At 32.8% G+C, this 226,462-nt stretch overlaps 8 protein-coding genes across 10 annotated transcripts; 6 read left to right on the forward strand and 2 right to left on the reverse strand.

The window, feature by feature from the left end:
- The first annotated feature begins 62,283 nt into the window (after nt 1-62,283).
- On the forward strand, nt 62,284-79,711 carry LOC143081083 (putative polyketide synthase 16). The gene is made up of 8 exons (XM_076257318.1): nt 62,284-62,344; nt 64,098-64,308; nt 66,067-66,227; nt 70,729-70,932; nt 72,022-72,203; nt 74,647-74,821; nt 77,665-79,088; nt 79,706-79,711. Exons 1-8 carry the CDS (start codon nt 62,284-62,286, stop codon nt 79,709-79,711), a joined length of 2,424 nt encoding a protein of 807 aa, XP_076113433.1.
- A 1,844-nt stretch (nt 79,712-81,555) lies between these two features.
- On the forward strand, nt 81,556-83,439 carry LOC143078449 (uncharacterized). The gene has a single exon (XM_076253314.1). The coding sequence runs from the start codon at nt 81,729-81,731 to the stop codon at nt 83,337-83,339; it is 1,611 nt and encodes a 536-aa protein (XP_076109429.1). The 5' UTR covers nt 81,556-81,728; the 3' UTR covers nt 83,340-83,439.
- A 6,707-nt stretch (nt 83,440-90,146) lies between these two features.
- On the forward strand, nt 90,147-106,093 carry LOC143081084 (uncharacterized). Its single transcript, XM_076257319.1, has 4 exons — nt 90,147-90,347; nt 102,340-102,646; nt 103,827-104,399; nt 105,000-106,093. Exons 2-4 carry the CDS (start codon nt 102,442-102,444, stop codon nt 106,091-106,093), a joined length of 1,872 nt encoding a protein of 623 aa, XP_076113434.1. The 5' UTR covers nt 90,147-90,347; nt 102,340-102,441.
- Nucleotides 106,094-106,358: 265 nt separating this feature from the next.
- LOC143081085 (uncharacterized) lies at nt 106,359-115,043 on the forward strand. The gene is made up of 7 exons (XM_076257320.1): nt 106,359-106,398; nt 109,488-109,655; nt 110,091-110,314; nt 111,573-111,883; nt 112,552-112,805; nt 113,259-113,486; nt 114,830-115,043. The coding sequence occupies exons 3-7, from the start codon at nt 110,146-110,148 to the stop codon at nt 115,041-115,043; spliced, it is 1,176 nt and encodes a 391-aa protein (XP_076113435.1). The 5' UTR covers nt 106,359-106,398; nt 109,488-109,655; nt 110,091-110,145.
- A 248-nt stretch (nt 115,044-115,291) lies between these two features.
- Nucleotides 115,292-210,412, forward strand: LOC143081086 (E3 ubiquitin-protein ligase rnf213-alpha-like). Its single transcript, XM_076257322.1, has 82 exons — nt 115,292-115,347; nt 117,706-118,006; nt 118,337-118,438; nt 118,908-119,000; nt 120,390-120,576; nt 120,971-121,258; nt 122,071-122,651; nt 122,950-123,103; nt 123,596-123,816; nt 124,105-124,257; nt 124,569-124,730; nt 124,982-125,621; nt 126,384-126,552; nt 126,957-127,093; nt 128,450-128,524; nt 135,360-135,466; nt 136,536-136,677; nt 137,045-137,240; nt 137,598-137,829; nt 137,991-138,146; nt 138,715-138,980; nt 139,685-139,853; nt 141,285-141,421; nt 142,720-142,917; nt 143,154-143,276; nt 144,703-144,823; nt 145,500-145,738; nt 146,776-146,858; nt 147,784-147,917; nt 148,161-148,247; nt 150,733-150,912; nt 151,689-151,849; nt 153,538-153,760; nt 154,079-154,249; nt 154,461-154,523; nt 154,947-155,056; nt 156,327-156,467; nt 156,731-156,893; nt 158,450-158,526; nt 164,361-164,493; nt 164,968-165,075; nt 166,090-166,175; nt 167,071-167,268; nt 167,671-167,797; nt 169,118-169,291; nt 169,584-169,720; nt 171,611-171,815; nt 176,554-176,926; nt 177,083-177,227; nt 177,864-178,204; nt 183,279-183,445; nt 185,179-185,400; nt 185,838-186,049; nt 186,644-186,746; nt 187,457-187,557; nt 187,905-188,084; nt 188,501-188,513; nt 188,652-188,851; nt 190,582-190,705; nt 191,083-191,351; nt 191,683-191,803; nt 192,352-192,468; nt 192,872-192,988; nt 193,529-193,588; nt 193,904-194,095; nt 194,697-194,799; nt 195,405-195,439; nt 196,158-196,255; nt 196,555-196,708; nt 197,208-197,391; nt 198,619-198,719; nt 200,054-200,111; nt 200,574-200,758; nt 201,355-201,505; nt 201,996-202,079; nt 202,675-202,867; nt 203,829-204,048; nt 204,802-204,876; nt 205,326-205,523; nt 206,091-206,180; nt 207,825-208,018; nt 208,565-210,412. The coding sequence occupies exons 1-82, from the start codon at nt 115,334-115,336 to the stop codon at nt 208,755-208,757; spliced, it is 13,497 nt and encodes a 4,498-aa protein (XP_076113437.1). The 5' UTR covers nt 115,292-115,333; the 3' UTR covers nt 208,758-210,412.
- On the reverse strand, nt 129,316-133,620 carry LOC143080872 (uncharacterized). Of its 2 annotated transcripts, none has more exons than XM_076256979.1 (2): nt 132,607-133,620; nt 129,316-130,912 (listed from the first exon to the last, which is right to left on the reverse strand). In XM_076256979.1, the coding sequence occupies exon 1, from the start codon at nt 133,569-133,571 to the stop codon at nt 132,621-132,623; it is 951 nt and encodes a 316-aa protein (XP_076113094.1). In that variant the 5' UTR covers nt 133,572-133,620; the 3' UTR covers nt 129,316-130,912; nt 132,607-132,620. The 2 variants fall into 2 exon arrangements, with proteins under 2 accessions (XP_076113094.1, XP_076113093.1); XM_076256978.1 differs by having other exon boundaries at nt 129,316-130,915.
- A 3,433-nt stretch (nt 210,413-213,845) lies between the features above and the next one.
- On the reverse strand, nt 213,846-216,139 carry LOC143080873 (uncharacterized). The gene has a single exon (XM_076256980.1). It carries the CDS (start codon nt 216,050-216,052, stop codon nt 213,872-213,874), a length of 2,181 nt encoding a protein of 726 aa, XP_076113095.1. The 5' UTR covers nt 216,053-216,139; the 3' UTR covers nt 213,846-213,871.
- Nucleotides 215,985-226,175, forward strand: LOC143080874 (sorting nexin-21-like). 2 transcript variants are annotated; one of them, XR_012979811.1, is made up of 4 exons: nt 215,985-216,478; nt 221,711-221,826; nt 224,192-225,714; nt 225,761-226,175. XR_012979811.1 is itself a non-coding variant. In XM_076256981.1 (3 exons), exons 1-3 carry the CDS (start codon nt 216,292-216,294, stop codon nt 224,858-224,860), a joined length of 972 nt encoding a protein of 323 aa, XP_076113096.1. In that variant the 5' UTR covers nt 215,985-216,291; the 3' UTR covers nt 224,861-226,175. The 2 variants fall into 2 exon arrangements, 1 of the variants encoding a protein (XP_076113096.1); XM_076256981.1 differs by having other exon boundaries at nt 224,192-226,175.
- Nucleotides 226,176-226,462: the final 287 nt, after the last annotated feature.

The following is a 226,462-nucleotide window of genomic DNA, read 5'->3' on the forward strand; positions in this document are numbered from 1 at the left end:
GAACAATTCTTTATTCATCTATAATTTGTTTCACGTTTGAAATCCTCGTTCTTTTTCAGTTAGATATCATTCATTTCAAACGAGAAATTAAAACCTCAATTAGTCTAGGGCTGTCATAGGAGTCCCTGCTTGTAAACACATATTGTATTTGACAGGGAAAATAACATATGTTTGAAAAGAACTTCCTGCAAATAATCAACTTTAAAGTAAAAACTTGCATACTACTATTGGTGACCTTCAGCTGCTGTCTACTCTATGGTCGGGTTGTTGTCGCTTTGACACATTCCCCATGCCCATTTTCAATTTTACCAATATTCCAATTAAAAATGTTTTATCAAAAATACCGACCGCAAGAGTAAATTAAAAAGGATCAACAAAAACTAACAAAATCAAATATTAAGACTAATTGAACAATGTACTTACATGAGCACAACGAAGGGTGTCACATTTGGAATAATGTATGCTTACTCTGTTGGAACAACTGAGATCACTCCCACTGTTTTCAGTTGTGTTGTTTTGCTCAATCTGTAGTTTGCTATGTTCTGTGTTTGTCATGTAAGTTCATTGTCTACGTATTCGTCTGAGACATTTCGGTTCGCATGCAAAATTTGAGTATAAAGGACAAGGTACGATAAGGCCCGTTTTTTTTCTCATTTTCTAAATTTTGCTTTAGAAAGCTACTTATCACGTATAAATATTCCCGTAGGTTTACAATTTGTTTGGATGATCTTCAAAACCGTTAATTTCAGAAAATGGTTGAGTTAGGGGGTAAAAGGGCATCACAAACGCCAAAAGAAGGGAAAATAACGTTGTTTTTACCATTGTTTCTTAATATTTAAATGCGTGTGCCTACGTGACCCGGAAAAATATATGGCGATTTAGACAGTAAAGACAGTTCTCATGACATTGGAATAAACAAATTCCTGGGTCACGTTGGTACAGGCACTGAAAGAATAACAATTTGTTGTAAAATCTCCTGCAAAATTAATAAAAATTACAATATTTGAATAATAACAGAAAATTAACCCCCTCACCTCATCCAGCTGCAAAAATTTGTGGTTTTGAAGTTCATCCAAACAAACTTCAAGCATCAGGGAATGTTTTAACATAATAAGTAGCTTTCCAAAACAGAATTTGAAAAATGAGAAAAAAGGGGAGCCGAAAACAGGCCTTATCGTACCTTGTCAGGCTTTATTGATCTTTATGTAATTTTAGCAAAAGTTTCCATGCCACTAATGGATGGTTGAGATTGTTTCTGTGTGCTATTGTCTTAGCAGTTTAGTAATTAGGGGCCAACATGTCAGTTTAATTGGTTCATGGAAAAAAGATTGGTTCGCAGACAACAATTTTAAAATAAGTATATAGATGTGTAAGAAATTTTAACTCGAATTCCATACCACAAATAGAGTGTTGGGATTGATTTCGGGGTTATTGTATAAGTGGCAAAAAGGGGGGAAAACCAAACATTTTTCACGTTCCAGGACAATAATTGGTGTATCAATGTATATGTTTGAAGTTTTACCGCAAGGTTTATATTTATAAAGGTAAGTTCCGATCTATTTTGCCCATACCCTTAAATAATTAGAGGTCTTAATCAACTATTTTTTCTGGTTTTCTGGCAATTACTTCAGTATGAATGTATGGTTCTCTTTTATATGTTAGCATAAGGTTACATACCACAATAGGAAGTTCGGGGTTAATTTTGGAGGTTATCATAGTAGCTGTTTATGAATTGGGGGAGAGAAAGGGCCTAACAAAACAATTAGTTCTTTGGGGTTCTGTCTCGTCTTAAACAATCCTCTAAATGTATTTCTCTATTGATGAAGTAGTGACGAAGTGACTTACTGTAAATGACCACCTTAAAATCGCTGTGAACAGTTATGTTGTTAACCATTGTTATGCATCTGTAAAGTCCTTCATCGCTTTCAGTGAAGTTCGCTACTTGCAGGTTAGAATCACCATTGGGAAAATTGCCAGTAATTTTTAGCCGTTGATAATTAGGGAGAGACATTTTCATATGCGTTCCATCTGAGAAAGCTGTCAAATGGGGAGGACCGCGCCACTGTACTGGTGTTGAATTGGACTGGTAAGGACACGATAATTCAACCGTCACATTCTTATCAACAATAAAGCTTTTGATAAGTGTTTCTTCTTCGAATAAACATCCTGTATTAAAAAACATAAATGTTGAATAAACTACGAACATAAAAATGAAAGACAAGAATACATTTTTTTTTCAAAACACAATAACACAATGACGGGGTGTATAATTACATAGTCATGTCAAATGTATCAAAGAAACACAAAAAGGCAGATAGACAGCGCACATGTATCTTATGTTTTTTATTTTCTGTCAATATTTTACTCATGTATAAAAAAAATATCTGAAGTTTAACTTTTTCTCAGTACATTTAGACACTCAACATTCCTAATAAATTCGAAACCAAATAATATTTATTATAAAGATTATACTAAAATGTTAACTGCGCAGCCCTATTTTGACATTTTTATATATTGCCTGTTTTGTTCACACATCGTTATCAATATCATTTAATTTGATGCTACTGTCATACACGTTACAGGTTTAGCTTGCAAGGTTTAATCCGCCATTTTCTGATAAGTCAGGAATGTAACAGCTGTTATCCATTCATTTGATATGTTTGAGTTTTTGATTTTGCTATTTGATTAGGGACTTTCTGTTATGAATTTTCCTCAAAGTTCAGTATTTTTGGGATTTTACGTTTAATTAAAAACAACTCGTTATAAAACTTTTGATTTTTTACATTAAAAAAGAATTGAGAATGGAAATGGCGAATGTGTCAAAGAGACAACAACCCGACCAATGAGCAGACAACAGCCGAAGGCCACCTGTGGGCCCAATTCAGCGAGAAAAACCCGCACCCGGAGGCGTGCTTCAGCTGGCTGTTCATGAACCCCCTATGAAATATACTAACCACCTACGGATTCGTTGGGGGGTCACCATGTGACGGCGCTTTACCAATCGCAACGTGATAATTTACCCGCGGTGCGATAAGAGTATATAGAACATTATCTTAAGCTTGAACCAATAGAATATTTTTTACTGATTTTGCATTGGACATGTAACTTTTTTCGTGTTGTTGTTTTTATGGAGACTACCATTCTAATGAAAAAAGGTTAAAACATAAATTAAACAAAGTCCAAATGTTTTATATTTACTTATAAGATATTTATAAGATACTATACGTAAAACAGATAAAAATGACGATATAACAAGTCACTTGGTGCATTCAAAATATCTGAATTAAGATCTCATATTATAGAATATTAAATATAAAATCCCAGTTAAGTCTGTCGGTTGAGTACTTTATGAATTTGTCCTTTTTGAAATTTACGAATCATAAAGAAACTAAGTGGTTTTTTGGTGGGGTTCGTGTTGGTTAGTTTTCAGTTTATTATTTGATGTGTTTATATAAACTGTTGTTTGTCTTTCGTTTTTTTCTATGTCATGGAGTTGTGAACTTATTTTCGACTGATGAGTTTGAGCGTCCCCTTGGTATATTTCGACTCTCTCATCTCTTAGCACCTGCACATATGATTAATATCTCCCAGTTGATTTTCCAGAGCTTGTGCTTTCCTATCATGAATGACTTGAGAGTGGGTTGCTGTTTACAAGAAAGCTGTTGCGCTATGTGTTTCATGTTGAGAAGTTGAAATGAGCCCCTTCAAAAATTGTATTGACTTCAAAGCGAGTTGGTTGACCGTTATAGAATTTGTTTTTAACAGAAGACGATGAACATGTTCCAATCGTTGTAAAACAAATACTGGCCTCCTTATCTCGAAGAAGTAACCCTCTACATAACACCAATCACCGGATTTGTACTTACATGGTCAGCATAAGGACGGAGTAGGATCTGGTTATCCTGCCGTTACACAAGCGATTAACCCCGGATGTTAAGTCATTGGTTTTCTATGTTACGTTGTGTGTTTTGTGACCTTTTGTTTGTCTTTTTGTCGTTGTTAGTTTTTTGCCATGGCGGTGACGGTTTGTGTCCGACTATTATGATTTTGATTGACCTTTTGGTATATTTTGTCTGTCTTTGTTGTATGATGCAAGAGAAGTGAAATAAAAGGTTTTCGTTTCTTTTTGAAATGACGGTTTTTCACTAAATTGGTGTAAATAAACTCATCATAGATACGAGGATTGAAATTCTATATTCGCGCAAGACTCGCGTTTCGTCTATATAAGACCCATCAGTGACGCTTAAATAAAAAAATGCTAAAAACAATTAAGTACAAAGTTGGAGAGCATTGAGGACCAAAAATTCATAAACATATTTGAATATCATACAAAAGTTGTCAACATTTTCTTTTACTGGCTTATATAGTGTTGTTTATTGCTAAGTCGCAGTTTTATTTTTCTGGATTATTTATTTTTGTATTTTTCGAAGGATACTGTCATATATTGTACGTACCATTAATAATGAAAATCGCCAATATACACAAATTTCCTATGGTTGACATGGTATTATTTCCTGATGTTCAAACAATTTAAAAAGCAATAAAACCAATCACCAACCAGTATTTGTATTTTATCGAAGAGAGAGAATAAACTTTAAAAATGCAGATAACAGAAATCTAAGGCTTATTGTTTTGAACGCAAAATAGTTTGTTTTATATACTTTATAATAAGAAGTGTAATGGTAATGAGACAACTATAACTAATACATCAGAGTTCAAATGATGGGGATAGCTAGATAACGGTAAATGTTTTTGAACTTTATCATTTTATTGTAATTTATTTATATTCCTCACTGTATTTGGTCATTATCGAGTGCAATTGGTGCTCGTAGTAATGCCTACAACCTGTCAGTGAACTTTATTGCCTAAACGAACAAAAATGTTATCAATATACTTGAAAGCGGCGTTCGAATAAAGATTAAGAAGTTGAAGATCATTGAAAAGAAAATCCTTTGACAAAATGGCATATGTGACCCGCCATTACATATCTTTGTTTGTCTTTTTGTCGTTGTTAGTTTTTTGCCATCGCGGTGACGGTTTGTGTCCGACTATGATGATTTTGATTGACCTTTTGGTATATTTTGTCTGTCTTTGTTGTATGATGCAAGAGAAGTGAAATAAAAGGTTTTCGTTTCTTTTTGAAATGACGGTTTTTCACTAAATTGGTGTAAATAAACTCATCATAGATACGAGGATTGAAATTCTATATTCGCGCAAGACTCGCGTTTCGTCTATATAAGACCCATCAGTGACGCTTAAATAAAAAATGCTAAAAACATTTAAGTACAAAGTTGAAGAGCATTGAGGACCAAAAATTCCTAAACATATTTGAATATCATACAAAAGTTGTCAACAGTTTCCTTTACTGTCTTATATAGTGTTGTTTATTGCTAAGTCGCAGTTTTATTTTTCTGGACTATTTATTTTTGTATTTTTCGAACGATACTGTCATATATTGTACTTACCATTAATAATGAAAATCGCCATTATACACAAATATTCTATGGTTGACATAGTATTTTCTGAAGTTCAAACAATTAAGTTTCTGTTCTAGCTTCTCTGTGTGAAAAATATCAAATTAAGGCAAATAATTACAATTAGTCAAATAATTTTAAGAATTGACAAAGAGACAACAATCTGACCAAAGAGCAGATAACAGCCGAAAGCCACCAGGTCTTCAATGCATCGCGAACCCGCACCCGGAGGCGTGCTCCAACTGGTCCCTCAACAAAATATACTATGTCAGTGATAATGGACGTCATACTTAACTTAAAGGGAACTGAAATTAAAAATCATACAAGACTAACAAAGGCCAGAGCTCCTGAGTTGGGATAGGCGAGGTTAAAAATGTTTTTAGACATCCCAACTAAATCACTTGTACGTTTATATTCAAAATCGAATGTGAAACCGTATCGTGTGACAGAATGCTGAACTAATTAGGTGGTGGTATCACATCGGATAGAAATTGAATGGGAAACCGTACAGTGTAAACGCACCTTAACCGAACAGCAAAATGGCAAAGAAAATGAATTGATATGACATCGGCATTGCACGAAAGAAGTAAAATAAAAAAAAAAAAACTGAACTCCGAGGAGCAGTGCAATTGATGCTAGAAGTAATACCTACAACCTGTCAGTGAACTTTATTGCCTAAACGAACAAAAACGTTATCAATATACTTGAAAGCGGCGTTCGAATAAAAATAAGAAGTTGAAGATCATTGAAAAGAAAATCCTTTGACAAAATGGCATATGTGACCCGCCATTACATATCTAGGCTTATGGAGGTGAAACGTCATTGCAAGACAAATTTAAGTCAAATGATGTATTGGGACATACGGTTGTATCGATTTACCGATTCAAGAGTCCGCATGCATTTAAAGATTAATTATGAAATACCGTATTTTGCTAAAACATTTAAATTCACCTTATATTCGGCTATAACAAGTGTAGAACTATTTGTAAACATTGACCCCATCACAAGTTTTAAAACGTAAAAAAATCAATAAAGCCTTTTTTCTTCCGTATTCTTCTCATAGGAACATTTAATTAATAGCAAGACATTATACCATGAGACTATATTTCCTAATGTTTGCATTCATCTTCTGTTATGTCTGTTACGAGTTACTATTGCACCAAATATTTGATATTCGTCAAAAACGTATACAGTGCGACACTTTCTTTAATAACATTAATGCCAAATATTAAAATTTTGTATACTTGTCTTTCGTCTTGCTTTGCAAATATATAATTTTTGTGTTTCTGTTTTACATATGACGTGGCTCTGTACTTATACATCCCGTGATTCTGTCATTTTTCTATGATCGTTTTTGTATTATTGTCTTTCATTTTTGCTAGTATGCTTTGTTTATATGCCTTTTTGTATTTCTTTGATACATACGAAGGGGAAATGTACTTATACATCCCGTCATTGTGTTATTGTGCCAATGTTTGTTTACATTCTGTTTGTTTTTATTGTGATTGAGATAATAACACAATATTGACTGCTGTACCCCTTTTTGACATTTTTACTTTTTTTGTATGTTTTTTTTTTGTTCATACACCGTTGTCAGTATAATATAATTTGATGCGATTGTAATACAAGTGAGAGGTTTAGCTTGCTATAAAACCAGGTTCAATCCACCATTTGTGAGGTAAGAAAATGCTTGTACCAAATCAGGAATATGACAGTTTTGTTATCCATTCCTCTAATTGCCTATGATTTCGCCATTTAATTAGGGACTTTCCAGTTTTTATTTTCCTCGGAGTTCAGTATTTTTGTGATTTTACTTTTTATTCTATGAACGTGATTTTCTTATTATTTTGTTAGTTATTAAACAAAATATGTTTTGCTCCTACATACTAATTATCCTACATCCTGTCGATATTATTGACATATATTTTGGCATTTCACAAGGTCATGCGTTTAAATTTCTCAAACTGTTTATGAAATATTTACACTAAATCTGTTGATAATGTAGTTTAGAAGAACATTTTATTTTCTGTAATTGGCTTTAGATTAACTTTCAGTTATTGCGAGTACTCTTATTTCAGTGCTTTCTGTCGTGCGTGTCATATTTGCTATTCATACTTTTTTGGTATTAATTAGGACGTTAGTTTTCTCGTTTGAATTGCTTCCCATTATTCATGCAAAGGCCTTTTATAACCGACTATACGGGATGGGGTTTTCTTCTTGTTGAAGACAACATGATTGCCTATAAAAACTTGCACCTACTTCATTTTTACTTAGTTAGATATAGTTGTCTAATTGTTTATCATACCAAATCTCCTTTTTTAGCTCACCTGGCCCATAGGGCCAAGTGAGCTTTTCTCATTACTTGGCGTCCGGCGTCCGTCGTCGTTAGCTTTTACAAAAATCTTCTCCTCTGAAACTACTAGGCCAAATTGAACCATACTAGGCCACAATCATCATTGGGGTATTTAGTTTTAAAAATGTGTGGCGTGACCCGGTCAACCAACCAAGATGGCCGACACGGCTAAAAATAGAACATAGGAGTAAAATGCAGTTTTTGGCTTATAACTCAAAAACCAAAGCATTTAGAGGAAATCTGACTGGATAAAAATGTTTATCAGGTCAAGATCTGCCCTGACATTTTTAGGTGAATCGGTCAACCCGTTGTTGGGTTGCTGCCCCTGAATTGGTAATTTTGAGGAAATTTTGCTGTTTTTGGTTATTATCTTGAATATTATTATAGATAGAGATAACTGTAAACAGCAATAATGTTCAGCAAAGTTAGATTTACAAATAAGTCAACATGACCGAAATGGTCAGTTGACCCCTTTAGGAGTTATTGCCCTTTATAGTCAATTTTTAACCATTTTTCATAAATCTAAGTAATCTTTTACAAAAATCTTCTCTGAAGAAACTACTGGACCAATTTGAACCAAACTTGGCCACAATCATCATTGGGGTATCTAGTTTTAAAAATGTGTGGCGTGATCCGGTCAACCAACCAAGATGGCCGCCACGGCTAAAAATAGAACATAGGGGTCAAATGCAGTTTTTGGCTTATAACTCAAAAACCAAAACATTTAGAGGAAATATGACATGACGTAAAATGTTTATCAGGTCAAGATCTATCTGCCCTGAAATTTTCAGATGAATCGGTTAATCCGTTGTTGGGTTGCTGCCCCTGAATTGGTAGTTTTGAGGAAATTTTACTGTTTTTGGTTATTATCTTGAATATTAATATAGATAGAGATAAACTGTAAACAGCAATAATGTTCATCAAAGTAAGATTTACAAATAAGTCAACATAACCGAAATGGTGAGTTGACCGCTTTAAGAGTTATTGCTCTTTATAGTCAATGTTTAACCATTTTTCGTAAATCTTAGTTATCTTTTACAAAAATCTTCTCCTCTGCAACTGCTCGGCCAAATTAATTCAAACTTGGCCACAATCATCTTTGGTGTATCTTGTTTGAAAAATGTGTCCGATGACATTGCCATCCAACCAAGATGGCCACCACGGCTAAAAATAGAACAGGGTTAAAATGTAGATTTTGGCTTATAACTCTGAAACAAAATCATTTAGAGCAAAACTGACAAGGAGTTAAATTGTTAATCAAGTCAATATATCTGCCCTGAAATATTCAAATGAATTGGACAACTGGTTGTTGGGTTGCTGCCCTCCAATTGGTAATTTAAAAAAAAATTTTGCCGTTTTTGGTTATTATCTTGAATACTATTATAGATAGCAATAACTGTAAACAGCGATAATGTTCAGCAAAGTAAGATCTACAAATAAGTCAACATGACCTAAATGGTCAATTGACCCCTTAAGGAGTTATTGCCCTTTATAGTCAATTTTTAACAATTTTCATTAATTTGGTAAATTTATGTAAATTTTTACCAAATATTTTTCTCTATTACTAATGGACAAGGTTCATTATAGATATAATGGTAAGAAGCAAGAACGTTCAGTAAAGTAAGAACTTCAAACACATCACCATCACCAAAATACAATTTTGTCATGAATCCATTTGTGTCCTTTGTTTAATATGCACATAGACCAAGGTGAGCGACACAGGCTCTTTAGAGCCTCTATTGCTATGTAGTCTTAGATCGGAGCTATGTGACTTTTGTGTCTTGTAATTAACACAAAAACAAGTCAGCTTCCACATGATTCCAAAAGTACCGACTGTCTGTTTAGATATCAATCCAGAAATATGTTGTCAATGAAAACATCCAGCTTTTTTTATGATATCATCATCGATGTATTTGTTTTGGATTTGCATTACGTTACTTTTTTAAACTTTAAGAAACGAACAAATATTCAAAAATTCATTTTTTTTAAAGCTCTGTTTTATTAGAGGATCATCGTAGGAAAGCCGTACAGTATACAAAATTGAAGAGCACAAATCTCTTTCAGTTTTTCACTAGCTTGTCACTAGCACAACACAACCAATGGTTACATTTAGAATGAGTTATAATAAAACCAAACTTTTTGTTCATTCACATGTATGTATATCACCTTATCAAAATTTGGAAATAATATTTAAAAGAAGACAAAATAAATGTTTTAATTATTACCTACCTATACGATCCATATATTTTCACAACAAACAAATTCCGGATACTCTGACCGGCGGATGATTTAAAATGGCACCACTGAAAGTAGATAGAATAAATGTCATTTCCTGGACAACTGGATTAGAACAATTGTCAATGTAATTATATATCATTATGATTAATTCACAATTTTTATTCGGAAATAGTTTTTAGGACAATACTATAATGGAAGTATTTGTCAACAAATTAATTAGCAGATTTTTTTTCCAGAAAAATTGGTTTATGGGCTGCATCACAAGGACAGTGAAAAAACCCCAGAACATGTGTGAAGTGACCACTTCATATGAAACTTTTAAAATGAGGATGCAACAACACCATCAAACAACCAATATGCATTTGAAGAATTAGTTGTTAAGTGTCAAAGTCTTCCCAAATTTCCGTTCAATCGGGGATTTTTTAAGCAATCAATTTTCTTCCACATCTTTCAAAACGGTTTCGATGTCAATACAACACATGTTTATTGTACTTCTAATGCCACCCTATGACTCCAATAAAAGTACAGAACCAATTATTTCATGATAGAATTTATCGATATCTTCAGTTAGATAATATTATTGGAATTGATGTATTTTTCTAAAACCAGTACTATGCATTGCAAAAATCCTACTTCAATGGCGAGGTCTTTTTGGGTACATCCAGACTCCCAGAGATGTGTTATACCATAAGAAAGTCCTTCAAATGTGTATTACTGTATCTGACTTATATACCGTCGAAAAAAGCATTATTTATAGTTGTAAATTGCAAGATTACAGTTGGACATTTCAAGATAAAGTTGGAAATTCCAAGATTAAAGTTTAAAGTTGGTATTTACAAAATTAATGTTGATATTCCAAGATTAAAAATGAAATTTCCAAGTTGATATTTGAAAATTTCAAGATTGAAGTCGACAATTTTAAAATGAAATTAAAAAAAGGTGGCCCTGATACGCTTCCGTTTTGAAAACTTGAGTAATAATTTTATCTGAATATTATACTAATACAATAAAGTAGCATTTAGTGTAAATAGCTGTACTAAAAAATGGCCGTGAACTAAAATGTAGCTATAATTCAAATTTTATATTTATTGATTTGAGGTCGGTCATAGTAACTAGAAATAGAAAAAAAGATGATAACTCACTTAAATATTACATGAATTACATGCATACTCACAATTAGGAAATATATTCATTTCCTACCATATATATTAATGCTGTTGTGTCATTTAATGTCTAAATAAAGGTGACAATAGTATACTACAAAACAAACGACAAAGCAATAAGGGCAACAGTAGTATACCGCTGTTCAAAACTCATAAATCCTGGGACAAAAAACAAAATCGGGGTAACAAACTAAAACCGAGGGAAACGCATTAAATATAAGAGAACAACGACATAACACCGAAACGCAACACACACAGAAACGGACCAAGCATCAGACAAAACACCACGAGAATAACAAATATAACAAGAAAAGCAAATACATGAATTTGGGATAGACAAGTACCGTGCCACGTCTGATCTCAATATCTCAAAAATAAGAGAAAACACAAACGACTCAACGTTAAAATGCAACACACACAGAAACGAACAATAATATAACAATGGCCATCTTCCTGACTTGGTACAGGACACTTTAAAGGGGAATAAAAGTGGTGGGTTGAACCTGGTTTTGTGGCATGCCAAACCTCGCACTTTAATGGCAAAGTTAAATATAACATTGAAGTGACAACATAATATTACAGGACTACAATACAAATAAATAGGAGAACATATAAGATAAAGAAAAACATGATTAATAGATAACAAAAAGCATCAGGTTTAAAATTCAATACGCCAAAAACGCGCCTTGTCCACACAGGACTTACAAGTGACGCCCAGGTATAAAAGATCGAAAGTGAAAAAAGTACAAAGTTGTACAGCACTGGAGATAAAAGTTGAAAAGGTTTCGCCAAATACGGCATTGTTTTTATGCCCGGGATAACAACATTCTTATTATATAGAACAATTCATGCTATTGCAAACAGTAAACACACACAGAAACGAACAATAAGATAACAATTTCCGTTTTCCTGACTTGGTAAAAGACATTTTAAGAAAAAAAAATGGTGGATTGAACCTGGTTTTGCGGCTAGCAAAACCTCGCACTTTTATGGCAATGTTAAATATAAAATAAAACGGTTACACTACATTTCAGGATTACAGTACAAATACATGCAAGAACATTACGGACAGAGAAATACACACACAAAAATTACAATAGGACATGTTAACATTAAAATGTACTAGGCTTATAATTTTTTAAACAATACATGCGTTTCGTCTACATATAACTCACAAGAGACGCTCAATTTAAAATAGCTAAGAAAGCTAAACAAGTACAAAGTTGAAGAGCACTTATGACCCAAAATTCCAAAAAAATGTGCCAAATACGGCTTAGGTTATCTATGCCTGGGATAAGAAAATCCTTATTATTTAAAATTACTTGTACTTTGCAAACAATTAATTTATTAAAACGACTATATAACTGATGTTCATGTTAACACCGAAGTGGTGACTAACCCAGAATAAAAACCAACACGCAAAACAACCTAGTACAGCACATAAAACAGCACACAAACAACATGCATTGCGACACGATGCTAACGCTACAAAAGTGACGTTACAGGTGAATGTGACGTCACAGGTAAATTTCTAAAATTAGTAAGACAGTTCAAAATCAGGTTTGTAATTATGGTATTTGATGTATCATATAACAATTACAATTTTATTAATATAGAATTGTGTTAGTTATTAGTTTTTTAATTGTATTATCTAGCTATGTCGGTATTTCTTCTAAATCAAACTGTAAAACAAATAAATCATATACGCATAGTTGCCCAAAACTAAGTATAAATTCCCTGAAATTCCAATCCAATATGATTTTTTAATTCAAATAGGATATTAGATTTTACTATCATTCATTTTGTGTTTTTGTGGAATATTTCTGCATTATATATTCAACCCGATTATGATTAATTCAAGCGGTGGTATGAGAGACAATACAATGGCTTATATAGTTATGGTTATGAAGTTTTCTTACTTTTTATTGGTCTTATAAATGCATTCTTTGTATTAGGTTCATTATTTCGTTTTATTGAAAGCATGACATTTCCTGTAAAAAGTAAAAACACAAAAATACTGAACTCCGAGGAAAATTCACAAAAAGGAAAGTAGGAATATGACAGTTGTTATCCATTCGTTTGATGTGTTTGAACTATTGATTTTGCTATTTGATTTGGGACTTTCCGTTTTGTGAATTTTCCTCGGAGTTCAGTATTTTTGTGTTTTTACTTTTTACAGGAAATGTCATGCTTTCAATAAAACGAAATAATGATACAGGCATTTTCTTATGTAGAAATGGAGGAAGGACGCAGTTCAAGTCATCTCTAAAGCATATTACGCTTGTTGCGACGTCAAATAATGTTAACGGACAACCTTTCAAGACATTTTCATTAATCCGTATTTTTTTTTATAGATAACCAGTAATCTTAATACAATTTGATTTACCAATTTCAGCTTTTGAAGTACTTTTAATTGGTATAGTTTTCAAAGCCAAAATATAGTCCACACGAAATTAACTCTCTGTATTTTTAACCGTAAATGTTTTATGAAAGTGTTACTCGGACATTTCCGCAAGACAACGAAACCTTTTGTTTTGAATTGAATATGTAGCTAAATGTATTTGACAATTTGAGTTTTACACTAAACTTACACTGAGTATAAAACGATCGTGCTTACAATTTTATAAATTATCTGTCAATTTTTTTTTTTTTTAACTGAGTTATTTCAAGTTTCCAAAATAAATTTCCCCTGGGATATTTCATTTCATCAAATTCTTTTCAAAATATCTATGCAAATTTTAAATCGAGACAGCCATGCAAACAATTACTGAAATAAATCACGTCATAGAGCGTTTATGCAAAATTCGAAGAGAAATTGTTGGAGTTTTATGTTTTGAGTTTGTTACATGGGACAACACTAAGTAAGCGTTTTGTCTGATAATCTGTGTCTTCCGAAGCCTATGAATATTATATTTTTATTCTTTCTCTATCATAGTGAGAACCAATCTTTATTTTCATATATTATTTGACATACTCATTTAAGCATTTCTAAGAAAATTTTCCTGTCAAATATTTACTAAGCGCTGTGGTTCATGGTTGTAGCAATATATTAAGGCAACAGTAGTATACCGATGTTCAAAACTCATAAATCGATAGAAAAAAAACCAAATCCGTTGCGTAAGTGTCATTTTCAATCGTTCCTACTCATAACTATGTAGGAGCAGTTTCTGCGTAAGGAGCACACTCCTGTATATGAAGTCCGTATAGTGTGAACATAAACGAGCATTAATTATCAACTGAGATATGTAAACAACATACGAAGGGCAGAGGGTATGTAACTGCTGAGAAATGGGAAATTGATAATTGGGAAGTTTAAATCGTCCCGTTTGTCAAATATTTTAGTGTGAAGTCGTCCATCTGTGTCAATATTGAGAATTTATTCAAGATATGAAGCAGTCCTGGGATATATGAGATGTAAGTATTGGCTGAAATATGGGTTATTTAGTAATAGGACATCATCAATAAGTGAAATTACAGAATTTCGCAAGGTGCTTTTTGTTTTTGTTTTAAGAAGGTTCTGAATGAATTCCGCTTCATACGAGTACACAAACTAATCGGCCAGTAGGGGTGCACAATTATTACCAATTGGAATACCGACTGTCTGTTGAAATATCAACCTCCAAACTCAACAAATATATTGTCGATCAAAAAGTCGGGCATTTTGATAATATCATCTTCAGTATATTTTCTTGTAGTTTCTTTATAAAATAAGAATAATTAAACTAGTAGCTCAAAACAAGAAATTTGTATCTACGATTCCCATTTTTATAAAAAAAAAAGCTCTGTTTAATGAGATGGCGAAGTCGATCTTTTAATTGAGCAGGGGAATAGTAGTGCTAAGCTTTGAAAAATCAAGAGTCTATGTTGCTACAAAATTGCAGAGATTGTGATTTAAGATTAAACAGAAGATCTTTAGAATTTTTAAGAATCCACATCTGGTCTTCACCACTGGTAGAATGTATGTCATTACAGTATTTTTGAATGCCATCTTTTACTGTAGAAAGAATAGTAGTCAGTACGTTAGAAAGTTGTTTAGTCGAACAATGTAATGATCCAGCTATGTATCGTTCTTTATATTGAGTTTAGTGAAGTTTTGGTATCCAGTATAATGCGGGTAAATATTCCTATTTTTTTTATGTTAATACCAAAATAATGTATATATGGCCCCGTTCTCAGAGCGAAATTAAAAGGAGTTTATATAAAGCACTTTCAATCAGCAGACGATGATTTTGTTTTTGATAATTGTCGCTAAAGTGGTTTAACGAAAACAATTTTTCTCGATCATTGTTGCATTCACTTACCTTAAATATGTGGATTTGTTGGACGTGGGCTGTTGGCGGAAAAGAAAGTAGCTTAAAAGTATACCAAAAAGAGGATCACAATTGAATTTAGTAGATTCCCTAGCGGGTATCAGTAAAAAGCAGCTTTCTTTCGAGAAAATTTTCACCATTGACTCCGTTTTCGGAACCGGAAGCTTCGCCACTCACGTTCAAGGCAGATAACTCTGTAAAAAACGAAAATAAAAAAAGATAATATTTTTTAGTGACATAAATACAATAATCCATCATTTTTAATCGATCAAAATATTTAAAAAAAGTGAATTTACAACACAAACTTGTAATTTTTCGTGTGCATGGTAAGTCATGCGTGAAATTATGCGCAGTCGAATAGTCCCGATCACTCTTGAGAAAGCCTTGTGACGTCACAATTTCTATTGAAAAAACATGCAATTATGACTTGGATGGAGAGTGGTATCATTGGTACTCATGCAACGTCTTCTTATATCTATAGTACAAATTCACATGACGAATGAAAACATATGATCTGACCGTATATGAAGATGATGTATTGAAACAGTTGCATGGAGTCAGGAAATATTAGTTTGAGAAACAAATAGATGGAAATCCAATATTTCTTTTCAAAATCTGTAAAAATAATCTAAAGTATGGAATGGTGTGGAATAATTCCTTTGAACAAATCACAGTTACAAATACAAAGACAGCGATTGGTATCGTAAAGGTTCATATTTTTGTCTAATGTTTACATTTGTAAGACATGAGCGAACACTTTGGAATTATCATGATGATATGGAAAGTTCCAACACATGATCGTTTGTTTACATATAGAAATGTCACGTGATTGTTCAATGATGTCAGACAAAATTCCTCATCATAGCCATTTATCGTGTATAAAAGTTATCAAAGGTACCCGGATTATAAACTTGAAAAGATATGTTCCAAGTGACACGTTAATTACACAGATGTTGCAAAATTATGTTGGATAGATTAAAGAGGAAAGAGGACGATAGACGATAATTCCAGGGATGTCAACTCGGTAAGGATTTACTAATCGATAACTCACTGAATTTACCGAACGTTACTGGAGTACTCGCTCGGTAAAAAATGTATTTATATTAATGCTGTTGTGTCATTTAATGTCTAAATAAAGATGACAATAGTATACTACAAAACAAACGACAATGCAATAAAGGCAACAGTAGTATACCGCTGTTCAAAACTCATAAATCCAGGGACAAAAAACAAAATCGGGGTAACAAACTAAAACCGAGGGAAACGCATTAAATATAAGAGAACAACGACATAACACCGAAACGCAACACACACAGAAACGGACCAAGCATCAGACAAAACACCACGAGAATAACAAATATAACAAGAAAAGCAAATACATGAATTTGGGATAGACAAGTACCGTGCCACGTCTGAAGTCCGTATAGTGTGAACATAAACGAGCATTAATTATCACAATTTGTGAATTTTCCTCGGAGTTCAGTATTTTTGTGTTTTTACTTTTTACAGGAAATGTCATGCTTTCAATAAAACGAAATAATGATACAGGCATTTTCTTATGTAGAAATGGAGGAAGGACGCAGTTCAAGTCATCTCTAAAGCATATTACGCTTGTTGCGACGTCAAATAATGTTAACGGACAACCTTTCAAGACATTTTCATTAATCCGTATTTTTTTTTATAGATAACCAGTAATCTTAATACAATTTGATTTACCAATTTCAGCTTTTGAAGTACTTTTAATTGGTATAGTTTTCAAAGCCAAAATATAGTCCACACGAAATTAACTCTCTGTATTTTTAACCGTAAATGTTTTATGAAAGTGTTACTCGGACATTTCCGCAAGACAACGAAACCTTTTGTTTTGAATTGAATATGTAGCTAAATGTATTTGACAATTTGAGTTTTACACTTAAACTTACACTGAGTATAAAACGATCGTGCTTACAATTTAATAAATTATCTGTCAAATTTTTTTTTTAACTGAGTTATTTCAAGTTTCCAAAATAAATTTCCCCTGGGATATTTCATTTCATCAAATTCTTTTCAAAATATCTATGCAAATTTTAAATCGAGACAGCCATGCAAACAATTACTGAAATAAATCACGTCATAGAGCGTTTATGCAAAATTTCGAAGAGAAATTGTTGGAGTTTTATGTTTTGAGTTTGTTACATGGGACAACACTAAGTAAGCGTTTTGTCTGATAATCTGTGTCTTCCGAAGCCTATGAATATTATATTTTTATTCTTTCTCTATCATAGTGAGAACCAATCTTTATTTTCATATATTATTTGACATACTCATTTAAGCATTTCTAAGAAAATTTTCCTGTCAAATATTTACTAAGCGCTGTGGTTCATGGTTGTAGCAATATATTAAGGCAACAGTAGTATACCGATGTTCAAAACTCATAAATCGATAGAAAAAAAACCAAATCCGTTGCGTAAGTGTCATTTTTAATCGTTCCTACTCATAACTATGTAGGAGCAGTTTCTGCGTAAGGAGCACACTCCTGTATATGAAGTCCGTATAGTGTGAACATAAACGAGCATTAATTATCAACTGAGATATGTAAACAACATACGAAGGGCAGAGGGTATGTAACTGCTGAGAAATGGGAAATTGATAATTGGAAGGTTTAAATCGTCCCGTTTGTCAAATATTTTAGTGTGAAGTCGTCCATCTGTGTCAATATTGAGAATTTATTCAAGATATGAAGCAGTCCTGGGATATATGAGATTTAAGTATTGGCTGAAATATGGGTTATTCAGTAATAGGACATCATCAATAAGTGAAATTACAGAATTTCGCAAGGTGCTTTTTGTTTTAGTTTTAAGAAGGTTCTGAATGAATTCCGCTTCATACGAGTACACAAACTAATCGGCCAGTAGGGGTGCACAATTATTACCAATTGGAATACCGACTGTCTGTTGAAATATCAACCTCCAAACTCAACAAATATATTGTCGATCAAAAAGTCGGGCATTTTGATAATATCATCTTCAGTATATTTTCTTGTAGTTTCTTTATAAAATAAGAATAATTAAACTAGTAGCTCAAAACAAGAAATTTGTATCTACGATTCCCATTTTTATAAAAAAAAAAAAAGCTCTGTTTAATGAGATGGCGAAGTCGATCTTTTAATTGAGCAGGGGAATAGTAGTGCTAAGCTTTGAAAAATCAAGAGTCTATGTTGCTACAAAATTGCAGAGATTGTGATTTAAGATTAAACAGAAGATCTTTAGAATTTTTAAGAATCCACATCTGGTCTTCACCACTGGTAGAATGTATGTCATTACAGTATTTTTGAATGCCATCTTTTACTGTAGAAAGAATAGTAGTCAGTACGTTAGAAAGTTGTTTAGTCGAACAATGTAATGATCCAGCTATGTATCGTTCTTTATATTGAGTTTAGTGAAGTTTTGGTATCCAGTATAATGCGGGTAAATATTCCTATTTTTTTTATGTTAATACCAAAATAATGTATATATGGCCCCGTTCTCAGAGCGAAATTAAAAGGAGTTTATATAAAGCACTTTCAATCAGCAGACGATGATTTTGTTTTTGATAATTGTCGCTAAAGTGGTTTAACGAAAACAATTTTTCTCGATCATTGTTGCATTCACTTACCTTAAATATGTGGATTTGTTGGACGTGGGCTGTTGGCGGAAAAGAAAGTAGCTTAAAAGTATACCAAAAAGAGGATCACAATTGAATTTAGTAGATTCCCTAGCGGGTATCAGTAAAAAGCAGCTTTCTTTCGAGAAAATTTTCACCATTGACTCCGTTTTCGGAACCGGAAGCTTCGCCACTCACGTTCAAGGCAGATAACTCTGTAAAAAACGAAAATAAAAAAAGATAATATTTTTTAGTGACATAAATACAATAATCCATCATTTTTAATCGATCAAAATATTTAAAAAAAGTGAATTTACAACACAAACTTGTAATTTTTCGTGTGCATGGTAAGTCATGCGTGAAATTATGCGCAGTCGAATAGTCCCGATCACTCTTGAGAAAGCCTTGTGACGTCACAATTTCTATTGAAAAAACATGCAATTATGACTTGGATGGAGAGTGGTATCATTGGTACTCATGCAACGTCTTCTTATATCTATAGTACAAATTCACATGACGAATGAAAACATATGATCTGACCGTATATGAAGATGATGTATTGAAACAGTTGCATGGAGTCAGGAAATATTAGTTTGAGAAACAAATAGATGGAAATCCAGTATTTCTTTTCAAAATCTGTAAAAATAATCTAAAATATGGAATGGTGTGGAATAATTCCTTTGAACAAATCACAGTTACAAATACAAAGACAGCGATTGGTATCGTAAAGGTTCATATTTTTGTCTAATGTTTACATTTGTAAGACATGAGCGAACACTTTGGAATTATCATGATGATATGGAAAGTTCCAACACATGATCGTTTGTTTACATATAGAAATGTCACGTGATTGTTCAATGATGTCAGACAAAATTCCTCATCATAGCCATTTATCGTGTATAAAAGTTATCAAAGGTACCCGGATTATAAACTTGAAAAGATATGTTCCAAGTGACACGTTAATTACACAGATGTTGCAAAATTATGTTGGATAGATTAAAGAGGAAAGAGGACGATAGACGATAATTCCAGGGATGTCAACTCGATAAGGATTTACTAATCGATAACTCACTGAATTTACCGAACGTTACTGGAGTACTCGCTCGGTAAAAAATGTATATATATTAATGCTGTTGTGTCATTTAATGTCTAAATAAAGATGACAATAGTATACTACAAAACAAACGACAATGCAATAAAGGCAACAGTAGTATACCGCTGTTCAAAACTCATAAATCCAGGGACAAAAAACAAAATCGGGGTAACAAACTAAAACCGAGGGAAACGCATTAAATATAAGAGAACAACGACATAACACCGAAACGCAACACACACAGAAACGGACCAAGCATCAGACAAAACACCACGAGAATAACAAATATAACAAGAAAAGCAAATACATGAATTTGGGATAGACAAGTACCGTGCCACGTCTGAAGTCCGTATAGTGTGAACATAAACGAGCATTAATTATCACAATTTGTGAATTTTCCTCGGAGTTCAGTATTTTTGTGTTTTTACTTTTTACAGGAAATGTCATGCTTTCAATAAAACGAAATAATGATACAGGCATTTTCTTATGTAGAAATGGAGGAAGGACGCAGTTCAAGTCATCTCTAAAGCATATTACGCTTGTTGCGACGTCAAATAATGTTAACGGACAACCTTTCAAGACATTTTCATTAATCCGTATTTTTTTTTTATAGATAACCAGTAATCTTAATACAATTTGATTTACAATTTCAGCTTTTGAAGTACTTTTAATTGGTATAGTTTTCAAAGCCAAAATATAGTCCACACGAAATTAACTCTCTGTATTTTTAACCGTAAATGTTTTATGAAAGTGTTACTCGGACATTTCCGCAAGACAACGAAACCTTTTGTTTTGAATTGAATATGTAGCTAAATGTATTTGACAATTTGAGTTTTACACTTAAACTTACACTGAGTATAAAACGATCGTGCTTACAATTTAATAAATTATCTGTCAAATTTTTTTTTTAACTGAGTTATTTCAAGTTTCCAAAATAAATTTCCCCTGGGATATTTCATTTCATCAAATTCTTTTCAAAATATCTATGCAAATTTTAAATCGAGACAGCCATGCAAACAATTACTGAAATAAATCACGTCATAGAGCGTTTATGCAAAATTTCGAAGAGAAATTGTTGGAGTTTTATGTTTTGAGTTTGTTACATGGGACAACACTAAGTAAGCGTTTTGTCTGATAATCTGTGTCTTCCGAAGCCTATGAATATTATATTTTTATTCTTTCTCTATCATAGTGAGAACCAATCTTTATTTTCATATATTATTTGACATACTCATTTAAGCATTTCTAAGAAAATTTTCCTGTCAAATATTTACTAAGCGCTGTGGTTCATGGTTGTAGCAATATATTAAGGCAACAGTAGTATACCGATGTTCAAAACTCATAAATCGATAGAAAAAAAACCAAATCCGTTGCGTAAGTGTCATTTTCAATCGTTCCTACTCATAACTATGTAGGAGCAGTTTCTGCGTAAGGAGCACACTCCTGTATATGAAGTCCGTATAGTGTGAACATAAACGAGCATTAATTATCAACTGAGATATGTAAACAACATACGAAGGGCAGAGGGTATGTAACTGCTGAGAAATGGGAAATTGATAATTGGGAAGTTTAAATCGTCCCGTTTGTCAAATATTTTAGTGTGAAGTCGTCCATCTGTGTCAATATTGAGAATTTAGTCAAGATATGAAGCAGTCCTGGGATATATGAGATGTAAGTATTGGCTGAAATATGGGTTATTCAGTAATAGGACATCATCAATAAGTGAAATTACAGAATTTCGCAAGGTGCTTTTTGTTTTTGTTTTAAGAAGGTTCTGAATGAATTCCGCTTCATACGAGTACACAAACTAATCGGCCAGTAGGGGTGCACAATTATTACCAATTGGAATACCGACTGTCTGTTGAAATATCAACCTCCAAACTCAACAAATATATTGTCGATCAAAAAGTCGGGCATTTTGATAATATCATCTTCAGTATATTTTCTTGTAGTTTCTTTATAAAATAAGAATAATTAAACTAGTAGCTCAAAACAAGAAATTTGTATCTACGATTCCCATTTTTATAAAAAAAAAAAGCTCTGTTTAATGAGATGGCGAAGTCGATCTTTTAATTGAGCAGGGGAATAGTAGTGCTAAGCTTTGAAAAATCAAGAGTCTATGTTGCTACAAAATTGCAGAGATTGTGATTTAAGATTAAACAGAAGATCTTTAGAATTTTTAAGAATCCACATCTGGTCTTCACCACTGGTAGAATGTATGTCATTACAGTATTTTTGAATGCCATCTTTTACTGTAGAAAGAATAGTAGTCAGTACGTTAGAAAGTTGTTTAGTCGAACAATGTAATGATCCAGCTATGTATCGTTCTTTATATTGAGTTTAGTGAAGTTTTGGTATCCAGTATAATGCGGGTAAATATTCCTATTTTTTTTATGTTAATACCAAAATAATGTATATATGGCCCCGTTCTCAGAGCGAAATTAAAAGGAGTTTATATAAAGCACTTTCAATCAGCAGACGATGATTTTGTTTTTGATAATTGTCGCTAAAGTGGTTTAACGAAAACAATTTTTCTCGATCATTGTTGCATTCACTTACCTTAAATATGTGGATCTGTTGGACGTGGGCTGTTGGCGGAAAAGAAAGTAGCTTAAAAGTATACCCAAAAGAGGATCACAATTGAATTTAGTAGATTCCCTAGCGGGTATCAGTAACTAGAGGCTCTCAAGAGCCTGTATCGCTCACCTGATTCTACTTGGGTTTTTGAAATCATATGAAAAAATATAAAATTTGGCTAAAAGTGACAACACAACCTCATTGATAAGGAAAGGAACATGTTTAATTTCATTCAAAAGTCCCCCACTGGCGGCCATCTTGGATGGCGGATCGGCTACAAAGTAACAACACTTGGTCAGCACCTCATAAGGAACATTCATGCCATGTTTGGTTTTATTCCATTCAGTGGTTCTCTAAAAGAAGTCATTTGTATGCATTTCCCATAGGGTCCTATGTTAAACTAAGTCCCCTGCTGGCGGCCATCTTGGATGGTGGATCTGCTACAAAGTAACAACACTTGGTCAGCACCTCATAAGGAACATTCATGCAATGTTTAGTTTTATTCCATTCAGTGGTTCTCTAAAAGAAGTCATTTGTATGCATTTCCAATAGGGTCCTATGTTAAACTAAGTCCCTGCTGGCGGCCATCTTGGATAATGGATCGGCTACAAAGTAACAACACTTGGTCAGCACCACATTAGGAACATTCATGCCATGTTTGATTTCATTCCATTCAGTGGTTCTCTAAAAGAAGTCATTTGTATGCATTTCCCATAGGGTCCTATGTTAAACTAAGTCCCATGCTGGCGGCCATCTTGGATGATGGATGGGCTACAAAGTAACAACACATTGTCAGCACGGCATAAGGAACATTCATGCAATGTTTGGTTTCATTCCATTCAGTTGTTCTCTAAAAGAAGTCATTTGTATGCATTTCCCATAGGGTCCTATGTTAAACTAAGTCCCCCGCTGGCGTCCATCTTGGATAATGGATCGGCTACAAAGTAACAACACTTGGTCAGCACCACATTAGGAACATTCATGCCATGTTTGATTTCATTCCATTCAGTGGTTCTCTAAAAGAAGTCATTTGTATGCATTTCCCATAGGGTCCTATGTTAAACTAAGTCCCCCGCTGGCGGCCATCTTGGATGATGGATTGGCTACAAAGTAACAACACTTGGTCAGCACTCCATAAGGAACATTCATGCTATGTTTGGTTTCATTCCATTTAGTGGTTCTCTAGAAGAAGTCATTTGTATGCATTTCCCATAGGGTCCTATGTTAAACTAAGTCCCCCGCTGGCGGCCATCTTGGATGATGGATCGGCTACAAAGTAACAACACTTGGTCAGCACTCCATAAGGAACATTCATGATATGTTTGGTTTCATTCCATTTAGTGGTTCTCTAGAAGAAGTCATTTGTATGCATTTCCCATAGGGTCCTATGTTAAACTAAGTCCCCCGCTGGCGGCCATCTTGGATGATGGATCGGCTACAAAGTAACAACACTTGGTCAGCACCACATAAGGAACATTCATGCTATGTTTGGTTTTATTCCATTCAGTGGTTCTCTAAAAGAAGTCATTTGTATGCATTTCCCATAGGGTCCTATGTTAAACTAAGTCCCCCGCTGGCGGCCATCTTGGATGATGGATCGGCAACAAAGTAACAACACTTGGTCAGCACCTCATAAGGAACATTCATGCCATGTTTGGTTTCATTCAATTCAGTGGTTCTCTAAAAGAAGTCATTTGTATGCATTTCCCATAGGGTCCTATGTTAAATTAAGTCCCCGGCTAGCAGCCATCTTGGATGATGGATCGGCAACAAAGTAACAACAGTTGGTCAGTCCCTCATAAGGAACATTCATGCCATGTTTGGTTTCATTCCATTCAGTGGTTCTCTAAAAGAAGTCATTTGTATGCATTTCCCATATGGTCCTATGTTAAACTAAGTCCCCCGCTGGCGGCCATCTTGGATGATGGATCGGCTACAAAGTAACAACACTTGGTCAGCACCTCATAAGGAACATGCATGCCATGTTTGGTTCCATTCCATTCAGTGGTTCTCTAGAAGAAGTTCAAAATGTAAATTGTTAACGACGACGACGACGACGGACGACGACGACGGACGACGGACGCCAAGTGGTGAGAAAAGCTCACTTGGCCCTTCGGGCCAGGTGAGCTAAAAAGCAGCTTTCTTTCGAGAAAATTTTCACCATTGACTCCGTTTTCGGAACCGGAAGCTTCGCCACTCACGTTCAAGGCAGATAACTCTGTAAAAAACGAAAATAAAAAAAGATAATATTTTTTAGTGACATAAATACAATAATCCATCATTTTTAATCGATCAAAATATTTAAAAAAAGTGAATTTACAACACAAACTTGTAATTTTTCGTGTGCATGGTAAGTCATGCGTGAAATTATGCGCAGTCGAATAGTCCCGATCACTCTTGAGAAAGCCTTGTGACGTCACAATTTCTATTGAAAAAACATGCAATTATGACTCTTGGATGGAGAGTGGTATCATTGGTACTCATGCAACGTCTTCTTATATCTATAGTACAAATTCACATGACGAATGAAAACATATGATCTGACCGTATATGAAGATGATGTATTGAAACAGTTGCATGGAGTCAGGAAATATTAGTTTGAGAAACAAATAGATGGAAATCCAGTATTTCTTTTCAAAATCTGTAAAAATAATCTAAAATATGGAATGGTGTGGAATAATTCCTTTGAACAAATCACAGTTACAAATACAAAGACAGCGATTGGTATCGTAAAGGTTCATATTTTTGTCTAATGTTTACATTTGTAAGACATGAGCGAACACTTTGGAATTATCATGATGATATGGAAAGTTCCAACACATGATCGTTTGTTTACATATAGAAATGTCACGTGATTGTTCAATGATGTCAGACAAAATTCCTCATCATAGCCATTTATCGTGTATAAAAGTTATCAAAGGTACCCGTAAAAGGTAAAAATGCTAAAAGTTGCCACCATAAACACTGCTCCCGTGGTATCCCATGACTTCTATAATTTGGAAAGTGACATTATCAAAAGAATGTTTCGTTAAACGAAGATGTCTTGTGAGAGGACAGTTTTTGATGGTTTTGTAAGATGAACGATGGTTATTGAGCCGAATATTAAATTGTCCATTGTTTCTCTCACAAGACATCTTCGTTCAACGAAACATCCTTTTGATAATGTCACTTTCTAAATTATAGAATCAACACCAAGTGGGACACCACGGCGAGAAGGAGAAGAGAAAATTTTTGGATCCACCAACTCCACACTTTATAACCTGATGGTCTTAACGAAAAAGACGAGAAAAGATATAGGAAAGATAAAGAATAATTTAAAACAAAGCATCGTCCTTTTTATCTCGTAATATTGGCCAATGGACGTTGCTAACTTCAACTACCAATTATGTATTTTCAAGTGCAACATATACATTGAGCTGCAAAATTTTCTTATTTTCAAGGCAGCTAACATTGAGCTGCAAACGTTTCTAATCATCTACATCCGATTTCACCTGGATAGATGCACGCTTGATAAAGCTAGTTGGTCTAGCGAAATATTGCGTTTATTTTCATCATTTTGTAAATATTTAAACATTCTTATATTTACATACTAAATAGTGTGTTAAAATTACATTGTTAGGCAATCTATAATTTTATTTGTGTAATTGAATTAATCTCTGTACTGATAAATCCACACTCCCATAGATTTGTTTGGGATGTGCTGCTATTTATACGCACACATATATATATATATATATATATATATATATATACAACTCGTCTAAACATCAACCCAACAATGTTAGATCTGTAAATTTGCTTTCGCAAATTTTTGGTTCTTCCCTCGCCGGAATTCGAACCCATGCTACTGTGATATCGTGACACCAAATCGCCTGCACTGCAGCCGTCCCGCTAGACCACACGATCACCTGGGCTCTCAAAAAAAGAGCTTTCGCTGGCCGTGTGTTACCTTTCCTCGTCAGTTTTAATCTAGCAGCGTACTACAGTACATGATATATAAGGCATGAAGATGTTATTGTTACAGATCAGCTAAATTATCTATAGTAAAGGATCCTACAAATTAATGTAATATACAGTCACAGAAAATAATTATATTTATAAGTACGTCTAAGTCAGTGACAACTCTACAACAGATGTATCCATCGGATCGCCATCAATGATGGTGATACATGGCTGTGTACATAATGTATATACAACTCGTCTAAACATCAACCCAACAATGTTAGATCTGTAAATTTGCTTTCGCAAATTTTTGGTTCTTCCCTCGCCGGGATTCGAACCCATGCTACTGTGATATATATATATACAACTCGTCTAAACATCAACCCAACAATGTTAGATCTGTAAATTTGCTTTCGCAAATTTTTGGTTCTTCCCTCGCCGGGATTCGAACCCATGCTACTGTGATATCGTGACACCAAATCGACTGTACTGCAGCCGTCCCGCTAGACCACACGACCACCTGGGCTCTACAATAATAGAGCTTTCGCTGGCCGTGTGTTACCTTCCCTCGTCAGTTTTAATCTAGCGTCGTACTACAGTACATATATTCTATACTAACATCCCCCATGACGATTGTATTGAAGCCTGTAGGGAAGTCTGGAATTCTCGTAACACCTTACATCCACCAACTGAATGTCTCTTCCAGCTTCTAACTTTGGTATTGAAATGCAATAAATTCACATTTAATGGCGAACACGTCGTTGTTGTCTCTTTGACACATTCATCCTTCCCATTCTCAATTTTATAAGAATTAAAATGTTGTACTCCAGACGCTCGAATAAAAAATGTAAACATTTATCACTTAATATCCTACGAAGTTGAGAAGGATTAAGGAGAATATTACTAGGAGAAAAAATTCCTTAGTACTTCGACAAATTCAAGGATTTGTTACAGTACATTTTTAATTATGAACATAACAATGATAACTCATGTTATCATTGATAGCAACACCTGCATACGGGGTATATATCTCCCAATTGATACGATATTCCCGTGCTTGCATTTCCCATCATGATTTTCTTAAAAGAGGGTTGCTGCTCACAAGGAAGCTATTAAAGCAAGAGTTCCAAATGGTGAAGTTGAAATCATCCCTTCGTAAATTTTACGGACGACTTCACGAGTTGGTTGACCGTTATAGAATAACCGTTTCACAAATGATATCGGATATGTTCCTTACGTCGTAACTATAATCCCCTTCCCTTTCATGAATGAGACCTACCGAATTAGACTATTTACCGGATTTGTTATCAAATAAGCAATTCGACGGATGCCACATGTGGAGAAGGATCTGCTAACCAAAATATTTGAAATCCAAAGCTTATATAAAAGATGAAGAGCTATAATCCAAAAGGTCCAAAAAGTATAGCCAAATCCGTGAAAGGAATCAACGCTTTGCATGAAAGAGATACATTCCTTAATTTATAATAATTTGTAACAGCAAATTGTCTTTGATTTGTATTGTTTATTCCTACACGTCTTATTTGTTTTGTTTCTCGATTCTGTTTCTATGGATCTACTCTGCGGTTTTTAACTCTTTCCTTTTTGGCTATGTTTTTATCTATATATATTTCTAAGTCCAAAAAAATAAATTAAAAAAAAACGTCTAAAAAGTGTACACAACAACACCAATATCTATGGTATGGTATTGGTAGCAAAAATTTGATATTATTTATTTCAATGCAATATTTTTGTGTAATTGAAAATTTTCTTCATTTAAATGCAATATTTTTGGTATTTTGTATTCAATTGTCAATTGGTATAATTTGTTATTGTAATGCAATATGTTTTATTCAACTTGAATAACAGATTTTTCAAATATATGCAATCATTGCATTATGGGAAATTCTTTGACATCACAAGGTCAAAGCAACAATTTTTGTGATTGGTCGGTTATTATTTGGATTTCTCCCCTTTCTTTTTATACATGAGTGAAAAAGAATTAAAAACGCATCGGAATATCGCCCCTCTAAATAAATCTGGCGTTCGTGCGAGTCCTGCACTGGCTGTTAAAGCAAATTATGGGCAGGTCGAGCACAATATGCGAGTGACAAGTAATAATAATTAATTTGACACACAACCTGTTCATTGATAGAAGCATATGCATGCATGGCGTGCATGACAACAACGCCTTCAATGACATACCTTTCTAACGAAACGCCTCTACAGTCTACACATTGAAATAAAAAAAAAACATAACTAGCATAACTTTAAATAATGATTTGAATATATCAAATTTTAAGATGTTGACAAAGACACAATGAATGTTATGCAATATCTAAGTGGTTAGACTTTAATAAAAAATATTGAATCTTTTGTGTAATTTAAATTTTTCGATATTCGTAGATTGATTTTGTGCACGATGATTGCCGATTAAACACTTAAAAATTTGAACTTGACATGTAGCAAATTAACATGTTGTGAACAATGAATTTTGTAAATTAGTTTTAAGTACCACTTATTTAAGACTGGTATCTATGCTGAGTTTAATTATGTCATCAATATATATAGAATTCTGAAGAACATACAACTTTAAGAAACTCACAACAACTAGAATAATAAATTTTACGGAAAGATCAACTTCCGAGAAATTGCCTATTTATCCGGTATTTCATACTAATACAGGGTATAAATTTAAACTGTGCGTAACTGGAGAATTCCTAAAGCTATGTGAAGAATAGAATTTTAAAGTTAAACATTAATGTATATTTTATTTCGAATCTTTAAATGATCATTTACTCTAAAATGAAAATTACGAGGAATAAAGGCAAACAAAATCGGAACAGTTTGTTTTAAAATTTAGATAAAAAAAAGGAAAAAAATCAAAACACACTTAAATGAGCACCGATATCACATATAATCAATATGGGACATTGTTACTCTGGAAGTGGTTACTGATTTAAGAGATTTTTCGTATAATCGAACTCATGAACGCATTTGGATGTTGTCTGGACATCTAATTTCTTCAGACGATGAAGACAATGACGAAAATGCTGACACATCATGACAGCATAGAACCGCGAAAACTTTGTGGTTATATACGCCCAATATAAATTGACAAATATCAAATGTTTTAAACCGACGGAAAAAGTAAAATCACAAAAATACTGAACTCAGAGGAAAATCTAATTGGAAAGTCCATAATCGCATGACAAAATCAAATGACAAAACACATCAAAAACGAATGGACAAGAACTGTCATATTCCTGACTTGGTACAGGCATTTTCAAATGTAAAAAATGGTGGATTGAACCTGGTTTTAAAACGGAACGAGTGGAAATGTTTGTCATATTCTTGACTTTCTGTAGAAAACAATGTGTTAAACATGGTTTTACTGCTAGATTGACAAAAAGAATTAAACAAAAAGGTCAAGCTGAAAAAAACACTTCATAAAAAAAGTGATAATTTTAGCTTCCAATCGTGACAATCTATTTCTATGAAGCATATTTCCAGCTGCGCTTACATATGGTGGATATTTTCCCAAATTTTACGGTATCCATTAGTTTGCGTTTACTCTAAATGTTTTCCTCAAAGAGAATTGCTGCTTAAAATTTATCAAATCGATTAAACGAGCGATTATAAGTGGCTTTGATCCAGTCATCCGGTTTAAGTTACGGACGCCATCAAGAATTTGAACGCGCTATCATTCTATTTCCCATGCAAAATTAAATTACATTTTATTATTTTGGCATTGTTTCTTGGGAAATGGGAGTCGAAGATACCAATTCTAATGCCTTAGGTAAAGTAAAATAACTTAAAAGAATTCAATATTTCTATCAACAGAACCACCAATGGTTTTGATTTTAAAACCAAATGCTGATAATTTTATTTGAAAACATATTTGTTGAATATGTCGATTTTATATTTAAGCTAACAGAAGGTATTTCAAGGGGTACTATTTGGGCATATCCTACTGGTCAACTGTATTCAAAATGCATCATATTTAACGACAAAATTAAAAAATCCCTCTAACGAAGTTCTTTGATTTCACAAAAAAAATTTATGAATAAAAGAGGGACGAAATATACCAAAGGGACAGTCAAACTCATAAATCGAAAATAAACTGACAACACCATGGCTGAAAATGACAAACATTGGCACAACAAAGGAAACTAAAGAATAAACAACACGAACCCCACCAAAATCTAGGGGTGATATCAGGAGCTCCGGAAGGGTAAGCAGATCCTGCTCCACATGTGGCACCCGTCGTGTTGCTTATGTGATAACAAATCCAGTAAATAATCTAAGTCGGTAGGTCACATTCAACAAGGGAAGGGGATTGTAGTTAGGACGTGAAGAACATATCCGATAACATTTGTGAAACAGTTATTCCATAAGGTCAACCAACTCGTGATGGCGTCCGTAAATTTTACGAAGTAATGATTTCAACTTCACCATTTGGAACTCTTGGTTTCATAGCTTCCTTGAGAGCAGGAACCCTCTATCATGAAAATCATGATAGGAAATGCAAGCACGGGAATATCTTATCAATTGGGAGATATATACCCCGTATGCAGGTGCTGCTGGAATGTTGCTACTTAGAAATGGAAAGTTCACAATTGGAAAGCTGAAATCATCTCTTTTGCCGACTTAACTGTACCTGTAGTATCCTTTATCTCTAGTTCGATGGGATAGATGCGTTCGACATAGTCATTAAATTTTGAATTATTTAGTGAAAGAACATCATCCATATAGCGGAAATAAGATACTACCAACACCACATGGTCTATTTATGTTGTAATGTACTATTATTTACTTATTTGTGTATTTCTTTACTTAAATATTTCTTCTGTATTCCTGTCACGTAATATTGTCATTTTAGTGGTATTTTGAACATTGTCAAATTAAAGGGAGGTTTAGCTAGCTTGCCATTAAACCAGGTCAAACCCCACAATTTTCTTAAAATGTCCTGCACAAAGTCAGAAATATGGCAGTTGTTCTGAAGTTTATCGTGTCTATGTATGCTGGTGTTTGGGGTTTTTTTTGCAGGTATAGGTTTCTGTTGTTCCATTGTTTCCTCTAGTAGTTAATGTTTCCTTTTGTTTTAGTTTTAACTAGGATTTGTTTTCGCTTCGACTGAACACTATTAAGCAGCGGTATACTACTGTTGCCTTTATTTATCGACAATTTAAAAGAAAAAATATTTCCTATTGGCTACTTCCCATTTCTCAGCAGCAGCATACCCTTAGTGTTGTTTTCATTTTCTGTGCAATCGTATGGCAATTACAATTATCACTAGAAATGTTACGATCGTGCGTGTTCATAGTATACGAACTTCACAGCAGTGTGATCCGTGCACAAAAACTAAACAAACCTGACTTTCAGGACTAGCGAATGAAATTGAAACTACATATAATTTACGATCGCCATCACTAATTACTTGACTGATACGATGTGTCTGCTTGCTAGCTCACTAGCAATTAGTTTTAAGGTCTCAGAATAGTCTTATCTGTAAGTTTATTAAATGAGTCCTGTTTCCGCTTGTCACATTTTAACTAAGGGTGTAATCGCACGAGAAATGTTGCATGCATAGCATATGACATCTGGTTCTGTTTTTACTTTTAGGGGTTTCAATTGGGTTTCTTAATTTCTTTTCAAACCTTGCTTTGTCTCTTGGTTTTATGATTTGAACATCGGAAAACTACTGCCACATATTAACAAACATGGAATCGATACCACTGTAGATTTTGTGCCGGTGGAATCACCAGCATAGTAGTCAGCACTCTTGTGATTGGCAAGAGTTATCATTGAAACTGTTATCACATGACAGCTTCATTGAAACTTTAAATTAAAGAACTTTAAAGATCAAGAGCAGTTTATGTCGAAAAAGGACGTCTGGTGTCCTATGTATAATTCTTGTATCTTTGATGAGATTCTTTTGGCAAAGGGCTGACATACATTGATGCAGACCCAAACTTTTTCAAGTTTAGGAATACAAAATTGTATCAACGGTTTGGAATTTTTGAAATACTATGGCTTTTCTACCTCGGGCATAGATCACCTTAGCTGTATTTGGCAAAACTGTTTGGAATTTTGGTTCTCAATGCTCTTCAACTTCGTACTTTATTTGGGCTTTTTTACCTTTTTGGGATTCGAGCGTCACTAATGAGTCTTCTGTAGACGAAACGCGCGTCTGGCGTATGCTAAATTTAGTCCTGTTATCTATGATGAGTTTATTGATGAGGAAACAAACTAAGAATTGACAATTCATTCCGCAAACAACATCGTATTCCGATGACATTTACTTAAGCAGGAATCATAGACAAATATGAATCTGCAATAAATGTAAGAAACTCGAGTTCCATGGCATTCAACACATTCAGTTTTGTAAAAGTCTTATTTATGTTTTACATATTTTGTCATAAAATGTAAATTATTATAACTGATGTTAAATTTCATAGAAATTTAAAATCCAATGTTGACTCTTCATGAATAACTGATCGTTATTTGTACACAAGTAAATGCTATTGATTGATTTGATAAAGATTTCTGACTATAAGATTCCGTATGCAGGTTCTTACATTTATTCATTAATTCGATAAACAACCCCAACAATAATTTTTCTCGCTTATTTATTGGTAGTAAAATTTGACAACACATCACAGAAAGTTGACTATCAAATACTAAAGGTATACAATTAAGTCAGTAACAAACATTAATTTTATGTCAACCATACCTTTGAATTTCTACAAATTACGATCGCTCAATTAAATTCCTTGCATAATTCTACAAGGTCGATTTTTATGATCCTCCAATAATGTTATGAAATCTCAAGAAAAAAAGAACTGTAACGTGCAAAATAAATTCAGAAACATCAGAAATACGTTAAAAGCGTAAAGGAGTGAGAGGGTTTTGCTTCCAAATTCTTAAATGATTAAGTTATGGTCGGGAATATGACACATTGTATCAGATTCTAAATTTTGTCAAAATGTAGTTTATATCATGCCTTTTTCCAAAATGTATCGATTATCGGGCTTTTTTTGCATGCTACGGGTTGTCCAAAATTGTCAGATTTTGTATAGATTATGCATGGAGATCCATTTTGTGTGCTTATAGAAAACTATACCATAGAATTGAGAGATAAATTATGAAAAGAGAGCTCTGTTTATATTCTTTCAGATAAGAAAAAGAAAAATTGGGGTCACTAGATTCCGTTTTGTGCTAAATAATTTTCATTTTTTTTTTTACAATACAGCCGTTAATGTGATAAAACACATAATTTTCTGAATTAACACGAGAACCCTACACATAAATTACAATCTAAACATTTCATTGAGGATCTAGACCGATCAACAATGAAAAGGATAAAAAGTAAAATAACAAAAATTCTGAAGTCCGAGGAAAATTCAAAACGGAAAGTCCTTAATCAAATGGCAAAATAAAATGATAAAACACATCAAACGAATGTAATTTCAAAAATTGTAGAAATGCTTTTTGTTATGTTTCAATTAAAATATCGTTTTCTAAAATCAAAATATTGACATCTTACACATAGCTGTGCGCACAGAAGTTATATCAGTAAGTCTCAAAATTGAATAATTAACATATGGGACTAAACAGAAATCATTTTTACCAAAATGAATCAGTATATGTTAATGGAAGAATTTATCGAAATCAGAACCAAAAATAAAAGGTCTCAGTGAATACCGGACATTTAAACAAAACCGCAGAGTCTAAAATGTTAGAATTCGTTTTCTTATGTAAAGCCAAGAAACATGGAGGAGATCTTAATGTTTCTTGATAGGTAACTTTTGCAAGATTTCAATGAGACTAAAATCCCGATACTAGTAAAATATACAAATATTCAACCAAATATAACGCCTTAAAGATACACATGCAGAGACGCCATATACATTCTCTAACTCTATTAAACAATATCCAAAGCGCCCGAAAATGGAGTACATATCTCTAAGATGATTCAATGTTTCAAAGAGAGTCCCTGCTTAAAAGGAAGCAATTGAACCAATGGTTTTAAGTGGTGTAGTTGAAGTCATCCATTTGCGAGTTGGTCGACCGTAATGGAATTTCGTTTCTACCAGGGTATTATCAGTTCATTTTCGACTTATGAGTTTGAATAGCCCTTTTGTATCTTTCGTCTATCTTTTAGAACGAATATTTGAAGGAGAGGTATGAGGTATTCTATATAGTGCTGCTCGAAAGATGGTACGTCTTACTTAAAGTATACTGTCTTATGAAAGACATGGAGGACAATTCAGGGTAACAGCACACAAGTGTACCGCGCAGAAAATCAGAGATTTTATTGCAAATATAATGGATAGAAATTAGAACTTTTTTTGACGAACTGAATTGAGTATAATTGCTATGTATGATGTATTTAATCATAATGCACACACTTTGCAGAAACAAAACAAGAATGTGTCCATAGTACACGGATGCCCCACTCGCACTATCATTTTCTATGTTCAGTGGACCGTGAAAATAGGGGTTAAACCTTTAATTTGGAATTAAAATTTGAAAAATCTTATCATAGGGAACATGTGTACTAAGTTTCAAGTTGATGTAACTTTAACTTCATCAAAAACTACCTTGACCAAAAACTTTAACCTGAAAATCGCACTATCATTTTCTATGTTCAGTGGACCATGACATTGGGGTCAAAACTATAATTTGGCATTAAAATTAGAAAGATCATATCATGGGGAACATATGTACTAAGTTTCAAGTTGATTGTACTTCAACTTCTTCAGAAACTACCTTGACCAAAAACTTTAACCTGAAGCGAACGGACGCACAGACGGACGCACAGACGGACGAACGAACGGAGGCACAGACCAGAAAACATAATGCCCCTCTACAATCGTAGATGGGGCATAACAATACAGACCAACGAATAAAATACACATACATATAGCAGTTTGCATAAATATACATGTACATGAACAGTAATGTACTCATACTTTGTCTATGTGAGCTATACATTTGCATTAATTAAGTTGGTTATATTTATTCGAACATAATCTCGCTGAAACATTCGGAACATTTGTTATTTGCATCATTTATATTCCAGCAAACACGACAGTCATGTTATTAATTACTTTTTATAAAAAAATGGAGAATTTATGATACTTTTTTCTTCCTTTTGTAATTTTAATAAAATGTCTAAAGGGTACACTTTATTTGTAATAAAACAAAGGTGGACAATATTTAAAGGTTATTAAGTTAAGCAGTATATTCTATTATATTTCTTATATATATCAGAAAATATTTTTTGAAAATTGTATTGTATTGTAAGGAAAATCTTAGTTTGAACAAAATAGGGTGTCATTTGTATTATTGTTTTATATTGACCATTCTATCAATACTATAATAAATCACTGTATATGTAATAATCCTAATACTCATTATTGTTGCTATATATATGTATAGATTATAACATGCCCTTTTTCATATTGGCCCTGGTATCATCCCGAGACTCCCATATCGGCCTCGAGGCTTTAGCCGAGGTCCGATATGGGTCGGGGGATGATACCCGGGCCAATATGGAAAAGACATGTTATAATCTTTTATCACATGTTTAAGTGCTGCAGAAAAGAGAAAAAAAGGTCAATTATAACAATTTAATGATACATAAAAGGTAAAATCTTAAGTAATTTATCACAAACGTGTCGTTAAGGATGCAATGACGTCGCGTCATTAGGAACAGGGCACAATATCAATATCTCTTTTTTTGCCCCGGGCAATTTTGAGGTTATTGCATATGCAAAACCTAAGGAATTATAACAAATATGTGCTAAATATTATATATTACCTGTACCAAGTCAGGAATATGACAGTTGTTATCCATTCGTTTGATGTTTTTGAACTTTTGAATTTGGCATTTGATTTGGGACTTTCCTCTTTGAATTTTCCTCGGAGTTCAGTATTTTTGTGTTTTTACTTTTTTCGTAAATGGTATTGAATGAGTATGAACAGATTATATTCTATAATTGTATTTTGATTAAGACAAAATATTTTGCCAAAATCGATAATGTTTCCAGTGGAATTTCACAATATTGATAAAACGTTCATTGGTTAAAGAAGTATTATAAAAAAAAGTAAGTAGATGTGGTAAAATTGCCAATAAGACAAGTCTCCACTAGACCAAATGACATAGAAGTTAGCAATTATTTGTTATCGGAAGACCTTCAACAATGAGAACAAAAAACCTTATTCATTGCAACCAGAAATAACGTATGTAAAACAACAGAAATTTTACGAGAAACCCAAGAGACTTATTTATGTACAAAATAAAAAATGAAAAACAAATATAATATAATATTCAGCAACAGTCGAAATCGGTGTTTGTCCTCCACATATAAATACATTGTACATCTAAAACGAATATGCATGTGATACAAATAAGGGAATGGTGCCAGCAAAAATACGGACAATTCCATACATGTCATAGATTTTTAGGTCACATATGGTATGCATACCGAATTTTATGCACAAATATTTTAAATACTCAGACTTTAAAAATAAATTAAATATGATTAATTATTGTCCTGTAAGTATACCCGATGTTATATGGAAATTAAAGTGCACCTAGTTTTTATCTTTTCAATCTGAATTCTCAACATTTTAAATTTTGAAAAAAGGATTAATTATGACAACGCTTACATTGTTCAAACTAATTAGAATATAGACCATACATCTCTATATCTCAATTAGATTGACATTGTTGTACATGTAGTAACACAGTAAAAATGTGATTATGTAAATAATAGCAAACGGTAAAAATATTTATACACATAAGAGCATATAATAGGACAAATTTTTTTTCAATCGTCCGTTGGTACCAAGTGTCAAGCTTTTAGTCTCTGACCCAATGTATAGATAAAAGGCCTTGTCTTATTGTGTTGCAATCAAAAGTAATTCATATAACTATTAAATTATTTATTAAACAGACAGATGGCTGGGAATTATTTGACGGGAACGGTTCCAGTTGTTATGTAAAACTCGAGATATAAAAGAGGGACGAAGGATACCAAAGGGACAGTCAAACTCATATATCTAAAATAAACTGACAACCCCATGGCTAAAAATGAAAAAGACAAACAGACAAACAATATTACACATGACACAACATAGAAAACTAAAGAATAAACAACAAGTCTATTTAAAATTGAGAATAGGAATATTTTTATTTTTTTTATTTGCATTTTTTGTTGTATAGTGCGGACAGAAGGTAGAAGAGTTTGTCCTATCTATAAAGCTTACTACTTAAGCCGTGAAAATATTTTGACACCCGGCAGTTTCTTCTGTTAGAAAATATTCGGATATTGACAATTTAATTAACTTAACTAAAATTATCAGTACAAAAGTACGTTTTCCGTGTTTATCATCAATATCTCGTCTTTTTAAGCTAGTTTGTACGTACATGTTCAGAATCTTTGTGTTATTATTCATAAAGTTATCATACTTTGAACCAATAACTTAATAATATCAGAAATAAAGAATCTTGAAATATTGAATTTGATTTAAAACAGGTAACCTTATTAGTTTTCACTAATCTTTACTTTGCAGGGAATAATGAGACAGGGGCGACCGCCAGCTCCTCTCTTTGTGGAAAAATTTGTTCATTTTTGAAAATCACTGAACCATGACTGAATCGGGTCTCCTCTTATGAAGTAAGTGGGCCAACTAATGAAAATTCATCGATCCGTCACTGCTTTATCCCTCATTAAGTAAGTACAAATCATTACAGTTCTTTACGGTCCTATGATTTACATAAAAAAAGGGACGAAAGATACCAAAGGGACAGTCAAAATCATAAATCTAAAACAAACTGACAACGCCATGGCTAAAAATGAAAAAGACAAACAGAAAAACAATAGTACACATGACACAACATAGAAAACTAAAGAATAAACAACACGAACCCCACCAAAAACTAGGGGTGATCTCAGGTGCTCCGGAAGGGTAAGCAGATCCTGCTCCACATGCGGGACCCGTCGTGTTGCTTATGTGATCACAAATCCGGTAAAAAGTCTAATTCGGTAGGTCACATTCAGGAAAGGGAAGGGGATTGTAGTTACGACGTAAGGAACATATCCGATATCATTTGTGATCGGTTATTCCATAACGGTCAACCAACTCGTGATGGCGTCCGTAAAATTTACGAAGGGATGATTTCAACTTCACCATTTGGAACTCTTGGTTTAATAGCTTCCTTGTGAGCAGCAACCCTCTATCAAGAAAATCATGATAGGAAATGCAAGCACGGGAAAATCGTATCAATTGGGAGATATATACCCCGTATGCAGGTGCTGCTGGAATGTTGCTACTTATGGAAAGTTCACAATTGGAAAGCTGAAATCATCTCTTTTGTCGTAAAGTTTTGTTTTCAACCGACCCTCATTGTCAATTTCTAGATGTAAGTCAAGGTATGAGGCCGACTTAACTGTATCTGTAGTATCCTACATAACGGTTTTTCAATATTCAAATGAGATAGGGGTTATAAAGAAAATTTTAGGAGCAATTTGACGTTACGAGATAGTTAGGACAAATTATTTTGGTTTACTATATCAATGGCAATACTGATACACTTTCCCATTTTTTAACTGTCATTTGTGTTATATTCGATTAGTCGAAATTGGTTAAATAAGGTGTGTGCCAAAATCGTAAATAAACATTTTCCAACTACACTTAGCTAATATTATTGACATTCGAACTACATTCCAAATGTTTTTTGTAAATTATTTTTAAGTACCACTTATTTTAAGACTGGTATCTATGCTAAGTTTAATTATGTCATCAATATATATAGAATTCTGAAGAACATACAACTTAAAGAAACGCACAAAAAACTAGAATAATAAATTTTACGGAAAGATAAACTTCCGAGAAATTGCCTATTTATCCGGTATTTCATACTAATACAGGGTTTAACTGTGCGTAACTGAAGAATTCCTGAAGCCAAGTGAAGAATAGAATTTAAAAGCTAAACATTAATATATTTTTTATTTCGAATCTTTAAATGATCATTTACTCTAAAATGAAAATTAAGAGGAATAAAGGCAAACGAAATCGAAACAGTTTGTTTTAAAATTTAGATAAAGAAAAAAAAACAACACTTAAATGAGCACCGATATCACATATAATCAATATGGGACATTGTTACTCTGGAAGTGGTTACTGATTTAAGAGATTTTTCGTATAATCGAACTCATGAACGCATTTGGATGTTGTCTGGACATCTAATGTCTTCAGACGATGAAGACAATGACGAAAATGCTGACACATCATGCCAGCATAGAACCGCGAAAACTTTGTGGTCATATACGCCCAATATAAATTGACAAATATCAAATGTTTTAAACCGACGGAAAAAGTAAAATCACAAAAATACTGAACTCAGAGGAAAATCTAATTGGAAAGTCCATAATCACATGACAAAATCAAATGACAAAACACATCAAAAACGAATGGACAAGAACTGTCATATTCCTGACTTGGTACAGGCATTTTCAAAGTAGAAAATGGTGGATTGAACCTGGTTTTATAACGGAACGAGTGGAAACTTTTGTCATGTTCTTGACTTTCTGTAGAAAACAATGTGTTAAACATGGTTTTATTGCTAGATTGACAAAAAGAAATAAACAAAAAGGTCAAGCTGAAAAAAACACTTCATAAAAAAAGTGATAATTTTAGCTTCCAATCGTGACAATCCATTTCTATGAAGCATATTTCCAGCTGCGCTTACATATGGTGGATATTTTCCCAAATTGTACGGTATCCATTAGTTTGCGATTACTCTAAATGTTTTCCTCAAAGAGAATTGCTGCTTAAAATTTATCAAATCGATTAAACGAGCGATTATAAGTGGCTTAGATCCAGTCATCCGATTAAAGTTACGGACGCCATCAAGAATTTGAACGCTCTATCATTCTATTTCCCATGCAAAATTAAATTACATTTTATTATTTTGGCATTGTTTCTTGGGAAATGGGAGTCGAAGATACCAATTCTAATGCCTTAGGTAAAGTAAAATAACTTAAAAGAATTCAATATTTCTATCAACAGAACCACCAATGGTTTTGATTTTAAAACCAAATGCTGATAATTTTATTTGAAAACATATTTGTTGAATATGTCGATTTTATATTTAAGCTAACAGAAGGTATTTCAAGGGTACTATTTGGGCATATCCTACTGGTCAACTGTATTCAAAATGCATCATATTTAACGACAAAATTAAAAAATCCCTCTAACGAAGTTCTTTGATTTCACAAAAGAAACTTAAGAATAAAATAGGAACGAAATGTACCAAAGGGACAGTCAAACTCATAAATCGAAAATAAACTGACAACACCATGGCTTAAAATGAAAAAGACAAACAATAGTACACATGGCACAATAAAGTAAACTATAGAATAAACAACACGAACCCTACCAAAAACTAGGGGTGATCTCAGGAGATCCGGAAGGGTAAGCAGATCCTGCTCCACATGTGGCACCCATCGTGTTGCTTATGTGATAACAAATCCGGTCTATGTATGTTGTAATGTACTATTATTTACTTATTTGTGTATTTCTTTATTTAAATATTTCTACTGTATTCCTGTCACGTAATATTGTCATTTTAGTGGTATTTTGAACATTGTCATATTAATGGGAGGTTTAGCTAGCCATAAAACTAAGTCAAACCCAACAATTTTCTTAAAATGTCCTGCACCAAGTCAGAAATATGGCAGTTGTTAAGAAATTTATCGATCGTGTCTATGTATGTTGGTGTTTGGTTTTTTTGCAGGTATATGTGTCTGTTGTTCCATTGTTTCCTCTTATAGTTCATGTAGTCTTTTTTTGCACCCCAAGGGTGACTGGGGTATAGAAATATGGTCACTTGGTCTTCTCCCGACCGGCAGTAAAACGCTTGCCGAAGTGGGGTGTCCGTTTGGCTGTGCGGGATGTATCAAGTTCGCAGTCACGTTAGTCAGAAGGGGACGTTAAATCCGATGCCTCGTGTAAAGAGAGCGCCACGCTCTTTGCACGTTAAGAACTCTTGCAACAACTCTTTGAGGGGTCCGTAGGTGACCTGTTGCAAGGCAAAATTTCTGTCCCTATCCAATATACCCTCATTTTCCAGTGGCAGTCCAAATTTCCCCGACCATCATCCTAGTTGGCCTCTATTACAACAACCTACCTATTGTATTTATTGTGAACTTGTTCTCGTCCTGAATATGCATGAAATATTTGCCACTGGACGTTAAGCAACCAACAATCAATCAATCAATTGTTTTAGTTTTAACTAGGATTTGTTGTCGCTTCGACTGAACACTATTAAGCAGCGGTATACTACTGTTGCCTTTATTTATGGACAATTTTTAAAAAATAATTTAATTTCCTATTGGCTTCTTCCCATTTCTCAGCAGCAGTATACCCTTAGTGTTGTTTTCATTTTCTGCGCAATCGTATTGCGATTACAATTATCACTTGAAACGTTACGATCGTGCTTGTTCATAGTATACGAACTTCATTAACAGCAGTGTGATCCGTGCACAAAAACTAAACAAACCTGACTTTCAGGACTAGCGAATGAAATTGGAACTACATATAATTTACGATCGCCATCACTAATTACTTGACTGATACGCTGTATCTGCTTGCTAACTCACTAGCAATTAGTTTTAAGGTATCAGCATAGTCTTATCTGTAAGTTTATTAAATGAGTCCTGTTTCCGCTTGTCACATTTTAACTAAGAGTGTAATCGCACGAGAAATGTTGCATGCATAGCATATGACGCTTGTCCATGCGACGCATCTGATTTTGTTTTTACTTTTAGGGGTATCAAGTGGGTTTCGTAATTTCTTTTCAAACCTTGCTTTGTCTGTTGGTTTTATGATTTGAACATCGGAAAACTACTGCCACATATTAACAAACATGGAATCGATACCACTGTAGATTTTGTGCCGGTGGAATCACCAGCATAGTATTCAGCACTCTTGTGATTGGCAAGAGTAATCATTGAAACTGTTATCACATGACAGCTTCATTGAAACTTTAAATTAAAGAACTTTAAAGATCAAGAGCAGTTTATGTCGAAAAAGGGCGTCTGGTGTCTTTTTATACTTCTTGTATCTTTGATGAGATTCTTTTGGCAAAGGGTTGAAATACATTGATACAGACCCAAACTTTTTTCAAGTTGAGGAATAAAACATTGTATCAACGGTTTGATAAGGAAACAAACTAAGAATTGACAATTCACTCCGCAAACAACATCGTATTCCGATGACATTTACTTAAGCTTCCGTATGCAGGTTCTTACAATTATTCATTAATTCGATAAACAACCCCAACTGAAATAATTTTTCTCGCTTGTTCAATGGTAGTTCTTATGCAACTAGTATAATTTGACAACACATCACTAAAAATTGACTTTCAAATACTAAAGGTATACAATTAAGTCAGTAACAAACATTAATTTTATGTCAACCATACCTTTGAATTTCTACAAATTACGATCGCTCAATTAAATTCCTTGCATAATTCTACAAGGTCGATTTTTATGATCCTCCAATAATGTTATGAAATCTCAAGAAAAAAAGAACTGTAACGTGCAAAATAAATTCAGAAACATCAGAAATACGTTAAAAGCGTAAAGGAGTGAAAGGGTTTTGCTTCCAAATTCTTAAATGATTAAGTTATGGTCGGGAATATGACACATTGTATCAGATTCTAAATTAAAATCCATAGATGTTTTAATCATCATGCCTTTTTCCAAATTGTATCCATTACCGGGCTTTTTTTTTTTTGCATGCTACGGGTTGTGCAAAATTGTCAGATTTTTATAGATTATGCATGGAGATCCATCTTGTGTGCTAATAGAAAACTATACCATAGAATTTAAAGATAAATTATGAAAAGAAAGCTCTGTTTATATTCTTTCAGATAAGAAAAAGAAAATAATTGGGGTCACTTGATTCCGTTTTGTGCTAAATAATTTTAATTTATTTTACAATACAGCCGTTAATGTGATAAAACACATAATTTTCTAAATTAACACGAAAAACCCTACACATGAATTACAATCTAGACATTTCATTGAGGATCTAGACCGATCAACAATGAAAAGGTTAAACATAAAAAGTAAAATAACAAAAATACTGAACTCCGAGGAAAATTCAAAACGGAAAGTCCCTAATCAAATGGCAAAATAAAATGATAAAACACATAAAAAATCCAGGGTTGTTTTCTGGTAAGCATCATTATATTGAAATAAAATTGGTTTTAATTAAATGGCTTTATTATAAAATTATTAGCAATGAAATAAACAAGTGTATATCAATGAGACTTTTTTTTTTGGCAATTTACTACTAATAAAAGCTCAAAATGCTGGTTTTCTACACTAAATAAAGTATTTAAAGTACTTAAACTTTATACAAACAAACAGTAGTGTTTTAAAAATAGTCTGATAAGATACTGTACAATTTGGAAATTAGTATGCGTTCATTATCACTGGACTAGTATATATTTGTTTAGGGGCCAGCTGAAGGACGCCTCCGGGTGCAAGAATTTCTCGCTACATTGAAGACCTGTTGGTGACCCTCTGCTGTTGTTTTTTAATTGGTCGGGTTGTTGTCTCTTTGACACATTCCCCATTTCCATTCTCAATTTAATAATAGTCAGCATACCTTCAACTACAAAATATCAAATCTGGAGCTGTGGACAGTAAAATGATGCTTTTCAGTAATATTTTTCTTCCAAATTTTGTTCCCTACTATCTTCAAACCAGTCTTACCAAAAATATAAAAAGTAAAACTACACAACTACGTTTCAGTGCTCCCTGTTTAAGAACGGGGTAGATACAATAAACCCAAAATTCCAAGAAAAAAACGTTTTTGCTAATTTGCACTGAAGTAGAGCCTGAAGAATATTTTTTGATATCTTGTGATAAATATTAAGATATAAGGCAAACCGCCGGCTTTTTTCTTATGGTTAAGTTTCAAAAGATTTGAGTAAAAATCCTTTATCAGTTTCTAAACTTTTAAATCCACAAAATATTACTGAATGTAATTATCTATACAAGTCAAATGTATAAAAGATGCGTAAGAAATAAGAAACAATCTTAAAAATGTGATTACAATTATATATATATATATGTTACAGTGAATTTGTATAATCAGTGATTATGTAGAATCCCTGAAATTTTCAGGGATTATGTAGAATCACTAGCCAGTCTAGGGATTATATATGTAGGACTCTAAAGTGCGATGGGGACGCTAAAGAACGATGGTCACGCTAAGGTGTGATGGTCTACGCTAAAGTGCGATGCTTCCATAGGCTAAAGTCCGATGGTCCGCGAAAATATAGACGTTAGAAACGTAGTTCGATAATGACGTTAACCGTCGTTTATACAAACTAAAAATGAACATGCCGGAAGGTAGATTAGGAATATTTGATTAACAATTTTTCACCAAATGTCCATGACTTACTAGAAATTGATTTAATTAACCGTTTTTTGTCGGCTGAATCGAGTGCTGGAAGAAGGACTTGTATCCTACAGTCGACCATTTTACTATATAAATACAAAACAGTATACGCATACTTATCCTGCTTCTTTTGAACCTAACGGATACATTTTAAGCATTGTTTACATGTATGTGGCAGTTTACTTTTTGATCCCTTAAAAGCAACGTTGGTTACATGGGATACATGTTTTCATGCGTGAACTATAAATTGTCTGCTAAAACATTAGTTCGTACTGTACATTGTAAGAAAATAAAACATGTATTTGTACTCGATACGAAAAAGGAGAAAGCTCGGCGAACAATGCATTTCTCTCGCATTTAGATTAAAGCTTATACAAACAAATGTTGCATATTCCGACATTGCACGAATTTTGTATTTTAAATTTCAATGACAAATGTAAGGGAAGTTGTAATATTAGTGTGATCGGCAATCTACACCAATTATCATAATATTCAATACGCTCCGAATTGTTATAAATTCATTTTACATGAAATCTGATATATGAAAAACATAAATTACCTTTATAGCAATTATTATTTGGTCGGACTTGTTAATTTAGAAACAATTACTTCAGTCTACCGGTAAATTGTGAAGCCTATCACATATGTTATACCTTAGCATAATAGCTTTTGCAAAAAGACTTTTTAAACGATGTTTTAATACGATGTTTTAATCTTACATTTGAACCATCGCACTTTTGCGTGATACACCATCGTACTTTAGCGAACAAACAACCATAGCACTTAAGTGTGAGACACCATCGTACTTTAGCGTAGACCATCGCACTTTAGCGGTACCATCGCACTTTAGAGTCCTACATATATAATCATCAAAATTTTCAGGGATTGTGTATAATCACTAGATAAAAAACGTCAGGGATTATACATAATAACTGAAATGAAGAAATAGTTTTATTTATAAAGAAAATGAATAAAAGTCAAATAATGTATGCTATAAAATCATATCAAAACAGCATTACACTATATAAACATAAATTGTTAAATGTTAAGCACCAAATATCAAAATTATAACCCTATATAGCTTTTTTTTTAAATGTTAGGCACAATAAATTAAAATGTTAAACACAATACATTAAAATAATATGCTTCACATCTGTTTTTACCAATATATCCACATTTTAGAAAACATTTTCCTTCACATATCGAATCCGATTTTAAAAAGGGAATTAGCAACCTCGAACTGGTTCGAGCAAGATACCATGTTTTTAGGCCAGGCGATATCCTTTTTCAGACTTTTGGTGAACATTACCATTATGTTTTTTAGGGATTCCCTTTCCTTTTCTACAGTGGAATTGCTTTGAGAATATTACACCAAATGCCAGCTTCCTTCAAAATTTTGTTCTAATTGTCAATCCTTAGTTGTTCTATACATATAGATGCGTAAGTTGCTATCGATTTTTTACATCACTGGGTCGATACCTCTGCTGGTGGACTATCAGTCCCCGAGGGTATCATCAGCTCAGTAGTCAGTACTTCGGTACTGACATGATTAACAAACTTATCTAAAATTGTCCGTTTATAAATTTTGAAATTATTAATAAACTAAGGATTCAACTCCCTCAGCCAAAGTTGCCTCTAGATGAATTTGGCTATTTATTTTTGGTATTTTTGTCATATAGCTCTTCAACAGTTTCGGTACTTATACATCTTCGGATTTCAAATGTTTGGCTTTGAGCGTTCCTGATGACGATAAATCCAGAAAAGCGCTTCCGACGTATAGAATTATTGAACGTGTTATTTTCATTTTTTTTTCTCTCTGTTTGAATTTCTTGTTCATTTGAACAAAGACAAAAAAAACAGATGTTCCAGAATCTTCTTCACCATTTTTTTTACCTGTACCACAAATAACATGCTCTGTTGATTTACAAATATAACATGAATATTCATTTGACGCTGATTTTTAATAAACAAACAATACATATAAAGGGAATCTTGATATTATTAATTTTTAAGAGTTACCTCGAAACCCTGTGTTGGTTATATCTTTAAAGATCATCCTTTGTGTTTAAAAGCAAAATTATTTCATCTAGCAAGGAATATGAAAGTAAAAAATTATAATTTGTCTATATTTTTTTATTAAACAAAGGATCCTTAAATTATTCATAATCCTTGAAATTGTATTTGGGTTTTGTAGAATAATTATCAAAATGTTCAGTATATGTAAAATCACTGGTCATTTTCAAATTATATATTAATTACTTACGATTTTAGCGATTCTACATATTCCCTGAAAAATCAGGGATTTTACATAATCCCTGTTTATACAAATTCACTGTAACATTATATATATAACATGTGAAACTTTGAAATGTTGTTTTGTATATTATATGATTTGTAATGGAGAAAACTAATGTAATATTAGCTATATATATATATTTATCATCTTACAATTGATTTTTTAGTATTATTTCCGGAAATTTTTCATATTTCCGCCGTAAATTAGGTGAATTGTTTTTCTAATATCAAATATCTTCCTGCTTTTGAAACAAAATTGTCTCACGGGTCATGACTTTAAAAAGTAAATCCTAATTTGTACTTTGTCTGAGATTTGGTGTAATAAGCATTGTGTATAAGTTTTATAACATATGGTTGAGGCAAACAAAAATTAGAGAACGGAAAAGAAAAATTAAACATTTTTTTACATTTGTAAAGGGACATAACTCTTGAACGGTAGGAGTGACACCCCCAAAATTAAAACTAGATCTGCTTTTTATATTTAGAAGCATTATTTTTAAGTTTCATAATATTAAGTTGAGACAAACTTAAGTTTGAAAACGGGAAAGGAAAAATTCAGCAATTTAAAATTGAAAGGGGGTATAACTCTAAGACGGTAAAAGTGACGTAAATATTATCCTAACTTTACCTCGGTTTTGTGAAGAAGACAGTATATACAAAAAAAATATTTATTAGATCATGTACCACTACACCAATTCATAACTAATCACTCTGTATATCACGCAGCTGTCACATGTGAACAGTAAGATCATAGAGTGAATGTATTATTAGGGCACTATACATATTTGTTTCATGAACTTCTGTTCAGTCATAGTTATTGTGATACACTTGTCTTTCTCAGAATTATTTAGCTCTTTTAAAAAACATTAAAAATCAATCTAATGGAATACAAATTAAATAACGTGTAACAATTGTTTTATTCCAAATTGATTTCACGTCGAAAAATAAGATCAGTGTCAAGTCGGATGAATAAGTTCTAAAAATAAGACTGACTTTTATAAAGTCTGAACCATCAAGAATTACTGGATTTTAAAATCAGAATGCGTCTAAGTATTTTGAGTGTGGGACATACTCTTAGTACTATAAAAAGAGGGCAGAGGAAACCGATTAGGGCATTCAAATTCCATACATTGAAGGCAATGCTGCTTAATTTTGGTGAGTTTTCTTAAACAGATCACCTTTTAGTTTTATTAACTCTATCACAATTGAGTTTTTATTCACTTGATATTTTCGTTTCATTATAGATCATTATAAGTTTCAATTAATATTCCGGATGATATTGGATTCTGTTTTAAGTTTAAAATCCACAATATCTAAGAGCATGTCATGTGATATTTTATTTGATTATTATTGGGAAAACGGTACTAATTATTCTGCCATAGGCGACAATACTAACATTTTCTAAACTTACCAGTTTTTATAATAAAAACCTGGATAAAACAGTTATGTGTGGTGTTAGTACTTTATTACTGTATTCTAAAAATTGAAGCCAAATAGTATCATGACCAATTTCCAACGGAGCTAGTTTATGTTATCCATGCCCACTGTCATTTTGCACCAAATTCATGAAATTTTGGAAGCCTTTTCGAATAATTCTCTAGAAAATATTTCAATAGGTTTTTAAATTTATATTGTAAATTTACACACTGCAGTTATTCATAGATAAATAAAATAATATATTGTACCCTTACATCCAATCAAAGCGATCCTAAGACTTCCTTTACTTGTCTTGGGTACAAAATTGCCAACCTAATGCTGGGAAAATGTAAACCACCGTTTTCCCTATTAGTAACTCCACAGGTGGCATTCGGTATATCGAGAGAAATGATCGTGAATACAATTGAGTGTTATTCTACTTCAAAAGCTTCAAAAAATGTTTTATTTTCAAAAGGTTGAACAAATTAAAAAAAAATGTCTGTCGAAACGATTCAGATTCCTTATTCTTTAATAATAATGTGCACTTAGATAAAGAAAATACTGCACTTTTTAAGAAATCAGAAAAGGCGACACAATCCTATAGTATTAGATACAAAACAAAGGTATAGTTTTTCTGCACCAGTAGTCAGATGAGGGTTTATTGCGATAGCCGAGGATCTCCACCGCACTACGAGTGCAGAAGAACTATCCGGCAGGTTGTACCTGATCTGCATTTTGTTACCTTTGTTTTGTATCTGAATGGTTTGACGTAACAAGAAAGAAGTTGTGCATTTTCCTTCAGAAGAAGTAGCAAAATTAAACAGATTAAGAACATTAATAGTCAGACACCAGTTAATGTAAGTTACAGTTTAAACCTTTTTTTCACTTCCTTTCAGTGAAGAGTTTTTGTTCTCAAGAAATTCAAGAATCTAATAACTTTGATAAAAAAAGTACCAAGTCAAGTAAAATGCAATTTAGTCAGTAACGTATGAAAAAGATTACAAAACTAAGCAAGCTAACATTGGATTTTTATTTTGGAAAAAAAAAAGAAATGCGAGGTGGTTAAAACAAATTGAAAAGAAACAGGCTCGATCATTATTTGTTGAAAATACAGGTTGAGCCATTCAATTCACCCTTTTCCCCTTAAAAACTAATAAACATTTTACGTTTACTCTTAAACATATGAAGTCAATATATATATGAATTCAGTAACAATATAAATCTACAAAAAGATAGAGCTAGTAAATGAAATGTTATGAAAATAGGGATTTTATCTTGTTATTAGATATATATATAATTCGTCTAAATGATATCCAAACATTGTTGGGCTGTCATTTCAAGTGAGACGAATTATATATACAGCATGCACTTTCTGCTGTATCACCATCACTGGTGATCCAATGGATTAAATCTGTCGTAATGTTGTCACTGGTTCAGACGTAATTATATAAATATATGCATATATTTTGTATATCTCTAACAGGCTTGATCAGGATTAAACACGTTTCATAATATGATCCAATCGCGGCTTCCTGTCCAAAACTGGTGACATAAGTGTAATGACTTTCTTCAAGGTTTGTTGCCTATTTGAACATGTATTTATACAAGAGTACTTTTTATTTAAAGGAGTAATCTGCATTGGAAAATTGAGAGGGATTTTATCTTTTGATTCGGTTTGATTTTTTTTATATATATTTCCTATCTTTTCTGTTGAAATATATAAACAATAATGGTACCAGAATTTAATTACTTACAGCCAGACGCATTGTCAAGAATACTAATCCTGTCCATATATTGAGAGAAAAAATAATACATTGACGGACCCACCGTCAATTAGCTTCAAAAGATGATATCTTTGTTGTTTTGTGTTAGAAAGTTTGTTAATTTTCCAACACTTCATTTTTCGAAATTACCACATTATAAACGGCATTCGGAAAATCAAGAATCAGAACATTATATTGTCATCTGCTTGACCACAATATATTAATACCGGATTTATTATAGTAGTCTGTTTTTTGCTACCAGAATAACGTTATTTATATATATTCCAGCGAACATTAATATCATGTCAAAATGCTATAGATATCACATGAAAAAGAACAGCTATGTTATAGTTATCTCATGAGGACGCGATTTGTTAGATCACCCCGATAGTCGGAGGCCAGAGGGTGATATGACATTGACACACTAACTCCGAATGGAATAACTGTTCTACATTTCAACTATTCTAGATGAGATAAAAAAAAAACAAAAAAAAAACATATACGCTTCATAAAATTTGGTTTAGAACGCCACACAATCATCATAATATACATTATATATTTATATTTAGTATGTATCCTTAATGAGTCCCTGACACAATGCTGAAATATGTTGAATTAACAGAGAGTTCATATCTAGTCGTCTTGGTGTAGGGGATATTAGTGATAGGTATCTATGCTAAAGATCTTGAGCTCACAACCCAGCATAGAGACTGTTTCTACTTAAATTTTGATAGTTAGTCTTTTCCGTATAAACAATTCTAAGTTTTTTGTGGATGAGACATTCCCGCCAAAATCTTACAGAACAAAGAAAGCATGCAAAACAAATAAATTCAAACTAGGATATGGATGGGGCGATCCGTCTCAGATCACCACTGGTAGAACAAAGAAGTTGTGATGTTGATGGTATATGTTTGTTTTTAACTTCTACTGAACTTACAATGAGATAAAGAGTAAAAACACAAAAATACTGAACTCCGAGGAAAATTTAAAAAGGAAAATCAAAAATCAAAAGTCAAAATCAAAAGTCCAAACACATCAAACGAATGGATAACAACTTTCATATTTCTGACTTGGTACAGGCATTCTCTAATGTAGAAAATGGTGGATTGAACCTGGTTTTATAGAGTTTAATGTATGTCTTTTAAATATTAGCCAGTTATCATTCCTCGATCAATATCAAAATCACTGATTTCGCTTTTTGAAGTAGTTGTGTATGGCGTAAATTTTGTGATATGTTAATTGTTGTGGCCTAATGTAAACATACTTTTGAAGTATTTATAGGTAGTGTTTTATTTTCTGTAACCGTCTATTGGTATGCAAATTGTACCGTGTCTGTGAACAAAACATTTCCGTTTTGATTTCACTAGGACATCATTATGCAACTTTTGATTTTGCCATTTATCAGGGACTTTCCCTTTTGACCCCCAAGGGCATCATTATGCATCTTTTGATTTTGCAATTTTAATTGGGACTTTCCGTTTTGAATTTTCCTCGGAGTATTTTTGTTATCTAACTTCTTAAGTCCACGATGGCAGGTTTACTAATCTTGATATATATATATATATATTATTGAACTATCTTCATACCATATTTAAGTATGTAAGCCTTCCATTGATAAAATAAAATGCTTATGTTCACATCAACGAGTATTTTTAGCAGGATCAAGGTATTTCCAAGTTTTAATTTCTGTTTGTATCGCTTATGAATCAAATCCTTATGAAATCCAATGTTTTTAAGTTGTGATGTAACTCTCTAAATTGTATAAATAAGCCAATATCTTATAAACTCACCATCAGTGAAAATGAGCATTGTAGATATAAACCAACTATCTAATAATTAAATGTTAGTATAAGTGTGAAAAGGGGTATCAGTGTGTAAACCAAACAAAACAATAACAAAAAAAGTAAGGCCCTTTAGAAACGCTCATAAGTAAGAATTTGTGAGTTCCCGTCGAGCAAGTCAATTTACAACCTGTTCATCGAGGAAGAACCTGCCTGCCACGAATGTGAAGCGAGCATTCTCCACTAAGGGGATGAGACTATATATATAGGCGTCACATCTGCAGCCGGATGTGCAAGGTTTGCATAGGGGATAGACAATGTGGTGCTTTTACAAGAAGTAAATTGCAATCTGGCACTAGATAAATTTAATAAAAGACACCGAAATGCTTGTTGATAAATGACATTTAAAATCCCATCTAGGAAAACAAGTTAAGATATATTTGTTACAAAAGCATTGAAATTTGCATATGTAATAACCGCAATAATTATCCAACTAACATTGCTGCACGGGGTAACAAAAGTGGTTAGTGGTTATTGTGCCTCGAATCCAAATGACGTCACTTCATTGTGATCTTAACGACAATGAGGAAAAATGCCGGTGTTTGTATTGTAAATAATGACAATCCTGCTGCAATAGTCACTAGTTACAATGGCCAATCAACTATTCTCGATTAAACCCAGCTATGCCAAATTATCGCTTTTGAGTTTAATAATATTCAACAAGAATGTGTCCCAAGTACACGGATGCCCCACTCGCACGATCCTTTTCTATGTTCAGTGGACAGTGAAATTGTGGTAAAAACTCTAATTTGGCATAGAAATTAGAAAGATCATAGCATAGGGAACATGTGTGCTAAGTTTCAGTTGATTGGACTTCAACTTCATCAAAAACTACCTTGACCAAAAACTTTAACCTGATGCGGGACTATCGTAGGTGGGGCATAAAAATAAGGAGAAATGTTACAATTTTGTATTCAGTTAATGAAAAACAAACAATGGAAATGTAGAAAATCGTTTAATTTTATCTGTTGTTGTTTATTAAAATATTATTATTTAACCTTTTGCTCTTTAATTTTCTACAGAACTGAAAGATGCGAGAAATAGATTATACATTTGTGTAACATGACCTTTCCATATTGGCCCTAGTATCACCCTTAGACTAAAGCCTTGGGCTGATATGAGAGTCTCGGGATAATATCATGGACAATATGGAAAAGGGCATTGTTATAATCTACAATTATTAAACAAAACATATCCATGAGAAATTCATAGTCTAGTTTCTGACTACCCGAAATTTCTTTATATTCCAGCGGACATTTATATTATGTCAAAATTGCTCTTGTTAACACATTGGAAAAAAAACAGATATATGATATATGTTTGATTGTAACTTCTATTGAACTTACAATGAGATAAAGAGATACAAGAGGATGTGGTATGAGTGCCAATGAAACAACTCTCCATCCAAGTTACAATATTTAATAGTAAACCATTATAGGTCAAAGTACGCTCTTTGTCTTTTGTCACTGAGTCTTGCTCACACTGAACAGCAAACTGTAAAGGGCACCACTAATGACTAGTTTAACAATTTAAGGGGAATCGCTGGTATAAATCTTTTTTTTTTAAATATAGGATTTCGCCATTTTTTTCTATAAATAATCTTTATCCTATACTTATTGGAAAAATTAGATAGAAAAAATGGATCACTGTTTATTTAAGCTCACAATCTACCTTCAAAGAAGCATGCATTTTTGTAAAGGTCCTTTTTTTCTGTTGAACTTATAGGAGAAAAACTTAATATCGAAGTAAAAAAAGAACTAAATTACAGAAATCGCTAGTTAAGTTAAAGTACGGGTTTTTTTTTAATTAATAAAAAATATAGGTCGCCGATGAGTTAAAAAGTTATTTCAATGGCATTTGTTCACCAAAGGGAGATAATTTGGAGCTTTTTCAGTGTTAAAAACATTTTAAAAAGTCATCTGGGGCCAAAACGAATTCAGTTTTTTTGGTTTATTTTCGAACCATATCACAAAGTAACAACTAATAGTGTAATTACTAAATGTGTAATGAAAACAAATATTTCAATTTTTGCTGAATATCTTTGTACCCTGAAGCCTCCTTAAGAATGTATTTATATATATATCTTTATTACCAAGGTAAGGTTTTTAGATTTGTATCAGATGTTCGGACTCCTTGGTGTTTTTCCATACGATACAAGGTAAAATATTTTGCCTCATAACACGCATTTATCTTTTCATGAAAGATTAAATAGATCATAAAAAGTCATTTAACAAAATACAAGCAAATTCTTGATTTTCTTTCTTTTGGCTTGACATCTAAATTATACCAATGCAAATATAAGGTAACTGTCCGAGTCAGACTTTTGCCGCCATATTTCAAAAATCTAATATCTCGAAAAGAAGATCCATTGCCTAACAATATTTTAGTCTATTTTGATCCTTAATTAATACTCTTCCGGCTTATAGTATCAATTTTAAATTCTTGATTTATTTAATTTCACCTGAGATCACCTATGTACATCCTTAAACGGTATAATCAACGGTCTAATCTATTTATTTAAAAAAACGAGAAACTATAAAAACCTATAAACCACATCAACAAACGACAACTTCTGAGCATCAGATTCCTGACTAAGAACAGGTTCAAACGAATGCTGCGGTTATAAACGTTTGACAAAGTACCAACCGATGTCCTTATCTAAAACAATAATGTTACATCACACTATAAAATTTCTGTTGAAATGACTTAACTCAATTAAAAGACATATTAACAAAAGTGAACATATACTGAATACATGTTTTTTATCATCCTTCGGGCAATATCAAAATCACTGATTTCGCTTTAGGCTCATTTTGAAGTCTCAAGATGGCAATAGTTTATAATTTATAATAATTTTGTAATGGGTTATAATTTAGTACCCCAGACGCGCGTTTTGTCTACATAAGACTCATAAAGGCAACAGTAGTATACCGCTGTTCAAAACTCATAAATCCATGGACAAAAAAGAAATTGGGGTAACAAACTAAAACCGAGGGAAACGCATTAAATATAAGAGGAGAACAACGACATAACACTAAAATGTAACACACATAGACAAAATCCCAAGAGAATAACAAATATAACATATATATAAATAACATCAAAACCAAATACATGAATTCGGGATAGACAAGTACCGTGACACGTCTTATCGCAATGTGAATTTACACTCAAAAATAAGAGAAAACAAACGACACAACGTTATAATGTAATACACACAGAAACGAACTATAATATAACAATGGCCATATTCCTGACTTGGTACAGGGCATCAGTGACGCTCATATCAAAATATTTATAAAACCAAACGCGCTAAAATGGATAAGACCATGTATTAATGATCAATATATTACCATATCAAACAATCGTTTAATTTACGGCTGACAATGTGTATAGTACTCACCGTGCTCATATGAAATAGAGCCGTACTCACTCTTATCTTGTTCGCTATACTGAATAGAACTTGTCATACAGCATCATTATAAATATAACAGAATTTTTCGACATTTTAAATTCCACTTCTTTTGAAATAAATGCGTTACAATTTGCTACAGAACTTATTCAACATACCATGTTTGCATGTTCATTGATTATTTGTAATAACAAACTATACAAACAATCTATTTTAGTAAAGGAGATAATGTTATCCTTTGAAATGCATATTAATCCATGCAGATAATTTTTTTAAAACTTTTTCACATTGTAATATGCTATCAGAATTATCTAAATTGACTTTATTGTACCAGTTGTACAAACTTGTCTTTGTAGTTTTGAATGGTGTAAATTTTGAGCTGTGGCCAAAAATTTAAAACGTACGTTTGAAGTTTTTATAGGTGGTGTCTTATTTTATGTAATAGTCTATCGTTATGCAACTTCAAGTAGACCTTTAATTGTATTGTTTCGGTAAACAAAACATTTTAGTCCCCAATGACAGGCTTACTAATCTTTAGATATATTTAATGAACCACACATAGACCAAATTTCAGTCTGTAAGCCTTCCATTGATAAAATGAAATGTTATGTTCAAATCAACGAGTATTTTCGCAGAATAAATGTATTTCCAAGTTTTAATTATTAAGGTTTGTATTGGTAATGAATCAAATCCAAATTTTTTAAAGTTATGATGTAACTCCCATGATAGCCAAATCAGATTCAATATAATAATCCAAAATTCCTAAATGGTGAGTTTTAAGTCAAAAGTAAATACTATAAACAAGTCAAAATTTTATAAACTCACTATCAGTGAAATTGAGCATTGTAGATATTAACCAACTCCCAATTAATTAAAAGTTAGCATATGTGTGAAAGGGGGTATCAATGTGCAAGCCAAGCAACATCAGTAACAGAAATATTTCTGCCCTTGATAAACACACAGCATAAGTAAAAATTTATGAGTTCCTTTGAGCAAGTCAATGTACAACCTGTACTATGAGGAAGAACCTGCCAACCAGGATTGTAAAGCGAGGTTTCTCCACCACGGTGATTAGACTTGACGTCTAACCTTCAGCTAATACAATTATACTAATCTTTGTTATTAGTTTTTATGAGATCTGAACTTATTTTGCTTTTTACTACAAACAGGGATAATTCGTTACATGAATCGTTGTTCTACTAAGAAGGGTTGGTAAGTTCTCCATGGTATGCTTTCATTTATATGCTATAATATCTACAACAAAAATCTATGGCTATAACACTATCTTTTTATCAGTTTTAGGTTTTGTCGATTGCTGACATAATGTGGCGTCAGTGATATCCTTTGTTTTTTTCTCTTTGGTAGCTTCTAGTAATGGCTTATATTCGTAAGGTAAGTGGCTGGTATTCGTAAGGTAAGTGGCTGGTATCAAGAATAAAATATGTATGTTAGGAAGCTAAGATGAGATATGCATAACGGGGGATTTTGGGTATTCGTTTATGTGAAAGCAACCCACTTAAATACATGCTAAAAGTGGCGTATCATCATCTTTGTCATATTTTTACCCTAAGTATTATTTGGCACTTCTTTTCAAAATTTTTTGTTTTTAGTGCTCTTCATCTTTGTATTTGGTTTGCCTTGGGGTACCATATATTTAGCCTGGTATTCTGGCTAATTTATTTTAAATATATGGACATTCAAACAATAAACCTACGTATATTAAAATTATGACCAATATATATATAAAATAGAATAATCTCGACGATTGCAAAGTATATTCCAGGTGATCTGATAATATTTCACTATTCACATAATACATCCAGTTTCATTCAAATTAAATTCCTTTATGTCATGGTCTATAGACTTAGCGGAAAAATAACATCAATGAAGCATCAAGAATTGATTTCTTTTTAACCTGTCCTGAAATACGAACTCAAATAGAATAAACCGACATAAGACCAGCCATTATAACCTATACAGATCATCAAGCAATATCTCTTATGATAAACTGTAGATCACAGCAAAAAGGAAAAGGATATTTTAAAATAAATAATAGTGTTTTAGAAAAAAATGAGTATCAAAACATAATTAAGAAATTTATAACACAATATGAATGTAAAGTATTACTTACCAATGACATTGGGCTTCAATGGGATCTTTTTAAAACAGAGGTGCGAGACTATACTATAGCATTCTGTAAAAGAAAAGCACTAAATAATGTAAAAGATATAAACATTTTAAAAAAATAAAAAAATTAAATGAATGTATAAATTTGAAATGCCAAGAAGATGTTATTACCTATTTTAATGATGAAATCAATAAATTAGAAAATAAACTTAGTAAATTATATGAAGCGAAAACTAAAGGGCCACAAATTAGATCAAGAATTAAATGGGTGGAAGAAGGGGGGAAAATACAAAATGCTTTTTAGGATTAGAAAAAGCTAGGCAAACAAAAAATCAATAACAGCCCTTAAAGATAAAAATGGGGAGATACACAGAGATCTGTCAGATTATAGAACAAAGAATATAAATGTATTTTCTGTTTTTAAAACTGAGCTTAGAAATAGGCTCGTTCTACAAAACAATTTTTTTTAACCATGAAAGAAAAGGAATATTAGGGAAAATATTTAGGTGTATCTAAATTATATGAACTGATAACATGGTTAGTAATGTTATCATTGTGTATTAATTAATTTATTTTCAAATTTTGTATTTATTTATGATGCTTGATAGACATCACAATATTTATATAATCTGGTACTATGTATTATACATTACAAAGAAAACCAGCATAGTTGTTCTTTGATTACCGTATGACTATTATTCTTTCAAATTATAGCTGTCTTACCTGAATAATGATGTAGAAAAAGATAATTAAAATCTTTTTCGATATTGATTGAAAAAAACGTTATCCGGAAACACATGGAAACCGATACCTAGTTAGAAATCATCCCAAACTCGGATGAACTATGAAATTCCGAAAATAACGCCAGATGATATAAATCCTTAAATATAATTAGAATAGCATTATTTATCTATTGATGTTATATCTACAATATTTTGTAAACGACTAACAATATGCAGTTTATCTACCTGAGGAATGCCTGAACTTCTTGTACTAATGAACAGGGACTTTCACTGGGATAGCTGTGTCAGTGGAGTAATTGTTAAGAGCGAGCAATATTGTTGTTGAATAAAAAAAAAAATAATTATGACCATGTATAGAAAAAAATACAAAATTTGTTATGTGTAATATAAGTCGAGGCAACCTAAACCCAAAATTTACCCCACATTAAAACGAAAAACTGCATAATAGAGATAACACTTAAACTTAATAGTACATGCATTATAGCTACAATGGAAACGTTTAAATTACCGTATCATAAATGCTAAAAAACATTCTCATCTCCATTTCATTTCAATAATATCAGTTAGAGGACTATAACAACAAATATCACTCATCACTCTTGACGAGTAACTGTGGTAACAGATAATGACTGTTTTTATCATACTGTCACATATTGAAATATATTGTTATTGTTAATTGAACATATTATACTGCTACTTATGCAAATTAGATCACAGTAGAGTGCACCTAAAACGTGCGGGATTCGAACTCGCAGGCTCAGTGTTGATAGGCTAGTGATACAGTAGTTCGACTACTTAGGAACACTCTGCCATCGTTACCCTTTCACAACATTGAAATTCTTGTCCAAATTATATTTTTTTCTTGATTTATGCAAATCATTCGATGGGCCTGAAAGGAGCTTTAACTATCCCTCGTCAAAGTTATGTTGTTTTTACAACTTTCCAGCGAACAAAATAGCATATTTATGTAAACTTGCAATTAGAATGCCACAGAGACACGGTTATGCTTCATGTATGCCATGTACCTGTCTTGCATCGTGTGCGGAAACGATTGCAGAAAATATTTTCATTATTTAAAAACGTGTTCTACCCCTCGAAACCTGTCTAATACCTAATTCATGTCGAATTACGCCAAACGTGATACTGAAAAATGTACCATTTATAAACTCAGATTATGTCCATAACTAAAACAAAAAGCCAAACTGTAATTGTGATCTTGAACATCGGTTGTTAGAAAGCAGATGCCTTCCAGATTTTTGGATGGATGTTAAGCCAGAACTTTCATTTGTAAATTCTAATCAGTCCTTGCAGTAAAACGATCTTTGTTCGAAACAACAAATCCAGTATTTTGATTTGTTGAATGTTGAGTGTTGGTACGATAATGGTACTCTAAAAAGACCGCAAATTTTACGAATTATAAACAGTATTAAAGATGCGTTCAACACTATCCAACTCTTAGATATTTTAATAACTGCTGTAAAGATGGATGCCAATCTTTATTTTAAAAACAATATCTTTGGGTTTTAGTTGACTAAACAACTATTTAAAGTATCAGAGATTAGTATTATCAATAATAATAAATACAGGTAAATAAAATACAATATGTTAAAACGGTTGAATGTGATTTCATGTATGTGTTATTACCTCTTGGAATCTTTCAAGATCGGTTCAAATTCGTTTTTTCTATAAGCAAAACCCTGTTTTTATAGGTCTTAGCACGTCTTAGTCTTGCGTGTAAGAATATAATTCGTTACAATTCAAGGTTTATCATGTAAACAACTGTCACTACGTACAGAAATATGACTTATAAAGAAAGCAAGCATGATTCGTACGTCTCGACACCGATTAAACAATATACAGCATGTAAATACAAGTAACTAAAGAAATGTAAGATTCATAACAAGCTAAAAAAAACAAAGATGTTATTCGAACGCCACATGTTGGCGGACTTTTGTAACGCTTAAGGTTTATGACCCCTTCTGTAGCCATTTTTGTACGAACTTTTCAAACTTCAATAGTATCAAAACTACAGATATGATGAATAATAGAGATAGGCCATTTTGTAAATATACCAAGGGGTAACTTGATGCAAAGCATTATTATTTACTGTTTCATTGAATTTAATAGAAAAAGAGGACTTTGTGACAATTCAACCTAGATTTTTATAGAAAATCCACAGCGTTTACTACAGAGATTTTTGTTATAAAATTTAAAACATAGATTACTCACCTGCTTTTCTATGACTTGCTAGCGTTTATTGTTTACAAAAAGTTCTAAGAATCACCGCGTGCTGAGTCACATTAAGTCGAGTACAACCTAAAAGGTGAACTTGATTTGGTCCATTTTTATATTTGTTTTAACTAATAACTCCATTAATAAACTATGTTTTAAGGAAATCAATGCTAGCACGGCATGCAATAATTCTATATATATCAGTCAACAAATTGTCAAATATGAGAGTACAAGCATAAAGGCCGTGGATTTCCTATAAAATTTTCTAAATCTTAGGGTGCACTCAACTTCATGACTCATCACGAGGTATTTTGGAATTTACAGGTTGGTAAGAACTTGTAAAAAATAAACACTAGCACATCATAGATAAGCAAGTGAGTAATCTATATTTCAAATTTTTTAACAAAAATTGCTGTATTAAAGGCTGTCGATTTTCTATAAAAATCTTGATTTATTTGACACAAAGTACTCTTTTTCTATTAAATGCAATGAAACAGTAAATGATAATGCTCTGTATCAAGTTTCCCCTTGGTATATGTACAAAATAGGCTATCTCTATTACTAGTATTCATTATATCTGTAGTTTTGATACCATTGAAGTTTGAAAATTACGTACAAAAATCGCTACAGAAGGGGTCATAAACCTTAATCGGCAACTGTCAATTTTGCCGGGAACGACGTTTCGTTTACAAAAAGGTACTGCCGCGATACTCAACGTTCACAAGAACTGATATTAATGATGGCTGCACACTAAACAAATCTTGGGTTTTTTGTTAATACATTGGCTAGAGGTATAAGGGGAGGGTTGAGATATCAAACCACATGTTTAACCCCGCTGCTTTTTTGCGACTGTTGCAAGTCAGGATCCTCTGACCTTTGTTAGTCTTGTATGATTTTTAATTTTAGTTTCTTGTGTGTTTTATTCGGAGTTAAGTATGACGTCAATTATCACTGAACTAGCATACATATTTGTTTAGGAACCAGCTGAAGGACGCCTCCAGAAGCGGGGGTTTCTTCGCTGCATTAAAGACCCATTGGTGGACTTCGGCTGTTGTCTGCTCTATGGTCGGGTTGTTGTCTCTTTGACACATTCCCCAATTCCATTCTCAATTTTAATTTCATATGATTTTCTCATGCAGAAAAATATCGACAAAACAGCCAGTGATCGAGATTAAACCAATTAAACGTAAATAAATGGAGACACATGAAAAAGAAGAAGTTAATGTCAAGAAGGCAAACTGTTCTAAAACCGAAGGTAACCTAAACAGAAGGCTGTTAAATAACAAGTACCAATACATTTATATTTGCTCTACCATTACACATATTGGTTTTATTCGGCAATTTAACATTTATACTTTTATAATAACATTAACGGTACCAATTGTTCTGCACCAGATGCGCATTTCGACAAATAATGTCTCTTCAGTGATGCTCGTGGCCAAAATATGTAAAATCCCAAGCTTATATAAAAGATGTAGAGCTATAATCCAAAAGTTCCAAAAAAGGTATAGCCAAATCCGTTATAATTGATTTTAACTTTCAAATCGTGAAATATTTCAATGCAATGGACTTGGGTCACAAAAATGAATTGCGATGTTAACAGCAATTTGAATATAACCGTTCGCTCGTAAAATGAGCTGGATAGGTTTCTTTTAATACTAAATGGCAGTAAAATATTATTGTTTCGTGTTACCCGTGTAGCAGAACCGACGTATGATGAATATATACCTATATTACACAGATGTAGCATTCTCCTTTTTTCTTTGTTTATTACGATCACATATTGAAGTCTTATGTATGGGTACATGTGTATAAGTATATGGACGCTATATATATTGACGCAATAATTCAAAATTACTTCAGATTTATAAGCTGTTCCAGTCCGAAATTATTATCCGCCAAAGTACAAACAGAAGAAATAGTACCAAACTCAAAGGAAAATTCTAAACGAAAAGTCCCTGGCAAGATCAAAAGCACAAACACATCAAACTAATGGATAATAACTGTCATGTTCCTGACTAGGTGCAGGCATTTTCTTATATAGAATTATATTGAAAATTGTCATCTCTCGTCGTCCGTCGTTCGTCGTTGTCGTCGTCGTCATTTACTTTTACAAAAATCTACTATTATGAAACTACTCGGCCAAATAAAACCAAACTTGGCTTTTATAATCCATAGATTATCTAGTTTTAAAAATGTATCCGATGACGACAGCCATTAACCAAGATTGCCACAATGGCTCACAATAGAAAATAGGGGTAAAATGCAGTGTTGGCTTATATCTCTGAAACTTAAGTATTTAGAGCAAGTCTGACATGGTGTGAAGATCTATCTGTCATACAATTTTCAGACGCATCACAAAATCAAATAAGGTTTCTTCCCACGAATTGGTAAATTTAAGGAAATTGTGCTGTATTTGGTTATTATCTTGAATATTGTAATAGGTAGAGATTAACTGCAATCAACAAAATTGTTTAGCAAAGCAAGATCTACAAATAAGTCACATGACCAAAATTGTCAATTGACCCAATAAAGACATTATATTGACACTTGTCATTTATCAGTATCGTCTGAAATATCCATTTATATTGACACTTGTCATTTATCAGTATCGTCTGAAATATCCATTTATATTATACTACTGTTTCCTTTTTTATTTATCCCTTATTTTATTGATTTGGTATCAACCATTTCTCGTTTTTTATATAGTTTTGACCGTTGGTTTTCCCGTTTGAATAGTGTTACACTAGTCATTTTGGGGACCCTTTATAGCTTGTTGCTCGGTGTTAGCCGAGACTCCGTGTTGAAGACCGTACTTTGTCCTATAATTGTTTACTTTTACAAATTGTGACTTGGATGGACAGTTGTCTCGTTGGCACTCATACCACTTTTCTTATATCTAATAACGTATTGACCACATACATCGTTCCTTTCAATTTACTGTTTTCATACAATACGAAATTACTGTTCTTCAAAATTGTGCAAAAATTTTATTTATATCATTATAGACACGGATTCAGATGATGATATTGCTATAGTTGGTATTGGCTGCAAGGTTCCAGGAGCAGACAATATTGAAGAGTTTTGGAACGTTTTGCATAAGGGAGAAAATCATGTAAAAGTTATTCCATCGGAGAGATGGAATGAGGAGGCGTTTTATTCTGAGGTCTTGAACACCTCCGGGAAAACATGTTCCAGGCATGCTGGCCTGGTAAAAAAGTAAGTATATGTCGTAACTACAATACCCTTCCCTTTTCACGAGTTTGACTGTCCTTTTGGTACCTGTTTGGACGTATCGATAATAAAGGCGAGTAAACAAAAAGGCTTCTTCAATGTTTCGTATGCTTTACTAGAGTCGAAAATATACAAAGAGACGTCGGCAAGTGACGACGTTGCAGGCCTATTGTTACGTAGAATGGAGGTAAAACGTTAAGCAAATAAAAGAGTATAAAATACTTTACTGAAACTATAACTAATTCACAACATTCTGGGGGCCGCAACATGCAATTACTGTTCATGTATTGTTCATAAAAAGGGTATTGAAAAAACACTTTTAGCAATTACAGTTCACATTTCCAATGGCACCAGTTTCACAATTGGTCTAGTTGTAATTAGTCCATCTGATGTACGCAGTTTGACTGCTCTCACTACTCCATTATTCCCGGTGATCAAATCTTCTATAATGCTAGTTTCCACATCATGTTCGGTGTATTGTACATGATTTATACGACGGAACCGACTTTCACATGTGCGCTTAAATCTCCGGCGACGCGATGAAATTCTCTTCATCCGGTGATGTATTTCATTCTCCATCGTTTTGCAAAGTGTTCAATCAAAGTTACTTCATAATTAAAACGTTTATTTGCTTCTGTGAAATCTAACTTTAAATTATTGTCCTGTGAATCAGAATTGTTCTCTTGTGATAATCTTCTTCCCTGTAGCAGATGTGACGGGGTCTTGTTATCATTTTAAAGATACTAGGAAAAAACGCAATCAAATGGTACAAATCATCATCAAAGGGCAATAACTCTACTATGGATTCGGCTGACGATTTCAACACATGAAATTATTCGAAGAACTTGTTTTGCAGATCATTTATGCATTTTAATATTTCTATGAATCTTTTATAGTTTTCAAGATAATAGGCAAGAATAAAAAAAAATGAAAAAATTTTTCATTTAAGAGCAACACATCCTAAAGTATATGAACAATTGGTAGAGCTCCTTTCTGATATTCTCTTTTCATAACTGCTTTCAAAATAATAGACAAAAAAATTTTAACTGATGTTCTATATGTTAGCCATGTCGGCCATATTGATTTGCAATCGGGGTCATTTGACACCTTTTTTAAACCAGATACACTAATATTGATTGTGGCCAAGATGGATCAAGTTTGGTCCAATAGATTCAGAGGAAAAGATTTTTGTAAAGTTAACGGACGACGACGTCGACGACGGACAACGGACGCCAAGTGATGAGAAAATTTCAATTGCCCCATTGGACCAGTTGAGCTAAAAACTTTCATGGACAGTAAAACCAACCGATGGTTTAGACCTATTTTTTTTATGAATTATGCTTGTTTGTCATGCTCCTAGCTATGAGTGAAAATCTTAATACGATATGTAGTTTATGGATATTCCTAAAACAATGTTAAATTAAAGCTTGGGCTAGTTTTATATTTACTTTGCACATATATTTGTGAAGTGTTTACTTATTTTGTAGTAAAACTTGTCTTGTAATATTCTTCAACAACTAAGATCTGCCACATTTATTTGTAATTTCGAGTTTTTTAATTGATCAAATAAAATTCAGGATCACATAATATCAGCTTCGGCAATTTTTCTGAAAAAAAAGTTTAGGTGTTTATTTAGCGTCATTTGAGTATTTTAGATAGTCAATTAATTATTCTTACATTATTTTACTCTATTTTTTCTTAGCTAAGCTATGCTACATTTGTTTACTTTCTTTTATTTTTTAGCTTTACTCAGTGGGATAACAAATATTTTGGCATAAATGATACTGAGGCCAAAGAGATAGATCCCCAACAGCGTTATGTTCTTGAATGTGTACACATGGCCCTCGAAGATGGCGGTATTACAAGAAATACTATGAGAGGATCCGATACTGGAGTTTTCATAGGTACACTTTTAATGATTGATGTGTTTCCCTCGGTTTTAGATTGTAACCCGGATTTGTTTTCTATGAATTTATTCACGACTTTCGAACAGCTGTTGCCTTTATTAGTAATATATAATCAACATTATTCCGTAGCAGGTATGAACATGTTGCTATACGTGAAAGCAAAGCTGATAAGGTAGCGAAGAACATAGAGGAAATAATTAAGTATATAGTTTAAGCAAAATAGTTGTTGGGCATAGCTGTTGCTTTGACTTTAGGAAGATATTTGGGTAATTGTGGGCTATGGACTTCGTATCATTGTTGAACCGCTTTTCTTTTGAATAATAAAAATTCAGTTAAGAAATAATTGATGCAAGCTATACTTTATTGTAGTTTTAACATGGGTAGGCATTTTATTCGTGATTATTTTTTGCCCGAGCGATAGTAAGGGCTAAAATAACACGAATATAATGCCTACCAATTTTAAAACTACAATAGAGTATACCTTGCATCAATTATTTCGATTCTGATCAGTACAATTAAGGTAATTTCTCTGCCCAATGTGTATAAGGGTAGAATCTTTGTCACGTTAGGCTCTTCCATGAACCTAACTTTTTTGTTTGTTAACAAGCAAACGACTTGTGATTTTTCAGAGGGAGGAGTTTTGAACAGCAAGCATGAACGGTTTTCGTATCTATATCAAAAATGTGCAACATTTAGGAGTTGGGACGTGTTTTCGGTTAATGAAATATTTTAAATGCATGCCAGTTGATAAAATTTATTATGCTGCAGTAGTCAATATACGCATGTGCAACCAAATGTTATTGGATTTAGAGCATGGGTTTATTCATGAAGCGAAAGAAACACGTTATATTAGAATTTTATCCAATGCTGTATTTTCAAAGACAGTTTAATGGAAATTTGAGTTTTCTTGGACATTTCCTTTCAATGGAAAGACCTTTTTTGTTTCACAATATTTACTTAAACACAAGCGGAGATTTGGAAAAAAAAACAACAAGAATATTTTCGCTACATAAGTGTCTTTTGTGTTATGTAACAATTCTTTGAAAATAATTCATTTGTAACATTTATTAAGGATTTTAGTTAATAAAAAGGCATTTTTGGGGGAGTACATTTATCTAATTCCCAAAATTAATGGTGATTTGTTTATTAAAATTGGCACGAATGATATTCTTAAATAATCAAGCCTAATGTCAATTTTATATAAAGGGGTCCGTACACTCGTTTTGTAGTTAAATACGTCTGAATGATATGAATCAGTCGAAAATATATATGTTCTCGATATGTCACAGTTTGACTTCGCGAAGAATAACATTTTACGACGTCATTTCCTCTTCTGTAACTGTATCGTATGGCCTTAAAGATGTTACTTCGTGACCACTATTGTTTCGGCCTTTTGTGTCATTCAAATGGATTTCACTAACTCCCGTTGGATCCGTATGCGGGTCAGTAGTGAACCGTGTAGTAAATGTATCGCACATGTGACTTTTCCTTTTACATTTTGTTTCAAAGTGGACAATGAAATACTTCAAAATTTTCAGATGCCGTCACCAATAATATATATAACATGATATATAAGATTAAGAATGTAAACATTCCTGTTTTTTTTTAATTTCATACTTAATCAAACATTTTGTAAAGAACTTAAATAAAATTATCCATCATCATACTGACGTTCGGTATTAAACCTTCATCATCAAGATAAGATAAAAATAATTTCCCCCATAGATATTTCACTAACAGGATAATTTTCTCACATTATTTCCGTATAATTAGAGGTTCCAACAAGTTAATATGAGGCATCTGCGTCTGTTACGAATTCTGTAAAAAATCCTATTGTAACGTTGGGAACATTCCGATTAATTCTGCAATTCGAGAGGGTACTGAACCAGAAGATAAGCCTATATCACAGGTAAAGAAAACATCAATAAAAAATCACTCCAGTTTAATATAATTGTTATTCGGGCTTACAGGGAATATGAGCTCTATCTTCTACTAGCATGTCATTTCTTCTCTATAAATATGTCTGAAAAGACCAAGTGGTTCTTGATGCTAAAGCTCAAAACAAATTTCCATCTCAAACTTATTTAACATACGTTAGATTTGTATAAACACTATATAACTAAATAACTCATTGCAAATCCACACACAATTTGTGAAATATGCAATGAATTATATTACAAAACAATAAACGATATATGAACATGACAAACAGCAATCAACCACAATGAAGTATAAGGCTCCAATATTGCAACATGAACATAATGAGTATTAAGAAAGATTTAAAGATGTGTGTGATAGTTCGACCATCTTCTATCCTTGGACTTAGACAATATACGTATAGTGTCTTGAAATATGAAATTTATTTGTATGAGGCTTAGAAACGGGAAAAATGCGAGGTTCTACCGAGCATTTTCCCGTTTCGTGCCGAACACAAATAAATTTCATATTTCAAGACACTATACGTATATTGTTTTTATACTGAAATCGATAAAATAATAAAAAAATAATAAAAATATGAAACAAATATTATTAAAAAAAAAGTGTTTGGAATTTCCCCCTTGGGGTACCATTTTGGGGTATTTCCCTATGAGCGTAGTCTAGGCGGTAAGCATTGACAATTTACGGAATTAGAAAGGGAAAATGAATTTAATTAATAGCATTTAATAAACATGGTATATAAATTACCAATTTGAAGACATAACAGGTTTAAATTCATAAAAGTTTGACCATTGTTACTACACGTTGTCATGGTTGTGACGTGACGTTGATAAGTAGGCGGGGCTTATAGGTGAGTTGAGGTCATTGACGTATAAAGCTAACGTTTATACGTATAGCTTTATCTGTATAGTAAAATAGCTGATTGCAGTATAATGTGGTATAACAGGCTAACAGCATAACATACGAACATATCGGTAAATCAGTTGGAAATGTCTTGAATCATCACAAATCAATATAACAAGAAGGTACTGATCTACGGCTAAGGTAATCTACTCCTGATCTACAAATAATTGTAGTTAGTGAAAGGTAGTTTAAAGCAACGTACAATAAAAGAAAAATCATCTTCTCCCAGTGTAAAGAACCATAGAGTACACATCAAAGAGATTTTATGTAAAGATGTCATAAACAGTTTGCGAAAAGCAACAGGCCCACTAAAATATAGGTTGTTGATACCACAGGGACATTCGCAACTCGAAGAAAAATGAGTGCCACACTTGAAGCAGGATATGCTTACCCTTCCAGAACACCGGATGTCACCCTGGTTTTGGTTTGGGTTCGTGATGCTCAGTCTTTAGTTTGCATGGTGTTTTTTTTGTGTACTGTTGTTTGCTTGTATGTTTATCTTTTTCTTTTTTACCTATAATATGTCAGTTTATTTTCGACTTATGAGTTTGCATATCCCTCTAGTATCTTTCGCCTTTCTATAACAAAACCTTGTAATAAAACAACAGTGAGATAAGGAACGGTCTACAAAACACATCATCAAAATTAAAGAAAGCAACAAACACCCCTCTAAAAGTAGTTGTTTCAAAATTGGTATATTGACCAATTTCCAATTTAAAAAATAATGTTATCAGTATAATCCATGATCTCTGTAACCTTTTTGTTTACTGGCAATGTACACCATTTTTCTGTACAGGGATGTAATAATTATGGTGTCTCTGAATACTTATATTTAGTTTTTATTTCTTTTTCACCGAAGAACTTTATCCAAATAACTATTAACCTTGAACATCATTTCAAATTCACATAAATCATCTTATGATAAGTCCCTCCGAATTTAACAAGCTTAGACTTATTTGAATTTAATATTCAGGATAAACGAACCAACATTAGTTTGTAAAGTCACAATTTTAACAACTGTTTGCAACGTGTTGCTGGTATACCCCTATTTGTCACATTTTACCTATTGTGTCAGTATGTTTTGTGTCCACATCGTTGTCAAGATAATGAAATTTGTTGCGAATGTCATACAATAGTTATCAAAGGTACCAGGATTATAATTAAATACGTCAGACGCGCATTTCGTCTACAAAAGACTCGTCAGTGAAGCTCAGATCAAAACAGTTAAAAGGCCAAACAAATACAAAGTTGAAGAACATTAAGGACCGAAGTTGTGCCAAAGACGGCTAAGGTAATCTACTCCTGGGATAAGAAAATCCTTAGTTTTTCAAAGTTTTGTAAAAGTGATAGGTTTAGCGCTTTAAAACCAGGTTTAATCCACCATTATCTACATTTGAAATCGCCAATGTACCAATTTAGGAATATGACATTTGTTATCCATTCGTTTGGTGTGTTTTTTGTTTGGTTTTGCCATGTGATTATAGACTTTCCGTTTTGAATTTTCCTCGGATTTCAGTATTCTTGTGATTTTACTTTTTGCACATAAAAACTGTTCAAAATTGGGAAGAGCTATATTATCACTTTTTACCAAGATTTCATATGCGTCTTTTAACTCATCTACAGAAATAAAATCTCTGATGTTTGTCTATTTTTTTAGGTGTTATGAATGACGATTATAAAGGAATAGGTTCTGATGATTTCAAATCGATGTCCAATTATACACTTACTGGTGCTTCTGTGAGCCTGATTGCTGCTCGGGTATCATATGTATACGATTTATCAGGACAATCAATGTGTATCGATACAGCTTGTTCATCATCGTTAGTAGCAATAGATGTTGGAATTCAATACTTAAAATCTGGTAGGTCTTATGGCATTATGACTTTTCATAGTGATTAACATAACATTTATTCAACCACCAAGACAATAACAGATTACTCGGTTGGTTTTTTTTTCTCTGTACGACATATTATAGAATTTTTTAAAAGTTTTTGATGAATGCAAAATTATATGCTATTGACTCTGCTTAAAATAAAAACGGACAAAACCGAGTTTATTTTGCGTATTTGCTTTCAATGCTTGCAAACGTTTATATTTACAGCTTTCTTAAAATTTGGTCTCGAAAAAACAACCTTGATACTAGTAATCATTTCTAAAACACGCGTTATTTGACATGGTTAGCTTTTTATGATAATAAAAGGAGCAGACACGGATATAAAAATCTTGTTTTCAGAAGTTTCTAATCATTCTATAAATGCCATAACACTCGTTAACAGAGGTCCTCAGAAACTAATTTCGGAAATCGTTTATCAACATATCAACCAAAACTATCTTAGATGAACTTAGACATGAGAACTTTAGCTTTAGCAATAAGATTATTGGATAATCTATTGAATTGGCATATGACGTGTTTTCGTTCGGATAAAGAAAGTAGTCGGCTAGTAGGGGAGCACCCTTAACTCCCATAGAAATGGAGATTGTGGATATTCAAATTTGAGCAAATTGATACAAGTTAAATAACCGAACTCTGAGGAAAATCCCCTTTTTTTACATACGTTACTGCCTGTACCAAGTCAGAAACATCACAATTGTTTTCCATACATTTGGTGTGTTTGGTTATTTTAATTTTGCCTTGAAATAAATTAGACTTAAACTATTCCATTTAATAGCTTCCTTGTAACCAGTGGCGCTCTTTCTAGAAAATTATGATAGAAAACGAAAACATTTGAATATCGAATCAACTAGGAGTTATGTAATCTGCTGGAATGATGCTCCACAGAAATTAAAAGTTCAAAATGAAGAGAAAAATAAAGAAATCATCCATGTGATCGCAAAATTTGTGCTAAACTAGTGCACAGTATAGTTTTGTTGTTTGTATTATTCTATTTGTGATTTTAAATCTCTGAAATATGTTGTCTGTGTTATAAGTTTTATTTACCATTTTGCATAGGTAGCACATCTATGGCAATATGCGGGGGAGTGAATAGTATCCTTTCACCTGACTTGTTTGTTGCTTTAAGCCAAGCACATATGATCTCACCAACAGGACAATGCAGAGCCTTTTCAGTAAACGCGGACGGGTATGCAAGAGGAGAAGGTTGTGGAGTTGTGATTCTGAAAAAGTTAAAGCAGGTAACTAAGAAAGGAAGGTTTGATAATATTACATTTTTGGAAACTTTATATGAAAACCAAAAGTATAAAGTTAAATGTGTGTTGTCGATGTGTTAATGATATCAAAGTGACATCACAATTAACCTTTCTGCATAAAACTCCCACACCAAAGACACTAGTTCATCTATCATTTTTTAATACTATTAACAGAATTTTGAACAGCTTCCTTATATAAGAATGTATTCTTCTGATGTCAATTAAAGTCTTTTTGAAATCTCTTTCTTGAATTATTTCCAATATATGTGATACAAGTGGAAAATATTAATGAAATCAAAAAACATTATTATTACTCCGTCAAAGAAATTGTGTATTTTCTATGAGAAGTCTATAGTTATCAATTTTTCAAATGTTATAAACAGTCTTATATATTCTGATTGGTCCACTTCATCTTTATTGAAAGTATGAAAAAAGAAGTTTAATTGTGGAACGTTGATTTTTTTCACGATTATAGCCACAAAATAGGTAAAAATGGGAAAATCACTTTCAAAGGGCCGTAGCCAAAAAAAGTGCACCATCATATGCCTTTTCCTTCACCAATTATTCTACAGTCATATAAACCCAAAATCAGGTTAAGAAAAAACGTTTAATTCTAGAAATATTTCGCTCCTCAGAGGTGTACATCCTTGAGTAAACTATTTCAGCAGCCAAATAATAGCTCTTTACTTACTAAGTGTCACGTCGTTCTGGCTAAAAACCTTTCCATTTCCCCGCCATTACCAAAAGAGTTGGATATAAAGAGTGTGTCTTTAAAAAAAAACTATTCTATTTTTAGAAATATACATGTGATCATATAATCGTCAAAAAAATACTTACATTTTATGGCGTTGAAAGATTCGCGAGACTTGCAGTTTGTTCTACTCTTGTGGTGTACTGACACAGGGTACTGTCGTTAATTCACGGGAGGTGTTTGTTGTTATTCTGTTGTTTACATGTTGTAATGTACTATTGTTATATTTATTTATGTATTTCTCTGTCTTGAGTGTTGCACCGTTCTTTTCCTCTTATATATGATGCGTCTCCCTTGGTTTTAGTTGTAACCTGGAATGTTTTCGCTTTATCGGAACATTGGTATACTTCATTGTTGCCTTTATTTACCCCTGTAAGTCCGTTCGTCAGTATGTCCGCTCATCCGTAAGAAAGTTCCAAAGTTGGTTTCCGTTCTTTAACTAAAGTTTACCCAAACCTCAGTGCTTTAAATCTTATACACAATTCTTATTTCCAAAACATACAGATTTGGCTGGCTTTACTTTTACCGTTCTCGATTTATGCCCCTTTATGACGTTATATGCAAAGGGGATGACACAAAGCTGTTTAAGCTCCCTTGACCCAAAGGGACACGTGGGTTTATCTTATCATTTGATGTTCGTCGTCCGTCGTAGTCCGTTATCTTGTACCAAAATCTTCTCCGGTGAAACTACTAGACCAAAAAAAACCAAACTTGGCCTATAAACCATCCTTAGGCTGTTTAGTTAAAAAAATAAATCCAATGACTCCGCCCATCAGCCAAGGTCTCTTCTGTATCGTGTACTCATAAGTTATGAAATTCATGTTCACCGATTTGAATGAAATTCTCTTGTTTGATTTATCGTCCATATACATAAAACAATAACCAATGCTTTGACTCGATAATCCGCATGTCGTGTTTATTTTAGTTTCGTCGACATCTTATTTAACACCGAATACTACATATTATCCAAGATACACATACAAATACATATAAATTGATAGAAACATGTGCAATTAAGTTTTCCTAGGTCTGTTGGAATTCATGCTATAGGTTCCAAAAAATGATAATCTTCATTTTACCCGTAAAAAATGAGTTCTTTTGAAGATCGAATCAGTCAACGGAAGGATTTACCTTTCTTATGCTTTCTTTAAAGAGCTTATCAAAATCTAGTACATGCGTAATTCATCTTCAGCTTATGGGTTAAATTGAAGGACATATGAATATGGATTGAATGATGTTAAGTTGTTGGATCGCAAGTCTATAATACATCAGCAATGTGTTTGGGCTTTTTTGGCCAAGTTGGACCAAACTTACTGCTTATAACAAAAAGAAATTTCAAAATTCTACTCTTACTTATACTTGACTTAAAGAGAACTGTTATTCAATTTTTCGTCAAAATCATAACTTATGCCACTTTGAGACTTGAATTCAAGAGATCAATCAACATTTAAAATACATCTATAATTTAAAGAATGCACAGAATGCATGCAAAAAGCGCCGTAATAATATTGAGTTTTTTCGTTTGAAAATTAATTATCTGTCGTCAGAACTTAGTTTAAATGACTTGTTGTTTTGATAGTAAAAATTTATAGGGAAATTATATGTTGCAATTCAGTAAATTAACCTATGGTCGCACTTCAGTCTTATTCACTTTTCTGAATCCTCGATACCTTATAGGCAAAGGAAGATGCAAATAAGATATGGGCTGTCATCGCAACTGCGTGCAATCAAGATGGACAAAATGTAAAACCAATATCAGCTCCATCACAGACACAGCAAGAAAAATTACTGAAAAGCATTTACGAACGTAACAAAGTCAACCCTCATGATATTCAAGTAATAGAGGCTCACGGTAAGTGGTATTTGAATGTGCTTAAATCTTATCTCTAACCAGCTTTAATTCTGTATTAGTGACAGTAGGAAAAAAAGAGTTCAAGGTTACCCTGCTGAAGAAGATGGACAATCCATCTAATGTTTTGTAAAGCATATACAGTAATCTTAAAAAAGGGATGAGACAAAACAGTGACACAATATATAATTTGTGTCGAGGTTTATATCCTGTGGTTGCAGATGATACTCTAAACATTTAGCCAAGACCAACGTTAGTACCTTAAGTTACGAAATGTGATAAAAAAAAAGACTTCTTTATTTTCCTGAAAATAGCTGATAAGGGAATCTTTAGTAGTAGAAAACTAGAAGCCTTTAAGTGCCAAGGTCACTAGGTAAATGTATATTTTCAACAGTGAACATTGTAGACTAGAATGAAATGTATGACAAAAATCTCTTCTTCTTTTGTTGATGTTGACATGCTGATAATTTTTTCGGTTAACTGTTTGACTCTGTCTGTTTTCGTTTTTGCCAAAATCCCAAAAATTTAAGTGCAATAACTTAAAATTAAGCTACCAATAATTTCAGAAAAGAATAAGGCCGTGTTCACATTGTCCTAAACTCGATGTTGTTTTAGTGTAATTCACACGTAAACTAAACACAATTACGTTCCCTTGATCAATTTCAATGTTTACATATAGTTTAAATCATGTTTTGTCTATATGCAGTCGATAGTCAAAAAGAGGGACGAAAGATACCAGAGATTAAACTCACAAATCGAAAATAAACTGACAACACCATGGCTAAAAATTAAACAGACAAACAATAGTACACATGACACAACATAGAAAACTTAAGAATAAGCAACATGAACCTCACCAAACACTAGGGGTGATCACAGGTGCTTCGGAAGGGTAAGCAGATCCTGCTCCACATGTGCTTATGTAATAACAAATCCGGTAAATAGTCTAATTCGGTAGGTCACATTCATGAAAGGGAAGGGAATTGTAGTTACGACGTAAGGAACATATCCGATATCATTTGTGAAACGGTTATTTCATAACGGTCAACCAACGCGTGATGGCGTCCGTAAAATTTACGAAGGGATGATTTCAACTTCACCATTTTGAACTCTTGGTTTAATAGCTTCCTTGTGAGCAGCAACCCTCTATCAAAAAAATCATGATAGGAAATGCAAGCACGGGAATATCGTACCAATTGGGAGATATATACCCCGTATGCAGGTGTTGCTAAAATGTTGCTACTTAGCAATGGAGAGTTTACAATGGGAAAGCTGAAAGCATCTCTTTTGTCGTAAAGTTTTGTTTTCAACGTACCCTCATTGTCAATTTCTAGATGTAAGTCAAGATATGAGGCCGACTTAACTGTATCTGTAGTATCCTTTATATCTAGTTCGATGGGATAGATGCGTTCCACATCGTCACCAAATTTTGAATTATTTAGTGAAAGAACATCATCTATATAGCGGAAAGTAGAGTTAAAGGATATCGCTAACTTCTTATCTTTCTTCCTAAGAAGTTCCTGTATGAAGTCAGCCTCATAAAAATAAACAAACAAGTCGGCAAGAAGAGGGGCACAATTTGTTCCCATTGGAATGCCGACAGTCTGTTGAAAACACGTCCTCCGAACGGAACAAATATGTTGTCAAACAAGAAATCAAACATCTTGATAATGTCAGTGTCAGAGAATTTTTTGTTTGAATCAGAGTGATCCTTTACACAGTAGGATTTATTCCTCTCTAAGACAAGATACTTGTATCTACGTTGGCCATTTTTTTTTTATGAAACAAAACAATACCAACTCTTTCAATTTGTCTTTTAGTTTGGAATGTGGAATACTTGTGTAAAGGGTAGAAAAGTCAAATGTTTTAATACTATTACAAGATGTATGTTCTCTAAAAGATCTTGGGAATTTTTAAGTATCCACAGCTGATTCACCCCACCTCTAGAATAGGCAGTTTCACAATAACTTTGAAGTCCATCTTTGATTGCTGATAAAATAGATGTTAAAAATTTAGAAAGAGGTTTCGTGGAGCACTTAGAAGACCCCGCAATATACCGTTTGTAAGGACACTTATGTAGTTCAATGTAGACCTTAACCTTGCGTGCGTTAAAGGTACACAAAACTAGGTATTTAGAAAGTGATCCATAGTTTATCTCCTAGACAGTACGAGTTTTGTGTTCCTTCCAATCAACCAACATGACCTACATTTATAGAAAAAATAAATAAAGGCAAAATGCAAGTTGTCTTAAAACATAATAACTGTAAATTTGCAACTGAATGAAAAAAGAAATCCCAAGAACATTATAAAACGTCTCTTTATAGAGTAGTTGTCCTTAGATGACGACTTCCGGTAATTTTCTTTTCATAATTCCCTTTAAAACTGAAAAAGACGGAAAGAATTTGTGAAGAGCGAAAGTAATAATCCTAACAAGATCTTTAATATAGTCGATATGATCAAAATTAAATCAGATGTGAGGCCATATAATATTAACTACACATATAAATTCTATGACGATCTTTATACAACTAATGTTGCTTTTTGATGAAGTTCGCCTTAAACTTCCTAAAAACAATTGATACATTTGCAATAGACTAACTGTTTTCGTGTATTGTTTTGTAAAAATACAATTACAGTGATAATTTCTAACATGAGTAAATGTATGATTGAAACGTTAAAAGACAAAAAGGTTCAATATATTCATAAGTCAAAATGATATATATATTTTTAAAGAAAAGAAATCCGAATCAATTTTCAATTTTACTGAAACAGATCAAGGTTCAATACTTGAAAACGTGATAAATAATCCCTTCCACACGTTTTTTTTAAATTGTGTGTGCTTTCAGGAACTGGAACACCAAAAGGAGACCCTATAGAAGCAAACAGTCTAGGAAAAGTTTTAGGAAAATCAGCATTTTCAGAAACAAACAAGGTTAACGGACGAGTACATATTGGTTCAGTGAAAACGAACATTGGACATTTGGAATCAGCAGCAGGAGTAGCAGGTCTAATTAAAATGTTGTTGATGATAAAACATAAGACCATTGTTCGCTCCTTACATTTTACCGAAGCAAACCCCATGACCAATTTTGACAGGTTTAATTTTTGCGTTCCTACATCAAATGTAGAATGGAGATGTCATAATAATCAGAGACGAATGGGATGCATTAACTCTTTTGGGTTTGGAGGCACCAACGCACATGCCATCGTAAAAGAGTACTGTGGAAATAAAGAAGCTAACCAAGAGTTGGAGAAGAGTTGCTTGATATTTCAGTCCGCAATGACACAAAATGGATTAAATGAAGCCATTAAAATGTTCATTTGGCAGCTGAGTAGTACTGATGATTCTCTACAAAGTATTTCCTATACTTCTCTTTGTCGACGGGATCATTACCAATACAGAGCAGCCTTTCATGGAATATCTCTTCTTGACATTAAGAACAAATGTCAGGAAAGGATAAAACAGAACGTGCAACATCGGAGTTTCATACCCAATCAAAATATAGTAGCAGTATTTTGTGGCGTTGGAACTGAATGGCGAGGAATGTGTAGTGAGTTAATGACACAAGAAGAAGTTTTTTATCAAACAATTGGTAAAATTGACGAATATTTGAAGAAATATACAACAGAGTTTTCAATGTTTGATATACTTTTAAACGGTCGTCTAATCCATGCTCCCTTACAGAAACATATGGCTATTTTTTCTTGCCAAGTTGCACTATGGAATCTTTGGATTCACTGGGGTATTAGAGTTAATGCAGTTATAGGTCAGTCAGTTGGGGAAGTTGCTGCGGCCTTTGCATCAGGGACGTTTTCACTTGAAGAGGCAGTGAAAATCATTTATTATCGGTCTCTATGCCTTTCCAACGTCACTTCTGGTAAAATGTTTGTTGTAGGGAATTGTAATATCGATTGTATAAAAGAAGTGTGCCGTATTTTCCCTGGACAAACAAGTATTGCTGTTCAGCACAGTCTCGTATCGTGCACTTTGTCATGTGACGATGATATCATAGTTATACTTAAAGAAGCTTTACAGAACAAATGTCCAAATGTCCTATTGCATGACCTAAATGTTCCATGTGGATATCACAGTCACCATACCCTGAAGGCAGGAACTCTGTTAGAAAATAAACTCAAGTATTTAACAGCTTCAACACAGTCAATACCTGTGATGTCTACAGTGACAGGACAGTGGATAGATCCTATTGAATTGAGACAACCATCCTATTGGAAAAAGAATGTCTACCAAACCGTCCTTTCTTATGATGCTGTAAGGGGTGTAGGCAAACAGGGAGCTATCAACATTTTTCTTGAAATAGGTCCTTCGCCAGTACTGTCTTCACATATATCAGACTGCTACAGTGGGGATGATGCTATTTGTTTTCCTTCCGTCAAAAAAGATAAAGGACCAGAAACTATCATGTCAACCGTAGCAAGGTTGTTCGAGGAAGGTATTGATTTGAGCTGGAATAGAGTACACAAAGGTCAAAAACTTCTAAGTAGCATACCAACGTATGTTTTCATGAAAAAAAGCGGACTGTTCCAATCAGAATCAACATCACTGAAGCATAATGGTTTGGATTGCAATCAGACCTCACACCTATTTGTAAGTCGTATTGGAAAAAACGAATTTAAATTGAATATCACCCCAGAGAGTACAACATTTGTTTATTCACATATAGTTTCTGATGAAAAAATTATACCAGGTACTTTATACACAGAAGCTGCAGCTGAAATAGGACAACAACTGACTCAACACAAAGTAGAAGACATGATGTTTTCTGTAGAATATATAAGAACTGTCGGTGTTTCAGAAAACCAAACTTGCAAACTTACTGTTTGTATAGCAGATGATTCTGATGAACATAATACTTTTGGTATAATCAGAAATAAAAAAGATATTGTTGCAAGATTTTCATGCCATGCTACCACCATGCCATTAGTTCAGGGGGATATTGATATTCAAAACATTCGACATTATTGTACTGAACAGATTTCAAAGAATGAAATTTATAAAATCTTGTCAAGGACCGGATTCCAATATGGCAGTGAGCTACAGATGATACAAGAAGTGTATAGAAACAAAGATCAGTGCTTGGTGAAACTTTGTGTGACAGATGAAATTTGGAGGGATGTCAAAAGTACACATTTGCATCCATCTATATTAGATGCTTTATTCCAGAGTGCTATAGTCCTGAATACAAAGGAATACAAAGGGGGATTACTGCCCACAGGATTAAGTGAACTTTTGATAAGGAAACGACCAGAGAAAAACATGTATGGTTTTGTCCAAAGAACATACGCCTCAGACACTGAACATCAGTTTAATCTTGTATTGATGGGTGAAGACGCAAAAGTTATTGCAACAATCAAAAAGTTCAAAATTCAAAATGTAAACTTGAAAACATCATTTGAAACCACAACTGAATGTCAATTAATTTGGCGTGAAATAGAATATTTACCCTTACAGTCACTTATGAAAATAAATGAGGAACCAGATCACTATTCGGTGGTGTTCTGCTTAAGTGACAAGCAGGTTGAGAGCATAATGCCAGTATTTCAAAACGAAAGGATTCTTCTGAAAGATATATTTAATGTTCACTCTTTACATCATTTTGTTCAGTCTGCATTTTCGCAAACAGAAAATATAAGAAATGTGTTTTTCATACCAGGTATGCGATATAACGAACAAATGGGGGAAACAGATATTTACGAAATTGTTCATCAATCTTGCAGGGGGCTTCTTGTAATTCTACAATGTATAGCAAAATTAAAGATACAATTTCCAGTTACGGTAATAACTGAAAGCTGTCAATTCCTTGATGGGCTTAATAGGGAAGCTTGCAATATATTTGGATCTGAGTTATGGGGTCAAGTCAGATCTATCTTAAGGGAGGAAACAGATTTATCCATTCAGTTGATAGATGTTCAGCCTACCCTATCGGAAGCGAAAGAATTCATCAAATGTCTACTTGTAGGTGAAAAAGATATGTGGTCTGACAAAGCAGAGCTGGTATACAGGAAAGGTCGTCTTTTCACCAGTATTATAAAACAAAACGAAACCAATACTTTGCAGTTTCGAAATTCATGCTTTGATAACAGCTGTGTAGTTCAGCTAAAGTCAAGAACTCCAAATAATTTGTCAGACACCTTCTATGCATTATACAGTAATGATAGGATTGAAAATAGTCTCCGGATTTCAAATGAAAGATGTTCCTTTGTGATGATACATGCAATAGAGTTTTGCCAGCATTCACAGTACCTGTATCCTTTAGTTTTCAGAAATGAACCGAAGAGGCTCATAATATGGCCGGAAATAGAAGCAAATGGCTTTGATGTTGTGTCATTTGAAGCTGTTGGTTACCTTTGCGAAAATGGAGATGGTTGCCGATGTCTAGACTATAGTAAAAACCATGTGAAATGCGTTGTATGTTTTCCGTTTACCGTTAAAACACACCTGTTCGTACCAAGATGCTGTGTGTATCCCATTGCTGATATCCCTAGCTATAAATCAGGAGTTCTGTCAGTATCTGTGTTACTTTGGGAATTGAAAACTCACATTCAGTCTAACCAAGTGGTCAATATACTTTGTCAGTCTAAACAAAGTTGCGTCGGTAGATTGTTCCAGCTTCTTTTGGAAAGATACATCAACCATGTCAAAGTAGAGGTTACAGAACAAAATAACATTATAAACCATGCTACTGTTTTAATACCATTGATCAGTCTTGACGTTCCGGCAATAGACTGTATCTTACGACAAGACGGATTAAAGCATCTTCTTGTATTTGAACCTTTTTTGCATCAAGATTTAAAAGACCATATAGAAACTGGTAATTTCAAGGTTCAAATTATAAAGGTAGAACATGTTTATGCAAAGAGCAAAATACAGGAAACAGCACCTGATGTTTTTATGTGGCTTTCAAAAGATTTGCATAAAGCACTGACGGATACTGTGTTGGATTATGACGGTATGTTCCCTCTACCAAGCAAAACCATAGAAGTAGACAGAAAAGCCATAGTTGAGGTTAAAGCACCAGTTGGAACACCTTTCAGAAAAGATTGCTCATACATTATCGTAGGAGGGCTCTCAGGTCTAGGCTGGGTTCTCCTAAAAGTTCTTGCCAAACACGGTGCCGGTGAGGTAATAAGTATGTCGAGGCGTCAGATCACTCAGGAAAAGCAAAATCAATTAAATGAGTTGAATGAAGAAACCGGGTGTAGATTCAAGACATTTGTTGTGGATGTCACACGACTAGTGGAACTAAGACATGTATTCCATGAAATCAAAACAAAATCCCCTTTTCAGGTAAAGGGAATTTTTCAAGGTGCAGGAGTTATCGATGATAAACTGTTTCTCCAAATGAGCGATGAAAAACTGCATGTGCTTCAACCAAAAGTTCTTGGTACCTGGAATCTCCACCTGATGTCTACACAGTTTCCATTAGATTACTTTGTTGTTCAATCTTCATTAACTGCTGTATTTGGAAATGCAGGGCAAAGCAATTACGGAGCTGGAAATTCGTTTATGGACTGTATGGTGAATTTTCGACGACAAAAAGGTATGTGCGGACAAACTATAAATTGGGGTCCTTTGAATGTTGGAATGACGAAAGAAATACCCCAACTAGAGAACATACTCAAAGAAGCTGGATATTTCTTACTATCTGATGAGGAAATAGAAGATGTCTTTCTAAAGGCCCTCGATTCCCCCTTGATCCATGTTATCACAGGAAAATTTAACTGGAATACAATAAGGAGCAATTTATCAAGCACCGGTGTTGGAAATCGATTAACAATGCAAAAGTTTCATTTGACATTGACAGAAAGAAATGAAACTGTTCCTGGACGTCAATCTATTGAAAATTTGTCTACAGGTGACATCCAACAAAGATATATCCAACATGTCTTTGAAGCAGCAAATGAAATTTGTGGAATCGAAGTTGAAAGACTTAGCTTACAAACTCAGATACAAGACCTCGGCATAGATTCTTTACAAGCAATGAGATTTGCAAGTAGAATTAACCAGATAAACGGAGGCAAATCAATAACTGCTTTATATATGTTGTCTCATAATGTATCAGTTGGTGATATTGTTACTAAATTGGAAGAAAAAACTCACATTCCTTGGAAAGAAAGAATTAAGCCCTGTAACACAGAAAGCAGAATCACCCCCATGGAACAGTCTCTTTACGAAGAGTATGAACAGAACAATTTTGACCCTTCTTTGATTATCTATGTAGATTTGGAGGTGTCATCAAATCTAGCCAATCCTATCACATGGCAAAACCTTTTTAGAAACGTGATGCATAAACACCCAGCTTTGCGGACACTGTTTGTGAAAGAAGATGGCATTGTTCAAAAGAAAACAGTCCACATCAGTAAAATAACTCTTCCATTTCATGTTGTCCATATGACAGAAATGTTGAACATCTTCCCCCAAATCGAAAGTTATTTTACTTTGACCCAGCCAAAGACCTTCCATGTCGGCTGCTTTTTGCAAATGAAAATGATGTTTGTATGATTCGGTTTTTGTTCAATCATCTTTGTCTTGACTTTACGTCTGCTGAAATGATACTGAACGACTTCCTGAGAAGTAAAGATACGATGTTGCAAGACCCTTCTGTAAGCACTGATGTTGCCACTCTAGTGGAAAAGAAACTTCAATATGAAGATGAAAAACTTCGAGAATTCTGGAAGCGGTATACTCCAAGGGAACTCATGCCTATGAACTTAAAAAAGTCGACCATGTATTTGGATTTGGATCCACTGTATTTTGATTTTACTAAGATAAGTGTTGAGTCGGATACAGTGAATACCATAAAAGGATTTTTACACAGTCATAATATCAGACTTTTTGACTTCGTCACAAGTCTGTTTCAGATTCTTTTGCATGTCATTCTAAAACAAGATGTTATCTCAATTTTCACGGATATTGACATGAGAATTCATTTTCCAGAGCTTTATAGGACTGTCGGAAAGTTTACCAAGTCCGTGCCCTTGTTCACAAAGATAGACGAAAACTTTAATGTGATTGAATTTATCAGACGTAACAAAGAACTACATGAAGGAGTAATTGAACACAGCCTTTTGCCGTGGGAAGAAATTTTAGAATTCAGCAGACAATCCAAGATGAACATAAAAGATGCATTTGCCCATTCTATTATCATGGAAGATAAATCACAATGGGACATTTTACAGAGGAATGAGGAGTTAACAGTTAAGAGAATATTGACTGGCGATTACAATCATGAAAGTGGACTCCTGGTGTGGTACGACATTGAAGGAAAAGGAAAAGAATATCTACTTGAATTAGAACTGTTTTACAATACCATGGCAATAGATAAACCTTACTCAGTCTTTTTTCTAAATGCTCTAAGAATATTCATCATGAAAACAGTACAAAATCCAAGTATGAAAATAAAGGAATTCCATCATTTAATGAAAAATGATTGTCAGTTTAACTTGCAAGCTACACTTGCGGAAACCCCTAATTCTCTTGACCAACGAAATAATGAAAGAAAGCGGAAAAGAAAGAAAACAAATTGGACCAAATAGAATCTATATTATAGAGCAAGTTTTCAGGCAAGTACATCTGGATTTTTTTTTATAAAAAATGAAATTAGATATATTTCAGAACAAGCTGTTTGAACAAAGTATATAACTTAAATAAAATATATATGATATACGACAATAAGACAGTAACAAAAAAACGTGGAAAAATCGATAGTCATATATAGAGAATGTCATTAATGAAAGAACACAATAATCGTTAGTTCTCATTTGAATTATTCAAAGGTCAATAGCTAAGAGTCAAAGTCAAAAGATGTTACTGGAATGAAATCTAAGATCAAACACAAAACAAAACAATAATTAAATAATTGTATGATATATTTCCAAATATATTCTAGACGGAAAATTAAAAAGAATAAGAAAACTGTATTTTTTCCTATAAGGTTTGACTCTCATGATAATATCATGCATCTCATCGTAAGTGGAATAAAGGATACCTCAGTTCTGATAAATTTGCTTATGATCCTATCTTGACTTACATCCAGAATTTTGTTTTTCCGCCATTTCTTTGTAACGCTTGCACATGGATTAAACATCTCCTAGTTTCAATTCCTCTCATGATTGTTGCGTCGTCATTCACTCAATGCTATTTCCGTAAAAAAAACAACCTGAAAAACAACACTGTCTATATACTGGTATAAATATTTGACCTGCCTATAAAAAAGAGCACATTATGTATAGTGAGTGTGTGAAATATAAAATGAACATGTAGAAATCTGATTAAGACAAAATGAAAAAAAAATCATATCTTATAAGTTATATAGTATTTGTATTTTAAAAAACACAGAAGCCCTAAAATGACTGATATGTTCATTTTATTACCATATTTGTTTTCATAGATTTATACACTTCGATTGTTGTTTCAATTTGTTGATAAAATATAAAACTTTCAAACTCATTCATTGTAGAACTTCTAAAAGGCTGTAGAATAGCTATGATCAACTGTAACAGACAATTTGGTAATTTTTTGTTTGTTTCTTGTTTCGCCTGGAATGATACGCGTTCTTTGACAAAGATCAAGATTCCAGATATAAAATGTGATTGTGTATTTTATAGACAAATTAGATGATTGTTTTATTTAAATGTATAGCATATTTCTCATCAAATATTGGTATATATACATACGATTACTGTCTTATCATTCATTCATCATTTATTTATTAAAAAGCATGGTACTGTACATATTATAGAATTGTGTATATGATATCTTCATATTAGTTTTCTGATCATTTTGTTGTATGAATTAATGGAAGTTTCGAGTATACACCAATTAGAGGGATATCCAAATAACAAAATAAAACAAAAGACATATGAATCTACATCTTACTATGAGGTCAAACAATTAGATACAGTTAAGATATCATTTTTCCCCCATATTTATTTTTAAAAAATCACATTTTTCAAGTCGGGCTCTTTTAGCTGTCTTTACGGTTTTCGCTCTATTTGAACTTTGGTGGATAATTGACTCGTTGGTAATCAGCCCCCATCTCCTTTTTTGTACATGACACAAAACATTTTTCTTTATTAATATTCTTTATTTTATTTTATTACCATTAATATGATCTTTTTTAAGCTCTACAATTTAAGTAGATAGACCGTGATGTGTGTGCGTTTAGTCTCGTTTAGTACACCTGCGACGTGATTTATTAAAAATACTACAATATTAAAAACCTATACTAAAGATCCTGTGTACAAAAAAGATCAATTACATATTATTTAATTATTTTCTGAAATCTTTTAATTTTGATATTTTTCTCTTTCATAGAGTACTTAATGATCTTTAAGCGAGGATCTTGTGTGAATAAACGATTGAAATTCTTCTTGAGAATGGGCTTTTCACAGTCTACACATACAATGTATTACTAGTAATTTTATTTTTGATTAGTTTGTTTGCATTGTAAAATTGAGTTTTGGGATTTCAGTTTTAAAATCAGTTAGTGTTGTAACAAATTGGTTTTTATTTTATCTTTATATACAACGAATGTCTGTTTATTTGTTATAGTATGTATATATATGTCGTGTACATGTTATTATTTTGTACAGGTTATTACTTGAACAAACATTTTGTACTAGTAATAACCTGTACAAAATAATAAAATGTACACGACATATACATATATTACATATTGTGATTTTTTTTAACTGTTTGCATTGAATAGACGTCATGATCGAATAAAACAGTTATAAAGAAAAGTAACAATAAATGTACTGGTTTCAAATGACACATGAGACTAGAAAGTTTCATTTTTTTTTAGCAGGTCGTAAATGCTATCATATATTGTTCACTGTGAGTGCAAGTCACATCCAATTGTGTTTTGAATTGGTTATTTTTAATTCAATTCGGATTTGATCTCTGTGGCAATTAAAACCCAAAAGAATGAAGATGATCGTATGTTTAAATTACAAAATTACAAAATCTGTACATTTTTTTAAATATATTTATTTTGAAAATGTTTGCTTTTGGACGATAAACAATATTAATGTATGTATACATAAGTGTAATTACATAAAATGTACTAAAAATAATTGAATTCAAGTGTTTTTAGATTGTAAATATGCAAATGCAGACATTCTATATCTTATAATTAGTATTATTATGTCACTTATTTAATAAATATTTATAATGATTTCAAACAAATAAAATCTTTTTAATACTAGTTTATTTAGGCTAAATGCAGTTTCGATTATTAAGTTATGATAACCCGTGATATGCTTGGCAGTTTTTTTATATCTGCATTCAAAATGGATTTTGAGATTTGAACTGTAACCTAAATTTACCTTTCATGTATGATTTTAATACTCTATGCCCACTTTTAAATTGGTGTGTCATACATTTAACATTAGATTCAAATAAAACAAATTATCCAAATAGTATTATGGTGATAAAGATTATATTACAATGATGATTGTTGTACTTTTTTTTTTTACATTTTTACCTGTTTTCTGTTTGATTTGTTCACACGTTGCTGTCATTATAATAAAACTAAATTCGACTATCATATGCATTAAAGTAAGAGTTTCAGCTAGCTATAAAACTACATTTAATCCACCATTTTTTACATTAGGAAATACCTGTACCAAATCAAGAATATGAAAGAGAAGCGAAAGATAGCAGAGTGAAATTCAAACTCATAAGTCGAAAATAAACTGACACCACATGACTATAAAAGAAGAAGATCCACAGACAAATAATAGTACACAAAATACAATGTAGACAACTGAAGACTGAGCAAAAAGACCTCTTAAAAATTGGGGTTGATCTCATGTGCACCACAAGGATAAACAAATTCTGCTCCACATGTGACGCCCGTCGTGTTGCTCATGTAAGTACAAACCCGGTGATAAGTTTTAATCGACAGGTCACATTCGGGAAAAGGGGAGGCGTTTGTAATTCCGACATTAAGAACATATCTGTTATCATCTGTGAAACAGATATTTCATAATGGTTAACCAACTCTCTACACCACTTGGCCACCTAGATGACCTAGTGTTACCTTTTCTCGTCAGTAGTGGAATCTAGAGTAGTAACACACTATATATGATATATGAAGATGGAATGGATGACAATTTAGCTAAACGTATCTATTGTAAAGGGTAGTTAGATGCAGTCACAGAAATAAGTATTTGATAAGTACGTCTAAACAAGTAACAAGTCTACGATAGATCCATCCATTGGATCACCAGTGAAAGAGATACACGGCTGAAATTGAGAAAGGAAATGGGAATGTGTCAAAGCGACAACAACCCGACCATAAAGCAGACAACAGCCAATGGGTCTTCAATGTAGCGAGAAACTCCCGGAACCGGAGGCGTCCTTCAGCTGGCCCCATAAAAAATATGTATACTCGTATATATGTAGTGATAATGGACGTCATACTAAATAAAATTGAGAATGGAAATGGGGAATGTGCCAAAGAGACAACAACCCGACCATAGAAAAAAACAACAGCAGAAGGTGTCAGAACATGTCTTCAATGTACCGAGAAATTCCCGCACCCGGAGGCGTACTCCGAAATATACACAAGAAACTTAAATTAAAAATCGTACAAGACTAACAAAGGCCAGAGGCTCCTGACTTGGGACAGGCGCAAAATTGCGGCGGGGTTAAACATGTTTATGAGATCTCAACCCTCCCCTATACCTCTAGCCAATGTAGAAAAGTAAACGCGTAACAATACGCACATTAAAATTCAGTTCAAGAGAAGTCCGAGTCCGATGTCAGAAGATGTAACAAAAGAAAATAAATAAAATGACAATAATACATAAATAACAACAGACTACTAGCAGTTAACTGACATGCCAGCTCCAGACCTCAATTAAACTGAAAACACATATAATATTTATAGATTATCGTTGATCATCTCAACGAGATTGATTTTCTCTGTTGAGCGGGACAGAGATGACCAATGATAATCTGTTTATCGCTATTTTACCTATGGCGACGTTGTCAATTTCATGTCAATTTCGTTAGCAACGCCACGTGCTTACTTAGTTTCTAGCGATAACTTTACGTATTTCTTATGCAGCAAATATCCTGCAATCTGATTGGTTAGTAACCCCGGTGTAAATAACAACCCACCCTTGTTCACCCCGGGATAAATAAAATTTTGCCAAAAAATTTAAAAAAAATAAATTCCGAAATAAAAAAGATAAAAAATATTATGTCAAAAATAAAAAATAGATAAATTTGAGGACAAAGGTATAAATTTTTTTTACCCGAAAATTCAAAAGAACACAAAATCTTTCTGAATTTTCCCCAGAATAAAAAAAAAAGTATAAATTTGACAACGTGCAGCAACATCGAAGTTAAAAAAATGTTACACTGGAAATTTTTCATTACCAATTTTCAATTTGACATCCTAGTTAAAAAATGAGTAAAGGAATTGTTCTGTACACTCATGATTACACCAAGATAACTGATAATTTCAACCGAGTAGCATGATATGAAAAATTATCACAAAAAAAGATCAAAGGAAAAATGCACAAAATAACGATAATTACAATTACTCTTAATATCAGCACAACAATGTTAAATTTTCCGCAAATTTTTTGCTCCTTCCATCGCCCGCGGGATTCGAACTAATGCTATTGGGATAACGAGACAATATATATATAAGTACGTTTTGAGATTTAAAATTGAGAGAATTCGTCCTTCTTTGTTTCATAAAGAATAATGGCCAACGTAGAAAAAGTATCTTGTGGTAGAATGAACCAATATCTCATACGGTACCATTTGATCGAAAGAAAATTGTGTTCCTTTTATTTGCAATTACAAGCTATTGAAAAAAGATTTAAAAGACTGATGTGCTTTAAACCAGATTTTCTTTTAATTTATTGACATTTGAATATTTTTTTTTTTAACCAAAATTCAAGTGTACGGCCGGGCATTTTGACGTAAACGTAGCTACGCGCCTGTGAATAGAGCTTTTCTAGCCTTTTCCATCAATAAATTGGTCTAATGGAGGCAAGGTTAAATTTACCATTGCATTTTAAAGTTATCCCAAGGTAACAATATTTATCAACTGTCTCAATATAATATTTGTTGGTAATAAAAAAAGTTTTGAAATGAATTAAATATTAGGACTTTTGATTTTGTAGAATTTACTTCTAGCTTTCAGCTTCCAATCTGTACATATCTGGCATGAATTGAAAATATAAGCTTAGCTTTAGTTGGGTCATTATGATCGATGTAGCATGTGTATCCATTAGAGATCATTATTTTTTTTTTATCATTTTTAGAATTTTGTTTGAATATCAGGTTGTCGGGTTCACGGCATTGAATTTAGCTTTAAAAACAGTTCGCGGGAATTTTTTACCGTAACGAAACCGAAAGTAGATATATATTCATTTTTTGAAAGCAATGGAAATACCTATAAGTTTTAATCAGCAGATAAAGGTCAGCTATTAAGTTTGTAGAAAATCCACGATATATCATTGTTATAATTTCTGAATATTGTTGGTAAGTAATATAAACTAGATGTTTTGTTTATAGTCCAATTTTTAATTGTTATTTGGACTAGTCGGTACCCGGGTCTGGAAGATACAATTCAGGGGCGGATCAAGCAATTTAAAAAAAAGGGGGGTCCCAACCGAGGACAAATGGGAGCTGCCATCTATATGTCCAATCCTCATTCAAATGCATTGATCGGCCAAAAAAAGAGGGTTACAACCCTCAGAACCCCCCCCCCCCTTCGTCCCTATGATCTGCCACTGCTTATAGTAGTCCAAATAATTATGGCTGTGGAAAGGATATGATATTTTTTTTTTTGACACCTTACATAGTCCAAATATTTATGACATTTTGAAAGGCTAAAAAAATAAAAATACAATTGTGTCTGTATTTTTTCATTTACATATGTTGTACTGTGAAATAAAGGCAATTTTGGCAGTGTCTGCGCGTACCTGCATGTGGGTACGAATAGTCAAATTGCCGTTCTAGGCTGCACGTACCCACATCCGGTAGACACTGGCTACGGTTACATAGAAATGTAACAATAATAAAAATATTATTGTTACATTGGGGACTAAATGCCGGAATGCATGGTTGGATAAGGAACCGATTAGTTACGAATGTAACAATAATTATTGAGGCTACGGTTACATTGCGTTATTGTTACATGCAAAAAAGCAATGTTCGATGGGACTAGTAATATGTACTAAATAATAAAAGTTGAAGACATTATCTTATATTGACAATACATACAAGTATAACATACAATTTTTTTATTTTTTTATAGTACGTCCTCCATGGATTCTGAAATCGGGCTCGGACATCTCTTAAACTGAGTTTTACTAAGCGTTGTGTTGTGCGTTTTTATTCTACATGCTAAAGGTATAGGAGAGGGTTGAGATCTCATAAACATGTTTAACCCCGCCGCAATTTTGTGCCTTCCTCAAGTCAGGAGCCTTTGCATGGCCTTTGTTAGTCTTGTATGATTTTTTAATGTTAGTTTCTTGTGTATAATTCGGAGTTTAGTATGACGTCCATTATCACTGAACTAGTATACATATTTGTTTAGGGGCCAGCTGAAGGACGCCTCCAACGGATGCGGGAGTTTCTCGCTACATTGAAGACCCATTGGTGACCTTCGGCTGTTGTCTGCTCTATGTTCGGGTTGTTGTCGCTTTGACACATTCTCCATTTCAATTCTCAATTTTATACATGTATACAGAAGTTCACAGTGTTAGTTCACAGTTAGCAAACTTTGCTTTTGATGTATCAATTTTTGGTAACTGCGTTTGTATAGCTGTATGAAATTTGTGTCTTGATATTGTTTCAGTTTCGTTTCAAACGCATCCCATGCAAGTTTTAAATTTTCACCCAAACAATATTGGTAATAGGAATCTCTTCATCTTTTGTTCAAAGTATAATGACAGTAATACGAGTAGGTGTGCAGTTAAATACTTAAAAGTGAACAGTTTTCTCAGCCCGAGTTTTCAACAACAGCCATTGAACTATATTTTTCGCCTTTGGCACTACTAATTTGAAGTAGTATCTTTAAGAACATCAAATCCATTAATACCTTAAACTATTTAAACACCATTTGTTGAATAATAATCATGATTTATTATTTATTATTATAACAAGTATTATTTAGTAGACATGAATGAATTAAGCAACAAAACTATATTGAAGATTTAAGTTTAATAAATCTAGCGTACATTGCTGTTTTTCATGTAACAATAACGCAATGTCACCGTAGCCTCAATAATTATTGTTACATTCATAATTAATCGGTTCTTTACCCAACTTTGCATTCCGGCAATTAGTCTCCAATGTAACAATAATATTTTTATTATTGTTACATTTCCATGTAACCGTAGCCAGTGCCTTTCTATTAACATACCATCGGATCGGGAATGAAACGTGAAATATATACGGAAATTATCGATAATATGGGGATTTCGTGGTAGAAAGAGTGAAGAGTATGAAAAATAATATTTTCAAATTGTATTTATTAAATAATGATACATAATAAACATTGCAAAATTAAATGCACAATGATGTAAAATGAAACTGTACAGTCCCTGTAAAAGAAAAACATGATAGAAATCACTATTATAAAATTTAAACTGTAATTAGACATATCCTTAATATCAAGAACGATTTACAAATAATCGACACAAAAAAAACCGAAAAGAAACGCGGCAAATTCGATTCAAAACTACAATTTAAAACAAATACCTTGTATTCGGCCTTTTTCCTGTCGAATTTGTTTGGAATTTTTTCCCACCATGAATGCAGGAAAAATTTATTCTGTTATACTTAAATCTTCTTTAATTTTTGTGCTCCCGGTTCTTCTTTTCTCTGCGGCTGCTATAGACTGCGAATTTCTTTTATACAATTGTATGAAGTTTAACGCCTGATAGGTCATTATAAGTCTGAAATGTCTTCCCCACAGTTATAATATCACTCTCTTCCATTTTAAGAATATTTACTAACTGAGAAAAAACTGTTCACTTGCCTATATATATATGTGTATATTTATAAAAATTCTGAGTAGTTTTAATCAATTTATTCACTAATTGCAACAAATTCCGTATATATTTCACGTTTCATTCCCGATCCGACGGCATTTTATTATAAAACCGGATGTGGGTATGTGCAGCCTAGAAAGGCAATTTGACTATTCGTATCATCCTTAATCAGAACGATAGTTGTATATTACATGCTTGTTATGAGCCCTATGATTAGGAAATAAAATATCTTTATCTTATCTTTATCTTTTATGATATTTTTTTCTATGATGCCTTATGTCGCAGGAAGGCGTCAAAGCAAAAATTATAATAGCCTTCAAAGACGTCATAATTAATTGGACTATTCTTGTACATGTATATGTCTCTGGTAAAACAAAAGTGAAACAAACAGGAAATATCAGCCATTTTGGACAACTATGGAAAGAAATAGGTTTACTTAAGACATTGCCTTCAGAGATTCAGAATCTGGATCCAGTCATTTTTAATAGCAGGAGAAAAAAGTTGGGAGAGATGTTGCAACCACATGTCCCCATTCAAATGCATTAATCATACTTAAAAAGGCCAACCTTTGAAAATAGAAATTGAATGAAAAACTATTTTTTAACTAAGGCCAACTAAAATTAATTAGTAGATTTTCATCCAAAGTTTTGAAAAAAATGGGGCGGGTGGGAGGATTTTATTTTTTAAATTTTATTCAATTTGAAACCTTCTTGTGGCGTAAACTTCATGTATATGCAAGTGTTATAATTACAAAATTTAGCTTATACCATGTAAATGTTTAAACATGTATAAAGAATCGTACATAATTATTGAATAAACATCTCTGATTTGCAACGCGGACTGTTCTACATGCAATTGCTACTTTAGAAACATATTTTCAGCAAACAGTAAAACCATGGAGAAATTCTCTATTCATTTGACTACCATATCCAAATTTATTTTGCTCTCTAAGCGATGGTTTGTAGTCCCCATAAACTTATGCAAATGCAATAGTATGCAGCACAAGTATTATGAATAAAATGAACTCAAACAAGTGTTGCCAGGAATAGTAAAGTTGGCGCTTTTAAGATTCTCAAGTTATGCAAGAAGTGACGCATATATAATTACATTGTAAATGGCATTTTGTGTTTTTAAACAAAAACAGTAGCCATAGGTAAATCTAAGGGTTTTCTAGTACACAATGTGTATGTTTGCCGACTTTTTGAACTCTTTTTTTTCTACCAATTTGTTCCACGATTCTTGCACTTTGGAAATCATTCACAGCCCAAATTTGCTTACACAAAGTCAATGTATTATTAAATAAATCCACAATTTTCTGATGAAAGAAATTTTCAATTTGTGACATACCGCGATTTGCGTTGGACACAGCGTATTTAATACTCGTAACCCGAATATTTCTGGTAATCTTTCTATATTCTCCGTAGATGATACTGTCATCATTGAGCAGGAGATTTTGTCAACATAATCATTTTAAATTACCCGAAACAAGAAATATGAAAACCGAAATTTTATAAACAGGAAGTTCGAATGAAACGAAATTATTGACGGTTACCAGTAACGGAAATGAACAAAATTCGGAAATCGTAAATTTTGCAAAATAAAAAAAATCGGGGCGGGACGATTTCAGAGGGGCGGGCGGGGATGAAAATCTATCAATTAATTTTAATTGGCCTAATAATGCAGTGTGTGTTTTTTTTAAATTCTTCAGCTGTCTTTGAAACAGTGAAATTTGTTACATTTTATTGATATATTCAATTCCTTCTATTACATCCTAAAAAATCATCAAAATTTTATAGCAATTACAGAAAATAATCATACCCTGAAGTAAATTAATCAGAATTTTACACTTTTGGTTTCACTTTTGAGGAGAAAGTATAGTTACTGATTCACATTCAAGATTCAAAGTTTTATTTAGAGTTGATATTCAATAAACAGTGAGCTTTTCAAATTTACTTTTGAACTGTATCAAATATCAAAATATAAAGTTATTGCAGTGTTTGATTGGTTTGATTGTTTTTAGATTTAGAAAGTCTGACAGGGGCACAAATGTCCATAATATCAAGATCTCATACTATCCATATTGTCAATTGTGATACACTCCTTAATTACATTTTTGGGTCATATCTAGCTTTGCTTGGTGAAGTAATTTATTTTTATTTTAATGAAAACTACGTGTTCATTTACACATTTTAAATATATTTTTTGTATATAATCTAAGAACTGTTTGAGATCTCCTGGTCCACATTTTATAACTTTTACCATCACTTGTTGTTCGTTCTCATCATCATCCTTTTACTTTAACTGAAAAAATTATTGGAATTACAGTATTGTGATGTTTTCTACACCTAAAAAATTGCATAAATATGATCTATTGTATATAAATATCAAAGTCAATTATACGAATAATCATACCTGTCAACCTGTGACGATGATTGAAGAATGAAATCTCAGGTCATAACGCGTATGAACTTTTGCGAGCTGAATTTCAGTATTTAGGGGACATTTTTCTTATAATTTATATCAAAGTTTTCAAAACATGTTTATAAAGCACAAAGGTGTCAGTATTCACCTCAAAAACTAACAAAACCTTTGAATAGACTTATTAAGAAGGGATATAGTTACAATACTGTAGTCATGTCATTAAAGATTGCATATTTTGGCATTAATATTGATTCACTTATAGGGTCTTTGCATCGGAACTAAACACATTTATTCAAAAACCAGTTGTTGGCATGACACAGGTTATGTTCTTCTCATATATGTTATGATGGTATGATACTAAACCCCTAACGGGAAGGATTGTGCCTGATGTTCATATGATGAAATCATAATCTTTCAGTCAGTTTAATTGAAGTCTGGAGCTGGCATGTCAGTTAACTGCTAGTAGTCTGTTATTTATGTATTATTGTCATTTTGTTTATTTTCTTTGGTTACATCTTCTGACATCAGACTCGGACTTCTGTTGAACTAAATTTTAATGTGCGTATTGTTATGCGTTTACTTTTCTACATTGGCTAGAGGTATAGGGGGAGGGTTGAGATCTCACAAACATGTTTAACCCCCCACATTTTTGCACCTGTCCCAAGTCAGGAGCCTCTGGCCTTTGTTAGTCTTGTATTATTTTAATTTTAGTTTCTTGTGTACAATTTGGAAATTAGTATGGCGTTTATTATCACTGAACTAGTATATATTTGTTTAGGGGCCAGCTGAAGGAGGCCTCTGGGTGCGGGAATTTCTCGCTACATTGAAGACCTGTTGGTGACCTTCTGCTGTTGTTTTTTTCTATGGTCAGGTTGTTGTCTCTTTGGCACATTCCCCATTTCCATTCTCAGTTTTAATCACTTGGTTAAGTAATTTAGAATTTTATTAATTATTATTTCATTGCACTTTTAAAAGCTTTTGGTGAGTTTTGTGTAATACTTCCTTATGTCCTTTTCTAATTGTTATTCCTTCAAAGTTCTACAGCCTCAATCGTCAACAGTAAAAACTGTACCAGTTAGATATATTCTTTATATGAAAGTATTTCATCTTGTGACCGGCTTTTCAGTCTTATCACAGCGAATAATTTATGTTCTGAATGAAATTAGAGTATAGTAAAATAAAGTTAAACAATTAAGGGAAGTATAGATGATTTTTTTTTTTATCTCACTTGGCCCATAGGCCAAGTGCGCTTTTCTCATCACTTGGCGTCCGTCGTACGTCGTCGTTAACTTTTACAAAAATCTTCTCCTCTGAAACTACTGGGCCAAATTTAACCAAACTTGGCCACAATCATCATTGGGGTATCTAGTTAAAAAAAAATGTCTGGTGACCCAACCAAGATGGCCACCATGGCTAAAAATAGAACATAGGGGTAAAATGTATATATTATAGATAACTCTGAAACCAAAGCATTTAGAGCAAATCTGACAGGGGTTAAATTGTTTGTTAAGTCAAGATCTATGTGCCCTGAAATTTTCAGATGAATCGGACAATGGGTTGCTGCCCCTGAATTGGTAATTTTAAAGAAATTTTGTCTGTTTTGGGTTATTATCAGCAATAATGTTCAGCAAAGTAAGATCTACAAATAAGTCATCATGATCAAAATGGTCATTTGACCCCTTAAGGAGTTATTGCCCTTAATAGTCATTTTTTACCAATTTTTCGTAAATTCTTGTAATCTTTTACAAAAATCTTCTCCTCTGAAACTACTGGACCCAAATTTAACCAAACTTAGCCACAATCATTATTAGGGTATCTAGTTTAAAAAAATTTTGGGGCGACCCAGCCAACCAACCAAGATGGCCGTCATGGCTAAAAATGGAACATGGGGGTAAAATGTAGATTTTGGCTTATAACTCTGAAACCAAAGCATTTAAAGCAAATCTTACAAGGGGTTAACTTGTTTATCTAGTAAATTTCTATCTGCCCTGAAATTTTCAGATGAATTGGACAACTGGTTGTTGGGTTGCTGCCCTGAAATTGTTTTTTTTTTTAAAGAAATTTAGGCGTTTTTGGTTATTATCTTGAATACTATTATAGATAGAGATAAACTGTAAACAGTAATAATGTGCAGCAAATTAAGATCTACAAATAAGTCAACATGACCAAAATGGTCAGTTGACCCCTTAAGGAGTTATTACCCTTTATAGTCAATTTTTAACAATTTTCATTAATTTGGTAAATTTTGGTAAGTTTTTACAAAAGGTTTTCCTCTGTAACTATAGGGGCAAGTTCATTACAGATAGAGAAAATTGTAAGTAGATAGAATGATCAGTAAAGTATGATCTACAAACACTTCACCATCACCAAAACACAACTTTGTCATGAATCCATCTGTTTCCTAAAGTTTAATATGCACATAGACCAAGGTGAGCGACACAGGCTCTTTAAAGAGCCTCCAGTTTTATATAGTTGTATTAAGGTATGAAAATAATAAAAAGTTATATTTCAGTATGTATTTGAATTCTATTTGGTGTAGATTTAATTCCTTTTTACCCCAAAAACGTAAATATAAGGAACAATTTTAAATGGTGACAAAAAAGGGGAAGTAACTCAAGTTGAAAAATGTTTGTAAAACAACAGTGAAATTTATTTACGACCTAAAGCTATGGTAATTGGTGTTTTAAAATTAACAGTGTGTTTGACACCAAAGCTGTCAAGTGAAGCCATGCACTTAATTGGACAGTTTACACAGCTAGCTGAACTTCCTGTTCATGGAAGAATTATGTATTTGCCGAAAATCACTAAAACATGAAATCAATCTCAAGGCTAAGTAATCCAGGTGAAAACGGGTCATTTTCGGAATTCCCAGGTTATTCAATGACCCAGTTGGTGTCCCGGGTGATCCTTCAGAATTGTAAAAAATATCAGGTCACACTTGCAGAATACGGGTCAGTTGACAGGTATATAAAATTGAGAATGGAAATGTGGAATGTGTCAAAGAGACAACCACCCGCCCAAATAAAAAACAACAGCAGAGGGTCACCAACAGGTCTTCAATGTAGCGAGAAATTCCCGCACCCGGAGGCGTCCTTCAGCTGGCCCCTAAACAAATATATACTAGTCCAGTGATAATGAACGCCATACTAATTTCCAAATTGTACACAAGAAACTAAAATTAAAATAATACAAGACTAACAAAGGCCAGAGGCTCCTGACTTGGGACAGGCCCAAAAATGCGGCGGGGTTAAACATGTTTGTGAGATCTCAACCCTCCCCCTATACCTCTAACCAATGTAGTAAAGTAAACGCATAACAATACGCACATTAAAATTCAGTTCAAGAGAAATCCGAGTCTGATGTCAGAAGATGTAACCAAAGAAAATAAACAAAATGACAATAATACATAAATAACAACGGACTACTAGCAGTTAACTGACATGCCAGCTCCAGACTTCAACTAAACTGACTGAAAGATTATGATTTCATCATATGAACATCAGGCACAATCCTTCCCGTTAGGGGTTTAGTATCATACCATCATAACATATATGAGAAGAACATAACCCGTGTCATGCCAACAACTGTTTTTAGAATAAATGTGTTTAGTTCCGATGCAAAGACCTTTTGAAGTCGTCATTATTGAGAGCCAAAATATCATCCAAATATCTAAAAGTATTATTAAATTTGTTTATCAGATGTTGTTTCGATGGGTCTTTGCTTATTTTTGTCATAAATTGTAACTCATAACAATACAAAAACAGGTCGGCAATAAGTGGTGCACAGTTAGTCCCCATTGGAATTCCGATAATCTGACGATATACGGAATCCCCAAAGCGAACAAAAATGTTATCTAGTAAAAATTCAAGGGCATATATAGTATCAAAGCATGTCCAATTAACATAGTTTTTTTGTTTATTGCTACTAAAAAATGACCTAAAAGAGTTTGAACATATATATTCACATTCTGATTTTTTGAATGCCCATTTAATTAGGTGTGTGAATTTTTTCTTAATGAGAATGTGAGGTAATGTGGTATACAGGGTAGAAAAATCAAAACTTTGAACAGATTCAAAATCACCAATATAAGCATGCAATTTATCAAGTACTTCCAACGAGTTCTTGACACTCCAAAAGTAATTTATTCCACTATTTTCGAAGGCCTTATTTGAACAATTTATTATCAGGTTTTTAATTGTACCTGTTATATATATCTCCTTCCAAAACTTATTACTTTTTGCTTATGCTTATTTATAGATTCTTTGAATCATTCAAATGACTTTGTATTTAGTAGATTAGTTAAATGGATGAACTGCACTTGCCAGTTTCAAATTAACAATTATATGAATCTGTCAAAGCTAAGAAAAAAGAAAAAAAACACGTTAAAGAAGCTAAATTTGATACTTAATGTTATGTGCCCTTGAAAGCAATATATGTCTATACATCTATAAGAGGACATTGGATAGGGCGATAATGGCCATATATCGTTCATTGTCAAATTTGACAAATTTGGAAATTCTTTGATACAATAATCTGTATTTTACAGTGATTTATTAAAACATATCCTCCAATTCATACATAATTGTAAGAAAATTTTGACATGAATTAAAAATAATTTTCCTAGTAATATGTAAATGATGATTTATCAAATTAATATGAATGTGAATGAAAAGTAGATATGGGGTATTTACTAGGGAGACACACAACAACCCAATGACACAAATAGGAGATATGATTAGATTGGATAAATTATCTTTTTATCAGACATATATTTATAGTTCATATACATGGTCATATATAACAAAATACAATACAAATATGTCAATGAACTGCATATCTGATAAAGTTCATGTTATCTTATCAAATTCTAATAAATTAAAAAAGTTAAATACCTAAGTGTGTAATTTTGTCCCACTTAAATATGCAGTTAGAATTGATTAGTGCATTGCATTATATCAATTTAAAATGCCAGTTTTCTGTGATATGGTATGATATTTTTTATTATATTTTTTGTATTGCTCATTTGCTGGTGTTCATGCTATCTTTTGTTCTGTTATTTTAAGAGTTAATTGCTTTTCTGTTCTTATTTTTTGGTAATTTTTAAATTCATTTTGTTAGCACAATGGGAGTGTTTATTTAAAAAAATGTTTTAACTCCACCACTTATTCAAGTGCAGGTTTGCTGCAGGTTATGAACATAATAACCATAACAGTTGTTGTTTTATTACATAGCTTAAGACCCCGTTCACACTAGGACATTTTTATCGATTTAAACTAGACCAGTTCACTTTAGATCAGTTTAAGGGCTAATGTGAACGCTTTGAAACGATCTTCAATCGGTCTAAACTAAAACACCAAAAGAGGTAGTTTAGTTTGAATCGATCTAAAGTAAACCGATCTTACTTTAGATGTGAACGCAGAGATCGGTTTAAACTAGTACGATTGAATCGAAAATAACATATGCGCATGTATAGCGGCAAAACTATCTCAGAGGTTCGTTGTTTAACCCATATATCTCTGTTAAAAGACCTTTAAAAAAAACTGTAAACATGTTGTCTTCGCCAAAGCATAGATTTGCGAAATCTGTGTCTTCTTTTCTTATGTTGATTTTTTTTTCTTTGCAGGAACCGCAGTATTTCCGGCGTCGTGCTGTAACTTCGTTGCTACAGTTATTTTTTTTCAAAATTAAAGAAAACTGCAATAAGACCAGTATCAAAATTTTAAATTGTGATTCAAGAGAAACAATAACTTTATCCAATTCTTTTTTCCAAGTGTGTGTATCAGTGTATCAGCACATGAATTTGATAAATCAGTTCTATTTATACACAGTGTTTACAGTTTTACGGGCAAAAAGGTTAGATCGATTGCGTTTTTAATTGTAGTGTGAATGCAGTGGTTCATATTAGACCGACAGAGATCGATACGATTAAAGATAATGTGAACGCTAACTGGTTTTTAATTAGATCGATTCAAATTAGATCGATAAAAAAAATGCTAGTGTGAACAGGGTCTAACATACTTTCTTTGTTGAAAAAATTGGTGTTGATATAGCATGTCTTAAAATACTCATGTTTATTTTGATCCCCACTTTTACAGATTTAGATTGCATTTTGTAAAGACACCTGTCTAATGGTGAAGACTATTTTTATGCCCCACCTATGATAGTATAGGGGCATTATGTTTTCTGTTCTGTACGTATGTTTGTCTGTTTGTTCTTCCATCTGGTTGTCCGTCTATCCTGCTTCAGGTTAAAGTTTTTGGTCAAGGTAGTTTTTGATGAAGTTGAAGTCCAATCAACTTGAAACTTAGTATACATGTTCTCTATGATATAGTTTTTCTAATTTGAATGCCAAAGTAGATTTTTAACCCCAATTTCACACTCCATTAAACATAGAAAATGATTGTGCAAGTTTCAGGTAAAAGATTTTGGTCAATGTAGTTTTTGATGAAGTTGAAGTCAAATCAACTTGAAACTTAGTACACAAGTTCCCTATGATATGACTCTTTTTTATTTAAATGCCAAATTAGATTTTTTACCCCAATTTCACGGTCCACTGAACATAGAAAATGATAGAGCAAGTGGGACATCCATGTACTATGGACACATTCTTGTTCTCTTTAGATTTGTTTTGGTTGCTATCTCATTGTAGTATGTTTCCAATCTGCTTTAGTTAGTATGATGTCATGCTATGTCAAGGTATACACCACATGCAAGACAATGATACAACTGGGTGTTTGTAAATTACAAATTAATTTTGTTTTATTTGATGCAGAGGGAATAATCTTCAATAAATCATCTGAAGAATTGCTGGAAAATGAAAGGCCGAAGACAATTGATTTTAAAATGCTTTTGTGTTTGTATTTCTTCTAATATCGAAAATTATTCATGTGTTCCAAACCAGTAAACCATGATGACTATCAATAACTATACATGACCAAGTCCTGTTCTACTTACTGCCATTAGCTAAGAAGTCAGATTAAGGAGAGCCAGTTGCAAGATCTCCTTCTAAATTCATAACTGGTTTTTCATTTGAATCTCTTTTTTCTTTTCAGGAAGACAGTTAAACATTTTTAACATGTGAAATATACTGTGTTAACTTGCAAAGCTGATAGATTTCAAAAGTGAAAGTAGGAAATCTTACATAGAGTAACACAATGCATAGTTGTCCACAATGTGGAGACACAGTAACAAAAGAACAGAAGTTTTGTTCAAACTGTGCATGGAAAGTTGACAGCACCATATTTGACCAGGAAGGAATAATCTGTACAGGACAAAATGATGATGGTACTGCTTGTGGCAGACAGCTTACAAACAATGCCAAGTTTTGTCCAGATTGTGCTACACCAGTCAAGAAAGCAGGTTAGATAAAGGCATTGACATTAAAAATATTTCATACCTGTCAACTGACCCGTATAGTCTGCGGGTGTGACTCGAGATTTTCACAATTCTGAGGGATCACCTGGGACACCCGCCGGGTCTTTGAATAACCCGGGAATTCTGAAAATGTCCCGTTTTCACCCGTATTTCTTAGCCTTGAGATTGATTTCATAAGTAATATTCCTTTGAAATATCGGCAAATTCGTAATTCTTCCATGAACAGGAAGTTCCTTTAGCTGTGTAAACTGTCAAATTAAGTGACCCATTAAGTGCATGGCTTCACTTGACAGCTTTGGTGTCAAACACACTGTTAATTAACACCAATTACCTTAGCTTAAGGTCGTAAATAAATTGCACTGTTGTTTTACAAACTTATTTCAACTAGAGTTAATTCCCCTTTTTTGTCACCATTCAAAATTATTCCTTATATTTACGTTTTTTGGGTGAAAAAGATAAAATCTTGGAAAAATAAAATTCAAATACATATTTCATTATTTTTATACCTTTATGCAATTTAAAAAAAAAGTTGAAAATTGTTTTTTTCATCTATACTTCCTTTAACTGTATTACTATATTTTATTATGCAATAAGTTCACCCATAATTAAGTGATGTAATATTTTTAAGGCTGAAAAGCTGGCCTCCATATTTTAAAAATATATCCTTATATTTGATGATTGAGGTTGAATTTCATCAAGGGATTTTGAGACTGTGTTACACAAATTTACAAAAAATCTTTTATAACTGCAATGAAATAACAATAAGATTTAAAATTGAACATGCATTGATCTTTTGGTAACTTTGATTTAAATTATAAGAAAAATGTACCCAAAATACTGAAATTTAGCTCGAAATAGTTTGTACGCGTTATGACCTGAGATTTTATTCTTCAATGCAGATTATGCCTGCATTTTCATCGTCACAGGTTGACAGGTATGATATTTGCATCAGATGATTGCTTGATCCGAGTGATTACCAAACAAATAACATTTCGTGCCAGTTAAATTCACATTTTAAAGCCACTCTTAAAGTTTGTAATGGTTCAATTTACAACTGTGTGTAAATTTTAATATCCTCCAAAAAATATTTTATAAATATCCTAAATACATAAATAAAATTCATAAATGAGCATGCACTGCTTTCATTTTGATATTTATATTTCAGATGCAGATGTACCAGTCTCTGATTCTAATCTGTCTGCTGCAGATAACCTCCTTACTTTACAGAATGTACAAAATACAATTGGTTCAACAGACTTGGAAGTAGAACAACACAACAATGGTATAATACATTCAGCAGAGCAAGGTCAAACTATTCCAAATCAAAATGTGTCAGAAGACAGCCTGATAAAGAATAGTGATATTGCTAATGGTAACAGTAAGGAAATCACTTCTCCATCAGTCAGTACTCCATCAGATACTGTAGCAGCAGTAAAACTGGTAACAGGTCAAAAGACTCCAGAACCTAATGCTGTAGGCCAAAGAGAGAATCCAGATTCTACACCAAAAAGTCAAGAGTTTATTACGAAATCAAATTCACCCAGTAAAGAACAGAATCGAGAAACTCCTACAAGTCAGGAGCAGATACCAGATTCAGATCCTAAACCTTTCAGCCATGAGCAAACAGGATCTAAGAGGGATGAAGACAAAATGGAAGTTTCATCATCACAAATACCAGGATCAAAGAATAAAATCAGTCATACACAAAACACTAATGATGAGCCTGAAACACCATCCAGTAAGCCAAACTTTTATAACATACATTTATGTTTTTAAAAAAACTATCTGTACCTCCTTTCTCCTTTGACAATTGCTATGATTTTATGGGTTTCTTAAATAGCACAACATGGACTGTGTAGGAGCGGGGTATGAATTTGTGTGTTCTGCTCACATGATTTTTGTCTCGCTTGATGGATTAAAAAAGCAAGACATAGGTATGCTTTTTCAGGCATTAGCAACAGCATCAACAATGTATTAATTTGTGATTAGGTCTAGTTTATGGTGAACCAATAGTGGTAAGTCAAAGATATTTGGTATGCAGTTGAATAAGCATTGGCATATCTCATTTCCATGGAGATTTTTTGGCCCAGCCCCCTCAGTCATGGTTTATTGACCTCAAAATTTTTTGTTAGTTTTCATGTATTATTTTGACATTAGGTCGGTTTATGGGTAACTTCAAGTGGTAGGTCAATGATAATCAGTATGCAGTTGTATTAGTATTGGCACATCTCATTACTATGGAGACTATTTGACACACCCCCCGCCCCTTTACATATTTTCTTACATTTAATTAAAAAAACTTAGTATTCACTATTGACCTTTGTTACTGTTCTTTCAGAAAAACTAAAATTAGCAAATGAAAGTGATTCATCTAGATTCCAGGAAAGTTTCATTAAGAACAGAACAGTAACAATTCAACCTCACTCAGTATTTGGGCCTGACAAGAATCAAGACAAGACAATTGACTCTAAAGCTACAACAGACTCTCAAGTAGGACCTGACAGGAATCAAGACAAGACAACTGACTCTGAAACTACAACAGACTCTCAAGCAGGACCTCACAAGAATCAAGACAAGACAAGTGCCTCTGAAACTATTACAGACTCTCAAGCAGGACCTCACAAGAATCAAGACAAGACAAGTGCCTCTGAAACTATTACAGACTCTCAAGCAGGACCTCACAAGAATCAAGACAAGACAAGTGCCTCTGAAACGACAACAGACTCTCAAGCAGGACCTCACAAGAATCAAGACAAGACAAGTGCCTCTGAAACTACAACAGGCTCTCAAGCAGGACCTCACAAGAATCAAGACAAGACAAGTACCTCTGAAACTACAACAGGCTCTCAAGCAGGACCTCACAAGAATCAAGACAAGACAAGTGCCTCTGAAACTACAACAGGCTCTCAAGCAGGACCTCACAAGAATCAAGACAAGTCAAGTGCCTCTGAAACTACAACAGGCTCTCAAGCAGGACCTCACAAGAATCAAGACAAGACAAGTGCCTCTGAAACTACAACAGGCTCTCAAGCAGGACCTGGTTCTGAAAGATTCAAAGATTCATTCATTTTTGGTGCATCATCTAACCTTACAAATCCAAGTTATCTCAAAGGGGAATCAAGTTCACAAAAAGATGATACTGAAGTGTCTCAAGGCAGAGAAGATGGACACAAGGGAAAAGACAAAACTGTTAAAGAAAGTAGTGCAATATCAGACAAAGAAGGGAAACAAGACGAAGAAAGCAGTGAGGATGACAGTAGTGATAGTAAAGATTCTGATAGTGAGAAGTCTGAAGGAGACAACAAAAACTTGCCTGCTAGTCAAAAGAAGAAGAAAGATAGAAAGAGTAACAAAAAGATAAAGGAAGAAAAGAAGAAGGAAAGAAAGAAAAGAAAGGAGAATAAAGATGGAAATTCAAATACAAACAACTAATTCTTCTGTTACTAAGGTAAAAATATGAAATGCTTTGTTTGTTATTAATATATGTTGCAGCTGTAAGTTTTGGATAATTTGATGTGGAAAATATATATATAATATAGAAAACCTTGAACATGCTTTATACCCCTTAAACAGATGCCTAATATGTTACCTTTGTGGTTAGATTAAACCATGAACACAAGATTGGCAAAATATGACTGTTGTCATGTAAAATATCTACTAAAATATAAAATTGATAACATTTTTTTTCTTCAGAATTATGGGACTGGTGGAAAAACATCTGTAGGAGAAAATACTGGGTATGTATTCAATCCAGGTCGTTAAATTATTAAAAAATAGTGAAACTTTATTACAACAAATTCAGTCCTTATCAGTAAACCAGAGCATGCATTTTAATGTGTTCTTTCTTGTGTTTGTTTTGCACAAGTTAGATTTAATGGTGGAATCTATTTCTCTAATGATTTATATAGATAACAGTGATATGTTGACAAACATCAATCCTACTTTTACGTGATGTTAGGAAATTAAGTGAAAGCAAGAAAGTTTGATTTTCATAATTGAATTGTAACAATGAAGAACTGAGATCTAACAAACCCTTCAGGGCTCGACAATAACGCTTGTCCAATAGTCCGGTACCAGAGGAAAAAGAGGTAAGACAAGTAAAAGCCATACCAAGCTTGTCCGATGGGACAAGTAAAATTATTCTGTAGAAAATAAATTTAAATAAACAGCTGCGCCATGAGCGCATGATACGCCCGACGTCTTGTGTGGAAGTTTTATGCAATAATCATAAATAGTTTCTGAGAAAGATTTAAGCAATAACCATATATTGTTTTTGAGACACGGCGGGGACATGTGAAATCCCCAACCCTGTTTTTTTTTTACAAAAAACTAAATTTCACTAAAATAAAATTTTGAATCAAAACCAAAAAGTATACAGATCTTTAGATTAATATAACAAAGAAGTGTGCAAAGTTTTAAGCAATAATCAAAAATTATTTTTGAGATAGGGCGCGACAGGTAAAAAAAACCTCCCCTGTTTAACAAAATACTCAATAACTCCAAAATAACGTTTTGAATCATCACCAAAAAGTATACAGATCTTTAGATTAATATAACAAAAAAGTGTGTAAAGTTTTAAGCAATAATCATAAATTGTTTTAGAGATACGGCACAACATGTAAAAAAACCCTCCCCCTTTTTTACAAAATACTCAATAACTCAAAAATGAAATTTTGAATCATCACCAAAAAGTATACAGATCTTCAGATTAATATAACAAAGACATGTGTAAAGATTTAAGCAATAATCATAAATCGTTTTAGAGATATGGTGCGACATGTAAAAAAAACCTCCCCCTTTTTTACAAAATACTCAATAACTCAAAAATAAAATGTTGAATCATCACCAAAAAGTATACAGATATTAAGATTAATATAGCAAAGAAGTGTTTAAAGTTTTAAGCCATAATTAAGAATCGTTTTTGAGATACGGTGCGACATGTGAAAAAAACACCCCTCTGTTTTAGTTACAAAGTGCCGTAACTCAAAAAGTTTTAATCTTATTTTCACCAAAAAGTATACAGATCATTTGACCATCATAAGAAACAACTATGTTAAGTTTCATGAAATTTGGATAAGTCGTTCTCAAGTTACGGTGCGACATGTTTACGCCGGACAGACAGACGGACGGACAGACGGACGGACAGACAGACGGACAGACAGACGGACGGACACCGGACATTTGTATACCATAATACGTCCCGTCAAAATTTTGACGGGCGTATAAAAAAAACAAGAAAAGAAGATAAAAACAAATTTTAATTTGACATGTTTACTTGCGATCGATAATTTAAAACTGGTTCTTTGACAGATACCTTATAACAGATAAAAGGCATACTATTCTCATAAACCAGTCTTATGAACAAATCCGCTCCATGTTTAATAGACAGTTTGGCACTGTTGGAGACATTTCAGGACCAAGACATGCTAGTACAACGTTTTCCTACATTATTCTGTTGCTTTATAAATAATAAATATATAATAAATTTTATTAAGAAAAACTATTTAAAAAATGCAAATGAAGAAATAATTGTCCATAACATTCAGAAAATCATATTTGATTTGATCATATTTAGACAACAATATTTTATTGTGTTTGAATAAACATTTTAATATATTAAAATCAAAGCTGATTGTAATAATAATCAATTTTTTATCACCATAAAAGACCAGAATACAAACCAAATGAGTGTAGACTGACAGGCCTACCAGACTGTTCCTGATGTGCAGAGTTTGATGAGACTTTGGCTAAAACCTAAGTCCTGTGACTAGACATGACTAGATTCAGTTGTTCTGGACTCATATTTTTCAAAAGGATATTAAGAGGCATAAATCAAATTATGTTCTATTGTTTAAATTCATTTTGTTCATTGAATCTACCTAAATGCAAAAAATGTTTACTTAACACAAAGCTGTTTTTTTTTTTGGACAAGTTACAATTCCATTCGGACAAGTACCGGGGTAAGTTTTGGTATGTACTTGTCCTATTGGGCAAGTTGAAAAAAAAGTTATTGTAGAGGCCTGCCCTTTGATTAAAATGAAAATTGTCAACAGGTCATGAAAATTGAAAATTGGCTAAGAATTAGTAAAATGGAGTTTAAACTGGTATAAGATTTTATTACTTATTGATTAGTACATGTAGAAGCTGAGCATGGTTAATTTTCACAATATGTCTGTCTTTAAATCATTTTATTTTCTAAGTTCAACGCTAATACATTTAATTAGATATTTTCTCTAAGCAATTACAGTAGTTCAGCATAAACAAAATGCATGCCTAAAGAGAGAACCATGAAACAACATCGTATGCTTCACAATTATAATACGTACCGATTATCAGGTTATCTACATGTTGATATCGTAAAATATCAGCTGCGAGACATAATATGAAGCTTTTTGTCGAGTGAGCGTAGCGAACGAGATCAAAAAGCCTTCATATAATGTCAAGCAGCTGATATTTTACAATATCAATATGCAGATAATCTGATAATCCATTTATTGGGCTATATTTGCGTGTTTCAGAAGTGTTTTCTTTGTTTCACCAGCACACAAAAGATGACTTGATAAGTTCGGGTCAAAGTTATTAACGTCGGTTCAAACATTATGACATCGCTGATATGTCCGGGTCAAAGTTATTAAGGCCAGGTCAACGTATTTGACGTCACAAAAACATGATACGGAATAATATTAAGAGCTGAACAGAGTGATATAGACAGTGGGACGACCGATTAATAGTCTTAGTCATTAGATAATATAGTTCGATTTGTTATTTGTCTTTTAACTTGAAAACAGATTTTACTTCTGTATTTAATATTTTCATTTTTTTACAGTTCAAGCAGCAGTAAGAAACCAAATACAAGTTCCTTTATAGACGTATGTTTTCATGCTGTTATTTCACCCACAATTCTGACCAATCCAGATACTGACTTCGTGGTTATTACATTTGAGAAGTATGGTGGTGGTTGGGAGAGCAAAAAATACAAATTAAAATTTGAAAGGTATGTTGAACTGTAGCTTGTATATATATTTTCTTCCATAGTGTCATTTGTTATCCTTAAGCAGCCAAACATAATTCAGCCTCCTGGCCACTGCAAATAAATTTTACCATTATTGCAATTTATAATTGTCAAAAAAATACTTAAATTGTCATGAATTTGACTCAAGCTTAAATGTATTGAAATAGCAAAGCGGGCAACAGTAGAATAAGATAACAGTTTACATTTCTTTGTTTAGTTATAGCAATTATATGTCTATCAATTTTAAGTGTTCTCAAATTTAAATAGATAACTTTCAGAAGGAAAAAAAACAAGGCACTTCTTTTTTAACACATTTTGGTATGTCATGTCATATGTCATGATTTCTCATTTCTAGAAGTTGGCATGTTTGAATTGACAGCCAAAGGTCTTCAAAGTAACAATATTGCATTTTTACAGACCAAGAGCAGATGGATACATAGTTGGCACTGTAACAGTTGCAATTCCAAAACATATGGTATCATCACAATCTGGTCCATTTTACTATAACTATGTGGCATATCATGAAGATGGCAAGAACAACAGAACTATTGAATATTTTCACAGTACATTTGGTGGAAGAGATTTGACAGAAAAGGGTTATAAAAGACCTTTATCAATACCTTTAAAACATTCATCTAAAGGTGATTCAATTTATAATTTAAAAAAAAAAAGAAGAATTATGCTGTTTTCCTTCAAATTGGGATATTTTAAGAAAATTTTAAACTGCATAAGGATTTAGGTATTGATAATTCACTTGGCAACCCAAAATATACTCCCAAAAACACTTAACTTTCACATTGAAGATGAAATTCTAATAAATCATAGTTTTGTTATATTTTTTTATTTAAATATCAAACAAAACAGTTTATTTGCCTTCACTCTACTGGATATCTTATTACCTTATAAAAGGATTATATTGCTGGGTCTCCACATGCTTCATGAACAGTTCCCAATTATTTTAAACATTTTTTTTTGCAAACATTGGAGATGGGTTTTCAGTGTTATTGTGACAATACCTAATCTTGTGTGAATCTAAACTGCCAAAGATCTATAAGAGAATATACAACCTCATCTTCCTATCCTTTTGCAATAGTATAAAAAAAAAACAATTATATTTCTATTGACGCTTACACATTTAAAAGTCAAAGAGCTATTAAATCAATTTGTCCAATTTTTTTTTGTTAAAAAGAAATGCCAATGTTGACAATTTTTTGGGGTAAGAGTTTCCTTGAAAATGAAATTACAAATTTTGGGAAACATTTATACTTTTGCTAGAAAATCAACAAAAAATTATATAAAAGTATAATATGCAAGTTAGAGCCTTGATGACTGAGTGCTCTTTATAGATGATTGAAGTTTTTAACGACCTTGACTGGGTATACAACCCTCGCATGGTTGGATAGTGCTCTTAGTAGTTCATTTTCAGCATTTTCTAGCCTGTCAATACTGAGGTTGTGAGTTGGAACTCTTTTTTGTTTGACTAATATTCTAATTGACTCAGGATTACCAGCTTTCCTGCTGGAAGTCTGTGGTTAGCTCAGAGAATTCTTACTTCCTTGTCCAAGAAAAACTGACATCAATAAGTTGATAGTGGCATTCAACTACAACAATTAATCAGTAATGTGCATTAAAATCTCAGTGTGGTGTCCAAACATATATATTCAGGCAGCCATTTAAAAATGGTTACTAAATAAATGCTTTGGTTTCCGATTAAATTTGATATTGTCATAGATCATGTTATTGGTCATTATGTCCTAGAGTCAAAATTTATTTGATAGCAGCAAAATAAGTCATGTAAGTAGACATTCAAAATACTTGGATTTTAAACAAATTTTATATTGAAGAAGATTCATAGGATATCATAAAGCTTATTATATATACATGTTTGCATGTTCCTAGATATATACCATAGTTATGATGGAGTTGTTAGAGAAGATCCAAGGCTTGGCAGAATTAAAAGCAAAAATTTTTGGGACAATGTGAAAAAGTTCTTTGGAATAGACAGCTACTATAAACTACTTTGTGAAGATGCAGAACTTGCAGTATCAGCATTTCAGCCAGATTGGCAGTTAAAATCTTTGAAAAGTGATGGATTAAATGGTGAACAAATGATTTTGCAAGTGGGCCAGATAAGGGATGGACTTAGGAAACTCTTTGTCAACGATATGTCAGTAATGTTTGGATCTGATTTTGATCCAATATTTTCAAAAGTAAGTGTATCAATTTTATGTGTTATATATAAAACAAAAATAGACCAATGCTGAAGTAAGGTTAATAAATTGATGCCTATAATAGATGAAAAGCCTGACTATAGTTTGAACTTTCAGAGATCAACATGGTAAGTATCAATTTTCGATAAAAAGTTTCATTCTGCAAGTCATTTGCTCACTAGTCTTTGAGTTTGAAAATGAGTGCTTGAAATTTTGCTGTGAAATTATTGTCTATTCTGAATCTGGGTCATACTATTTTACCTTGTCTGTCTTCAAAGCTTCTTCAAGACTGTTTATTATAATTATTATATTATGCATTTTCATATACTTCACTTATAACTTTCTGTTTACCAAATATTTGTATATATTCAGCACAATTTTCAGAGGGATTTGGAATCAGAATACCCTGCATTTTGATATGAACATTGGAATTATAAAATATAGGCTGGTATCATAAGTGAGCAGTAACTTACAGCTCAACTCGATATTTGTATAACTTTCTGCTTGCATTTAATTAAGATAGATTCTGTTTTACTTTGTATTATTGTTGCCCGCACCTGAGGGCATATAAGGTTTGAATGTCAGCAGGGTGAAGGCCTCAAACATATTTTCAATTGTGCTTAGTGTGCAATTATTGACAAAATGCCTTTCACAAATTTTTATTGCAGGGTTTTTCATCACATATGAAAAAAGTCATACATGGGCTGGACAAAATTGGCAAAGAACCAGTCAATATTGAAACAAAGTCTCTTCGCTTACTTACAGCAGTCTCTGTCACATACTTAATCAACGAATATGATGTTAAAATAGAATACAAAGAGAGAAGAATGTTATGTGAGGCACTGTTGCCGATGCCTGACTTTGAAAATAAAACATCAACAGATCTGGAATACTTGAAGAATTTTTTACCAAATGTTTTCAGGTTTGAATATTCTGTGTGATTTATTATTTGAAATAAATATTGCAAATAAGAAGGAAAAACACAATTCTCAATTTTGACATATTTTTTGTCTAACTACTTTTTTTTATGATATGGTTTGAGTAAGTAACATAACACTAAGTATCCTTAATTAGAAACATTTTACATTTCAAGATGAGTTGATATCCTAAGATGAGATTCTGTTTTTTGGATATGTTCTAAATCCAAACCAAAACTTAGAGGGATTTGTTAAATATCATTCGTCATCTTTCATATGGTGATCAGTGTCAATAATATATAATAATACATCTAAATAGCAAATCATGCAAAAAAGACATTGACAACCATACTTTTTTAAACATGGAAAACCATACAAAAATTTCATTCAAACAAATTATGAACTTTTGAATTTTTGTTTAAAATATCTCCAATTATGCAAACTCTTTTTTTCTACAGTAAAGTTGGTGAATCTGTATTGAAGTTTTCAAGAAACATTGCTGGAAAATCCTCAGACCCTTGTTGGATGTTCTGTGTTCCTGTTATTCATTTTATGTTAAATGATATAAGACCTTTTGGAGAACCAACTGTAAAAGTAAACCATAATGACAGTATTCCAAAATGGTGGGGCATTGACCAGTTTGGATATGACATTGACCATTTCAAATCACAATCAAAATGGGACAGGTAGTTATATTTATATAGGGATATGGATAAACTTGATGGTTAATGTCCTTTCTAAAACTGTTCATAATTTTTTTTGGTATGAATACTAGTGAATGTTTTAACATGCATATGTTGCAGGTATTCTCTATAAAGTTAGTCATTTTGCAGGTGTCCAACTCTCCTGGGACAGTGGTGTAACTGCACAACATAAGAACAAACTACAAATCAGTTTAAAAGGATTTGACTTGTCTGATTAATCAAACAAGTTACAAATTTCCAATCTGAGAATATTCATAGTTACTGAAAGCTAGTTTTAAGCCAGTGACAACTGCACATTTCATAAAATACCTTAAAATTTCAGTTTTACAAAATGCCTAAAACTGTAAAAATACCTAAATTTGGTAAACACACAAACATATTATTATTTTGGGAGGAGAACATTAGTAGGCTATATAGCTAGGGAGTACTTTCCATTCTTGAGCACATGATATCACTATGCTCATTTTCTTCCAGATTTTTAGCTCACCTGGCCCGAAGGCCAAAGTGAGCTATTCTCATCACTTGGTGTCAGTCCTCCATCGTCATGGTAGTTAACCTTTTACATTTTGAACTTCTTCTAGAGAACCACTTAATGGAATGGAACCAAATATGGCATGAATGTTCCTTATGAGGTGCTGACCAAGTGTTGTTACTTTGTAGCTGATCCATCATCCAAGATGGACACCAGCAGGGGACTTAGTTTAACATAGTACCCTATGGGAAATACATACAAATGTCTTCTTTTAGAGAACAACTGAATGGAATGAAACCAAACACAGCATGAAGGTTCCTTATGAGGTGCTGACCAAGGGTTTTTCTTTGAAGCCCATCCATCATCCAAGATGGCTGCCAGCAGGGGACTTAATTTAAGATAGGATCCTATTGGAAATACACTCAAATGTCTTCTTTTAGAGAACCATAGAATGAAAGCAAACATAGCAATTTTAAATCAAATTTGGCCTCAAACATTATTATAAGTATCTGTTATAATTTTTCTCTTTTTTTTATGATTACAAAACCCAAGTAGAGACAGGTGAGCGGGCACAGGCTATTGAGAGCCTCTAGTTTTTCACAGGTCAATTGTAACATACATGTATATTGTTTTTATTTAATTTGGCTCATGAAAGGTAATAGATTAAACAAATGTGAGTTATGCTTTTGAAACTTGTACATAACTGAGTTCAACTTATAAGTTTTAATTAATTTGATATATTTGTGAGATTTTGGATAAACAGCAATGAAACAGCAACCAAACAGTATGGTTTTAGTGTTTGTAATCTTAATAATTTGTTTATACAAATAGAATTTCTTTTTCTTTTTTACAGGTCAGCTGGTGACATGTTTAAAGTGTTGAATCCATATTTTGCTTTGGATTATTTATTACCCAGGACCATGATAGCATCACTAAAGCTAGAGATGTTTCAAGATGTTTTAACAACCAATACAATTCCACTAGATATTACCTTAGCTGCTCTTTACTATTATTTGAGAATTACCTACACCAACAACCTTGTGAGTGTCAGATGTAAAGATATTTAAAGTCAAGTAATACAAGTTTCTTAAGAAAATAGGAACGAATTAGTTTCTTGGAAATCGATAATTTAAAATCAGTACAATAGAAGATTTTGAAAGTATAAAGGATGTTCTTTAAAAAAAATCATGTTTACCTTTATTAAAAGTAAATCTCAGCCATTCTAGTGGATAAAACATGTTTATCTTATATCATTTAGTCTCAAGAGGAGAATTTTAATCTTCTTGAATTCTACTTCATATTATTATAGAGTTTAGTAAAGAAACTGATAAAGTTTGTGGCCTCCAAGTACCTTGATATGAAAATAGATATGTAAGTTTAATCTTATATTTACTGCTTTTGTTTTAGATATTATTATTATATTTACAGTAAATGTTTTTAAATATATACCGGTAATATAAATTTAATATGGAAATATCGCTTTCTTTGAAGGTGTGCTTAGAAACAATATTATTTCCCTGTACTTTCATAAATTAATGGTAATTTTTTTGATGCATTTTGTATTGACAATAACCAATGTGTGATAATTCTAATAACGTTAACACAAATTATTTTCACTGCACAATAATCATTAAATTAAATAATATACACAAAAACATTCGTCTGAATGATAATTAGAGTTTTTGCAGTCTATTTTTTATCAGAAAGTAAATTTTATTGAGTACATTTGTTTGCGTTAACCAACCAATATATTCATGTGCCAGTCATTTTTATACAATTTGCGTGTGATGAAGGAAACAAGTGTGGATAAATATATTCCCTATCTCCAATTTTAAAGAATTATAAGGATTAAATGCCTTTTTAAAGGAATTTATTAGTATATAAACTGGACCAAGTCACTCACAAACATATCATTAAAGTCCAAAGGACTTTTATTTGTTTGTGAGTGAATTGGTAGAGTTTATACACAAATAAATTCCTTTAAAAAGGCATTTAATCCTATAATAGACTGTTAGAGACAAATGTAATTATTGTGTACATTTTTGTCGAGCCTGCAACTTTTGTTGCAGAAAGCTCGACATAGGGATAGTGATCCGGCGGCGGCGGCGGTGTTAGCTCACTTCTTACAAGGTTTATATTTTAGAAGGTGAAAGACCTGGATGCTTCATACTTTGTATATAGATGCCTCATGATACGAAGTTTCCGTCAGTCACATGTCCAATGTCCTTGACCTCATTTTCATGGTTCAGTGACCACTTGAAAAAAAAGTTTAGAATTTTTGTCATCTTGAATTCTCTCTTATTATAAGTAATAGGATAACTATATTTGGTATGTGCGTACCTTGCAAGGTCCTCATGCCCATCAGACAGTTTTCACTTGACCTCGACCTCATTTCATGGATCAGTGAACAAGGTTAAGTTTTGGTGGTCAAGTCCATATCTCAGATACTATAAGCAATAGGGCTAGTACATTTGGTGTATGGAAGGACTGTAAGGTGTACATGTCCAACTGGCAGGTGTCCTCTGACCTTGACCTCATTTTCATGGTTCAGTGGTTATAGTTAAGTTTTTTGTGTTTTGGTCTGTTTTTCTCATACTTTATGCAATAGGTCTACTATATTTGTTGTATGGAATGATTGTAATGTGTACATGTCTAGCGGGCAGATGTCATCTGACCTTGACCTCATTTTCATGGTTCAGTGGTTATAGTTAAGTTTTTGTGTTTTGGTCTGTTTTTCTCATACTTTTTGCAATAGGTCTACTATATTTGTTGTATGGAATGATTGTAAGGTGTACATGTCTAGTGGGCAGATGTCATCTGACCTTGACCTCATTTTCATGGTTCAGTGGTCAAAGTTAATTTTTTAAGTTTTGGTCTTTTTATCTAATATTATATGCCAAAGGTCAACTATATTTGGTGTACTGAAATATATTATGATCTAAATGTCAGTCCTGCAGATTTTTTTTTACCATGACCTCAATTTCACGGTTCATCGCACAGTGTTAAGTTTTTGTGTTTTGGTCTATTTTTCTAAAACTTTTAAGTAATAGGTCAACTATATTTGTTGTATGGAAGCATTGTTAGCTGTACATGTCTGCCTGGCATGGTTCATCTGACATTGACCTCATTTTCATGGTTCATTGGTCTTTGTTTAGCTATCTTGGTTAATGTTAAGTTTATGTGACAGTTGTAATAAAGCTTTATACTTAGGACTATCAACATAATATCAATGATTAGTAAAGAAGGCGAGACATTTCAGTGTGTGCACTCTTGTTAAAAAAGGCATAGTTATTTAACAATACCAATTTCTTAAATTTCTATGTTTTACTAGGTGAGTGAGGCAAAAGATGTTAGTATTGAAGTAGTGTAATCTAAAATATTCTTACCATATGTTTATAGGGATCTAAAAAAGATTCACTTGCAATGAGCTAAAATATTGCACAGGTTGATCATTGAGGGAGGATAGGACCTTTATCGGGACTCCAGGATTATGTGTTTTTAAGCTTGGGATTTTGGGATTGACCCTTTCGGGGTAAGGGAATTCTTTTTTCGAAATTCGGGATGTTGGGATTTAAATTTAATTAAATTTGGGACCTCAGGATTTCTTGTTTTTAAGCCCGGGACTTCGTGATCAGGACCCCTCCCAACCCCCTCATCATTGGGTAGAAATAATATCTAGAATTCCAAATGTAATGAATTAGAAATTTCAAATAAACTATTTATTTATAGGTCCAAAACAGGATTTACCAATGCATTCAGAGAATATAGAATAGCAGCTGACCTACTGGAAGCAAGTCTGAAGTATCCGTCTGGAAACAGTATCATCCATCTACCAGCTACTGAGGTGTTTTTAATGGCGTTGGATAGGTTTGATAAAATTCAAGATAAACTTGACCTTAGCAGGAACACATATCAACAGCTGAATATAACAAAGGACAGTCACTGGAGGAAATATGATTATTTAAGAGTGAAGATTGTTAATTGGCTGGCTGATGAGCCTATATATAAGGATGAGTTAAAGTTTTTGAAGGTAAATATTTATAAAATTCCACAAGAGATCATTCAAAGAGGACTGCTATTGTAATGGTACAGTGTTTTTTGAATAAAAAATATCAGAAGAATCAGTGATGTGATGAAATTTATTTTTTGCCTATAAAACTTAAAAACTTGTTCTAAATGAAAAATTGTCGTATAATTTAGGGAAAATAGAGAAACACCAGCAAGATTTTTGGTATAACCAAAGATTAGTAACTTTGTTTGATGCTTAGGATATCATTCATTATTGTCTGTTTTTGTCTACTAGAGAACTATATATTTTTTACAAAATGCCCCTTATGTTTTTTTTAAATTTTATCCCCAGTTGTGGAATGCAGCACTCAGTATAAAAATTCCAGATGGTAAAGTGAGAGATTCCTTTTTGAAGACATTAGAAGAACGGTTACACAAATTACTTCAAGAAAAGGTAACAGTTGTGATATATATTTAATGTTTGTTGAACTTTTTTATATAAATAAGTGCAGGTCAACCAATATAAACAGTAAGAAATCACCATACAACCTTCAACAATGGACAAGTCCAGTTGAAGTCAAAAATTGAAAAGTAATCGAAAAATTTTGCATTTTTGGTCTAAATGACCTTTTCATTAGACTACTGTACTAAGATCAGTTTTACTCCAACCTCCAAACTGTTGTGGTAAATATGTGCATTGGGATTCACTCTACATTTAGACTACAGACAAGACATCTATCAGCATCCCTCGGTCTTCCAGGTCAAGAAATGGGACAAAAAATTGACAAAATTGATGCATATTGCACCTGCTGACCAACTTTGGTGCAAATTTTAGTGTGCAATGTTTTATTTTCATATATGTATTTGGGACCTCTTTATCTTCCATGTGCATATTCTAGTCTACAAATATGTTTAATATTCAGGGCATTGAAGAGAAGTTGATAGAAATCTACTGTATGCACATAGAATCATTTGATGGAATTGTACAAGAGATTCTTAGCAAAGTTGCATTAAAGGTAAAACAAGTATAAGTTAATTTAATATAGGAAACTTTTCCTCATGCTACAGGTTGTGAAAAAAAGAAACATTTTGTATGGATAATACAGGAAAAAACATCATTATGTGAATAGAAGCTAAACTAAATGATAGAATTGTAAAATAAGATACAAGAAGATAGCTTTCTTAATTTTTTTTCTCAGAAAATCAAAAGAAAAGATAGGATCTCGATACTATTTCCCTGCTTAAACATGAAATAGCTAATTTTAATGTAGTCCCAAAGCAAATATACGAATTCAGAGTTACCTCCCCTAAATAAGCTAATTTAAATACATTGAAAATCAAGCAAAAAATAATCTAGGTTGGTAAAGATATTAGTAATTATATGTTAAAGTCTTATAAATTTGATCATTTGAATGAAAATACACTTGAAATTATTGCAGTCATGCACAAGGCTTCCAAAAAATATTTGAGCCAGCCGGACATTTCATATCTGATCCCGATTTTAATCCCTTAAGACTTAGTCACAAAAGGTATGGTAATCAGACGGCCATTCCAATGATTGACATTACATTAAAAAAAAAAACGATTTTAAACTTTACTGATATGATATGAACTTGATGTTCGGATGTTACTGTTAAATTGGCAGTGCATCATTCAAAGTGTGCACATCAGCGTGCTCCTATCTGCCTTAGACTTTTTATTTGTGCAAAATGACATTGTCAAAAACTTTACTTTCGTTTTCAACCGGATGTTGACTTGACAACGGTAAAACATGGACCATAAGCTCTTTCCACGTTATTTCTTCAACAAAATACTTGAATTGAACGTTAGATACAGGTAACAATGATAATTTTAGCATTTTTAAAGAAATGTAGGATGCATTATTTAATTTCTCACCTGTGCACATGCGCACACGTGTTCTAGTTCATACGACGTAGTTCTGACGATTTTTTATTTAAAACCTTTTTATAAAATTTTTCATCAAATCATGTTGATAAACTAATTTCTAATAATTTTAATCTTTTGGACTAAATCAATTAGATACAAACCGCTGAAATGTAAGAAAATAATTGTGAATAAACCTATCAATTTATACGATGTCCGGTACTGAACATAGTTCACCTGTCACCTGAACAGGTAGATTATACAAATGACCGGAATATATGACCGTTTTGGAAGCCTTGGTCATGCATCAAATTTTGCTGACTAGATTAAAAATTTTGATATATTGTGCTCTGCTATTTTACAATCCGAGATGGTGAAAGACACCCATACTACCTTAAACTGGATTCAATAATGTAAATGTAAAATCAGAAACACATATGGTAACATATAGTGATAACAATAGTAACAAGATAAGTATTTTCAGTTTCATAAATGATCATAAATCTTGTTTGTAATTTTAGGCTGTCAGTAAGTGTAGCAGTTTTGACTGGAGAAATGTCAAAGATGAAAGAGGCAACATGAGACTAGGAATGCTTTTTTCCAATGTTTTTGAGAGAAGTTGGGATGTACGCAAGCTGGATGATCCATATGAAGTTCTTCATCATGCTGTTACATGGGGACCCTTCCCTACATATATGGAGATGTACTGTAAGCTGTATACATATATTTTTTTTTAATTATATGTGATTTATAAGGATACAAAAAAGTCTCTCAAAATATACCTTTTTTTTAACCTTCTTCTGTGGATTAATTTATTTTCGTGGGTATCATTTTATGTGGATTGAGGAAAACCAGCAATTTCATTGGCCTTTGATTTCCTGGTTTTGTCAATTTCTGCATACAAAGCAAGGTAGTTTTTGATGAAGTTGAAGTCCAATCAACTTGAAACATGTTTTCTATGATATGATCTTTTTAATTTTAATGCCAAATTGACCCTAATTTCACAGTCAACTGAACATAGAAAATGATAGTGTGAGTAGGGCATCTGTGTACTATGGACACATTTTTGTTTTGTATTTTGTTATATAATGTTACATTTTAGGTAATATCCCAAAAGCAGTAACTGATGACTGTCTGAAGTTGTTGAAAACATTCATGGAAATAATACAGGGATTCATTAACAAGTTACTACAAGGAAACATAGTGATTAAAACATTAAGGTTGTTAAACAGTAGAAGTGGAAGCTTTGAAAAAGTACTTATTGCTATGAAAGTTGAACATGCTGAAGCCATCATGGTAACATTATTCATTAGATTCAGAGAACTTGAGGCATTTGATAAAACCTTCCAAATTGTACAAGACTTCACCTATGTCTGTATTCACTGCAAAGGTATGTAAAGAAAAGAATGGCTTTTATTGTTCTTCACATTGAGAAACAATACAGTTCTTGAACAGATTGATTTGATTTTATGAGTAAAACAAAATGATCTTCGATTTTGGAAGTTTGAAAAGATAAAACCTAAAGTTGTCTTCATTACAGCTATTCCTAATGCATCTATAAACCTGATATTTGATCAGGTTTATAGATGCATTAATTAGCCTATTAATTGATCAACTATTTGATCTGTATAATGGATACTGTACCATCAACATCATTAACATAAGGTTGTTATTTAATAAATAAATAAATTAGGACATCAGATTCCCTTTCATCATCTTCCTCAGCAAATAAACAAAACAATAGCTAAAAAATGCATAAAAGAATCAAAACAAATGTATATAAAAAAAGGAAGATGTGGTACGATTGTCAATGAGACAACTCTCCACAAGAGACCAAATATGTATATATATAAAAAAAGACACTGAAATTAACAACTATAGGTTACCATACAGCCTTCAACAATGAGCAAAGCCCATACTGCATAGTCCGCTATAAAAGGCCCCGAAATGACATATGTAAAACAATTCAAACGAGAAAACTAACGGCTTAATTAATGTACAAAAAATGAATGAAAAACAAATATGTAACACAGCAACAAACGACAACCACTGAATTACAGGCCCCTGACTTAGGACAGGCACATTCATACAGAATTATTACAATTGTTTAATTGGTTCTCTTCTAGAGTTTGTTGAAGACTTTAGAATTAATTAAGTTATTTAAACTTAAAAATAATGTGTCTTTCTCCTTTCTATCTGTAGCTGATACTGCATATTTGGAAACCAAGCTAAAGATTTTCAGCGCACCAGATATGGTTAGTTTAAACAAACTTGTAAAAACACCATTACTAGAAAATATAAAGAATCCTGAAACTTACCAACCAATAGTCACTGTGTTTGAGCTATGTCCAGAAGAATTAAATATACTTCCAAAAATACTGGAATGTTGCAAAGGTTTACTTTTCATGAAGATTTGGGAAAAGAAGGGAATTGAACAACAGAAACAACTTGGTAGAAATGTTCATATTAATGAAGTATTTGAGAAGGTTTGGCAACCAGCACTAGAGCTGTGGAAGACTTTGAGTAAGAACTTGAAAACAGGAGATATGTTTTTCACTGATTTTGAGAAATGGTTCAAGACAAAAGACAGCAGTACTTTAGAGAAAGAGTTCAGGCTACTGGATAATGAGGGAGATACCAGTTGGATAAAAGAAAGATTATACCAGATCGAGCAGCATGGGACTATTAGGAACTGTGTGCATGGAGCTAAAGCTATTATGGAAGTAGTCAATGCATTTGATTTAAAAGGAAACTTTAGTCAAATACAAGAGATAATCAAATTGGTAAGTAACTAGTGCAAATATTATTCTGGTTCATAGCAAGGATTCAGAAATTTGTTCACAAAACTTCTGTTATTTTAAGAGGACTTGAAAGTGGAATCATATATTTAACCAAACCTGGCCATAATCATCAACAGGGTATTTAGTTTGAAAAAATTATCTAATGACTGCATGCTGTCAAACATGGTCAACATAGTCTATTATCTTGAAAACCGTAATAGAGAACGCATGGTTGTTCAACTGTTAATTGAGAGAAAATATTAATTTCAAGGAATTCATTTTCAATCTTTTCATTTTCCAGACTGGTGGTGAGGACACAGTAATGAAGAAATTGGACGATAATCTGCTGACTACTTGCTCTATACTATTAGGAATTACACAGGATAGATCTGAATGTCTGCAGGTTTTTATCAAATGTAAACCACTTGTTGATTGGATAAAAGAATCAATGCCAGGTAACGGTATTCACTTTGTATAAATTCTTTTAAAATTGTTCAATTGATTATATTCATGTATAAAAAACAACTTAGGGATTAAGGGAACTCACTGAGGGGAACTTATAAGATAATTACATGTATGTGCCGTGAGTGTCAACAGTGCTTTGAATCAGTCTAAGTATTTATATTAGGATGCAATAGCACCGTGTCTGTGTTTACATCTGGGCCAACATACCAGTAAAACCAATGCTTTATTAAGAAGTACTTAATTTTATATTTAGCTGTGACTTTATGATTATCCATCCTATACCTAATTTTGGTCAAAATGATCTATATTTCATGCTAGACTGACTTTATTATTTTAGTTGAAATTTATATTTCAGACAGTTTAAAGTTTTAGTTATTTTTTTTAACTCACAAATTCATGTAGATGTATAAGCGTTCAGTAAGAACAGATCATTTTGATGTCATACCTACTGTAATAAAATATTTTATTTTATTTAACCACAGCTGGACTTAAGGAGTTAAAAGTATTTGTAGACTTGGCGAGTATTTCAGCAGGTGAAGGTGACATGGAAATTGCCAAGGTCAACTGTTTACATTCTGCTACCACTGGATATGCACCACTGATCTTTAATTTAGAAAAAGAATGTGATACGAAGATGTTCCTGGAAAAATGTGAGGTTGTTTGGAAAGAGTTAGTTCCTAATCCTCAACTGCCACAGAAGTTGGTAAGAATTTTTGTAGGCAATGAATTATTGAGATGCACATTTCAAGTACAACCTGAGAATCAATGCATAAATGTGAGTGTTCAAAATAAAAGATTCCTGATTTTCTGTGTTTCAAGTGAACTGTTGGAGCCAAAAGTTTGTACAGCAAAATATTTGTTAATACTTGTGAATGTATGATCAAATGTCCAAATGCTTTGTGCACATCCAAACCATATTTAACTTTTTTCCAACACATATTCTGTATTGTTGATATATTTGTTTAATATTTTTTTTTTTTTTTACTTTCAGCTTGATACAACTCGACAGCTTGAATGGCTGCAATCAGTGAAGAAATCGCATGGCTCTGTAGAAGTTACCTCCCTTGCTCAAGCTGAAGCTATCAATGGAAAGGGTATTTACCAAGTTGGAAACTTAGAGAAAAAAACATTTCTGAAAATTCCAGTAAGTTTTATTGAAGTCTTAGACTTATTTGAGACACTGTTGGAGATAGTGTATTTAGATATATCATTCAGTGTTTAGGTAAAATGCATTAATGTTGTATAGGGCTCATAATGTTTGCCATTGTTCTAGAGTATATTCAAGGGAGATTATTTTTTTTGCACAGTTCAAAAGCAATGGGGAAAATTAAATACAGCATAGCAATATTATTCATATTGAACTGAACTTTTGATTCCATATCTATTTAATGATAAAAGAGTCCATTTTAGGAATGATAGTTTTTTTTTATAGAAATGATTTATTTTATAATATAGGAGTTAACAGATGTATTGGAGTTACGTGTACCAGAAGAGGAGGGGAATATGGCTCAGAGAAACCATTACAGATACGATCAACTTCACGACCTCCAATCACGTCTGATGTTAGTGGCAGGAAAAGCTGAGAAAGGCAAAGATGATGTCGATAGGTTTATGTTGGTAAGGTTATGAATGACTAATAGAAATTAACTGTTTTAAAAATTCTTTTTGGATGGTAGTATTATTTGGTCAATTACAATTCAATAAAGTCAATGAAGCACATATATGAAAAGTCATTAAAATATTAAATAAGATTATTAACTTACAATTTAATCATAAAACATACAAATTTGATTGAAGTTATTTGTTGAGAAGTAAGTGTACATCTATCATATATGTAGAACTGATCTCATAGATTTTTATTGTTTTAGATCCTAGACTCAGTTGTTAGACTTGGTAATATTTACAAAAAGCTGGTAGCTGAAGGATGTGTGCTGTTTTCTCAATGGCATGTAAAATTCCTGTGTGACAAAGATAGAAAAGCATGTGCCTTTATAAACTTTGGATTTGGTGAAGAAAGGCTTACATTGAAAGGTAGAATTGACAAGGAAAACCATGATGTCAGTTTCATCATTCCAAAACTAGCCAGATTCTTGGAGCAATGCCATGAGAAATGGCTGGACTATATTGACCAAAAACGGGAAAAGTATTACTGTCTGAATTTCTTCACAATAGATCAGATGGTGATTTTACAACAGGAACTTGTCAAGTTAGGATCTGCCCAAGAACCAGCTGCTTTGATTTATCCATTGCTGTCTGCAGTTAAACATGGATGTACAAAGGACGATCTTGTTAAAGCTATGTCTGCCGCCAAACTTGATGTTGATAGAGCTGACACTGAGAGGGAAACAGAGAAAGAAAAGGAAGAGAAAGATAACAAAGAAGAGAAAGTAGAAATATCAGATGATTTGAAAACACAGACTTTTTTCAATGAAATGACAAAATCTGGATACCCCTTAGGGTTAGCAAGAGAAGCTTTGAAACACGTAGAGGCTGATGATATAGATGGAGGTAAGGTTTGACAACATGCATGAAAAATTAAAAAAAAATAATTGGAATAGAAGCAACATGTTAAAAAACAATGTTAAATTATGGCAAAGTAAATAAGATCTTTCATGAATAAAGATGTGGTATGATTGCCAATGAGACAACTCTCCACAAGAGACCAAAATGATACAGAAATTAACAACTATAGGTCACCGTACAGCCTTCAACAATGAGCAAAGCCCATAATGCATAGTCAGCTATATTAGACCCCGAAATGACAATGTAAAACAATTCAAATGAGAAAAATAACAGTCCTATTTATGTACAAAAAATGAACGAAAAACAAATATGTAACACATAAACAAACAACAACCACTGAATTACAGGCTCCTGACTTGGGACAGGCACATACATACATAATGAGGCGAGATTAAACATGTTAGCGGGATCCCAACCCTCCCCTAACCTGGGACAGTGGTATAACAGTACAACATAAGAACGAACTATAAAAATCAGTTGAGAACTTAACTCATCAGATGGACAAAAATATAAGTGGACATGGCCGGGTTCACTTTAGTTTAAAAAAATAAATTGACATTATAAACCATACTTTCAAGTCATACTTCTAATTGATAAAATTTGTGTTGTTTAGTAAAAACCTTGAATAATTGCATGGATACAAATCGATGTCTTAAAGCTTCTCTGGGATTTCTGAAAACAAAAAGTGCAAATGATAGTATGATACACTAACCTTTAATTCTCTGATAACTGAATATTTATAATCAGGAATTGTTTGGTGTATGGACAATGAAGATGAATATGGAACAGAGGAACAGAGCATGAGTGAGACGGCACCTGACGAAGTTCCAGATTTCCATGGATGGACACAAACAGATCAGTCTCTAGCCTCTATTACTGAGGGCCTCGTTATTCAGCTCGTTGGAGTGGGATCCAGGTAAAAATTTGTTTTTTACATTCACTTTATCATGAAGTCCAAACTATAAATTCAAAAGCATCACCTGATATGAATGTTTTCATAATTGTTTGTTTTTTTCTTTTACATTTAACTTTTATCCACGCTATTGTGTTTAAAATTCACATCAAATTCTGTCACCTTGGAGGATTTTCAATTTTAATGGAACAGAAAAAAATGAAAAAAGAAAAAAAATATATATTTCAAACCATGTTCATCAAGTTTCATTTTCAATGAGGAAAATATAAATTACATCGAAACAAGCTTTAAGGGGCATTTATTAGAATACAGAAAACTCTGTGATCATGAATTTGTTACAGGTTTCAGTATGTTTACAAAAGTGTCATTACATTGAAGAATAATCATTGTTTTTAACTTACTTGTAGAGAGAACTCTGTTGACAAATTGATAAAAACCTTAGAAGATTTGTGGAAGACATTCCTAGTTTCCATTTCATCCAGTGTGTCTGATTATCTTAGTGTAGAACATCTAGGCATCATTCTTAATAGACTAAATGAGCAAGGTATATACCGGTACATGTATTTATATAAAGGAGTAAGTTAGGTAATGGTTCAATGATTCAGGATAAAAAATATTCTAAGCTGATGAAAACGTGTGAGAAAGTTTTCACATAGAACTTTACTTATTTTAACCCTTTAGCCCCCAATCCCGCCTGTAGGTGTGATGGCGACAACCATTCTTTGATGGCCCGTATGACCCTCCATAATTTTTTTGAACTGCCCCAGCTGAACTGTTATGATAGCAGGGACTTCAACCAAGCAGTTCATGGTCCATAAACTCTTCTCAGATGTCTGTTCATGAAAATATGGCACTTTGAATGCCGATTAAGGGTTACAAAATCGGAAAAACGTGAAAGTAGCCAAAATCAGGTGGGGGTGGGCATCTTTTGATGGTCACTTTGTAACTGGAAGTGACTGTAGGTATAAACTATTATCCTAAATGCATGCATAGGTGGTACAGGTACACAACGAGGTATAATATGGCCAATAGGAATCTAGTCTGTAAAATCTAGGTCACTGTTTTGTCAGAAATCAGTGAAAAGGGACATTTTGGCAGACATGACTTGACACTAATAATTCCCCAGCGAGACACTCAAGTCCCACATACTCCCAGTTAGCATGAATGGACTGCTGTAACTATAGGGTAATATTTGAATGACAAAGATACACAGTGTTGTCAATGTTCACCTCTCAAGGTCATTTTAAAATCCGAAAATAGACAGAAAATTACCATTTTTCAGTGGGGGTGGGTTCAAACCCACAAGAAAATATTACACCTCCCACCACACACTCCACCCATGCCTGCCACCCCCAAATCCCAATATATAGTTTAATAGATAACATCAGTTACAGCATCAAGAGTCTGCTAATTTGCATATAATTTGCATATGATTGCAAATTTTCGAAAATGCCTGATTTTCCAGAAATCTCCTTGGGGCGAATGAGTTAAAACACTGTTTTTCCACATAAAAAATAGACCAATGATAGAGAATTTTGCGAGTTTTCCATCAACTTAAGGCCTAGGAAACATAGAGTTCTGGACAAGCTAAATATTCAGGTCAGGTTTGTGAAATGTCACAAAAACATTATACGAAAAAATCTTTGTTGTCAAAGCATTCACTGTAAGTTTCCTCTCCAAATATTCAATGAAAATTGAAAAGCGACTTGTCTACAATGTAGGTTAGAATAATAATAGAGAAACTGAGGAAAAGCCTAAGTAATGGTTTAATGATTATAATAATGGAAAGTATGTTTCCTATTGAAATTTGTATGCAAGAATTTATTATTATAGTTTTGTAGAGACAACAATTCATATTACAATTTCAAATGTAGACCAACCTGTTTGATATTTGTTTCAGATGACTTTACAGTTAACAGGACATTACTACCATGCTTTACTGCAGGAGAACCAAACTTGTTGATTTGTAATCAAAGTAAGTCTCTTATGAAATTGAAAAGATTTTTAAAAAATATTTGGAGTCAATTTCACAAAAATACTTACCACTAAGATTTATTGTATGTATACTGAATTGACTTACGATCAATCTCAAAAGTAAAATTTTTTGGGATACGATTGCTTCCAAGCGATCTGTAGACTTATACCATTGGCTCAGGGCCATGCCCTCACGCAACCGTTTTATTCTAAACATTAAGGAACGTCTCAGATTCTTATGATTGTCTGGCTTTAAAAGGTAAAAACAAACAAAGGGATTGAACTTAAACAACTTTCCTATAATGTTTTTTTCATAATCTTCATGTTTGATATTTCACTTGACTTGTATGCGTGTTTTTAACAACACGGAAAATCAGAATTAAGCAGTATTTATATTTAGTGTTTTTATAAATTTAGAAACAAGTCAGAGGGAATTCCCCAGTTTTGATAAAAATGCTAGAGTTCTCTGAATTCCGATAAATCTATAATATCTGTCATATAAGAACTGAAGTGGAGTTTTTCTTATATACATGTCACCGTTATGAAACTGATATTTGATATTATACTTCCATAAAAAAATAGAGAACCATCTAGGTCGTTAAATTAACATTTAATATACGTTCTTGCTTCAGGGTTTGTTTAGGTAATTATGTGCATGCGTATAGTTTTCTTGACTTCAAGGGGTATTAGATTGAATGGTTGCTCTGGATTCCCCACTCAGATGATTAATTTAAAACTCATGGGATCCTTTCTAAGTACGTCTGCTATTGAGGGTTATTGTTGTTGCATAATTCCAAAACTAAACGAGACTTACCTTGGTAAAAGTTGAAGTTCAGTTGGAATTTAACGTAGTCATCTTTAGTTGTAGGGATCAGATGAGATGTTCGTGCGCATGTGTAGCTTCAGTCTTCAAAGTCGAAGGGTTTGTGCATACAAAAGTACTAAGTACAACATCACAAAAAAGAGGGAGGGATATCGGGAGGGCATCTGATCCCTACAACTAAAGATGACTACGTTAAATTCCAACTGAACTTCAACTTTTACCAAGGTAAGTCTCGTTTAGTTTTGGAATTTAACTACGTCATCCCGTTTCCGGGACCAGATGAGACTTCAAAGAGCACAAGCCCTGAGATAAGTCAAAAAGTTATATTAAAAACCTCCAAAAAAAAAACAACAAATATATCCCTCCTATATACAAAGTTCATTTACAAATAAAGTTCTATGTACTCAGAACAGCTCTCTGAAAACGTTGTTCATCTGACTCGATCGGCTTCTTGTAGAATTTAGCAAAAGTCTTTTCACTGGTCCAACCAGCTCTTCGTAAAATACATTCCACAGGAATCAGATTATGGAAAGCCTTAGAAACAACTGCTGATCTAGCGCTATGCGAAGAATAAGATTTTAAATTAATTCCTGATTTAGACATCACAGTTTTGATCCATCTGCTAATTGTTTCTCTTGAAACGGCTTTAAACGGTTTCACATAACTTATAAAAAGTTTCTGACTATTACCACGAGCTTGAGCTGTTCTCATCAAATATTCTTTTAAAACAGTAAAAACACACAATCTCCTATCTGGAGGATAAGCAAAAAGTTCAACAAAATGTACATTAAACCCAGGTCTATTCTGTTTTAATAAACCTGAATAAAACAAAGTATAACTATCCTTTCCTTTAACTAAATTGTCTAAACATAGCAAAAACAACGACTGTGTCCTACAAGCCGTGGATAAAACAATTAACATTACTAACTTCAATGTTAAATCTTTCAACGAAATATACTTTACGGGAGATAACTTCCGTAAAAAATTAAAAACTTTAGATACGTCCCAAGTTTCACTATATCTAGGTTCTGAAGGTCGCAAATTATAAACACCTTTTAAAAATCTGATGATTGTAGCGTTAGAGCCAACTGTCACTCCATTAAACATTATTCCTAAGGCTGACAATGCAGATCTTGCACAATTTATCGTACTATAACTTAATCCTTTATCAAAAAGCACTGTTAAAAAATCTAAGACTTCATTTAAAGCTGGTTGAAGTGGATCAATTTTCCTTTTACTACAGAAACGGAACCATTGCTTGACATAAGTTGAGTATTGCTTTTTCGTACTGTCTCGCCAAGACGCCAAAATGATTTTGGAAGCCTTGTCTGAAATGCCTTGGTTTTCCAAATTTTTCCTGATAACCGACAAGCAAGAAACTTTAACTGATTGTGAAGAGGATGAATCTTTTCCGTTCCTGGAATGGACAGAAGTCTTTTCTTTCGAGGCAACATTTTTGGAAAGTCTATCAACATTTCTAGTAAAACTGGATACCATGCCTGAGTCGGCCATAATGGTACAATCATCAGAACCTCTGCACTGTCTTTCTGAACTTTCTGTAAACATCTACTAATTAGAGAAAAAGGGGGAAAAAGATAATAAAATACCTCATCAGACCATAAAATACTAAAAGCATTTACAAATACTGCCTCAGGGTCAGGTTTCCACGACGAGAAACTCTTAACTTGACAATTTAATCTAGAGGCAAATAAATCATGGTCTGGAGTACCCCAAATCTCCACTAATTTATGGAAAACTTGCTTATCAAGCATCCACTCTAAATGATCGTCAATTTTTCTTGATTCAACATCTGCAGCGTTATATTTACCAGGAATATGTTCTACTGAAATCCATATATTTCTTTCAATACACCAAACCCACAAAAGTTTGGTTATTTCATTCATTTGCTTGGATTTTATACCACCCATATTGTTAACATAAGCAATTGCACTAGAATTGTCACAAAAAATCTTCACATGTATATCTGAATAATTTTTACAAAAAGCCTTCAGAGTATAAGAAATGGCTAACAATTCCAGAACATTTATGTGATAAGTTTGCTCAACATCATTCCATCTTCCTTGAATTTTTTGGTCTTTAAATAAAGCACCCCAACCTTTTAATGAGGCGTCAGTTGTCATAGAAAAATCTGGATTTTTCCTATTAATGACTCTTTTCTGACAATGTAAGTTTTCAACCCACCATTTTAAATCTGCTTTCATGGCAAATGTTATAGTCATATTTTGATCAAAATTCCCAAATGAAAATTTTAAAGCCTGAATCTTTTCAATTTCTAAATTTCTGTAATATAAATGACCAAAATCCACAGCTGAAAGAGTGGATATTAGCAAGCCTATAACATGGGCAACTAACCGTATACTAGCTACGTTTTTCTTGATCAGATTCTGACATTCTAATACAATTTTTTCTACTTTTTCTTTTGGCAACACAACTGTCATAGATACAGAATCAATAATATTGCCTAAAAAGACAATTTGTTTAGCAGGCTTGAACACAGATTTTCTTTCATGAATTATAAAACCAAGCCACTCCATTAAATCATTAGTATTTTGTACATTTTCTATGCACTCATCTTCAGTATCTCCAAGCAAAAGAGAGTCATCAATATAAGCTACATTCATATAACCAAATTGCCGTAAAGTTGCAAAAACAGGCTTCATTAACTTTGTAAAGATTCTAGGTGCTGATAGCAAACCATTTGGTAAACAGGTATATTGAAAAATAGTGTTTTTCCATATAAAACGTAATAGTTTCTGATGTTCCTCTGCTATAGGAACAGAATAATATGCATGACGCAAATCAATTGAACTGAAAAAACAATTTGGTTTCACCAATTTTAAAGCCATTTCAAAAGTGTCCATCTTGAAATGATGGGGAATAATAAATTTATTCAATTCTTTTAAATTAAGAATCACTCTATGCTCATTTGTATTTTTCTTTGGAACTGTAAAAATTGGAGATATATATTGATCTGTATCAAATTTAACTTCCACTATTACACCTAATTTTTTCAAATTTTCTATTTCGTCATTTATAATCTTTTCCTGGCCTTTATCAAAAATTCTTTGATATGGTGTGAGACTTTGAGTGGGTATTGAATTATCAATAAATTCAAGGTGACAGTGTTCAACTGTATCCAAAATAAATTTATCAGAAGTAATTTTTTGCCAGTTTTCAACATAATTTTTCAATCTACCTGCTGTAAAAGGTTTAATATCAGAGACACCCGCTAAACTTACCTGTTTAGCATAATTTACTTCCTCAGGAAACTTGGAACACCTCTCAAGTTTTTTGAACCACCTTGATCATTTGAATACTGGCCTCTACCGCCGTAACCACGGCCTCGACCACCTCTGTATCCACCACGACGAGACCCTGCACGGCCTCTACCAAAACCTCGTCCTCTACCAAAACTACCTCCTCGAGAAAAACCATTTCCTCTACCTCTTGCATTATTATTATTATTTAAATTTCGACCAAGTCTGTTCATGTCTTGAATTTCTTTCGACTTTTGATGGACATTGTCACCATAAAGCATGTCAGTGAAAGGAATTGAGGGTGAACTTAAATGATGATATTCAGGACTTAAATCAAATCTTTGATATTCCTTTCTTTTTATATTAGTCATCTTGTTATATTGTGACAGTAAAGCTATGGAATCAATCCCCAAATCTATGCAAGACTGCATTTCTTGTTGACAGTCGTCACCCAATTCAGATTTTAGTTTGCACAACATATTTAATAATTTTGTAATGTTACATGATGCTTTAACAACAGTCTCTTGATGTTGTTGTATGACCGAATCAAAAGATCTAGTTTGAGGAGAGAGTAAATCCCAAATGAGCTGATTTACTCTAGTCCTTGTAAGAGAAACACAATTCTCTGGTCTAGCTACTGATTTCATCAGTTCATTGTATTTTTCATCAGATATTCCCTCACGGAAAAATTCATTAACCGTGTCAGCTAAAGTGTCATCTACACTTGTATCAACATTATCTTTTGACCTATAAGCTTGAGCAGCAGCTTTAAAAACATTGTCACCCTCTTTGTCAACAGTTTTTTGTTTTTTAGCTGGAGGTTCTGCAACCTCAGTATCACCAACATGATCATTATTGTCATTATTATTTTCATCATAAACCTCAGGGTCTGCACCCTGGCTTTCATCGTAACCCTCAGGCTCAACGTAATACAATTCGTCGACCATCGACTTGAGAGACGCAAAATCAGTTTTTTGGGAACTCTGTTCCTGTTGCATGTTCTTCAGAACTGAAAAAACCTCAGCTAAAGTGGGCTCTTTACTAGACCTTAAGTCTTGAAGCAACAGTTCCGGCCTCGCCGGAGCTGACAATTTTTGCACCACTACTACAACTATTTGTATCGTCATTCTTTGAACGAGAATCATCACCGGATGATTTTCTTTTAGGATTTTTACCTTTTGCCTCATTTGAAGCACTTGAACCTTTCTTCAAGGATTTTGAATCAGTTTTCGAGAGCATGGCATCCGCCATTGTTTACACCAAAAAATATCAACTGCCGTAAAACGGTCTATTTATCGTAAATTTACAACAGAGAAAAATATAAAAAAAAATTAATATAAACAATAAACCCCTCGAGTTTATTTACATATTAAACAACAAAAAAATAACTACCTCGTAGTTATTGTGATAAAATATTTCATTATAGAAGCTACAATTACAGACCACGTCTGCCTTCTATGAAATAAAGCTACGAACTGAAGCTACACATGCGCACGAACATCTCATCTGGTCCCGGAAACGGGATGACGTAGTTAAATTATAAATCATATGTATCATTTAAATTAAAATATATGTAGTCGTGTAACTACAACACCCCTTCAGGCGAAATGGAGTCTTTCATATTATCGTTTCGAGTTGTCTCCCTTCCGGAAGTAAATTTCGTCAATTCTGAATTTAAATAGGACACAACACATCGAGAAAATTAACTCGTTTTGTCGATAAACGTCGTATTATATTAAAAACGATCGCAATGTAAACGGAAAGGAGTCATGACCACTGACTCAAAGGAAATTAAATATTTAAAGAGTTAGGAATTGGGTTCCTACTAGAATTAACGTAGGAAAAATTATAGGTGATAAGATACGAATAGAAATACCTTCTCTCACTCTGAGTCTCAGTGACTGCTGTGGAAAGTAAACTAGGAATTGATAGTACAAAAATAAAACACAATAAGTACATTGTTCATACTGTTACACTTGTATCCGGGATTGACTATTTTGTAACTATTCAGATTACATAAATTACATTTTACATGTGCAGTTGAATTAGTTTTGAAAATAATATTATACAGCTACATGTGTCAATGAAAACAATGGCAATCGTATCCCTCAGAGCAATCTGCTCTTTGATTATGAAACCCACTCCAGATATTTTAGAATATGTCCATGTTGATTGATTGATTGGTTGGTTTTTAATGCTACTTTCAGCACTATTGTACTATTTCGTGGAGGTCAGTTTTTATTGGTTGGGGAAGCCTGAGTCCCTAGAGAGTACCATCTACCTTTTTTAGGAAACTGACAATTTTAGTCAATTAAAATTTGAGTGTAACACTCATGCTATGTGCGGAATGAATATGTCTATAAAACTAGCTAGAAAAGTGGTTTAATGATACTTGTTTCTTTGTTACCCCTATTTCTATACATTGATCTGTGCATAAAAAAATGTTGTCAAATTTTTCTCAGCCACTACAAGTGATAGCTTATTGATGGGCTGGCAGGTTATCATGCTATTCCATACAGTGTGACACAGATTCATTTCCTTGAAACTCTTTTTCCAATTTACTGAAAACAGGGGGGGGGGGATCACATTTTTTATTTAACATAGGTATAATAATTGAAAACTAGCTCACACAATACTTCTTTTTTTTTATATTCTGTCTATTCATCAAGATGAAACTCTTATCTCAAAAGTAATGAAGAAAGAACATATTTGTTTAATGAATCAATACATTCCAGGTGATATCTACAACACAGTATTATCAGTATACAGTCATGAAGTTGATAGACCTTTACCACAATCTGAAGAAGTTTTACTATGTACACCTAATACAACTCTGGATATGGTAAATAAACTCTATGTAGATTAAATTTAATTCTTTAAATATCATCACTTGCCCAACAATTCACACAAAATTTAGAAAATTCAAGTTTATAAAACTATTTCTTGCTCCTGTAAATTGAAATATTCTCACCCAAATCAGGTATAATTGCTTGCTAAGATATACAGTCTTTGGGAAAAATCTGAATGAATAAAAAGAAAACTTATTCAGTTATTGTGTAGTTTGGGATTATTTTTATCAGAATGTTCTTTTTATGCCCCACCTACAATTATGCCCCACCTACGATAGTAGAGGGGCATTATGTTTTCTGGTCTGTGGCTCCGTTCGTCCATTCGTTCGTTCGTTCCACTTCAGGTTAAAATTTTTGGTCAAAGTAGTTTTTGATGAAGCTGAAGTCCAATCAACTTGAAACGTAGTACACTTGTTTCTTATGATATGATCTTTCTAATTTTAAAGCCAAATTAGACTTTTGACCCCAATTTCACGGTCCATTGAACATAGAAAATGAAAGTGGGAGTTTCAGGTTAAAATTTTTGATCAAGGTAGTTTTTGATGAAGCTGAAGTTCAATCAACTTGAAACTTAGTACACTTGTTGCTTATGATATGATCTTTCTCATTTTAAAGCCAAATTAGACTTGACCCCAATTTCACGGTCCATTTAACATAGAAATGAAAGTTGGAGTTTCAGGTTAAAGTTTTTGGTCAAGGTAGTTTTTGATGAATCTGAAGTCCAATCAACTTGAAACTTAGTACACTTGTTGCTTATGATATGATCTTTCTAATTTTAGAGCCAAATTAGACTTTTGACCCCAATTTCACGGTCCACTTAACATAGAAAATGAAAGTTGGAGTTTCAGGTTAAAATTTTTGGTCAAGGTAGTTTTTGATGAAATTGAAGTCCAATCAACTTGAAACTTAGTACACATGTTCCCTATAGTATAATCTTTCTAATTTTAATGCCAAATTAGATTTTTACCCAATTTCACAGGCCATGGAACATGGAAAATGATTGAGTGGGGCATCCGTGTTCTTTGGACTCATTCTTGTTTTCTAAATGATTGTTTCCTTCAGATTGAAATATTCTGGAGAAGAGCATTATTTGCCAACAATGACCGAGTGTATTGTCTAGTGAATGCTGATCTGTTGAATTATGATGTCAGTGACAAGGGAGAGAACTCACTAGAGAGACATCTCAGGAAAGCTGACAGTAAAGGTAAAATTTACCTACACTTTTGTGATTTCAAGAATCATGAATTATTTTAAAGTGAAATTGAATCCCATAAAAACTGTCAATATTTGGAAATATATATGCTTATCTTTCCAAAGAAAATAAGAAGATGCCAAAAACATTGAAAAAAGAAAAATATGGAAAGGCAATACAAAAGTCCACAAAATACCACTTAGAAGTCAAAGCTTGAACAACAGGAACAGTAAATAAAGCAGAATTAGACTTAAAATAACAAGCACATTCTGCTCCATTTGCGAACAATCAGTGAACACTTAGCTATATAAAAGTCCTTGCATATATATATTGACAAATAACCTGTTTTGGCGTAAATTATTTATTTTCTTTTTTGCAGGTATTAAGTATAGATTGGTAGTTATTTGTAGTAGTGAGAATGAGTACAGATCCAGAATAGTAGCTGCCCTAGACAAATACCACAAACCTCCATTACTAACAAATATAAATATGATAAGAAAATATCTCCTCACAAAATTTAAAGTGGACAAATCAGACAAAGAATGGACACCAGCGTCAACTGTAGATTATGAAAGGTACAAAATTACAAACAATTTGAAAAGTAACCCGCACAGATTATTGTTGAGAAACCTACAAACTATAATGTGACATCGATAAGGAACTTCTATTGTAACGTCATTCTATTATGTTGTTGTTACTCTATACCTTAATGTGACTACTGCAATACAATTATACAGCTTACAACTTTTGATTCCTTCTCAATAATGGTCACAAAGCTGATTCCGCCATTTGTGAAAGTTAGTATCTGGGTAAAGAAAAGTTAAATTTTTGGGAAAGTAGATGTTTTGATATGTATTCAGTTACTCAAACTAATGTGTATTAAGTTCTTTAAGACTTTTCTTTGACACTAATGTTATTGTACTTTCTTTCAGATGCAGTGTTCGTGTTGTTAAATCATGGAGAGCAGGTGTGGGGAAATCCCTTTACAAGAAAAGAATGGTAGAAAATTTAGTGAAACAAGTGTCGTCAACACAGAATAGTATAACTATTCCACTTCATGAGAAGACATTAAATAATGATCAAATAATGGATGTTTTCAGGGAGGAAATTTTACCTCCACAGAAATACAGACCAAGAATATACCACATTGATATATCTCACGAGGTTAGCAAAATCATATTATTCTTAATTGATATATCTTTTGAGTTTAGCATAATTAGAATTACTTTGGCATCTTACTTAGAGGGAATGATGTGATAACATTTTTGATTCTAGTAATTCAAAATTCATAATTTTTCTATTTGTATATTTTCTATATGAATTAGGTCCAAGAAGGGGTAGATGTGTTCCTATTCCAGTTGTTGATACTTGGTTGTATAGGTCATAGTTCTGGATATGTATGGAGGAGATCTGAGTTAGACTACTACATTATTGAGTCTATGCCACTACTAGCTAGAGATACTGATGTACATGTTAAAGAGGTAAGGACACTGTTTACTAGGGTTATCTGGTTGTATAGGCCATAGTTCTGGATATGTATGGAGGAGATCTGAGTTAGACTACTACATAATTGAGTCTATGCCACTACTAGCTAGAGATACTGATGTACATGTTAAAGAGGTAAGGACACTGTTTACTAGGGTTATCTGGTTGTATAGGCCATAGTTCTGGATATGTATGGAGGAGATCTGAGTTAGACTACTACATAATTGAGTCTATGCCACTACTAGCTAGAGATACTGATGTACATGTTAAAGAGGTAAGGACACTGTTTACTAGGGTTATCTGGTATATAAGTTAAAGAAGTTAGATTAGAGTTATCTTGTTGTACTGAATTGAGACTACTGTTAATAACACATATTCAAGCTGAAAAAACAAAAACCCAACCTCTGACAAAAAGTAAGGGAAAAGTCTAGTTTGCTTAGGGGATGGAAAGGGGGGGGATGGATATAATTTGTAGAAGAAAAATAAAATAAAAGGTGCATAATTTTCACATTGCATCTGAGTTGGGAAGATGGCTTTAAATTTATCATCTTTTTACAATTGCAGGGAAGGAAATTGAAGTGTTTACACCACTGCCTAGACATCCTACCCCACATAATCTGTAGATCTCCACAGGAAAGTCTTGACATCCTACGACAGCCTGATGATAATACAATTCATGATAGATTGTTTGATAATATTGAGTTCAGGAGTAAAACATTCCAGAGACCATACCAATACCTTAAGAGGCTTGATGCTAACAATAAACTTGACAGTGTTAATCCTAGTCAGGCAGAAGGAGATAAAAAGGATTGTTTAGTTGTCTTGCTCAGGTATATAACAATGTGCATGAAGTTTTACTCTTGTTGATCTGTATGTCTGTCTGTCCATACATCCCAAATTATTTTTCCATTCTCTAATTTTAGTTTGCCTCAACCAAATGATATGAAATTAACACACAATGCTTATTACCACAAAACACAGATCAAGATTGAATTTTGGTGGCATCACTTATATCTTTCAAGACTTCTAAGATATAAGAAGATGTGATACGAGTGCCAATGAGACAACTCTCCATCCAAGTCACTATTTGTAAAAGTATTCCATTATAAGTCAAAGTACGGCCTTCATCACAGAGCCTTGGCTCACATTGAACAGCAAGCTATAAGGGCACCAAAAATGACTAGTGTAAGTTTATTCGAACAGGAAAACCAACTTTCTAATCAAAAAAAAAAAACCACCAAGAAACAAGCAACACTTACAAACCACATCAACAAACAACAACCACTGAACATCAGATTCCTGACTTTGGACAGGTGCAAACAAATGCAGCAGGTTTAAAAGTTTGAATAGGTACTGTCACATCACAACGTAGAAAGACACACTTTAAAATAGCAATTGCCGTGGCTTAACTCAATCAGTTTATAATTGACAGAGAATATGAGACAATAAATGCATTTAGATATGAGAAGCATTATATTTATGTGATTCATTGTAGTAAGAGTTTTATCATTTTGTTGACCTATATATTTTTCAGACACTGTGGTATAAAAGATCCATCTTGGTCAGAGTTGTATCATTTCGTTAGCTTCCTGAACAAACAGCTACAAGACTTTGAAGTGTCAGCTTTCTGTTGTTTAGCTGCCATGGAGGATTTACCAGGATTTTCTAAGTTTGTGTTGAGATTTCTTATACAGATGTCCAGAGTGAGTGTGATAATTAACTTTTTTAGCTCATCTGGCCCGAAGGGCCAAGTGAGCTTTTCCCATCACTTTGCGTCCGGCGTCCGCCATCCTTGTCCGTTGTCGTCGTCTGTTGTCGTTAACTTTTACAAATATTTCTTCTCTGAAACTACTAGGCCAAATTAAACCAAACTTGGCCACAATCATCATTGGGGTATCTAGTTTAAAAAATGTGTCCGGTGACCCGGCCAACCAACCAAGATGGCCGCCATGGCTAAAAATAGAACATAGGGGTAAAATGCAGTTTTTGGCTTATAACTCAAAAACCAAAGCATTTAGAGCAAATCTGACTGGGTAAAATTGTTTTTCAGGTCAGGATCTATCTGCCCTGAAATTTTCAGATGAATCCGACAACCTGTTGTTGGGTTGCTGCCCCTAAATTGGTAATTTTAAGGAAATTTTACTGTTTTTGGTTATTATCTTGAATATTATTATAGATAGAGATAAACAGTAAACAGCAATAATGTTCAGCAAAGTAAGATTTACAAATAAGTCAACATGACCGAAAAGGTCAGTTGACCCCTTTAGGAGTTATTGCCCTTTATAGTCAATTTTTAACCATTTTTCGTAAATCTTAGTAATCTTTTACAAAAATCTTCTCCTCTGAAACTACTGGGCAAAATTAATCCAAACTTGGCCACAATCATCATTGGGGTATCTAGTTTAAAAAATGTGTGGTGTGACGCTGCCAACCAACCAAGATGGCCACCATGGCTAAAAATAGAACATAGGGGTCAAATGTAGATTTTGGCTTATAACTCTAAAACCAAAGCATTAAGAGCAAATCTGACATGGGGTAAAGTAATCTATATAATCTAACACAATTTTGTCATGAATTTATCTGTGTCCATTGTTTAATATGCACATAGACCAAGGTGAGCGACACAGGCTCTTGAGAGCCTCTAGTTTAAAGACCTCTTGAAAAAAATATTAACTTCATTTGCCATTTGCCTTTTTCAAAACAAAAATTGTGTTGCAGATAAAAACATGTATTTATTCATCCTGAATTAAGCCTGTTTCAATAGTTATAATTACATGTATACAGTTTTTGTATGAAAAAATTGAGAAATGATACCCTATTAGTTAAAAAATTAGAAAAATTGAAAAGTAAGAAATGACACACAATTGACAAAATATTTGTATTTTATTTAGCAATAGAAATAAATAAATTTGAAATAGACAAATTCCAACCAAAATGTATCATTGTATAACAAAAATTGTAATCACTCTTTCAAGAAAAAGTGTAGTTTAAGTTTCTTCAACAGAAAAATAGATAAAATAGATAGATAGATTAGAAGATACTATTCAGAAATTGGAACACACAAATTTCTTCATTTGGTTACATAAAAATGTGCATGCTAAGAAAAAATAACTTGATGGAATATTTACTTGCAGGATTTTTCTACGAGATCATTAGAAGTGAGTGAAGAATCTCCAATACAGTTGTTAAAGAGACAGATAAGTCAGGGGGACGGAGAGGAGGAGGGCGATGTGGTACAACAATACAAAATGAGGAGAACATGGGAAACTAGGTAAACAATAAATTTCAATAAGCATTTACCAGATAGTGACAGAAAACAAATTAGGGAGGATAAATAAAGAAAATGATTAAGGTGGGACATAATACTACAGGGAAATTACTCTGTACGTTTTAATCACGTTCTATTGTTAAGGAAATATAAAGCTTTTAAATTATCAAAATTAGTGTTTGTTAAACTGTTATATAACCAATGAAATTTTTCTGATAAAATGGTTGGTAAAAAAAAAATTGAAATTTTTATATTTTTGTCAAAGGGTCAAAGTAAATATTTTGTCAAAATTTTATGAACATTAAACGAGCCTAAGGCCAGGGTTTTTTAATTTGTTGGTTTACGGATTTTACCCATGAAAAAGTCGGGTCGGTCGGTCGGCAAAAAAAAGAAAAAAAATATGCAATTTTGTCATCATTTCTTAGATTTTAGTTCGATGAAATCAGCTGTCATAAACATCGCATGACATTCTAATAATTTCCCGTAAACAAAAAGTGGACGGGGACTGCTTGGATATCGTCATTTCACAAACATGAAAAACAGATTCCCGTAGCTCTTAATCAATTCCCGATAACTTGGTGGGCTTGGTGAATTACGATCTTCAAGCACGAAAACTGATAAAGAAGAAAAAATGTAAAAACGTCGTACGAAAATAAGTTTCAACACACATGTCAACAAACGTAATGGACTCGTCCACTGGAAAAACGAGAATATCGGATTAATCTGTTGTCATGCATTCCCGTTTTTTTTGGCCAAATGGACGATATTTTTTTATGATCTATGAAGCAAGAAAATTTCAAATGATTTGTTAATATTTAGTACTTTAACTTGACGTCTTCTACCTGTCCACATTTGGACAAGTCTATTTCTATCAGATGATGCATCTTACGGACTGATGACAAATACGGTAAACGAATTGATTTTGTAATTGGTTTTAAACACAGGTTTCGTTTCGCAAAATTATTTGCGCAAACCACATTTCAAGGTCAGTTATAATTGATTTGTCTATTTTTAGAAACATAAAATGGAAGTTTTATTTTTTTCACTACAGAAAGTGTTATCAATTTTAATAGTGATTAATGCATTTCATTTCATAAAAAAACGAGTATTTTAATTATTTTTTAGGGATAATGCATTTGTTACGCTCGGCGGGAATAAAAAAGCATGAAAAGTGAATTTTATTTTTATTCTGGAAATCGGCAAAATCAGATCGGCGGTTCCGTAAACCAACAAATTAAAAAATTCTGGCCTAATTGATGTTAGTCAAGGTGTTTGGTACTACCTTTATTTATATATTTCAGCCCACATCCATATCTTTTCTTCAACCCAGACCACCACAGTATGACATTCCTTGGGTTCAACATAGAGAAAAGAACAGGAAACTTGGTAGATCAGCAGACCAGGAAAGTCCTAGAGACGGCTATCATGCAACCAAACTTATTTGATGCTTTAGTTAGAAACCTAGTTAATCTGTCAGAAAACTTTGATGCATTGCCTAGGTATGTAATTCTGCATTATGGAAAGTTCAAAGGTGATCATTCCATGGAATTTCAAGGTGGTACCTCCCTTATGTTCTTCAATGTCAGTTTTAAGAGGAATATTGCCTGTTTTCTTCAATAAGATATCTTAACAATTGAAGAATTCAAAAAACTCTCAACGGAAACATTTGTTAACTTATTTTGGTAGAAATAGTGTTAAAATGGAGATCTTTAGTAAAGAAATTATACCTTTTCAGACATGAGAAAATAAAGAAGCTGTGTAACGTGATGGGACTAGAGTTACCACACGATCCTGATGAGACGTATGAACTGACAACAGACAATGTGAAAAAGATTCTAGCTATTTATATGAGATTCAGGTAAAAGATCAAGTACAAATTATGTAATATTTTAATTTTGTGAGATTTTTATGTTTAAGATTTATGTAAGGAAAAGTTTGATCATATCATCATTGCATTTTGTTGTTTTTAGCTCACCTGACCTGAAAGGTCAAGTGAGCTTTTCTCATCACTTGGCGTCCGTCGTCCGTCGTCCGTAAACTTTTACAAAAATCTTCTCCTTGGAAACTACTGGATCAAATTTAACCAAACTTGGCCACAATCATCCTTGGGGTATCTAGTTTGAAAAATGTGTCCGATGACCTGACCATCAAACCAAGATGGCCGCCATGGCTAAAAATAGAACACAGGGGTAAAATGCAGTTTTTGGCTTATAACTCAAAAACCAAAGCATTTAGAGCAAATCTGACATGGGGTTAAATTGATTATCAGGTCAAGATCTATCTGCCCTGAAATTTTCAGATGGATCAGACAACTGGTTGTTGGGTTGCTGCCCCTGAATTGGTAATTTTAAGGAAATTTTGCTGTTTTTGGTTATTATCTTGAATATTATTATAGATAGAGATAAACTGTAAACAGCAATAATGTTCAGCAAAGTAAGATTTACAAATAAGTCAACATGACCGAAATGGTCAGTTGACCCCTTTAGGAGTTATTGCCCTTTATAGTTAATTTTTAACCATTTTTCATAAATTTTAGTAATCTTTTACAAAATCTTCTCCTCTGAAACTGCTGGGCCAATTTTAACCAAACTTTGCAACAATCATCTTTGGGGTATCTAGTTTTAAAAATGTGTCCCGTGACCCGGCCATCCAACCAAGATGGCCGCCATGGCTAAAAATAGAACACAAGGGTAAAATGCAGTTTTTGGCTTATAACTCAAAAACCAAAACATTTAGAGCAAATATGACGGGGTTACATTGTTTATCAGGTCAAGATCTATCTGCCCTGAAATTTTCAGATGGATCAGACAACTGGTTGTTGGGTTGCTGCCCCTGAATTGGTAATTTTTAGGAAAATTTGCAGTTTTCGGTTATTATCTTGAATATTATTATAGATAGAGATAAACTGTAAACAGCAATAATGTTCAGCAAAGTAAGATCTACAAATAAGTCAACAAGTCCAAAATTGTCGGAGAACTCCTTAAGGAGTTTTTGTCCTTTATAGTCAATATTGAACAAATTTTTGTCATTTTTGTAACTTGTACAAAAATCTTCTTTTCTGAAACTATGGGCCAAATTTAACCAAACTTGGCCATAATCATTACTAGGGTTTCTATTTTAAAAAAAGTGTCTAATGACCCTGCCTGCCAACCAAGATGGCCGACATCAGTAAATACAGTAACAGGTGAGCGACACAGGCTCTTGAGAGCCTCTAGTTTTTTATTTTCAGCCCTAATGAAAGTTATCACATTCCTGTTAAGCAATTATATATGATATATTTTCAGATGTGACATACCAGTTATTATTATGGGAGAAACTGGATGTGGTAAAACTCGTCTTATCAAGTTTATGTGCTCACTGCAGCAACCTCCTGGTGTTAAAGTAGAAAATATGATTCTTATGAAGGTAAGAGTAAGGTCCCTTGAACAGATGGAGAAAATTAATCAAGTTTATGTGCTCACTACAGCAACCTTCAGGGGTTAAAGTGGAAAATATGATTCTTATGAAGGTAAGAGTAAGGTCCCTTGAACAGATGGAGAAAATTAATCAAGTTTATGTGCTCACTACAGCAACCTTCAGGGGTTAAAGTGGAAAATATGATTCTTATGAAGGTAAGAGTAAGGTCCCTTGACCAGATGGAGAAAATTAATCAAGTTTATGTGCTCACTACAGCAACCTTCAGGGGTTAAAGTAGAAAATATGATTCTTATGAAGGTAAGAGTAAGGTCCCTTGAACAGATGGAGAAAATTAATCAAGTTTATGTGCTCACTACAGCAACCTTCTGGGGTTAAAGAGGAAAATATGATTCTTATGAAGATAAGAAGGTATACATATATTGCTTTTAATAATTTTGAATTAACATTTTCAGGCTATTTTCAGGCTATCACTGCAGGCAGTCAAAAGTAGTAAGTAGAAAATTCCCTAGACTGGCCTTATTTGAAAGTTCTGAAAGATCTCAATGTGATAGCGTTTATGCATATAATATAATCTACATTAAGATATTTACACAGTTTTCACATTTTAAAGTGAAAATTGATCATGCATTGCATTGACAACCTTGTATGTCTTATCTTAACACAGGTTCACGGTGGAACAAAGCCATCTGACATAATAAGAAAAGTGAAGAAAGCAGAGGAAATTGCTAGCAAAAATTCTGCCAATTATAAAAACATGGACACTGTGTTGTTCTTTGATGAAGCTAATACAACCGAAGCCATTGGTGTAATCAAGGAAATCATGTGTGACAAATCTCTTGGAGGGAAACCAATTAATCTTCACGAGAGGCTGAAAATAGTGGCCGCTTGTAATCCATATAGAAAGTAAGTTTGACTCAATAGTATCATGTTGTGTCCTGTTTATTCATGCTCTTTTGAGAAGAAGAAAATTAATACTTTCACCATTGTGCATGAATAGTTAAATATGATATGAAATAAAATCATAATTTAAAATCTATACATGTATAGGGGTTGGAACCACCCTTTTTGCCCCTTTTTTGGAGATCAATGCATTTGAATGGGGACATGTAGTTGGAAAGAAATTTCCATGGAGACTTTTTCTTAGTTTGCATGTATTAGTTTGTGATAAGATCAATTAAAGATGAACTGATGATAATGTTAAGTCAATGATATTTGGTATTCAACTATATTGGCATTTGCAAGTATTGTTTCCATGGAGAATATATAACCCTAACCCCTCATCATGGTTCATTGACTTTGAAACTTTTACATAGTTTAAGTTAATGTTTGTTTTTAAAAAAAAGTGTTTGTTTAAAGGGAACGACTTATTATAAGTCAATGGTATTTGTTATGCAGTTGTATTAGCATTGGCACATCTCATTTCTATGAAGATTGTTTAGCCATGTACCTTCAGTCATGGTTCATCAACTTTGAATATTTGCATAACTTACAGTATTGCTTTTTTAATTTCAACATTTGCATTTTCAAAATTACAAAAAGGCGAAACGTATCTCTGTCATACCTGACAGTTTACACAGCTAGCTGAACTTCTGTTGATGGAAGAATTATGAATTTGCCGATATTTCAACGGACAATCACTTATGAAATCATCTTAAGGCTTAGAAATCCGTGTGAAAACGGGTCATTTTCGGAATTCCTGGGTTATTCAGTGACCCGGCAGGTGTCCCGGGTGATCCCTCAGAATTGTGAAAATCTCGGGTCACACCCGCAGAATACGGGTTAGTTGACAGGTATGCTCTGTGATAACAGTTTATTATAAACAAACGCATAGTATTTTTAAAAATAAAAGTAAAAAAATATATAGGATGAATGAAATCAAAGGTTTATGACATGGCGTTTGATTTAACTACAACTGTTTTATTTTCTTTATTTAAATTTAGACATTCAGAGAAGTTGATAAAGAGATTAGAACAGGCAGGTCTTGGATATTATGTTAGTTCTGACAAAACTACAGACAAACTTGGTATGTAAACACTTACTAAATTTCTTATAATCAGTTAAGATTGCACAAAATTTAACTGTATCCCTGTATCCACTGACTGTCTAATCATATTTCAAAGTCTTTTTTTTACACCAAAGTATAAATATTAGTAACTTTCTGGGTTTGTGGATGATTTATTAGCTTTGCAGACCATCATTATCTTAGAAAATGTAAGACATAACTGTAAAAGAATACTAATCAGGTTCAATTTTAAATGTCACCTCTTTATATACATTTTGCAAGACGTATTTACCACCTAGAAAATTAATAGTATAAGATGTAGATTTTTATAGGCTTTCCAAATTGCTATTTAAAATTTTGATTTTTTTGTTTGAAATAGGAAATAATTTGCTGATGATTCCTTTTTACCAATATATTAATTAATCAGTTACAGGTGTCAGACCACCAATTAAAAATCCCTATCTGTTCAACCAAATTTTGCAATTTTCACAGCTTTCTAAATATTTTACCTTAAGTTTAACTTCATAGAAACCATGTATATCCTGAATTGTACATGTATCAGCTTTCTACATGCCAATTTTCACCATACCTTTAAAGCCTTCTAACAAAATAACTGACCCTCAAGCAGAGGTACTCCAAAAAAAAACACTTTTTTTCTGGAAAACTAAAATTAGTATACTATGGAGCACATTAATCCTCAATTTTTAATGCAGACTCATAGACAAGTAAATTTTGGCTCAAAATGATCTAGATATATTTCTCTCTCACCAAAAGTTTCATTTCTTCAAATTTGTTGGTTAGTTTAAGTAAACAAAAACAACATCAAAATCACTATTTTGTGTCAGAGTAGGGCTACTTTTACATACGTTCTAAATTGGAGGGAGTAATTGGTGGTCTGACACCTTACATGTTTTTAGTGATGTATTTTTCATGTTATATTTTACAGGGAGAATTCCAATGAGACACTTAGTATACCGTGTCCAACCACTCCCACAAAGTATGCTCCCCCTAGTCTGGGACTTTGGACAATTAAACACAGATGTAGAGGAAATGTATATCAAACAGATGGTTCTCAGATATGTATGTACTTCAGTGTATTGTGATTTTTTGGCTTAATCTTAATTGAAACTGCCATAGTCATAGACCTTTATAAAATGCTATGTGCAATGTAACTTAAAATCTTTTTCAACTCCTTTTGGTTTATACAACTGGATTTAAAGATTTTCACATATGTTTTCTAAAATTGAAATATCTGATTTTGCTTTAGAACTGTATGTGAAACCTTTCAATCTGTGATAAACTTGTATCATTATTATTTTTCAGATAAAAAATGGTGAACTACCTTCTGGAATAGAGACAACTTTGAGTAAGATTCTTACTATATCTCAAGATTTCATGAGGGATCAAAAGGTAAGATTCAGTTAATCAAAGAAACTGGATGTCTTGATAATTCCTTTTTATTTATTCAATATTAGGATTTATAAACTCTTAATTTAAAATTTTATGCCTAGGATAGTAAATACACTTTATGTTTTCCAGTCTATGTATGTCCCTCTGTCCGTCGGCCATTCTGTTAGTCTGTTGGTCCATTATCAGGTTAAAGTGTTGGTAAAGGGGAGTTTTGACTACATCTATTTGAACCTTTGTACACATTTTCATTATTAAGTTAACTGTTATATAAATGATATATTAATGTTCTGGTCAAGAATCATAAGATTCACTGAAAATGGAAATGTGACAGTGCAGGCCAGTTGCCGTGTCCCATGGACACATTTAAAAATCAATTTACTTTCAAGAATTATTTAAAGGAGAAGGATCACGAAGGGTTACAAATTTTGCATAGAAGTACTTGTGAGAATATTATTAAGACAAAAACATACTTTTTAGGCATCTTTCACTAAAATTTATGAAGCTTTGACCCCTAACATATACATTATTTGTATTTTAGGTCAATTTTTTATAATGATGCATTCTATACCAAAATTTGAATCTTTTGGTTACAAAACATTTTTGGATCGTAGGTGGCGGCCAAGGTTTTCCAAAAGTTTTTAGGTCTTAAAATTGCATAAAATAACAATATTTGATCAAAATGTCCAAATTAGGCCTACTTTGGAAAATTATGTACTTTTATGAAAAGAACTGATTTATTTAGCATTAAGGCTTTTGAAATAGACCCATTTATGAATCATATCACCTTTTTGGTGTTTTATGATAAAGTTGATATTTTAGGCCAGTTTGTGCCATAAGTGAGAGGGGGCAAGACCTTTTTAGCTCACCTGGCCCAAAGGGCCAAGTGAGCTTTTCTCATCACTTGGCGTCCGGCGTCCGGCGTCGTCGTCGTCGTCGTCGTCGTCCGTCGTTAGCTTTTACAAAAATCTTCTCCTCTGAAACTACTGGGCCAATTTTTATCAAACTTGACCACAATCATCATTGGGGTATTTAGTTAAAAAAATGTGTCCGGTGACCTGGCCAGCCAACCAAGATGGCCACCATGGCTAAAAATAGAACATAGGGGTAAAATGCAGTTTTTGGCTTATCACTCAAAAACCAAAACATTTAGAGCAAATCTGTCATCAGGTAAAATTGTTTATCAGGTCCAGATCTATCTGCCCTGAAATTTTGAGATGAATTGGACAACCCGTTGATAGGTTGCTGCCCCTGAATTGGTAATTTTAAGGACATTTTGCTGTTTTTGGTTATTATCTTGAATATTATTATAGATAGAGATAAACTGTAAACAGCAAAAATGTTCAGCAAAGTAAGATCTACAAATAAGTCAACTAGACCAAAATGGTCTGTTGATTTCTATAGGAGTTATTGCCCTTTATAGTCAATTTTTAACCATTTTGTAAATCTTAGTTATCTTTTACAAAAATCTTCTCCTCTGAAACTACTGGGCCAAATTAAACCAAACTTGGCCACAATCATAATTGGGGTAATTAGTTTTAAAATTGTGTCCCGTGACCTGGCCAACCAACCAAGATGGCCGCCATTGCTAAAAATAGAACATAGGGGTGAAATGTAGATTTTGGCTTATAACTCTGAAACCGCAGCCTTTAGAGCAAATTTGACAGGGGTAAAATTGTTTATCAGGTCAAGATCTATCTGCCCTGAAATTTTCAGATGAATCTGACAACCTGTTGTTGGGTTGCTGCCCCTGAATTGGTAATTTTAAGGAAATTTTGCTGTTTTTGGTTATTATCTTGAATATTATTATAGATAGAGATAAACTGTAAACATCAATAATGTTAAGCAAAGTAAGATTTACAAATAAGTCAACATGACGGAAATGGTCAATTGACCCCTAAGGAGTTATTGTCCTTTATAGTCAATTTTTAACAATTTTCATAAAATTTGTAAATTTTAACTAACATTTTCCACTGAAACTACTGGGCCAAGCTCATTATAGATAGAGATAATTTTAAGTAGCAAGAATGTTCAGTAAAGTAAGATGTACAAACACATCACCATCACCAAAACACAATTTTGTCATGAATCTATCTGCTTCCTTTGTTTAATATTCACATAGACCAAGGTGAGCGACACAGGCTCTTTAGAGCCTCTAGTTCCAGTTGTCAGGATCGGTGTTTTTAAGCTCGGGATTTCTGTATTGACCCTTTCGGGATCCGAGATTTCCTTTTTCGAATTTCGGGATGTTAGGATTTAATTTTTTTTTTAATTTTGGACCTCGGAATTTCATGTTTTAAATCTGGGATTTCGGGTTCAGGACCCCTCTGACCCCCCCCCCCCCAAGTGAACCTTGTCCTTTATGAAGGTGGTATATATTTTCTGTAATTATGTCTGGTCATACAATTATATATAGTTTTAATCAAAACTTCAAACAACATATTGATAAAAGATAAGTTTTTATTTTATTTTTCTATTTGTATTTTAGGATGAGTGTAGTTTTGTTAGCTTGAGGGATGTAGAGAGAGTTTTACAGATGATGAGTTGGTTCTACAAACAAAGTAGGGAAGACCAGTTATTGTTCAGGAGGCTTCACAACATGAATGATGCAGATGACTCAGATGAAGATTCGGAGGATGAATTAATGGAAGTAGAGGCACCTTGTCAGGTAAATGAGAAACAGCTCATCAGGGAAATATGAAACACCTAGTCAGGTAAATGTGCAAGAGCTCATCAGGGAAATATGAAACACCTAGTCAGGTAAATGTGCAACAGCTCATCAGGGAAATATGAAACACCTAGTCAGGTAAATGTGTAAAAGCTCACCAGGGAAATGTGAAACAACTAGTCAGGAAAATATGAAACACCTAGTCAGATAAATATGAAACAGCTCATCGGGGAAATGTGAAACAGCTTATCAAAGAAATGTGAAACACCTAGTCAGGTAAATGTGAAACAGCTTATCAAAGAAATGTGAAACACCTAGTCAGGTAAATGTGAAACAGCTCATCAGGTAAATGTGAAACATCCCATCATTTTAAAATGTGAAACTGTTCATCAGGTAAATGTGAAACTGTTCATCAGGTAAATGTGAAACACCTCATCTGGAAAAGTGAAACATCTTATAAGGTAAGTGGGAAACACCACATCAGGTATCTTTTATACAACAATTATGCAATTTGTGCATTCATGTAATGAGTGTATAAGCATTCATGGTATATTGTCTCTTACCATATAAAGTCTTGTTTGTGATGTGAACAATATTTTCCCATGGAATTCTATATATCATGTTGTGAAGGAATTTTTACTTCAAGTCAATATCTAAGTACCATATTTAATCTGAGATTTAAAATGTTGCATCTCTAATATGTAAAATAATGAAATAAATAGGATTATAATCTGCTTAGAATACATATTTTAGCAGTTATTTATAAATTTTTATAGCGCATAGATGATGTGACCAGATCACTGGTGCTTGCCCTTGGAGTCTGTTACCATGCCTGTCTGAAGAACAGAAAAGAATACCGGGATACAGTTTCCAAGTATTTCACACAGCCATTGGTGTTACCTGGAGGTGCTGATCAGATTGAAGAGGAAATTTCAAAGTAAGCATTTACAATAAACAGACTTGTACATAGTAGCAGAGATTTATATAGACCAAGTTATTTAAAGGGACACTAGCTACGAGATATATAAAAAATCTAAAATATTATTTTTTTGGTCAATCATTGATTGTTTCAGACAGAAATCCATACCCCTTGAGAAATGCTGTTCAAGGAAACCTCATACTCCCTAAACCAAAAACAGAATTGTTCAAAAAATCTTTTATGTATTCTGGACCATTATTGTGGAATAATTTGCCAATACCATTAAGAAATATTACAAATGTTAATTCTTTCAAATACAAAATAACAGATCATTTATTGAAATCAACCTAGCTGTATTCTCAGATTTGCAGTGACATCATAACATGTAACTGACCAATCAATGATTAGAATTTGTGTTATATAAACAATGTTGAGAGGTGATGCGGATAAGAATCCTCTTGGTTTTCCATAGACTTCAATGCAAATAAATTTAATTGATGATATATTGACACCAGTTGAATCTAGTAATTTTACCCACTTAATATTTGTAAAGACACTATATATTATCTCCATTTTGATTTTTATCATACTATATCCTCTGGTTAAAAAATAATCAACAATATAAATAATCAGTTATCACCTTCAAATAGATGAAAAATCTAGAGGAATCCTATCTCCATCACCCCTTGAAAAATTTAAATGCCAGGATGTCCGGATCTGAGATATTAATAATATAATATTAAAAACTGATTATGTCATCATGTTTATTTTTTCATCCCATTTCATCAAGTTGTATTGAACATTTTATCATACTTGACTTTTATACTAATGTATGCAATGTATATGTTTGCATTTTGTTTGATTTTTCATGATGAGGGCCTCAGGGAAGATTAGTTATATAGCTAACTGTGTAACCCTCTTAAAATAAAGTATTATTGTTGTTGTTGTTGTTATTGATTATGAAATATTCCACTTGCAAGTCAATAATTCGACCTCATTGAATTCGTATTCATATGAACTTCAACCCCTTAGCTTGAGATGGATAACACGTGAATTGTATGTGTAAAGTTATTAAAAGGAAAAGAATATCAACATTGAAATTGAATCAAAGGTAAATCATTTGACTGACTGATTCGATCCACAAAAATCATTCTTATACAGGTAAAAACGATGATAAACATTTATTTTTCATCTAAAATATGAAATTAAAAAGACATAGAATAATCCAACAGCACTAGTTTGCTTAATCTATTTATATCTATATTTATGTTTACATCGCTTATATTGTCATTGGATGACTTTAGAGGTCAACTCGATAATTAATTAGATGGCGTCTAGACTAAATTACACACGAACCGAGCAACATATTTTCATGCCCTTGCCATGTTAATTGTTTATTTTATACTTTTAATAGTTTGGATAAATGTTTTTACATTGTTATAAATCAAATATGAGAATTTCATTAAAATCGGTGAACACAAATTTGACAGCTAGTGCCCCTTTAAAAGTAGAGTACAAATGAGCAAGATAGAATGAAATAAAAATTGTTTTAAAATTTGATATGAGAAACTGTTGTTTGAGCTAGTGGTATATAAGTAGTTAAAAAATAAAAATTTAAGCTGAAAAAAATCATATACTTTTGCATACATGTTTAATAAGGAAAGATATAAGCATTTGATGAAGCATTCCTCTATATATAATTACAGGTGTCAGTCTGTATTCTTGGATAGTGTTAGCTTAGCACCAAACATAGCAAGGAACCAGGCTTTAAAGGAGAATGTATTTATGATGATAGTGTGTATAGAGTTGAGAATTCCTATGTTCTTGGTTGGTAAACCGGGAAGTTCTAAATCTCTAGCTAAGACCATAGTAGCTGATGCCATGCAGGGTAATGCTGCACAGAATGAACTCTTCAAGAATTACAAACAGGTGATATATCATATACTTTTTAAGAGATCTTAGGTCTTAGACTGACTAATTGGGGAAGCATGTTCTGTATATCTGTTATCTTAACTTAATGCTAGAGGTCTTATTGTCAAAGGGTTAACAAATAGCTAATAATGAGGACCGATATTGCAGATGGATAGTTATTACATTTTTCTGTAAACTATGATTTCTCTTTCAAAGTTTTATGTATTATTTTTATGTCCTATGCTTCAATTGATTTTAATTCTGGAACAGCCTTTGACAATGACAGTTACCAGTCTATGTACATTATCTAAATCTATGCTCTGACAACTTTTACAGGTACAAATGGTATCTTTCCAATGCAGTCATCTGTCAGTACCAGAAGGTATTGTGGGGACCTTCAGACAATGTGCTAACTTCCAGAAAGGGAAACCACTAGACAGATTTGTGTCTATAGTTGTATTGGATGAAATTGGTCTGGCAGAAGATTCTCCCAGAATGCCTTTGAAGGTAGGTATATAGTTCTTCTTGTTAATATTTATTCAGATTTTTTTAAACCATTTTGTTTTAGAATAAACCAGTGCGGTTAAATTTGTCTTTTGAAAATTAAGTCTACTTTTTCATACAGAGCATTGTTTACTAAATCCTGAAAAGCCAAAAAAGCAATATTGTCATTATCTCAATCAAAGTAAAATTCAGTTCATATAAATATTTATTTTAGACCTTACATCCGCTCCTTGAAGATGGTTGCCCTGACGATGAAGAACCAGCAGACTATAAAAAGGTAAATTGTTTTTACTGACTCCTACTTAGATATCAGTAGACAAATCATAAACTAAACTATACCCAAAAAAATGTTCCAATAATTTCTATAAAATATTCTAAACCATGAACAAATATTGTATCAGTCAACATATGGAAGCCAGGCAAGTTAAATTGCTAATACCATACTTATTTTGTTAATTTTGTGTTAAATCTTATAAAGTATAATTTGATACTTTCCTAGATAAGAAGATGTGGTATGGATGTCAAATAGACAACTCTCCATCCAAGTAATAATTTGTAAAAGTAAACCATTATAGGTCAAAGTAAGGCCTTCAACATGGAGAATTGGCTCTTTAAGAACAGTAAGCTATAAAGGTCCCCAAAATGACTTGTGTAAAACAATTCAAACAGGAAAATCATAAATTTTCTTTAATACTTGCAGGTTGCTTTCATTGGTATATCAAACTGGGCCCTGGATCCAGCTAAAATGAATCGAGGCATCCTTGTACAGAGAGAAGTTCCTGATATCACAGAACTGATTGAAAGTGCTAGGTATGCAAATATTTAACAATATAATTCATGAGTAGTATGTACACCTTATCACTATTTTACTGCCTGCTGTTTTGTATTTCCCTTGCCAGTAGAGGGGTCATTTTAAGTGTTACCCTTGTCTGTTAATGCATACCAAAATTAGTTTCCTTTCTTTAAAATCAGTTTGCCTCAACCAAATGGTATGCATATTACCTCAAAACACAGATCAAGTTCAAATTTGGGTTGCATCACCTTGGCCGTTTTTGAGTTATATCCCTTTATAACATTATATGTAAGTGGGTGCATCATCCATGTCCAATGAACTCATTCTCCTTTCATTACAGTATATAATACAGTATTTGTATTTTGTATAACAAAGTTCTAATTATTCTATAAAATCAAATAGAAAAAAAGAAGATGTGATTACCAAGGAGACAAATCCCCACAAGATACCAAAAGACACAGTAATTAACAGCTATAGGTCACTGTATGGCCTTCAACAATGAGCAAAGTCCATACGGCATAGTCAGCTATAAATAGCCCGAAATCACAATATAAAATGATTTTAACAAGAAAACTAACCGGCTATTAAAATAATGTGCAAAAAAATGAACAAAAAGCAAATATGTAACATGTCAACAAACTACAACCACTGAATTACAGGCTCCTGACTCAGGACAGGTACATACAGGGGTCGAAATTAGCGCTGGTCTGGTGGTCCGGGACCAGTAGAATGTGCGTCGGATCAGTAGATTTTGTCAGCTGGTGGTCCGGCGGACCAGTAGAAATTTGTCGATAAAAATCACAAAACCCTTTGAAGGAGTTAAACCACCGGACAAAAAAATTAAAAGAAGTGAAAATCAAAAGGAAGATCGAAATAAAGTATATGAAATTGACAAAAGGAAATGAAAATACCTAAAATCATGGGAAAAAGATCGTGAATGGTTTAATTATATAGTAGATCGGAATTTAATGAACTGTACAACATGTGAAAAAAGGACCAGTAGAGTTTTTAGTCCACTGGTCCAACTGGCCAGTACACAAACAAGCTTAAAGTCGACCCCTGGGTACATATATACAGATTTTGGCGGTGTTAAACATTTTAGCTAGATCCCAACCCTCCCCTAACCTGGGACAGTGGTGTAACAGTGCAACATACTGCTGAGTATATGTAAGTGTTATACAGAACAATTGATAGATTTACTAATGAAATTTAAATTGTATCATGATGTATTCCCCGTTAATGTTAAAACTATTAAAATGATTTATGAGAAATGAATTGTATTATTAGAGGGATATGTACAACAAAGAAACAGAAAGTATTGAAATACATAGAACCAATGATACATCCAATGGCTGATTCTTATTTGGCTTTGTTTAAAGAGGCCTCTACAGAGATGAGGGAATTCTTTGGTCTTCGAGACTTTTACAGGTAAATATAAGACAGGTTAACTTCTTTTATTTGTAGTTCCCTGCACAAAAGGTACACAGTAATTATTCCATTGATTTTGTGCAGCTCTGATACTATGGCAAAAAGTAATGAAAATAATAGCTAATGATTTTAAAAAGATAAATTAATAGACAATTTGTATAAAAGTAACACAGAAAAAAATATATAGTCTTGTCTCTTATGCATTGTCTTTTTAAGTATGGGGTATGCTGATCACAACAACAAATGTATTCTTGTTATTTTAGTTTACTGAAGATGCTATATGGCTTTGTGTCAGAATCAAAGAGGAAGCCGACATGGTTCCAACTAAAGCATTCTATACTGAGAAATTTTGGAGGATTAGAGAATGTTAAACCAGTTGATATTTTCTGTAAAAAACTGGCACATCTAGTGGACAAAAATGATAAGGTATTCTAAAAAAAAAAATTGTATGATTGAGGTTTTTTTTTTACTTTGGAAAGTATGATTTGATTTATTTATAAGAATGTGAAAGACAAAACTTATCAACTATAAAATTGAGAATGGAAATGGGGGATGCCTTTATAGGTTGCACTTTGTAAATACAGCCATTTCTCAAAACACGCCTCTTTTGGGGAGAACTTGAATATTCATAGAAAATTAATTTTGTTTACATACTGGTTCCCAGTTATGCTCTCTGTGTTCCATCTCACAGACATAACTTGGGAATGTTACCAGTAAATAAACATGTTCATATTGTTTACATTGAAATCTGTGGTAACCTTTCATTCGACGTAGGGGTAGTTGAGAAAATTAGTGTTAGTTTAAACTCTGAGAAGTTTAGGGCATATAAACGTTGAAAATATGCCGCACAGCCCTATATTTTGACCTTTGAAAAAAATTGTGGTGCATATGAAATTTCAATTCTAGGATAAGATTTTTTTCAAAACTTCATAGTAAAAGTGGTACAGTTTTAGCCGTAAAAGGAGTTCCTATGGGAAATTGCATTGTCAATATTTACAGAAATGCAACCTTAACCCAGACAAGCCATGGAAATGGGGGATGTCTTTTAACCCAGACAAGCCACAAAGTATGGAAAATAACTAAGATTCATAAACATAAATTATGATGGTATTTTAGATAATTTACAGAGTATACCATTTGCACTTATTTTAAGTACAGAAGACCACAGAATGAAGATTTTAAAATCTATGGAATTCTATTATATTTATAAAGAAAAGAATTCCAGAAAATTTCATTTAAGGACAATTTGAATTTTCTTCCTTTTAAACAGAAGAGTGTCACAAAAGGCTCTTTTGCATTCACTACATTGCAGAAGATAATTGAATTTCATGGCAACAGTTTACTTTCAAAACAAAACATATCAAAATAAACATTATGAAAATATATACTGGTCCAAGGACACAGTTATCGTCTTTTGGTTTTCGTTGTCTACGAATATAGTCCCTAGTGTAAACAGTGTATAACTAGCATGTTTTATTTGATACACTTTCCCAATTTATTTCTTGATATTAAATGCTTGAAATATTAAGTAGGGGGATGTAATTACATGTCAAAAAAATTTGGGTGCTGAATCTTTATGTTAAGTAGTGATTTGGTTATCATGTCTGAAGCTGTCAAACTGAATTTTACACTCCCTTAACACAGAATTGTCAATATTTTGAGTTAGAGCTGGTAGAAGTTTCTATAATTTTGATATTATTTGTCTCACTGGTAGTACACTACACTGTAAAAAATCTTTTTGAGAAAGAGCAGGTGCGATTTTTTTAATTTGAATGTATTGTTTAAAAGAAATGCACTACAAAATAACTGTGTTCTCGGGCCTACTGTCTGAATTTAGACAAAGTATACATTCCAGATATATAAATGGGTTATGAATTTAAAATGAAATAAAATCTGGAAAACTTGATGTTAAGCAATAAAGTTAATTTCAATATCTGTGATACTGTACCATTATATGATACAGCTTTTATGGAATATTTCAGCCAAGAAAACATGATCCTGATTGTACCCCAGCAGGAATGATCCAGGCCTGTCTGACAGGTGAAGACACATCTATCAGGTATGTTTATATATCAGATCTAAACTTTTTGAGTAAAGATAAGTATGACAGCAAACTAACAGGAAAACAAATGTATATTTAAATGTCAGAGTCTACTTACAAAAGCAGACACTCAGTCTGATACATTGCTGTATAGCTCTTGTAAATCGCATATAGTAAAATAAATCAAAATCCCCCAACAACGCTATGTGAAACTAACTAACATTTTTATACACTTCACTGACTTGTCAGTTTTATACACTTCACTGACTTGTCAGTTTATGTATAGTTTGGATGACTTTCTATGAAATTATTTTGTATGAAGATGCATCTGGTGGGATCTGATTCATTTACTATAAAAGTCGGTAAATCTGAAATTCAAATAGTTCTATATTAACTTTGTTCAAAGAGACTTTACAATCATAGATATATGTGGGTGGTAAAGGGTTTTTGAAAAATGACGCTTTCAGCGGCATGTTTCTATACTAGTGAACTGAACTTCCATTACATTTCTCTGCCTACCGCGCTTGGTTCGTATTTACTTTCCATTACATTTCTCCGTCTACCGCTCTTGGTTTCGTATTTACTATTTTATTTAAACTGGAATTTGCTTTTATTATGAATTCTGTGTAGTATTCAACCGGGAACCAGTTTACATACCTCCGGTCCTTCTTATTACCAAAAAGATCGAAGTGTAACAACCAATGTTGTTAAGATACTCATAAATCTATTTTTATAACTTTATTGATTATGTGAAGTAAAACTAAAACATTGTTAAAACATTAAAAATCTATAATTAATCGGGGAAAACTTGATAGTCTTTTCTTTTTACAAACCACTGCCTTTTTTATAAGAAAATATAATGTGTCCGTGTTGGTACACTTTCTATTGGTTATAAGACAGATCGAAGTATCGGACATCCGACTCAATCTTTGTTTACAAATTTACAACAGTAGAGTCTGTAACAGACTGTATCTGTATGACATGTGCATTGAAATGTGCATAAATTGTCGATATCGATGCTGGCTTTAATACAACGGTTTTATTGGCGGGTGGGATCGTTCGCCCTGATCGACGCGATCACTGTCTTACGGAATAGTAGTCAAATCGGCACTTGGACGGTTAAATCGGCACCTGGTCAATTCGGCACCCGGTATAGTCAAATCGGCATCTAGTCAAATTGGCACCTGGTTAAATCGGCACTTGATATAGTCAATTGGGCACCCATGTTAGATTTGTTTAATATATATTTTAACAGTATTTTAAGCAAAAACAGTAAAAATAAGGAATGGGTTGTCCAGAAATTTTACAGTATTTACCCAAGAAAAGGTAGATAAGGAAGGGGTTGGCCAGAAATATTAACCTAATTTTATCACGTTTCTTCACATTTTTAGCTCACCTGGCCTAAAAGGCCAAGTGAGCTTTTCTCATCACTTGGCGTCTGTCGTCCGTCGTCGTCCGTCGTCGTCGTTAACTTTTACAAAAATCTTCTCCTCTGAAACTACTAGGCCAAATTAAACCAAACTTGGCCACAATCATCATTAGGGTATCTAGTTTAAAAAATGTGTCCGGTGACCCGGCCAACCATCCAAGATGGCCGCCATGGCTAATAATAGAACATAGGGGTAAAATGCAGTTTTTTGCTAATAACTCAAAAACCAAAGCATTTAGAGCAAATCTGACATGGGGTAGAATTGTTAAACAGGTGATGATCTATCTGCCCTGAAATTTTTAGATGAATCGGATAACCCGTTGTTGGGTTGCTGCCCCTGAATTAGTAATTTTAAGGAAATTTTGCTGTTTTTGGTTATTATCTTGAATATTATTATAGATAGAGATTAACAGTAAACAGCAATAATGTTCAGCAAAGTAAGATTTACAAATAAGTCAACATACTGAAATGGTCAGTTGACCCCTTTAGGAGTCATTGCCCTTTATAGTCAATTTTTAACCATTTTTCTTAATCTTAGTAATGTTTTACAAAAATCTTCTCCTCTGAAACTACTGGGCCAAATTAAACCAAACTTGGCCACAATCATCTTTTGGGTTATTAGTTTGAAAAATGTGTCTGGTGACCCGGCCATCAAACCAAGATGGCCGCCATGGCTAAAAATAGAACATGGGGTAAAATGCAGTTTTTGGCTTATTACTCAAAACCCTTAGCATTTATAGCAAATCTGACATGGGGTAAAATTGTTTATCAGTTCAAGATCTATCTGCCCTGAAATTTTCAGATGAATCGGACAACCCGTTGTTGGGTTGCTGGCCCTGAATTAGTAATTTTAAGGAAATTTTGCCCTTTTTGGTTATTATCTTGAATATTATTATAGATAGAGATAAACTATAAACAGCAATAATGTTCACCAAAGTAAGATTTACAAATAAGTCAACATGACCGAAATAGTCAGTTGACCCCTTTAGGAGTTATTGCCCTTTATAGTCAATTTTTAACCATTTTTCGTAAATCTTAGTAATCTTTTACAAAAATCTTCTCCTCTGAAACTACTTGGCTAAATTTATCCAAACTTGGCAACAATCATCTTTTGGGTTAGTTGTTCGAAAAATATGTCCGGTGACTCGGGCATCCAACCAAGATGGCCGCCATGGCTAAAAATAGAACATGGGGTAAAATGCAGTTTTTGGCTTATAACTCAAAACCCAAAGCATTTAGAGCAAATCTGACATGGGGTAAAATTTATTATCAGGTCAACATTTATCTGCTCTGAAATTTTTAGATGAATCGGACAACCGGTTGTTGGGTTGCTGACCCTGAATTGTTAGTTTTAAGGGAATTTTGTTGTTTTTGGTCATTATCTTGAACATTATTATTGATAGAGATAAACTGTAAACAACAATAATGTTCAGCAAAGTAAGATTTACAAATAATTCAACATGACCGAAATGGTCAATTGACCCCCTTAGGAGTTATTGTTCTTTATAGTCAATTTTTAACAATTTTCATAAAATTTGTAAATTTTTACTAACATTTTCCACTGAAACTAATGGGCCAAGTTCATTATAGATAGAGATAATTTTAAGCAGCAAGAATGTTCAGTAAAGTAAGATGTACAAACACATCACCATCACCAAAACACAATTTTGTCATGAATCCATCTGCTTCCCTTAATATTCACATAGACCAAGGTGAGCGACACAGGCTCTTTAGAGCCTCTAGTTAAAGGTTGAATTATTTATATTTATTATTGGATGCCTAATTGACTTTAAATAGGTGCCAATTTGACTAGATGTCGATTTTACCAGGGCCGATTTTACTTGTACCATATTATTAAGGCCCTAAAGTGAGTTTGAATATTGTACGGTGTTTTACTTGGCGGAATGTCAATACACTCATAAACATGAAAGATTGTGGATTAGTGTAAAATAAAAAAAAAGACTAGCTTACTATAATATATGGTTAAAGAATGAATATCAAATTATATGGGTCATGGGCAGAGTTGTTATAAAATATCAATATGGCAGAGAAGTGGTTTCAAGTTTCATATAAAGGGACCTGACTGACATGAAATAAAAAAAATCAAAAGAGTATCCCTATTTGTCTAATCTTCAATGTGAAATAAAACAAGTATAACAATAGTGTGTAAATCTAAAGAAATAGAATTTGCTTCAAGTAACAGAAATAACTACATTTGTGTATGTCACTATATATGTGGGTAATTAGTCCTATAACATATGACCTCAGGAGCATTATTTACTATTTCTATTTACTGTTCTGATAAAATCTATCAATGTGTCACACTTCGCATTCAAAAATTTAAAAAAAATGAAAATATCAGTATAAAAACGTTAAAAATTGAATAAGAATGCGAAGTCATATGTTTATAGGACTAGTGGGGTCTAAGAGCTAATTACAACAGGTTCTTCATAATCATTTGGTTTGAAAGGATACTAGTAGTCTGTATTCTTGAATTAGAAAAATGTAATTGCAAGAAAAAAAAATACACATTAATTAGAATACTTTAGATCATTCAGGTAGTCTTTATTTAGTACGTACAAAAGAACAGCAAGTAGTCATTGGATATTGTAGATCATATAAATAGTCTTGACCTATTTATTAGTACAAAAGAACAGCTAGTAATCATTGGATATTGTATATCATTCCAGTATTCTTGACCTATTTATCTGTACAAAAAAAAAACCAGACAGTAGTCATTGGATACTGTAGATCATTCAGGTAGTCTTGACCTATTTATTTGTACAAAAAAAACATGCCAGTAGTCATTGGATACTGTAGATCATTATACCCCCGCTTTATTATACCCCCGCTTTAAACCGCTTTAAAAAAGGGGGGGTATACTGTTTTACCTCTGTCTGTCAGTCCGTCCGTCAGTCAGTCCGTCCAATGAAACTTTCGTCACATTTTTCTCAGGAACTACACATCCACCCTTTCTGTAATTTGGTATCAACATTTATATATGTCAGCCATACCGTGTGATGCGTTTTCAGATTCATCACTTGACAACTTCCTGTTTACCGAACACTTGTCTGATTTTACACATGATAGCCAAGTTGAAAATTTTCGTCACATTTTTCTCAGGAACTACAATACAAGGATTTCTGAAATTTGGTTTCAGGATTTATATAAGTCAGCTATACCGTGTGATGCGTTTTCAGATTCATCACTCGACAACTTCCTGTTTACCGAACACTTGTATGATTTTACACATGATAGCCAAGTTGAAAATTTTCGTCACATTTTTCTCAGGAACTACAATACAAGGATTTCTGAAATTTGGTTTCAGGATTTATATAAGTCAGCTATACCGTGTGATGCGTTTTCAGATTCATCACTCGACTACTTCCTGTTTACCGAACACTTGTATGATTTTACACATGATAACCAAGTTAAAAATTTTCGTCACATTTTTCTCAGGAACTACAATACAAGGATTTCTGAAATTTGGTTTCAGGATTTTTATAAGTCAGCTATACCGTGTGATGCGTTTTCAGATTCATCACTCGACAACTTCCTGTTTACCGAACACTTGTATGATTTTACACATGATAGCCAAGTTGAAAATTTTCGTCACATTTTTCTCAGGAACTACAATACAAGGATTTCTGAAATTTGGTTTCAGGATTTATATAATGCGTTTTCAGATTCATCACTCGACTACTTCCTGTTTACCGAACACTTGTATGATTTTACACATGATAACCAAGTTAAAAATTTTCGTCACATTTTTCTCAGGAACTACAATACAAGGATTTCTGAAATTTGGTTTCAGGATTTTTATAAGTCAGCTATACCGTGTGATGCGTTTTCAGATTCATCACTCGACAACTTCCTGTTTACCGAACACTTGCATATTTTTACACTATTAATATTATCCACTTGCGGCGGGGGTATCATCAGTGAGCAGTAGCTCGCAGTTTCACTTGTTTAGGTAGTCTTGACTCTTGACCTATTCATTTGTTTTAAAAAAAAACCAGTCAGTTGTCATCTTCACTTCACACACTCATATACGAATATCAAATATATGCTTACGAGACATGTTGCAATGTTCAACTTATTACGGTATGTGAAAATCAAGACTTGCATAAAAAATATCCCAATATTAGAGGCAGTGGCGTCATTTTTCCTCAGAGCTTTCAGCTCTTTGATTATTTCACAGCCGTGAAAAAGGTTCATTATTCACCATTTTCCTGAAATCGGTAAAAGATCGACATGCTAATTTTTTTTAATTGTTCGTTCATCATGAAATGGCATTTTTATTTCACGTTCTTCCATGCAGATACCTCCCCCTTTAGGTCTCTCATATATGATAATCAGTGTCTGGAATAAGCTATTGTATGTTGTATTTGTCAGTCTTCATACTTGTCCTCTGTTTTTCCAGTGAAACCCGATACCTGTTACTGCTGACTGAGAACTATGGAGCCCTGACAATATTACAACAGAAAATATTTACCATGGAAAATGCTGTTGTTATATTTGGGAGTAGTTTTCCTAGTGACCAAGAATATACACAGGTATTTCTTAATCAAAAGTCTTATCTGAATGTGTAGTGGTATTGTCATTTATTTCCCTCAAATGAATCAATATCCTTAATGGGCGCAAATGGATCAATATATTTAATTGGACTTTTGTGAGAGACACAATAATGAATTGTCATAAAAATCTTGCAATAAAGAATTGTTTATGCTTTTAACCATTAGTGCTGTTTTGGTTAAAAAGTAGATAATAAAAATGTTTTGAGAAATGTTTGCATAAGAACTGACTTTACACTGAAATTCAGAATATCGTATATATATACATATCTGCTTCATTTCTTGACTCAAGCATTTGAAATTGACAATGAGGGCTAAATGAGAACTTTTAAACTTTACTCTTTTAAAGAATTGACTTGATATTGAATTAACGTAACACTGTCTTAAAATGTGCATACTAATCTGGTAGGTTGTAAGTGACTTGTCATTTATATTATACAAAACAATTTGTTTTAGGTGTGTAGAAATATAAACCGTATCAAAGTTTGTATGGAGACTGGCAGTACTGTAATCCTGTTGAACTTGGAGAATCTGTATGAAAGTCTGTATGATGCCCTGAATCAGGTAAATCCCTTCAATAGAAAATAAAGAATGTATTTGTATGTTGATTTTGGGCGTATTGCATTTCCGCTAATTTTTCCTGATTCTACGTTTCTGAAAATTTGTAATTATTACTTTTCTGGAAATTTACCTGGTAAATTATAAATATTTGAATATATATAAGATAAATTATTTATTTCATTTTTTTAATGAAGAAAAGGTTCTGATCTTATATCTACAATATACTAGATATAACTAGTGGACTCTGGTAAGGATTAGTTAAACAACATCTTACATAAACTTAACTGTAAAACCACACGTTAGGAAATTTGAAAAGGAGAAGATGGACTTCCTTCTTGAACAAAATACAAAACTTGTACTACTGTGGACTTTGTACCATGTGTTGGCTATAAATATTCTTCCAGAACTGACTTATGAACTCATATCAAGATATATCTGATTAGTGCCGACTTTTGAACATACGTTTTCATACATTTTACATGTAATGATGAATTTTATTTACATGTTATGATGACCTTTAACTTAATACATATGTATTTTTTATTATGGCTTTGCTTTTGATCAACAGGTATTCCTTTTAATGGTTTGCGGGAAAGTAATAATTCATTTTTTCCGGAAAAGTAAGATATTTATTTGCGGAAACGTTAACTTTTTTTCCCGGAAAAGTAATGCCAATTTGCGGAAACGTAAAACGCCGTTGATTTTAAGACAGATATGAAAATTTTAAAAATAAGGGTTGTGTTGGATGTCAAAGGTTATGTAGCCATGATATATCGTTATTTTCTTTGTCCTAAAATATCTTGCTAAAAATATTGTAAGTTCACATTACAAGGTCAATGAAGGTTTACTAGTATACTCAAAAGAACGATAATATTGGAAATTTAAATCCTGGACTAAGGTGTAAAATAGTTACTTGAAACAATATTTTGTAACAGAAACATAAAAAAACATAAAGACATCTGAAAAATATTTCTTGTATTTTTAAGTGTACTCATTAATAGTTATTGTATATTACAGTATTATGTAGAGTTTGGAGGAGAGAGATATGTAGACTTAGGTCTCGGGTCACATCGAGTGAAATGCAGAGTTCACAGAAAGTTCAGGTAAATATTAATCTTTATAAAGTTTTAGTCTGCAGTAAATTACAGGGCTTTTTATAATTAAAGTTATTTCCTAATAAGTAGCTGGGACTTATGATAGTGACCTTGTAAAAATTCGAGATTCCTACTTGTTGAAAAAAATTATGATGCAGAATTCAATAAGTGAAATAAAATCTGTTTTCACATGCCGTTAAACCGATTTAAAATAATGTCATACAATTTTTAATATGTTATTTTTTATTGATTTTTATTATTTTTTAAATGATAAGTCAATGCTGCAAATTTTCTTTGTCATTTACCTTATAAGGATAATCTTGCATCAATCTTTAAAGCATAGGTTAAAACTGAGAATGGAAAGGGAGAATGTGTCAAAGAGATAACAACCCGACCAAAGAGAATAAAACAGCCCAATGCCTCCAATGGTTTGCTATTGAAAAATATTCAGTTTAACAGTGCATTTCTGGTGGGTCTCATTGGGGTCTAAGCGTGATGCGGGATTGCCGATTTTTTTGTAAGCGGGACACGTGAAAGTCAAATTATTGTGGTGTGAAAACGGGAAATGAGGTCTAGCGGGACCCGGGAAATGACAAAAAAATGAAAATTGGATACGGAAATCTGACAAAACAGTAAGCGGGATCCGGGATCGGAACCCCCCAATGAGACCCCCTTTCTGTGTGACTGAAACCCTCTGTGTGTGGAAATGTGGAAGTGGCAGTCAATGTTTAAAAAATAAAAAGGTCATTGATTTTCTAGTGTATCAAGTTCCAGCAAAAAAAAGATGGTTTTTTTGCAAAAATTTGACATTGTTTTGCATCTCTTTATCCCAATATGACCATTTCACATATTTCAATACCTGACAAGTATACCAAATTAAATGGTAATTTTCTTCTTTATTCAGACTGATTGTAGTAGCAGAGAAACAGATTGTATATGACAAGTTTCCAATACCACTGATCAATCGTCTGGAGAAACATTTCTTGTCATTGAAGACCATGCTTACACCAGCTCATCTACAACTAACGGTCAAGTTACAGGAATGGGCACAGCAGTTCTGTGAGGTCAAAGTTCCTTTACATATGAGACATTTTAGGCAAAAGTAAGTACATCGTGGTTATATACATCAGATACTCTTCTTTATTTACATTGCATTGTGTAACAAGTTCAATAATTCACTATTGAATGCTTAATGTCTAAATGAATGTTAAAAAATTAGAAATTTAATATGCACTTAGGAGAAGGCAATCCAACAATTAAAACATTAAAAAGTGAATTTGAGTTTTCATGGAGTTTTGATCATTTCAATTTAAAGTTCCAAAATAAGGGAGACAACTAATTCCAATTCTTGCATACTAAAATTAGATGTAAACCCAGTAATACATGAAAAATGCTTGTTTGGCATCATGATTGCATTTCTGCGACAATTTAATAAACACCTTATTTCAAAGTAAAAAGTTGGAAAAGAAATATATAATGTGTAAAGATATTTTCTTCATTACAGAAAAGAAAGCAGACGAATTGGAGATGCTTTTATGGGTTACCATGACGACACCTGTGCTGCTATTATACTGTATGCCTGTCTGGGAAGAGAGTGTAATGACCAGGCAATACCAGAAACGGAAAATGAGGTATCATAACACACCTATATAAAACAGTTTTTAGATTCAAGGTTCAATTTATAGATCTATTAGTTGTACTTTTGTTCAATCAGACTCATTTTATTCAATTTTTTAACCGGATTTTTGTGACAAAAATGTCGGTTATTGATTTGGGGATGTACGGTGGGCGGGCGGCAATCAAATGTTGTCCGTGCATTAACTCATGAACCGTTCAACCAAAGCTTTTAAAATTTTAATATGTTATTACTGACAACTGTACGAAGGGCAAGTTCAATAATGGCGATTTTGACTTTTACCGTTCAGGAGTTATGGTTCTTGAAAGGTGGCAATCAAATGTTGTCCGTGCATTAACTCATGAATCGGTCAACCAAAGCTTTTAAAATTTTAATATGTTATTACTGACAACTATATGGAGGTCAAGTTAAATAATGGCGATTTTGACTTTTACCGTTCAAGAGTTATGGTTCTTGAAAGATTGAAAAATGGAGTTTTCAGTCGTGTCCGTGCATTTTCTCATGAACTGTTCTACTAAAGCTTCCCAAATTTTAATATGTTGTTACTGATGACAGAATGGAGGTCAAGTTCAATAATGACGATTTTGACTTTTACCGTTCAGGAGTTATGGTTCTTGAAAGATTGAAAAATGGAGTTTCCAGTCATGTCCGTGCATTTATGCATGAACTGTTCTACCAAAGCTTCCGAAATTTAAATATTCTGTTACTGATGACAAATGGAGGTCAAGTTCAATAATGACGATTTTGACTTTTACCGTTCAGGAGTTATGGTTCTTGAAAGATTGAAAAATGGTGTTTCCCGTCATGTCCGTGCATTTTCTCATGAACCATTCAACCAAAGCTTTTGAAATTTTAATGTGTTGTTACTGATGACAAAATAGAGGTCAAGTTCCATAATGACGATTTTGACTTATACTGTTCAGGAGTTATGGTTCTTGAAAGATTGTAAAATAGCGTTTCCATTCACGTTGTTGCATTTACTCATGAACCATTCAATCTAAGCTTTTCAAATATTATTATTTCAAAATGTTGATACTGATGACAAAATGGAGGTCAAATTTGATATTGATGATTTTCACTTTCACCATTCATCAGTAATGGTTCTTGTGATATTGCCAGGACACAAATAAATGTAAATAAATCCGGTTTGCTGTCGTTGTGACAGCCTCTTGTCTACTCATTATTTTACTGGAGAGTCTAGCTGCTTATCAAATTTTTACTCTAATACTTTTGAATAGTCAATTGAAAATTTAAATGATTTTCTGATATCTTCTGTTAAAGTTACATTTTAACCGTAGAAATGTTTTTTCCTTAGATTCTAAAAGATGCTAAAGGTATCCTATTATGGTGTTCTACCCCTGCAGCAGTGCTAGAACTTGAAGATGACCAGATATTTGAAACATACTTCTCAGTACAGCACCATGAAAGTCTGGCAGATTACCTACGTTATAAAGTAGCAAACCAACAACAGAAAAACATACATGCACAGGTAAAGCTCAACCAGTTGTATATGGAAGGAAGCTTTTAAGAAAATTTATTGGACAGGTTTTGAAAAAAGGCAAACAAATATCAAAAGTTCATTCATTCTCTACAGTTGTAATTCATTTAGGGTAGTCAATTGTTTTTATCTCACAAAATATTGAAATCACATACATGTATATAATTTTGTATAAACACATGTTCCTGATGCTCTAGTTGCTTTCAAAAATTTCACAAAAGTCTGTGTGATCACCCATTTACTGTTTTGGTTTCTGTTACAATATGAGCTTTATAAATTTCAGATAACAACCAATTCCAAGTTACTGTCCATAGCAGATCTAGATATCTTGTGTAGATTTCTGCCTATTCTGAGGAAGAATATAGTTTTACTGAATCTTCAATCCTTTGACACAGAACAACAATTTAGTAGACAAATAAAGTATGAGTCCTTAACATGATATTTTTACTTCACCAATATTTACTGAAATGGTCAAATTGAACCAAAATTACCATTATTTGTATTGAAGTTTCTATATTCAAATCCCTAATTATACCCCCACTTTGAAAAAAAGGGGGGTATACTGTTTTACCTCTGTCTGTCCTTCCGTCAGTCCATCAGTCCGTCCGTCCCATGAATATTTTTCGTCACATTTTTCTCAGGAACTGCACTACCAGGATTTCTGATATTTGGTTTCAGACTTGATATAAGTCAGCTATACTGTGTGATGCGTTTTCTGATTCATCACTCAACAACTTCCTGTTTACCGAACACTTGTATTATTTTACATATGATAACCAAGTTGAAAATTTTTGTCACATTTTTCTCAGGAACTACAATACAAGGATTTCTGAAATTTGGTTTCAGGGTTTATATAAGTCTGCAATACTGTGTGATGCGTTTTCAGATTCATCACTCGACAACTTCCTGTTTACCTAACACTTGTATGATTTTACATATGATAGCCAAGTTGAAAATTTTCATCACATTTTTCTCAAGAATTACTATACAAGGATTTCTGAAATTTGGTTTCAGGATTTATACAAGTCAGCTATACTGTGTAATGTGTTTTCAGATTCATCACTCAACAACTTCCTGTTTACCGAACACTTGCATATTTTTACACTATTAAAATTATCCACTTGCGGCGGGGGTATCATCAGTGAGCAGTAGCTCGCAGTTTCACTTGTTTCAATCAGATCAGATAAAAAATAAGGCTGCCAGAGGCAAAGTATGTTTCTGATTGATCAATTTTCGAGAATTTACACTAAACTACAAGGCAGCATATTTTTAAAGTACCTGGGATTCATTATAGTACTGGTAGACCATGTAAAACATGGATTCCGACTAATATGTTTGTCTGTTAAAGTATACCTGACCTTGACATCCTTTTCATGGTTAATTTTTCTGTCCTTGACCTCATTTTTAACCGGATTTTTGTGACAAAAATGTCGGTTATTGATTTGGGGATGTACGGCAGTCGGGCGAGCGGGCGGGCGGCAACCAAATGTTGTCTGTGCAATTACTCATGAACCGTTCAACCAAAGCTTTTAAAATTTTAATATGTTTTTGCTGACAACAAAATGAAGGTCAAGTTTAATAATCACGATTTTGACTTTTACCTTTAAGGAGTTATGGTTCTTGAAAGATTGAAAAATGGTGTTTCCAGTTGTGTCCTTGCATTTACTCATGAACTGTTCAACCAAAGCTTCCCAAATTTTAATATGTTGTTACTGATGACAAAATGGAGGTCAAGTTCAATATTGTCGATTTTGACTTTTACCGTTCAGGAGTTATGGTTCTTGAAAGATAAAAAAAAATGGCGTTTCCAGCTGTGTCCGTGCATTTACTCATGAACTGATCAATTAAAGCTTTTCAAATTTTAATATGTTGTTACTGATGACAAAATGGAGGTCAAGTTCAATATTGAAAGATAAAAAAAATGGTGTTTCCATTCATGTTGTTGCATTTACTCATGAACCATTCAACCTAAGCTTTTCAAATTTTAATATGTTAATTCTGATGACAAAATGGAGGTCTAATTTGATATTGACGATTTTCACTTTCACCGTTCACCAGTTATGGTTCTTGTGATATTGCCAGGACACAAATGAATATTAATAAATCCGGTTTGCTGTCCTTGTGACAGACTGTTGTTGTTAAATGAATCTTTGATAATGATAAGTTTAATGTAAACCCTGTAGTAACACCTTGATATTACAAGTTTTCGACAAGAAATTCAATAAAACCAAACAAGACATCACAGTGGTGATCTGTATTAGAAATTCCCATTGATTTTAATACAGTGGAAACTTTGTGATATTTTGATAGGTCATTCTTGGACCAGACTACTTCAGATGATATGTTGTTAATTATACAATGTGATAGTGGTGACCAGAATGGAGACTTGATAGCATGTGCTAGAAACACTTTACAGGATGAACTGCAGCAGATCCATCACAGAGTGGCTCATATCCATGTTGTTCTCCTTATACAACTCCCAGGTATAGCTGGAGGATGCTTTACTGGATTTCAGGTTAGTAACACCACAATCTTGGGAGAATTTTAAAAAGTTTATGGCAGAATTTCTCAATTTCCCAGTTAAAACTTGGACTGCGTCACTGGGGTTCATATTCTTACTCTCTATCAGATTATGAATCAAGCATTTGAAAGCTGAACAATTATAAAAATTTGCTTTTGTTTTGAACTGTTATTGAAATATACCCTGGTTTATTCTTTTCAGTTTGGTTTATTTCTGTTTAATTTATTTATTAAAGTGTTGTTTTTTAATTACATTGTGGTTTATTAATTACAGTGTGGTTTATTAATTTCGGTGTGGTTTATTGATTACAGTGTTGTTTATTTATTACAGTATAAAATTGAGAATGGAAATGGGGAATGTGTCAAAGAGACAACAACCCGACCAAATAAAAAACAACAACAGCAGAGGGTCACCAACAGGTCTTCAATGTAGCGAGAAATTCCCGCACCTGGAGTCGTCCTTCAGCTGGCCCCTAAACAAATATATACTAGTCCAGTGATAATGAACGCCATACTAATTTCCAAATTGTACACAAGAAACTAAAATTAAAATAATGCAAGACTAACAAAGGCCAGAGGCTCCTGACTTGGGACAGGCGCAAAAATGCGGCGGGTTAAACATGTTTGTGAGATCTCAACCCTCCCCCTATACCTCTAACCAATGTAGTAAAGTAAACGCATAACAATACGCACATTAAAATTCAGTTCAAGAGAAATCCGAGTCTGATGTCAGAAGATGTAACCAAAGAAAATAAACAAAATGACAATAATACATAAATAACAACAGACTACTAGCAGTTAACTGACATGCCAGCTCCAGACTTCAATTAAACTGACTGAAAGATTATGATTTCATCATATGAACATCAGGCACAATCCTTCCCGTTAGGGGTTTAGTATCATACCATCATAACATATATGAGAAGAACATAACCCGTGTCATGCCAACAACTGTATTTTAGAATAAATGTGTTTAGTTCCGATGCAAAGACCTTATCAGTGACTCAATATTAACGCCAAAATATGCAATCTTTAATGACTTGACAACAGTATCGTAATTATATCCCTTCTTAATAAGTCTATTCAAAGGTTTTGTAAGTTTCTGAGGTGAATACTGACACCTTTGTGCTTTATAAAGAATATTACCATAAAAAATTGGATGTGAAATACCTGAACGTATTAGAAGTCTGCATGTTGAGCTATATTTACGAATGATGTCTTTATACCGATGATAAAATTTAGTAAATGTTTTGACTAGTTTGTGATATCGAAAACCCTGGTGTAATAATTTTTCAGTAATACATAAATTTCTCTCTTTAAAATCGAAAACATTGTTACATACACGAGCGAATCGTACAAGTTGAGATATATAAACACTGTAAGATGGTGACAAGGGAACGTCACCATCTAAAAACGGATAATTAACGATAGGAAATGAAAAATCATCCCTTTTATCATAAATTTTAGTATTCAGCTTTCCATTAGTGATATAGATATCAAGATCAAGAAAAGGGCAGTGGTCATTGTTAGTATTAGCTTTATTTAAAGTAAGTTCAACAGGATAAATTTCATTAATATACATACTGAAGTCGTCATTATTGAGAGCCAAAATATCATCCAAATATCTAAAAGTATTATTAAATTTGTTTATCAGATGTTGTTTCGATGGGTCTTTGCTTATTTTTGTCATAAATTGTAACTCATAACAATACAAAAACAGGTCCGCAATAAGTGGTGCACAGTTTGTCCCCATTGGAATTCCGATAATCTGACGATATATGGAATCTCCAAAGCGAACAAAAATGTTATCTAGTAAAAATTCAAGGGCATATATAGTATCAAAGCATGTCCAATTAACATAGTTTTTTTGTTTATTGCTACTAAAAAATGACCTAAAAGAGTTTGAACATATATATTCACATTCTGATTTTTTGAATGCCCATTTAATTAGATGTGTGAATTTTTTCTTAATGAGAATGTGAGGCAATGTGGTATACAGGGTAGAAAAATCAAAACTTTGAACAGATTCAAAATCACCAATAAAAGCATGCAATTTATCAAGTACTTCCAACGAGTTCTTGACAATCCAAAAGTAATTTATTCCACTATTTTCGAAGGCCTTATTTGAACAATTTATTATCAGGTTTTTAATTGTACCAAGTGTGCTGGTAAGAAGAATAGACAATTTAGTAGTTGAACAATGGCTTGAAGACGAAATAATTCTATATTTGTAAGGGGTTTTGTGTAGCTTTGGAAGCCAATACATAGTTGGGACTTTCATTGTATTTGGCTCTGCTTGTAAAGCGGTGGCTAACAGTTTATGTTTGTTACAGATTTCGTTTTCTGAAAATGGAGTCAGTTGGAATGTTGGTGAATTGGTGATTTCCTTTTTCAGAACCTCAATGTAAAATTTACGTCACAATAATAATATTATTAGCAGCTTTATCTGCCGGCACAAAAACAAATTCCTTGGCTAGTTCTTTTAGTTTATGTTTGATACGAGAAATAGGTTTATTGTGGTTATTGTTTATAGTAAAATGTTCTTTAAAATGTTGAATACGTATATCAACTATCTTCATTACTGAATTAAAAAAAGATTCCAAAGATTTTTTGTCAGCTTTTTCCCGTTTTATCCATTTCATACAGTAAGTATAGAGTGAGTCGTGGATGATATTACGACACTCATTCCAATTAATTATTGACGGGGGACGATATTTAGGTCCTTTACTGAGGAATAATTTTAACTCTCGGTCTTGAACTATGTTAAGATCTCCTGTAATAACATGGGAAATGGGTCCATAAATATATTCGGAATTACTGCAATTACATGAAGTAGGTGTATTTTCACTGATATTAACATCTTTACACAATTGACTATAATTAAACACAAATTTCCGGGTAGATTTCTTGTAAATATAACAAATAAGAGGTAGCTCAGTATTGTCAAAATATCCAGGAATTTGTTCTTTAACAGAATGGTCGTTAAATATACCGGCAATATTTACAAAATCAAAGCCTTTATTGACATACTTAATTTTAATAAAATGTTTTTTATGATCTTCAGGGCGATCAATTTTGGGAAATAATTTAGAATAACAATATGCCATAATAATTTGAACAATTTCATACTTAGGACTGCTATATGAAATTGTGTTGCAATCCTCCAAAATTTTATTTAACTTATTAACCGGTAACGAACAGAGTTTTGTTAACAGATAATGTCTGCCGTTGTTTTTTGAAATAGAAATTAGGTCCGAAATATTGGTATGATTGGCCCGAAATTTTCTTTGATTGTGATTTGTTCTACGACCGTGAGAATGTTTTTTACGAACAGTTTTAGAAACTATATCCAAAATGTTAACGGAATTGGTTCTAGATATATTACCAATTCCCATGATATTATCATTTAGACCGAGAGGGTAAACTGTCTGTAATTTTTTAATCCAATTTAATTCAATTATTTTCCGTGATCGTACAAACTTTGAATGCGATTCACCAGGCTGCTTATTTACAACTTCTAAAGGTTGAACTGCTAAATATTTAAAAGGATGGTTGTGCTTCTTAAGGTGTTGGTAAATGATACTTTTGAATTTATTGGGTCTTTTAAAACGATACAGATGTTCTTGAGTGCGTTTAGATAAATATCGTCCAGTTTCTCCTACGTACTGAATACCACACCCCGGTTTGTTTCATGCGAGTAAATAAATAATACTGTTTGTTTTTCAAGTTATATCAGTTTCAAAATTTAAAGAAAATGTGCGACCATTAAACGTGGACCTTACCGTATTGTTGGTGGAAAGACGGGGACATGTAAGTCATTTTTTGGCATGACACTTATCGATAGAAGGGTAACCACGATTTTTATTGTTAAAAATGTTAGCGATGGTAGTATTTTTAGATAACCGATTTTGAAGATTGAGACGTGTGGATACCCTTTGAACAAGTTTAGTATTTAGTAATTTTCCATTTCTAAGCTTCATAATTGTTTTGTTAGTGAATTATATAATAAAGGAGCAAAGATTGGCGTCCAGAATATGAACCAGCATACAATAATTGAAGTTACATAAAAATGGATAAATTTGTTCGGCTAAAAATGTCAAACGCTATCAGTATTAAATAGTAGAATGGGGCTGAATATTGAAATACTACTTTTTGATAAATATTCCTAAAGTAATGAATTAGAGCAGTTCTCGCTCGGACACACACTCCATAATCTAGTATATTATAAGAGCATAAACCTGAAGCACGGGGAGGCACTCTACTGCCTCCACACGGCACTAAAGACAAACTCTGTAAAAAATAAAATTGAGAATGGAAATGGGGAATGTGTCAAAGAGACAACAACCAGACCAAATAAAAAACAACAACAGCAGAGGGTCACCAACAGGTCTTCAATGTAGCGAGAAATTCCCGCACCCGTAGGCGTCCTTCAGCTGGCCCCTAAACAAATATATACTAGTCCAGTGATAATGAACGCCATACTAATTTCCAAATTGTACACAAGAAACTAAAATTAAAATAATACAAGACTAACAGGCCAGAGGCTCCTGACTTGGGACAGGCGCAAAAATGCGGCGGGGTTAAACATGTTTGTGAGATCTCAACCCTCCCCCTATACCTCTAACCAATGTAGTAAAGTGTTGTTTATTGATTTCAGTGTGGTTTATTTATTACAATGTTGTTTATTGATTTCAGTGTGGTTTATTTATTACAGTGTTGTTCATTTATTTTAGTGTGGTTTATGGCACTCAGTTCACATTGATGATATCCATCCTGCTCCTGAAGATATTCCATCAGTTGCAGAAATGTCAGGAAAATCTGTCAGTGCCTTGTTAGATGTTACTAAGGACAGACCTAAGGTCGATATGGAAATAGAGAGAGACCATGAGGACAGAGACATTGAAACAATGGAAACAAATGAAGAAATAGATTTAATGGACATACATATTGAAGAAAAAACAGAAACAAAGAAACAGTTTAAAATTGGTTATTTGATTAAGAAATGTATACAACCTGCCTTGGGAAATGTAAAAGATCCAAAGTCAGATGAAACTAGAGCTGTAGACAGACTTAAGATTATACTTAACTGGTTGCAAGTTGAAGAAGGTGATTTATATAAGTATTTGTAATGATATAAACTGATTGTGTGTCATGCTTAAATACCTTATGTACTATCTATTCCAGTGTTGTCTCATTGACCTTTCTCCAAATCTCATTTTTCATACATTTGTTGCAAGAAAATTGCTATTGTTTTTATTTTAGGGCAAATGACAGTACTGTCAGGAATAGCCAAACATATGACAGGTATCCTTAAAGAAAAAGAACAGAATATTGGGAGACAAATTAGGAACTGGTTAACTACAGAAGCTACTAAACCTGAAAACTTGAACAGAGCTGGTACATTCAGGTGGGTGGATTTGGTATTAACTCCATAACATATTTCTTTTACATTTTTGTTGAGCCTTTGACTTTAGTCGAAAAAGCGATACTAAGAGATCCTACATTCCGTTGGCGGCGACGGCATCCACAAATATTCATTCCGTGGTTAAAGTTTTTGAAATTTTAATAACATTCTTAAACTATACTTGATTTCTACCAAACTTGGACAGAAGCTTGTTTATGAACATAAGATAGTATCTAGAATTTTTTTTTGTAAAAATAGAATTCCATTTTTTCTGTTTTTTACTTATAAATGGACTTAGTTTTTTCTGCTGGGAAACATTACATTCACTAAGTGGTTAAGGTTTTTTAAATTTTAATAACTTTCTTAAACTATCCTGGGTTTATACCAAACTTGGACAGAAGCTTTTTAATGATAATATAGATTCCAGAAGTAAATTTTGTCAAAAAATAAATCCATTTTTTCTGTATTTTACTTTTAAATGGACTTAAATTTCTATATTTTATTGTTATCAACTACACAACTAGCTACGTTTTTTTTCCTTTCAGGGTAATTCAAGTAACAAACATTACATTTGTTTTGTTTTATTACTTTTTTAACGGTACCAGAATGTTTTGTTACAAATTATATTTTATTTTGTAGAAACTTTGCTGTTCAATGTTTAGAGGCCAAGGTCATTCCTGTGTTAGCTGGCATCATTGCTTTTATGGATACAAATAGAAATTTAGACATTTTAGCAAACTCTAATGCCCAAGATTGGCAAGTTTCCATTTGGTTACAAATTTTGAATGATCCAGAACTGACCCAATTGAAGTATTCTTTAATGGTATCTCCTACACGTCTACAAGAACTGCAGGAAATCACTGTCAAAACAACATCTGTAGATGGAAGGGTTTTCTCTGCTAAGATGCCATTCTCATGGATCATTTTTGGACAGATAGAGGATGTTTTAAGGAATTCTATGGAAACAAAAGAAGCTTCAGGTAAATTTAGCATAGAAATAATCTGTTCATCTCACTTATTTTTTAATTTCTAGTGTAAATTAAAACCTCAAAGATAAAATTGTTAGAGTTGGTCATGTTAGTTGGAATTTTTTTTTCAAGAAAACAATAATTTAGATGTTTGATAGTCTCATAATCAGAAAATGTAAGATAGTTCATTAGACTCCAGAAATGATAAATTGTAATCATTTAATTCTAATCATTTAATATATTCATTTTTTAAACGACTGCAATCTTTTTTGGGGGTTTGTATAATGCAATGCTGTCTTCTGCATTGTCGTCATCCTCATTGTCTTAAGACACATTTGGTTTCTTGAGAATAATTTTAGTTTAAGTGAATTGATCGCTATGAAAGTTATACCACAAAAGAAAGGTTGGGAATGATTTTGGGGGTTATTGTACCAGCAGTTTAGGAAAAGGGGCCAATAACAAAAAGCAATTTTCTAGTTTCTGGACAATAATTTGTGTGTATAGATCACTCTGACACTGTACCACAAGGTTCAATATCCCAATAAGAAGGCTGGGATTGAGTTTGGGGGTAATTGCCTCAAATATGCAGGAATTGAGGGCAAAAAAGGGGCCAAAAACAAACATTTTTCTAGTTTCCAGACAATTACTTGTGTTTAAGAGTATGGATCTCTCCAAAATTGTAGCGACAATTACTTGTGTTTAAGAGTATGGATCTCTCCAAAATTGTAGCACAAGGCTCCATACTACAAAGGGAAGGCTGGGAATGAGTTTGGCAGTAATTGCTACAAGAACGGTTCAAAATTTGGGGGGAGGGAATTTTTTTCCCCAATTTTGTAAGGGGTTCATATTTTTTTTAAAGATTTTTAAGATCTTTCACCACATTTATTCGAAAAAGAGCAGGCTAATGCCGCTACAAGGCAGCACTCGGACCCTCAAAGTGGAAAGGGATTAATATAAGTTGCAAAACTTGTTTCCCAATCCACTATAAATAAATATGTTTAAACTGTTTATTTTGTGTCAAAAAACTATCATTTTAAAAATTTGATCACAATCCAATTTCAGACACTATTGTGACGAAGTCAATATGATTAAATATATTTTATTATGTAATTACAAAGTCAAGAAAGATTCTAAAGTTCAAATGTTTGAATGTTCACAAACTGTCTTTAAAGTTGAATTGTTCGAATGTTCAATATCTCACACGGGCACGTGATCGTATAGTGTTATAACTGTTCGTTCCTGTTAGAGTATTTCGGATATTAAGCACATTAGTTCCAGCCTACCCACGAGGGGGAGACCTTGGCGGAATCTCCGGTACCAATCTGTCCTGATCGAATTGTGGTCTAATCGAATTCTGTCCTTGTAGTCCATTGAGGAATCTTATATAGTCCAGTGGTCCATACAAATAGCTGTAGGCCGATTACATAGTCGTCTGGATGTTAAATCATTCTAGTCTATGGTTAATTGTCAAACTATACAATTAAACCCCTGAAGGATACATGTTATTTCACAGTAGACATGGTCATTTATTGGCTTCAGGGTATATATGTCTATAATATTTGAACAGATCGTTATTAAGTGTCCAGAGCGTACATGATTGTCATTGAATAGTTTAATTCCTTTTTAATAAATTTCCTAATTAATACTCCTTGATAATTAATGATATGAAACACAATTGTGTTACATTTTCCTTTCCTCCTAAATAAAACGAAAGTTCAATAAAATACGGTAGTTTTTCTTCCTGTAGGTTATTGTGATAGTTCATTGCAAAGTTTCCCGTAACCATCACCACACATCTAAAGTTTATAAAGTTCCATAAGTCCAATATCTGGATATAATAAGTTCATTACATTCACCAAGTCCAATAGCTGGATATATTTACACATAGTTCATTTGAATCACCAGTTAAATAGTTCGATATACATAGTTCATGTTTTATTTCCGTCACCATCAAAGTATAAAGTTCATCAACTGCAGGAAAGGGCGCACATCTTTGTACAAATGTCGTCATCATCATCTCCATTACGTAGTATTTGACGCATCTAGCTGGTTGGTTCGTCCTTCTTAAGAGGCTGTTAACATCGGCAATCGATTAAGTTTTGTCCATGACCAATGGTGCGGAGGAAGACATCTCTCTGTTATCAGTAACATCTATTCCAACCAATTGCGAAGACACCATTTGTGTTTACCCAATTGTTCGTGGCATTAGAACCAGAACTCACAACATTCTTTTTGGCTAACCAAGATATATTCTTAATTAATTAACAGTACAAAAATATGGCTATTCCAATGAAGATCGCACCTAAACCCCACTGATAAATTTATCTCAATTTGGACAAACTAAAACTTGTTTACTTCCCCTTGTTTCTTTTTTTTATTTATCATCTTTCAGATTATTGATAGTTTGTTCATTGCCTTGAGTTCGCAGGATTGTCCAAGCCTAGCAATATTTTGTAAAACAATTTCTATATATAAATCAGTACAAGACGTTCTTTTTTTTTTATATCGAATTATCCATTAAAACAAAAGATAAATAAAATCGGGAATCTGTCGTATACAACTTCTACAAGTTTAAAAATCCTACATAATAAAAACAAAAATATGTGTATTTACACAAGACGTAAAAAAAATCATTAATTTACAATCAAAATAGTTCAATTCGATCATGTTATATAACCCCTACACCTACATGTACATGATACCTATAACAAAAAAATATATACTAAAAATTATATGTGTTACTTTGTTCCCAATTGTAATACTTTTACAGTTTGAAATTGTGTTTCCTTAATTAATCTTAACGTTAAATATAGACCACAAATTTATCTCCTTACTCTAAAAAAAAACGTTTAAGATTCCATTAATAAAATTTTAACTACCTCTTGCGCAATTTGTTACTGACTCTACATTTTATATTTGACAACAAAAACACCTTATTGCGAAAAATTGTCGTTCTCTGTAATGTATTACATTTTTCTAAAATTAGTATAGTTTCCTTATCATACTATTTCCTTTCTTTTTTATATATCTATTTTTCATTTGTTTTAAAATTCCAAACCTACTGCCTATCCCTTTTATACATTTCAATACGACTTAGTGTTAGGGTATATGTTGAGATCTGATTTAAAATATTATATACATTTAAAACTTAACTAACCTCTTAAAAACTAAAACAATTAAAAAAAAATCTATGCCTACTTATGAACAAAACACATCGTTAAGATTTTTTTTTTTTTTCAACTCCTTAATTTTAAATTATTTCCTTATTTTTAATTTCTGACAATGATCCTCATAATTGTTTACTTTTCAATTTCAATTTTATTTGAATGCTAGTTTTCCTTTAATATCAATTATCTATTTCACTTAAATTTTGTCATTAAGTTCTGAAGTTCATATGTCTCTTATTTTTTCTTTACAAATATCAGTCTACTACAACAATTAATACTAGTAAATCCCTAAGGGCAAACATATCCATGTTTTTCTTTAATGTGCTACTTTATGAAGATACTTCTCTTAATCTATTAACAATATGTAAATATGGCGTAATCTAACACCATAAACAACTTGCACCATTTAATAACTTAACATCACTTATGTTAATCATCCGAAGAAGGGGTTGGAATCTAAAATTATAGACTATTTGTTTTCTCTTAACAAATGTGCATACACACTACCCAACTGCATAAACCCATTAATCATCAAATGGCTAGAATACGCAAACAATGTATCCTCAATGTACCCTTAACTTCATCTACCAAAGGTTCTAAATCAACCTTAATTTACACCGGTGCTCTGCTCATTTTACGTAAAATACATATTTTCTAGAATAATTGAATGTATCTACAAAAAAATAACCCATAATATGACCAAAAACCACCATTAAATACGAAAAAAAAATGCTAATGTATCAGACATTTTATCTTTTTACATATTTACTTTAAACGAAAAACTAGCTTCTCTAAACTTCACAAAAAAAATTTATTTTGAAGAATCATATGTCACAAACAAAAATAACCTTTCATTCTTATGAACAAAAAATGTGTATTCATAATTTTTAAATTGACCTATATATATGGTACCTAAAAATACCTAATAACAAAAATCGTGCCAACCACATCTCGTGAACAACATCAGATTTTAAGCCTTTTAAAAGTACGGCCTCAATCCCTTTAAAATTAAAAACTTTACTTAATATGTGTGCCATCCCTTGAAAAGCATTTTCTTCTTTTTGTACTGACATAGAAATATCTTGATTTTCCATTAAGAAAAATGAAAGTAACTAAGTTCTTACCTTTTATATTCCTTCGCGTTATTTTAGACAATCCAAGTCGATCGTGGTCAAACGGCACCAAATTTACGACTTATGTGACGAAGTCAATATGATTAAATATATTTTATTATGTAATTACAAAGTCAAGAAAGATTCTAAAGTTCAAATGTTCGAATGTTCACAAACTGTCTTTAAAGTTGAATTGTTCGAATGTTCAATATCTCACACGGGCACGTGATCGTATAGTGTTATAACTGTTCGTTCCTGTTAGAGTATTTCGGATATTAAGCACATTAGTTCCAGCCTACCCACGAGGGGGAGACCTTGGCGGAATCTCCGGTACCAATCTGTCCTGATCGAATTGTGGTCTAATCGAATTCTGTCCTTGTAGTCCATTGAGGAATCTTATATAGTCCAGTGGTCCATACAAATAGCTGTAGGCCGATTACATAGTTGTCTGGATGTTAAATCATTCTAGTCTATGGTTAATTGTCAAACTATACAATTAAACCCCTGAAGGATACATGTTATTTCACAGTAGACATGGTCATTTATTGGCTTCAGGGTATATATGTCTATAATATTTGAACAGATCGTTATTAAGTGTCCAGAGCGTACATGATTGTCATTGAATAGTTTAATTCCTTTTTAATAAATTTCCTAATTAATACTCCTTGATAATTAATGATATGAAACACAATTGTGTTACACTATCAAGCTTGAATATTGTGTCCAAATTTGCCCCAACTGTTCAGGGTTCCCACCATTGTGGTCGTATCAGGCTCCACTCAGCGAAGCATTTTATTTTTATTACAGATAGTGATTTTGACGTTGTACTGAAAGCCTCAGATATTCTCCAGTCCTTACCTATGGGTAGACTCCTGTCAGGTATAGAGGGAACATACATCCACCAAGTTCTCAAAGCTTACATACAGGATTTTGTTCACATGGTTCATCCTGTACAGTCTGAAGCTGAATGCAAGGTAATGTATAGATAAATAAATACTGGGGATTCATTTACTTTCCTGGGTACATATTTTCGTGTATGGAGAAAACTAGTTTACTGAAAATAATTTGTAAAAAAAATATGGATTTTATTTTGAACATTTAAATTTGTGGTTCTTGTATACCCATTAAGTCCAGGAAAATTTGTATCAATTTGTAATTATTTCACAGTAGTAAAAAAGATGGATGATTAATTGTAAATAGTTGGAGACCTGAAAGTTTTTCTATATCATATTTTGTTGTAATATGCCGTGGTGATTGAGCAATATTTTTTTATGGCCCCGCAACGAAGTTGTTGGTGCCATATAGTTTTACCCTTGTCCGTAATTCCGAAATTCCGTCATTCTGTCATTCCGCAACAAACCATTATACAGATTTTTTTTCTAAACGCCTTCAGATATAGGGCTGATTTTTATGCCCCACCTACGATAGTAGAGGGGCATTATGTTTTCTGGTCTTTGTGTCCGTTCGTCCGTCTGTCTGTCCGTTCGTCCGTCTGTCCCACTTCAGGTTAAAATTTTTGGTCAAGGTAGTTTTTGATAAAGCTGAAGTCCAATCAACTTGAAACTAAGTACATATGTTCCTTATGATATGATCTTTCTAATTTTAATGCCTAATTATATTTTTTACCCATTTTCACGGTCCATTGAACATGGAAAATGATAGTGCGAGTGGGGCATCCGTGTACTTTGGACACATTCTTGTTTATATGTGAGTTAACCATGATGAGTTACAGATCAAGTTTAAGTTTCGTTCCACTCCACTAATTTTTGCCGAAATTACAGGACTTATTATTGAACTTGGATAAATTGTTGAAAATTACAGTTATACAGACTTTTTTTCTAAACGCCTTCAGATATTGGGATGATTTTTGGTATGTAAGTTAACCAACATGAGTTACAGATAGATTTTTGGCATGTAAATTAACCAACATCAGTTACAGATCAAGTTTAAGTTTCGTTCCGCTTTGCTAATTTTTGCCGAAATTACGGGCTATGGACTTTGAAAAATTGTTGAAAATCCCAGTTATACGGACTTTTTTTTCTAAATGCCTTAAGATATTGGGCTGATTTTTGGTATGTGAGTTAACAATGATGAGTTATAGATCAAGTTTAAGTTTCGTTCTGCTCTGCTAATTTTTGCTGTAAATTCAGGCTTTGGACTTTGATAAATTTTTGAAAATCATAGTTATATAGACCTTTCTTTTCTAAATGCTTTCAGATATTTGGTTTGTGACCTAACCATGATGAGTTACATATCAAGTATAAGTTTCATAGAGCTCCTCTAATTTTTGCCAAAATTAAGGGTTTACAACTTTGAAAATTGTTGAAAATCACTGTGACAGTTATAATATACAGATTTTTTTTTCTATACACCTCCAGATTTTGAGCTGATGTTTGATATGTGAGACTACCATCATGTTTGTGTCCACATGTGTTATTGAACTTGCAGATTTTTTTATTTTTTGAGACGGGGCCATTCGTGTCGCTTTGACACATGTAGTTTATATTTGCTCTTTATCGTATTATGGTAAAAAAAAACCCAGAGAATTTGACATTGATGAAAAAGCATATCATTTTATCCTTTCTTCAGTTGTTTTAATTCAACATGATATGAGTTATATATTTCTTGTGACATAAATAGTATTAACTGGAAGTCATGTCATTATTATGTTTCATGTTGTGTGTATTTTTTGTATTATTTTTTTCAGCTGATATGTGAGAGTGTGATAGTAGGCTGTAAGCAACTACTCAGAGGAGAATTTGGAAGATTGTTACCCTCCATATTAGGCTGTCACATGACTTTTATACTACATAATACAAGGTTTAAAAACTTTTCACATATTGTTCATGTGTGGCCAGAATGTAGTCAAAAGACTTTGGAATTCCAGCAGAGCCAATCATCCTTCTACTTAGTGACTGAAGATGAACTTGTAAGTTAAACTAGAGTAAATAATATTAAGTCTTTTATAGTAATATTTGATGTTCATAAATAATATTTCTTTGGTGCATTTCTTACCTAAAGTAAATGAATGCACTTGAAGTTAGGATCAATCTTAGTCGTAAGTTTTTTTGTGAAGCCAACACTAGCTGATTTTTTTTAACTTCAAGTGCATTCATTTACTTTAGGTTAGAAATGCACCAAAGAAATATTATTCATGAACGTCAAAGGATCAATCTTAGTCGTAAGTTTTTTTGTGAAACCAACACTAGTTGATTTTTTTTAAGTCATGAAGAATTCAGTATAAGTATGACCAATCTTAATAGTAAGTTTGTTTGTGAAACCTACTCCAGAATATTTTTAAAACAAACTGAGAATGCTTTCATAGAATTCTTTAACAGAATGTGCATCAATGTATCTTTTGTACAGACTTTAGATGTCCTAGCCTTACATATGTTAGTTGACAACCTAGAACCCAACAGAGATGACTTAAACAAAATAGAATCAAGGACAAAATGGCTACGAAAAGTCTGTGACTATCGCCCAGTTGTAGAAAGAATTTTAGGACATTTTATGCAGGATGCTGAGAATAGAGAATACCACTATGGAGATCGTTGTCAGAAAGGAATAGAAAGTGTTAGGTAAAATTAGTTTTCTATGCATCTGTACTATAGTAGACTAGACAATGATAAGATACAAAAGTTTGACATTTGAATTTCCATGTCAGTACAAAAGTATGATCAAGATACAAAAGTATAATCCTGATCTTCATACCAGTAAACTGTATCTCTTAATATTCTTCCAAGTAAATTAACAATCTTGATCTTGATTAAAAAAAAACTTCTTGAAAGATATGGTTGATGACCCATCTGAAAAACTGTATTTATCCTAACTAAAAGTAATAATTTGGGACAACATTTAAGTTGTCCATACCATATTTCTAAATCTGATTAGCCCTGGTATCCTGTTTTGTGGTATACATGTATGTAAAAGACTAATTACTATAAATGTATTGCAATAAAGACAGAACCATATAACTACTGAAATCATTGGGGAACTGGAATTCACTATATCAGCACATGGGATACAACATTTCACTTCTTATAAATATTTGTTTCGCTTGATTGTAACCCAAAAACCCAAAAACCACTTCCAATGTCTAGTTTCATCATCTCTGTAGAAATTCAACATATTTTGATGTACATGTTTATCAATTCTTAATGTATTTTTTAAAGATACCAGTGGACCAGGGTGGTTGTAGTGAAGTTATTTATAGAACATGTTTGTACCACAGATAAAGAGGAGATTAGTATCAAAAGATGTATGCCATTCTGGGGTGTAAGTATATATGTAAACAATGTTATATGGATTTTGATTAAAATTAAAACTTATGCATATTGCAGAAACATTATTTTTCATGGGATAATTAATTGGGTTTCATAGACTTCAAGGATACAGGTGAAAATTTAAAATTGTTCAATAAAATATGATTTGGCAATAGACATATGTGAAGAATTGATAAAAACTATGAAATCAATTGTCCATTGAAATACAATAGATGTTGATTAACATTTAAATAAAAGTTAATAACATATGTTTGAAATGTTCAAATTGATGTTAATAGATATAGGAAGATGTGGTATGAGTGCCAATGAGACAACTCTCCATCCAAGTCACAATTTGTAAAAGTAAACCATTATAGGTCAAGGTACGGTCTTAACACGAGCCTTGGCTCGTGTAAAACCATTCAAACATGGAAACCAATGGCCTAATCTATACTATATTAAAAACTAGAAATGAAAAACACTTATAAACCACATAAAGAAACAACATCTACTGAACATCAGATTCCTGACTTAAGACAGGTGCAAACAATTGCAGCAGGATTAAACGTTTTAATAGTACCAAACCTTCTCCCTAAACTGAAACAATAGTGTTACATCACAACATAGAAAGACACACTACAAAATATCAATTGGAATGGCTTAACTCAATCCCAAAACGTGCTAACACAAATTAACACACACTAGTATATTTATTTTTAACAGACACTGAGAGAAGGAGCAGACATGAAGGATTTGAAAAGTCTTGAAAAAGTGGAAAAGTTTATAAAACACTGCAACAAAGATGTTGTGACACAATGTTTTGGGTAAGAACTTATCCAATGTATTTGTTTAAACTTTGAAAAGCAAAGATGTTTTATATAATACAGGAATTAACAGAGATATCAATTAGATACTGCAACAAACATGACAAAAAGCAAAAGACAACAGAAAGACAAATGATGACAAAAACAAGAGACAAACATGACAAAAAGCAAAAGACAACAGAAAGACAAATGATGACAAAAACAAGAGACAAACAAGTTAATAAGCATAACATTAAAGAAAATCTGTTTTCTTATAAATCGAAGGTTCTGTTCATGACCATGATCATCTTTTTATTCATTCCTACTATAGCTGTATAAACTGTACTTGTATGAATTTAACTTTTCAGAAAACAAACAGACTGTGTTTCCTGTGAAACCATGATAGATGGGGCACCAGTCAGACTGCCATGTAGTCATGTGATGTGCAGAAAATGTTTCCATGGCAACATTCAACTCAAGGAATATGATTGTCCAGAATGTCACAAGAAATTCCCAGAAGACCTTGACCCTGACAAAACTGATAAAGAGTAAGGTTTATTACTTAAGTTCTGCTTTTATGATGAGATGTTACAAGTTTAATGTCAAACTACATATTTGTGTGTATAATATGTTTTGTGGCAGGCATTATACTTTAATGTTCTAGAGTTATGCCCCCTTCACAAATAAAAGAATTGCTGCATATTTTGTTTTGTTCCCCTTTTAAGTTTGCCTCATCTAAATGGTATGAAATGTACATGTTAGACAATGCTTATTACTACAAAACTCAGATCAAGAACATACTTAGGTATCATCATTTTTATAATTCTTAAGTTATGTCCCATTATAACCTTATAACTTATATGCAAGCAGGGGCATCATCTGTGTTCCCATATAACCTTATAACTTATATGCAAGCAGGGGCATCATCTGTGTTCCATCGACACATTCCCCATTTATTTCATAGCATATCTCAATTTGTAAAACTTCCTCCTATAAATTGAAAGAAAGGTTATAGAATATCTAGTTTCTATTTGTCAAATGAGTACTTTTTACTGCAGATTGGAAATGAAGAAATACCATGACTATAGAAGACGTTGTAATAGTTTTTTATGGAGGTTGTATCACAGCTCTGTTTTGCTGATGGAACACCACCATCAAAGGAGGTCATAGATAAACTCTTGTCGTATATCACTGGTCAAAGTAAGACCAAGAAGACCGGCAGAGTTTTGTCAAAAGAACTGACCATATTTGACGATACAATAGACCCTACACCAGTGGTCAGATCCTTTCTTTTACAACAATTGATGCAGACCAGGTTAGATAACTTTAATAGTCAACCCTCAGGGATTGTTGCTCTGCTTATCTGGTAAAAACATTCTTTTGCTGTGAATGCCACCTTCAGATGCCACAATCTTGATTTGATAAGAAAAACTCTTATTTTGTAACCTTGCAAGATTATCATTTGAGACTCATTTTGAGTGCTACATAATTAGTCAGTTCCTTTGTTTTAGATATTATGAAGTAATAAAGATTTTTTTACCATGAATAATTACATTGTATTACTTTCTTTCAATTTCAAAAATTATATTTCTTGGCGTTTTAAGTTTTAAAGTCAGTACTGGCAGGATTATTTTTTTTTTAACGATCAGTTTCATAGCATTGCTTTATTTGATTATAGGTACCTGTTGATAACTTTAATGCAATATATACACATGGAAAAAAGTATTGCAACACCTTGATTTTTTAAAACTTGAAAAACCAGCCTCTTTGTTTGGATGAAATAAAATAAAATATGTGTATGATATTATTGAAACATAGTTTATGATAACATTGGCATTGGCACGAACAAAAGATGTTTAAAAAAAAAATGATTTAAATAACCACAATTTTAATAACAAAATGAAGTGTTTTTTGTACAAAAAAATGTATTTTGCAACTTTTACTGTAGTCGAACTTTACAATGTCAGACATTTCAAAATTAATCTTCAGATGACTGTTCACATCATGGTTGATCGTTATACGCCACAGAATTAGTACTTTGTGCGCAGCCTCCATTCAAACGGATAACCGCATCTAAACGTCTTCTGATTCCTGCCATAAATCGACTAATTTGTTGCTAAGGTAGCAGCAACCATTTCTGATAAAGGGCATTGTTTATTTCATGATGTGTTTGAACTGGGGTGTCCTTTCGTGAACTTTCCGCCCAATAGTGTCCCAAATATGCTCGATGGTGTTCAAATCCGGGCTTCGATCGGGCCAAGGAAGATGAACCAAATTCCATTTGAACATTGGATCTTCCTCCACGATGCTAATTTCCAACTTTGGCGAGCTCTGCACTACATTGGATACGGAAAACTGTGTGTCTGTTCGTTAGCAAAGGTCTCCGAAATGGTCTTATCGCACGATAATCAGTAGCGATAAGTAGATCTCGAACAGTTCTTGTTAAAAGGCTCCTGTATGGTCACCACTCTCTTTTTAGTATTGTCTTGTATGCAATGGGTTTCTTTCTGACCAACCTTCATTATGCTTGATTTTCCCTAGCAAATGGTATAGGGGGTCTTCATTATCTCGGAAGGTCTTTAACAGCGTTTACTGCCTGATTTTTATTCTCAAAACGACTTATAGTGGAATGGTGATGACCAACAATACGTGCAGTTGTTACAACGACATCCCTGCTTCTCTTATGCTGATAATCTGCCATCTTGCTGCAGTTAAGAGTTGTCAAGGACCCATTACAAGGTGTCAATCACATAACTTTAAAAACTTGGTTATTTGAAGTGTTGAAAACAATGAGGATAAAAACATCTGTTTTGCTGTTTATGGGTACAGTAGCTGCATGCACAGATAAAAACTTACCGAGTCGACATTTATTGATTAAACTCAGGTGATACTTAAATAATGTTTAACTAGTTCTATTTCACCAAATTATATCACAAAAGAATAAAGAGTGTTTTTTTAATTTCAATTTCAATTTGGTGTTGCAATACTTATTTCCATGTGTATATTAGATCAGAGGGTTGAACAAAGTGATGTATCTATTTTCAGTAGCGACCATGAAATACAGAATCACCTGTCCGCCTACTTTACCCTTGCCAATGATCTAGTGAAAACATCTGCAGATCCTCACAACACTGTGGAGCTATGTCTTCTTGTTCTTCAATGTATGGAGGTATGTATCTGAATTGTCAGTGCAGCTGTTGAAGAACTTGTAAATGTAAAACATCAAATATATAATAGGGATTTTCTATTTATGTGCATAGGACAGTTTAAAAAAAACATGATTTTTATTATTTAAGGAATAGACAGAAAAGTATGACAAATATATATTTCTAGAACTACCCTTGCTGTGTTTATCCCGGATTTTTTAAGGTGTTGTTTGTGATTCCAGATAATTGAAGCTTTAGTTGCTGGTGATACAAGACATTCATATGCATTCTTATGCCTCAGCCTCCTGGATTAACCACTGCCCTAGAAAGCTATTTAGGTGTGTTAAAATTATATATGACATTTGTCATAATTGTTTAAAAATAACAATTTTTTTTTAAGGATTCACTGCATCAACAATACCGGGGAGAGGAAGAAGTTACCATAGCAACTCATATGTTAAGAGAGGCAGTTCCATACATTGTGTGTGACAGTGATGTTCTTGACAAAATAGATCACATTGCCAGGGTTCGGTTTTCTTTGACAATAGTGGCAAGGCATATCCATAGACTATATGGAACATCAAAGAAATCTATGCCTGACGAGAAAATTAGGAGAATGTTGGAAGCGGCTGCTAAACTTTGTGATGAATGTCAGTCTCCATGGCCTAGGTAATAAATAATAAAACTTAATTTACTATAATTCACTTTTCTTATATTATTTTTTATACTTTTTTAAACTGTGCTTATAATTCTTCTGTACATTTCTGTTCAAACATTTCAATATTTTATCTGCAAGTATTGTAACAAGATTATGATGCTTATGATTATAGACAGAATTCTTTCATAATTCAAGTTGTTGCAGTCACTGGGTTGCTATTTCATTGGTAAATACCTCATATCTCATGTAATTCAAATATAAATTTATATTGTTCCATTACTTATTAACATTTACTGACTTTTGAATATGAATTCAGTGAAAGATTTTTTTTTTTAATTATAGGAGGTATTTTGTTAAGCAGCTATGTAGATGTCATGGTATAGACAGTTACCACACAGTCATAGCGAACAGTGAAGCAAGTTTTCTACAATGGGTCTGTCTACCAGAACTACAGGCAAATGAGGTAGGGCTTTTCTTAAGTTTGAAAACAAATATAACCAAATTTGAAAGGGATTGATCAAATTCCATTCTATTACCAAATTTGAACAGGGGTGATGAAATAAAATGCTATGCCCAAATTTGAACGGAATTTATTAAATTTGATGCTATGCCCAAATTTGAATGGAATTTATTAAATTTGATGCTATAACCAAATATATGTATATGTATTGGAGTGATCAAATTAGATGATTTGACCAAATAAAATGGGAATGATGAAATAAAATGCTATGCCCAAATTTGAAAGGACTTTATGATATAACCAAATATATGTATATGTATATTGCAGTGATCAAATAAGAGGATTTGACCAAATTAAATGGGAATGATGAAATTAAATGCTATGGCCAAATTTGAATTGAAGTGATGAAATAAGATGCTTTGACCAAATTTGAAAGGAAATCTTAAAAATTTGATGCCATGACCAAATATGTATTGGAGTGATGAAAAGATGCTTTGACCAAATTAAAATATTTTCAGATAATCAGACAAATTAAAATATTTCTTTTATAGGTAAAGGAATGTCATGACAGATATATTGTGATTGGGGAAGAGTACAAACAACTGAGAGAAATCGTTGTTACAACAATACTCAGTGAAAACAGTGAAAAAATAGACACACTTCTGAAGGTATGACACAATAAGTTAGGCAAGTTGATTGTTGAGCTAACTTTTTCATTAAAGATCCCTTTGATTAAGTACCATCACTTTATGTATGTTTGAATGTATGCATGAAATATTTGCCACTGAACATTAAGCAACATTAAAAAAAACTTTTAAAAAGAATCACAGGACACAAGCAGAAAAATGAATTCTGGTATTTTTGTGTGCAGAACGTTAACAGTTTCCATACTTTTTATATGGAGTTCAACTCCGGTAAGCACTCAAAAACTTTTTTATTTGATGCAACTTGCTGTCTAAAAAAATGAAATCTTGAACTGACATCAGAAAAACCCTAATACTGAGTCTGGAAAAGATTAAACTACATTGAGTATTCTTAAGTTAATATTTTGAATCAAACATGTTTTAACAGAATGTGCAGAGCCCTCAAAATGAATGGCAGTGCAGAGTAAAGTTGTATTTAGCTTTACACCGGGAAATATGTATGAACAAAGTAACAGATAGAAGTCCACAAAAGTTTTCAGAAGAGGTAGGTAATAGTATTGTAATACAATGTATCTAGTCAATCTCTCAATCATTTCACTTAAAACAAATAATTATTTTGAGCATAGTTTACATTTTAAAGTCAAAATTACATGAAGGCCAGATGTATTTCTGTGTCAACAGGTTTTTTTAAGCAATAACTTTCCAAAACCAGGCCTTTTATGGCTGGCTATGCAGTATGGGCTTTGCTCATTGTTGAAGGCTGAATGGTGATGTATTATTTCTATGTCATTTGCCCTTTGTGGAGAATTGTCTCATTTGCAATCATACCATCTCTTTATAGATATTTTTTTTGTCTACACAAACAAAGCTAAAAATAAAAATCTCTTCCTGCATACATATTATTGGTGGGGCATCAATGTCAAGAACACTCTAGGGACATTTTTTTTCATTATGTTTGGTGTTGTTTTGTTGTTGACACTTTGACATATGTCCCCACACATTCTTTATTCTTATAACATATGGAGGCTAAAGTTTTGTATATTAGATAAATTAGGTTAATTTTGTTTCCATTTTTTCATTGCAGGGTATAGACTTCATCAACCAGTACATACTGAGTGAGAACTGTCAGCTTGTTAAAGATAAGGTAACAACTTCTAGTAAAGAAAAAATCTCTTGTGTTAATAAATTTTTAAGTTTCCTATAGCAAAACAAGGACAGACCTAACTATTTCTAAATATTGTAAGTTCTACTTGAGTTTACATACAAATGAGAGAAAACTTGACTGTTATTCATACTCCTATTTTTGTATTTTTTTTATCAGCTTTATGTCTCCAATGTTTGAACATGGATTTTGTCAATAAAACATATGCATGTGCTTATGTTATATACGCTGGATTGGAATAAAACTTGACAGAAATAAATGTTTGTATTCTTTTATATATCATTTATTATTTATTAGGATTTTGCCCCAATATTACTGAATAATAAAGTTTGGAAACTGAAGGGAAACATCATTAAAGGAATGGAACTAGCTGAGCAGAATGTGTTCTGTCTTTTAACACACTTTAAGATTCTGATGTCTGAAATTCCAGGGAAGACAACTCTCTTGACACCTTTGCAGAAAATAGCACTAGACCCTACTAGTATGGTGGTAAGCAATGTTTGTTATCAGTGTATGTAAAGATTTTCTTTATGTAAGCAGAAATAACTATGTTAATTGTAAATAGTGATAGAATATTTGTCTAACATACACATTTGTATAAATTGAACAGTTTTATTTCTTTCACAATTTAAAAAAAAATCAAGAAAAAACAAATTTGGAAGTAAAAATATTTCTTTCAGGAATTTTATAATACCAGTTTTGATAAGACACTTGGTCTATTGCTGTTTAAAAGATTTGTGTATATAAGAGTTTCTACAGTTTCAGTGATAACAATTGACTGGAAATTCAGATTAAAGACAATTTATTTAAAAAAAAAAAAAGGGGGGGAGATTCAAGAGGGACATTCAAACTCATCAAAAATAAACTGACAAATGAACTGGCAATGCCATGGCTAAAAAAGAAAAAGACAAACAGACAAACAGACAAACAACAGTACACAAAACACAACAAACAAAACTAAAGACTGCAACGTTTGTCCCTGAATACAAACCACCAGCAGATTTATTAAGATAAGGGTTTTAACATGAAATTGATTTAATGATATCATAGCTTATATAGTTCTAATACAAAAATCCATTTTAATTTGTAGAATTCCTTCTTCCCCACAATGCCCCAGGATGAAATACAAGAAATAAAGGAGGCACTCTTAGCTGCAAGGGACACAACCCCTAATGAAAATCCTGTATTTTACAGTAAGTAGCCCTATGGAATGGACAATACTGCCAATGGAAAACCTCTATTTTATAGTAAGGATCCCTGCCCATGGGAGTAACCCTTCCAAAGGGACAAAACTCCTACTGAAAATCCTGTATTTTATATAAAGTAAGCTATCCTTAATATAACATTGTCAGGCTGTTTTAAAGATTTTCTCTGTGTAAATTAAACATGATTACAATAAGGTAATATCTGTAACTGTGGATTCAGTTATTTTTCATTGGTTCCAATTTTCGTGGATTGAGGAAAACTTACACTTTTGTGCATATTTAATTTTGTGGGTTTGCCAAAGTCTGTATACAAGCCAATTGAAAATTTCCAATTCGGCTATCCTGTACCCGAGAAATCCACCAAATTAGTATCCAACGAAAATAAATGAATCCACAGTATTCAAACTATCATCTGATAGCTAAATCAATGGTTAAAATATTTGTCCTTTGACAGTCTTGGCGAATACTTTCACAAATATACAATCACTGTTTGAGTCACACACAAAGGTTCTGTTTCAAATTTAAACATATAAAGATAAAGATTGTTGCTTGATATATATCAGTGCAATATATTAATCATATTATATTTTCAGGATGTCCAACCGGCCACCCATATGTTATAGGTGATGTAAGTATAAATATAAACCTCAAATCAAATGTTTTTGGCATACATTACTATTAGTTGGATACCAATTTTGGTGGATTTCTTTGGTACAGTGGAACCAGGAAATATAAATGTTCTATAGCAATTAGTGCAGACTTTGTCAAAACCATGAAATCAAATATCCAAGAATATGTAAGTTTTTCTAAAACCACGAAAATTGATACCCTAAATAATAAATGAATCTACAGTATCTTAACTCTTTTTTTCACATGAATTGAGTTTCCATGAGATATTCATTCTAAAATTGAGAAAGGAAATGGGGAATGTGTCAAAGCGACAACAACCCGACCGTAGAGCAGACAACAGCCGAAGGCCACCAATGTATCTTCGATGTAGCAAGAAAACTCCCGCAACCGGAGGCGATTTAGCTGGCCCCTTAAAAAATATGTATACTAGTTCAGAGATAATGGACGCCATACTAAACTCCGAATTATACACAAGAAACTAGAATTAAAAATCATACAAGACTAACAAATGCCAGAGGCTCCTGACTTGGGACAGGCACAAAATTGTGCATACATAGTCTTACCTTAAAATAGCAAAAATTAAAACTGCCTCAAAATATCCTTATTTACCAAATTGCTCTACTGAACAACACTCACATGTTTGAAGTGAAACTAAAACATTCATTAACATTCCTATTGTGTTATAATATTTTTGGCAAACGATTTATATTTCATAGTGTGGTAGACCATATGTACTTGGTCAGTGTAGAGAATGTGGACTACAGATTGGAGGGGAACGTCATGTACTAAGAACAGATAATGTTATAGATTCTGGGTAAGTTGTTAAGAGTTTTGCATAATGGTTCTGGGTTATGAATTATTATGTATTATCTTATGAACACTTATCATATATACATAGAAATTTGATAGGATGATTTAAGAGGTCTAGAAAAAATGAATTAACACCAGTTTATAAAGCTATTTATTTGATATAGGAAGTAAGGACTCTTCATGGCTTAGTCATTTTTGTTGCAAAGCTTCTTGTTATTATAATCCTTATATTCATTCTAATTACACTAGGATAGAACATCCTTCTTACATTTTATAAAAAAACAATATGACATTATGTTTCAGAGGTGACAGGACAGAGACAGGACATATTTTAGGTAGAGCCACAAATCTTGGTCTGATAACAGCTCCAGAGAGGCAGTTAAACAGAGCTTCTTTTGCTATACTTAGATTACTTACTCATATCTCCATGTACATTGGAGCAAATACGAATATACAGGTAATTTAAACTTGCATCTGTCTAAATTTTGCCACATGGTAAATAAGTAATGCCCTGTCTTCAGATATCAAGATTAAATTTACACTTGTCATCAAATCTGTATTATGGATTCAAACTCTATTTATACAGTGCAACTTAACAAAGTTGTAATTTTTCTCTGTGGATCTATTTGTAATAAAGAGTGCAAAAGTCAGCAATATTGTTATGGCCCAGTCATGGGGGAGGGGACTTAAGTAATTCAACCTTGTCAACCTGTACTTCAGTACATATGTCTATCCATCTGGATATGCCAACATCAGTTTCTGATTGTTACTAAAGTTTGCCTCAACCAAATATCATTGAACTAATACAAAAATCCTTTTCCCTCTGTCATTATTGTTTTAGCTTTAATTCATTGTTATGAATTTGAACTGAAAATGGGGGCCATAGCCTAAATGCTTAAAAATACCACATGGAGAGATATAATGTTTATTGTAACATAAATTTATTTATTTCTCAGGCTGTTGGTCAGTCCATAAAACCCAATATAGAGGAGGCTGAGGTTGGTAGATATATACTGGAACATATTGACCTTGATATGACCTCTATACAAAATATCCTGGGTAAAAATAAGGATGATATATTGTTGATAGTTCATCATCTGCTAGCAAAGATGATGGAAGAACACACAATGGCAGTTATAGGTAGGATTATTTTTATTACTATGTGCTAATTTATGAATTGTCGAATTAATCAGCTTCTTCACGACAGCTATTATACCTAAGCGAATGGACTTTTGTTCTTCATCCTACCAATCTATCCATTTGTTTGTCAGTCTGTGCCTTTGTCTGTATTTCAATTTACCTGTCTGTTCATGTGTCTATGTGCTTGTGTTTGATTTTTCTCAATATCACAAAAATTAAAATCAGATTAGTCTAAAATGACAAAATGGCCATAATAAAGTCGCGCAATAATTACTGAAATTACAGAACACTTCTCTATGGATGTGCATATAGGAAAATTGATCCTGGATTTATATTCCCAAGGGAATGATAACCAAACTAAGTTATTTGAATATTGCAATGCATGGCAATAGTTTCTTGTGAGAACAAAACCTTCTAAGAAATGCATAGATATTAATGACACTTTACTCAGTTTTAGAAAGGTACATGAGAATGCAGAGCAAGCAATAAAAATCTTGTCCAATGTGCTTAAGGGGAGATAATCAAATTTATAAGAATGAGTGAACCTTTATGATAGGTATAGGAAGATGTGGTGTGAGTGCCAATGAGACAACTCTCCATCAAAATAACAATTTAAAAAAAGTAAACCATTATAGGTCAATGTACGACCTTCAACACGGATCCTTGGGTCACACCGAACAACAAGCTGTAAAGGGCCCCAAAATTACTAGTGTAAAACCATTCAAACGGGAAAACCAACGGTCTAATCTATATAAAATAAAAAACGAGAACAATGTATAAATTACATAAACAAACGACAACTACTGTACATCAGATTCTTGACTTAGGACAGGTGCAAACATTTGCAGCGGGATTAAACGTTTTAATGGATCCAAACCTTCTCTGTTTTTCTGAAACAATAGCATAACATCACAACATAGAAAAACACACATTAAAATATCAATTGGCAGGCTTAATCCGATCAAAAAACGTACATTAATACACTATAAACAAATAAATTTGATTTGCAATATCTGAATGCAAATGCACAGTTAATGAGTTCACTCACAGTTCTTGTTTAGGTTAAATTAGTAAGCCTGACTTGGTAATACTATTGTAATGATTATCTTTGATACTATACATTTGATTTTTAGAAAGCTTGACCATGTAAATATATTCAATTATCATGAAAATGATATGTTGAATGAAGTTTTAGTAATTTTAAGTTCTAATTCTTTTAAATTTCAGGAGAAGATTATCCAGTAGATATGTGTGGATTGTTAAACAAGAAGTCCAGATCAAAATGGGAAGATGAATTTGCCAAGAAATATATATCTCCAGTATTACAGGTAACTGATTACCTAAGAGTACAGTGGTCCAACTTAAAATATATATCTCCAGTATTACAGGTAGCTGATTACCACAGAATACAGTATTCCAACGTAAAATATATATCTCCAGTATTACAGGTAACTGATTACCTAAGAATACAGTGGTCCAACTTAAAATATATATCTCCAGTATTACAGGTAACTGATTACCACAGAATACAGTATTCCAACGTAAAATATATATCTCCAGTATTACAGGTAACTGATTACCACAGAATACAGTATTCCAACTTAAAATATATATCTCCAGTATTACAGGTAACTGATTACCACAGAATACAGTATTCCAACTTAAAATATATATCTCCAGTATTACAGGTAACTGATTACCACAGAATACAGTATTCCAACTTAAAATATATATCTCCATGATTACAGGTAACTGATTACCACAGAATACAGTGGTCCAACTTAAAATATATATCTCCAGTATTACAGGTAACTGATTACCACAGAATACAGTGGTCCAACTTAAAATATATATCTCCAGTATTACAGGTAACTGATTACCTAAGAATACAGTGGTCCAACTTAAAATATATATCTCCAGTATTACAGGTAACTGATTACCTAAGAATACAGTGGTCCAACTTAAAATATATATCTCCAGTATTACAGGTAACTGATTACCACAGAATACACTATTCCAACTTAAAATATATATCTCCAGTATTACAGGTAACTGATTACCACAGAATACAGTATTCCAACTTAAAATATATATCTCCAGTATTACAGGCAACTGATTACCACAGAATACAGTATTCCAACGTAAAATATATATCTCCAGTATTACAGGTAACTGATTACCTAAGAATACAGTGGTCCAACTTAAAATATATATCTCCAGTATTACAGGTAACTGATTACCACAGAATACACTATTCCAACTTAAAATATATATCTCCAGTATTACAGGTAACTGATTACCACAGAATACACTATTCCAACTTAAAATATATATCTCCAGTATTACAGGTAACTGATTACCACAGAATACAGTATTCCAACTTAAAATTCAATAGTTTCTGTATTGCCAAGCCTTAATATTTCTTAGTATAAAAATAAGGATAGCCAATGAGACAACTATCCACCAAAGTACAAATGAGGTGGATGTAGGCAATTATAGGCAACCATAAGGCCTTCAACAATGAGAAAATATCATGCCATAAGTTTTACTATGAAAGGCTCAGACATGAAATTATGAAACCATTCAGTTCAGTTCAAGAATTGTTTTTATTACTATCAAGACAATTTTGTATTTATTTTAATTAATGTTTTACTGCTTACAGAATATGGATCAAGTCTTAAAGCAAAGCAATGAGAAAATACAGAAAGATCAGAGACTTGGTAAAGATTTAATTATTAGGAACATTCTAGTAAAAACAAGGGACAGAACTATTCTGTGTCACTGCTAAATATTTAAATGATGACCTTAACATTATTATACCCAAGGTCTGAAGGAGGTGTAAACTGTTTGTATCTTTGTCCAATGAAATTTTTGTAACTTATTTAAAGAATTTCAAATCTTCAACTTGAAATTTGTCATCAAGCTACATGATCATGATTTGATACAACCCTTCATTTTAACAGATTATACTCTGCGACTTATTTCAAGATTAACTTTTTGTGATCAAGTCTGTATGGCAGTTTAATAATATAGGTTAACTATTTCGTGTCTGGAATGATTGAATTAAGTGTACATATCTTTCTGTATGGCTCATCTGACCTTGACCTCGTTTTCATAGTTCATTGGGTGTAGATGAATCGATGCATATTTAACTGCTACTTTTGGAATTTTATTTACTCTAGGTGCAGATGCACTATTACAGATTCTGTATGAAACAGACAAAGTACCAGAAAATCAGGATATCCTAAAACTACAAGATATCCCTGGAGTATGGAGATACAGGGATCTTATATCCATCAATCATCTCAGACAAAATCTGGAACGTTCAGAGGAGAAACTACCTGTACTTAGACTTTTCCTGAAAGAGGTAATAGGTGTAAATGTAACACAGAATTCTTATCTTTGTAAGTCATATACCCTCTCTACAAGAATTAATTACTACAAATTTTGGACGATTTAAAGGTATTTTAATAGTTTTGATGTGTTTTCAAATTTGTTTTCATGAGCCTCAGAATGAGAATTACATTGTAAGCATCAATCATACATTTTAATGAAGTTGCAACCAATATCAAATACTACTGAAATTACCATTGTGATCATGGATTATTTTTATTAATTTGTACATTAACTTTATTTGTTTTGGTTCTGAATTCTAATTGTTAATGTGTTTATAAAATGTACTTGTATAGTTCATAATAAAATATTGTTTAAATCAAGGAATAGCATGTTTAACTGTATTTTCTAAGAAGACTGTAAACAACAGATAGAAAAGAGATATATATCCCCCAAAGAAGTATATCGACCCCTGACTACGTCCTCAGTTGATATATCTTTGTATTGACCTAGCTCCTACAAAGGATAAAATTGTATAAAATTTCTTCCATATTTTATTTTTTTGTACACTCTAAATCTGTTACATACATCAAAAAGATATACTCATCTTTTGACCTTTTTTATTTACAGGAACATCATCTCAGAGCAATAAGATTTATACCAAGTATAATGAGACTACAGAGAATGTTAATACAGAAATATGGTAGAAAGTTAGACAGAGCAGAAGCTACCACTCTTAAAATACTGGATGTTAAACAAGACATGGAAAACGGTATGTATTGTCAAGTTTAAAGAAAAGACAAGAGATTACAACATTCATTTCTTAGACTACAGTCACAGTCATTAGACTATTGTAATACAGATAATAAAAATCAGTGTGATGCTGAAGGGAAATTCGTGTCTTTGGACATAATGTTAAACTTAGAATATGTTAAGCAATGTTGTCATGCAAAAATGCATCCTTATCATTATAGCAATGCAATGCATGTGACATCATTCATTTAAAAAACTATCTCAACATTTAAATGCACAAAATTAGTTTATTAACAACTTCATTATAAGCTTGTACCTGTAGGCTTGCTTGATATTCCTGCTGAAAAAGCCAGTATCAAAATTGAAAATACTGTTATTCTATTTGTATTATATTGTTTGGAAGTTTATACTTGGAAAAGATTAAAGAATATAGGATAATGTGTATTTGTCAACATACTTAGGATATGGAACAGGTGTACAGTACAAATGGCAATATATGATTTTTTTTCTCATTACAGATAGAAAAATTTACGAATTTGAACAATTGTTGAAAGATTTTACAGAGGCCTGGAGTTGTGTGAAAGGATCACTTAAAACAACTGGTAATAATTAATAGAAGTTAAGATTTTCTTTAATATTATTAGAGGCTATTGTTTATAGAGACTTAAAACAACTGGTAAGAATAAAAAAAAAGGCCAGATTATTAGAGGCTATTTAAACTTTATAAGTTACAGAGAACAGTTGTGACTTATCGCATTAGTTATTTGCATCATAAAGAGATTTTAAAAAAACAAGGAAAACTGTCTAGTAATAAAAATATGGTCTTCAATAATATAGAAAAATCTACACAAAATGCCAAGCTGTAAATTGTAAAATTTGCCTTAAAAAGCTGTCAAAAGATCTAACAGAGACTTTCAAGATCTGACACATGAACTTACTGCTCCAAATTACAAAAAAAATACTTTTGATTAAGACATCCACTGATGAGGTTCCTTACTGGAAACTGTTTTGGCAGTAGGCTTTTATTTCATTTTATTTTAACAGAAAAAGTCTGTTTAAATATTTCACACTGTTTATCCTATCTTCATATTGCAAATATAAGGGTAAAAAGTTCAAAGAAAAAATATGATACATGTATTGATGAATATTTGCACAGTTTGACAATTAAGTTTATGATTTTTCCCTGTATCTTTTCAGTCTGTTTGTTAGAGAACAATGTATTGTCTATTGACAAATCGTACTTCAGAGCAGCGATATCAGATGACACACCAATATCATACCTGATACCAACATATCGTGATGCTGGACTCTGTTCTTACATCTTGTTATATTTCTTGTTAAAGAAGCAAAACATGTTCATAGAACAGTACTGTTATCAAAGAAAACTCTCGTAAGTATGAAAAGTTAATATTGAATGTGGAGCAGGATATGTTTAACAAATATATATAGTCTTTCATTGTGTAAAATTAGTAACAGGACATTTTTAACCATTTTATATTGAGTTATAATATTGCTTCTTTGAACATTGTTTTGAAGTTTGGAATATTTTTTATATATGCAAGACTGAAATCTATGGCATTTCCAAATCTATGGCAGATTTCTAATCTATGGCAAATGTGACGTTACAAACGCCAAACAACTCAAATCTATGGCAGATTTTTGTTTTCTCCAAATCTATTGCTGATCTTTAAATAGCGTAATTTCCCTCTACAACATTTTCGAATGGTTTAGAGGAAGATGTGACTTATTATCCGGATGAGGGACAAAATGTTCCATACTGACCGAAACCTGCGATGAATAAGGGCACCGCTGTTTTCAGTACCGGTTATTTTTTAAAAGAAGTTGTTGTAAATATTTGACTGTCTACGGCTGGCAAAGATTATCATGAAAGTGAAAGATAAAATTACCAGATACCAATATGATTTAAATGGTCGTTAAATAAAACATATGTCTTAATGATGAAATAAATACTGGTCTTAATGATGAAATAAATACTGTTCTGTATTAAGGTATATGATTTCATCATTTATGAAATTTGTTCTTTGCAATCACAATTTGGTTGGCCATTATGGAATGTTTATTTCACAAATGTTTATAAACATACTCTTTGGTCGGGTTGTTGTCTCTTTGACACATTTCCCATTTCAATTTTCAATTTTATCCTGTACATTTCCGACTTGTTATTGTCATTGGTCATATGTACTGCATTGTTTTCCATTTGCACACAATTTCCCTTAGATTTGGAAAAAAAAAAATCTGCCATAGATTCGGATTGTAAAAAAACTGTCATAGATTTCGGACCCACCATAGCCTTGAGTCCTACATATATGTTTTAGTATTTCTAATTTTAGGGCAGAAAGTCTTCCAAAAGTTCATGTGAAGGACATATCTTCAGCCCATTTAATCAGTTACCATCCAGACAAAGACCTGTTACCCATGGTGTTGGCTAACTGTAACTACACATTTGAAGTTGGACAGGGAACCAGAATTGATTATAACTTTACCAACCTAGAGAGACAACTGATGGATAGATTCCTCTTCTCAAAGTCAATTATAACTGGAATAGCAGAGGTCAGAATTTAAAGTGTTCATAGTTTTTCCTTGAACTGTCGGAGCATCCTCTTCACTTGCCATCTCTCATTTTTTTTTTATAAATTAGGGCCCTGTCGAAATGGGGGACTCCCTATAGTGATCAGTCTGTCGATCTGTCTGTCCATCCGTAACAAATTGTGTCTATTCTATATGTTGAGAACAGTTATGATTTCAAAGTTTATACTCGACATGTATATTAACAAACACATAATGTATGTACAACTTCCTAGGTCAAAGGTCAAGGTCAAAAACTCAAAAACTTTGACAACCCCATGTTCTATGGTAAAGATACAAATTTTTACCACACGTTATTGCCAGCAGGGCCCACAGAGATAGCTCCCAACTCAATGATATATAGTTTGATCTCCTTGTCAACTTTTAATAAAGACAAAGAAATTAAAATTATCAGTAGTTACGGCTGCAATGTTCCTAGCATTAGACTGCCATGGTTTAAAAGACCATTTCATTACAGGGTATTGGTTTGAGCAAAATTAAAAAGGTAGTTTAAAAAATAGATCAGGAATGTATCAACTTCAATGAATTTTGTTATGCATTACTTGTGTTCTGAATTGTCTTAACTTACACACACAAGGGAGTGAACTAGCAATACTGAATGGATTTTCTTTTAATTTTGGTCTTTTCAATAGATAAGTAATTGATATGACAATACCTTTCAAAGTACTGAGGTAGTGCAAAATTATTTTGTAATTTTGAAAATGATTTGTTTTTCAGATAGAAACAATCACATACAGATCAGAATCTACAAATGCTGTTGTTTTTAAAACTTTATGTGACAAGGTCCAACAAGTAAGTAATATATATTTTGTAAGAAAAGTTTGATTTGTTTAATTAAGCCATACAAATAGTCTCTAAACTAGACTTTTGAGTAAACTGGACATCTGCCTTAACAGAACATTGTATAAATTTGACACCTGAGTCAACTTGATAAATAAAGAACTGAAGAAGGCGAATGGCCAAAACGTCTCAAAAAATTGGTTTATTGATACAATTATATAAAGTATATTCCCTATTGGAATTTTGAAAACAATTGATAAATCTGTTAAGTGCACATCTTTCTAAACTAAACTGAGTAGTCATCTATAAATTAACCTGTGCAGAAGGAGCACCTGCCTAATCTGAACAAAATGTCCAAACAAGGAAGGAAGGGAATTTGTCAGGTTCCACTGTTAATGTTTAAAAAAATATCCATACAAAGTTTAATTTACAACAACTATGATATTTTTTTTATTTGACAGGAAAGATTAAATCCGGCAGTGAGAAGTCAGATTTGTGCCGAGATACGTATGAAGCCTGCAGCAGACTTGTGGGAAAGCTTGGATAAGTTAGACATTGCAATCAGTTTCCTAAAGTCTGTTGGTTCTGATCCTGACAGTTCTCTCAGTGACTTCATCACAAATACTCTCAAGATAGATAATCCATTTTCAAGTCCGAAGGTGAGGGTTGAAACATAAATAATTAATAACGTACCAAAAATGATTGTTTACAGGAAGGTAATTTTTTACGTGTGATCTGTGATCACTTTGATTTGATCTACACTGTTTACAGATATGAATCTATTGATTTATTATAACATGAAGAAACAAACAAATACAGTCAAACCTGCTGTAATGGTCACCTCAGTGAAAGCTTGTCTAAGCAGGTCAACTTCTTATTTTATAGCTGTAGTTATACCCAATTTTAAATGAGAATGGAAATGGGGAATATATCATAGAGACAACAACCCGACCAAAGATCAAAAGGTCACCTATGACTTCAACCCAGAGAGAAAACCGAGCACCCTGAGATGGGCATCAGCTGGCCTCTAAATAAAAATGTGTACTAACGTCAAATGGAGGATCAGTTTTCTCTTGTCCCGATATTTATATACAGGTTTGCACTTTATAATGAGCTTTAGGCATATTACTTGGTATCCAAATGAACAAAAAATATGTTGTATTTTATTTCCATGGAATTCCACATAGTAAGCTGTTCAGCATTAAATGTTTATATAATAATTACAGGCACAACAGTCCAGCAGGTGTAAACATACCATGTCATTATGGATGACATTAGCATTGGAAAGAGCCAAAGAAATAGCTAAAAATAATAGAGTAAGTATATAGTACCATTTTTACATCTCAGCTTGTGTAAAAGATACTTTTCAACCTCAAAAGCCCAAAAGCTGAATTTTATTTTAAAGACTTCACATTCTAAAATTTCTGTCTGTCAGTTGGTCTGCTCGTCTTTAAGTGCAACTCCCCCTTAACAAATTGATAGATTTTGGAAATAATCTCTGGTAACGGCAAATCCTTCTAAACAACTTGACAGACATTGATTAAACTTTACGTAGTTGTAGAACACAACATTAGTATATACTTAAAGGAGTATATGCTTAAGGGGAGATAATCACTTATTAACTTCAATATAACAGTATGTTGTTATAGTCTCTTGTAAACCCAAATCCTCATAAACAACTGGACAGATATTGATGAAACTTTACACAGTTTTAGAACACTGTCTGCAATATGCACATGTTCTATATGAAAATGGGAGGTATTAGAATATGCAGGGTTTGGGTATACTTGCATTAATTTTTAAAAAAAAACATAGTTTAAATGCAGCATTTTCTGAAAAGCTTAAAAAGTAACCTTGTACTTTATTCCATTGTGCAAAAACATTAATGATATACAAGGGAATAGACAACATGAGTCAGGGGGCAGGAACCAGGACCTCTCCATATATATATGTTACATATGAATCAACGGTGTTTATTTTTTTATGTTTGAGATATATTGGGACTTATCTCATGCCTTCTATATTTCCCATCAGTTGATTCCAGATATGTCACTATATCTGAATGTTTTAGAAACCTTTTGCAGTGTTGATGCAACACAAAATCGTTAAACTCAGGTAATTTTTCTTTTTTAAATCAAAAAGAGTTATCTCCCAATAGCAAAAAGTTCCAGCATACATTAAATATTTTTTGAACATTGTACCTTGAAAGTAAATTTGATTTGAAAACATCTAAACCAAATATTACATTATCACAATAGAGCTCTGGAAGCTTGTTCGGCTGTATAAGCTTTGATAACCAAGGAAATTACTTTCTAATCATTTGGGGTAGTATGCATAATTGTTTCTCCATGGGCGGTAATGATAACGTTTTCTTCTGTAGCTCAGCCCATATCGTAAACTTTTATATGTATGATGGCTTGTTTCGAAACTGAGACATTTTCACAAGTGTAGTTAAATTTTCGGGGTAAGAAGTGTGATTCATTTTTCCGTAAATTAGCATACCCCGAAAATCCTTTCGTGATGCAGCTGACTTCATGGTAAAAAGTCCCTTTTTTCACACAATAACTTCTTTGAAAATTTAATACTTTAAATACATATAAATTAACTCCATAGTTTTTTACACAACTATTCTAAGGTTCTATACTTTCCAGATCAACACGCTCAGTCACTTGTTAAAAATTGAAACATGTCCAATATTACTACACAAATATTTTATGTTTACACACAATTTTTATGTTCCTCGATTGGAGGCGCATTAGGAATATTGTCCCATTAGTTTTTTTTTATTGAATGGGAGTTGTCATGAATTTTTTTTAAGTAAATTTAAAACAATAAAATAACCTTGGTTTACATTGCAAATATTAAAATTGGTATGTGGAGACCCACCTTGACGTGATAAGCCATTCTTCTAAAAATTTCAGAAGCATTATATCCTTTACATTTTTGCTTTTCCTTTCCAGAAAGCCTTTGAAGGAATCTCAGAAAATTTCAAGAAAAATTTAACAGAGGAACAAAGAAAAGTTATTATTGAATTTATTAACAGTTTACCCATAGAACAAATAGACACATTGGTGGAAGTGATATTTGAGTGTATTGTTTTCAAGGTGGATGTTCCACAGGATGACGAGGAGGAAGAATTGTTCTCTAAAGTCAGGTATGTAGTGAAGTATCAAGAAATGAGGGAGGATATGTGGTTGATTCATTTATTGTATTATTTTTGCATTATTGTTGTAACACATGTGTACAATTATTCATCTGCCCTTCTTGACAGAATTAGTATTACATATTATAAGACACTGTATGTATGTTAGGCGACCAACAATCAATCAATCACATTTTTAAGAGAAAAACTTTTCCCATGCTTAGGTATAGATTTAAAGAGTTCATGATAGTATACTAATGTTATTTCTAATATTATATGTTTTTCAAATAGTTTCACAAATTTCAAATTTCACCACTGTGACCTGCATTTCAAACAAATACAACATTTGTTATGTTTTTTTCTTGAAATTATCCCCTAAACTTGAAATGGTAGAAATGAAATATTTATGATATATCACCACTGCACTCCTTGTTTTACACAATTCTTTTACAAATACATAAGTGATGATTTATTCCTTACTTAGTGACCAATTTAATGTATGGCTTGCCATCAGTATTTTACAAACACATCATATATATAGATTTTATATACTTCCAGCTTTCATGATACCTTGATTGGGTATATGGATACCTGTCCCTATGAAGAAGATAAGCAGTTAGATGAAACGCTGAAGGAAGTTATTGATCTAATACCATCAGATGATCAGTTTGGTGTTGTTACATGTCAGTCTGTGGAGTTCTGGCATTTAGTCCAGAAAATTAACTTGGATAAACAGAAAAGGAAACATTAGAGAATTTCTATAAGATATTCACACATACACTGACTATGATGTGCCATATATATATATAGTTTTGTATTTTCAAACCAAAGATATGTATACTTTTCCTTAAAGGAGTCTACTTTATGTTTTGCAATTTATTTCAAAGATATTTAAGATTATGTGCCTTACAAAAATATATGTACATGTATTTTTATAAAATGGGAACAATTTGTTTTTGTTTAGTTGTTATGTCAAGATTTTTAACTTATTGTTTGTGTTGGATTTTTAAGTTATTTTCAGTAATTCTGTGGCAAGATGAATATTTTCAGCCATATATGTCCGTAATTGACACTAAACCACAATGCACCATCCTCACATCCAATAATTGAAAACTATTGTGTCCGTCTCTATTGTCAAACAGTGAGTTTAAAGATCACAAATAAAACATATTGAAAAAAATATATAAGATGTTTTTTAAGTGTTTTTGTTTTTTTAATGAATTTATTATTGTGTGTGTTGATATTTATATTTGTATGTTCACAACTTGTCTTTCAGTACAATATTGTGTTCAATAATGAAATGTTTTGTTTGTGTGTATGATATTGTATAATGATAAGGGTAATTCTGTGATTTACATGTAAAGGATATACAATTTGAGATCATCTGATGTATTGGTGAATATTTATCAGAATTATTGTGATGTTGCCAATTTATTGTAATTTGATATATTTTGACACAGCATGTTTTTCTCTTAAATATTTTGTTAAAGTTATGACATTGTATTATAACATTTTAGAAGCTGTTGTCAATTTTGATAATGCAAAATTGAAATTACATGTATGTTTCATTTTTTCTCTATTCTCTATTTGTTTATTTAATCACTTTTTTATACCTAGTACATTTCTATAAGTTTTCCACAGTTGCATATACATATATTTTAAGTTTCCTTAAAGATTTATGCAATTTTTTATGTATATGGATTAATACATTTAATTTCAATCAACTTGAGGAGAGGCTTTGTAATTTTTTTACCCTCTCCTCCAATAATATTCAGAATTTAAGGAGCATTATACATAACCATAGCTAATATATCATGATAACTTGCAACCAAATAAAAGATATTTTCAATTTGTTTTGATAACACTTTCAATCGAAGTGTGAAAATTTCCATCTAAAAAAGGTAATAAAAAAAATAAATACATCGTATTAAAACTGAAGGTATAAATTTTTTAACATTTTTTGAAACCAAAATGTCCTTTAATGTTAACAGTTGTACTGTCCAATACTTTTATAAATTCCTGCTATCATTGTCTACTGTTGTGTTTGAGATTTTTATTTTAGCATAACTCAATTTATAGTTCTGTGATATAGATTTTAAATATTTTACTAACATCAGTAATGATTTGTAAAGGGAGATAATCAATTGTTACTTAAAAATGTTAAGATTTGTATCAAAAGTAATTGTGATAAATTGTAAAGATATGTTTTTCATTGTTATTATTTTTTTTATAAGAAGTGCTAGATCAAAGTATTATGTATAAGAAGATTCCAAATGGTGGTCCAAATAATTTTGATTACTTTATTATTTTATGAAAATATTTGTTTTCTTATATTATGACTGTGTGATGTTTTGTGATGCTAAAAGGGAACATTGTTTTATAAAGTTTTCTTATTAAATGATTTTTTTAAATCAAATAAACTGTGTCCTTCTGTCCCTGCGTTGTAATCACAACTATAACATTTTTCACTGCATTGACAGCAATCTATGTACAGCCACTGATTTACAGACTCCAAAACAAGGAATAGGCACACATAGAATGTAGCTAGGTTAAACATGTTCTATGTACAGTCACTGATTTACAGACTCCCAACAAGGAACAGGCATACATAGAATGTAGCTAGGTTAAACATGTTCAACTCCAACCTAGGAAAGTGGTATGCAACATAAGAACTATAAAAAAAAAAAAGACAAAAAGTACCAATTTACGAATACTCAAATTGCTGAATGCTGGCTAAACGTTCATTACAACTACCTGGTAATGAATAAACTGAGTCTTCAAATACTTCTCTATCAGTCAGTGCAAATAAAGTGACATACATCTACCATACAACATTTGAAAGATAGATATATCATTAACAGTCATACCATATCTTATTATTAAGGACTTTCATCTGTTCATCTATATAGGATTTGCGTACTTTCTCTTTCACACACATAACTTGATTAGTGATCTTATTTTATTTTCAGGAAAATTACAATCAATAAATAAGTGCCTAAAGCAAATTTAGAATGTATGTTCCTACTTCAGTAGCTAGGCCACTCTCCTCTATGATTATGTAGATGATGTAGTTCTCCATATATTGGTACAAGATTTTCATGGAATTCTTATCTTCACCCTGATGATTTTCATACATGTGCAGGAAAAGGTTCAAAAGGTCAATCAATTATATACACTTTACACTGTATCGTTGTTTGTATTTTATAGCAATAGTGCACACGCTGAAATGTTTAGTCTTCTTTACTAACCATTGATATTATGTTGAACTGTTACATAAACTTATTCACATGATCCAAGAAAATGAGGTCAAGGTCATTAAACCAAACAAGAAATAGATTGTAAACCTTACAATCATTCAATATTCTAAATATAGTTGAGCTGTTGCTTATAGTTTCTAAGAAACAGACTTAACCAAGAAAACTAAACATTGACCAATAAACAATGAAAATGAGGTCAAGGTCAGATGAACCATGCTAGGCAAACATGAACAGCTTACAATCCTTCCGTACAACAAATATAGTTGACCTATTGCATATGGTTTTCTAAAAAACAGACCAAACACATAAGCTTACCACTGAGCAATGAACTGTGAAAATGAGGTCATGGTCATAAGTAACTGAGACTGACATGTACATCATAAAATATTTCCAAATATAGTTGACCTATTGCATAAAGTATTAGAAAAAAGACCATAACTCAAAAACTTAAATTTGACCACTGACCCATGAAAATGAGGTCAAGGTCAGATGACACATGCACGTTGGACATGTACAACTTACAATCCTTCCATACACTAAATATACTAGACCTATTGCTTATAGTATCTGAGATATGGACTCAACCACCAAAACTTGTTCACTGTTGGTTAAAATGAGGTTATCCTATTACTCGTAATTCGAGAGAAATTATCTTTACAAAAAAAAATAACTTTTTTTCAAGTTGTCACTGAACCATGAAAATGAGGTCAAGGACAATGGACATGTGACAGATGGAAACTTCATTACATAAGGCATCTATATATAAAGTATGAAGCAACCAGGTGTTCCACCCTCTAAAATATAAAGTTTTTACAATGTAAGCTAAAGCCGTAGCCACCATGTTCCATGTTGAGCTTTCTGCCACAAAAGTCGCAGGCTTGACAAAAATAGGTACATTTGCCAAAATGTCTTGGCTGCTTTAGTGACCATTAGTTTTATGTTGAAAGTCTTAAAGATACAAGTATCACATAAACTTAACATTTTTAATGATCCATAACAATGACATCAAGGTCAGATAAATTCTGTCTGGTAGACATGTACACCTTACAATTATTCTATACACCAAATAAGGTTTGATCTACTGCTAATGGTAATTGAAAAACAGACCAAAGCACAAAAAATTAACATTGACCAATGAACCCTAAAGATAAGGTCAGGGTCAGATGATGCCAGCCTAACAGACATTTTCGTCTAACAATCATTCCTACAACACATATAGCTGACCTACTGCTTAAAGTACTTAAAGCTCAGTGGAAAAAATGCATGAAAATTTGAAACAGAAGTGAGTTGGATAGACCTGCATAGCACAAACCGAACATTGACTAATTGTTACTAATGAAAATGAGGTCAATTTCAGAGTTAACCTGCAGACTGACATGCACCCCTTACAATCATTCCATACACTACATGAAGTTGGCCTACTGCTTATTGTATCTGATAGACCAATTTGATAACACAACTTTTACCTTGATCACTCATCCATTTGTGCCACTTTGGAAGGTGCAGTTAAAATTCTCACAGACAGGTACTGACTGAATATGTTAATAAGTTTTGAGATTCATTCCAAAAGGGTCTTTTTAGAATGACTAGGTCTCTGCATATGAACTTCTGAAAATAAGTATATCAGTTTATTTGATTAAAGAAAACATACATGTGGTATGCTTATGTGATATTTGCTTATTGTTGAAGGTGGCCTATATATGTAATCATTTGGTCTCTGATAATGTTGGTGAAGTTTTCTCACTAGCAATCATTTCACAAATTCTTCTCTTTATACAGTGACAGCTGTGTGTGTATTAAAAGGTATACAATTCCTTTATTGTATAAGTAAAATTAATATTGAAACCCTGATCATGCCGACAGAGAAAGTAGTTCATCCAATTCAAGAGAAGTATACACAGACACATATATGCAGCTGCTGTACATGTTTGATAAGTAATACAAAAGGTCAAATAAAAGGATTAATTTCAGTTTCCACCATGATAAGCTGATTTTGTTTATATTGTTTTCTACATCTGTAATGTAAAGGGAGACAAGTCATACTATTTTAAAAGAGTTTAAAAGAACACACTATAAAACCATGCAATCAATACAGATATCATAGAGATTCAAGATTAACAATTTAACATGTGTTTACCTTAGTAACAAAGCAGTTTGCCACCTACATGACCTCGTTGACTTTTACCCAATAACCCTCTTCATTTTGTACATACACAGGTGTATGGAATATCTATTAAACATAATGTACAAAGTGTCTGTACACAGTCAGGAACCTTGTTTGTTACGGGTTTTTTTTTTCATTAAATGTTTTTTTGGAAATAAGTGTTGCATCCTTTTTGCTGAACAAGTTTATATTATTGTTTATGGACCAGGTCAGTTGAAGCCGTCTCTGAGTGGTATAATTTTCATGTGTCAAAGACCAATTAGTGGCATTGGCTGTGTTCTGCTCATCATTGCTCATTGGTCAAGTTGTTGTCTCTATAACACATTCTGTATTCCCACTCTAAATTCTACATTAAACATGTTAAATAGAACTTTATGAAATATAAAAATTATTTGTCATAAATACTGTTATTTTAATATATATATACAAGTCTTCAAGTAACAATTAATTTTCAAGCTTAGTTATCAATTGATATGGTATTTCAAATTTAGATGCCACAAGAGTGATGGGTACAGATTCTCCTCCAGGTTGCTGTATGTATACTTTTGTCTCTAAATCATTCAATGATATCTGGCCTAAACTTATATCAGAATTCTCAATATGAATAACACTAGGCATGCTAGGCATTGGAGGCTCTTCTTCATCAGGAGGAACTAAACTTTTTGGATAATCAGAAAGTCTAAACTTTTTGCTTGGTGCCACTCCATGACTGTGAATTTTGAGCAAATGTTCTTTTAACTTATCATACCTTGTTGTTGCAAAGTTACAAACTTCATGAAATTTACATTTATGTGGTCGCACATCAGTGTGAAGTAATGCATGTCTGTTTAAATTTTTTTTCAATGAAAAACTTTGCCCACATATTTCACATTGATGAGGTTTTTCCTGAGTATGTGTTAGTAAATGATATTTCAAACTCTGCTTTTTTATTGACTGGAATTTACAATTTGGATATTCACATTTATATGTGTCTCCTGTATGAATGAGTTTATGTGCTTTTAATTGACTTTTGTGAGCAGTTGCAAATCCACAAACATCACACAGATGATCTTTTGTTTCACTATGAGTGGCCATGTGGCATTTAAGTGCATGTTTCCACTTGAATCCAGTTTGACAAATTTCACAGATAAAAGGTTTAACAGTTAAATGTTTTGGAAGATGGACATTTAACTGAGCTCGAGTTTTATATTTGCTGTCACAATAAATACAATGAAACGGATTGGGTGGTTTATGAATTAGGATGTGTTCAAGCAGCGAGTCTGAATTTTCTGCTTCAAAATCACAAAAACTGCAAATATTTTCAGCATGTAGATGTTCTTGAATGTGTGTTTGTAAAACTTTGTATTTGTAAGATGAAAAATCACAGCGATCACATTTATATTCTTTAATATCACTTCCTTCAAGACGGTCTCTATCATTCTGATGAGCTTTAGTATGTCTATTATATTGATATGACGAGTTTGTAGAATATGGACATTCATCGCAGTTGTGCCATATATTTTCAAGCTTTGGCTGATTTTGGGAAGATTCATCCCCTGTTTCATCAACCACAAGAGCATCAGAATCTGATTCAGCATCATCTAAAAATTTTGATGGTTTCTTTCCTCTATTTTTTCGTGAAGGAAATCTGCCCTCTGTCTGTTCAATGTAAGTTCCTTTTCTGTTTTTCAATGTTTCAGTATTTTCAAATTTTATGCGTTTACAATTTGTATCTTCATGACTTTCTTCATGGATGTGCTTGTGATTTGATTCAGGTGCTTTTGCTGTTGGATTTTCTTCTATCTTATCAGTTTCACCTTTTCTTTTCATTTGCTTTTGTTCACTAAGGGCATTAAGTTTAGCATTTTCTGGTAGTGGTGGGCGGCCTCTTTTTCTGTGTGTTACTCCAAGTAATGAAATATTTTTCTTGCCATCCTTTTTCCTGTCCATAAGAAATGCGCCCGATTTTTTAATAAGTTTCTTGTATTTTTCTGCTGCTTGTATTTTACAATCTTTCACTTTTGGACCCTCGATTTTCTCTACATAGTCTACATTAAAATGTTCAAGATTTCGAACTTGCTTTTTTTTGCACCACATGTCAAAAACTGAGTCAATATCACATGTCTGAACAGATTTATTGTCTAAAAATGTAAATTGCGGTTCTGTCTGAGTTTGAACAGGTGTAGTTTTAGCTATTGATATGTCGGCATCTAATTGATTGCCAGATTCAAATGTATTACAAAATTCCAAAACTTTTTCTATTTGCATAATTTTTGCAATTTCTACAACCTGAACGAGGCAATCAGAGTCTAATGTGATGTTGCTGGTGTACATATAATCAAGTACTAACGACACAGCCGTTGTAAATCCTTGGTTATCACAATCACCGTCAATGTGTATTTCGATAACTTGTGGGATTTTCTGTGAAAATGCTCTCGGGTGATCCTGACCCTGTCCTAAGAACGCACCGAAATAAGGGCTGGTTGCTGCTAGTACATTTGAATGTGCATAGAATTGTTCTTTTCCAACTCGCAAAATTACATCACAGAACCGTCGTGCCTTTCTCTGATCATTTAATAGTTGTATGACAGACTTATATTGGTTTTCACAAAAGAATGTTTGAGCTTTGGCAACAGTCGACGCCATCTTGCAAGGATACTTTTTCGAATTTGATTGGTTATAACGGATTTTGTCGTATAAAAATATGTTAAATTATATTCAAAAAGTAAATAAGACCTATTTGTATTTTTATCTGATTTCAAAAGTCTTGATTTTTCTCCCTTCTGTAAAAATAGATATTTATTCAAAGTGACCGCTCCTGCAACCGGAAGTAACTGTGAAAAATGTAAACAAAGAAGGAAAAAAATATGACTATAGACTAGTACATGTATAATGCAGCTGCAGCTGTCATTCAAATATTTAATAAAATGCCTTTAAAGAGATTAGACTGCAATGATTGTCATTCAGAAGAAATACAGGACGAGCTGTTAGCAGATGATTCAGATGTCTTTGACAATAGGAGTTCCAACTTAACCCTAGAAATAGGCTTGGGAGACAGAAATGAAGAACCATGTAAGTGATATTTCATAACAATTAACCCTTAAGAAATAGGTTAGGGAGACATAAATGAAGAACCATGTAAATTATAACAATTAACCTATCCATCCATAATCTTTAATGTGTGAGTGTTACAGATTTTTTTTCCTTAAAATTTAAAATTAGGAAATTAAGATCTGCCAATACACCTCACAGCTAATGAGCTATTCCCGGCTGACCTGAGAAACTGTAGCTTTTTCTTCTTCTTCCAAAACAGTGCAGTCCTCTAATTGAGTATTATCGCACATTTGCACATGCTGGGAGTGACAACAAAGGTGCAAGAAAGTATTTACAGGTGCAAGTTAAAAACAGTCTGAAGCCGTGATGGTGTGATTAAGGGATACTGCAGCTCAGTACCCCCTGCTTGAAAGAATCTAGTGAGGTACTGTCCACCAAAGGTTGTGGGAGGCTGTTCCATATCCATATGCTGTCTGGAAAGAAGGAATGCCTGTATGTTGAAGTTCTGGCATACGGTACGAGACATCATGTTGTGTGTCCTCTTGCTACGGATGATGTTGTGTGTAGGTCTAGCGTTTGTATTGCTACAAGGCCATTTACTATCCTGTACATCATTATGGCTTTGCAGTTGGCCTCCTCTCAGCTAGTGGTTGCCACTGTAGTGTTTTTAGCATTGATGTTACATTGCTGGTTTATTGGTAGTTGCTCAATACAAACCGGGCTGATCTTCTATGCACACTTTCTAATTTCTGTATGTTAAGGTTGGAGAACGGGTCCCAGACTAGGTGGAAAGTTGGGATCCCGCTAACATGTTTAATCCGTCGGCGTCACATTATTTATGCATGTGCCTGGCCCAAGTCAGGAGCCTGTAATTCAGTGGTTGTCGTTTGTTTATGTGTTACATATTTGTTTTTCGTTCTTTTTTATGTATACAAATTAGGCCATAAGTTTTCTCGTCTGAATTGTTTTACATTGTCATATCGGGGCCTTTTATAGCTGACTATGCAGTATGGGGTTTGCTCATTGTTGAAGGCTGTATGGTGACATATAGTTGATAATGTCTGTGTCATTTTGGTCTCTTGTGGATAGTTGTACATGTCTCATTGCCAAACATGCCACATCTTCTTTTTATATGAGCATGCATACTCAAGCAATGGTCTGACTAGCGTTGTGTAGCATACAGCTTTTGTTTGTTGGGGACAGTGCTGAGGATTTCTTTGGATGAAGGACCTGGTTGAATAAGCCTTTTTAGCTATAACCCATCCCTAGATTTTCCATCATCTATCATGGAAAACTGCATGGAATTCCATGGAATATTTTCCATGGAATTCCATGAGTATTGGAACCTGTTTTCCATGGAAATCCATGGAAAATAAAAAGAGAAAAAAAGGAATTAATAATATTTCCATCTGAAACATTTTCCATGGAATTCCATGGAAATATATTACATAGAATTGCTTTTTCCATGGAATTCCATGGAAATATTTCCATCATTTCCTTTTAAAATGAATTGCTCAAATTAACCTTTTGACAATATACCCTGTTTAACAATATCTGTAATAATCAATGAAGATAAAAAAAACTAGGTACCATGCTTTTTTCGGTTTGGTAAGGTCTTTTGAGTCTTACAATGGTCAGTAATAAGCAATAGACTCAAACATCATTTTAACCTTTAATTCAAACTCATTTAATGTATTATAATAAATACAACAAACAAGAAAAACTTTCAATACTGGTATATGTTTACACTGCCTTTATATCAAGAAATTAAGGTTATAAATGTCTCTTATGTCAGCACCAGGCTTCAGTAGATCCATCTTGTAGAACAGCATTAACCATTTTATTGGAGTTTCATTTCTTCCTCATGATACCTAAAAATAATTTTACTGTAATATAAATAAAGAGATATTCTTTAAATAATGACATTATTAATAATGGTTAACAACTTTAGTCTTTGTCCTAAATATTTTTTTCCATAATTATTGTATATAAATGTCTTCATTGGTATTTTTCATATATTTAGAACTTAGTGTTGATCTGCAGTTTGCTGTAAAGATACACTTTTTTTTACTTTTATGGATCTATTTCTCATTGGCAACCAATTTCAACAGATCTTAAATTTTATAACCAAATTACTTCATTAGTGGATTATTAGTTATTATAATACACCATATACAGTTTGTCTTGTCTTAATACCCAATCATTATAATTATAAGTGAAAAATCTACTATAGGTGTTTTCATGATGTTTTTATGTTGAACTAAAGGAGCTTGCACACACTTAAAATGGTAGAATATAATTCAGTGTACTTACCAAAAAATATGCTCTAAATCCAACAGTCAATGCAAGTCATCAGAGAATAAATCTGCACTATTCGATGTCAAGAACTATTTGGAACTATTTAATCTAAGTCCAATATAAATTTTGCATTTTGTTCAGGAGAGAAGACATCTTTATTTGTTGCCTGCATATCCATTGCAAGTTCAAATTTTCAATGTGTTGGGGGATGTACATGTATGAGGAGTTATCTGATTTCTTTTAAAAGAGTCACAATTGAATACTGTTATTTACCTAAATCTTGGATATTTTATATATATATTAATAAAAGATTGTCCATTTATTGTTTATTTACCATTTTTATGTTTTAAGTAATAATAATTGCACAAAAATGTATAAATCCATGTTCTACCCTACATTTGGCCTCACACTGTATGGTCATATCATTTCCTGTCTTCTACACAAAGACCAATGAAAACCAGATGGCACTTTACATTTCTTTCACTGTCTAATTGATGATAAAGAATTAATGTATGTAATTTGTGTACATTTTTTCCATGACTTTCCATCTCAAAAATATTCTAAGTTAAGATTCTATAATTTTTCCATGTTAAAAATATTCTAAGTCAAGATTCCATCCTCTTTTCCATCTCAAAAATATTCTAAGTCCACTTTCCATCCTCTTTTCCATCTACAAAGTTTTATTAGTCTACTTTCCATCCCATTTTCCATCCAAAAAGTATTTTTTCCATGGAATTCCATGGAAAGTTTTCCATCTTATCATGGAAAATGATGGAATAAGTAACACATATAAGTTTTCCATCTGACATGAATTATTTTTCCATGAAATTCCATGGAAACTCATGGAAAAAAACAAAATTTCCATCATTTTCCATCATTTTATCATGGAAAAAGTTGAACTGCATGGAAAATCTAGGGATGGGATACCCTCTATGTGGGTGTTCTAATTAATAGTTATGTGGATTGTGCCGTCTAGATATTTTCCTGAGTCAACCAGTTCTAAATTGTGCCCATGAATGTTGTAGCTTGTTAGATGTGGTTTGCACTTGTTGGTAAGGCGTAGCAGTTGGCATTTGCTGGGATGGAATTTCATTTGCTAATCAGATTCCCATCTAAGCAAGTTGTTCATGTCTTGTATATATAGTAACTGGGAGTCTGCATCATTTTGGATCCTGCTGTACAGTACGCAGTCATCAGCAAATAGACAAATGTTGATGACTAAACATACATGTAGTCTGGTAGGTCGTTGATGACTAAACATACATGTAGTCTGGTAGGTCGTTGATGACTAATAATAATAATAAAATTGAGAATGGAAACGGGGAATGTGCCAAAGAGACAACCCGACCATAGAAAAAAACAACAGCAGAAGGTCACCAACAGGTCTTCAATGTAGCGAGAAATTACATGTAGTCTGGTAGGTCGTTGATGACTAAACATACATGTAGTCTGGTAGGTTGTTGATGAAGGAACATGAGTGGTCTCCTGTGGTACTCCTGATTGGACTGGTGCAGTGTCAGATGTTTGGTACTCCTGATTGGACTGGTGCAGTGTCAGATGTTTGGTACTCCTGATTGGACTGGTGCAGTGTCAGATGTTTGGTACTCCTAATTGGACTGGTACAGTGTCCGATGTTTGGTACTCCTGATTGGACTGGTGCAGTGTCAGATGTTTGGTACTCCTGATTGGACTGGTGCAGTGTCAGATGTTTGGTACTCCTGATTGGACTGGTGCAGTGTCAGATGTTTGGTACTCCTGATTGGACTGGTACAGTGTCAGATGTTTGGTACTCCTGATTGGACTGGTGCAGTGTCAGATGTTTTGTACTCCTGATTGGACTGGTGCAGTGTCCGATGTTTGGTACTCCTGATTGGACTGGTGCAGTGTCAGATGTTTGGTACTCCTGATTGGACTGGTGCAGTGTCAGATGTTTGGTACTCCTGATTGGACTGGTGCAGTGTCAGATGTTTGGTACTCCTGATTGGACTGGTGCAGTGTCAGATGTTTGTAACTCCTGATTGGACTGGTGCAGTGTCAGATGTTTGGTACTCCTGATTGGACTGGTGCAGTGTCAGATGTTTGGAACTGCTGATTGGACTGCTGCAGTGTCAGATGTTTGGTACTCCTGATTGGACTGGTGCAGTGTCAGATGTGTGGTACTCCTGATTGGACTGGTACAGTGTCAGATGTTTGGTACTCCTGATTGGACTGGTGCAGTGTCAGATGTTTGGTACTCCTGATTGGACTGGTGCAGTGTCAGATGTTTGGTACTCCTGATTGGACTGGTGCAGTGTCAGATGTTTTACTATCCACAACGACTCTCTGATTTCAGGAGCTGAGGAAGTCCCTGATCCATTGGAGTGTTGGCCTGTTATTAACATAGTACTCTTCTTTGTACAAAAGTCTCTTGTGTCTGACTTTATCGAATGCCTTGGAAAAATCCAAACAATCAAAACAAAACGGCTTGAACTATTGACTTCACACAACAATCACTTTTCTATTGTAGTGTCAGTTATTTTGTATTATGACGTCAACATTTAAGGGAAAACCTGTATGATGGCCAGTAATGGCGGACAAATAGCGATAAGGTGTATTTTACCCTCTTGCTGTTGGTAGTTTTTTAAGGTTGCATTTTCTGTGTCAGGAAATCTGACAGCTTGATGTCTGTGACGTCACTTGCCCAACAATGATGTCATTTGATATATAGGAAGTGACACCATAATAACCATTGCATGTGGGACCCATTGAAAAAAATATAACACTGTTTAATATCAGATCTGTCTCCAGGTCTGTTTGTCTGTGTTACACGGCAGTGTGTTTACCGACTGAGCTTAAGAAGTACTTTCTTAGCTACATGTATATCGCTTACAGCTCACTTAGTATCTACCACATTTTCTAAGGGAAGCAATCCTGTTACAATGATAGAGAATAAATTTTATTTTTATATTCTAGCTACACCATCGAGTCCAGGATGTGTGTCAATAGAGAGTAACAGAGAAAGTGTGGGATACGTAAACTTTGAAGTTATATCTGCTGAAAGAATCAAAGACGGCAATTCTACTTATGTGGTAGGTTAAATTATAAAATATGTTATTTGTTTGTTTGTTGATATTAATTACTTTCGTGGACCTTGGCAAAATCATGGTTGCTAGTTTCAACGGCTTAAATACCTGGAAAGAACCACTGATATTCAGCAGGAAAACTAACAAACTTAAAATTGAGATTGAAGTCAAATGCTTGTGACAACCATGCAGGGTTCAAATATACAACCATAGAGGTGACATACATTTACATTGTACATGTATTATATATTACTGTAGATGAACAAATTAGACCACTGAGGTTCCTACATGTATGCATACACTATATATAGCTAGTTATGATTATTGAAAAATATGTCTTAAATAATCTTGCCTGAAAATGATTTAAAAATTTGCCAAATTTCAAAAATTACCATCTTTTACAACAATAAACATGTCTGCAACATGTAAAAATAAAACTTCAAAAGCAACAATTGTTTAAAAGTTTATATAGATATAGGAAGATGTGGTGCGAGTGACAATGAGACAACTCTCCATCCAAATAACAATTTAAAAAAAAGTAAACCATTATAGGTCAATGTATGGCCTTCAATACAGAGCCTTGGCTCACACCAAACAAGAACCTATAAAGGGCCCCAAAATTACTAGTGTAAAACCATTCAAACGGGAAAACCAACGGTCTAATCTATATAAAAAAACGAGAAACGAGGAACACGTATAAATTACATAAACAAACGACAAATTCTGTACATCAGATTCCTGACTTAGGACAGGTGCAAACATTTGCAGCGGGATTAAACGTTTTAATGGATCCAAACCTTCCCCCTTTTTCTGAAACAATAGCATAACATCACAACATAGAAAAACACACGATAAAATATCAATTGGCAGGCCTAACTCAATCAAAAAACGTAAATTAATACATTATGAACAAATGAATTTGATTGACAATATCTGAATGCAAATGCACAGTTAATAAAATATTAGGGACAAACATTCAAGGGACAAATATTATGGACAAACATATGTTTGTTAAATATCTGGCAAGTATTTAATTACGGACAAAACTTATACATGTACAAATGTATGAGGCTAAGAACTGTATATATATATATATATAATAAAAACTATAACACAAATTCCCATACGTTTCGGCCATTACGGCCTTCTTCATTGGAATAAATTACAACATTGAAACAACAATTACATCGCTTGGATACATTACGTTATAATAACTTCTATGACGTTCATTTGCCGCGTTTTTCGCTTTTTTAATATAAATATATTTATTATCGTTCATACATTGTGTTGAGTCCTTCAGGTTCTAAAGTTTTAAATTTTTTCATCCAAAAGGCTTCTTTAGTTTTTCTGTAAATTTCTGTCCCAAATACTCTCTCTATGGCGGTAACTTTCAAATTTGTCATTGAATGATTGTTCTGAATGAAATGGTTGGCTACTGGATCCAGAAACGTATGGGAATTTGTGTTATAGTTTTTATTATACAATCATTCAGAGACTTTACATATATATAACAATTCTGTCTGATGAACCGCTGGAGATGCGGTGAAAGCGCTAACAGAAACAATGTTCGATTTATGATGTGATTTTTTGTGTTTTTTACTTTTAAATTATATTTTCTGTACCAAGGACTTTTTATTTATCAAAATATATATATATATATATATATATAATTATTTTCTGTGACTGTATATTACATTAATTTGTAGGACCCTTTACTATAGATAATTTAGCTGATCTGTAACAATAACATCTTCATGCCTTATATATCATGTACTGTAGTACGCCGCTAGATTAAAACTGACGAGGAAAGGTAACACACGGCCAGCGAAAGCTCTTTTTTTGAGAGCCCAGGTGGTGTGTGGTCTAGAGGGACGGCTGCAGTGCAGGCGATTTGGTGTCACGATATCACAGTAGCATGGGTTCGAATCCCGGCGAGGGAAGAACCAAAAATTTGCGAAAGCAAATTTACAGATCTAACATTGTTGGGTTGATGTTTAGACGAGTTGTATATATATATATATATATATACAAAGTGTTTATGTTACATAATAAAACCCCTTTGTATAAATGTTGTTTAATTACATGTATAGCACACAGTTATAATGCTTACATTAAGAACAAACACATATTTTTATTCTGAACATGGTGTATTGATTAATTGTATTAGGAGGTTAATAAAAAAAAAAGTATTGTTGAGATTTCTATTTGTAAACATAAATTATATTAATTCCTAGATATTAAGTAACTTTTTTCAATTATTCTGCTTTTTGTGATTTAAAAATATACATCAGAAAAAATAAACATGATATGTATTAAAAGCTTAATTTGTTTTTAAAACACATTTACAAAAATATATATCTTTATTTTACAGGTATATCAAATTTTAATTTCTGGACATGGAATAGAAAAAACACCAGGTATTTTACACAAAAGATACTCTGATTTTGAAAAGTTTAATGTGAAGCTGAGGAAAAAGTTTCCAGAAATAATGGACAGTGTGTCATTTCCTGGGAAAGTATTAGTAGGTAATTTTAAAAATGAAACCATTGCTAAGAGAAGCAGGGCTTTTGAACAATATCTGAATCATTTGATGGGACTGAATGAGATAAGATTTTCTCAAGAAACAAAGGAATTTTTCTATGAAACTGAAATCAGTAATGCAAATGAAATGATTGGTTCTAAGAATTATTCAGAAGCAATTTCATTGTTGGAAAAATGTCTTCCAGTGCAGGAAAAGCTTATTGGAACCACCCACGTTGATGTTATCAAAACCTTATGTGCTTTAGTGGTCTGTTACCAGGCGCTGAAAGACTCTGAAAGAGCTCTAAAGTATTCTACAATAGGACTCTCCTGTATGGAGGACACAAAGGACATCACTTATTATCTCCCCTTGTTACACACATCAATATATTTGCATTGGATGCTGGGTAAAGAAAAAACTCATTTAGAAGCCAAGCTTGGGGAATTGAGAAACCAAGGAATTGCCACTGAAACAAATACTAATTTGTTAGATACAGTGGTCAAGGAAATCAATAGTTGATGCCAACAAAAAACAAATTACATAAAATGTTCTGTGATTAAGGCATATGACTGGTTGAATTGGTGCTTAATAGGATTGTATATACTTACGGGAGATTTATGTTGCTGTATTTTAAATTTCAGAAATCAGAAAAGTATAAAATACTAGTAGTCACATGTTCAAAGTTATGTACCCTCATATTTCATAAATTGCCAAAAATAAGATGATTTTATAGTTGATACATACATATTTTCTTTGTGAATGAAAATTTATTTATATAACTATATAATTTAAAAATATGCCAGACATATTCTGATTTAATTGAATCTCATTCATAAATTTATAATGATAATGGTGAATATTTTTTATCCTAACTTTTAAAAAGTGGCAATATATCTTTTTACCTGTACTTTACTGATAATTAAGAACAAGTCATATATATGTCAATATATACAGTTTCACATTTTTTTATTTTACTTTTTGTGATTTTGGCATAGGTGTGTAGATTAATATAAGATCTTGAAACTCAAAAAATAGTGTTCCTAGAAAAATTAGCATAAATATTATGATTCTTTTGTTGAAATTTTTTAGCAACATGGAGATTTTCTCAAACTATAATTTTTGTCAATTAAATTGTCAAAATTTAATAGTTCTATTTAAAATCTCTGATACATGTTAGTAGGAAAAGATCATTTACATGTGAACAGTATGAATTGCTAATTGGTATCTCCCTTTAAACTGTATTAACTCCCCTTTATTAAATCTTTAGATTTGACATTGTTAAACTAGATTTTCAAATTGAATCATTGAACTTATTTTGTACACTTATCATATACAAATTTGTATTTTTATAGATACATGTAGCTATGTGCTAGGTATGATGTTAATGTCAGCATAATCAAACATGTAGCTATGTGTTAGGTATGATGTTAATGTCAGCATAATCAAATGGTTGTAGATCTAAGTAAGTCAGTTATATTCCACAAATTTTGAGATTGTCTTTTTGTATGATTTTTATTTTATAATATTTTGTAATATTTGTATGGATTTTATGTGTTGTCTCCTGTTTACTAGTCTGTTATTGTAAGGTTTGATAAAAAAAGATTTGATTAATGTTATACACATAGATTGTTGGTAAATTTTGTTATAGAAACACATAATAGCTTGATATTGGAATTACTGGTAATAAATTTGATCTGTAATTCCCTAATGTGACCTTCAACAAATTAATAATTAGCTAATACTTTTTCATTGACCTAATTTCTTAGTTTTCACAGTCTTAGTTTAGATAACCAATCAAAAGATGGGTTGTTTGTGAAAAATTGACAGAAAGGAGTAGGTCCGGTAAGGACCGATTTTGGCCTCAAATTTCAGGTTCATCTGACGAAAGATTTTGACCACTTTTTAAACACTTAAGTGTCTATTTCATTTGAATCAATTAGTGTATGTGAAAGATTTTAACTGATTTAGTCATTAAACTCGATCTGATTCAAGCTCAAATATCAAAAATCTACCAAATGTGCCGAAAAATGTCACTTTTCTGATGTTTTTTGTCAAAAATGAAAGTGGCCGCATCCGTGTTTATCCTTAACCTTTATATATGTTATGTCTCATCATAAAATA

This window comes from Mytilus galloprovincialis, chromosome 6 (assembly GCF_965363235.1).
Source record: "Mytilus galloprovincialis chromosome 6, xbMytGall1.hap1.1, whole genome shotgun sequence".
NCBI lineage: Eukaryota > Metazoa > Mollusca > Bivalvia > Mytilida > Mytilidae > Mytilus > Mytilus galloprovincialis.

Bases quoted from the DNA above. Each gene is read 5' to 3' on its own strand.
- LOC143081083 (XM_076257318.1), top strand. From the start codon at position 62,284: ATGGAGACACATGAAAAAGAAGAAGTTAATGTCAAGAAGGCAAACTGT. The intron at 70,933-72,021 runs GTAGGTCTTATG...CATTTTGCATAG, and splicing joins AATTCAATACTTAAAATCTG to GTAGCACATCTATGGCAATA. The intron at 74,822-77,664 runs GTAAGTGGTATT...GTGTGCTTTCAG, and splicing joins TCAAGTAATAGAGGCTCACG to GAACTGGAACACCAAAAGGA.
- LOC143078449 (XM_076253314.1), top strand. From the start codon at position 81,729: ATGTGGCTTTCAAAAGATTTGCATAAAGCACTGACGGATACTGTGTTG.
- LOC143081084 (XM_076257319.1), top strand. From the start codon at position 102,442: ATGCATAGTTGTCCACAATGTGGAGACACAGTAACAAAAGAACAGAAG. The intron at 102,647-103,826 runs GTTAGATAAAGG...TTTATATTTCAG, and splicing joins TACACCAGTCAAGAAAGCAG to ATGCAGATGTACCAGTCTCT. The intron at 104,400-104,999 runs GTAAGCCAAACT...CTGTTCTTTCAG, and splicing joins TGAGCCTGAAACACCATCCA to AAAAACTAAAATTAGCAAAT.
- LOC143081085 (XM_076257320.1), top strand. From the start codon at position 110,146: ATGGTATCATCACAATCTGGTCCATTTTACTATAACTATGTGGCATAT. The intron at 110,315-111,572 runs GTGATTCAATTT...GCATGTTCCTAG, and splicing joins TTTAAAACATTCATCTAAAG to ATATATACCATAGTTATGAT. The intron at 112,806-113,258 runs GTTTGAATATTC...TTTTTTCTACAG, and splicing joins TTTTTACCAAATGTTTTCAG to TAAAGTTGGTGAATCTGTAT.
- LOC143081086 (XM_076257322.1), top strand. The intron at 126,553-126,956 runs GTAAAAATTTGT...ACTTACTTGTAG, and splicing joins CTCGTTGGAGTGGGATCCAG to AGAGAACTCTGTTGACAAAT. The intron at 196,709-197,207 runs GTAATTTAAACT...TTTATTTCTCAG, and splicing joins GAGCAAATACGAATATACAG to GCTGTTGGTCAGTCCATAAA.
- LOC143080872 (XM_076256979.1), bottom strand. From the start codon at position 133,571: ATGGTCGACGAATTGTATTACGTTGAGCCTGAGGGTTACGATGAAAGC.
- LOC143080873 (XM_076256980.1), bottom strand. From the start codon at position 216,052: ATGGCGTCGACTGTTGCCAAAGCTCAAACATTCTTTTGTGAAAACCAA.
- LOC143080874 (XM_076256981.1), top strand. From the start codon at position 216,292: ATGTATAATGCAGCTGCAGCTGTCATTCAAATATTTAATAAAATGCCT. The intron at 216,479-221,710 runs GTAAGTGATATT...TTTATATTCTAG, and splicing joins AGACAGAAATGAAGAACCAT to CTACACCATCGAGTCCAGGA. The intron at 221,827-224,191 runs GTAGGTTAAATT...TTTATTTTACAG, and splicing joins ACGGCAATTCTACTTATGTG to GTATATCAAATTTTAATTTC.